This window comes from Microplitis mediator, chromosome 1 (genome assembly GCF_029852145.1).
Source record: "Microplitis mediator isolate UGA2020A chromosome 1, iyMicMedi2.1, whole genome shotgun sequence".
NCBI lineage: Eukaryota > Metazoa > Arthropoda > Insecta > Hymenoptera > Braconidae > Microplitis > Microplitis mediator.
In genome coordinates this window covers 22,166,134-22,372,595 of record NC_079969.1, presented here as the reverse complement: position 1 = coordinate 22,372,595, position 206,462 = coordinate 22,166,134, and the positions used below count along the sequence as shown (strand labels likewise).

Sequence of the window (206,462 nt, the reverse complement as noted above, 5' to 3'; positions counted from 1 at the left end):
TTGTCCTCCGTTAAATATATATATATATATATATATAAATATATAAATGTTTAAAAATCTACTTTTTAATCTTTGGTAGATGTCACTGCTAATAGCACCTCTCACAAGTCCTCACCATGATGGTAGTTTAAATATATGTGTATATGATAATATAACAAACATCAAGTTAATGATTTTGAAGTTAGAAGACCATCAGCAATTTTCGGATTTTTTTTTTCACCAAATTATTGACGAGAAAAAAAAACTAAAAATATGCACATGTAGAAAATTAAAAAAGCTATAGGTGAAATTTTTTTAAATATTTTTTTTTTATGATTTATCGTTTCTAAAAAAATTCAAAAATTGTTAAACTTCTGCTTAATTCAAACTCATTCAAATTATGATCCTGAAGTCTACAGACAATTAAAAATTTTAGGATTTTTTTTTACAACAAATTTGTGAGAAAAAAAAAAAAGTAAAAATATGCACATGTAGAAAATTTAAAATACTATAGGTGCAATTTTTCAAAATATTTTTTTTTTCTATTATTTATTGTCTTTTAAAAAATCTAAAAATTATTTGACGTCGGCTGACTTCAGTATCATGATCCTGAAGTTAGCAGACAATTAATAATTTTCAAAATTTTTTTTCAACAAATCAATTGCAAAAAAACAAAAACTAAAAATATGCACATGTAGAAAATTTTAAAATCTACAAGTGCAATTTTTTCAAATATTTTTTTTTCGTAATTTATTGTTTAAAAAAAATCAAAAAATTATTAGACGTCCGCTAACTTCCGTATCATTCAGTATCATTTCAAATTTGGCTTTTTACAATCTTTTTCTGTAAATAAATTTTAAACAAATTGTTGCAATTAATAAATCTGTAGAAAATTACATTTATTTAATCCAAGTAAAATCCCACGGTCCAGAAATTGTAAAAGAACATTCATACTTATGTCATCACATGCATGCATGTGTATTAATATGAATCAATAAAATTATTCTGAAATAAAAAAATGATAAATCGATTCTGTGATCAACAAATCACAAGTCATGTCGCAAAAATATATATATATATTACACTGAGACCTAATTGGTTGGAATGAAAAAATTTTTTGCAAAAAGTGAACCGCGAAGTATAAAAAAAAAAGAAGTCAACTCAGTTGTAACGTAAAAAAACTGATATTTGTTGGGATATGAGTATGAAACGAATGTTTTTCTTGAGCTACCGCGCTTGTGTGCAAACTTCTCTGTGCGCCGGGTGTGACGAATAAGTGTGCGCGAACAGAAAGAGGGAAAGAGAGAGAATTATTAAGAGAGAGATACGAGTGAAGGCAGCGGACGCGTCCGCTGTTTGTGAAAAAAGGGTGTGTGCGTAAATCGAAACCGTGTTTAAAGTTAAAATAATATAGATAATAATAATAGTTTAAGATATTAATTAAAGCTAATGACTGTACACTCGTTTAGTTATCAGCAGTAGTGATATGAGTGTAAGACAAAGTGTGTGCTGTGGATTTAAAATAATTCACCGACGTTTTTAATTTACAGAATAAAACAAGTGTACGGATTTATAATTAAGTGAAACAACCAACCAACCGGCCGACCAATACAACCCGAGCTCTGGATTACACGGAATTTAAGTAAAGTCTTAGCAGTCGATAATAGAAGAAAATAATAATAACCGAGTAGCGAGCAAATACGATCCGAGTCGCGATGGAGAAATGGAGCAGGTGCACTGCAGCCGGTGCTCGCTCGAGTGTTCCTTCGACACGATCGACACAATGGTAAGTGCTGGTTCAACCCAGTTAAACCTCATTATTATTATTATCATTACCATACATCATTATTATTATCATTATCACCACACACGCTCTTATCCTGCACCAAGGAGTCGGATAATTTACGCCGTCGCGACCCATGTGGCTAAAAAATTGCGTGTTTAATTTATCATCAGTTCTCAAAGCCAATCTATTGTTTTTTTTTCGAGTAATTATTTATTATTACTATGAAAAAAAAAAAAATTTAACGAGCGCAAGAGCTGTCACTTGAGTCTAGAGACTACTTATCGTGTTTGCGGTGGCTATATTATTTCTGTTCACACGTACATCCTTTAAATAAAGAGTGTAAGAGTTGTATATTAACGCATACTCTGACAATCGAGTATGTAATATACATATTATGTACAGAAGACACAATGTTGGAGTATATAATAAAGCTTTGTCTCTTAAAACGATATATATTTTGCTGCGCGTGCGCAAAATACACATTCGTGTACATACATATGGACGTATGTGTGTGTACATGTGCATGTGTGGGTGTGTGCATGTACAAGAGCAAGTACGCTACAGGAGGTGCATAGAATTTTTAAAGGGCTTTTCACTTGGAGGCTTAACGCGGTAGGGAACCTCAACAGCGTCCTCGTTCTCTTTGAATTCTGACTCTTACACCAGCGTACGTCCCAGTATGTGCGATGTACAAAGTGAATATTGAGCAAAAAATATAAACCGAGATGTTATTTTTCTCAAGCTGTTGTTTGATATCTGGCGATAGTAATGATACTCATACAAAGTCGCCGAACTACGAAATTTTCCCATAGATCGGCCGATGCCTGGTAAATCATTGGCAGCCGTCTTTTAGCACAATTAACCGCCGTTCGTTGGCCAACGGTTTGATACCAAGCTTTGGCCGATGATTGATTGCCACGATTGGCCAATGCTTGGCACACCGTTATCATCCAATATTTAGCCGATCTTCGGCCGATGCTTGAAAGTTGGCAGCCATTCACGACCCAGTAATGGGCCGATTCTTTTTTTTTTGTATGGGTAGTGAGGATGGTGGAAAGACGGATAAATATTCATGTATTTTAGATGGAACATTTATTTAACGAGCATTGAATGATGGCATAAATCAATAATTGGCTATTTGTTATTTGATTCTTGTTACAACGAGGGAATGTGCATGTGTGTTTATTTTCTGATCACGTATACCGAGAGACGGAATAACGTTTGTAATTACGATTTTGCGGTTATTCGCATCATCCTATGCGTCTTTCATATAAATGGTTGTATATATATATATATATATATACATAAATACACATGTAGCGAGATGATGAATATATACAACTAAAATACACTGTATAATATATATATAGTATACTTGACATAATAAAATGATGCATCGCTCAGTAGGGAGCCGGCAGTCGGTTACTTTCCCTCTGATTTACCGTTTGGCTTTTGCATGAGTATTCATTTTTAAAAATCTTTACCTCTTTTCATACATACTCGTTTACTTGGATATAATGGGAAACTTCAGCTCTTTATCCCTTTTATTTTAATTTTAAATAAAAACAACAAAGTGTTATGCCCAGTAAGACTTCTGGTAATCGCATAGCGCACGCGCTAATTGGATATGACTAACTCGGCTCTTAGTTGCATATAAACTCACGTTAAATTGCTGAAACCGATTTCTGACACGAAATCGTAAAACCCTAATTATACACAGCCCATATATTTTTTTAAAACATAAAGAAATATATGTATTTACATAATGCTGTTAAAAAATCTATTTTCGGTTATCGTCAGGTTGCATTATTTTTTTTCATTTTATTCTCGAGTAATCCGCATCGATTTGTCATCATTTGCTGTGTCGATGGTTGAGCTGCTTCATGAGCTTAATCGCTAATGACGTACCTTTGACACTAGAAAATAGCGAAAGAGGTTTATAAATGTGTTCCCGCTAAGAACCAATCAGATTATTCACATCTATATTTCAAAAGATATTTTTTCAAATTTAAAAAAAATTGTTTTCGCGGTTTTTTCCTCTGAAAATCAAAATTTAAAAATGGAGTCAAAAATTTTTTCTTATGGACTCCACCTGCATGAAAATATCATATATGGTAAACATATATTAAAAAATATATGTTACAGATATTAATATATATATGACAATACATGAAATCTTATGTAGAACTATATATAGATTTTGACCGATTTCATTATATTTATATATATGTTTTCTCTTATATGATTTCATATATTTCTATATACACGGAGAAAAATGTTGGTTCAAAACCTACTAATTTTTATTATGCTGTCGACGAAACTTGAAACAGTAAGGGAAGCATCCAAAAAATTATTATGCTCTTATGAAAAATTATTATGCCACATCACAATTGATATAATGTATGGAAGTAATTTTTATTAAATCTTATCGATAAGTGTCTCGCGCGTAGTAAGTATTATGATACAGCATAATAATTTTTCGTATGAGCATAATAATTTTGTGGATGCTTCCCTTACTGTTTCAAGTTTCGTCGACAGCATAATAAAAATTAGTAGGTTTTGAACCAACATTTTTCTCCGTGTAACTTCAATATATTATTTATATATTTAAAAACTTATAATTTTAATATATTCGAAAATAAATGTTATTTATATATGGAAACAAATAAGAATACATATATAATTCATCATTATATGACACGATATATGTACCATGTATTTAACTTTATAAATTTTTGTATATTTTTCGATATATAGAACCATATATAAGTCTCCCATATATATAAGAATAAATAAAATCAATTCTTTTCTGTTTTCCTCTCTTTGTTATAAGATTCAAACATTGTATTCAAAATATATATAAATATGTGTGCTAGCTTACAAATTTACATATATAATTATCAATATATGTAATACATATATGTGCTAACTTATAAGTTTACATATACGATTATAAATATATATAATACATGTATTAACTTATAAACACGTATATAATTAATTATATTAAAACTTACTATATTATATATAAGAAAATATATATCGTTTTCGGCCACTTATATGGTCCCATATTGATTATATATTCTTCCATATATATTTATCATGTATGGTATTTTCGCGCGGGTCTGAAAATCAAAATTTAAAAATGGAGTCAAAGATTTTTTATCAGACCCCATGTAAATAAAAAAAATTTTCTATGCACGTTTAAAAATTTGCTCGACAATTCTGTACTCAAAAAATTTATCTGTTCTCAAAAAATCTTCATACATTACATCGAATAATTTATATGTTTACTTATATTTATATTTATTTTTTAATACTCTCTCAGATAATTTAATCAGCGTTTTAATTTACAGCCGAGTATGTATATACATTTAACTCGGTTAATATATATATATATTTATTTTATTTATTATTCCGGAGTATAAAAATAAATGATAATAAAATATGTGAGCATTGATGCGAGAAATAACATTGGTTTTCTGGCACTGGCTGGACATTCTTCACACATTGCTGGAAATATTTGTCAAGAAAAGTTGCTTTTATATATACATATATATAACGTATGTGTATATGAGCATATATTGCGTCCCCTCACCAACTGTAACGCATAACTCTGTCTATAAGCCTCTGTAAATAATGTGAAACACGCAGTCTTCTACACACATACACACACATGCATGTAGATATGACATATATGTGTGACACACAACACACAAGACATTAAACAAAGTAGTATAATACTAGCTTATTCATGTGTATATAAATTTTCTTATAGCTCGTTGGGTTTATGAGCCCGTATCATTAATTCACAATCGATTATTTCATTTTAGTTATTAACATAATTATTTACGTTAGCCAATTTAAACTCATATATATCATAACATACTATACTATGCTCGTATATAATAACGTGTTTAACTTCGTACAGACTATTTTTTTTTATTCCGAGTAAATAAATAATTCTTACATATGTACAGCAACTCTTGGATTGTAAAAAAGTAAAACAAGCCGACGAGTAATTTGTGGTTTTATTTTTTATTGTTCCCTCGTTACAGTTCACCATTTTGTTGATGACAACGACAACGAGTTCTGATAAATGTTTATGCAAATTATATTTTTGAAAATTCGCGGGTTTTTTTTTTTTTAAGTTTTAATTTCAAATTCTCGAGGAGTAAAAAGCAAAAAAAAAGTAGGATTGGATGTTCACATATTAAGAGTTGATATATATGAGATGTATGTCATGTGTGTGTGTGTGTGTGTATGTATGAAGGATGGATGCGACGTAAGGGGGAGAGATAATAACCCTAACTTTGCTGACGCAGCAAACATTTGCGGCATTTCGAGCCGGATCATTTGAGGCAAACAGCGATTTTGTCGTTCCGGTCGGTCATTCGTCACGCGCTGCTGAATTTTTCCAATAATTTATTTACTCTACGCTTGTAACTATACAGCTAAACTTATTTAACTCGATAAAAAGTCATTAAAATATTTAATAAATAACCTGAGTAAATAACGCGCGAACAATAACGTGAGGTATTGATCGAAGTCTTATCAATTAGTTATAATTCATCGGTCTGAATTAATAAAGTAAATAATGTATATGTATATAAATTCATTCATCAGTAAATAAACTAGTGTGTGAACTCCATTCTTAAATTCCAAGAGTGTCACACAAGTCACGAAGGAAATTAATTAACGCCCGAACAACCACGACAGTACGACTGTCAACATCAGTACTCACTAGAGCTCTATCTAATGTAAAACCTTACACTTTGTATACATTTATACACATATAACATATTATCTCTATACTTGTAGTAGTATTAGTACACATATATTTATATACACACACATGTAGATATGTATAGATGTATTTGTTTGTAGATGTTTTACTGGAGTCTCTTAATCGGTACGCATGTCTACTCACACATTTTTTTTTAATGCCATGTGTGCGTCACTCTTTTCAGAACCGTTTATTTTTTTTCTATTTCCTTCGGATATAATCACCCGTATAAAAAAACAATATGTGGTTAAAATATATAAAATCATATATGTTTGCGACCAAAAAATATATGATATATAACAAGAAATCATATAGAGATTTTGGCCGATTTAATATAAAATTATATACAGTAGTAAATATATGTATTCCATATATGTAACTTATATTTATTTTATATTAAGCTACATATACATTTACATTTACCTTATAATATATTGTATTGATATATTTCCTTTTATATTCAAAAAATATAAAATTTTTATATGAAATGAAATATATGGTAGCATATAATTTATATTATATATGGCACCATATATTTTCGTTGTTATATTTAAGCATATACTTTATTCGGTGTATGCATATGTATATGGGTATATATATTCGCATCAAATTAACTAATTTTCGAAATTTTAACTGCAGTTTAAACAGTATATTAAAATTTATATCTAATTTAATTGGAGTTGGTCATAAGAATAAGAAACTTTTTTTTTCCATACACAATATAAATATATGTTTTTATATATGATCAGAATATATTTTTCGTATATGATAGAAATATATATTTTTATGTATGATAAAAATATAGTTTTCGTATATGACAAAAATATATATTTTCATATATGATAAAAATATATTTTTTGTATATGATTGACATATATATTTTATATATGCTAAACATATACGGACTCGTATATGATGAATATTATATTTTTTAATATAAAAAAAAATGTATCAGAAAATATAGTTAAATTGGCCACATATATTTTCTGATATTTATCATATATTTTTACATATATTTTGACTATATATGTCATTTCCATACGGGGTATATTAAAATTTAGATCTAATTTAATTGGAGTTGGTCATACGAACAAGAAACTTTTTTTTTTCATACACAAATAAATATATGTTTTTATATATGATAAAAATATAGTTTTTGTATATGACAAGAATATATATTTTCATATATGATAAAAATATATTTTTTGTATATAATTGACATATATATTTTATATATGCTAAACATATACGGACTTGTATATGATGAATATTATATTTTTTAATTAAAAAAAAAATATATCAAAAAATATAGTTTAATTGGCCACATATATTTTCTGATATTTATCATATATTTTGACCATATATGTTATTTTCATACGGACACACTAAGTGTAGTCCTAAAAAATAAAAATTTTTTTCTCACTTTTCTTACGTTTTTTTATATACATAAATATGTAGTTTTTCAATATATGTAAATTTAAATTAATAATCCGGAATTTATAATTCTGTAATAATCTGGGAATTACGGCTTTCAATTCTCCGGTAAGGCTATTGATTGATTGACGTAAATTAAGTTATTCATGTGTTGTGTAAAGCGGAAAAAAAAATGTTTTTTTAATAAACATAATGATGATAATATTTGCATATATTTTTTATTCATCGGCTGGTTACTTTTTCCTCTACACTATCGTCATTATTATCATTATGAATATGAATATGATAGGCGCATTATCGCGTGCTCATCCACTCGTACTTAATCATCGGATAAAAGTTATCGTGATGTACAATGATGTGTCTGGATGCAAAAACTCGGTTCGTAATAATCAAGTCTTCTCTGGATTGTGCCAGCATCTGGCATCCAATCGTCTTCCTCAGTATCAAAGAGGAGATAGATCTTGAGGTTTCTCTTCCCCGCGGTTTGTTATTATCGGGGCAGACTCCGCGAGTGGTTGCTGTCCACTCTCGGCAGGCTGTCGGACGCGAAACAAGCGAAATAAAACGATACCTTTATTGTCTCGAGCTAGGAACATTGTTCTTCTCTGCACAACAGAAATTATCTGAGTTTTTTATTTTTTATCTCTTATTCACCAACAATAAAATTTTATTTTTATCATCATTATTATTTTTTTTCCCAGTCAAGATACAAAATCCGCGTGTTTAATAATTAAAATACAAAGAACTCGAGATAACATTAACACATGCCGGAAGTTATCACGATATCAGTCTGATTGGTATCTAAACTAAATCCGAGTGTGCTCTCAGCTCTCGATCGCACTGCGACGACGCCATCTTGATAATTCAATCCTTGACAAACACCGCATCAGCTGTACAATAATAAAAATTATTGATCCTTTTACTTGTTTACAATCTCCAGCGATAAGGTCTCGGATTTTTTTTATTTATTTAATATAACTCAGTACCTGAGATGGTTCTTTGTCAAGTTGATGTCGTCGTTGCCACCTCATTTGGTGGGATCGCTGTCCAGTTTCGATTTCCGATCGGTATCTGAAACACGAATGAGGACTGACGGTGCTGAAGGGACTGGACAGTCTTCTGGCCCTGTCTGTCCCAGTGGGACCGAGACAGAAACCACGATAATGGAATTAAAAAAAGATATTAAAGCCTGGAGATGAGTTGTATCGCGTCTTGTCCGCCTCAATCACTACGTCAGTCACGAACGGTAAATTTCTGTCGGGCAAAAGGCGATGGCGCGCATAAATGTAACCTCCGTCTGTTCATATACTACACACTTATATGTACACATACACACATAAATTTATATATACATATACATATCCTTCTTTCGTTGGTAGTTTAGTTCCTCCGTAGTCGATACGTGCGTTGCGATATACATAAAACATGACGCCGGTAATATGCTCACGGGAACGCCCGCGAGAGGATATATATGTGTATATATTTCTGTCTTTCTCGTATCCACATGCTATATATTTCTCCACATATATACTACACACACATACATATCTATACTATACATATGTACGGTTTCGGACCCTGGATAAAATTTAATCGCCAGTTAAATCCGGAATTGACGAGGCTTTCCGTTCGTTTGCGCGCTAGCTATTTCCGGTTTACTATTATGTCTATAGATATCTATGTCTATGTCTATGACGATGTCTATGGAGATTAAAGGAAATATTTGAATATTAATAACATGCATTACCACTCCATAAACTTTTACTTTTATTTATCTATCGATTATGAGTACAAGCAGACATGATTAATTTCCCCGAGTGGTAGATGACGAGGAAATTTTTTAAAAAGTAATAAATACGGCAACATATGAGGCGGATATTTTTTATTTAATGAATGTATCGTTTGTGGGTTTTTACAGGCAGGCCTTTTATTTTTTTTTTGTTGACCAGTAAATTTGTGGAAATGACGTGGCTCTTTTCATCAGCTCTATCCGCTAGACTATCTTTTGCCTCTTGCCAGCTCCTATTCTGCTTCTATGCTCTATGCTCTGTACCTCACTCTCTACTCTCTACTCTACACTATATACTATATCTATATAGTCTACATATATGTCCACACTATTACCCGTGGACATAACGTAGTTATTTTCGCGTCGACGGTCTATCGTGCTCGAGTCACTATCGAGTGATCTCATATTATACATCGGTAAATTTATCGTACATGCCTCCGATTTTCCATGTCCTGCGGTCTACATTATTGTCATGCGCTAATTAACGAACCGAATAATGTCCATACATTTTTTTTATTTATTTATATTTATGTTATACGTATTTTACTTCAATTCATTCAATTTTATTTGACAAATATTCCCTGAGGTTACGTTTTTCATTCACCGTAACTCGTATGACAAAAATCGATGCCTCAAATCCTTATTTTTTTAACAAATTATTCTATTAAATAACGATACGTGCATTTGAAGGATTTTTTTTATTGAAAAGCTCTGGAGAGAATCCTCTGAAATAGAATAAAAAAGAATGATAAACAAGGGATTTAGAGTATTTGAATCGAGTTGACGTCTGTCGAGTTTACATGCTCACATTGCAGCTGTACTGAGCGATGGAGTGACGGAGTGTGAAGACAACTGGAATTATATTGTCCTTGGTACTGCCAAAAGGCAATTCCTGTGATACGCGACGTCACGTTTCTCTTAAATTCTCTAAAACTATATAATCATTCTAGCGTTCTCATTTCATATGTATATATCTATATATATTTGTATCTAAAACTAGTAGATTTGAGGATGTGCAAAATCCGGAGATTACGTGAAGGCCCTGCAGCACTTAAGGAGAAATATATATATACATATATATATATATATATATTTCCTGACGATGGTTAAGGATCGTGGCAATATTTTCCCAGGTCTGAAATCTACCGGGTCTATGAGTAGAGCGAGCGCAGCAAAATGGCTGCCGGTAGAAACGATCGAGTGTGCGTGCGCGGGGCCTCAACTCTCATCCCCACTTACATATATATATATATGTCTTCTCGTCTTTTACTGTATACCAAACCTTCACTCATTTATATATACACATATATATATAAATACAGTAAAAGTATGTGTTGGTAACTTGCGTCTAGCCCTTCGTCCTTCGACACTCGCCTCACAGTTCCCTGGTTACAACTTTTATCGTCTCGTCCTTATCCTCTTAGCCGTAACTTCAATACTCGGTCTTTTATTTTTTTTCCTTTTATTTTTTTCTTCACTCTGCTCTATACCACCAATTCCCCTCGTCTTTCGCGCCAGCCTTTATACCCATACTATCGTTCCTAATATCGTCAACCATAGAGAGCGAGACCGAGAGCAAAAAAAAAGGAAGAAAAAAAACAGACAGACAGAGCCAAAGTTAAAGTTAGAGTCAGAGTCAGAGTCAGAGTTTGAGTTTGAGTTGAAGTTATAGTTATAGGAATAGAAGGAAACCAACTCGTTTACGTCCATATTCAGCTTGTGTCATTTTCTTTTCACGTATGTTTTTCCACTTGGCTCCCTCTCTAGTTTCTGTTGGTTCGTTCTCGCTCCAACGAGCTATGTTTCCGATTACTGGGATATATCTCTGCTCTGACGATACGTCCGCGGCGACATGGAAAGGCACAATTACAGACGTGCTATCAACATCTTGTGCCAACACATCGTCAAGTCCCGAGGGACTACGCAGGCATCCTCGCACACAAACACACAGCAAGAACTCATACCCCAACTCTATATGGCAATGAATTGCCGAATGCATCATTATTATTATTATCATGCATACATGAGAGTATATATATATATATATATATATATATATAGTACACAGTGTACATCCATATTCGCGTACAAAGATCAGCCCAGGCAGACTAAAATCCAGTGTTGCGCAATCGCAGAGTGGAATAGCAGAACTGGCTCCGAAACTGGTCATCATCCATGCAGATGCAGCCTCTATTCCTATAACACACATCACTGCACATACACTAATTGTGCGGTCTAGCTGACGAGTTACATTGTCTCTGGTATTATGTGCACGCGTTATTGCACAGCCATACACCCAAGATTCTGCTGCCATTAACATTCATCCTAGTAGATGATCAAGTGTCATACAGGGCTTTGTTCCTCTGGCTCTTTGTATACCTCGTATACGTGTAACTATTATTACACACATATATATATAGATATAGATATACATGGATATACAAATATGTTTAATGGCCGCGTTTACTATTATTTTCAAACCAGACTAAATTAATAATGCATACGCGAGTCGTACCGCGGATTCGCTTTAATTACGTGTTACTTGCTGGTAATATAATATGCATTGTTTCCATTACTATAACCATTACTATCGCTATTTTTATTATTATTATTGTTGTTATTATTACTAAAGTTAATTAATTTTATTTTATTTGGTATTTGTGTCGTAAACATTTCCTGTTTATCAACTACGTGGTCAATTAATACTTTCTATCCTCTCTATTACATTTATTGCAGCCAATAGAAAGGTTTAATCTTAATTGCTTCGTCAACTAATTTTAATGTTTGCTGTAACATAACAACAAATACGTGATTAATTTATAGATTATTTATGTCCAGTCTCGAGATGATAACAATCACTCTACTTTTACTCATAAATATATAAATATATAAATACACATGAGCACAATAACAAATGGATATTAAAAATTATTTTTAGAATTCATATATATATATATATATATATATATATATATATATATATATATGTGTATGTAATTGATAAGATAACTTGAAGATAATTACATCAGACATTAAATGAAATTTTTAGTTAATAAAAAATAAATGCCGTTATATATTATATATATTATGATGTATCATGTGCACACAAAAGGGTTCGAAATCAAACGAAATTTTAATGCCGGGTCTTTGTAGTTTTCGACCCTAAATATTTTCCCCTCGCTTAATAATTTGGTGTGTATATATGTATGTATGTATGGATGTATATATTTGTATAAAGAAATATACTGACAGACATTTATTTTATTTAACTAAAACAAAAAATATAAGCAAGAGCTAGAGAGGAAGAAGAGTGTCGTTAGGTTTACAATTACACGCACACGTCAGCTGGAAACCACGTAAGAGCGTGACAAGTTTTAAATTAATCTCAGCTTACGTTATGTCGATATTACTGCCTATGTATATATATACAATACGTGACATATTATACATACAGTATAATCTTCTCCACATATACACGGTATCGATGTCGTTTGGAGTTTAAATTTATGCTAAAAACTCGGAGCATTTCATTGGATTCACCGTCAAGCGGCGTTAGTGTGAGAACGTAACAAAAATTAAATAAAACTCGACATCATACTTCGTACAATGTACATGTACTATTTATTACATACATACATACAATTATTATTATTATACAATATGACATATTATTTATTGTTACAGTCGTGTTAACTCAATAAGAATTTAGTCATCCGTGTCTCACTACAAATAGACTAAACAGATATTCCAAATGCTGTCACACAACTTATATTAACAATTTCTGGATCCCCAGGTATACATTTTTTTCTCTTCCTCTTTTTTCTTCTCTTCCTCTCTAGCTGACATGTGAGCGGGGCCTTGTCTATTCCCTTTGACTGCTCGGACCTCAATATTCACTTCTGCTCCATTCCATTCTGTGTAATACTATGACTGAGTATAGTACTACTACTATGCCCACTATACATCTACTCCATCCATTTAATTCTGTAGAAAGACAGAGAGGGAGTAGGGTCTTTACCGTCTTTACTTCGAATCCTCTGCTCGTTTCCGCCATTCTCAACTTGGCCGCCTACGGTTTCTCATTCTCAACTCCTCTCTCCCTTGTCTCTCCCTGTCTTAGCTCTCACCCTCACAAACACACAGACCACCGGCTGTGCGGTTTTACATTTTATCTTCTTCGTCTATCGTTAAGGATTTACTACTACACACTACTTACACTCTTCTCATCGTCTCATCACATCAACACTAACGCAACTAAACACCACACACAATAGTGTGCTGCTATAACGATACTAATAATACTTTACCGCACTAACATCCTTACAATCTTATAATCAGTGACATTAAGGCCGTTAAGTGCGTCTACTACACTCCTATACACACACCTGCACACACATACACACACACATACATCATCTACGCATGTTGGCTTTTTAAAGAGTAATGTATGCAGTCATGTCATGTGCACACATATTTTCATATATATATATGAACTGACATGTACATTGGGATCAGCATTTGTTGAGTTGCGTTTATTTTACGCGTTTATACCAACGCGAGTATATTTACGTACTCACGCCTGCACACCATGTGCCAAATGTTTGTGCACGGATTATAATATCACATATATATAAATATACATATATCTATATACACAGTGTGTAGTTTGTTTTTACGAGGAGAAACTCTTAATTTTTCTATACAGTAAATAAAAAATACAGTCAACAGTCTCCTTTTTTTTTTTTTTTTATCATAATTTTTTTTTATTACAAATAATGATAAGATTAAATTACGATGTTTAAACAAAAAAAGTGAAGCTTTCTTGAGTAAATGGAAATTCGAGTAACTAACTGACCTCGGTGTTATTTTTCAATGTAGTCATATTTTTTTTATTTTTATTTATTTATTTCCTCGGGCATTAATATTTCAATAATAACGATATCGGGTGTTGGGTGTCCCCTGATGACATCGTGCAACCTAACCGAGAATAAAAAATATATATACATAACGTGTCACGCAAAAACGTGTTTCCGGATCGATTCGGTAGAGTTACCCATAGCGTGCGTTTCGTGCTAGCTAACTCAGCTCAATTACTGTGTTTACCGACCACGCTACACTGTAATGCCAGCCCGTTATACTTTCGATCGTTGGCTGTGTCCGACTCAGCTCGACCTCTACCTCTACCTCATCGCAAGTCGCATCAACGATCTAAGCCCCCTGCCCCTGTCCCGACCCCTTATCCTCCTTTTTTCCTGGTTTTCCAATTTAAACTAATTGTACGGCTTTACCTTATCGACTCTCCTCAAAAACCTTGCGAGCTCACCACTACGTATATATATGTATATATTTTTAATTGATTACTTAGGTGGGAAACAATTTCCGGTTTTTGTGTTTGTACATACAAATATAAATATAATGGGTCATGTAACTGTTGCGGTGTTAATTTAACATTTTAACCCAAAGGCTATCGTTTGTATTTATAATAGCAATCAATTGGATGATTTATTTATTTTGCATAACATATTGTAATTGCCCTCTGACAGCCGACTAAATTATCCATAAACTTGTCTCCCCTCCATACATTTCAATAATAATATGAAAAAAAAACAAAAGTTCAATATGACGGTACTGCGCACATGAAAATAAGATATATGGTCAAAATATATGATAAATATCAGAAAATATATGTGGCTAATTTAACTATATTTTCTGATATATTTTTTTTTATATTAAAAAATATAATATTCATCATATACAAGTCCGTATATGTTTAGAATATATAAAATATATATGTCGATAATATACAAAAAATATATTTTTATCATATATGAAAATATATATACTTGTCATATACAAAAAATATATTTTTATCATATATGAAAATATATATTCTTGTCATATACGAAAACAATATTTTTTATCATACATAAAAATATATATTTCTATCATGTACGAAAAATATATTCTGATCATATATAAAAACATATATTTATATTGTGTATGGAAAAAAACATTTTCTTATTCGTATGACCAACTCCAATTAAATGAGATATAAATTTTAATATACTCTTTAAATTGCAGTTGTTTTCAAAATTATTTAATTTGATGCGAATATATATATACCAAAATACATATATATACACCGAATAAAATATATGCTTAAATATAACAAAGAAAATATATGGTGCCATATATAATATAAATTATATGCTACCATATATTTCATTTCATATAAAAATTTTATATTTTTTGAATATAAAAGGAAATATATCAATACAATATATTATAAGGTAAATGTGAATATATATATAGCTTAATATAAACAACATATAAGTTACATATATGGAATACATATATTTACTACTGTATATAATTTTATATTAAATCGGCTAAAATCTCTATATGATTTTTTATAATATACAATATAATATATCATGTATTTTTTTGTTGCAAACATATATGATTTTATATATTTTAACCATATATTGTTTTTTCATACAGAGCAACTTTACTAGCAATGTATTTTTTTTCTTCATAAGCCTCGTGAGCTAAACTATCACCAAATTAAACGTTAATCCGTGACGTCGTGTCTCCCGTCCGCGAACATAACACGCGTTATTAACTGGTGACGGAAATAGAAGTGAGCGTGTGGTGTCTCCTGCTAAGATCTACCAAACCGGAGAATGCAGCATCGCATTTGTATCTCGGAGTAAGAGGTTAAATAAAAATATTAAACATCGCGAGAAATAACTCGAGAAATTTATCTACATTCCGTGGGTACGCCAAGGCTCAAATCTATTTATCTTATCGCTTTCACTGATGCGCATCAACTCACACCTCACACCTCACACCCACTCAGAGCCGTAGTCATTGTCGTTAATATGTGAGTTGGTGAATAGAACAAAATAAAATAACGCGAGTACAGCAGAGGGTAAAATGTTATAATAATTTCAGTTCGTTATTTATCAACTTGTTTGTTGTTTTGTTGTGTTACAAGAGGGGAAAACTTACTGATGATGATAAAATGTAGTGTAGCGTGGGATGGATTGCCGAATGGAATGGAAGGTGAGCTGGGAGATCTGAGGTTCGTATGTGTACATACATACATATATATCTATATATATTTTTGTATGTATGGGTATATATGGGTATAGTGGATATCGAGCAACTGATATATATGTAGTCAAGTATGCCGGAACGTACAAAGAACCATTATTATAGGATAGGAGTATAGCGAGGGAGCACTTGGCCTCGACGAACCGCGAGGCAATTTTACGGACTACCGACATAATGCTGTGTGAGTATGTGTGAGACCAACACAAGTTCAGTATAAATACCTACACTGTACCTGTAGCTACGACATATATATGTATGTGTGTGACGGTGCAGTAGATGTTACACTGCTGAGTACAGTACATACTGGCATGGATACTTTTCCGAGTAGAATGAACACGCGCCGTTTGATTTTCTCCCTCATATCTCCCCGTTTGCCCGGTGGCAATCGTGTGTCCAACGGCTGATTTATTTCCAAGCCTCGTCTATTATCTTCACCGACGTCTTCTATATGTATATATATATATGGTTTGAGGCAAAAGAGAATAATTATCGTACGCGACAAGATAACCTTCGTAAGTGAAAGCCACTGGGGTCAATCAAATTCCCAATTTCCATCATCTTGACAATTATTTATATTTTATGGATTCATATATTATTTTTTATGTCTCTTAACTAGACATTCCTGCATGAAAATACCATATATGGTAAACATATATTAAAAAATATGTTACAGATACAAATATATATGTGACAATACATGAAATCTTATATAGAACTATATATAGATTTTGGCCGATTTTATTATATTTCTATATATGTTTTCTCTTATATGATTTCATATATTTCCGTATAACTTCAATATATTATTTATATATTTGAAAACTTATAATTTTAATATATTCAAAAATAAATGTTATTTATATATGGAAACAAATAAGAATACATATATAATTCATCACTATATGGCACGATATATGTACCATGTATTTAACTTTATAAATTTTTGTATATTTTTCGATATATAGAACCATATATAAGTCTCCCATATATATAAGAATAAATAAAATCAATTCTTTTCTGTTTTCCTCTCTCTACTCTAAGATTCAAACATTGTGTTCAAAATATATATAAATATGTGTGCTAGCTTACAAATTTACATATATAATTATCAATATATGTAATACATATATGTGCTAACTTATAAGTTTACATATATGATTATAAATATATATAATACATGTATTAACTTATAAACTTACGTATATAATCACCGAAAAAAGAGCAGTTGAAAAATTGAACTCATATCTATATTTATTACAGTTTCGTACAGTAGTAAAGCGGTGCGACTCTGAAACTATAAAAATTACATTTTTATCCCAGACATAACAAATATTACAGTTTCAAACTCGATATTGTCCAGCTCTCTATAGTAAACAGACTTTATAATTTTTAATTTTATTCGAAAATTAGTTAAAATTACATTTTCGATCGTTAATATTACTATTCTGTATAGAAGTGTTCTTCTTAAGATATAGAATTTAAAAATTATAGTGTGAGCTGTGATTTTTCTCAGATCATTCATCATTCTCGACAATTGATAACTCACAGTGTAATTTTTATGTTATCAATAAATAAGAGGTATTATTTCAGAAAGCAAAAAATACATAACCAATAAATCTTAATTTTTACAGTTTCACCTATCGACTATTAACTTTTAAATAGAGCAAGAATTCAAAATAAAAAGTAAATAATGCTTTGAAGATTTATTTAACTAAAATTACATTTCAAACTGTAAAATTTGCTGCTTAAAATTGTGTTAATTTTATTACTATAACAAATTTCTAAAATTACAGTATAAGCTTTAATGTTTGAAGATTTTTGCCCCGAAGGCCTGTTTTCACTGTAGAAACTGTAATTTTTCAACTGCTCTCTTTTCATGTACCTGAAAATCGGAACGTTTTTTGCGAAACAAAAATTTTAAAAAAATGAAAAGTTAAAAATCTACTGGAAATAGATTTATGAAATATTTCATATGGGTCCCAGTGTGTCAGCCGAAAATTGCAGACCACCCCCACCCTCCAGAACTATCTCTTAAGTAGTAAAATTAGATAAATTTTTTAAAATTTTGTTGAGCAAAAAACGTTCCGATCTTCAGGTACATCTTTTTCCGTGATTAATTATATTAAAACTTACTATATTATATATGAGAAAATATATATCGTTTTTGGCCACTTATATGCTCCCATATTGATTATACATTTTTCCATATATATTTATCATATATCGTATTTTCATGCGGGTTTGAGGTTAATTATTATTGTTGTTGTTTTTGCAAGCGAAATTAATCGCGTGTTTAGATTTTATGAAAATAAAAAAGTATAAACTTTTATCTGAGAGCTTGTTATGACTCTGGACAGTTTTCTGGCGTCACGAGCACACTACGGCTTTCTTATTATTTATATTGTGTATATACATGTGTATACTCATACATATACACATATATCATGTATACGACATATACATTACGCTAGACACTGTAGTAAGTGGGCACGGTACTGTGGAGGTACTCAACTATTTGGCCGTCTCCCAGATGAAAAAACGTCAGCTATTTTTTAATAAACGTTGACGTTACTTTGAGTTTAAATTTCAAAATTACTTTAGCTTAGTATTTGTTTATAAATCACTGCAATTATATACAAAGTATAAAGTAATTCAAGTATGCAGTATCATGTATGTACGTCGTAATTACTCATCAAGTCATTGGGTTTATTATCGTGTCTAGTAATTTCACACCTGTCTCAATTTATTTAAACGACAAAGCGCGACTACCACTGATTTAAATCTTGTCGGTAATAATTTTCCTTCATTGTTTATGTTTACTATTTATTGTTTATTTAATTTCCGGTATATATTAATACGAACAGCCGTTTTCTCTTTAATTACTATTCAAAAATATTGTTCCTGATAAATAAACATCGAGGAATTTAAAATTATATATAAAGACAGAAATAATTGCAACAGCGACCTTTACTCTCTACTCAGTAATTGCAACGTTGTCTCGTAAAAACAATGCCAAGTAAAAATTCGCATCGCCGTTATGTAATTTTTAAAATAAATTTAACTTGCATGTCTATATATTTATATACATTTAATATAATTTTTAATTACGTCAACCCCGTTTATTTTATTTATCAGCCGAAAGTGTGTCGCCGTCCATTAAAACGGCTCTTTGTCTCTGTCTCTAGATGATGTTGCAAATAACCCAGCGATAAATAATTTGTCAGTTATCTATCTATTACATTTATAGTGTGTATAGGTTAAGTACGTACATATTTATTCATTATCGTTAACGAGTTGTTGATAAACACGCTTGCATAGTTGATAAATAGGCGGATGTAAATATATATGTAAAATGTCTAGTAGTGTAGTGTCGGTGGGAATAAAATAAATGTATAAAAATATATAGACAAGTTTATAGGCTGGGTAAAGGGAATAAAGTCCCTAAACGTTTTGAGTGACGAGAGTCGAGTGATTATCTCAGAGTATAGAGGCATAGAAGATAAAATATATGTGTAGTAAGTACTCGAGTGTTCAGTTGAGTATATAGATGAGAATGAGAATGAGGATGAGGATGTGGATGTGGATTTGTATATATATATATGAGGATATCAGGGTAGTGGTGACTATAATGCCGTAAATGTCAGAAGCCGAAGGGGAAACTGCCGAAGAAGGCGCTGAAGTGAGGCAGCCGTCTGTTCACTATTGTGCGAGAGAAAAACGACTAAAAGAGAGAACCTCCCAACATATATCTATATATATATATTGGAGTGGATAGGAGTAGTAGTAATGTAAGCGAGAAAGAGAACATAAATGCCCGGGCAAAAACCCACGACCTCGCTCCTTTCAATGGCTTCGACAATTAAGACGGAAGTTTATAATAAACGTAGATGTCGTAATTGCTGTATTTAAAAGTTTGCGTGACTTATTTTTATTTGCGTAAAAACATAGTCTTGTGATTAATAGCAATATTTAATAAACGTGAGAAAAAAATTACAATCAAGACAAACAGACTATAGAATATATTTATTGTTATTATTTGTTGTTGTTGTTGTTGTTGTTGTAATTGTTTTAAAAAAGGCTAATGAAATAAACATTTCAGTTTAATAATTACTAATTTTTTAGCGGGCTCTGTAAATTCAAATTTACTTTTTGCTCAGATAAGAGGAGGGTTGGATTTCTTGGCTTTTGCAGATCCAGTGTAATATACGTTTATGTATCAGCCAGTGTATAATGTAGAGTGCATGTGTATGTACATATATATATGTATGTGGTAGGAGGGTCGATGGAATGGAAAGAGGAAGCGACATCGTTCCGCGTAAGAGCGAGACCGAGAACGGAGTTTCGTTCGGTCGGATAGGAGTCAAGCAAACGTGTGCTTTGCTGCTTATGCTGCCGCTGCAAGTGCCTGTAAACGAGGGAGTAAGATAAGGCACGAGAGAGCCAATAGACTGGACAGAGACAGAGTTTCCGACGAGCTCAGGTAGAATTGGACGGTCTTGTCCAACTCGGTTGAGAAAACAAAGACAGACACTCGGTCTTCCATAAAACATTGGTGTCGACTCGGTTTCTATCCTCGATGCAATACCAGAAAATCAAAATTTACTTAAACTATAATCTTTAAATTCATTAAATCAACGGCTCACTTTAATTACTAATCCATTATCCTTTTCATAATTATTTTAACACATCTCCATTACTCCAAAGCGCTCGGATTTGTGTATGTAATTAAAAATAATTACTTGCTGGGAATAAAATTAAGAGGAAACTCCGATAGCAGCACAATCTACTGTAGTATATTTTATTATATTTACTATTAATAAATTTTTTTTATGCTCCGAGGGTTTTATCGGTTCGCTTTTCATATAAATGTCGAGTTTTATGATGAGATGTCGGATGTCTCGATACATGTCTCGGCCGTATCTTACATGTGTTCTGTAGCCATACTGGCAAACAGTATAACATTTAAATGAATTTAGTCCCTGGGTAAGCTACGCCAATGAAGAGGCATGTATTGGATAGGAGAGGAGGGGGACCAAGAGAGAACACGATGTGTTCAGTAAACGCCAAGCGGTTGCTCTGGCGGCGAGCTTTTACCAGGATTGCATTAGACCAACTTTTATTTATCAATGATCCACTCTGTTACCAATCAGTTATCTAAATAAAAGTGTGCTAACTTATATACACATATATATGTACATGTATTGATACATATATTGAGTATCATCTAATACGACGTTAATTGTATGTACATACGTCTAACGCAAAGTTTCAATGAAAAAGGTACACACTGACACGAGTGTTTAAATTTTACCGCTGAATAGTGAAAAAAAAAAAAATTAAAATATATGAGTAGGATTTTAAAGCTCCCGAGAGTTGTAGCCGACTATTCGTTTGTATCGTGTCCAAATGCCAGCTCGTGCTGTCGAATGACTGGCGTATTGGTGTTGGCTTATGTGTATGTACTTGTACACACATGTGATAGTGTTTTATCGTGACTCGCATTTCTGTTAACCGCGAGCTGTGTGCACTCGTGTAAGTCTTCATGGATATGGATGTGTGCGGATGTTAGTGCGCCTCGAGCATGTTATTTCTATCTCCGTCTATCGTTAAAGATACTCGGGCATAGCAGGCTCTTCTTCGACGACATTGAATGGTGATTACACCTTATACATTAATGTGAAAACAGTGTCACGTTTTTTAAATATTCGTTAATTAGTAACCAGGATCCTGAGCTGTTAACGTGTATGTCTATTTTTTTATTATTCAAATTTACAGATTTTTTTTTATGTCTAAAGTAAATTATTTTTTTTTTTCATAAACTTGAGATAATTAAACTGATTAGATGTCACTCCGATATCTGTAATATCAATTTTAATTTAATTATTATTATTATCATCATCATTATTTCTTTTTTACTCCGAGTTGGTTTATCTCTGGCGCATGTGCGCACGAGCTACCGCGCAACATATCCACAATACCGTGTAGTTCTGAGCTCCCGGTTCATGCACATACATTTGTATACCCATACCCATATATATATGAGGGAATATATATGTAGGAATATATATGGTGGTGCTTGGCCATAGGATTACCACACGGACAAAGGATATGTAACGCGAGGCCACGAGGATACCCCGGTACCGGGTACATTGGATGGAAGAGATTACTTGCCGGTTTTCTGTCGGCATCACTTTTAGGTATGAGAGAGCGAGATTACAAGTATTTATGCTGTGTGCGTGTTTTACGCACACTTGAACCGGTTATATCGTTTCTTTGCCACGACCACCACGTTCCAGTTTAGCCTCGGGCGCTGGCAATTATCTTTCAACATGCTAAATTCGCAAGACACTTTTTCCACTCTTTTATATACATATATATACATATTATATGCTTTTTTATTTTTTACTTTGCCTCAATTTCGGCTAAGCATCCTTATACTTCTTTTCTTTCATTTTTAACCATCAGTGTCTCTGGTCCCCAGAAAAAAAAAAAAAAAAAAGAAACATTTGGGCAACAAATTGCCACATACACTTTACTTAGCAAACTAGAAACGTTCGAAAATCAAGTGAGTCTTCTATTCCTTTCTCTTGAGTAAAAGATTATTTAGTAGATAGTGAAGTTGCTGAGTCATAAATATCCTAAGGTTTAAATTTAATTGTCGATAGTGAAATTGTTATATATTGAAAGTATAATTATGGACGGATAAGTAATTGCTGTCTATTTGCATTGTAATTTTAACAAATTATCAAATTAAAGTTATCAGTAGGAAAAGTCTAGACGTATTTTTCTTTTATGGCGGACTTGGATTTTTAGAGACGGATGGTAAATTTATTGGAGGAATAGTCGATGGAAAGAAAGTTTTGAAAAATTGGATGGTTTCTTTACGTATATGATAGTTAATAATAAATATAGTGTTATCTATATCAATGAATTTTACAGCTTATAGATTAGATATCGTAATTAAAACTTCGAAATTCCTTATTGAATTTTCTTCATTAAAACTTTATTTTTTTCTACATGGAAAGGAAAGATTTTTTGGAGTAAGAAAAATTTTTCATTGTGAAATGAGGCGAAAAATTTATGATCCTAGTCAGCAGATAATTAATAATTTCCGGAAGTCAGAAAATTAATTATAAAAAAATGCGCATTTAGTAAATTTTAAAAACTACGGTGCAATTTTTGTTAATATTTTTTTTTTTTATTTATCATTTTTAAAAAATTCCAAAAATTATTAGACGTCCGTTAATTTGTATCATAAAAATTTCCTTAGTAGTTTATCAACACAAGAAATTTTTTCTCACTCCAAAAGTTTTTTTCAGCTCAAGGAAATTTTTTCTCACCTCAAGAAAATTTTCGTTTTCAATTTATAGTACAAAAAATTTCATGATACCGAAGTTAGCTGACGTCTAATAATTTTTTGATTTTTTTGTAATCAATAAATTATAAAAAAAAAAAAAATAAATGAAAAAATTGCACCTGAAGTTTTTAAAATTTTCTAGATATACATATTTTTTTTTTTTTTTATAATTGATTTGGTGAAAAAAAAAATCAAAAAATTATCAAGTGTCTGCTAACTTCAGGATCAACAAATTTTTTAGGGCAAGTAAAATTTTTTGCGCCAAAAAATATTTTTTTCTGTGTCTTGACTTCAATAACTTTCATGCCCCATTTTTGTCGGACCCAAATAAAAACGAAAAAATAAATCGTATTGTCGTTTTATTATTAGATCAATTGTAAGTCGGATCCGTGATCCGTTGACGTGTCGCATTAACCTGGAAAACTGCATGAGTAACTCTTAATCGGCATTGTCGTTGAGATTTAAAATAATACACTGGCTCTGCAGCCACTTACTATGCACCAACTGCTGCTGGCTGGGTATGTGGATTTTTTCGAGGCAATGTTGCAGCTGCCTGGCAATGCCACTCGTAACTTGTCTCTTTCTCTTTCTCTCCTTTTTTCCGTCAATCGTTTTCTTTTTCTCTCTACCCAGGAAAATTCTCACGTAGTCAAAGCGCTCAAAATTTTTTTATTTCATCCATTATTACTTTTTTCAGCGAATGCACCTCTAGCACAAAAGCTTTTTCGTTACAAGTCCTCGCTAACTTTCCCATATCAAAAATTATTTTTTCATCCACTCACTTCTATTCTCCATTTTAAATTTCATATTTTCTCTTTAACAAAATTATACGTATCTACTGAAACTAAATCATTTAGTTCATATTTTTTTTCTCTATTTATTATTTTACTATTTTCTAAACATTTCCGTTGCTCTTGACACAATTAATTGTCCGTAAAAAACAACCGGCAGTTGGTTTTTTAATTAAAAATTCTTATACAATAAATTATTTTCCGTAACTATGTCAGGAATTTATACTTTTAATGCAGATTCAATTTATATTTATTAGCATATTTATTTACTTTTTAATTATTTAACCGTGGCCTTATTAACAAACATTAAAAAATAACAATTAAAATACAATTTTTGTTACTTTGCCCTCTGGCTAATTGGATTAAGCGCTCTAGTAATGAATACCCTGATAAAAATTAATGACCATTTGACGCTCCCACCTAAAGTTTAAGTAAATGTTTAATAGAGCCTGAAGATATTTCCCAAGAACTAAAGATAATTATTATTATTGTTTATATTTATCACTTGGAGTACAATAAATCATAACAGTGCTCATATAAATCCCCGTTTTATTTTATTTATATATTTATATCAATTAATTGAATTAATCATGATATCAGCAACCCGCGGATCGGTCTTGCAATAAAAACACGATAGTAAAAATAAACTCATTATCAAAAGGTATAATTAAGACTAGAGAATACATAGGAGATGATAGTTTGGTTTCGATGAGTGGTCGTTTGATGAGTCGGTGGCTCGGAAAGGTGCGTGCAGCTACACACTAGTTGGTTGTTTTCATGTGTGTGCGTGCGTGTAATGTCGTGATATCGTGAGGAGACCGAGTAGGGAGTGAATGTATGGTATCGCGATATAATAAAAGTCCGCGACTAACCATCTTTCCTCTTTACTTAGACCTCTTACGGCCTCGTGCCCGCAAACTAAACACATAAATCTTATTTCTGAAGATATGGAAGCGATATAATGGCGAATAGTTATTTTTTTAGTTAATTTTTCAATGAAGGGAGCACTCGGGCGTGATACATCGTAATCGTTTAGTGGCATTCTACGCTCTGTTGATCATCTTGATTAACCGGAAATATCCCATCTGTGATAATTGTCCCCTAATTACAAATTTACCGTCACAATAACACATTCGCACCAGTTTATTTTTATTTTATTATTTATTTATTGCTCGTCTATTCATTATCATCAATCATATTATTCATACATGAGTATTATTATTTTGGTTGTTGTTATATATATTATAAAGGTCGATATAATTTTATCCTGTGTTTTCATCGCATTATAAAGGATCTCTCCCTCGTTTACATCCAGGTGCTCTTGTATACCAGCGGTCTTTTGCAACAAATTCGGGCCACTTCTACCGAAACCAGCTGATCTTATTTCCCCTTCTCTGGTCGGTATTCTTCCGTTTAAAGTACGGCTAAAGAACGCAACGGAGAAGGATGGAGATGGAGTATGAACGAACCAAAGAAATAGTCGAGAGTCTTATAAGTATTATCAGTACACTAGAGTCTGCGGTTTATAGTCCCGCAATACTTTTTTATTCTTCACGAGCAGGATCCCGCGGCTCAAATAACAACCGACAGAAAATACGATGTCGACACTTTATCATTACGTTTTATTGTTTATTTATTGACCCTTCTGGTACCTGAAAATAGGAGGCGCGAAATGTCATCAAAAAATAATTCTGATATTATTCTATTTTAACTGTTTTTTTATAACTTCTCTCTCTGGTAATTCGTGACCTAATTTACCAAAATTCAGAACAATAATTTATAATTTTTAAATTAAATTTCATTGCTGATAATCCCAGAGATCAATTTCCGAAAAAATCCAGTGATCGGAAATTAAATTAAATTTTTTAAAAATATTTTAAAACATCCTGGAAATTTTTTTTATCATTCAAATTATTAAATTTATTTTTCATATATAGGAATTCTACAAATGAATGTCCATTGTTATAAACACCCCAGGTTACTCTAGTATTGTGTAAAATAAAAAATCAATTTCACACTTTCCACAGCTTTGAAGTTGAAGTTTCCATAAATCCAATCGATTACCGCGAAAAAAAATTTCAAACTAAAGTTCAATCGACAAAAATTTTCCATTTATCAATACTCCGATTTTTTCCGATCTGCTTTTCATTCCCCGATTCTAAAAATGGATTTACAACCGATGACTCGTTCTAGTTTACAGTCTCGGGTCTCCATTCAATCGCTGCACCGTCACATTAGTAAGCCGATTCAAGAATCGGTAATTAGTGGATAGTAAAAAAAAAAAAAATAGCGTAAGACCGTTAAAGTTTACAACTCAATTAAGTTTTTCGTTATTCAAATTGGCACGGCACTTGACGTTTGTTACGCCTAATGTCCGGATCACGTGTCGCACGAGCATTCAGCCTGCGTGTCAACTGGCTGCAGCGGATGCTACTTCACGCAACGCTCGGCCTCGTTGTCGTCGTGGCAATACAAGATGCTTCGTTTAAGGTCACGCAATTAGTCGGAAACCCAAGACTCGATCTCTGCCTCTTTACTTTTATATAAATATCATTTCTCATTACCAATTATTATTCATATCATATCACTTTTTATTTTTTTTTCATTTCATTTTTATCTTTATACTTTTTTTATACCCAATTACACTCAATATTCACATGTACATGCACAGAAATAACAAGACAATCAATTCGTTATAAGACAACAGAGCTCAGTCTCTGATGGCTTGTGCTTGAGTTAATATTTACTGGGTTTATCAATTGATTTATAAATGTGTGAATTATTTTACATACAACTCACAGTACAACTAATTCGTAGATAAGTAGTGTGTGAGTGTGCGCGTGTGTGAGTATGTGGCATAGCGAGTATACATTCAAAGATAAAGACAGAGATGGGAATAGAGATTGAGACTGTGATCGTTACTGAGCATTAAGTTTAAGTACGTAATGCAAATCAAGTCTATAGACTTTTGTTTGTAATAATAGGTCTAATGCTACGTACTGGCGTGTTGGTATTGTCATAAATTATTCCAAGTTTATAAAAGCACGTGTCAGTTTACGTCGCTATTTACATACGCCAACTTTATTATTTATTTATAATTTTATCGATAAATAAATAATTATTCAATATTTACTCAAGTATGTACTACTTAAGGTATGTACAGGGAAAGGCGGGGTACTATGAGCAGCTACAAAATTTTGTAAAAGATAAAAAAAAAAATTTGTCGAAATTTTTTTATTTGTTACGAGTTTTTTGAAAATTTTGGAGCAAGAAATTTTTGGAGTAAGATGGGTCACAGAAATTATAAAAAAAATTTTTTTTGTAGTTCTTCATTTGAATTTTTGTATAGGGGAAAGTGGGGTACTGTGGACATGTACAGAATTTTGTATTTTGAATTTTTTTTACTTATTTTTAGTTTATTGTAAATTGTGGAGCAAAACAAAATTTTTGGGTAAAATGGGTTACAGAAATTAAAACACAAATTTTTGGAGTACTTTATTTTACTTTTTGTACAGGGAAAGGTGGGGGACAGTGAGCATGTACAGAATTTTGTATTTTCAATTTTTTTTTGACTTATTTTGAGTTTATTGTAAATTTTGGAGTAAAACAAAATTTTTGGGATAAAATGGATCACTTATAAAATAAAACACAAATTTTTGGAGTACTTTTTTTTACTTTTTGTACAGGGAAAGGTGGGGTACAGTGGGCATGCACAGAACTTTTAATTTTGAAATTTTTTTTTCTTATTATTAGTTTATTGTAAATTTTGGAGTGAACCAAAATTTTTGGGTTAAATAGGTCACTAGAAATTAAAACACAAATTTTTGGAGTACTTTATTTTACTCTTTGTACAGGGAAAGGTGGGGATGTACAGAATTTTGTAATTTGAATTTTTTTTACTTATTTTGGAGCAAAACAAAATTTTTGTGACAAAATCGGTCACTCAAAATTTAAAAGACAAAATTTTTTTTTGTAATATATATGCAATATATATATATCTTTTTTTTTGTAATATAAATTCGTTAAATGAAAGTAAAGTGAAATTATCTATAAAAATAAAAATTAAAAAAACAATTTTGTATTTCTCTGCTGCTTGTGCTCCGAAAAAAAAAAAAAAAATTGCCTACACAAATGTATATATGTATATACATAAACAAAGTATCGTTACAATACAAAATGAAGATAATTGATTTGACAAGTCATTACTTTATCATAAGAAAAGTTAAATTTTAATTGAAACGCTGGTTCAGCAGTTGAGAAAACAATCGATGAAAATAATTTAAAGTCCCGGCGAGTCGGCGTCAATGGGACGCTTCCACTCAACTGCAATCAAATTAATTTTATCCATTACTCAGGTGCTTCCAATAAAACTTTTTTTTTAAATATTAAACCGCCGAACAGAATAAATAAAAACAAGCGAATAAAAAGTACGTCAAAAAAAACACCGAAAATATAATTTCGAAAATTACTCATGAGGAATTTTAAAGTCCCCGCGGGTCTACGCCAATGAGGGTCGTTCCACAACGACGGCAGCCCGGTGGCGGGGCAAGAGGGGGAGCGCGATGCCTCAGTAAGCGCCAAGCGCTCGAACCGGCGACGCGAGTTTTGTCTGATTCCCCAGAAAATAACAAATAAATCCTTTTTAAATAAGTCATACTAAATAAACAATTTTATTTTCGCGGGCATAAAACCCACCAGCAACTCCAAAGCTCATTGGATTTTTGTGATACTCATTATTACAGTGCATGTAATGTATGTGTGGTGATTGTGTGTGCACGTTGAGTTAACTCGAGTGAATATATATATCTATCTATAATTGTATAAATATATATACATATATATTCTTATTCAGTGTCGACATTTCTGTGCAGTTACTCGCCATGCAGCCATGCTTGCTAGTGTGTGTTGACATGCGTGTGTGGATTACAGTGTGTGAGTATCCGAGACATATCTTTTAGTTTTCAACATCCGTCAGTATTCATAAGTTCATAAATTATTTTTATATATATATTTGTATCTTTAAACCTTAACACATCTACAGAATAATTTACCCAACTAAAAAAAAATGATATTTTATTTAATTTATTGGAGATGAGAAAAAAAAACCGTTGACGTTTTGATGCAGTAGTCAAAGTCGAGATCCAAACTGTACTCGATCATTCTCCACTTCTTTCTCTCTCTCTCTGGTTCTGTCTCTCCCTCTGCTCCGGCTCCGGCTCTGGCTCTCAATATATATGGATGTGTAGGTATATATTTTTTAATAAATCCATCTTTCTCTTTGGCGCACACACCGTGTGTTCTTTTCACTCGTGTTCAAAGTACCCCCTCTTGGGTCTACCCGGTGGAGGTTGTGCCAGTCCGTGAAATTGGATTACGGCGTGGGACAAAGGATACGTCAGTGCGCCTACAGACTACAGAGTTAGGATACATACAGAATACTGAGACAGAGACGGAGAATAAGTGAGGAAGATGGAGACGTAAGAGAGAATAGTAAGAGAAGAGAAGAGAAGAGAAGAGTAGTAGTACGGAGGCAGAAGGTGAGAGAGTAGAGGCGTATTGCCACCAGACTGCGCCAAAGTATTATAGCAATTTGGCGTTAAGTGCGGCCTCGCGATAGGCGCATTAGCTAAGAACGTCGATCGTGTTTTATCGGCTACGAGTATCATTGTAGTAGTAATACTACTTGTAATACTATTATTATTATTGTTATTATTATTACAGATATAACTATAGAGCTAGAGAACCAGCAACATCATATTATTTCTGTCTTTGTCATGCTTGGTAGCTTGTTGGCTCCGTCCTCCGATCGATGCCTCGACGGGCAAGCCGCTCCTGCGCCTATCGCCACCAGACTCACGCACACAAACTCCATGTGTACATATGTATGTATATATATGTATATATATATATACATACATATGTACTCCAAAGTGCTTGGAACCCTCGGCCGTCGCGGTGGACTCGAGCGTTATTAACCACGTAACGGCTTTCAGACCGTATCTTTACTTACCACCCGAATCCACGGCTGAATTATACCGCCGATTATTTTATTATTCTACCTGCTTCATTGTCCTATCGATTTACCGTAAATGTTTTTAATCTTCGGCTCTGAAAATTTATTTTTGCAAGATGCATCTGAAGATCGGAGCGATTTTCGCGCAACGAAAAAAATTGGAGTAAAACATCTACGGGATGACTAGATTTCGCTGATAGATGCTGGTATATCACCTAAAAATCTTAAGCCACCCCCCCCCCATCCTAAACATGATACTGAAATTAGCCGACGTCTAATAATTTTTGGATTTTTTAAAAAACGATAAATTATAAAAAAAAAAATATTAAAAAAAATTGCACTTGTAGTTTTTTAAATTTTCTACATGTGCATATTTTTAGTTTTTTTTTTTTTCAAATTTAATTGTTTGAAAACAAGTCCTAAAAATTTTAGTTGTCTGCTAACAGGATCATAATTTTTTTCATTTTTGCTGCGCAGAAAAATTTCCGATCTTCAGGGACATTTTGTATCCTGTACTTTTTTTTCGAATTCTTTTTGCTATTGGATATGTAGTTATGTGTTAACTGATAATGAAACTCGTCGCAACATCGAAGTCTAGATGAATGGAATCAATTATGAATCTTTCTGCGTGTGCGAATTCATTGTACCGAACAGTGAATTTTTTATTATTGATGCACGTGCATGACTAAGACTTGGCCTCAAGGGGGTTCGTTTGCTTCACACGATCATCTGGTAGAGGGTTCTTTTGGATACCAAATAAAAGGGTTTCTTAATTAAAAAGATTACTTTTTACTCCAGTCATTAACTCGTCCACGCCCATTAGTCCATTGAAATTTAAAAATGTGTGCCGTTCAAACTCGACACACATTTCCATTCTTGTAGACATTTATCTAAATCATCACATTAAAACCCACTCGGCATTAATGCTAATTAACTTTATTAATCTCTTAATTGGAATTTAATTATTTTATTTACTTGCTTACAATAACAAATTAGATTTTCCTTCAACTGCTTGAGTGTTGGGACTTTTATCCATTAATTTTAGTAATAAATCTTCCGGTTTCTCTCTCCATTTTATTTAACTAAACTTTTTTTTTCTCTCTCGCAGAGTGTATTAGAGCTCGATCCATCTTACGCGTAACGATAGCCCCTCCACGTGATTATATCTCAGCACGTGCGTGTACAGTCACTCGCAACAATCTATACAATGATGTACTTAAAATTCCTTTTTCATCTAATAAATTTATTATTTTTATACACTCACGACTTTCTACATTATCTGTATTGCCATAATAATAATAATAATAAATAATCGTTATTATCATTACTGGTAAGTGCAGAGAAGTGGAATAACATTTTTCTGAACTATAAAAATAATTTTTATCGATTACTTTATTTAAGTTGATTAAGAAAAAAAATTACATAATTTAATTCAAAATTAAAATTTTCAAATCAGTCGACAGTGCCCGTATGAAAAAACAATATATAGTTAAAATATATAAAATCATATATGTTTGCATCAAAAAAATATATGATATATTATATTGTATATTATAAAAAATCATAGAAATTTTGGCCGATTTAATATAAAATTATATACAATAGTAAATATATGTATTCCATATATGTAACTTATATGTTTTTTATATTAAGCTAAATATACATTTAGCTTTAACTTATAATATATTGTATTGATATATTTCCTTTTATATTCAAAAAATATAAAATTTTTATATGAAATGAAATATATGGTAGCATATAATTTATATTATATATGGAGCCATATATTTTCTTTGTTATATTTAAGCATATATTTTATTCGGTGTATGTATATGTATATGGGTATATATATTCGCATCGAATTAACTAATTTTGAAAATTTTAACTGCAATTTAAAGAGTATATTAAAATTTATATCTAATTTAATTGGAGTTGGTCATACGAATAAGAAACTTTTTTTTTCCATACACAATATAAATATATGTTTTTATATATGATCAGAATATATTTTTCGTATATGACAAGAATATATATTTTCATATATGATAAAAATATATTTTTTGTATGTGAATGACATATATTTTATATATGCTAAACATATACGGACTCGTATATGATGAATATTATATTTTTTAGTATAAAAATAAATATATCAGAAAATATAGTTAAATAGGCCACATATATTTTCTGATATTTATCATATATTTTGAGGATATTTGTTATTTTTATACAGGTATGAAAGTGTAAAAAAAGACCTTGGTAGAGAATTTTTAAACTCCAACCATTTTTCTTTATTTATTTTTTTATTATTCAATCCGTAGTCAAACAAACTATCGAGAAAAAAAATTTAAGCCTCTAAATCCACATAAAATTTTTTATACAAAAATAAATGAAACGTGTATTCACCTCGTTATTAAAAATAAATTTAACAGCTGAGAGTTTTTTAAAAAAAATGCACTTGAAAAGGTTTTCACCTTCTAGTTAAACTTTTCCTATCGCAACTCAACTCCCACTATCTAAAACTTGTAACCATTGAATTACCGTTGTCGGAAGTTAGAAAGTTTCCTCTGTATTAAACGGCAAAGAGCGTTGACGTCATCCTCACTTTTATACTCCACTGTTGATTCTTGAAAGCATTTTCCTCGTAATATAACGTCGTCTCTCCCCGTATTTTCTCTTCACCACTCAATTTTATCTCTCACTTTTTGCTTTATTCCTCTTTTTATTGCTCTGCTTAACGCAAATGAAACCCCTTACTTCCGGTCATTGAGACTTTTAATCGTTAAATTCAATCTTACTTAAAATCGTGTAGTATTGTCTGTCTTATCAAATAAATTAACGACTACTTAGACTTCAATAGCACACTGCAAACATTAAGATCTAATCACTATTGTTTTCGTGTTTTTAACTAGCCTAGTAGTTTAACTATTTCTCAAGAAAAAATATAAATCCACACACACACACACACACACATCCACATTTACATACATTCATAAATATATACATTGTTCTAGTCATTAATCAACAGCGTCCTCGATTTGTCATGTCCTTGTAATGATTTCTTTACTTACCATTTATTTATTATTATTTTTTTTTTTATTTTCCTACTTCTCAATAATTAAATAACGAATAAATAATACTAAGACCAATTAATTCCGTAATATGGCTATCCAGAGTAATAATAAATAAAGATATTGAGTTAATTGAATAATTAACATGAATTTTAAAGTCCAAGTAAAGTTGTTTTGATAAAACCAGCTATTTTAAGTACACATACAACACACATGCACACATACACACATACACACACTTACAAATATATATGTAGGATTTATTTTTTTTAAAATCCAGTAACACGGACATAAAAACTTTTTATTTTTTATTTTATTATCATAACAAGCTGTATCAGTTGAAAGATAACGCTGTGATTATCATTATATATTATTTATTATTCCTATAATTATAATTTTTCAATGTATTATATATAAATATATATATATATATATAGAGAAAGAGAAATATATGTTTAGTGAATAACAAGTTCGCTAGAGATTATTTATCGGGGAATTAAAACTTATGCGTTGTTATCATATATACATATATGTCTATATATATGTACTTGTATACGACAATTATTATTTCAATTTGCGGACAAACGTCAACGGATGACATAACCGCATTTGTGTTGTCGATATTAACTCATTTATTGTCGCAATGTTGTTACATTGTATCTACAATTGCAATTTCTCATGCTTGATATTTATATATATATTTAATTTATAACATGTATATATCTGTCTAATTAAAGGGAGATATCGGCAACAGTTAATTAGGAATGTCATCGTAATCTAATACAATCGGAGCTAATCTATTATTTGGTCCTCGTGACGATCCTGTGAGACTATACCTGGAGATATCGACGTTTACGTTACCCCCTCTACTTTAAATCCATTTATATATACGGGTACATATATGGAGATACTGTAAATATCACTCGTGAGATTTAAATTGAATGAAAAAGTTTAAAAACAATTTTTTGTTAATTAAAAGAAAGTTTTTAAATGGAAAGTATTTTTATGAGTTTTAAAAAATTATGCGGCTATTATAGGAACATAAATAACTATTTGAATACTGTAAAAAAGCCGGAGTTAATTCGGAGTGATTACGGATTTTATTTAAGTCCAAATTCACTCCGTTACTCAGAGTTTCGGAGTAAAAAAAAATTACTTCGCATACGGAGTAAATGGGAGTTTTTTAAAGCGAAGAAATTCACATTTACTCCAAGTCGGAGTATTAATATTAAAATAAACTCCCCTTTGGAGTAAATTTTATTCTAGACCGGAGTTTGAGTATTCAAATAAATTCCTCTTCGGAGTAAATTTTATTCTAAACCGCAGTTTCAATATTAACGTAAACTTCCCTTTGGAGTAAATTTTATTCTAAACTGGAGTTTAAATATTCAAATAAATTCCCCTTTGGAGTCAATTTTATTCTAAACCGGAGTTCAAATATTAAAAAAACTCCCCTGTGAAGTGAATTTTACTCCAAAAGGATTAAACAAATACACAGTCCGAATTTACTCCGGATTTAATCCACGTTCACTCCGCAAATTTTTTACAGTGAAAGGTATATCGGTATATATTTCCCTAGTTTTATGAATTACTGAGTTAACTGGCGAATTTCGATAGTCCAAAATATGTGAAAGGCCCAAAAGTATGTAGTGTATGTACAAGTGTTAATTTAAATTCGCCATATTTACAACACACTGTCATTAAATGTTAACATTTATCAAGCATTTATAGCAGAAGTTAAGTTTTAAGAAACATTAATTCAAAACTCGGGTTTTGTCAACTCGGTAAATAACTTTTGAGCGTAATTTTGTAAAGCTATAGAGACTAGACAAAGTAAAAAGACAAATAGTCCGTGTAGTATTATATTATTTATTGTAGTACTTATAGAATTATATTTCGTGTACCGTAATTTTGTGGATAAAAGAAAAAAAAAATTAAACCTTTAATAGCCGGGCTGTTAAATAAAAATGTCTCTGTATAAAATTTCTATTGTCTCGAAATTTATTTTTCACTAGTCTGGAATTATAGTCGGAGGCATGGCCCGGCTGTTTAAAGATTTTAGGCTAGACCTTGGAATAATTTGGAATGGGAACGAAAGAAAGGAATAACAACAATAATAATAATAAAAAGAAGAAGAACCTTTTTGGATACTTGGGGGAGTTGATCCCAGGTAAAGAGTATACCTGACAAAAGGTGCGCAGTTTAAGTCCCTTTTTGATTATACGGATATGAGAATAATCTTTGACTAGTATAGTTTAGGCCCCGAGTTTCAAGTATAGTCCAGAAAATACTCAACATTCAGAGTCTTGAGTTAGTTTTCAAGTTGTTTTACAAGCATCAGGAACAGCTCAGAAATATTTCCGAGCAACAAAAAGTAAAATACACCTCGTGGCCATAATTCACCTGGCAATTATCGCGATGTCGCCCTCGATAATCTTGTCAAGATAAAGAAAAAACAAACGTAAAAAAAAAGACTGTTCTGTTGAGTTTATATTTTTTAGTGTGTAGTTGATTCAAATTTATTTACTTATTATCAAAGTGAGGAGAGCAGTCTATAGGTTATTATATGTTACCAGTGCAAGTGACAATTACGAAGCGTTGAAACCCGTCTGTTCGTCCATGTGACATACGTGCGGGCAGATATGTAAGTACAGAATATAGTGTAAGGGAAGAGGAGATTATTCTATAGAGCCAACATGTCGGGTTACCGGTAGGCGTTTCCACCGTCATTATAAATCAGAGTTAAACACGCTAATTATATCGGAGCGTATTCTCGCGGCCTGAGGTGCAGTCGAGTAACCGGCCAGTGATTCTCAGCTCCCATTCAAATCCACGATCCTGAAGTTAGCAGACAGTTACAAATTTTCGGATTTTTTTTTCAACCAATAAATTACAAAAAAAAAAAAACGAAAAATATACACATGCAGAAAATTTAATGAACTATAGGTGCAATTTTCTAAAATATTTTTTTTTTGTAATTAATCGTTTGTAAAAAAAAATCAAAAACTGTCAGACGTCTGCTAACTTCGGTATCATTTCAAATCCTCCATCAACATCTTCCTCAAAATTTTTTTCCCCATTGCTCATTATCAGGACCTCAAGTTTGAATCTCTCGTAATTAAAAACTCATAGTTTTATAATTTTGGTCATTTGAAATTCATTTTTGCTGTGATGAGCCATCGGATTGAGAACCTCGAGAGAATGTTTAATGGAGAACCTCGAGGCTCAAGCGACTGTGTGTGTACACGTGGGTCTAGTGTTTGTGTGTGTGTTGTGTGTGTGCTCGAGGGAAGCGAGAGAAAGGGGAGGTAATGTAAAAAAAGGTGGATGAGTTTGCCTGCACACTGGTGGTGTTAGAGGCTTTCGACTGATAGACTAAGTGACGAGAAGATCTAGCTCAAGATAACGACCAGAAGCGATACGAGAGATAAACTGCTCCCGTGAGTGAATTACGTCCTCGTATGAAACTAGAAAAGACGATACGATACGATACAATATACACAACAGACACTATTCTGCTTAAGAAGAATCTCCGGTGCCTTGGGAGTTGTTATTTCCAACACTTCTACCCTCCGTTAAATGAGAATCACTGGCTCTGTACATTAAAAACCATTTGTCATGCCGAAATAAAACTAAATTTATCATTTAAATGAATATGGAATATTTAAAAAATATATATATTTATATACATAAATCACCGGTGTGATAAATTAGTATTATACAATACACGTCCATTTCTACATATGTTTTCCATGTATGTATGTAATAAGTGTATTGGCGTTCTCACGGTTAAAATTGCAAACAAATTCGCGCAGTCTATTATATTCTCGATATAGTCCATGTGTGTGTGCTGGCAGCAGTATATGTGTGTATAAAATATCAGCACATAGTTGTGATAGGAGTTGATAGTGTGTATGTCTGGTTGCGCGTTCCAAGACTTGTATGGAACGAGTTGAGTCTCGGGAGACTTGCCGTGGAACGCGAGCAGGTCGAGGTGATGGGGCAGAGCTGCAGTACTCGCGGGCAGAAAAGCTCGACATAGCAATCGCGGATAGCTAAAGTCTGCTCTTGTCGAGTCTTCTGATGTGTGTTGCTGTGTATTATATCCCGGAGCTTATGTAGTAGTGATATGATGCCAAAGCCAAAGTATTCTGTACACGGCAAACGCGTGCGCTTATGCACTGCACGTCTCTCACTACATATAAATATTTATGCTTTATTCCACGGTACAGGCAACTAACCGACTACCACGTTATGCCTTCATATATATGTATATATATACATACATATACATATACATGTTGAACCCAAACCCACGTACACTTGCTTTCGTACCTATTGTATTATTTATTTTTAATATATGTTTATATGTAACTTTCATATAGGGGGGGGGGGGGAGGGGCAAAACGAAGTACCCTAAAATTGTATAAAAAATTTTTTTCAAACATTCAAAAATCAGTTTTGTAAATATAACTAAGCATTATTGTGAATTTTTTTTGTTAAAATTTTTCAAAAATCAAGTGTCAGTCGAAAAAATTTTTTTTCTTCCTTTGCATCTCATAATTAAAACGTAATTTTCTTTATGTAAATTACGGATAAAAAAAATTTTATTTTATCAAATTTTTTTTTTAATGGCAACTGAAAATTTTTCCTATTTACTTTCATCATTATTCAAAAAAAAAGATTTAGAGTATTTGAATCTTCAAAGTTTTTCCTCAAGTACTCCTTACAGATAGGGGAAGGAGGGGCAAAAGGGAGTACTTAAGGAAATACCAAGTTTTCGAGGACTCAAATACGCTAAATCTTTTTTTTTTTAATGATATTCAAAGTAAATAGAAGAAATTTTCAGTTGCCGTTGAAAAAAAAAATTTTTCATTTCTGCGGACAAAGTGGGGTACCCCCTAAAAAAGGTAAAAAAAAAAAATTTTTGATTTTAAACGAATTTGATTGTTGAATTTTTTTGTAAGTAATTTACATGAAGAAAAATTATATTTTACATGTTTATTGGATACAAAAGAAGAAAAAAAATTTTTAATAGTTTTTATCATAAAACAAACGTCATTAATATTTTTCAACTGACAATTGATTTTTGAAAAAGTTTACCAAAAAAAAATTCAAAGTAACGCATAATTATATTTACAGAAGTGATTTTGAAATGTTTAAAAACCATTTAAAATATAAAATTTTTTTTTATCAAATTACGGGGTACCCCGTTTTGCCTACCCTACCCTCTTTTGCCCCCCTTCCCCTATATATGTTTACATACTCGCGCACATATTTTCTTAATTTTTATTACCAAGTAAATATTATTCGATGTGTGTCATCAATATTATCGCGATATGTATGTATATAATATTATATTATACATATTTTGAATTAATAATTATGGATTATTAATATTAATTAATTGTGTGTATTCAAATGTATGTATACTCAAGTTGCTTTGATATATGTTGGTATATTAAATCGTCATAATTAAAACGAACAGTTTATTCACGTGGTCGCTGAAGGCACTATAATTCATTACAATCAACATTATTGCGTATATATCTATCACTGTTATAGATATAGATATATATGATGTATAAAGTTTATTGTAAAAATAAATATTGCTGTCTACTGTCTGTGGCTATGTCTGCGTCTACGTCTCTGTCTCTGTCTCTGTCTTTGTCTATGCCTATGTCTGTATTAAATGTCTGCCTGTATATGAACTTGAGCACGAGCCTAGTTAAGTTATTATAATACACGTTGAAATAATACTCATCGCAACGCGTCATCCCCCTCATATCAGCTCTGCTTAAGTGCTTGACAAGTACTTCCGGCAGGCGTACGTTGGGTTTCTCGTTACCGTTTCCTTCTTCGCCGATGGGTCTTTACTTGCAACACACGTAACAAAAACTCGCGAACCAACAACGCAGATCTCTAGATGAAACTTTTTTTTCATTGTTTACACAATTAATCGCACTGCATAAAGAAGTTATCCTAGTTTTAAATTCTATGGTGTAGTAAAACCGGAACATGTTGGCCATCTGATGGGAATCGAAATGAACGGGAAAATTATTATGACCATAGAAAAATTTGAAATGGTTACAGTAATTTCTGATATAATTGTCAATTTTACTATGGCCTAGTAATTTTTGCAAGATGGTGATGTCGGTTTTTGTCAGGTGGTCAATGTGGCCCGGCTTTTCTGACCATAACATTTCAAGGAGAATAATTTATTTATTAATATATTACTTTAAAATCGTGTCCAGATCAACTTAATACAATAGTGAAGTCATAGGGAGGTGGACAATAACTCAAAATTAGAATTTAATTTTGACCATATATTGGACGTTTCGTCCCTTTATTGGGACTTCTTCAGCAACTAAATAAAGAGACGAAACGTCCAATATATGGTCAAAATTAAATTTTAATTTTGAGTTATTGTCCACCTCCCTATGACTTCACCATTTTATTTATTAATTTTAATGCCAAGGCACAGGTCAAATGGCAATTTTATACATTTATATAGTTTTTTACCAGAGTAATTTTATTATCTAAAGTCACAATTTGTGAAGGAATATAAATAGACGATTTACCTCACTGTATAATCCAATTTCTAGGCTGATTTATGATTTGCTATTTTATAAAAATTGTTATTTACTTTTATTTAAAGTCTACACTTAATAGGTAGTCATACATTTTATTTTTCAAAACCTCAAGACTACTCGATTTTAATATCTCAGGAGGCAGATCTTTTCAGAGACGAATTATTGAGATGACAAATGAATGCTCGTAAAACACTGTAGCAAAGTTCGGAATAATTTCGAATAATTTCTCCGTGTATACAGAAAAAAAGTTGTCGTGAGTCAAGAAAATATTTTTGAGAACAAAAATTTTTGGGAACCAAGACAAGATTTTCTTGAGCCAAGAAAATTTGTCTTGGTCAAAGAAAATTGAGGTTTTCAAAAAAATTTTCTTGAATCAAGAATATTTACTATGGTCAAGATTTTTTTTTCTGTGTAGATATTGAGTTACAAAAAAATATATTTATATCCATATCTATATATATGTATATTTTTTTAGTGAATAATTTTATGAGTAATTTATATTTTTTATTATGGTCTTATATTTCGTTAATGTTAAAGTTTTAAATTATTACTCATGAAATTGTATACCGAGAATATATATATGTATATGTAGATTTGATTAAAGCGGATTTAGTTTAACAGAAAGTACATTTTCATTCGGCCACTGTTGAATAATATTCTCTGGTGCATTTATGTGAGCCATATTTCCTACCATTCATTGAAACTTGAATTTCGCTATTGTGCAATTTCAGCAAAATAACAATAATAATAATGACGATGATAATTTTTTATTATTTTGTTTATCGACAATAAAAAGTTTACTCAGTTGTTAAATTTAAAAAACCAGATATACAACAATAAATGAATCGAAAATATTTATAGAGTAAATATCGTACGATTAAATAGACACAAAATATGTAATAGTGAAAAATATTTGAAAAAACACGTAATAGTAGTTATAGATATTTAAAAACGTGTAATGGGTGAAGGACATAACGTTTGTGTAAATAATAAAATAGAGTAAGTAAGATAACAAAATCGGTTTTTTACATTAAGCTTATTGGCTATCAAAACGTGTGTATGTATTACATTAATGTAAAGGCAAAGAGCATTTACGACGACGACAACCGACGACGACTGCAATAAAGATAATGGACAGCCGTCATATGGCGAGTCAAGCCGACCTGTTTTTCCGCTCAGTCCCACCGACACCCTCCTCTTTGCTATCCAAGCTTCTCATGTAACATGTCACATGTAATATATATATATTTACTACAATTCATGTTTCGCGCGCATGTCGCTTTTCATATATTCATTTTAATGTGTATTGTTGTATAAATTCTGTATATTTTCATGCTGTCCTTAGCCGATCAGGTGTTCGGAAATGAGACCATATTTATTTCATCTCCTTTCTATTGTAGAATATTGGAGAAAAAAATTTTTTTTTAATCCCAGATCCTTCTTAGAAATATGTGTCTGGACATTTCCTCTGTGTCAATCGATTAATTTTATTTCATTCTGCCATTGATTCTCATCCCACGTTATTTTTGAGGCTCTTCCACTGTAAAATAATTGGAAATAGTGACAGAAAAAAATTTTTTTGAGTCTCAGAACATTCACAGAAACATGTGTCTGGGCATCTCTGTGTCAATCGATTAGATTTTTTTCATTCTGTCTATTGATTTCCATACCACATAATTTTCGAGGCTCTTCTAATGTAAAATAATACACAGAAAAAAAAGTTCTCGACTGAAGGTAAATATTCTTGATTCAAGAAAATTTTTTGGAAACCTAAATTTTCTCAGATAAAGTAGAAATCTTCTCCGACCAAGACGAATTTTTTTTAACCGAGACAAATTCTCTTGGCTCAAAATCTTGACTTGGTTCCCGAAAACGTTTGACTCAAGATTAATTTTTTTTCTGTGTATAAAACTAGAAATCATGAGTCGTTTTTCATAGGTTCATTTTAGTGTATAGCGTTCTGTAAACTGTGTGTATTTCTATTCAGTTTTTAGCCAATTAGGTGTTTGGAAAACAGGCTCCACATACTTGTCGTTATTATTATAAAATATACATATATACATGTAGTGTCTCATGTGTCTACACGTAACGTAACAACCGAACAGAGATGCTCGTTTACATGGTGACCCTTGGCCCCTAGTGCCAGGGAGATCAAGCTCAGAGCCCACTCGTGGCTAATTTAATGTCATTTCCGGTACACTGTTCACTGATAATGAATATTCTCTCTGTTTCATATTAATACATATAACTATATACCACATACAATATATATATTTATATATATAATACTCATCTCAGCAATTTCTGCTAATTATTTACGCATGCCTCGCTGCTCGACTTGTGCCACTTTACATTAATTTCAATATTTTAGTAAAATTCAGCTCAGCAACACCTATACCCACTTTAAAACCTTTACTTTAAATTGCCCATTAATACATTTGTTATTGTAATTTATGCAAATAAAAACTTTATTCTCGTAATAAAAAAAAAGTAAATCTTCAACAACGAGTTGGAGATTAAGGTATTTTATCTTTTATCCCGATTTAAATAAAACTTGTAGACTAGCATCGGACAGGATTATTTAATCTTGTCTGCAGCGATGAGTAGCAGCAGCTACATTATCGCGAGCTGCTACCATTCATAGTCCATTTATTCTACTGCTAGTGGATATTTCTTACCGCGTCAAATAAAGCTCGTTAGTTATATTTTTTAAGGGAGTTGAGGTGGACATTAAAGTTGAATAGCAGCAAAGGAAGAAGGCGGCGAGGATGCTCTGGTAGCGGCAGTCAAAGGTGCGACGACACTACACTTGGAGTAGCAAATGCTCGTGCAAGTAACAACGGTACAGGTAGTAACATAACGGACGTCAATTGTTGGTTGAGTCGTTGAGACCCATGACAATGTCACCAGTAGTTTTGTTTAGTTTGTTATTATCATTGCCGTTGTTGTTATTGCTGCTGCTGTTGATGTTGATGTTGTTGTTGTTGTAGACCCCGGGCATTCGTTTAGAAAGGAAACGGCCTTTCGCCGTACTCCGGTTTCCACGTTTGTTAAATTATTCAACGGGTACAACCTCACTTTACCTCTTATCGACACACGAGTTCTCGATCCTCGACGAGACAGGTGCGCTCGAAATATATATCAAGTTGACATTATTTAAAGTATAATCCATGCCCCGAGTCCATTGTTCTCAGGTAATTTAAAGTTAAATATAAATACATGATTCAGTTGGTTTATATATATATAGAACGTGAGCTAGACTTTTTAGTTTGTGTGCTCGAGCGTTGCGGCAACCAAGAGAAAATTGATTTTCCGATTATACCATTTCAATTCGTCTCAGCTGTATATTAATGTTCCATTGGTCGGTTGGTTGGTTTATTCGTTGGTTCGTTCGTTCGTTTAACAGTACGGCAGCTACAATAATTCAAAAGCAATAAGTCTATAGGTATTTCTCACGTATCATCAGCTGGTTCTTTTGATTAAGAGATATAAATCACTAGCTCATGTCCATGTGTGAGTGGGTATGTGCGCTTGTATATAACAGCATTTATTTCACGAGAGAAAGATAAAGAAATTGATTTCTCGTAAGCCGTGATGGCTCCTGCACGCCAGGTGGGAACGGCTGTGAGAACGAGTTGCCGTGGATTTTGTTAACAAACTATCGAGTTTCAGGTTGTACTTTAGTAAAACTTTGCTCGACTTAAATATCTCAGGTCAATTAATTAACCATTTGCATTTGTATCTTAAAAGCTATTATTATAATGAAAGCGATGACTTGTGCTGACGCAGTGAATATAATGGCAATGTTATGAATAGAAAAGCGATCGTCCCCGTTAATCGGTTTGAAATCGCCCGAAAAAGAGGGCTGTGATTTTAAATTCGGTCGATTATGCATAGCCCGTATGACACGAACACACGTTTAAGCTCCATACATAACACGAGGGCGCAACACATAATATCCTATCCTATGCTATCCTATCCTAAGACTCGGAATAAGCGAACGAGCGTGCAACGGATGAGCGAACACGGCCACAGGAGCATCTGCCGCTTCGTGACTTTTGGGGTCGGGTCGTACTGCCGTGTCTGTAATGTTGCATACACATATATACACATATACTCATAAATAAATGTATATAGTTGTTCAACGACACACTCACTCAGTCATTCGCCCACCGACGAGACACCAGTGCATATAAAAAGAGACTCTGAAACATAGGGGATATCACGAAACACAAGAGTACATGAGGGACATCTCCAGCTTGCAGGCATATGGCGTATACGACCCGAGTTTTATTACTATGAAAAAAAAGAAAATAATAATAATAACAATAATGAAAAAACCGGGATGAAAGAAAAAACTAACCTTACTCTTTTTATTTCCCCTCTCGTCTCTCCGCGTCCACATTCACCATTTTCATCACATGCCAGCCCTCTAAATAAATACCATATTTCTATCCAGCTCAGTGTTGGTCCCCGAGTTTAAATAAAACTAAAACTATTTTTTTCTCGCTCTGTTAATTTTTTTACTCTGTTACTTCAGTCAACCAGTGGTTTAAATGACATTTTAAATGCTTTAATACCATTTTCTTTTATCATGTCACCACAACCAGTCGTTCAGCTCTTAACTTGACTTTTGTCCTTTTTATCCAGCCTCTTCTTCTTCATCTTCTTCTTCTTCTTCTTCTTCTTCTTCTTCTTCTTCTTCTTCTTCTTCTTCTTCTTCTTCTTCTTCCGACGACTCATCTCATCTTATTTTAAATTTACAAACATGAATAGATAATGCAAATGGGTTTTTGATAGATCGTTTAAAAATAATATTAAACAACTAAACCCTACTGCCAAAGACGTGTTCCATTTAAACATTTATTAATTCCAGTCGACTGTTTGATGTATTACTGGCTTTTAAAACAGTTATATTATATATCTACTTGTTCTTGACTTGTTTTTACCGTACCGCTGATTAATGTAACGTATCATTATAAGCTCTCACACACTCACGCAGAATGCATCTGGCCTCACGTGCGCGTGTGTACTACATATATATTCACATATGTTTGTATAGATTTTTACTGCATATTCATTCTCGGATAGCGCATTTCGACTGCACAGCAATTGTAAATCGCGAACAACAACAACATTATTCTCAAGTGCCCATTGACTGGCTATTGTTTATGAGCTGCAGACGCCACACTTTATGTCGCGATACAATGCGCAGTTTAAATAAATATACATACATATATTTTAAACTGTTAGAACGTAACATCCAAAGCCGTTCCATTCGTGATATTGTATGGAGATTCAGTTTTATTTTATTTTCGACTTAAAACTTTCGTAGAGGAAGTAATTATTTAATATAATGTTATCTCTGACATTGACATCTGTAAGATAGCAATTTAAAATAAAAACACTTGCTCGGCAAGTTGATGATTATTTTAATAAGCTTCCAACATGATAAAAAAGAAAGTTATCGCATAAATTTAATTGATTAATTAGTTTTGAGATTAACAAATAATAAGTTTTATAATTTATTTAAAAGACGGTTTAAGTGCCGAGTTAAATAAGCCTTTCAATAAACTCTTTTAGCTGCTTCTTGCTCACATTTTTTATTTAAAAAGTAATTCATGTATTAAGTCGGGGCATGAGCTTGAAGGAGACGTGGACGGTAATATAGAGAAGAGAAGAGAAGAGACTGTGCACAGATAGAGAGTAAAGAGCGTCTACTGCGATCCGATGTGTGTAGTATAAGTTTGGATGCTTGCCAAAATGCCGCCGGTAAAATTAATCGCTCTCTGACACGAATTCCACCCCAAGTGGGAATACAAATTTGTTGGCAAAGCTAGAGTAGACGAATAACTGGTCGAGTATTTTCTTCGTCCCCCGTGAGAGCCATCTGCTTTTAGAGATTAATGAATCTCGAATTTATATTCAATTCAAAAGTTACGCTGATGTTGATAGATATATGTACATATATATTTATAGATTTTAACAAGCTAATTATATTCTTGTTCATTCAGACAATTAACCAGAAAAATTTATCGCTGTTTCAGATCTGAACTGATGACGAGGCTATCAGCATCAGTGGATGACCTGGACCTCGGCCTGGACCTGGACCTGGACCTCATTGGGGCTCCGAGGATGCATTGAATGGATATATGGTGATAAATAGTTCCCATAGATTCTCAAGGATTGATTGATAGTGTGTTGTTTTTTTTTATACAATTGAGTGGTCAATTTGTGATCGTGGATATAAAATAAGTGGTGGGTGATGAATTGTTGTGATTGTGAGTAAATAAGTGGTGGATGTTTGTTAAAAGGTGTAGTAGTGGTGGATAATATTTTGAATAAGTGACGACTGTCGATAGAGAGGAGTAGAAGTGAAGGATTAAGTGTTTTTGAGAGGTAGTTTGTAGATGGTACAGTGAAGACGCAGGCAAGAGTAGTAGAAGAAAGAGATACCAGTAGGGTGTGTAGTAATCGGTGAAGAGTAATGTGTTCGATGGACGAGGAGCGTCTTGCGGGCGGTGGTCCGGGTTCAAGTTCTCTAGGCAGTGGATTCTGCTCGTCACCGAAGAGACAAGACGTCGTGTCGTCGGTGGACAGGCTGGCGGGCGCCGGGGAAAAGGTTCCAAGGGCATGGCGACCACGCCAATAGGCGGTCGCCTCCCTAACGTTAACCGCAAAGGAACCTCGCCGTGCGCGGCGGTACCAGCACCAGCGATATCAGCATCGTTATCATCATCGACAACATCAGTAACAGCAACAACAGCATCGACAACAACAGCAGTAGCAGCGGCATCATCTCTGTCATCGCCATCGCCATCATCGTCATCATCGACGCGAATCGGTGTTTGCGGTGGTAACAGCAGTAGCGCCACGAACAATACCAGTGTTAGTTCAAGTAGACGCGATCGTACGAGTAGGGATCATCAAGAACAGCAGAAACGACAGCAGCAGCAGCAACACCAGCCGCCGCAACAGGGTGATAGGTCGGTGGCGCGTCGTGATTCGAAAGCAAGCACAGTGGCTGCTAACGTTGGAGAAACGGACACGGCCACGACGAATGTGACCAACAACTTCGAGTACGACGACAATGAATGGGACATTGGCATAGGCGATCTAATAATCGACCTCGATGCTGATATAGAGAAGACGAGGGACGAGAAATTGAGCTCGGGAAACGGGATGGCTTCAACGCCTGCCTCGGCAGCAGCAGCCACGACTAATCAGAATCACCAGTTACAGCAACAAAACGTAACGCAACAAAATTCATCGTCATCGGGCATAACTGCCACCGGCAACAACAGTCAATCTTCATCTTCTTCGTCGTCGTCGTCGTCCTCGTTGTCCTCATCGTCGTCGCCGTCCTGCGGCGTTAATAATTCATCAACTACATCAAATAATAATCAAACAAATTCGGTTAATTCCAGTAGCGGTAATCAAAACACAGGCAGTGGTAACACCAACAGCTCGAGTACTGGTAACGGACCAACTAGTGTTAAGCAACAACCCGGTTCTGTTAACGCGGTACACCTCAACTCCGGCAATCCCGGAAAAATGGCTGTTGAACACTCTGCTACCGTCGATAAAGGCCTCAAAATGAAGATCAAACGCACTAAACCTGGAACAAAAACTAGCGAGGCTAAGCATGAAATTGTCAAGTCTAACGAAATAAACGGGACAACAACGTCACAAGACGGCAACGGCAATTCGACCTCATCAAACTCATCGACCTCCTCAGCTTCTTCAACGTCTTCGTCATCATCAACGTCATCCCAAAATTCCGACGTGGCTGCGAGTAACTCGTCGTCCTCGTCCTCAAACAAATCAAAACCCCACTCGCCGGCGTCAGCCACCTCAGGGCCCCCTGCATCGTCGACGGCAGGCTCCAAGAGAGGATCCAGCGGACACAGGAGGGACAAAGCCCGAGACAAGCACGACAAACCGCAGAGTAATAGTCACGGTCCCCAGCAAAATAATAAACCCGAGATGAATGGAACCGCGAGACCAGTGTCTCAAAGTCAAAATTCAACGGGTGCAGCCGTTCAGTCCCAAGGACCAACTCCCGCGGCGACAGCACCCCAACAACCCCAAGGACCACCACCCAGTTCGAGAACTGGATTTCCCGTTTCACAGGGCGTTGGACCGCCCGCGACAAGTGCCGCCGCACCTTGTCCACCACCCAGTCCAGCTTCCGCGACGGCTGCCGGCTCTGCCGCCAAACCCGAGCAGACAAAGGTTGCAGCAGTACCTGGACCTACCCTAAACACTACCGTAGACGAGGCCATGGACACGGCCGCGTGTAGTTCGCCACCCATGAAAAAGTTGAAAACTTCAAATTCAGAGCCAAAGGTAAGTCTCACATTTTAATTATCATTCACTAGTTGTCATTCGTCTAGTAAATTTAGTATTGAAACACTTGATATTTAAACATCACCACTCGGTGGTCTTGATCAACAACAATACACTACTTGAAAACGTCCACTTAAAGTCACATTTAATGGCAAACTCGAATTTACCTCTAGTACTTATAATACAACCGCCAATTAATTTAATCGCTTTAACGACTACTACTGAAATACTTCCTATTCAAGATAATAGACTTCGAGGTTGGTGGCTGTGGTGTTCTAATTACAAATCAAGTTTCAAATGTCTGTTTGCCGATCGATATGTCATCCCATTTTTTTCTCGTTTTCATTTTTTGTTCATGTTATTTTATTTATTATTATTATTATACTTTTTTTTCAATATTAATTCACGAGAATTGTGTGACAACGTTGGCGAACAGCCGGGGGTTGATTGGGGTTGGTCGATGACGAGGGAAAGCGGCATCACATGTATAGATGTAGATATGGCGAAAGCGAGAGAGTAAAATAGAGGATGGATGGTTATAGTAGCGACGTGGGAATGGTGAGACAGCATAGTACAGAGGCCACTCGATGTGTTAGTCGGTATACGTGAGTAGAGTAAAATTGGGGTGGCTAGGGAAAAGGCAGCAGTAGCAGTAGCAGTAGCAGCAGCAGCAGCAGCAGCAGTAGTAGTAGTAGTAGTAGTAGAACCGGGAAGCGCGAAGGGGTGTGCCGGGGTTGCTGAGCTGAGGGGCTGAAATCAATACTCTGCGGTCTCCGCCCCCGCGAATACAGGAATGAATACACGAACAAACACGAGGGCGAAACTACACGAAAGTACAGGAGGTGAAGGCGCTCGGGGGTGGCATACTCTACTCTCTCTTTTTATCTTTTTTCTCTTATCTGCACTCTCTTTTCTACTCGTTTATTCTCAGAGCCACTCGCAAGTCTTTTGCTTCCCCAGTGAGTCCTCTTGGGACTACTCTCGAGTTTGCTTCTTTGTTTCTTCTTTCTGTTTCCTCTTGCGCCTTTTTTCTTCATCTAACTTCCTCCGCTTCCATTCTTCCCTCTACGAGCGACTCGCATAAAATAGCGACACCAACGTAAAAGCTCTCTCTAAATTAAATACCTTCCGTTCGAACGAAGAACCGAGGTGCTCTCAAGCACAACTTTTGCTCACTTTTATTTCTCATATATTTTTTTAATGCTTATTTTTTACTCACACCTATTTCTCTTTCATCCTCGCCTTGATTCCTCACAAGACTTTCTTTGGGTTCATACAATAGGTAGTTTCTTTTTATTTTTGAAAACTCGATATCATCAGTATCAATAATCGAATTGTTTGAATACCTCTCGCTCTTCAAACCTTTTTATTAAAATATTTGTGTCGACAACGCCGGTAATATTCAATTTGTTTAACTGTAACGAAGATCTACTGGCAAATAATAATAACATTGAATTAATCTCGACTAATCGATAAAATCTATTCAAGTATACTCGTTGGCAATTCAACCTAACGGTGTTTAACCTCGCATTAGCTAATTGCGAGCAGCCCAGTCGACTACTTGATTGAATTATTCATCGACCCTTGGGTAAAAATTATTATTACGAATAATCACAATCATGCCATCAAAACTAATAATAATAATAATAATACTGATATCAAATTAAGTAGTTATGCACACACTCAACTCAAACACGATAAATTTCCGCATCGTTGCCTTTTTTTCTCCATTTTTTTTTATTTCTCCCTCTTTGTGTTTCCCCTCGATACTTTTTTACACACGACGCCACACCCTTGGGCAAACTAACGCTATTATTCACCTTTGACGTACAAAAATAAACATTCCAATGGACTCTATACATTAATACGTAATAAAAAAATATATGAACGTATTACATATATATATATACTGTACTTAGTGACATTAATTTTAAGTTTGACGAGTGAATTTAACTCAAAGGACTCCTGTTTTTGCTGACGCACAAAAGGCAGTCACAGTGCTGTGCTAAAGTAACAAAAAGAGACTAAAAAATAACAATAATAATACGGTCCATATATATATATTACAGAGATATGTTGAGATTCGTCTGCAGACTGGAGAAATATAAAATACAAAGAGAATTCTGGTGGATGAATATGAAGCCGAAGTGAAGCTAAATAAAGGGGAGAGACAAGTTTGTCCTGAAGGGAAATTTTAAATTAGCACACAGCAGTTGGGCATGCGTGAGAAAGAGAGAGAAGAAAAAGGATGTTGTACAAAGAATTATGTAGCCAGCAAGTGAAGAGAAAGGAGAGAGTAACAGATGGAAAATATACGTATATATATATAGGAACTTCCTTTAGCTGGATGGTTTTTTGCCTTTTCACTCTTACTTTACTACTTGTCATACAGTTTTGTCCTCAGCAGTAACAGCCCCTTTCAACTCACAACCCGAGGGTTCCTATACCGATTACAGTAATTAACCGTCAGTTATAATTAAAACGGCATCCTGGAGCTTTGCCGGAAGATTGACATTCTCATCACAGGATCGCGGAATTTAAAATAATTAATTTACCGTAAAATGATAAAGATAAAATTGATGGAAAAAAGTTAAGCTTTAAAACATGGAAAAAAAGGCGAGGAAAAGTTTGTTAAAATTAATAGAACGTACATTTTCCTTGATCGTTTATTTCTTTTATCTCTCTTTCCTTTACTTTTCGCTTCCGTTTGGAGATGTATGGAGTTTTGTTCTCATGTCGATTTTCTACGCGACCTCTTTATCGATCCATAAACTTTTTCAAAGCACATTCAATGTGTCCCGAGAATATAAAAGCCAAACGGAAGTGTTGATAGTGAGTTGAGGCTTTACAGATTATCTCCCACTCGAGTTTTAACTTTTTTTTTAACTCTCTTGACAACTATTTGATGGCTAAAAGACTTAACACTTTTTATTTTACTGGCTCTCCTCATTCACTTCCTTTTTACCCTTTTCCTTTTCCTTAAGGATTTAGTTGTTATATAAATATTTTTTAGCTTCGCTCAACTCAGTTTACTCTCATTTTACAGAGTGATGCCGCCGTTATTTAGCCTGAAAACTGGGCGATATCGCGTGCAAATGTAACTCTCGCGTGTGCCCATATTTTATTTGCCCGGTCACTGGCACGGAATTGATGTATTTCGATATAATAACGAATAATACACGCTCAGTATTTAGCTTTTTTTATTTTACTTTACTTGACTTTTTTCCCTTACTCAGTTTTCGATAACAGTAAATGAAAGTTGATAATAATCATCGCCGCTATATTACGCACACAAAGTCAAATAAATATTCAACGTTTTATTAATACTCTGCCAATACCCTGCAATTTATCATCGGCCATTAAATATTCATTTGCTCACAAAGTAACACACATTTGTAACGCTATTTTAAAAGTTTGAATCTCGTATTTAATGTCTTGACTCATTATTATCTTTTCATGCCTCATCGCGTAGTTTAAAGTCAACTCGCCCGGCAACTGCGTCTTGGCACAGGTAATTAGCGTGTAGTTTCACCGATTAACAAGTTAGCTAGCTACTTTGAACACGTCTACATTGCAACAGTCTATCAAAGACCACGAGATTTAACCCAATAAAACTAATCCGATCATCATCATAATCATTATTGTTATCATAAATAATTCAATTTACTTTACGGTTTACCAGCAACAATTTACTCCAGCGACCCGGATCAAAAATAACGGAATTTGAATTTTTCTAAATCTGTCGACAGCCAAAACGAAGTAAATTTTGAATTTTTTGGAATGTTATTATTATATTATTAAAAATAATTTTTCAAAAGCAAGTCAGAATCGAACGAGCTTTTCATATGATACTCAAGTTAGCAAACGTCAAATAATTTTTGGAATTTAAAAAAAATGATAAATTATGAAAAAAAAAAATATTTTGAAAAATTGCACTTGTAGATTTTTTTATTTTCTACATGTGCATTTTTTTAGTTTTTTTTTTTTTTTGCAATTGATTTGGTGAAAAAAAATCCAAAAATTATTGATTGTCTGCTAACTTCTGGATCATGTTTTTCATCCATTTTTTACTTGCTTTTGGTTACTTGACCTACTATAATCCCGAAGTTAGCAAACAAAAAAAAAAACTAAAAATATGCACATGTAGAAAATTTAAAATACTACAGGTGCAATTTTTTTAAATATTTTTTTTTTATAGTTTATCGTCTAAAAAAAAATACGAAAATTATGTGATGCCTGCTAACTTCAGTATCGTTGACCTACTCAGTATCTACTTAAGTCAAAAAAGATAAGCTTGACTTAGTTTTGGCTTAGTTGACTTACACTTGACTTTTTGGACTTAAATGGATACTAAGTAGGACAAGTTAGCCAACTTTCAAGTCAAAATCAAAGTGTTTTTCATTCATTTTTGGCTAACAACCTACTCAGTATCAATTCAAGTAAAAAAAGATAAACTTGCTTTAGTTTTGGCTTAGTTGACTTAAATTTGATTTTTTTTGACAAATGGGTACTAAGTAGGTCAAGTTAGCCAACTTTCAAGTCAAAATCGAATTGTTTTTCATTCATTTTCGGCTTGCTTTTGACTAACGACCTACTCAGTATCTATTCAAGTAAAAAAAGACAAGTTAGACTTAGTTTTGGCTTAGTTGACTAAAATTTGACTTTTTTTGAAAAATGGATACTAAGTAAGTCAAAATCAAACGTGTTTATCCTGGGTTTGACTTACATACTATCCATTTAAGTCAAATTTAAGTTAACTAAGCCAAAACTAAGTCTAACTTGTCTTTTTTTACTTGAATAAATACTGAGTAGGTCGTTAGCCAAAAGCAAGCCAAAAATGAATGAAAAACACTTCGATTTTGACTGAAAGATGGCTAACTTGGCCCACTTAGTATCCATTTGTCAAAACAGTCAAATTTTACTCAATTTTCGCTTGATTGACTTAAATTTAAGTCAAAAATTCAAATTTCCCTCATTTTTTGACCTGGGCAATTTAAAAAATTAAACGTGACTAAATTTTTAGCATTACGAAAGTGAATTAAACAAATCTGTGGCTGACTGAGGCAATAAATTTATGTCAACTGGTTTGAGAATAAAATTGTGTTGTAGACATTTATAATTTCAGTCCCATTTGCAGGTTTATGTAGAAATATTTTTTCGCGTCTGTATTTGAGTCCAGAATTTGTTGAAACCAGCAACTAATTTTCCCGCGTCCAATTAGAGAAACTAACCAGTACTTGGAGACTCTGAGCTGTACCAAAGTAGATACTGAAAGAGTAACACACACTCGTTATGTCAATTGCTGGTTGCATAAAGCTTTGGCTCATGTAGATTCTCTTCCACGAAACTCGGAAATATTTTTATTTATACAGTAGTCATGTGTGTTGATTCATTTATATTCAGTGTTTAAGAATTTCTGCGTCTGTTTTTTCAATTTTTTTTTATTTTGTTATTACATACGAGCGAGCTGAGAGTGATAATTTAAAAGAATAAACAGAAAGTTTACCGTTGGTATTAAGTTTGATTTAAAAGATCAAGAGTTGCGATAGTGTCGCTCATGTCAAGTATGTGATGTGATGTGCCTGTATATTATATTAAAATTAAATATAATGTGAGTCGAGACAACATACTGTACCAGCCACACAAAATATACATATATACATATCTGTGTTGAATATCTGCAGGCGTAGTAAATATTTCCAGTCAACAAATATCTCTCAGAATAATGAAAATATTCAAGAGGAATGAAAATACCTCAGAAATTAAAATATCTCTAAATCATTTAAATATTTCGAGTCTCCATTACAAAAATATTTTAATGTAACTCATATATTTTATATATTATTTTTTTGTTATCAAAATCCTCAATTGGAGTTACAAGATATTCCTTTTAAAAATCGACTATTAGAAAAAAAACATCCAATTGATAAAAAAAAATTTATTTATCGTATTCATAAACTGGGAATTCACAATTATCATCCAAGTACTGAAGTTTGAAGATAATAATGATGAGAAAAAGTTTGTAAACTTGCATAAGTGAGAACTGGGCATAAATTCAGCTGAAAATTTTCTCAATGGAGTTTTCTGGTGCTCGAAAACCAGCAACTATTTAAGCCAGAGGAAGCTTATAAGAAAGTTTTGCTGGATGGTTTGTTGGAGAAGCTCTCAACTCGTGTTGTGCCCAGCATCGGGTGTATAATAGTCGTCCTGGTATCACATCCGAACGGAAAGACCCAACTATCGACCCTCCATAATCTCTTCTCTGTCTGCAGCATTTAGTTACTGATATACTTGTACACACACATACATTTGTACATATATATACACATGTAGACTTGAACATTAGGTAAATTTATAAAACAGTGTTGTCAGTCTTCCGCGCCGAAGATAAGGGAAAAGTACAAGCTGGGTAAACAACTTTGTGAGATACCTACTGCAGACTACAGACTACAGACTACAGAATTAAATACTCACTACAGCTCGGTATTATCGTGTGTGTATAACATGTGTGTGTTAAACTCTAAAGCCTAAGCTTCAAACGTGCGCTATGTGCCGTATCCATGGCATGGTATGGCATTCGAGCTGGTAACTTTGTTCTGCAGGTTCTCCCACACGTTAATGCAACTTGTGCATTGCCTCGATCCAACTGCTCATGCGGCTGGATGTGAGCAAGTTTCTCTGATGGTATTTGATTCCCTATCGCTAAAAGTTGTCCTACACCACCGCTGCTATTGCCGTACTGTTTAATGTACAAACACCAAACAGAAATATTTATCAACTGTACACATACTTGTCCACACAATATCCACACCGCTGATGATTTTAATTTATTATTCTTTGATAGCTCTTGCGCTAAGTTTTCCTATCAATTCTCGATAATCTTTAACCTGATTATTATCTCTCTATAGATTTATATATTTATACATCTATATATGTTGTAACCCAAGAAACTTTTAACGTTAAATCTTTTATTAACGTTTGTAACCCACATGTATAGCCTTTCTCGTTGTCTCGGTTGAATGACCTCAGCTTATATATATATATATATATATATATATATATACATAGTTTATGACGAAAGTTGTATGGGAATATATGAATCAATTTTATAAACGGGTGTACGACAAATATCTCAATTCGTCTCCATTAATCTGCACTAATTTCTCCATCCGGTCTTTTTTTATGACTCATAACTTTAAAGACATTTATTATTATCATTATAACTTCATTTATTTATTTTTTTTTTCTGACGTTACATCATCGTATTAATTATTTTTATTATACGTTAATAATTTATAATTTATTGTTAAACGATAATAAAAGTTAAATTTATCAAACCGAGCGGTAAATTGCCGCTGCCTCTTGAATTAAATATTTATTTTATTTTTATCATCTGCATAAGATTTACTTAACGTGGCATATATATATATATATATTTATTTACACATGAATGCAAATATTATTCATCATTTGGCTTACGAAACAGAGCTCAGTCTCCAGCATCACATTTAGCTACTATATAACAGCACCCAGTAGCATCCATCCATGTACGACAGTGTAATGCAATGCCACGGGAATAATGTTGAGAGAGCAAAACGTTGGTCTGCTGACAGATGGCGCAACCCGATGAATCAATATTCCCTCGTCGGTGGTGTATATCCACGATCCTGGTTGGCTCTCGCGTAGTACGTGGGCGAAATGTCGAATAGAGCTCACCTGAAAATGGGATGAAATGAAAAGAGGATGGGTATGAAGGTGCTGTTCAATATTGACTATTGAACACATACATATATGCCCTCTCACTTGCACTTGGACTCTTTTCGCGAATGTAAATAGCAGTCTAGCAGTCAAGCAGACCACATCCACGCTGCGCAATGAGATTGTTGAATATCGATGTTTCAATATAACGTTTCAACTGTGAACAAAATGAGAGGAACAGAGACAGTTTGAGATGATGCTGAGAGAACACTGACATTGATGTCTCTTGTGGCCTCCAGGGAATTATTCTCTCTGGTTATGCATCACTTCTGCTCCCTAATCATTCATCTGTGTACATATATGTCTAATACATCCACATGTACATGACATATATGTTTCACTATTACATATATATGAATAACCGTATCGATAATATATACAAATGTATTCTCTTGACATTAAATGTTAACCCTACACTTGATTGAGCTAATTGTCATCGACATTTGCTCATCTTCATTATTACTTGAATAATTAATTTTTTTTTTATTTTTTTTTTCTTTATCATACCTTTTTTTTGTCCTCTTTATTTTTAACACACGATAATAATTCAAGTAGAGATAACAGTATCCAATATTCAATCAAGCTGTTTGGAAATTCATGAAAGTGGCACACGGTCGATGAATTTCCGATCAGATTTATTCGCTAGTTGTGTACCTGTGTCAATGTTTCCGATACATATATAAACCACCAGTCAATATATATATTTACTCTTGGAAATATACCAATTTAAAGTTAAAAAATAAAAAGCAGTTTAAATACTAAATCCGATATGATGAATTTAAATAAAATGAAGAGTAACAGTTGTTGATTAATCACCTTACGTGATCCAAGTGGTTATTAGTAAATTTCGAGTTAATGTTTTAACATAGTTACAATATTGTTTTAACCAACGGAATACTATTAACAAGCTATAAATAAGTTTAAGTTTATTCAACGAAATGTATGCTTGATTTATAGCGTCGAGGCATATATATAAATATATATATAGGTAATGTACATATGTATTTGTACATGTATATCATGTATGCCGTCACTCTATAATCCGTATGTATTTATGTAACCTGTCGCTCGGCGATCGAGTTATAAGCAACCATGGGAATACCCGAGTTATTTTATAAAATGTCGGAGATTCATTTAACATTTAAAACTCCACTAATTACTTTCAGCTTTTAGTTATTTTTAAATATGCAAACGCGGCAATACCACACACTAGTAGTTTTGAAACATAGAAAAAAATAATTTCTGGGCGCAAGAATTTTTTTTTATTATAAATTGAACACTAAAATTTTTTTCTTGCTCTGAAAAAATTCATTCTCGCTGTAAAAAAATTTCTGTTTTCAATTCATAATGTAAAAATTTCTTGGTGCGAGTAAAAATTTTTTGTCGAAAATCCTTTTTTCAGTGTATAAATATATATGTGTTCTAGTTATTTCCATTTTAATGCCAAGCTCTTAAAATCGATCAAAACACTATTTTTTTTGAGAGCTTGGCATTAAAATGGAAATAACTAGAAAACAATGCAGAATTCAAAAAAAATTTATCAATGATAATTTGTAGAAAATAAAATTGTCTACAAAAAAGATTCTATGATATTTTATGATAAGTCCGATAGTTTCGCCGAAAAAGTAAAAAGATCTCGAAATTTACTATAAATTTTAGTTCAAGCTCCAATAACTTTTGAACAGATGGATTTATCAAAAAATGATAAGAGACTTTTTTTGTAGAGCGTTAAATTCCTTACAAAAATGTATGCTGGGCTTATTCGTACAATGATCCGTTGCCGAGGTAAAAAATTCCAAACTAAAAAAATTTTTTTTTTCCATGATATTTAAATGGGAAATCAAAAATCACGAAGCGCCACCTCTTAATATTAATATTAAGAGCTCGAACTTTACCAGAATTTTTTTTTTCATCATCTTTAACGATATTTTCACGGTAACTGAAGAAAAAAAAATTAGTTTTTTTTTTGGCCCACCCTAATATACATATAAAGAGAGGATGGGGAGGGGGACAAACGGAGTAGCCCTAAAATTAAAAAAAAAACATTTTTTGAAACATTTCAAAATCACTTCTAAATATAACTGAGCAATTTTTGAATTTTCTTGTTAAACTTCTTCAAAAATCGAATTTATTAAATATCCAGAATTTTTTCTATTCATTTTGAATACAAAAAAAAAGATTTAGAGTCCTCGAAAACAGTACTTCCATTCTGCCCCTCCCGCACCTATATATGTATTTATATATACAGTGAATTGAATTAAATTAATCACACTAATAAATATTATTTATCGAGCACATCTATTTAATATGCATATTTATTTATAATTATGCAAATACTTATTTCGCTTATGATGAATTAGTGTTACTTCACTTCCGCTCTTAATTATCGAGTAATTGTAAATTGCTCCCAGCCTTATGCATTCATAAATATATGTTAAACGACGCGCTCTTGCGTAAACAATGTTTAAGATATTAAACTCGTTTTGAATTTCTATAGACCTCATATACATATTTTTAAAAGCCCCTTTACTTTTTTGTATTCATCATCATCATTATTTATTTATTTTTTTTTTCTCTTTACTCTAGAGAGAATTCTACCTCTCAAGTTTAAAATATCTTTTTATTCAAACCTAAATTAAGAGAAACTAATTACAAATTCGTTGGGTAATTAATTAAAAAATAATTAAAAAACCAAGTGTTTAATTACTATAGTTGATAACAACTCTTAAGATGGCATCGACCGCTCAGGGGCATACTCTTGTCGAGTTAATCGTCTCAAACCAGTAGTAACAGATACATATATATTATATACAAATGTATATATATATATATATATATATATATATATATATATATATATATATATATATATATATATATATATATATATATATATATATATATATATATATATATATATATATATATATATATATATATATATATATATATATGAGATAGATGGTTGGAGTTAAGTAAGGCAACGTTTTACACGTCACAGTTTCTTGTTGAGTGTCGCCCAAGGGCCTTTGATCGATTCGCGGTATAGCAACATGTCCGTCTTGTTTTTTTCCATCAAACTCGTACGTGGCATTCGTTAACGCTATTAAAACTTTTCTGTCTTTTTTCAATGCTGTATGTATAGATATGTACTTCTGTTTATCTTACTTCATTATACATTACACATTATTACTATTACTATTACTATTATTATTATTATTGCTGCTACAACATATATATTTGTTCTTGTATCCGTTGAAAAGAACTTTGATTGAATGATTCTTGACTTGCTGACTGCATTCCAGTCCCAGCACATATTTTCATTAGCTTGTCACATGTTATTAACAAATATTAATATCATAAACACGCTTTGTTACAAAGTATATCGACAAATTGTGGGTATTCACTTTTTGCAAATAATTATTATTATTATTCGATGTCTCCTGGGCAGAAACATGTTGCTTTTAGAATTATTATAATTTTTATCTTGGGCATTGGATTCATTTAAAGTGGATTTAATTGCACGGAAAAAAGAGCATACTAAAAAAATTAGCGGGAATGCGGAGCGGATTTGTTTATTTATTTGATCTCCTCGGAGTGAAATTCACTCCTAAAAGGAGTTTATTTTAATATTAAAACTCCGAATTGGAATGAAATAAAATTCAGATCACTCAGAAATCACTCAGCTGAAAAAACAAACTCTTCATTTACTCCGTATGCAGAATGATTTTTTTTAAACTCTGGAAATCCGAGTGACGGAGCGAATTCGGGTTTAAATAATGTCTGAATTCACTCCCAATTTTTTATCGTCTTCGTGAAATATTACAGTTTTCATAGTAAAAACAATTTTTTCAAACTCAAAAGTATAAATTGCAGCTTTCACTGTGAAAAAATAATAACTTGTGAAAACAATATTTTTTCGAGTAATAAGTCGATAGTTTCATATCCAGCGCGAAGGATCATTTTCTTGACAGAAGAAATCAAAATTTAACTATACTACACTAGAAATATTTTAGATTCAAAATTCCAATGGATAAAAATATACCATGATCCAAAAAGATGTTTTTTCTCTCAGTGTATAGTGAAATTCTGATTAGATATTGTGAAAACTACAGTATAAGCTACAATTTTTAGACTTTCGAGTTCAAAAAGATCATTTTTACTTTTAAAACACTAATTTTTTAAGTATTCTTTTTTCCGTGTGCACGCAAATAATTTTTGAGTAAAAATTACCCATAAAGTTTGGTACTGTAAGGAAATCTAGCCAGTCACTAAATTTTTACTGTTGTTGGTAGAAATTGTACTTCATTTACATGCTATCGAATGTACATGGAAAAAATTAAGATATGTACCACATGTCCTCACTCTCTTAAAATTAATCAGTGAAAAGTACTTCAATCAGTGAATGTTCACTGCACAAATACTCCCAAATATATCACTAATCGAATCAGTAATATATGGACTTAGGACTGATTTGCAGTGAATACTCACTGATTTGTAGGTTTTTTCACTGATTCATTTTAAGAGAGTACAGTATCAAATTCTTTAGGTAATTTTTACTAAAAATTTATCTGTGTGTATGAACAACCTAAGGTACCCGCGGGTAATGAGGCCTGTTGGGTAATAAGGCCTATGCGATAGAAATGATATTTAAAATAACCGCCTCCACTAAAGACTACTCTAGTAGAAGGGTCTTGCATAGAGATGTTACGACAAATTTATAGAGTCCCGATACCACGTTCCCTATCTTCTATATTTCATTATCCGTCATATGATGTCGTAGCGCAGAAGAAATTATAAAAAACAATCTAGTCTTCTGTCTTTAAAAAAGTATTGTTGCTAAATTTAAGTGATGATTCATCTCTAATACCAATTTTATTAAGTATAATTAAACTATTCCAGTTTGTTTAACCCGTAGGCCTTATTATCCTACCGTAGTAAAATAAGGCCTATTCGTATGGTTTTTGTAAAAGTTTAATTTTTTGTTTGTTTATGGTATAAGTTACCATTACTTTATTACATTTTATGGCTAATGTATTGAAATAAAGATAAATGATACATTTCGATAATTAAATGCAATATTTTCGATTCTATTTAAAATCTCTCTAAGCTAGGCCTTATTACCCGCCGGTAACTTTTTTCTTTTTTTGTAAAAATAATTTCTCACGTATTGAGCATTACAATTTCCAATTTAAAGTTACTTTATCTTCCCTGTTTATAATAAAAATATTTATAAAACAGTAGTTAATAAATAATAAATAAAAATTCTTATCGTAGAATTAATTGCGAGGGCAAATAATAATTGGCAATCGATCAGTGTCTATAGTTTATGAAATCACTGTTAAGTCATTGAAATATCGCTTTGCGTTAGTGTAATAATAATAAAATAGTTGAGGGGTTAAAATCGATAGACTTGAACGAGCGTTCTATATCTAGAGCTATAGATATATAGATAATAAGTGACTACATAGTTACAAACGAGCGATGATGTAGGTTTTATAGCCCGATGAAATAAAAAAATAAAATCTATATTTACTTTGACAAGTTAAAATCAAATGACATTTAAATTGCTCCCATAAAATCATCAATAAAGCAAATTTATTTTTTACACAATAAAGCTAATGGATTTTAAAAATATATAATATATGAATAGAGTTGTAATAGTAGTAGTAAAAATAATAATAATGATATTAATGAGCCAATAAAAATTACGCGGTGTGAAAGCTTCAGATGTAATAAAGCAAAAAATGTAAACGAGCTTTTCAGTTTACCCGCAAACGAGCCAGAGGAGTTTTTTGTTGGCACGGTTACAAAATGGATTTAGATATGCCAAAACCCGATTACATTTATGCTTTCTCGAGAATAAAGATAATAATATTTAAGGTGGGGCAACTTGACAAGCTTTTTCTCGCGGTTTTTAAAAATAACCTAGTAAAAAAAAAACCATAATAATAACAATAATATAAAAACTAAGAAGAATAATACGTAGTACTGCCACCTGCATTTTATTGCTTCCATTAAAGTTGATTGCTGTAATGCTCTCTCTTCGGAGTAACAACAAAAGACGAGTTTGTTATTTTTTATTATTATTATTATTATTATATATTTTGTCTTTTTACTTCTGTATGTAATTATATAGCGCTAACAATTTTAACTTGAGCTCTTTCATCATATTTTTTTTGTCATTAATAAATTAAGTTAATCCCGTAATTTTTATTTTAATGGAAAAAAAATAAAGAAAACAAGTATAGAATAAATTTTTTACCTTAAAATAATTTAATTGTACGAAACAACTTGACAATACTAGAGACGGGCATTTAAATATACTTTTGGTCTGTAATTTAAAAGATAAAAAATATATTTAATGTTGGATGTCACGAAATAATTATCTTAGACAGCGTCTTCCCATTTTCCACCGAAGAAAAAGCGCATCAGGATTATGCGGCTTAGTATTTTATTTTGCCCTTGGGTCTTTTTATCTGTAGTTGTATATATATATATAAATATATATCTACAACGATAGTTTGCAAGTGTGCCGGTGCAGCAACACTGTCGAGGTTTTATCGCCGCCTTGCATCGTGATTGCGAGTAACGCAGCAACCTGCCCGGTAATTGGCCCGCAATTAGCCAGCAGGGCTACCGTTTCTATTTCCGATGTTGTTCCCAGATGCACCGCAGATATATTCTACAATATTCATAACAACTATTTTATATCCAGTCACGTATGCGCATAACAACTCGGTAATCAACCCGCCAATAAATCTCGAATTAGTTCTGCAGCAAAAATAAAAAAATTTGAATTTTTAAATCCAAAAACCTCTGAATCTATTAAACGTTAGACGTCTTAACAGTAAAGTCATCAAGATTAGATTGAGATATTTGAGTTGCAGAAAATTTTCGAATTAACCGGCTAATAATTGCAGAGTTTAAAGCTCCTAGACTATGCAGAGTTACTTGCTAACTATCTTGCCGCACACTATTCCCTTTTAAACCACATACATTTATATATCTACACATACATTTACGTACTAGTGCACGTACTCTGTACCAGTGTGTCTGCTAGAAATTCATGAATATATTCATGAGAGAGTGAACATGGCTGCCGAGTGTTGAAGAAGAAAAAGAAGCAAAAGCAGAAGAAGCAAAAAGAAAAAAGGCATGAAGGAGGAGGACTCTCAATCCTCGGGTTTCCTCGAGACTCGTCTTTCAACTCTGCTTTCTTCTTTGTGCCAGCGAAACACCTCTCTCATTTTTACCATATAAAAGTAAAACTTATAGGAATAAATTTTTAAAAAATAGTTTGTCGACTTGTTTTTATTCGAGCAAATATTTATCCAATAAATCGAAATAATATATACTGCAGGTGGATTTGAATTTTTCTGCTTCATCAACCGTACAATGTGATACAGGAATGCAGTGCATGGATGTGAATGTAGATATATATGTCTCAACTACCAAACACACACACACACATATATCTATACATCTTATACCTTTAGTCTCGGCTCATTTTTTTTGTTTCACAACTCGAGTTAAGACTCAAGTTGTTCGTAAGTACCGCAACATTTTTCCTCTTCCCATCCACGTCTGGTTCTTTTCTCCGGCTCTCCCGTTCCTCCCATAAAATTGTTTTCCAGGCTCTTAAGGACAAGACATCTCACAGGAATACTTTGTTCTTATTCCTCACTGTTATCTCTTTTTTCTTTCTCATCACATAAACTGTACATACAAGTCTATAAACCCAAGTCTGCAGACGTACTTTTCATAGCTAAATATATAATCCTCAAAAAATTACCCCATCAAATGACATTTCATTTACTTTTTAATGCTGCTCGTTAATTGTTTTTATTCCCTCACATTTCCCGCATTATCTGTTGAAAGGTTTCATTCCTTTTTTTACTGCTTCTGTATTTTCACTCACAATACGGATTTACTTTTTATACAATTAAATTTTAACTTTACCGCTTAGCAGTTTTTGTATTGTTAGAGTCTAGTGCCTCGAAAACTTGTAACATAAACCTTTTTCGACAAGAACCGATCGTAAAGTCCTCATGTGCGCCTCGACAGCACATACACACTTTCAATACTTACAAAGCATATACCACATACGGGCATAAAACACCCGTCTATAAATATATATAAATATATGAGGGTGTACATTAATCTTGTTTTACTACAAAATAAAATTTTCCACCGGTCGATTAAAAAATAAAACAAAAGTTTAAGAAATTTTTATTAAACGCCGTGACATTATAAAAAAAGTGTAACCCATAACTCATAGTACTTGGATAGTGAGCGTTTTCACGGTGGAAAATAAACTCTGAGGAGGCGTGACCTCAGTAGTTTGCATTATGGAAGTAAAGGCAGCGACCGCTTCTGTAATTATGGAAGCCTCAGCATAAACTCAACGATTTGCATTTAAAACTCCCATTGTAATCCCCACGGGGTTTAAGAGAGAACAAACCCAACAGAAGTATGTACATATGAATAAAGAGTGTAAGAGTAGCAAAGGATTTCTCTATTAACTCAATTTCTTTGCCCATTACCCAGGCGCATACGTTTTACGGAATTTACTACCCTCGTACACATTTATGGACTACTAATTCACCTCCACTTACCATAATCATAATCATCGGATTATTAATAATCCAATCGCCCGGTTGTTTGCGTAATTCAAATTCTGCACCCCTACACACAAAAAAAAAATTCTCGACTGAAGGTAAATATTCTTGATTTAAGAAAATTTTTTTGGAGACCTAAATTTTCTCAGATAAAGTAATCTTCTCCAACCAAGACGAATTCTCTTGGCTCAAGAAAATCTTGACTTGGTTCCCGAAAACGTTTGTCTTCGAAAATATTTTCTTGACTCAAGATATCTGTTTTTTCTGTGTAGTTAAAATGAAAACGAGGCGCTGGCTACTCTCTAAACACGAATTAGTGAAAATAAGTGAATATTCACTAATTTCAAGTGCAAGCCGAACCACTCAGTCCAAAAAGTGGTTCGAAAAAATATATCACTTTATTAAGCTTAATTAATCGGAAACGGCTTGTCTGACGAAAATTTTCAATCAGACCTTTTTTGTAGGGAATTCAATTTTACATAAGAATAAGTAAAAATGATTTTTTTTTACTCCAATGTTTTAGCAGTTCTGACGTAAAACATCAAATTATCAATTAAAATTAAAAATACCGATGATAGACCTCTTAAAATTAATATGAAGGGCTCAAACTTTCATGAAATTTTTTTTTTTGTCATTCTGAATAATATTTTCGATATAGCTATGAAAAAAAAATTAGTCAATTTTTTTGGCCCAGTCTAAGGGGTATGCTATGCCAATTTCTTAATTATAGGTGGCGCACGATCTCTCGAACTGCCTCGATTTCGCTAGCTAGCGCCTAGTTTAAAACAAGGCAGCCTTCGTTTATTTTAACTAGGGGTGGCTGATTATTAACCGCACACTTGTTTTAAATTTTTTTTAATTTTTCTGGTTTTATTGCAGGACATGTCTGACGTTTGTGTCGGAACGAGTGTCGGAACAATCACGGAACCCGAATGTCTGGGCCCCTGTGAACCTGGAACCTCTGTGACACTTGAAGGCATCGTTTGGCACGAGACTGAAGGAGGTGAGGATCTAAGACAATTTATTAATAATAATGATAATAGAGTAGAACAGAATTGAAAAGATCCAACAAAACAAAACATCAAAGTAATTTTAATGAATTTCCTGATCTTTTGTCTGATGCGCAGTAATGCCAAGAAAAGCTCTGTAATGTAGATTTTCTTTAGTATTGAGCGACATCTTCATTGAAATTTAATGGAACAATAGAAAGTCGAGTGCATTATTTTTATACAGCCCTTGAAAATCTCTAAAGAAAACGCGAATGAATGCTACAGGGCAAATCAGATAAAATCCAGCTGTGTATAGATAAAAGAGTATTCTCACCCTTTTCAAGTTTTCACATGCATTTCAACGTGAAATTCATTTTCTCTCGACTTTAAACTCTCAACTCAACCTGATGTATACTTTCTGAAAGCTGAATCACTGGGTTTAATATTTTATTTATTTATTTTTTAACTTTCTTATTTTTATGCTTGATAAACTCCACTGCCATTTTCCACTAGACGTATTTCAGTATTAATATTTAAGAGCTTATTCTATAGATTTCTATGCGTACACGGAAAAAAGAGTAATTGGAAAATGGAACTCATATCTGTATTTGTTACAGTTTCGTATAGTAGTAAAACGGTGCGACTCTGAAACTGTAAAAATTACATTTTTATCCCAGGCATAATAAATATTACAGCTTCAAACTCGATATTGTCCAGCTCTCTACAGTAAACAGATTTTATAATTTTAAATTTTATTATAAAATTAGTTAAAATTACATTTTTTATCGTTAATATTACTATTCTGTATAGTAGTGTTCTTCTTAAGATATAGAATTTAAAAATTACAGTGTGAGCTGTGATTTTTCTCCGATCATTCATCATTCTCGACAATTGATAACTCACAGTGTAATTTTTATGTTATCAATACATAAGAGGTATTATTTCAGAAAGCAAAAAATACATAACCAATAAATCTTAATTTTTACAGTTTCACCTATTGACTATTAATTTTTAAATAAAGCAAGAATTCAAAATAAAAAGTAAATAATGCTTTAAAGATTTATTTAACTAAAATTACATTTTAAACTGTAAAATTTGCTGCTTAAAATTGTATTAATTTTATTACTATAACAATTTTCTAAAATTACAGTTTAAGCTTTAACGTTTTTAGATTTTTACCCCGAGGTCTGTTTTCACTGTAGAAACTGTAATTTTTCATCTGGACTTTTCTCAAAAATGGACTTCTTGGCGCAAAAAATTTTTACGCGCTCTAAGAAATTTTTTGCACTACGAATTGAAAATGAAAATTTTCTTGAGACAAAAATACGCTCATAATCTGTTTTTCTCGATCATTTATTCATTGCCAGTAGAAATCAGCATTTAATTTGAATACATAAATATGAAAAAAATGATTTCAAACATAAATTAGCAGTCATAAAATACTCATGAAAGATTATAGATCAATACTAGTAAATGCGCTTACATGTCGTAATTAACTCTGTTTAAATTTAGTTTCCTCATTTTCTTAAAACCTTCTGACACTTTAATTACTTAAAAATTATCTTTTGGGATTCAATTGTCCCTTGTAATCCTCACTGTTAACTTAATTCCATTCTATTCAGACGTAATTACTTTAACTAAAGCCATTTGAAAACAACTGACCTATTCTTGAGTTTAAATCTAAAGATATAAATCTTTATTCAAAAAGCTTATGATCTATTTCGGAGTAGACATTATTTTTTAAAAAAATTATAGTTATCAGAACTTAGCAAAAAGAAAATGCTTTAGAAAATTTACTTTTTGATCCTGATTACGATAAAAATTTTTGTTTATTTTTAAAGTAATGGAAAATTTTAAATGATTTTTTTCTTCTTCGTTTTCGGACGACATGACGTCGTTTCAAAATTGAGTAATTATCGTAATTTACATGTAAATTTCCAAATTATCAATTCAATATAGCTTAAGAATAGAAAATTTTCTAATGAAATTTTCAAACTTACAAAAAAAACAGTGAAAATAATAAATTTCCATGGCGATTTTCAGATCCCCTATTTTGCCAGCCCTCCCCTACATCCGTATACTAGAATTATAAATTACAAAATAATTTTAATTCAAACTATCATCAAATAACGTTTGATATATTAAAGCTCTTTATCTCTGCTTATTGCTACAACTTGATTTAATTTTAGATAAAATAATTTCGTCGATAAATTAATTATCTGAAAAGACGGTACTGTATCTATATCTATATATTTATAATAAACCACGACTAATAATTTACGGTACACGTTATTAAAGTTATAATAGTTAAAAAGACCGATTTATCAGTAGGAGACAATAGATGAAGTTTGTAAGAGGATGAGGAAAGTACGTCTTACTCGAGCGTAGTTTCCATCTTTCATATTTCATATAATAATTTAACTCATGTAATTTGTAGTCCTGGAGCTCGCGTAGCATCTCTCGGGATTGGTTTTAGACGTTCCATTTACTTCTATATGTATATTCTTCATTATTATTCCACTTGCATACTCTCTTTGGGCTTAACAGAAACCGATTATATATTCAACTATGAAATGCCTTTGATAATTAATCAAACGACTTACATTACAATAACGTTACTGTACGACTTAAAACTTCTTTATCAACAAAAACAAAAACAAAAAAGACCATTCGGTATCTGAAATTAAAGTAGATTTCTCATTATTTATTTATGTTGAAGTTTTAAGATGAAATTCAACTGAAAATTTAGTTTTTTTGACATTTTCAATGAACTTCGAGGTCAAAAACTGCCAAAGTTAGAAAAATGGAATTTTTGTAGCGTAAAAAATTTTCAGTCGCTCTAAGAAATTCTTTGCATTATAAATTGAAAACGAAAATTTTCTAGAGGCAGGAAATCATTTTTTTTTCTGTATAACACGGAAATTAATAATGTAACTTTACGGTATCATGAATGTTTGCCCGCGGACATTAAATCCACGACTTTATAATAATTTATTTACTCATTTAATTTTTACAGTACCATTGCAAGCGTGAGTGTGTTCACATACCATTGTAACTACACACACACAAAACTTGTGAAAAACGGGCACATTACCGATTTACAACGTCGCGGATTTAACGTCTGCAGATGAAACGTTAAGGAACCAAAAAATCTTATTATTTCAGTTTTGATATTTTTTTTACATACTAAAGGTAGAAATTTTCCCAAAAAAGTTGTAACAAACACACGGAAGCAAAATTTTCCACTAATTTGAATATTTAAAATTGCCACCATTTCCCAAATACTCAATCGATTTTTAAAATTTTTTATCATAATTCAGATTATGGCCTAAAGAAAAAGTAGATAAAATTTCATGACCATCCGTCAAAACTTCCAAAGATGTGATAACTTTTGAACCAATGGTATTTTTGAAACTTGACAAATGATAGACTATGGGAAATCCTTTGAAAATTCCACCATGAGGACAAATGCAATATAAATTTCTATGAAATCTAAAAACAAACCGAAGTGATATATCAGAACAACTATTTCTCAAGATTGAACACTTCGGGTCAAGGATTTCCGAAGTTATAAGAATTAGGAAATCCATATATTCATCGAATCTCAATTGAATAGCTCGCAATCTGTTGATGCCCATCATTCATTTTGATTTCACTACTCCTGCCGAGGACCCACGTCCCTTCCAACACGATCTGCTTCTATTCCGATCCCTCCCTTCATCTCTACGTTTTTTACCCCCTATTTCAATCCACCTATAATTTTCCCTATCTCTTATACTCTCATTTCATTTTATTTTTTTTTCTCCGAACTGAGAAGTAAAAGCGACTTATTCCCCAGTTCTCGTTCCTCCAGAATGTTAAATATTCTTGTGAAATAATATACATATAATAAGAAAACGTACAAGTTTAAAATTCCCTCCGTCTTCTCTAAAAAAAAAAATAAATTTATTCTTTTCTTTTCCTCTTCTATTCTCACTTTATTTAAAAACTTCCAATAGTATCAGTAGTAGTGTGAAATGATAAGAATTCGCTCTTCATGTTCATCAGTTTTCGCGGATTTAAGTTCGTGCCAACTTTCAATTAGGATTTAATCGCCGGCAAATTCATGAGATTCTTTATGACTCGAGATTACATTTTATTACGGCTATTCAACTAAATAAACTTTACTTTTTTTATTATTATAGTCTCGAAAAAATTTTTATTTCAATGAATAGATGTCGGCATTAGCGGAATAAAAATAAAAAAGGTGAAAAAAATAAAAAAAATGTTGTTTGATGTTTGTGAGAGGTAAATATTTGTATAATATACATAAGAATGTGGCATGTTCCATGAAGTTGTCCTGCAAACAGGATGTCTGATAAAAGACGTCTCTCATAATAGTACTCGTACTAGTATTATATATAGGAGCAGTAGTTTGAAAGACGTTGTCGATATCACAGACGTTGATGAAGATGATAGAAGTGGTGATCTGCACGGAATAGCTAAGGGTATCAGGGTTTTGCAAGCAAGCGCAGCTCGTTATCGATCCTTTTGGGGTTCTCGTACTCGGTCTCCCTTGTGCCAGCTCGTCGTCGAGTCAAGATATAGTGTACACACAGAGACCAGCATAGCAGATAGAGGAGGTAGAAGCCTTCTTGACTCACTTGCTTCCCTGTGAATGTTGACGAGGATGAAAGGGACCTCTGATGCTTCTTTCAAGTATACTCGTCATCGAATTTACAGCTGCCGATGAAACCTCCTTCTTTTATTTTTCATCTCGTTCTTCATCAACCGACTCTCAGCAAACTTTCTTTTATCTCATTCAGCTTCGCAAATAAAGTAAATTCAATAAAAATAATAACTCCATTTTATTTTATTTAAATTAAAACGATATAAATTAAAATATCTGTCTTTCAAATACTCGATTTCGAGTGTGTGTATGTGTGCGTGTGCAGATGGTAAAATTTAGCTTGGGATTGTACCAGAAGGTGAGGTCTATATAGCGGCTGGGTCTTTATTGGAAGCGAGCCCCTCAGCACTCAAGCAGCGACCACCCTCTGGCCCCTTTGCCACCAAGCTCCGGGTTCCTCTTTTCTTCTCCGATCCCAGGTCTCTTTTCCTTATTCATCTCACACACTTCCAGCATCAGCATCATCATCATTTCGTTCATTTTTCTCTCTTCTCCACCGTTCTTATTCTTATTCTTATTTTTGTTTCTTTTTCTTGTTCTCAGTCTCATTCCTTTTCCTTCTTCTCTTCTTCTACGGACCACCTTCACTTTGCTCGATACTTTGCCGTAGTCCACACCAGCACAGACTTCACCACCACAAACATAAATCCCAGCCTGAGATTTGTTTCCCATCCCGTCGAGCCGTACCGTCGTCGCGGTTCACCGGCTAACACGACGTACAATCGGACTCATGCTATTCAAAGACGCATACAAGTTTCATCGAATCGTATTTTTCAACTGAAAATATTCTCACTGTCTAACCAATTTCGTCTGTAAAAAATCGGGAGTGATCTGGATTTTTTTTTAATCACTCAAAATCTACTCCGGACTAAATCCGCGTTATTATACTACACCTAATTCCCACACAAACAATTTATCTCTCTTGCACCAAATTCGGCGTCAAAGAGATATAATATATATGTTTAATCTCTGCATCATCAATTTATATTTCGTTCATTAGTCATTGTAGAGGCCAGGAGAAGCCATCGTGACTATAATACGTACTCATGTGTCTTATTCGACCTCTGTAAATGGACACTCGTGAACCATTAACGGCTATTTATCCGCCTCGTTGATCACACGTTGAGTGAAGATTATGAGAGAGTTATAAAGAGAAGTAGATAACAGATGCTCGATAATAACAAGTCAGAAGAGGACAAATGATCATATCCTATCCTATCCTATCAACTTTATTATTTTTTTATTTTTATTCTACGGGTAAATGCAAGTGACGTCATTCGCCAACCGATGACGAGACCTAGCAGAAATATATTTTTCTCACGATCTCAAGTATAAATAATAAGAATTAATGTATAAAGAAGTTTTGTTTTTTGAATCTCGGTTACCTTGAATTCTTATTATTAACATTAACATTAGCATTTTTTTTTTTTCTTCTTTCTTTCTTATAAATAATAAAACAGTTATTTTATTTCTTCTGTCAACAATAACCGCAGTTAAATATTCAAACAATAATTTAACATAACTGATAGTAATAGTAATAGCATTTATAAATATACATAATTTATATTAACTGACAATTACTATTTAAGATATACTATTTTTCTGCTGCAGGTGTATTAGTTGTGAATGTTACGTGGCGAGGAAAAACGTACGTCGGTACGTTGCTGGATTGTACGAGACACGACTGGGCACCGCCACGATTCTGCGATTCACCGACGAGTGACCTGGACGCGAGGACACCCAAGGGACGAGGGAAACGTGGCCGGGCGGCCGCTAACGCGACACCTGGAAATGACCTCAGCAATTTTACCGAAACGAGGAGTTCGGTGCACAGTAAACTGAGAAATGGCGGAAAAGGACGCAGAGGTGCTCAGGGATCGCCGGCAGCGAGTCCGAGTCCTGCGGCATTTGTTCCCCCACGACCAGATCCGGCTGCCAAGCGGAAATCACGAGGTCCTGAAGAGGAAGAAAAGAGTAAAAGAAGAGCGCCTCCACCTACGCCGCCCAGCGGTTCGCCGCCAGCAAGTCCTGTATTATACGAGTGTCCAGAACCAAATTGTAGTAAAAAGTACAAAAATCAAAATGGACTAAAGTATCATCAGAACCATGCCCATGGTTCTGCCGACGACGAAGACACCAAAGAGGGCGTCACGAGTATGTCGGAGAACGATGAGAGCAATATTGAGGCACCGAGTCCGGCAACGCCTGTTAAGTCCCCGGTTGATAAACCGGAAGGTACACCAGTAAGAGCTACAAGTCCTCCAGCGGCGACGTTACCCCCAGCGACACCTACCCCACCACCGAGAGTCCCATCGCCTACGGCAGATCAGCCGACGCCGATTCTCGCGGACAAAACTAGTATAGTAAAGCCAGGAGTGTTGAGGTTCGGGCAAGACGATTTGCCAGCACCTGCAGTTGCTGCGACGACGGTGCCACCGGTGACGGCCGTGGTACAGCCAAGTCCGAGGCCTCAGGTCCAACAGGTTTCTCCTGCGAATCCGCCTCCGCAGAGTCCGAGTCCTCATCCAAGTCCACACCCAAGTCCGCACCCAAGTCAGTCCCCCAGGCCTGTGCCATCACCTCATCTCACTACAAACATTCCTCAACCAATAAATATACCTCAGCCTCCTCAACCGAGCCAAGCGGTTCAGCACCAAGCGCAGAATCAAATGCTACAAGCGCCTCAGAACTTAACGGGTCAGCCGATGCAACCTGGACAGTTGATGAGTCCGCAACCGCAGCTACAACCGCAGCTCCAACCCGCGCATCAGCTACAGCCGGTTCAACACCCTGTACAAACGCAACTTGGCCAACCAGCTCCTGCGCACATGGTTCATCAACCAGGTCTTCCACCACAGCAGCAGCAGCAACAGCAGCAGCAGCAACAACAACAGCAACAGCAGCAGCAACAACAACAGCAGCAGCAACAGCAGCAACCACCACCCCAGCAACCAAGTCTTCAAGCTTTAAACCAACATCCAGGTCTTCAAGGTCTCACCACGCAGATTCCCCAGCAACCTGGCTTACAAAACACCGCACCGTCGGGTCATCCTGTCCAGTCGCACATGCAGTATCCTAGTGTCGGTATCCATGCCAAGATGCCGCAATTCAAAGTTAAACCAACCGCTGCGTTGATGCCCGAGCAAGACAAAAGCAAAGACCCACGTTCGTCTAAACCACAAGGCTACAAAAAGAAATCACGTAAATCACCGGGTGGTAGTCCGCATCCTTCGCCACTAGAGGCTCCAATAATAGACTCTGCGAGGGACGACGTACAGAGTCCAGCTTACTCTGACATATCGGATGACGGTGCGCCAGTATTAGAGGCTGAATCTGCTGACAAATTGAAACAGGGTCAAGAGAAAGATGTGAAGGCAGGAATGCAAACGCATGTACCTCCACACTATGGAATGTTTCCTTATTACGGACAGCCACCTTACCTGGTACCCAGTGTACAGGACAAGCCTAATGAACAAAAACCGAGTGACTTGACACCTAAGCAAGACATAAAACCTCTCAATATACCGCAAATGCCTTTGATGGCGAGTTTACAAAACTCTGAAAAGGACAAGAAAGAATTGAGTCAACCGCCGCCTCAGCAGCAGCCACATTATTACAGTAATTACGGTGGATATATTCCGCCTGGTTACTCGTATCAGCCTCAGCCGGTCTCGCAACCGCCTCAGCCGCAGCAGCAGACCCAGCAAGAGATGATTGATCACGAGCAAAAAAATAAAATAAAACAAGAATCTCAGCAGCAGCAACAGCAGCAGCAGCAACAGCAACAGCAGCAGTCGAGTATAAAAGACAAGCAGCACGAGAACCACCAAATACTTAAAGAGAGTATAGAAATGAAGAGCCAGATGAGTCCCTATCATGTCTATCACAACTCGCAAAACCAGAGAGGTCCTCCAGTTCCTGGACCAGTTCAAGATGACAGAAGGTATTATCTGTACCCGGGTGAACAGAGGCGGAAAGAAGACTCGGTGAAGCAACCGCAGCAGTCTAAACCTCCACCCCCAAGTCCAAAGCACCAGCCGAAGCAGGAGAAACCCCAGGACCTCGGTAAAAATGACGACTCCAAGAACAAACAGGAAGGAGTAAAGCCGACGATGGAGACACAGGGACCACCACCACCACCAACCTCGCAGTACGCGTATATCCATCCAGGCTACATGCCACCGCAGCATTACGGTGGAATACCATTTGACCCAGGTCATGTCTACCGCGGCGGAATCAGTCCAATGTTGGTACCAGGCCCTTTCTCGGGCAACCCCTACCTCCAGTTGCCGAGGTATCACGCCCCAGAAGACTTGAGTAGACCTCCTGGTGGGAAAGCTCTCGACTTGCTGCAACACCACGCGAGCCAATACTATTCCACGCACAAAATCCACGAGCTCCAAGAGCGCGCACTGAAATCACCGACCCCCAAGACTTCTGCCGCCTCAGCGAGTCCATCCTCGGCGGGTCCCACGCCCTCGAGGCCTCCAAGTGGCCCTCCGACGTCAGCTGCCGGGGGACCCGGGCCACCTCCTAGTCAGGGAGGGCCCCAGCAAGGAGGGAAGCAGCAGCCAGGCAATAACCCCCAACAACAAGGACCCGGTGACAACAGCAGTGGAAATCTCGGCAAAGACAGCAGATCTCCACCTCCTCAGAGGCACGTCCACACTCATCACCACACACACGTCGGACTGGGCTACCCCATCCTTGGGGGACAGTATCCCGCGCCCTACGGAGGTAAGCCACTCGTCAGACCCTGACAGTAAGGCTTCAGGCGATCCGCGGCCGCGGCTCCAACTCAATTAATTTATAATTAATATTGTCAATAAATCCAGGTGGCCAAACTATCCCCGATGCGCCTGCTAAGTACACCACTTGAGACACTCCTTGACGATACCAGATACAGAGGAGATTAATGGTTACTTGCTGGCACGCGATAGGTACAATGCCCCCATTTTTATTAACAAAATTAACACGCGATTTTCTTGAGGCTTGTAGTAATAAATGTTCTTTCTTTTCATCATTATTATTATTAATCCAACTATTATTGTTATTAAATGCGTTGCCAAGTGTTGCTAAATCTCAATAAGAATCATTTTTTATTAAGAAAGATCTTATCTTGGAACTTGGGCCTCTCTAAAAGTCTAGTCAATTGCAATGCCTATTAATTTTTTATTTTTTTTTACCAGCTGGCATGATTGATAATTTATCTCCAATTGCAATTGAGTAATTTTGTTAAATTTTTACTTTTCAAAATTTTTTTACCGAGATCTGTGAGAAATAAAAATGGATGAACCATCACAGAAAAAAACCAATTTATCATCGAGGCTAAAATCGCGTAAAAAATATAATAAATTGACCTTTCATTTAAAAAGGCATCAGATACTTGAGTACTTAGTAAGAAAATTTAAATAAAAATTATTTAATTTTAAAATTTAAAAAATGATCGAAGGTTCGAAACTTAGACTAGTTGAGACTGTGATAACTTGTCGTGTTTTTGTCTGATACTCGAGTATGAATAAACCTCTCGGGCACGAGCTAACGTATATTTTTAAATATATATATATATAAATACACGTAATAAATTCGTATTGCAAAACATGAACGTGACAGATAATCGATACGCCGTTTACTTCATTAGATTTTTGAGTCTTCCACAAAAAAATACCCGCCATTTTTTATCAACAATTATTAATTTATCTATCATTCATACTTTTGAATTCCTCTAATGAATCCGTAAACGATCCGCGTTTTCAAATAAATAGATATTGAAAAATAGCAGCCGTTCACTGCCAGGATTCCCAGAGACTGGATCTAAATCGCGTAAATTCCCCGTCTCTCCCTCAAATAAACTTGAAAAAAAAAAAAAAAAAAAAATCACTGATAATTGTCCTCAACAATTACCCAAGTGTCTCAGCCCTAAAAATTCGTCGCATGGCCAACCGACGGCGATATCGATTTTTATTTTTCATAAGAGCTGGAGTCGGGCGGGATTGCCGATAGTCTATTTGACAACTTATTTTTTTTAAAATTAATTTTTAACGTTAATTAAAAAATAAATTAAACCTCTTGCCGACTGACGATCCGCTTGCTGATTAATTAAATTTATAATTAAAAATCATAAATAATAAATAAAAAGTCTTGTCTTAAAAAAATATATAAGTAGACTTATTATTTAATAATAATAGATAATTATAACATGAGGGTTGTATGAAATGTAATTGGTATTCGGTGTTGATTAACGAGACTAGCAAAGCATGTCGGATCGCAGTCGTGCACGAGGTCCAAACAAAGAGCCATTAATGCTATACTGTACTATCTAACGTGACGTTGTATGTATATATATATATATATCTATATACATATGTATGTTTGTATACGTATATATATATAAATATAAATTGTATGTATGTTGCAGCGGCCGTGCTGGCGAGTCAGCAGGCTGCCGCGGTAGCCGCTTCGGTGATCTCGCCCTTCCCGCCCAAGTGACCCGCGGCCCCCGGTAACGTTCCCGTCGGCACAACCGGAAACTCCGCACAAACCCACCACACGCACTCGGGCACCGCAACCGCTGCTGGTAGTGCGGGACACTCACACGGGAACCCCAGGCAGCCGTAGGACGGACGAGTATCGGCAATGGATCCATCATATTGCCGCCACGATCATCACAATAATAATATTGATGATGATGATGATGATGATGACTGTCACAGTGATGATTATTATTAATCGAGGATTGTCACTGACACGTGTCAATTTACTCGCAGTACACCTACGCTGTATATATAATTGATAATTATTAAGTAATTTAAACGCGGGGTCTTGTTCAAGTTATCCTAGTCCGGGACTACTCCAAAGGTATACGTATGTGCGAAAATTTTTTTAGCTAGCCATTGTATTACTAGACACAAAAATACATATATACATTTTAATTTCGATATGTATATATTTTTTTTAAATTATCATAATTAAATAAAAAATAATAAATAAATATACGGTTGCTCAGAGGAGAAAATCAACCGACAGATCTCTATATGCAGCTCGGCATAAGCTAGGCGGTATTACTTAAATTGTAAAAAAAATAACAGACGTGGGTAACTTTGGTCCTAAATAAAATTTATCAATTTTAAATTTTATTTGGCCGGCTCGCAATCGAGTTTAGACTCCAAAGAATTATGTACCTGAAGGTCGGAACGTTTTTCGCGAACCGAAAATGAAATAATCGAAATGAAAAGTAAAAAAACTACTGGGTCTAGATTTATGAAATGTTTCGTACGTCAGCCGAAAATCGCAGCCTACTTCATTTACTTCTTAAGTAAAATTACATGAATTTTTCCATTTTCGTTGCACAAAAAACGTTCCGATCTTCAGATACATAAAGAATTGCAATTTGGCGGTAAAATAAAATTCAAATATTTTTTTCCGGCCCAGATTACCCAAAGATACTCAGGTCGTATCTTAAAATAATGAATTTGAAAATAAAATAATGTATTTAAAAAACCCGCGCTTCTGGCATTTATTTAAATAAAAAAATAAATTAGAGGGGGACCACGCAATTCCTAGCCTGTTTTTTAAGTAAATATGTCATTTTTCTATTATCATTTTTATTTTTTTAATTAAATTATTTTTTTAGCAACACTTATCATCTCTTTTATTTTAATTACCATGAATTTCCGTCATTAATCGACTGTGATTAATTATTTAAACCGAGTTTTTATAGTTGACTTGATTGAGTGAATAAAAAAAATAAATAAAAGAGAATAGAAACGTTTAATACTCTAATAAAAAATATAAAGGACTGGGGTCCGGCAACCTCGCCTTGGGGAACGAGTCCTCTTTTGTAAATATTGTATCAAAGATATTAAAATAATTATCATTAACATAAATAATAATTAAAAAAAAACTACAATAAGTTGATGTATACATAACTGTAATGATAAACTTATACATATTTGTAATAATTATTATTTTTAGGGAACATTTAACAAATGGTACTACCATACTAATGTATTATTCACCTGTGCAAATTATTATTACTGTAATTATTACTATTATTATTATTATTATTGTAATTTAAATGATAACGAGACGTAAATTACTCCATCACGGACACTTCACATCCATTTAAATATAAATTTAATAAAAAAACTCCTTGTAAATTGGCTCTGGTGAACAAATAACGGGGAAAAAGCTATACGTTGATGAAGTGTTCTGTCAAATAATATCTTAAATAATTAAAAAAACTGAGTTTAAATTATACAAGAGGGTAAAGAACAAAGTCTCTTAATAAAATGGTGATTAACGACTTGCATTTTTTGCTTAGCAAGTCCGGTAGACTGAAAACACTCACGTCAGACACTTTTTAGCCGTGAGTTTAAACAAATTAACAAAAAGAAAAATAATTAATCGATTATGTTTTATGTAAATGATTATTTAATAACGATTTTTTAATTGTATATTAAGTGTGAGTGGGTTTTTGATGATAATTCGCTGTACGAATAATGTATTTTACTGTAAAGATAAATTGCATACTTTAATTTTATTTCGAAATTTAAATCCGTAATCGTTAATTATTAAATTTATATAGAAGTATAAATATATGTAATGATAAGTATATATTAAATAATAATAAGGGTATATATCTATATATATTATATATATAGAGGATATTTGTTAAGGCAGAAATCATGATTCTAAATAATTAAGTAGCGTTAAGTATAAATTAATGTATGATAAAAGTAGAATGCTATTTGTTTACAAAAATAATAATTAAAAAAAAATAAATAATTAACAAAAAAAATTAATAGCTAGTGATGCGATAGTAGATTTTAAATATATAAATAATAATAATAATAAATATAAATAAATAAAATAAAACAGAGAGGCAAAGAATTAAGTAGTGGAAAAAATCTAAAGAAAAATGAAAAAAAAAAAACGTATTATTAATTAAATGTAAAAGTAAATTTAGGACACATAATAACTAGGTCGGTAACTATAATTATTATTATTATTATTTTATTTTATTATTATTTTATTTTTATTATAATTGCCATTGCGAAATGACAAAAACGTATGACTTTGCGTATCCTGTACCAGAATACGCGGAGTTTAAATATTGGACTGCATAGTGTCGCAAATGCCAAATCAAAAAAAATATAAAACAGGATAAATTATAAAAAGTAATAGCAGAGTAAAAGTAAACAAGCATTTGTATGAATTTAAAAAAATTGGTTTTAAACAGAGGGGTCAGTTTTAATGACCCCTTTGTCGGCGGAGAAAGGGCTGGGCTTTTAAAGATAAATGCTGGTGCTGTGCTGTGATTTTTATAAAAAATAAATAAAAAAATAACAAAAAAACATTTTAAAATATTTAACGAAACTGAACGACTTGATTTAATTATTTATTATAATAATAATAATTAATAATTAATAAATAAAAAGTTATTTTAAAAATAAATAAGCTTTTTATGAAAATATACAGATAGCCTAAGTACCTGGATCCTGCCCTATTGTCTCCGCTCAGGAGTTTTACGAAATTAAACCAAACACGATTTTAAACGTTATTTTTAAAAATGTATAGGCTGTACAATGTATTTGCTTTTAAAATTTAAATAAATAGATTGTTATTGAGTAGGAAGGCATCAGTTGCTTACATTCTTTTTGCTGAATCTATCAAATGCCTACAATATTTTTCGTACATTATAATTTCCTACTGCTGTTGTCTGCTAATTTATTTTCTACGGTTCTATTGCCATATATATAAAATATACAATTTAATTGCACTGTTATATTGCCTCCTTAAAAAATATTTTATGACCAATTGATTATTTTACTGTATACCCAAATTAATGTAGAGAAGCTCCTAATTTTGCTGAGTCCGAGCACTCAAAAAAAAACACGATAGTCTTCTCAATATCATCCTGTCCACAATAAAATACTGAGTTTAATCTCATAGTCGATGCAGGTAGACCTGATCAGGTCACTAATTTCTGATAGAAAACTGTCAAGTTCTCTAGTTACTGGACTATCGTTCTGATATTTTTTAGATCAGTGTTTTTTTTCTCAAGTGATCGGTCTTGAACACTGATCATTTTTTTTTATTTATTCAATTCATGCCAAGGCACAGACCACAGCAAAGTGTAATCGTACAGATCACTAGTATAAAAATTTTAAGTGATCAAACAACAAAAACAATTTTAATCACTTGAAATGATATATTTTATATTTATGCAGGCAACAGAACCGTAGAAAAAAAAATTTAGTAGGCAACAGCAGTAAAAAATTGTATGTATGAAAAAATATTGAGGCATTTGATACATTCAGAAAAAATAATGAAGACAACTGATGGCTTGCTATCGATTATTAATAAAAGGAAGTTAATTGCTGATTAATAAGATCTCAGTGATAAATTTCTTATGACATTTAGCTATTTTTATTCGGTTATACCCTCGCATCAAAGCCTTATTGTACCTACGAAGTTAATAGAGGAAATATAAATAATAAAGTGCGTAATAAATAAATCCTTGTAATAAATAATAATGTAATTAGAAAAAAAAAAAACAAATATTAAGTTAAATACGAATAATTCCATTTATATATTAAATAAATAAAGTTTAATATTGAGGTAAAGAAGACGTGCGTGGGGATTGTAATTAAACGAATTATTTAAATCGTAACATGACTGAGAAATATATTATAATAATATTGTAACTGACAAGCTGATTATTTTTATTGTTTACTTTTTTAGAATAAAATATTGTACTTGTGCTTTGTATATTAACTCTAAAAGGTAAAAAAAAATATCAACATATTAATAAATGGAAATAAAATTAATAACGTACAGAAGCAAATACAGAAATACAGACATCTCGTCGTTAAATTGTAAGATATTGTGTTCAGATCCAGATCATGTACTCTGATTCCCTTTCCAGACAATTATGATTATTATTATTATTATTATATATATTAATAAAATATATTGTGCACTATGCTCCGACTTGTCCATACAAATAAAATATATTGAAAAATCTCAATCATTTTCTTTTCATTTATTCACGCTCTTATTTATATGACCCCGAAGCTGGCAGACAATTAACAATTTTTGAATTTTTTTTTTAACAAATCAATTACGAAAAAAAAAATCTAAAAACATGCACTTGTAGAAAATTTTAAAAACTACATGTGTAATTTTTTGAAATAGTTTTTTTTTATAATTTATCATTTAAAAAAAAATCCAAAAATTATTAACCGTCGGCTAACTTCAGTATCATTTATTTATATGATACTGAAGTTAGCCGACGTCAAATAATTTTTGGATTTTTTTTTAAAATACAAATAATAAAAAAAAAAAAAATTTTGAAAAATTCCACATGTAGTTTTTTGAATTTTCTACATGTGCATTATTTTAGTTTTTTTTTTCTTATAAATTTGTTGCAAAACAAAAATCCTAAAATTATTAACTGTCTGTTAACTTCAGGATCATCTTATTTATTTTAATTACGTCATAGTTATTTTATTAGTTTTTAATTTACATCTTAGTAATTAGAGTATCTATTAAATTATGGGTGTGAATGTAGCAGACGTCAAATGAATTTAAAATTATAAATGAACAGAGTAAAAAATTTAAAAAAAATGCACTTATTTTTGAAAACATTTTAAGTGCGCATTTTTTAAAAATTTTATTTGAATAATTATTTACTCTACTTATTTATAATTTGAAATTTGTCTGACGCCTGTTACACTCACACTCGTATTAAATTATGATCCTGTAATTAACAGACAATTTAAAATTTTATTAATTTTTTTTTCAACGAATTGATGGAAAAAAAAAATTTTAAAAATGCACAGGTAGAAAATTTAATAAACTGTGAGTGCAATTTTTTGAAATATTTTTTTTTTTAATATTTATCGTGTCAAATAATATCTGAAAATTATTAGACGTCGGCTTACTTCAGTTTCATTTTAAATTAATGTGTGATACTGAAGTTAACAGACGTCTTATAATTTCTGGATTTTTTTTTCAAAAAGATAAATTTTTAAAAATTGCACTTGTAGTTTTTTTAATTTTCTACATGTTCATATTTTTATTTATTTTTTTTTTTCGGAATTAATTTGCTGAAAAAAAAATCTGAAACTTTTTTATTGTCTACTTACTTCAGGATCATAATTAATGTTCATGATATTTTTTAAAATTGAAGATAATAATAAAATTAATCGAAGGTGTAATTAATTTTTTGTTTTTAATTGCAGTAGAATTTTTTATTGATAGAAAAGTAGATTGGTTTTTATTTTTACGTTTATATATAGAGTAATTCAAATCTCTATTTTTTAAATTAGTTAATAAAATCAATAGATTCTGGTTACTATTGTGATAAATTTGAGCTGTGGTCTGGCACGAGTTCAAAAAGTTTATACTTTTAAATGTAAAATTAAATTTACTTTATTTTTATATCAAATACTTTTTCTTCTATTGCGATTCAGAGATTGAGTAAAAAATATTAAAAATATTTGCATAATTTTTTATTTAATTATTTTAAATTCTTTAATTGTTAAGTCACTGCCTTTAAAAAATTTTTAATTACTTACACCTATAGAATTCTGTCAAGACTTTGCACTGCCGTATCTTCAAACTTTTTATTCTGCATTTATTTTCAAAGAATTCAAAATAGAGAATTCAATTCCTTACAGTTTTTATTTTATGAGTGTGAGTGTAGCTGACGATTGGAAATTTTTCAAATTTTATAATAGACAAATTGATAGTAATTAATAAAAATTATTAATACGTAGTTAAATAATCGAAATGTCAGTACGCGCCTTTTTTTAAATTTTATTATTTTAATTAATTAATTTCTTTATTTAAAATTTATAAATTCTCTTATACCCGCGACATTCACACTCATAATTTTTTATGATACTGAAGTTAGCCAACGTCTAATAATTTTTGGTTTTCTTTCAAAACACTAAATTATAAAGAAAAATATATTTTTAAAAAATACACTTCTAGATTTTTCAATTTTCTACAAGTGTATATTTTTTTTTGTAATTGATTAGTTTATAAAAAAAGTCCATAAATTTTTAATTGTCTGCTAACTTCGGGATCGTAATTTTTTATGAGTCTGAATGTAGTTGACAGTTGTCAAATTTGAAAATTTTTAAATAAGTGATTTAAATGTAATTCAAATCAAATAAAAAAGTGTGCATTTATAGAATTTGAAAATCAGTTTGTGCCCTTCATTATTTTTATATTTTTAATTGTTTAGTTCGTTTATTTGTAATTTAAAATTTGTCTCACATCTGCTACATTCACTCATTAATTTTTTCATTCAAATTTTCCCGCCTATTAAAAAATAGTACTCACTAAGAAACGCTAGTGTCGCTGCTCTAGTCACAACAATTTAAAAAGGTTATGATGTCTAGATGTTAGAAAAAAATAAACATATTTTTATGAATATATACATATATATTTATATTGTTAATTATAAATAAAAAAATGGATGAAATAGAGTACAAATTATCTTCAAATAATTCAATTCTGATAACGCACGTAAGTAATTATTTAAAAATAAATTTTCAAAATACTGGAGTAATAAAATAAAATTTTTTGTCCAGGGGATTTCAAAAATTCTAGAAATAACAAAAAATAAAATAAGTAACAACGAAGACCCACTGAAGGTAATTTAATAAATTACTAATTACCAGAATACATTAATTATCAATTAAAATATTTGACAGATACCAGAATTGAAGTCGCTCTTCACAAAATGCAAAAGCGAAAACGCGGTTGTAAGTTTGGTGTCATGTCACGCAGTGGTCGCCCTAGTGGAGTCTGGACTGATCGAAATATCTCCCACGCTTTCAAAACTCATTGCGATTTTAGGAGAAACTAAAAATTATTCTGCCGTAACCTCAGCGATCTGCAGCCTGCTGGCCCTGGATTTAAAATCGCGGCACCCGACCGCTAAATATGAATGCCCGTTTTCTATTCAGGCTCCTCAGCACCCGCTCATTACAGTTTTGAACGAGAAAACCGACTCCTGGCGCAACGTCCTCGGGGAAATGAAGTCAATGCTCCACGATTGTAAACCCGAGTCAGTTTACCACCACGTGGAGCTTCTGAGGCCCGTGTTTATGTACATTATCGGCAACCCAACGTTTAATTCGTCTGCGGAAAATTTTTGTCAGCAGGCCTGGCACCTTCTCATGAAAACCAGCAGCACTTTGGAGCTGCAGTTAGAAATAATCCAGTGGTTGCGTACAAATAATTTAAACTCTTGCATAAATACCAACAATTTAGTACTAGAGTTAACAGAATTCGCGGTAACTAAAAATAATAAAAAATTATTTACAGCCTTGGGACCGCTGATTGCCGCTCTGGCTCTAGATCTACTGAAGCACAATTACGATCCGAGGTCGAACATCGTAATGATCGAGTCTATTCTCGAGCACGCTGATCCTGATAACCCACATGACAACTTAATTGCCAGTATCACACTATCAATATTATCTGAAATGTTGATTATAACACCGGTTATTTATTTGCACGATTTAATTAAAATCGCCGCTTCAATTATAAACAAATTGCAGTGTAATGAGATTGTTGCTCATTCGTTGGTGTCTGCGATTTTACCCTGGATGGCCTACGCGACACCTTTATCATCCGATGCGCTGGAAATTGCCGACAATTTAATTAACACCATCACTGGCACCACCGGCAGACCCTTAAAATGCGACAGCTATCCGGAGAAAATTTACAACGACAACTTGTTCAGTCATCTCCACCACGCGAATCGACACTTGCAATTCTACACGAACCTCTGCGTGCATATTGAGTCGTGCGTTAATTTAAACATTTGTTTGGGCACCCTGTCAAATATTCCCAAAGAATTTTTGTACAGCTACAAATTAATTATCGGAGGGATATTCCTGCAGAGTAAATCCACCGAGACTATTCTGAAAGCTGGACGACTGCTGGTAAGAATAGCTAGGGAAAATAATAATTTTGCTGGTCATGTTCTTTCGATGCTGCTGTACAAGTTATCAAACTCGCGCAAAATTGAGGAAACTAAAGAACTGCTTTTTATTTTACCAGAGCTTGCAGTCTCCAAAGAAAACGTACCGATTATTGTACAGACCTTGCAGACACTGGTCGCCGCTGACGAACCTCTCAAGTATGTGGCGATAAATTTGTTTTTGAAAGCCTGGATGGTGGAGCCGCGATGCCACAGGTACTTGCTCACAGCTTTGATTGATATGAACCGCAATGACAAGAGCACGAAAGCTAACGTGACCTGCGCCAAGGCCATGGTCTTCATCTGCGAAAACAAACCAGAGCATGGAGCTGAACTGGTCCCTCTGTTATCGCAAACTCTGAATAGATGCGGGGACACAGTAGGAAGTGCCGCGAGCGCGCTCGCTCTGAGGGGAATTTCCGCGCTCTGCGTCGCGGGTATCGCGGACGTTTGTTCGACCTGGCGGGTGCTGTCGCCGAAAATGAACAAAGAGGACCGGTCTATTGTAATTAAGAGCATGTGCGATTTTTTTGCCGACATACCTTCGAATGTCGCGCATCCTGAGGAGCAGTTTGAAGAACTGGTCGATCAGTCTCTAAAAAAACTATGGGAGCTAACGCGTTTTGAGACTACGAGGAACTTGGAAATTGTTGAGGCGGCTTTCAAAGCACTTGCTGCCTACACGATCAATCAGATTAAAATTACGGTACTCCCGGAAGTATTTATGAAGGATCTGCCCTCTTATAAAAGGGCCCAAGAAGTAGAAAAAAAAGCGGAAGAAGAAGAAGAAGAAAAAGAAGACAAGGCTGAGCAAGCGCTCACTTACATACCCAGCACTTGCTGGATCACGATGCTCGAGACTATTTACGAGCCTGCGCTCTCGCTGGCGGGAGATTTGATAATCAAATTTATAACTGACGAGTTGTATGGATTCAAAACGGGGATCTATATGTGGGCGATGGGCGAGCCGATAAATTTTAAGTATCTGCCGGAGAAAAGTCCGGTCCGGGCTGTCGGCGAGTACTTGAGACGCTACAGCCCCGATGACTTGAACCCCCAGATAAAAAAAATTTTAATGGAGTGTTTGAGAATATTTTCCTACAAATATCCCAAGCCGCTGCCGCCCATTAAGTGGGAACTATTTAGCAAAGCAATAAACGTGTCTCCAGAGAGTTTTACTCTGGGCATTTCGCTGGCGTGTCACCAGGCAGCAGTTTCCCCCTCAGCCAAAGAATTTGTCAGCAAATACTTGACCGAGATGACGGCCAAGTGTGCTAATAATTCTGACACAACAATAACTTCCGAGGAATTCAAACAATGCTGGCATTTGTGTGCTCACCTGGATGATATATGTCGCGGAGTTACTTCCGGAGTTCTCGGTCCGTTCTTGGACGTTACTTTCAATTGCATTATTGACAAAGCGGCTGTCGGTGATGAGACGGCGGTAAAAATGTTCGACGAGCTCATGGGATTTTATTCAAAAGCTCTGACAGATGACTTAGTGCACTTTGACAACAAGACGCTGATCACTGGGATACTGGAGAAGTTGTTTGATAAAATAGACGTCGACAGCAAGATTTTCGAAGCTTACACTCGAGCTCTGCTGGACATGACGGCGGAAAAAATAGAAAGAATAACTTTGCCGAGTGTCTGGGATGTAATTTCAAATGATAAATTGAAAAAAGCGATAAAAATACGCGCAGGTTTGGTCTTGAAGCGCGACAACGAGATACCCCTGAGTTGGATGAATGAAATAATTCGTGTGTCATCATCTGAGCCTGGGTAATTATTTTTTTTATTATCATCATCAACTTTTACAATCACTAACTACTTATTTATATATAATATAATTTATATACATTTAAAAATAAATAATTTGTTGACAGGGTCCATAAATGCTTACTGAGTAACATGAAAATAATTCTGAGTAAATTGCTGACCGAAAAATCAAACGCCTCGTGGTCTTGGGATCTGATGTGTCGGATACAAGCGACAATTGTTAATTCCCACGATAATTATTCGCTAGAAACGACGAGCTCGCTCTGTGATATTTTATTTTTAACAATAATAGTACTTGCGTGCGACAATTGTTTTGTAGAAAATGACGAGACGCTAATTACCTCACACGATATGAGGATTCAATTATTTCCACATGCTATGGCCACCATTGTTTCGATACCATATTGGAAGGAAATTACCCAACAGGTACACAATATTTACACGTGCATTTTAAATAATTGGTATTCACTAATAACTACATGTTATATATAAATAATATGATATCTTATTTTAATTTATGGTAAATATCGAGAAGTGGGTCAAGAAATTTTAATATTTTGTATTGCAAAGGACTAAAGGACTTCTGTCAGACCTAGTTTAAAATTGTTGTCTATTTCGTGTGATTTTCTATATTTTTCATAGTTATCTGCATTGGAACTTAGAGAGAGAGTGAAATGAAAGAAATTTATTTAGCGGGCAGGACTTTTTTGGTCTAGAAAATAACTGATGGTTTCTAGCCGGAGAAATGGACAGGATTTTTTAAATTTCAATGCAGATATGAAATTTTTTTTTATCCCTTCAATTAATTCAATAAAAAATAATAATCAATTTTTTAAAATCAACATTAATTACATCGTTAATTCATGATCCTGAAGTTAGAAGACAATTAAAAATTTTCGAATTTTTCTGTAACAAATCAATTGCAAGAAAAAAAAAACTAAAAATATGCACATGTAGAAAATTAATAAAACTACCGGTGCAATTTTTAAAAATATTTTTTTTTTTTTATAATTGATCGTTTTGGGAAAATTTCAAAAATTATTAAACGTCAGCGAACTTCAGTATCATGTTAGTTCAAGACGACCGTAAATTTTTTAGTTTTTAAATTAAAAAAATTACTTTTTTTTTTTTTTAATTAAAATTAAATGCATCGTTACTTTAAGACGACGATAAATTTTAAAAATATTGAACTCAGTTTCAATGTAGACATGAAATTTTTTTTTATCCCTTCAATCAATTCAACAAAAAATAATAGTAAAGTTAGCCGACGTCTAATATTTTTTAGATTTTTTTCAAACGATAAATTATTTTTAAAAAAAATTTGAAAAAATTGTATCTGCAGTATTCAATATTTCCTACATGTGCATATTTTTATTTTTTATTTTTTTGTTATTGGTTTATCGAAAAAAAAATCCATAAATTGTTAATTGTCTGTTAACTTCATTGTCATAAAAAATGATACTAAAGTTAGCCGACATCTAATAATTTTTTGATTTTTTAAAAGACGCAAATTATAAAAAAAAAAAATATTTGAAAAAATTGCACTTATAGTCTTTTTAATTTTCTACATGTGCATTTTTTCAGTCTATTTTTTTCTTTAAATTTAATTGTTCAAAATATAATTATAAACTTTTTAATTGTCTGCAAACTTCAGGATCATCATCAAAAAATTAAAATTAAAATTCTTGGTTAAAAAAAAAAAAAAATTAATAACGTAACAAAATTTTTCTGTAAAAATATACGCAGTCCCACTTTTTGATATTTATCAGTTTAATTTACAGTAATTTAATTATCATAACTACAATTATTGCAGACTATGGAGTGGCTGAACTTTATGAGGACTAGTACACTGCCTACGTCGTATAAAATTGTTTTTCACAACACACTCGTGTCACTGAAAGGACAGCGGCATCTCGATGACTTGTGGACCAAGTACTTGTCTATTAAAAGCCCGATCCAATTGTCAAAATGAATATATCATTTTTAAAAATTAAAATAGTGTTTAATATTGTGCGTCCTTACTCAGTAACTTACATCTAAACTTATAATTTAATTAAATAAAATAAAACAATTATTTTTATTACAATCTCGTCACATATGTTGTATGTGACGATACTCATAATGCTAGACGGACGTCTCCGTATTGTCCAGCGCCATCACTGTCAAAGTATTTGGCCGGGATCCGCTGAGCACTTGTTCCTCTGGTGGCCTCATTCGCGGCTCCAAAATATTTCTCTTCGTATCGACATTTTTTTTGATCGGCGTCCGACTCGGGCTCGACTTTCTACTGCTGGGATACGATTTTAATAACCGCGCCCTGTAAAAAAATCATAATCATTAACCAATAAATTAAAAAAAAAAAAAACTATTCATTAAATACTCACGCGTCAATAAGTTTCAAGTGCAATCGAGAATAAACTTGATACTCCTCATCAGTAAACTCAGTCGGATCATGTCTCGCATGTTCATACAAATCACAAAACTGATGAATCATTCGCTGTCCGCTGCCGTTCAATGCAGCCGCTAATGTTGTCAGTAAATAAGCGCGCAAGTTTTCAGTCGGATGACGTTTTAAACAACTGTCATATTTTGTTATTTCTGATTCTGTTTAAATTTATGAAGATAAACAAATGTATTATGTATAATAATTATTAATTACTTGTAATTTATCACCCGGTTCATGCTTACCAAGTGTCTTAACATCATCGACGGCTTTCAAACGATAATAATGAGGTGGTACTTGACTTCCTGGTTCCATGATATACCTCGGGTCGCTTATCAATTGCGGCTCATATTGTATTCTAGGAATTACTTGGATTCTTCTTTCAATTTCTCTTTTTAAAGACTGAAATTATTTTACAAATTAATTATAAATATTTTTCGGTGTCTAAATCAATATTATAACAATGAATTAAAAATAAAAAAGAAACTTTTAGGAACAAAATTGTTGTCTGTTAAAAAATGACACAAAAAAAAATAATTTCTTGGCGCAAAAAATTTTACTCGCGTCAAGAACATTTTTGTATTATGAATCGAAAACAAAAATTTTCTTGGGGCGAGAAAAAATTTCTAGAACGAGAATAAGTTTCTTGTGCTAAGAAACTTTTTATAGTCTTGAGAAAATTTTTTTTTTCAATTCATAATACAGAATTTTTCTTGCGTCAAAAAATCATTTTTTTTGTGCATAACATTTTTTTTTTTTATTTTTAATTCACTGTCACAATATCGGATGAATAAAATAAATTAATCATCCGACTGTAAGATGAATAAATATCTATCATTAATATGATTAGTGAACTGGTAACAGGCATTTTTAAAAAGTGAAGGGCACTGTCTAAGAATGCCCTTAATAGGAATAAAAAAATCTAATGAGTGTGAATGTAATTGACAAGTGACAGTTTAAAATTTTTGAATGAATAAAAAAAAAAAATCCGTATTTAGATCAACGAAAAATCAGTACGCGCATTTTTTAAAATTTATGAATTGTCTCATGTCTGCTACAGTCACTCATAAAAATCTATCAATTAAAATTAAAATGTTTACAATTAATTATTTAAAGCTGATAGTTGATAATTAAAGTATCAATAAAATTTATTTATTAGCGATATAACCTTAAGAATGTACACATACTTTTTTGGCGTCATGTCCAATGGGAATGTGAGGACCTCGTCTAGATCTCAGTGCGAATCTCATAATCTGACGCTTGGCAAATATAAATAGAAGTAAAAAAGTCAGTACACCAGCGGCTATGAACACAACAATTGTCACTCCTGACAGTTCTTCAGTCATATTGACAACGTGACTGCTATCAGCTGATCCTTGTTCAGTCTCTCGTACAAGCGTCGATACAGCAGAAAACTTCAGACCCACAAAATAATTATAAATATATTTAAATTTTTTATTAGTAATTTAATTTGCTGCATTAATATGCCAGAGATCACGATGAAAATGCATGTTGCTCAGAATATTTTCCATGGCTTTCTTAAAAATAGTCTCATTGACGGCGACAATCTCGTCCAGGGAACTCTTCTGTTCTTCGGTAAACGGCGGGTTTAATTTAATAAACGACAAAATAAATTTACTGTAATTTTTATCCTTTGAAAAACTAGTCGACTTTTCTACCAACAATTTTATCAATCGATCCTTCATGTTGTTATCAATTTTAATATTTATCAGCGAGGGGATGATCGATATATGCCAGTCTTTTAGTTCTTGTACAGTTAAAAAATCCCTTAAATATTTAATAGTCAATTAAAAATGAATATGAGTGCGAATGTACCAGACATGAGACAATTTATAAAATTTGAATAAATAAATTTAATTTAAATAAATGCGCGTACTGATTTTTCATTTATCTAAATACGTATTTTTGAATTTTTATTCAACTTACATTTCATTTATTTATTCAAAAATTTTAAAAATTGACACTTGTCATAAAATGAGTGGGAATGTAGCAGACATGAGACAATTTATAAATTTAAAAAAAAATTTTTTAAACTAAATGCATGTTTTTTTTATAATTCATCCTTTTGAAAAAAAGTCAAAAAATTATTTAACGTCAACTAATTTCAGTATCATAAAAAATTACTTACAGTTGTTATCAATTAGGAGTCAAGCGAAATTTGTTAAAAAAATTTCAGCCTAAAAATTTTGTTAATTAAAATTACAAATTTACATAAAAATTTTACTGGAATTTATTTAACAAATTTCGTTAACTACAAGACGAAAAAAAAATTCTTGTCATTTTAAAAGTCATCGTAAAGTTGTCTCTGTACTACTTGTGTTTTTACAATTTATATATTCATTTAAAAATTCAAAAAACTGTCAGTCGTCAGCTACACCCTCACTGAGTAGTTAAAAATAAATTTTTTTATGTTATTTAATAAATTACTTACGAAATAAGTTCAAGCTTTTGTTGCCGTGGATAATTTTTAACGATCTCCAATACTGCTGATGTGTCTTTCAGATCAGCGTTAATTAGAGGAGTGAATATTAATTTCTGAATATCTTGAGGAAATTTACTTAATAATTTACTCACTACTACTGTTATGAGTCTCGTTGGTTCTTCTAGGTCAATAATCTGCAGCAAAATAAAATAATTATTCGATAAAAACAATTATTTTCAAATTTATTGATTAGCTCTAACAAAATAAATAAATATATGGACATACCTTTTGGAGTAATAATTTAGAACAAATAACTTTGATGTATCGACTAGCTAAATCAGCATCCATATCGCAAATAAAATTGCACAGGTCATAAGTATTATTTAAATTACATCTCTCAGACAATTTTTCCATGACAACTGAAACCTCTTGATCATTCAAATTATTTAAATACTCGGTATTTAATTTTTTACTTTGCTCCAAAGACTCGTAGATGACTTCAGCGATATTATTTAAGTCATTCCCTTTTGCTTTGAGCGCAACAGGTGCTGCGGGAATTTTTCTCTCGACTTGGGTGAAAAAAAATTGCGAAGACTGGAGCAGTGGCTCATCAGCAGGAGCTTCCAAGTCGTCAATTACATGGTCAATGTCCATGGAAACGTCTTGGTCCTGGTCTTGGTCTTGGAGTTCATGTTTCTGAATTTTATAATTAATTAATTTATTTAATCATTTTTTAAATAATTGTATATATTAAATGGTAACTAACCTCTGTGAATAAATTGTGCCAAGTGGAGTCACTAGGTTGATATGTTGGCTTTATCAAATCTTCGCACTTGAGTAATTTATTTATAGAATCATTTGAAAGTGTGTATTTACCGAAATTATTTAAATTATTCATTACTTTTAATTATTTTTTTTGAAAATAGTTTGTCGGTGAACTGATGTATCAAGTCAACAAAAGTTGACATTGACACTCACGTGTATGATATGAAATCTTCCCGGAAAGTAAGTCGCAATCGGGAATTGACGGAACCTTTCGGTTTTTAATGTCAATGTGTGGTAACGGCGGGAAATTAAACTTGTTTTTTAAAACTAGAGGTAAAAATTGATGGCGACTTACTCTCTTGAAGGACTTAACGTTATGGGACTTTAGTAAATCGTATGTAAATAATTATCTTGGAATTTTTATTTTTAATCAAAATTTTTTTTCCTCAAGTCAACATATTTTTATGTTTAAATCAAAAATTTTTTTCTTGTTCCAAGAATTTTTATTTTTTGATATAAGAGAAATTTTTTTTTCCAGGTGTTAGATTTTTGTAGCAATATAGTAGTTTTTTGTTAAAGAAAATAAACTTTTTTGGTATATGTACTATTCTTTTAGCGTAAGAATTTTTGTATGTTCCAACCGAAAAAAAAATATTGCTTAAGAACCGTTTTCAGACAATTTTGTCCAAGCTTTTCTCTGAGATAAAAACCCTAAACGCTAAATAAAGACACAGACCCGATGCTTTTTTACTCTATGAACTAGCGAAGTGCACTTCAATCTTTGGACAACTTCCATTTGTTTACGAGAAAAGCTTGGACGAAGTTTCCATTTACTGTACAAGTGCAACAAAGATAGTACCGTTTATCCACTTGCGTGCAAATAGAGAAACAAATGAAAACGAGTCTTAAACCAAGATAAAAATTTCTTGGGAGAAAAGATAAATAAGTAGGAGAGAGAAGTCACCGAATGCTAGACAGTAACAGCGAGATTAGTCCATCGCTCGCTACGAGATGGCGCCCATCCTCTTGTAGTGTTCCTAGTAAGATACTTATTTTAGAGTTGATATATTCCATACTTGAATAAAATATATTGATCATTTAATCGGAGATCTATAAAAAAAGGTGAGTTAATTTAATATGCTCTTAAGATAGTTTCAATAATTACGTTATATCAGTTAAAAAACTCTGAATTGAGTTCATACATTTCCTCACGAAGGCTAGATATATATCTAGCCTTCGTGCATTTCCTACTTGGATCATTCGTATTTATAAAAAGTTTAATATAATATGCTAATAAAAAGATTCTATTTTTTTTTCTTATTATATACACTGTACTCTCATCTTTTTCAGTGGACTATCACCACATCTTGGCGCCTTTCTTTCAAGGAATCTAATTACCTGCAATGCTTGTTGATGGCAATAATTTCGCAGGTTTACTCGATCTTGATGCGATGCTCGACATCGAACTATCGCTCGAACCGCAGTCTTCATCATCAACTTCTGGTACCCGTAAATGGGCCGACCGTATCGAGTTTCCAGACGTACTGGGTATCGGGTCAGGATGATTGTACTTGTACCTTTAATGTCCACGGATGTATCTCTGGATATTTTGTCGTGTTCCATGGCCTTCCCATTATCTTTTAGTAATTTGTATTTATTTTGCAAGTTTTTGAACGCGGCTGCATACACAAGTCGGTCGGATCGTTTAAACGTTATAGAACATTAAAAAAAAACCCCACATACACATCGCATCAAATCGAAGTTTGTAGAAAGAGGTGGAAGCATTTAATTCATGTGTATTTTGAGTATTTCTTATGATCAAACTTTCAAGTAACATATTATTATAAAAGAGGTGTAACATTGATCAACGCAGGCTCACATACCCAAATTTGAATTTTTTTAATTTAACTGAAATCAATTAGTCATATATTGCTTCTTTCTTTTCTTTTTTTATTTAAGTTAAGGGTTAGTCGTAAGAGGTGTTTCGGTCAATTTATTTGATTGATAGTTTTCGAGGGTATTTGAGAGCCTAAAAAAAGCTCTAAAAAAATCCGGCATGATATATTAAATTTATCTTATTTTTTTAATAAATATTTCTTTTGTTGCACGAACTTTCGGTATGTAATTTTTTTTTTAACTTCGGTCGATCGATTGAGTAGTTTACAAGTTATATGAAAAATAAAAATTAAAAGAATTTTTTATTTTCGTTGCACAATTCGTGAATTGCTCGACCGATTTCGATTTCCGCAGAATGCGTGCAAATAAAATTTCAGACAAAACGTGATCTCAAAACCAAGTGCAGCCTTTCTGTTTGAAAACATCGATGATCACGTGGCTTTCATGAGATAATGAAAAAATATATAGATATAGTATAGCCAAAAGGAAAATAAAAAAAAATTGATGATAAGCAGAGACATCTTTAATAAATTTTAGAATCTACTCAATGACAACTAACCTAAAACCTAACAATAATAATGTTTTCGACATAGAGTTTAAAATGCCAACATTACAATTTTATTTATTTAAAAAAAAACATAATTTATCGATATAAGTATTCATTTATTATAATTAATAATCAGTAAAAAATGGATATTGAAACCGAAAAAGTTATAGAATTAGTATTTCCTGATGGAATATCTGGTAAGTTAATAAATTTATTATTTAATATTTACAATATGTAATTGTATTTATTAATTTTTTTCAGATTCTTGGAAAGACAATCCAGATTTTTATCAATATTTAACAAAACTTGGTGGCTTGGATGTCGACCAACTGAGTGAGTAGCAGATCAATATATTTTAAATTTATTTTGAGGATAAAAGTAATTATTTATTAATAATTACAGACAAAGAACCAGATCATTTGACAGATGAAAAAAATTTGGCATTACAAAATACTCAGGAACTAGCCTATTCAAATTATAAAACGTTCATCCAGACAGCTGACAACTGTCACGAGATATTCCGCGAGTTTAATTCAAGTGAAAATCACTTGGATAATTTATTAAAAAAGATTCCAGTGTTTGTTGAAAAGTGTCAGTCATTTTGTGATAAATCCAAGGAAATAAACACTCACAGGCGTCTGAATGACTTGACATTGAAAAAAAGTGCCGAGATACTGGAGATCTTGGAGATGCCTCAGCTGATGGAAACCTGCTTGCGTAGCAGCCAGTACAATGAAGCTTTGGAATTATCGCAATACGCTCGACAACTAGGGTCCAAGCATAGCGATATTCCCGTCGTCCAGTCAGTAGTCCAAGACATTGAGAACAGTTGGTCCGGAATGGTCGGCCAGGTTGTTGGATCACTCCGTGGCGATCTACCTCTGGCGAAATGTCTTCAGCTAGTGGGTTTGCTTCGTTCCATGGACGCTTTCACAGAAGCCGAACTGCGTATTAAATTTTTACAAGCTCGTGACAGCTGGTTCCAAGGTCTGCTCAACGCAATACCCAAAGAAGACTCTAATTTTCATCTTACTAAGACTATTGAGCTCTCGCGTATTCATTTGTTCAACATAATTACTCAGTACAGAGCAATGTTCAACGACGATGATCATTTGATCGTCAATCGTGACAATGTAATCAATGAAGCCGCTATTTTTCCTCACTGGCTTGAAGAAAAACTGTCACAATTCCTTTCGACTTTGGAGCAGGACCTACCTCATGTTACTTCCGTTGATTCAATTCTGGGTCAGTGCACGTACTTCGGGTTATCTTTTGGCAGAGTCGGTGCTGATTTTACCACCAGAATGTCCATGATATTCATCCAAGTTATCAGCAGCAAATTTATAAAGAATGTTAACTCGGCTACGAAAAAATTTGATAAAGACATGGAGACTTTTACGTTGATTAATAAAATTCATCGTACTGACATTAAAGCTGAGACACAAATTAAATCTGTAAGTAATTTTTTTATAAATTTATTTAATGTAAATAAATAATAATTATAAATAAAAATTAATTGTGGAAATTTCAGGAAAATCCACCAGATCAACTGGTAAACTTTTACCCACTAGCTGAGTACTGCAATGGATTGATTTCAACTTTCAATGAATTGAGATTGTGCTCGCCGGTAGCTTTATCCGAATTCTGCACTTCTGCAATCGAGGAATCGTTACTGAGTGTCGCAAAAGGAATCTTAGTATTTTATAAACAAGAACAACAGGCTTTTGCTACTACTGAAAGAGAAAATATGGTCAAGTTTGTTGAATGCTTCAGTGATCAACTGATTCCGTATGTTCAGTTTTGTTTGCACGCTATTTTTCCGCCAGTTCAAGTGGCGGCTCATTTGGGAATTACTGTCAATCATTTACAGAAAGAGGTAATAGTTTATAAATATTTATTTTTAATAAACATCAGTAATAAATGTTATTTTAATTGCAGGGAATAACGTATTTAGAGCGTAAGAAAATTATCGAACCACTAGTTTCGTTGTTGCCTATTAAAAGTATTGTACAAGATTCATTAGTCCCAATAACTTTGGCAGAGTCTTTGAGTCAACACTCCAGTCCGCCGACGACAGCAGCAGTATCATCATCAGTTGAAAAAATTCCTGAGACAACTGAGATGATTAATGAAACAGAATCTAAAGCTGAAATTGAACACGCGATGAATGAATCTCTAGATCAAGATAATCAATTAAAAAAAAATGAAAAGGAATATAATTAAAAATTAATTTTCTAACTGTAAATAAATATTTATCTGCTGTTCACAATGTACAAATATAATATGAATTTATAATTAAATTAAAATCCTTTTATTTATCATCATTAATTAATAATTAATAGTATTAAAAATATTAAAAAATAATTGTTAAACTTGACTACCCTTATAAAAGTAATTCTTTATAAAGTATTCATTTTTTAAATATTTTAAAAAATATTAATAAAAAACAAATTAAAGAAAATTAATTAATATTAAATAACAAAAAGAAATATGAATTAAACAAAATTATTTTTTAGCTTTGTTAGACCCATCTTGCTTCCTGCTTTCCCTTGATTTCTCGTGTTAGATATAAATTTTTTTTTCTTCAAGTCAATATATTTTTATGCTTAAATCGACAATTTTTTTCTTGCTCTAGGAGTTTATATTTCTCAATATGAGAGAATTTTTTTTGAAGAAGATGGTGTTAGTTTTTTATAGCAACATTGTATTTTTTTGTTAAAAGAAAATAGAATTTTTCGGTATAAGTACTTTTCTTTTAACGTAAGAATTTTTGTATGTTCCAACCGAGAAAAAAAAAATTGCTTAAACCAAGAAAATAATTTCTTAGGAAAAAAAATATATATGCAGAAGAGAGAAGTCACCGATGCTAGGCAGTAGCAGCGGGAGTAGTTCGATGCTCACCACGAGATGGCCCCCACCCTCTTGTAGTGTTCCTGGTAAGATACTCATTTCAGAATTTATATATTGTATACTTGGGTGCAATTTCGGTGTTATAACGTTTTGATGATCCATTAAAAAATTATAAATTATTTAAAAAGCAGTTTTGATACTTTCAGTAGTTGATACTTATAATAAAATAATAATTGACCATGATAGATTGTACTATCAATTTATGTTTCCTCGATGATGATTGTTTCTGTTTTTCACTGTTCTTTGAATAAATTTGTACCTAGACAGATACTGGAAAAAATATTTTCTGGCTGTTAACGACCTTTTTGTTATTCATCAGTTCTGATATTTGAAGGCAGAAAAAAAATACTAGGTTTCTCCTGAAAGTTCCATCATTTCTCAATTACCTTCCATCGCTGATAATAGAACGATTTTCATCGAGAATATATCACTCAATTAACGTTGAAAAGAATACTTCCATCTTAGTACATAGAACTTGCTTTACATTTTTAGTCATGGATTCTTTGCGATTTTTTGACAGCCGCACAAATTTTTATAAGAAACTATTTTAAAGTACTTAAATACTCATACTAGCTACGTTATTGAGTAAGAGTTTTACCATTTCCAGATCTTTTTTCTTACAGGCAACATATAATGCAGTCTGTGAGTTATAGGATATATAGTCGATAAAATTAACATCTATCCTTGCTTTATGAATATTATCCGACACATGGTCTACTAGCAATTTAAGAATATCTTGATTATTCTTCCACATCTGGGTAATATGACCTCGACCGTGTACATCCCCTACAATATGAAAATCTAGTTAGATATTCTTTATGACAGCGGCGGCAGGCTGAACCTCAGAGGCGAAGAGACCTCGCAAATTTTTTTCTGGAAAATTCTCTTCGCGATCACTGGGATTCGAACCCACGCGCCTAACTGCAAGCCATAGTCGAGTGCAAGCATACTTACATCTCGACCATAGAGAGCTGCTGTTTATGACTTTCAATAAAACAGTTATCCTGCTCTTCAGAGTTTAGGCTATAGAGACTATATAATATCCATAGTGGGCTATTGCTTAATCTCGATAGCTTGGCTTCCCCTATAAAAAAAATCCATGTGAGATTGCATGTGAACTCATAGAAATCCATATAGAAAAGTATGAATTTATGTAAGAATCCATAGGAATTAATACAGGAGTGTATAGATTTATATAAAAATCCGTGTAGGAAAGCATGTGTGTCTGGATTCCTATATGGGAAATCCACATAGGAATCTAGACTGGATTCCCACATGGATTTTTTTTTATAGGATCATTAATATATCTGCGTCATCGGGATCTGTGTAATAGACATCCGCTTAGATTCTTTATAAGGTGCACTATCAATATTTAAGTACCCGTATTTCAATAACAAAGAAAAAAATAAATGACAAAACAATATATATATTACACATGTGTTGCCATAGTATTTATTTAACCAAAACTTTGAATAAATTATATGAAATTAAAAATGGATAAAAATAATTACAATGAATTAGATGTAAAATTATTGAATAAATATTACCAAAATATAAAACAATTACAAAAATCACAGAAGATTAATTGTGACAATGAATTAAATGAACAAAGCGTCAATAAATCAGATCAAATAAATAAATTGATTGAAGAGTCGATACATAAAATTGAGGAGATTAAAAATAATCAAGATATGGATGATAAAAATATAAAAAGATTACTGGGGATGAAGACGACGCTGCTGTACGAACGGTCAAAACTGTTGACAAGCTTAAATAGACAAGATGAAGCCGAAAAACTTTTGGCCAAATGTCTTGATGATATTAATGAATTTATAAGCTCCCGTGAATTAATATACTTGGCACTGAGAATAATTAATAATTATGGTTATCTTCTTTCAAAGCGGGAAGACTACGAAACTGCGAGAAAAGTTTTGGAATCCGGTAAAACTGTTTACGAAGCTAAAAAAGATGAAGGATTTTGCAGCAGTGACGATCTGTTTTCTCCCAATCTTTCGACGTCGTTTTCTAGCAAATTGGAACATCTTGCGACAAATAATTTGCAAATGCTGGCTTTTGTTTACAGCAAACTAGAACTACACGATAAGTTCGCTGAGTACCACCATCAAGTCCTGGATCGTCAGTTGGAGATCAATGATGATCCACTGGGTTGGTCAATCAAATCAACTACTTTGGCTGCTTATCTGTCTTCGAACCATAGATTTCAGTGGGTTTTCTTATTTAATATACTATTATTTATCAGAAATTGAATAGAAAGTATTTTCAGGGAAGCGAAAAATCATTTAGAGGTCGCGGAGTTTGTTCTGAAAAAGCATGAGAACGAATTGAAGGCCTTGGAATCATCAATAGAAATCACAGAAAAGTAATAAAAAATTTTAACTGCAGGCTTATGTTAAATATTTTTATTTGTTTGCTATAGATTACAGAGTATCCAAGAAAAATTCATAATGATCGCCAGAGCTTGGGTGAAGTACAGTCTGAATTTATTCAATGCATCGATAACTAAAATCGTAGAGCATTTATCTCATGATTTGTCACCAAATGACGCGCAGGAACGAGTTTGGCTCTCGCCATTTCAACGCAATGTCAATGTAATTAAGGAATCAGTTGAAGAAAACTCGAACACGAGTGAACATGATGAGTCAAGTAATAAATTAAGTGACAATGCTGATAATGATGACAGAAGATTGCTGTTTAAATTAAATACTGATACTAATTGTCAAGTATCAACGGCATTGATAGAAAATACGAGTGAAGCCAGAGCACTCTTTAATTTCGCTCATAATTACCTGACCAAAATACGATTATTTTATACCCTTGAAGATCATGCTATGGATTATATCAACGCTATTCTTGATCTGAGTGAACTGTATCGATGCCTGGCCTTCTATGAAGAAGACATAGACAGGTATTTGTGCTAAAGTTTTTTGTAAGTTTATGTAGATAATAAATGGATTGTTTATTTTTTAGCCAGTACTCTGTTCAGAAACTCCGAGCAGATGCCGTAGAAACACTGAGTACTATTTTACGACAGGTCAGACCCGAGTGTTATATTGCTGTGTCAATAGAACTTCTTCAGGAGTTAGCAGAGATCCAGCTGGAGTTACTGGGTTTGAACTTTAGAAGAATATACGCTGCGCGAGATGCTGAAGATATTAATCAGGATCGTAAAATTCAAACGATCAAGTATTTACATAATAAAATACAAAAGTTTAAAAATAATTATAAAGATAAATAAATTATTTATTATTAGGCCAGAAATAAACGTGAAGAAAACTTTTGTCTTAAAAATTGACTTAATACCAGAAATTTAATTTTACCTAATTATTAAAGTAATTAATAAATTTTACTCTAGTCCACCTACGACAGCAGCATCATCATCAGTAGAAAAAATTCTTGGGACAGCTAAGATGATTAACTGAACAGAATTTAAAGCCGAAGTTGAACACGTGACGAATGAAACTCTAGATCAAGATAATTTAATGCAATAAAAAACGGAATTTCCGACATCAGAAAATGGAAAATAATCATGGAAATGGATTGCAAAGTTTCTATAACTATTTTATCCATTTCATATTTCAAAATAGTTTATTTCTCATTCTTTGTTTAAAATATTTTTTCTTTCAATTTTCTAATAAAATAAATTTTTTAATGAATTGATAAAAAATGAAAAGGAATAAAATAAAAAATAAATTTTCTAACTGTAAATAAATATTTATCTACTGTTCACAATTTACAAAAAAATTACATTATATTTATAATCGAATTAAATTTCTTATATTTATCGTCATTAATTAAATTTCTTTTATTTATCGTCATTAATTAATAATTAATAGTATTAAAAATTTGAAAAAATAATCATTAAACTTAACTACACTTATTAGTTTATGTCCATAAGCTCACGGGAAATAGTTTTCTCAGCAGCCTCTCTGCTGTTTATTATCCCGGACGCCGTCGTCCTCTTATGGACGTTATTACTTTTAATGATAGACACGCTGGAGTTTATGCTTGACGGCGAACTATGCGCTGACACATTATCAGAGGTTTGCGGACATTGATTAGGTGGCAATTTAATAATTAATACTTCATTATTCAGCATACTCTCATTTTCTGTAAGAGATTTTAATTTTTTTGTATACGACTCTTCGTGATTATTAGATACGCGGCTTTTATCTTGGCTGTCTGATTTAAGATGGTCCAATTGGTTTTGTAGTTTCTCCACTTGATCTATCTCTCGTTTACGAGTCTGACGGAGAACTCTTACTCGTCTACGTAAAACGTTAAAATTTTTTTGCGCCTTTGTATATCTTTCTTGTAAATTTGCTTCTGTTATTCTGTAAATAAATAAATAAATATAATTAATAATAATTACTATCATATTTAACGATAAATGGGGCAACTGCCTCAGTTTTAAAAATGAAAAAAAAAAAAATGTACAAGTGTTTCATCAAACTAAATTTTGCTCTACTAGAATTTTAAACTGAGGTTTCGTAAATAAATAAAAATATTAAAAATAAATACTTACATTGACTTCTGACCATTAATATTTTGATTAATCGAATTAATTTTATCATCTTTCAATCCGTTATTCAAATCTAAAAGAGTAAACTGACTGTCGTGTCGAAAATTTCTATTTAGAGGAAGTCTTTTAATCTGACGTTTCGTCGTATTATTAGGAGGATTACTTTTAGTTTCATTTTTCAATTGACGTCTGTTTAAAGGTTTACGCTTTATTTTACTATTGTTTATTATTTCCTCCGGCTGTCCAGTAGTTTCTGTAGGAATTGCGCACTTGGTTAATTTTAATTCGCCTGTCACTGGATCTAAACTGAATACAACACGTCTGTTCAACGCAAAATTATCAACGAAAACTTGTCCATCATTGGTATCTACACTTTCCGACTTCATTTCCTTCTCACTTTCATCTCCGACTTTATTGTTGACTTGAGGAAACTCTGACGTGTATTGTTCCTTCGTGTAATATCTGTTCACTTCTACCTTCAAGACGAAGCTCTTGTCAGTTATTTCTGCAGTTGATTTATCAGATCCCACGTTATTACTTGGCTCCACAGGCTCGTTTTTTGGTACCACTGGTTCATTTTTCGGCACCACAGGGCAGTTTGAGACCGCGGGGCTAAGATTTGACAATGCGGGAGTATTGTTATCAAAAGGAATTATTATTAAACACGGATTAGCTGCATTAGAAGTATTTTGCATCGATTGCGCTGGTACTGATACTGGTATTGGTGCTGGTACTTGTTGTTGATATCCTTGGGATGAGTTGAGTACTACATCAGTACTTTGTTCGACTTTAGGTAAAATTTTTCTGTACCTCTGCCCACTCATCATCCTCGGCAGCTGCTTGACTAATTGCGGTGTTAAAATAACAGGTGTCGGGCCTTGGAATGAAATCAATTTAACATCCTGTGAATTACTTTCATTATTACAAACTTGTTCATTTTTTATAACAAATCCTGGCTCTATTTTCGAACTGGGAAATATCGTCGGCACAGCACCGTCCTTTAGTTTTTTATAATTATTCGTCGTTGGTTCGATATCTGTTGTAGAAAAATGAGCGGCACATATTTTGTCCTCTTCCTTGGGCTTCCAATCTTTATTAGCGATTTGTGAAATCCATTTTTGCAGTAAATTATCATCGTCAAATGGAAATCTATTGTAAAATATATAAACTTATGATAAAGTTTGTTTTTTAGTAGTTAAATTTATGTGATGGTAATTTAAAATAAAAGTACTTACTTAAAATAAGTGATATTATTATCTGAAGTTTGTTTGTTACTTTGACAATCAATTACACAACACCTTTGCATTTTTAATATAAAATTATTATTTATTACAACAAATTAATTTTTATTGTATATATTAATAAATTGTGATTCTTCAATATGAGAAACAATAAATAAATATTTATATAAAAAAAATTTTTTAGACATATACAATTACTCTTAACCTCAACCTTTATTGCTTAGCTCTATTTAAATAATAATTATAGATTGTCTTTATTACCGGTCGAAGATAAACATTATACCTAATTAGCCGGTTGAGCTCAACTAAAAGTCAAATTCAAATGATCCTGAAGTTAACAGACAATTAGTAATTTTCGGATTTTTTTTTTATCAAATCAATTACAAAAAAACAAAAACTAAAAATATGCACATGTAGAAAGATTAAAAAACTATAAGTGCAATTTTTTCAAATATTTTTTTTTTTATGGTTTATCGTCTAAAAAAAAAATTCAAAAATTATTAGACGTCTGCTAACTTCAGTATCATAATAATTTTATGAGTGTGAATGTATAGCAGATATCAGACAAATTTAATGACCGTGAAGTTAGCCGACACCCGCCATTTTAAAAATGAAAAAGCTTATAACTTTAGAAAAAAAAAAAATCGGTCTGTCAGTTGACCCTGCGGGCCAGCCCCAAAACTTCCCGCTGTTTTCGAGCTCGTTGAGCTCGAAAACACTATTGTGAATACATTTTCGAGCTCTACGAGCTCGCAAATACTTTTGTATGCCATTGTTTTGTAAAAAACCATTTTTTAGCATTTCTTTCTCCCACGATATCTCGCGAACGAATTAACCGATTTTGATGGTTGAGGTGACATTCGACGTGGCTTATAAAGCTCTAGAGCCCAGTCCATTTTGGAATGAATCCATCGAGCACATTAAAAGTTATCCAAAAAAAACATTTTTGAAAAAACTTTATCTTTGGAATATCTCTGAACGAGCCCTACCGATCAAGCTCAATTTTCTCTCGGCTTCAAGATATTGACAATCCGCGTCGAATGGCACCTTAAAGTTCAAAATCGGTTCATCCGTTCAAAAGATACAGGTATTTACATACGTACGTACGTACGTACATACATACATACATACACTCGGACATCATCTTGAAATTAGTCAGAATAGCTTCCTAGGACCTCAAAACGTCGACATCTGATGGAAATTCGATTTTCGTAAATCGGACCGAAACCAATAACTTCCCGAATTTTTGAAAATTTACAATTTTCTTAGCGGGAAGTTAAAAATACTCAAATTTTAAAAAATTGCTCGTGTAGATATTTCAATTTTCTAGGCGAGTATTTTTATAAAAAGATCAAGAAATAAATACTCGAGGTACAATTTGAAATTAAATTTTAAGATTACTTATTTTGTATTCAAAAAGTTTTACAAACCTCATTACTTTTTGATTTTTATATATAATTTTTCGAAATCTAGACGAGTATTTTTTTTATTTTTCACTTCTCCAATTTTTTAATCTGGAAATTAACCGTTTTCGAATAAAATGTCTTGTAATTTAAAAGAAAACAAAAATTTTGAAATTTCGAAAAAATACTCGTGTAGAGTTTTCAATTTTCTAAACGAGTATTTTTTTTAAACGATCAAAAATACTCGAATTGTTATTTTAAATAAAAATTAATTAATAAAAATATCAATTATAATTTTTTATTTATATTATATTTTTCAAATTATTAAAATGATTATAACTCGGACTTTAGCGACTTGACTCGTAGGACTTTTTTCGAAGGGAATAAAATTTCCTATAAAATTTCTATCAACATTTTTGATGTACTTTCATTGGTTTATGTTCTACATGCCAATAAAGGTAAATTTCATAGGAAAAATGAGTTCCGCAACGGACACAAGTGAAACAGCTGGAATTACAGCTAAGTAACTATGGGCACTTTTGAAGAACACCAAATGCCCTACAATTTGCGACCAAAACCGCCTTGATATCATGGAACGCAGCTGAGTATCAGAAAGTTAAAAAAAAGTAATTTAATTTACGTGTATTTTAAATGGGAAATCTTTGAAATCTAATGGCAAGTACTTAGCATTGGAATTAAGAGCTCATATTTGGTAAGAAATTTTTTTTTCGATGAAGATTGCTCAATCTAGGACTCTAACATTTTTTTTCCTCCGGTATTATCTGTTACTTTCGATTGAAAGAGTCTCAGAAATCGCCAGTTAAATTCTCTGGAAATCCCATAGAAAATATAGACCCAGCACTCGGAGTTTTAAAAAAAAAAAGAATTATCGCAAGTTAAATTAATTTCTATGAGTTTTCTATCGATTTTCTATGACAGCAACAAATTTTTGTTTTCTGTCAATTTTCTATGAGTTTTCTATCGATTTTCTATGACAGCAAAAAGTTTTTGTTTTCTGTCAATTTGTACGATTTGGTGTGGAACGCCCCATAGAAAATTGTATACAAATTGTCGTAAAAAACAAAAAAGCCCGAAGTTGACGGAAATTTGATGAAAAATTCAAGAAAACTTTTGTAAAGTAAACTTTTACTAAGCAAACTGTACTATTAGGGCAGGGTTGCTTAGCGAAAGTTAACTTTTCAATTTTCCGTCAAATTTCGGAAGTAAGTTTCAAGCCAATTAAATTCCAAATTGCCATTCAATTTGACAGCAAGTATTCGTCAACTTTTATGAATCTGTTTTTTGACTACAATATAAAGTTAAAATACTGTATGAATTGTCGAAAGATTAACCGAAAATTTTTCTTTTCAACTTTTGCTGTAAATTTTTCATCAAATTCTGGCAGCACATTTCTGGTAAATTGAATTTTCACGTTGCCACAAACTTTCGGATAAAATTAGGGCTGGTTTCCTGGGTGGTGAGCAAAAAGTTGACAGAAAATTGCGGGAAAAACTTTTTGTTTAACGTGTGACAGTAACTTGTCGCCAATTTTATGGACTTTCTGTTGTAGTCGCAACAGTTATAAAGTGTGAAGTTCTCAAGTTTATTGCAACTAATTGACACAAAATTTCTGATCAGAGTATCAGAGTAATGTTCCATAATAATATAACTTCATTTCAATGCAGAATATATTCATCTATTCCATTTCAAAGCATGAGCGCAAGTAACTTCCCCGTGTCTAAAATGATCATCAAATTAGCACACAATTAAAAGTTATCAAATTTTTTTTTAAACAAATCAATTAAAAAAAAAATGCACAAGTAGAAAATTAAAAAATCTATAAGTGCAACTTTTTTTTTATAATTTATCGTTTTGAAAAAATTATTAGATGTCAGCTAAGTACAGAATCGCCTCCATCCCATAAAATGATCTTGAAGTTGACAGACAATTGAAAGTTTTCGGATTTTTTTTTTCAATAAATCGATTCTAAAAAAATAGAAACTAAAAATATGCGCACGTGGGAAATAAAAAAAACTATTGGTGCAATTTTTCAAATATTTTTTTCGTTATAATTTGTCGTGTTGAAAAAAATTCAAAAATTATTAGATGTCGGCTAACTTCAGTATCGTCCCATAAGTGTGAATGTAGCAGACATGAGATGATTTATAAATTTTAGGTAAATAAATAAATCGATTAAAATAATGAAATTAAAAAAAAATGCGCGTACTGATTTTTCATTTATGTAATTACGCATTTTTTTTATTTGTTATTTTGCTGACATTTTATTTATTTATTCAAAAATTAAAAAAATTTCTAATTGTCAGTTACATTCACACTCATCTCTATACCCCAACAAAATATCAGTTTTTTAAATTTTTAATTTCAAAATTTACGTTAAAATTTTTTAGCTCAATTTAAAAATTACGCGCCATTGCATCTTGCACGTAAAATGTCTAGATGGAGTTTAAATACTTTTTTACAGTTCCCTGTTTTAGTTTTTTTTATAACAAATCTCCAATATTTTTTCTGCAGGTTGATGTATACTAAATAATAACAATCATTGTTTATAAAAACACCGGTAAGTACTCGATTATTATTTTCAAAAAAATTAAAATTTACTGTTGACTAAAACGTTAACTAATTAATAAATTATTTATTTTATTACAGGAAATAAAAATAAAAAAATGAATTGGATAAAATGGACAATAATAAATTCTCGCAATATATTTTATTTAAATAATATAAATATGTCTATCAGATATTATGCAAGACATAAATGTATCAATAATTACAATAATAATGTTTTATTTACATGTAAAGATTTAATTACTGGAGCAGGCGCGTACATAAACAATGTAAACAAAAGACTATTTTTTGTTTCACGTGTCCTGGACAAGGGAAAAGAAAAAGGTGACAAGAAAAAAAAAGTTGATAAAGCTCAGCACATTGATCTACTTGAAGCAAAACAGATAATAAATGTTGACAAGTACACGTCGCAGTTGGATTACGCGCTCGAGGACATGAAAAATAATTTCATAAAACATCTTACCCTGAGATCGGCTGCTGGATCCATCGATCATGTCCAAGTTACTTTTGAAGGAGAAGAATATTTGCTACAAGACCTCACGCAAATTGCGCATAAGCCCAAGATGGTTGTATTGAATGTGACAACTTTTCCACAGGCGATTCCGAACATTTTGGAGGCTTTAAGTAAGAGCGGGTTGAATTTAAATCCGCAGCAGGATGGAACAACTTTATTTATACCTATTCCGAAGTATTTACAATTTAATTTACTCTTTGTTTTATTTTTTAGTGATATAGTATATTGACAAGGGATGAAACACGATTTCAGACTAGGGTGAAGTTGGCTGACATCACCCGCAGTTTGAAATCGTGTTTCATCCTGAGACACACAATATTTTTCATGATTACCTGCATTAAAACTTCAAATTTTAGTATCAGCAGCCAGTTATAAACAAACCTGATAGCCACCTTAACTGTAAGTTAACTTTAAGCTACGGCCGTATTCTGAAGCCAACTTAAAGGAAAGTGTTGGAGAGCAAGCAGTTACCTTTAAGTTGACAGTAAATTGTCTAACTTGAATTCAATTTGACTACAAGTGTTACTGTCAGACAATGACGTTAAGTTGATTGAAAGTTTTACTTCAAATTGACGGCAAGTTTTTCTGTAAAATTATATTCAGATGACGGTAGTTGATTTGCATCAACTTGCACGCAAGATTATCCAGCCGTGGCTTGCTAGAAACTTGTTAAGTTAGTCCCAAATGTTTCTCTGCAGAACTCGCTGAGCAATTATATTTAAAGTGTTGCTATCAGGGAAGTTAGTTTCAAGCCGATGATGCAGAGAATGGCAGTGTTACAATTATACTTACAACATCTCTACTCAAGGGAAGTAGCTACAACTCTACTCATTCACAACTTTACTCAGCCTCAACTCTACTCACAGTTTTTTTTTACTCAGGTTTAACTCTACTCAGCTTCAACTAGACTCAGCTACAACTCTACTCACAAAGAATTGCTATTTTATCGATAGGCTAAAGTACGTGAGTAGAGTCGTAGCTGAGTAAAGTTGTCGCTGAGTCTAGTTGAAGCTGAGTAAAGATACAACTGAGTAGAGTTAAACCTGAGTAATAAAAAAACTGTGAGTAGAGTTAAGGCTGAGTAAAGTTGTGAATGAGTAGAGTTGTAGCTACTTCCCTTGAGTAGAGATGTTGTAAGTAGAATTGTAACACTGCCGCGGAAAACTGTTAGAAAATGAGAACTCTGTGATGTACAGTCACTTATTAAATAGTAAATGAGATAAAAATATTATTTTCACTCAATTTTTAGTAATTTTTCTTAGTTAATTCTTCCCAAGGGAAGAAACACGCATGTTTCTGCCCCCTGTATGAAGGTATTTGTGAATTACGAATTCGCTAATAATTGTTTGCAGCATCGACTGGAAATTAGCTCGTTTTGACTGGCTGCAAAGACACTAAAACTTTAAATTTCGATCCTGGTATCATGAAAAATTATATAATAAATTAATTATTTTTCAGAGTCACCAAAGAACACCGGGAGGGTTTAGCTAAAAATGCTAAGGCATTATTCATAAAATGCCGGGATAATATCAAAGATGTAAGAAATAAAGAAGTTAAAAATCTTAAAAAAGTTTCATCGGTTAATGAAGATCAAATTAGAAGAGTACAGAGTCAGCTGGAGGCACTTTGTGATAAATATATCAAACAGGCTGAGAGTATGCTTGATACTAAACAGAAAGAACTTTTAAAAACTGATTAAGTTTTATTTTTATTTTTATTGTTGAAATAGTAATTAAATAAATTCATTATTTGTATTATTAACTTTTAAGTAATTCTGTAAATAAATGATTTTTTTTTCTATTTAATATCCGATTAAATTATCTTAAAGATGCCAACAATACGATGATTAATTTGGATTTTTCATAAATTTTGCCTAAAAATACTCTAACAACAAATTGATGTCAATGTAATTACCCAGATAGACATTTCGTCCGCAACTCGATGTAAACTTGCAGCTAGGCGAGTAAAAAGTCGCCAACAACTTGACGGAAATTTTGGTTGTCAAGTTGCCTTCAAATTGCGGTTGCAGATTGTCGCCGATTTTCTGAGAAAGTTCAAGTCAACTTGCAGGCAATGGGTTGCCAAATTTTACCCTCAACTTGACGGCGTATTGACTGAAACTGTTTATCCATAAGCTGCAGATCTCCCTGATTAAGAACTTCGTTTGCATGTGCATAATAAATATTTTTTTTCAATTGAAATTCAATCAGACAGTTGGAACGCTCCCGAGCAATTCTGATTGAATATTTGAATCCGATAGAGTTTCAATCAGATTCAATCTGATTTAATCAGTTTTTAATCAGAGCGCTCTGGTCACTCACTAAGAATAATAGAATCAAATCCGATAGGACAGGAATTGTCAACCAATAATTTTATAAATAAATTGCTTTATAAATATCAATAAAAAAAATAAGAACTCAAGCCAAAATAAATTATTTTAATTCAGTCTATTGGCCTAGAAGCAAATTATTCTCCCATTGTTTCTCGTCTCACCCTACCTAGCGTAAGGTTGAGGACCGACTTGTGCTTCTGGACTGCATCATGCCCAGGATCTGGACCTCAAGTTCATCTAGCGATGGCTGACCCAGAACAGTGACATGGGAAAACCACAGAAAAAACCCATGCCAGTACAGCCAGCCATAGGCAAAGTCCCAACGGTGACTACAGATTTTAAACTTAAATTCCCTGACTTTTCCAGATATTCCAGTCAAGAATTAAAAAATTCCCTGACCATGTGTAGTATTATTAAACCATTGGAAATATTAATTTAATTCAAAATAAAATGCTATAAGTCAGTTCAATAAATAATCAATCGTTGCCGTTGAATGAAACTTTATTTTATTATTTGTCAATGTTCATAGGTTTCTTTTATTTATTAAATGAATGATTTTTTATTTTAAATCTATGATTTTATATAACTTACTCTACAATAAAATATAAATAAACTTTTCATTTTCACTAGAATAAATTTCATAAATAAGAACGTTTCATAGAATATTAATAAAATATTAATCAAGTATGCGAATAATAAATATAGTGAAACTTATCAGTTCAATACTTGTGTATACTTTTAATATTTTTGGTTTTTTAACTTGTCAGTATGCATGTTAACAGCTTGAAGATCCTGACGATTGGTTTTAACTAAGACTTTTTTTTTCTAACAGCCTTTTCAATTCTAACTGCTTCATTTTTTCGCTATTGGAATCAATTTCTACTAGTTTTTTTTCAAGATAAAATTACAATCGCATTCGCGCCGCGCCACTTTTTTAAAAGTTTTGACAGAAAAAAAAATTTATCGGATTTTTCAGTCAAAAGAAAAAAAAGTAAAAATTTTTCCAGCTTTGTGATGAAATTCTCTGACTTTTCCAGTATATTTATAATTTCCAACATTTCCCAGTTTTCCAGAAATGTGGCCACCATGTGAGATTTGACATCCAAGTAGCGAGCGCCAAATAAACAATTATAAAACAAATAATTTCAATAATAATATTTTTCATTTATTTCCATAAATTTATAAATCTATTTACAATAATTACTCTTATTAAAATGTATGGATACAATGAACATGACGATGAAAAAAAAAAATATTTAATCTTTTACATTAATAATTAAAAATAAATGAAAACAGAAAGACAATTATTTTAATATCGTATCGCGAAATCTATATATCTAAATATATGTATATATATATATATATATATTTATATAAATTTGTTTTATACAGAGTATCTAATAAACTCTTATTACGATAATTCGTAATAATTAATACGATAATGTACACTTATACAAATAAAGACACTAATTAAAATGTATGGCTAAATTGATTAAAAAAAAAAAAATAAAATAAAAGTATCGTAAATTAATTTGAACTACATACAAAAAAAATCACCAATCATAATTTAAAACCGTAAAATTTAAATTTAAAAAATTAATTTTTCGTAATGGCACTAATTTCTTAATAAAAATTAATTAGAAAAAAAACGCGATTACGTTAATAAATATAGACATATATGTGTGTATATAAATATATAAAAATATATACTGATATATATTGATTTACGTTTATAACAATAATTAATTTTTCAAGTACTTTCATTCGCGAGTTACATTATCATTATCAATTATTAATTATTAATATTAATGATAACCAATTATTAATTAATACATATTAATATATAATTATAATTAATTAATTATTTACAAATGCGTTTGTTTTATTTATAATGTCGAAATTTTTAACGGAAATATATTTTTTTTCCGCGGTCCAATACTTGGTCCTTAAAATTTCTTATTAATAAATTCATTGATTAATTAATTAAATATTAGTAATAATTAATAGAAAATAAACTATTAATTACTAATAATCAATTAGTAAAAAAAAAAAAAATTATTCTATCACAGTCAGCGGATTACCGCGCGAAATTTTTTATCGAGGGCACCGTTTTTATTTATTTGTTCATTATTGCTTCTCGGCTGAGTACTTTTATAAATTTATTACACATTTTTACACCTCAACTCATTACTTTTTAACTTTTATCGAAATTACTTTCATTTTTAATACAATTGCTAATAAAAATAACCACTACAATTGATCCCTGTTATCATTTTAGTCATTTTTTTGTTTATTATTAAAATACACTGAGAAATAATTCATTTTATAAAAATTTTTTTCAAGTTAGAAAATTTTCGCACCTCAATTGCGAAGGATCATAAATTTTAAAAAACAATTATTTCAATTAATTGTTTAAAAAAATTATGAGTATGAAAGTAGAGTACATCAGACAAATTTAAAATTATTAATGAATAGAGTCAATAATTAGAAAAATTTAATTAAAAAAAAATGCGCATTCAAAAAATTCAAAAATTAATTAGTGCATTTTTAAAAAATATTATTTTTTAAATTATTTACTTTATTTATTTACAGATTCAAATTTGTCTGTCTGCTACATTCATACTCATAAAAAATTAAATTAATAGCTTCTATTTAATAATTTGATTAATCAAAACATTAATTAATTATAATTAAATTTTTCATGATTGCGTTCACAAAAATTCAATTTGCGCATGCGGTAAATTTTATACTTTTGGTATAAATTTCCACACTTGTCTTTTTATTTCCATCTTACGGCAATAAATAATTATTTTAATTAATAAATTATAACCAAACTTTTGTTAATTATCTGTACAAAAATTAATTAGCGCATGCGCGAGACTCTGAAAGATGCTCGTGTACTTCACTGTCCATCTTACGGCAAAAATAAATTTTTCTTTAACCAACAAAATATCTCTTATAAAAATAATATTTTTCCAGTGTATATTTTAAAAATAATTAATAATAAAATTGTATAATTTAAAAATCTCAATTGAGATATATTTAAATAATTAATTAACTAATATAATTGATTGTCTTTTTAAGTTAATTAATAATTATATTTTTATTTACAAGCCACATTAAATGGCACTTATATTTTAAAGAAATTGCTTATAATTATTTTTATTATTATCAATTTATATTATAAATAAAATGCGTGTATGTAAAACTATTGAAGTAAAATGGCATAATTTAAAAATTTTTCAAAAATAGTAATAATAATAAAAATTTAATGCAATTTCTTAACGCCCAGTCATTGATTTACTAAGTACTGCAAATAATATAACTGAAGCAGCGTAATATATTTTTCTTCATATTTTTTTTGTCGTTTCAGTTAATGTTTACGCTATCTAAGGTAACTGGTTTAAATAATAATTAATTTATTAAATTTTATACGGTCGTTTCGTTTTTTCGTAGAGAATTTAAAGGCTGACGTTCGCGTTCAAGCCGGTCGAAATCGTTGTAATACTCGTGATCGGATTCTTCTTCATTGCAGCGCTGCTTAACTTGTTGAGAACCAAAAGCACCGTTGGCTAAAACTTTACCGAGATCTGCTGTTGGTATTCCAATTATTTGAGGAGTAAGTGGACCGTCATCCTGGCCCATTATGTATTCGGGATTATCTAATGATGTTTTACCCGCGATACTTAAAAATTCAGGATACTTTCGATAACCATTGATTAATCTCTTTGGTTCCGTTTCTATTAACAGACAAAATATTTATAAGAACATATTTATTAAATAGTATATTGTGTGATAAGGAATCAAACAAAACGATTTCAGACCAGGGTGAAGTTGGTTGACATCACCCGTAGTCCGAAATCGTGTTTCATCCTGAGTTACACGCAATATTTTTCATGATTATCGGCATTGGAGCTTAAAGTTTCTTTGTCAACAACCAGTCAGAAACAAGTTAATTTAAGACCAATGGTGTCATCAACTATTAGCGTGAACGTAAATTGTCATTTGCAATTTATAATTAAGCAGAAACTATAAATACTATTTTTTATAAAACTTAATCACAGTCAGAGCTGTCATTTACGTAAATAAAATTAATCAGGTTGGCCACAAAGAAATGATTTCAAAATTCCCTGATATTTCCCGGTTTTCCAGTAAAGTTTTTCACATTTTTCCCTGATTTAGAAATTTCATTCGTATCATTTAGATATTCAAAGTTTTTATTATATTTTCATTTTTAATAATTAAATTTGATAATTAAATCATGCGAGAAATCATAAAAAATGGAAATAAAATAAATTAATATTGCCCACTTTTGATTATTCGATGTTAAAAATGTATAAGTTAAAATATTTAATAAGAAATTTTATGATTTGAATAAATTGAAAATACACTGGTTACAAAAATTAAGGGATGATAAAAAAATTTCAAATTTTTTAGTAATTTTCAACAGTTTGTAACTCGAAGGAAAATGGTGTTACAATAAAAACAAAAAGTCAAACTGTAGCTTCAAGTGTCTACTTTTCTGATCTGGGTCTTTAAATTTTTTTATTATGGACGGTTCCGGAGGAATAAAAAATCAATGATAATTATCGAAAAAAATTAATTGAAGCTTACTCCGGAAGCGCACATAATTAAAAAATTTAAAGACCAGATCAGAAAACTAGACACTTGAAGCTTCAATTTGCCTGTTTTGTTTTTGTCGTATGACCATTTTCCTTCGAGTTACAATCTGTTGAAAATCACTTTAAAATTTGAAATTTTTTTAATATCCTTTAATTTTAATAACTAGTGTATAATTTAAAATTTTTTTAATTTTTAACTGTTACAATTTAATTCCCGGATACTTTTCGAAATTCCCTGACATTTCCATGATATTTCCCGTTTGCATTAAATTCCCTGATAATTCCCGATATTCCCGGTTCGTGACCACCCTGAATGGTCCGAAATTACTATTAAACAAATGACAAGTATCAAAGTTTAAATTTCGAATACCTTCAATCAGCGGGCAGAGATATTATTTGTTTCTGCTCGCTGACTGAAGGCATTCGGAATTTACGCGTTTGCTAATATTTTTTGACCATACTTGCGCCGAAAGTTTAAATTTCTGCCCTGTTTAGAGGGAAGAAAGTCGTTCTTTCCTTTTATAAGAAAACAAATGATTAAAATTAGCGCGCGCGTCATTCTTTCCACAAACAGAAGCAAAAGTTTAAACTTTCGAGTGCAGATCTGGTGAAAAATAGTATGCACACCACTGAGGAAAAGACGACGTCCCAATCCGCGTGTTTGCCGCCCTCACCTTCAGTTTCGGTAGGCAATTATACACGCGGCTAGAAATGCCCCATTTTTCTCCCTTGGTGTGTAATATACTATATTTATTAAGAAGGATTTTATTAGAAAATAAAAAAAAACATAAGAATTTACCGGTGGGTTTAGTATCTCCAATGAGATCCATATACTGCGTAGCATTTGCGGGAATTTGTGGAGATGGCATAAGATAGTCGTCTTCATCAAGTGGTAAATCAAGTTTGAGATTGCCCACCTGGGCTTGTTGATGAATTGTTGCAACTTCCGGTTGAAAACAGTCGTCCGTTACATCGCAATCTCTTACGCCGGCAATTATTTTCAATGGATCTGAGCAGTATCTCGAGCTTCTATTGTCCGCACTACCAATAATATTTCGACAATGCTGATCATTAGGACAATTGTAATTTCCTGAATGTTGGTGCTGATGATGCTGGTGATTTAGACTGTGTTGATGATGATGGTGATTGTTATTATGATGAGAATGTGGGTGGTGATGTTGGTATGATTGTGTGCGTTGATTAATTCCACCGTCATTTGTTCCTGACGTGCTTTCACTACGTTCAGCTGTACCGTACCTCAACAGCTCGCGGTCCCAGTTCTGTTGATTTTGTGGCGTCGGCGAGTCAGCGGCTGCGTGTGACGGGATCCCGGTTGGCCAGCACGATCTTATGGGCGTGTTTGGCGGCGAGTCTGTTATACTTGGCACCGACAGCCCGGGAGGAATCGGCGCTCGTGATTTTGGTTGCAGATATTCATCAGCATCTACTAGGGCTTCGGGTCCCTCGACTGCTGATGCCAAATTTCGTATCATTTCCTTTTCATCCTGAAATTTATTCTGTTAAATAAATAAATTTTTTAAAAATTATAATACTAATTCAATAAAATAACACTAGTTTTTTTAGTTCTTATATTTCTTTTTTATTAAAAAATTTTACTAGATTATTTTAAAAGTGAAATATAAAAATTTAGTCAACTAGTAAAATTAAATTTGAATAAAAAAAAATAAACAAACCTGTAATGTATAAGAAGGCAGTCTCATATATTTATCACCTTTGATGGCAAGATAACGGCCAGGATCCCTTGACATTTTAGCGAACTCATCAGCAAGTTCTTTGAATGTCGGTCGTGATTCAGCATCCAGCATCCAACATTTAACCATAATCATATAGACATCTATTGAACAAATTGCTGGCTGTGGTAATCTTTCGCCTTTCTCCAGCAGCTCGGGTACATTCCGCGCAGGTACATTGTCATAAGGTCGTTCTCCGTAGGTCAAAACTTCCCAAATGGTGACACCGAATGCCCATACATCGGATTTGTGGGTAAAAACCCGGTGCTGAATGCACTCAAGAGCCAGCCATTTTATGGGCATTTTACCCCCAGCAGCCTTGTACTGCTCCTCGTTGATATCCAGCAGCTTAGCGAGACCGAAGTCCGTTATCTTAATACAATTTGATGTCTGTACTAAAACATTACGCGCCGCAAGATCACGATGAACTAGTCTCCGTTCTTCCAAATATGCCATACCACGTGCGATCTGTGTCGACCAATTGAGCAGCGGCTTAGAGCCTATTTTGTCTTTGTAAGTTCTTACAAAGTCCAGCAGACATCCCAGTGGCATCAACTGCGTCACCAACATCATCTGCGACGTCATGCAAACTGCGAGAAGCTGCAGTAAATTAGGATGCTCGACACTAGCCATAATGTAAGCTTCGTCTAAAAATTCTTTCGAAGTATTCGCACCCGTATTTTCATGTAAAACTTTTATGGCAACAGGTATTTTGACGTTTTCACCTTCCGGTACCCATACACCTTTATAAACATTACCGAAAGCTCCGTATCCAAGTTGTCCGCCCTTCCGCATCTCTTCTTCCTTTATTATTCTAAGTTTCGCGAGGTTTGGTTTCAATCCCGTGGGTCTCAGAGGTTCGTTGTCATCAAGACCAGTCAAAGCCATGGTCATTTTAACCGTGTTTTCTTTATTTTTACTCTTGATACGCCAACGACACAGAACTATCGCCCCGATCATCATAATAATCAGCAGAACAACACTGACAATACCCAAAATCATGGGTTTTATTTCATGTTCCAATTGAGAACTGAGTGTCTGAGACTCGCAATAAGTATCGCGACCGTCTTCGGACGTAACTTTGTAGGAAGTTTCTGTTGGACATGTGTTGGTACAGTTAAAAAGAGTGACATTGTTGGATGCTTTGGTATCGAGATGAACTTTGAAGCTGCGACAGCGGTAACACTGATGGGATTCTGGACCATAGCAGCCGTCGCACTCAGACGCACAGGGTATACATATTTTAGGATTAGTGTTGGGTAATATATAATTGCTGTTTTCCGGGCAGTCGTGCACGCAATTTTCACCGAGTTTAAAGTCAACACACTCACGGCACACTTGCTCGTGTGTTCCGTACCCGGTACAATTTTTGCAGAGCGGATGGCAGCGTCTGCAGACAGCCTTACCCGCCAACACCTTCAGGGGACCTTTCTCTTGAGGGCTGACCCACTCGTAAAAGTAACCCTCAGGACAATTGTCGAGCTTCTGGAGACATCCCTCAGGCACGCTGTTGTTATTCATTATTGCTTTCTCGCAACTGTGACAGCCATTCGGGCCGATATTATTTTCCGGGCCCTCGCAACCGCCTACGCAGTTCTTGTGACAAGGTTTGCATACACCGTTATCGTTATATTTAGAAGTCGGACATTCTTTTACGCAGAACGGGCCGTCGCGCGTGTGTTTGCATTTATTGCAGTTCTCGGCCTTAGGTCCGTTACAGGTGCCATCACACTCCTCGTGACAGTTCTTACATTCGCGGGAACCTGCTTTATATATTCTGTAATAATATAAATAAATCGAATATTGTTATCATCATTAAAATTTAGATTTGCTTATTTATTTTACCTCCAATCCTGACACGTATGCAATTTAAAAAAAAACATACGCACTATTAAATAAAAACAAGATTTTCTTTACACGAAAAAAACAGTTCTGTAAAAAAATCTGTAAAATTTACTGATGATATTATCTGTAACATTTACAGATAAAATATGTTATTTTTACACATTATCTGAAAATTACATATTTTTTCTGTAGATTATACGAAATATTTACTGATAGTTCACGTAAAATCTACATGTAACAAAAAAATATGATGTTATCTTTACAAAATATTTTTGTAATTTTAGAAGTTTGTTTTTAAAAAAAAATTTCCCTCGAACAAATAAACCGCGCAAACTATACCAAAAAATATTAAGTCTTTCAAATATATAAATTATGTACAGAAAAAAATTAATGTATGATACTGTAATTGTTACACATATTGATGAAGATAATGGTCCTTCTTTTAGTAAGATATCTAGTATTTGCCTTGTAGCTGGTAAATTATTATTGGTAATTTACCCTCTATATTTACCCTCCAGATTAATTATACCCTGCTCAGATATTATACCTTAATAGCCAGTTAACTTTTCAATTTTCTGTCAAATTCCAAATGCAAGTTTCGAGCAAATTGTTGAACAAATTGCCATTCAATTTGACAGCAATTATTCGTCAACTTTTATAAATCTGTTTTTTGACTATAATATAAAGCTAAAGTATGTACTGTACTGCACGGAAAGAAATTTTCTTTAAAAATTACCGTTAAATTCACTGTAATCGTGGGACATAATGCTGCGCTTTTATTTATTATCATTTTTGAAATAAAAATTACGAAAAAATTTATTTATTTTGTGGTAGACTTCATAAAATTTACCGAAAACCGAATAAAATTTACAGTAGACTACGATAAAATTTGTTGAAAAAAAGTTAAAAATTATCTCACTCCCGATAAGTGATTAGGTCGTGCCATTCGTCCCACGATTACAGTGAATTTAGCGGTAATTTTTAAAGAAAATTTCTTTCCGTGTGTAAAATTAAGCAAAAATTTTTCTTTTAAATTTTTGTTGTAAATTTTTCATCAAATTCCGGCAGCAGATTGCGGGTAAATTTAATTTTAAAGTTGCCATCAACTTTAGGACAAAATGACTATTAGGATATTTACATAAGTCACTTTGCATTTTTTACATAAATACTTCTATAAATTCTACAACTTCACTATGTAATTATTACAGCCTCAAAATGTAAAAATAAAATTTTTTGTTTAGTACAAATTACATAAGCCAATTTACAGAGAAACTTCTGAAAATTTTACAGATTTTTGTCATTTTTACAGAACCGTTTTTTCCATGTAGGATTTATCAACTTACCCAGATATGACACTGCAGTTTTCCAAGCAGACGTTATCGAAAACATAGTTTTTACACGAAAGACACTGCGATGGTCCTGGACCCCAGCAGCCTGCATCTGAACATTGTTCGTCGCAAACTTGGCCTTCTTGTTCTGTAATCACATTAAAGTAATAAACTATAGTTTTATTTTGCCGCTTTCTCAGAATTTCTACCACTGTCTATTAGAAAAAGTGTCTGATATAAATTTACATAAACGTTTTCACGAAATCTATAATTAAAAATGTATACTTAAAAACTTTAACGGATGTATAAAAATCTATAACTGCTATAAGACTTTAATTTATGTTATCAAGTAAAACGTTTCGAAATGGACAGCATTAAAAAACGGACGTTTGATTTCTAGGCAAAGTCCACGTTGGACTAGATAATTAATGTAATCATAGTAATAATTATTAATTATTAGTTAAAAACTTACTGCACAAGGTTTCATTTTTGTTGTTGGACACCAAAGTATCATGTTCAGATGAGTTCCTTATTTTGTTCCAATGTATGCTTTGTGCGTAACACAAGTTCTTGTTTTCCAAAATAACAACAGACCCAGAATTTATTCTCTTGAGAGATCGAAGTCCAAAAGAAACTAGAGCAGTTTGTACGACATAGAGCGAGGCAAAGTATTCAGTCAATTGTCGTCCGCCAATTATTTCAAGATTTCTAAAGTATGTCAAATTGGTAAAGTCCTTATGATTACCCTGAATATTTAAGAAGCCGGTTATTTCTTTAAGCGTATGAAAAACTTCAAGTTTATTTGGATGCATCGGTGGCCATCTTGGTCCGAATGAGTAGTTTGAAAGGATGTCTTGGTACCCAGTGAAAGTATGGTCGACTATTGTAATAGAACCATCAATAACTGTGCAGTCTTTGAATTTTTCGATATTTCCGGAGTGAACGGTGTTGACACCAGAGCAAGTTTTAGGACAGGGACCATCGCATGGAACGCATTCGCTGTTTTTGGCCTTTTTCTTCGGCGGACATGATCTAACGCAAGCTCCATTGTCTTTAAGAAGATGCTCTGGGCATTTTTTAACACACGTGGCTCCGTAGGCATACTTGCCGTTAGGATTAACTTCCCAGGAATAAGTCGTCGGGTTGTATGTCTGCATTGGCGGGCACTCGAGGGTACAAACTCCGTCGTCCATAAAACTCTTGCAAGCCAAACAGTCGCTTTGTTTGGGACCAGTGCACCCACCGGCACAAAATAGATGGCAGCATTCACGTGGCTGTGAACCGAAACAACGTCCTTGCCAGCACTGAGGTGAGCAATTTGTTTTGGAAAACTTTTGACAGTTTTCTGGACCCTCGCCCCAGCAGCCTTGGACGCAGCTCGGATCGCACGCTGGACATGAACGTTCAGGTGACGTAAAATTGTAAACATAAACGTATTTAGCTTGCGGGCCACTTATTATCTCATCCCAATTTATTGTTTTCATGTGACAAAGATTGTAATTGTGATACATACCGACACTGCCAGCGAGAATATCACGCAGTGCCGGTAATTCGAGATTGTATATTCCAGTCATTGTTACGATCAATGCAAATTCATGTGGATGGATATTTAGCTTGAACAAGGTACGGCCGCGTATTATTTGCAAACGTGGCAACACGATACGACGTACATCACAGTGACTTATTAATACATAGCCAGTTACTTCTCGTATATATTGCAGAAAGCTTAAATCCAGGGTATCATTTTGTATCCACGTTATCTCCAGATTACCGTCGACATAAGTACAGTTTGTATACCGGTCACGGAGATTACGGTAGTGGTGCAATGTGTTTGATGGGGCTGAAATTCTTCCATTTGTACCGATGCATACTGAAAAAAAATTATTTTATTAAATCATGTATTCTACACAGAAAAGAAAAGGATTTATTGGCGCAAGAAATATTTTGCATTGTAAATTGAAAATTAAATTTTTCTTAGGACTAGAAAAAATTGATAGCAATAATTGCACACCTCGAACGCGAAGCGAAGAGGTAGTGCTCTACTGTCGTCAAATTTCAAAGCAGGGTTGTCAAATTTTAATTACCCTAAGGAAATTTTTGTTTTCAATTTATAACGCAAAAAAAATATTGGAGCAAATAAAAGTTTTTTGCGTCAAAAAATCCTTTTTTTTTTTTTTTTGGGAATATATTGACAATTTAGGATTTATTTATCTTTACTTGGGCGACACCAAGTGGGTGAAGTGAATTTCGAAAGGCTAATTAAAATGAGGATGACAAATATGCCCACTTATGGCTCACTAAAAAAAACGCACTGATTGTTCTTAAGTAGACATTAGCGTACGTTGCTGGCTAAGCACTCATGTAACGAGTGGGCGAACCACTTTCATAAAATCTAGCTTGTGTGTCTTACTTACTTTACTGCTACATATATATATCTATCTTTATATATAGAATGTACATATATGTTTATGCATGGTGGCCTAAAGTAATGAATACCGTTACATTTGTATACATATATATGTTGTTTTAAAAGTAAATCGAGTTTGAATGGTACCATTTTTGTTTTGTTGTTTTAACGGTTGTTTAAAAATTTTTTTTTTGATTTTGAAAATAATTTATGAGAAAGTAATTGGTATTTTATAAGTTAAATAAAATAAAGTAAAGGAAAGGAAAGGAAAAAGTATTGTAAAGAAAAGCGGAATTCCTTAAAGTCGTTCGGACATGATGAACTGAGAAAAGAAATGGTGCAACATGGAATGCGCTTTGTTGGAGCATCTACGCGAGGATTTGCTCTTGCTGGTGAACCAGAAGAAATAGAGGAGGAAGAGGAGGAAAATAAGTAAAAGAATAAGGATAAGGATGAGGATGAGGATGAGGATGAGGATAAGAAGGAGAAGAAGTAACTATAGTTTGGTTCGCCTGCGGTCATCTATCTTACGTTTCACCTTCGTCCTCGCGTCGGTCGTCGTACTCCCTCTCTACTGTGTCTTTCACCTCTTGTACTCGTGGATCTCACCTCGAGCTTAGTAAATACCAGGGTTGTATACATACATACATATATACACCAGACATTTATACTTATATATATATTTATGCAGGTATATAAATGTATGTGAAAAATATAGATATGGAAGGTATGAAGCTATAGTGCACGAGCCTTTAAGTACAAGAGCTAAACTCTTACCCTCAGGTGTGATATTAATTCTCATATATACATATATATACTCGTACGTGAACTCTTCTTCAGTTGCACGATATATTCATGTTTACCGCGAAAGTACTCGCGTGGAATTTATAATTTAAATAATAATATTACTAGCGAAACATCCACTTTAAATAATAAATTATAATTATTATTTATTTTTATTTTTGGTATTTAAAAAAATTTGAATATTTAAAAATAAAAATAATATTTTTTAAGAATTACTTAAAAATAATAAATTCAGTTGGTTTTGCTCTTCAGGTAAAGCACTTAAACCAACGGTATTTTTACTCTCTTACCTGAGAGTTCTGAGTCAGAAAAAAAATCATTTTTTTTTATTTTTTTATTTCACGGTTTAAAATGTAGCTGTGGCTAATGCAGCTCTACAGTATTTATCTTTTTTTTCATCAATCTATCAGATGAACGTCAATGTACCCAGAATATTTATAAATAGTTAAATAGTTTAAGTTAAAATAGATAAGTAAATATTGTCGGTAATGTTATTACGCAAAACTTACTTTTCCCTTTGACGAACTCGGAATTGAGATCGCCGAGGACATTATTGCTACCTACGATGACAATAAATAAAAAGGTGACGGCGCAAACGTGAAATGTCGACAGCGCCCATGATGTGGAGTGTCGATAGTGGTACATATTGAGCCTCACATGCCCTTAAAAAAATTCACGCACTTATCACCTTTACAGAAATATCTGTATCGTTTGCGACCGTACTCAGAGTTATCAATGCCCTTCATTAATTGTTGAGTGTTTTCACTTTTTTTAACACTTAATTTTATTTTTAGTAGTAGATTTATCTTCGATGAGCCCATTTTATTTATGTCTTCATTTTTGCCATCTGCTGTAACAAATAATTTTTTTTCATTAGTTATTTATTTTTGATACTTCAATTATTCTTACTGTTACATATGGAAATTAATTTTTTATTTAAAAATTTGCAATCATTTTTTTTTTAATTCAATTTTTAAAAATTTTATAGGGATGTAAATTTAAAAAAATTATTTTTGTGGCAATTTGTTACTAAACTTTTAAATAAATTATAAATTATTTTTAATATATTTATAAATACTTTAATTATTCTTACAATAAGTTACTAATGTATGTAAAGATAAATTTTTTATTTGAAGTTTTGTAATAAACATTTTTTTTTAATTCAATTTTTAAAAATTTTACAGGAATATAAATTTTTTACCATAAGTTACTGATATATGTAAAGATATGAGTGTGAATGTAGCAGATATGTGACAATTTATAAATTTGAAACAAATAAATTAATTAATAAAAATAATAAAATTTAAAAAAATGCGCGTACTGATTTTTCAATTATCCAGAGACGCATTTTTAAGTTTTTGTTCTCCTTACATTTTATTTATTTATTTAAAAATTAAAAAAATTGCTCGTTGTCAGATACATTCACACTCATGTAAAGATAAATTTTTTTTACTTAAAAATTTGTAATAAATTTTTTTTTTTAATTCAATGTTTGAAAATTTTATGGGGATTAAATTTCTTAAAAATTATTTTTGTTCCAATTTTTTACTAAGCTTTTAAACAAATAATCGAATAAATAAATAATAATAATAATAATAATAATAATAATAATAATAATAATAATAATAATAATAATAATAATAATAATAGCAATAATAATATTTAATTGAACATTAAATTGTACAAGTTTTAAAAATATATATATGTATATAATATATAAAGAGAAAGTGCATATGTGGACATGATTTTGTTACTTTCATGTCGCCTTGCATTTACCTATACACTATACTAGCTTTTCACTTATCTTTAAAACTTATCAGCTGCAAGGGGAATTTTAGTTACATCCTAACACCATCTTAAGTTTATATACCGAGATACTGTCAAGTCTTGATAACGAAAAAGTTGTTCGTTTTTTTGTAATAACGATTTATTTTATTTATCTCGATAAATATTATTATTATTGTAGGGGTAAAATATTAAGAGTGAATTTAAAAAAACATAATTAATGCATTACAAGAGGATTTGGTAAACGGTAATCGAACATCAGGTTTCTTTCGCTCCATCTAAGTCCTGGCGTAGTTAATACTACGCAGAGTAAGATGATGTCACCATTGTAGGAATTTATATTTATATATATTTATAAATTATTTTCTATTGCATATTGTATCCTCGTTGTTATTCCGTAAAGTTATTATGTATATATACTTATTAACACGCTTATTTGTGTAATTATTTTTAATAAGTGTCCATATGTATATAAGTATGTATGTATGTATAGTTACGAGTTTAGCATATATATTTATGTTTGTACGTTTACGTTCACTTCTGATGAGGTTTGCATGTATAAGGTATCTTGTGATATTTTATATAGCGCGACGACTTTTTTATCAATTAGATGTGACATCAGTAGCGTGAAATACATGATATAGATATTTTTCCTTTTTTTTTTTTAATATTATTGATTAGTATATGTGTTATTTATATTTACATTTGTTATATGATTGTATTCACTGATAACATTTTTTTATTTTTTATGAGATTACTGATTATTTTTTTCTTCAAATCAATTTTTTAAAATATTATTATGTCAATTTATAAAGAAAATTTCTATAAAGAAGACTTCTAAGTTTTATTTTAAAAATTTAATTTTGAAATTGATTTAAAAAAAAAATTTATTACAAATTGTTTAGTAGAATACTTATTATTATTATTATTATTATTATTATTATTATTATTATTATTATTATTATTATTATTATTATTATTATTATTATTATTATTATTCATTTATTTAAAAATTTCTGACAAAATGAATGACAATAATTTTTTTTTTAAATTCAAAATTTAAATTTAAAAATAAAAATTTGAAAAAGATATAAATTTTCATAGACTTTTAAATAAGAAATTGATTATTATTATTATTATTATTATTATTTATTCAAAAATTTTTGACAAAAATTAAAGAGAGTAATTTTTAAAAAATGTATTTAAAAAATAAAATTTGATGTAGAAAATAAAAATTTTTCATAAACTTTTAAATGAAAAATGTATTATTATTATTATTGCAAAGTTTAAAAAAGGAATGATGTGTTTACTTATGTTTACGTAAATTTAAAAAATATCAAATGTACAAAATGTCGAGGTTTAAAAAACAAATAAAAGGAGAAAAAAATGAAATAAACATAAAAAGAAACGAGTGTGGGGCCGAAGAAACGTTTAGGCACGAAGATCCTAGTGAAAGATATCGTGGTTGGATCCAGAATCCAGTTCCAGACGTGGTCTTCTACTCTCGTCGACGTATATAATCTTTCTCTACCACCTAACCATCACAAGAACAAGTAAAGAACAAAGAGTATGTATATAGAGAACTTTAGAGTTCCTTCACGCCGATATATAACTTTACCTCCATTTTCTTATCCTTCTTCTTCTTATTCTTATTCTTCCACATTATATTATTACGCCGCCATATAACTACATCACGACTACGTTAAACGCTAGCCCGAAGCACCGTCAGAAATTCAACTTAAATAAAAATAATAACAAACAGCTCCAAAGAACCCCGAAGCAATAACTCGCGGCATTATCAAAATTATCAGACTTTTCGAAACTCGATATTTTTCGGCGCCTAATTATCAAAACTTATCGGGAGGTATTTCAATCATTAGCGATTAGTGGGAATGTAATTTTCAAAAAAATTCCATATTAGAAATTTAATTTATTTTTCCCGCACTAAATGCACTCCAGTACTCGATAGATTTAAATTACCATCGATAGAGTTTATTAAAATTTAATAACAACATTGTTGATAAGAGGACGTAATGTCGTTGCCCAGCAAACTAAACCCACCACGTGCAATTGTAACCGCTCGATTTTACCTTCAGGTTAACCTCATTCCTGATGCTGACGTCAAGCGCCTTTCCCTCGGTACCTGGGGACTCTGGAGTCTCAAGAGGACCTTTCAGCATCTTTCGTATTACGTACATCAACAATTACCGACATATATATATATATAATAATAATAATAATAATGATAGAATTTAATAAAATATTCAAATGTAACAAACAATTTATCCGGAATTTAAAATTTAAAATCAAAACTTGTTTCCACCAAAACTCAACTTCGCTAATAAATTCAACTTCAACGGACGAAAAATTTACAAAATTTAACGAGCAACATTTAACATCAATTGTCAAGAGTCTTTTGAAACGTAAAAAAATTTGTAAACTAAAGCTAAAAAAAAATAAAGGGTACGGGTACGGGGCCGGTTTTTCGAGGACGCGAATTTCTGTAAAGTTTATCTGGTTGAAAGGTAAACTGCAGCAGATGTCACGTGTTAAAGTACATCATGGGTGTAGAAGAAGAAAAGTATTGAGAAGAAGAAGATGAAGATGATGATGATGATGATGAAGTAGAAAAAGCAAAATAGATATATGTTTTTTGAAAGGGACAGTTGCCGCCAACGCATGCCGTTGGTTTCTTATCCCGTCGTTCAAGTCTCCAAGCTTACTAACCGTCTTGTAAACATGGATCTTTTGAGTGTTGAACAGAGACAAATATATATACATACGTATTTAATTTATATTCTTTCTCTTTTCACGAGAGGCTGGGCTTAAGAGAGTCGATTCTCGAGCAGCTACAGACGTATCTTCTCGTTGCGCGGTCTCTTAATAAATTCTGTGCTTGCGTAATAACTAATAAATAACCGAGACCTCAAGTAATTAAATAGTTTTAAATAAGATAAATACATTTAAAGAAAATTATACAAATTACCGGTTAATGTTTTAAGTAATTACGCCGGCTTTGTCTAGTCGCGGACGAAAAATTTTGAATTACTAATGTCAACCCACTCATTGTATTAATATATATGATATATATGAATTTAAAGAATCCTTACTTTCTTTTTATTTTTGTTGCCTAAGTATTTTTTACCTACGCAGAGTGGATTAGTGACATTAATATATTTGACTCAATAAATTTTATAACTTTATTTGTTTATTTATTAGAATTTTTTTATCAATAATCCATAGACTTTATGCTCACGATAAGCTCAGTATAAACATAAACTCACCTATTTTTATGGCTGTTGTTTTTTAAATTTTATACTTAGTATCCAAAGCAAGTACACTAATTATTGCACAAAATTATTATTATTTACTCCGATTTAAAATTGCACATAAGCACGTGTACTAAATAATATTCAACAAAAAAATCACAACACTTATTGCGTGTACTTGTCAACGAAACCAAATAAAATTCACAAATTCAAAATTCAACAAAAAAAAAAAAATAAAAAAAAAAACAAAACAAAACAAATTTAAAAAGTTTTTGATCGGCGCGCGCGTACCGTCTCACCTTGGCTGATCGAGTGTTTGTAAGAGCAAGTTAAGTTTGAAACCTTTTGGTTCTGGCATCCCTCTCTCTGGCTTTTCTCCTCCACCACCACCATCACCAGCAACCACTTACTTACACATTACTACAACTACTACTACACGGAAACTACAGAATCACGATTTACAATCACCGATGGAGAACCAACACACACAGAATGATATTTCAACCTGAGTAAAGAAGAGAACTGAGTAAATGTAGAGGTAGAGGTAAAGGTAGAGGTAGAGAAGGAGCCTGCAGGTAAAGCCGTACCTTTTCCACTACTTATTTACCTGAAATTCTAATACATACACGAGTTGTTCAACAGGCACAAGCTGTACAGGCGTGTCGAGAATATAGTTGGATTATGTACCTTCATCTCATCTCTCTTATATGCAACCTACTGTAATCTACTTTACTCACTTGCACTTTAAACAAGACAGAGTCCTTGTGCTTGTCTATCTTTTTTTATTCTTATTTCTTTACAACATATATGTATATATATCTACAGATGAGAGGTTACAGCTACAGAGTGAAACGAATGATACAGACAGGAGAAGAAGGATCACAAGAACAAGGATCTTAAGAAGAAGAAGAAGAAGAAGAAGAAGAAAGAGGAGAAGAAGATTACTCTACCTCTACTTAACTCTTTTAAAACAAGTACAAGCTTACACTACGACGTTTCTCAACCTTGTATATCCGCTTAGACTTTTAACTTAGACACTATTGCTGTTATTTTCATTACCGGTATGTTTTGATGATCTGTATACGTGTAACTTCACACATATCCTTCACAGAGGCTTAAAATACCCCTACCACCTGGTAGAATATATTTATAAATAAAATTAACACTTAATTCTTTTGAGATCTAAGTACTAAATGATGTAAATATATATAATGTATGTAATACTTTAATATTTTTTGCGGAGCGCAAAGTGTAAACGAAAAATATTTGCGGGAGCGTTGAAACCCGACATTAACATAACATCTGGATCAGAGAAAATATATATTATTTATAAGAGAGAAGGAGTGAATGCAATTAATGACTATAGTAAGTTTTTTATCAATTTGTTTTGATATACTTTTTGCAATCGAACTGGCGAACGCGACGATGTGTAAACAGGTTTTGTTTTCTGTACCAGTATATATAATCTCTCTAACATGTGTGCCAAGAGCCAGAACCAGCAAAAGCAACAGCAGCATCAACATCACCAGACTAACACGGCTACACTCTACTCAACAAAATGGCAGAGTCGAGAACACTAGAAATTATATTTTTTTTATTTTTTCTCAAGGCCACTTTCGGGGCCTTTCAATGCCGCCCTTATATTATATCACTAAATAGTGAGATTCAGGGGTACCGCGGGCTGCAGCAGGTGCCTCGGGGGTTAGGGGGATAAATATATATACATATATATACCTGTGTAGATATATATATGTATGTTGGAGTGGTTGAGAAACAGATAGATGATTTAGTGAGAAAAAAAAAATACTAGGAAATCTATCTTTCAATATATGATCAGAACTGAACTCAAGATCTTTTTTGACCTAGACCCTTAGACCCGAACTCTTGGATAGATCGTCACCCCTGGAGTGAGGGTATTGTTGCTTTCAAGTGGTTTGACCATTTTCTTTACTAAAAATTTGGGCGGGTTCGGTATTCGTTATGTTTTATATCCGTATATATATTTTTCTATTTAGTTCCATCTTGACTTCGGCTTGAACTGAGCATGGACCCGAGTTAACTAAATTCTGGGTTTTTTTTAAGTGTTCAGAGACTGGAGTAGAAGAAACTGCTGAGTATGAGGGCAAATTCAGTCGGGAGTCGTGTGAGATATGGAGAATTTAAACCCAATACGGATTACATGCCGAGAACAATAAAGCCAAATTTTTCGACACAAAAAAAGCCAAGGATTCGTTTCTCACTTGTCTGACATTCAACCGTCGTTAGTGGTTAGATTATCTTGAGTCTTCAGACACTTTTTGCCTTTTTTCATCTTCACAGTATGCATTTTAACTTTCCCATTTATAATATATATAAATGTATATATATTTTTTTTAATATGTATGAAGTAATCTATACTCTATTTTGTTGAATTTTCTTTTACAAACATCACGTATTTATCTGTTTCGTTTGAAAGCTGGTCAAAAGTATTTTCTAAGTAGAGTTTGATGAATTGTAGTCGTTACTGTTTGATAGTAATGGTGTTGATTGAATTTATAATGAATTTATGTACATTTTGTTCGATTAAAATTCATTAACTTGGAAAAAAATAAAAAAAAATGAATTTAATTGTAAAATAAATAAAAAGGAGGAGAATGACAGAGGAGCGTCATCGATGACTTTCAAATTTAGTTGGATGATTGTTTTGAAATTCAAAATTCTAGCGTGTGGTGCATTAGTGTGTGGGCGGATTAAATATATATGTTTATGTTTTGTAGGTATATATGGATATAAAATGCTGAGAAGAAAAGTTTTAACGTGTGGGTGCGTTGGTGGGTGAAGTTTGAGCTTATCGAGGGATTGGTTTTGTCATTGTTGAGATTTAATACGTGTTCGACGATGAAAACATTTTAACTTATAACTGACTGAGCACTTCTAGCTACAGAAACTAACTGTAATTCTTTTAAAATCTCAATACTTTATATAAGCTGACGTAACAAAACGAATGCGTAATTATTGTGATTAATTGTTTTTGTAACACTACCACGGACAAAATAACACGGGATTTAGTTTATATTTATTTATTACTGTTATTAATGAAATTATTTTTATTTTAACTTGTGGAAATTATATATAAAGATTATAGAAAATATATTCAAACTTACCAGATAATTTATGATGGAGTTTTTCAGCTGGAAATATTTTTTTTCAATTGGCCTCAATTGAAACTTGATTTCAAAATCATAAAGATTTTTTTTTTTAATTAATAATATTTATATTAATTATTTTATTTCAAATCATTTTTTTTACTAAAATCTGATCTTACAGCATAAAAAAATTATTATTTTTTTTTTGGAATTATTTTTAACGTTTTTTATAATTTAAAAAAGTTTTTAAACCGGAGTCGAGATTCGAACCAGGAGCTTTAATTGATTTTTTTAAGTTAATCAAAAAGTCAATTGTTATCATTGATAAATTTATTTAATAAAAATCATTTACAAAAATCTAGACCATAAGAATCTGGTGTCCACGGGTTCTGTTAAAAATTTTTATACAAATCTAGACCATTATTTCAGTGAAAGAACAATTTATTTGAGCCAAAAAAATGTATTTCCCGCACAAAAAAGTATATATCCGTATGTATTCGGGCAAATCTGAATATATGCCGCATATATGAGACATATATTCAGTTTTGCCCGTATATATCTCGGATCTATACTTTTTTCCTACGGGTTATTTGAAACTATTGAGAAGTATTTATTTGATTGAAATAAATAATTGAATCAAATGCATTCATCAATTTGACTGAACAAAATCATTTATTTCGATCGAATATATATTTGTGTAGGGTATAAGTACCATTTGTGACCACTGCTCCATTTTTGGACATTTAATACTTTATTTTAATTAATGACAAAGTATAAAAAAAGACTTTCTTTGCAATAGTGGGATAAAAGTATCTTTGAACACATTTTAAAAATTAATTTTGTCACTGCGTCTTTTACAAATTATTTTATTTAAGTTTTTCAAGTGTCCAAAACTGGCCAAAAACGGTACCTCTACCCTATAGTTAACAAATCGTCGTTGGAAAAAATTACAGTACGTTTGCTGGCGCGCTACAGTCGCCACCATCCAAATACAAATTTGTTAACTATAAACAAATCTTTGTTTCATTCAAATAAATGATATCTTTGTCTCTAAAAAATGAATATCGTTGTCTCAAATGAATAGTGATTTGGCCCATTGAAATATGGGTTTTATTTGTTTGAAACAAATCTTATTTAGCTCAAATAAATTGTTCTCTCAGTGTAGAACCTGACGCACATGTACTCTTTTGAAAAAATTTAAATAAATCTAGTCCACTACACGGAGAAAAATGTTGGTTCAAAACCTACTAATTTTTATTATGCTATATCGACGAAACTTGAAACAGGAAGGGAAGCATCCAAAAAATTATTATGCTCTTATAAAAAATTATTATGCCGCATCACAATTATTAAAATGTATGGAAGTAATTTTTATTAAATCTTATCGATAAGTGTCTCGCGCGTAGTAAGTATTATGATACAGCATAATAATTTTTCGTATGAGCATAATAATTTTTTGGATGCTTCCCTTCCTGTTTCAAGTTTCGTCGACAGCATAATAAAAATTAGTAGGTTTTGAACCAACATTTTTCTTCTATAAAAGAATCTAGTGACCACGGGCCTGTTAAAAATTTTGTAGACAAATCTAAACCATTATTAGAATCTGACGCATGCGCAGTCTGTTAAAGAAAATTAAATAAATCTAGACCATTATTAGAATTTATAAAATTTTTTTTGTTAATTTTAAAACCGGAGCATGGACTCGAACCATGAAGTACAAGGTATCTACTTTCTACCTTGCAGCATAAAATAAATTATATAACTAAAGAAAATATATATAAAATAATTTAAAAAAATAAAATATTAAAATACAATTCTCTTAGGATTTTCATAATTACTTATGTTACGGATGAGAAGCAAAACGCGATGGACAAAATATCCGCGGGGATAAATTGACCATGATGAGAACCGTACTGACGCGTTAAACATTTTGCTACCGCGGCTTCGGCAAACTCAAAGCGTTTCCAAACACTTAAGCTATCGTTAAAGAATATACGAACGTAAATTTGAGTATTATGAATATACGTTATAATTTATATTTTTAACTTATTATAATTCATAAATTAAAAAAAAAATATAAATATATATATATATAATGCCAAAATGATTGATGGTATAATAAAAAATTTAACTATAGTCAGTGTAAAATGAATAAATCATTTAAATAATTAAAAATATTTCCACGAAAAATAATAATTAGAATATCGAAAAATAATTCTTCGAATTGCGATGAAAACAAACGTCCAATATATTTATTATTAAAAAAAAACTCTTATAATTCTGAATCAAGTTTGAGAGTAAGCTGAAAAAAATTCTCTAAAAAAAAACAATAATAATTAATCTGCAATGAATAAAACAATTAATAAATATCCAATATAAAAATTCAATTTTTCGAGACGTGGATGAAAAAAAATGTTTACAATTTACCGAATAATTTGTAATTTAAATGGCATAAAAGAATGGAGAATTTGTAATATTCCCAAGATTCCCAAAAGCACATTTACTTATGTACATATATTGTTAGTATTGTTCACATCGCGGAATACGATGCTGTAGAAAAGAGAGGAGAGAATGAATGAGAGAGTATCCCAGGTCCTTTCGGCATCTGCACCGCGAGTAGGTCCGCTATGAGACCGTAGGGATAATTATTTATGCCAGATAGGATCTTACCTGAAGAGAACCTAGCTCCAGAGACAAAAGAATCTTCTCTACTCTTCTTTTCTCTTCTTCTTCTTCTTCTTTTCTCATCTCTACATCCCATACTCTCCATTCCTTTGGTATATCGTGAAGAGCCAACTTGCCGCTGCCGCCACAAGACACGCGTTGGTTTTGTTTAAATGTTTTAAAAAATATAAAAAAGAAAACTAATAATAATAATAATAATAATGATAAAGTGGGGATAAAATAAAGATGGAGAAAAATACCTTTAGCTCAGCGGGGAATCCTGGATCACGGATGGGAATAAGCGCTCAAGGCTCCTTAGTCAGGATCTGATGATAGAAATCATCAGTATCTTGGGAATATTTTTATAAGTATTAATAAAATTTATAAAATAATATATTTAAGTTCGTCTCGAAAAAAAGAATATAAATATTTCTAGTAAATATAAGAGCTGTAAAATAAAAAATTTTATTTTTATTACTAAATACTTAAGTAAATATTTTAAAACTATTCTGGGTACATTGACGGATAAAGATAAAAGAAAAAATAGAAAAAAAAAAACATTTATATTTACAGTAAATGTTTGCGCTATATATTGAACTTGAAAATTAAAAACTTAATATATATTACGTATTAGTTGTTTATTTATAATATTTTTAATTTAGTATCGTAGTTTTAAAACGTGAACAGCTTGTAAAATAAGTTGTACCACACTTCCAATTATACAAAGAACCTGTTCTGTAAATTCGTCATGAATAATGAACTTATAAATAATGTTGTAAACAAAATTTACAGACAAAAATAGGTACTTTACTTGACATTAATTTTTTTATTTGATTTTATTTTCAGTAGATGATTATTTAAATTTGAATGTATATTATGTTTTTTTTGTTTATTGACGAACGTTTATTATTTTTATTTTTTTTTTCTCTTTTAATAAGAATTTTTGTATACAAGAAAATAAAGAAATGAAGAAACAAACTCGTGTTATTTTTGAATTGATAAAAGTTTTGTGATTCTACTAAAACGGTATTATAAAACCCGAGTGGATCCACGAGATGGAGGTTTTACTATCGACCTCGGAGGTCCCCTGCCTCAATCTTGTAAGACAACTTGTAAAACGAGAACGAACGTGAGAGGATGCTTTTCGACCACTTTTCGGCCGCGGTACAACTATCTGTCCGTTTAATCTATCGGCCCACTCTCTCTTTCGGCTTTAAAAGAGAATAAATTGGCAGTGGGTACGTTACCCAATCTCATATGTATAAATCCCCGCAACTAAGTATGTATACTCTATATACATATCTATATATAACATACATTAATCCAAATCAATACTAAACATTTATTCCTATGGACAGAACGTTTAATCGTAATTCATCCTCGGCAAAAAAATACTGCCCATGTAATAAAAAGTTTGTTCTTAAAATTCATAAGTGAACTTCAAAATTTGAAACAATTCTGAACTTTGAGTTGACCATTTTTGGAATTTTAAAAAATTCAAGAGAAGAAAAATTTCAATTGCCAAACATCGTTTTTGGAAAATTCTTGTAAAAAAGTTTGCATAAAATTTTATCCAAATTTTCTTCGCAAATGAAAAATCTTGTTCCAAGATATGCACAGAAAAAAAGTTATTTTGAGTCAAGAAAATATTTGGAAGACAAACATTTTTGAGAATCAAGTCAAGATTTTTTCGAGCCAAGAGAAGTTGTCTTGGTCAGAGGAGAATTCTACTTTATCCGAGAAAATTGAGATTTTCAAAAAAATTTTTTGAATCAAGAACATTTACTTTCAAGTCAAGAACTTTTTTTTCTGTGTACCAAACATTAATGCACTATTCCACGGTTTAATTTATTGAACATTTCTATTGGCCGGAATGAAAATAACATATATGGTCAAAATATATGATAAATATCAGAAAATATATGTGACCAATTTAACTATATTTTCTGATATATTTTTTTTTATACTAAAAAATATAATATTCATCATATTCGAGTCCATATATGCTTAGCATATATAAAATATATACGTCAATCATATATAAAAAATATATTTTTATCATATATGAAAATATATATTTCTATCATATTCGAAAAATAGATTCTGATTATATATAAAAACATATATTTATATTGTGTATGGAAAAAAAAGTTTCTTATTCGTATGACTAACTGCAATTAAATTAGATCTAAATTTTAATTCACTCTTTAAATTGCAGTTACAATTTTCAAAATTAGTTATTTGATGCGAATATATATACCCATATACATATACATACACCGAATAAAATATATGCTTTAATATAACAAAGAAAATATATCGTGCCATATATAATATGAATTATATGCTACCATATATTTCATTTCATATAAAAATTTTATATTTTTTGAATATAAAAGGAAATATATCAATACAATATATTATAAGGTAAATGTAGATGTATATATAGCTTAATATAAAAAGCATATAAGTTACATATATGGAATATATATGTTTACTATTGTATATAATTTTATATTTAATCAGCCAAAATCTCTATATGATTTTTCTAATATACAATATAATATATCATATATTTTTTTGTTGCAAACATATATGGTTTTATATATTTTAACCATATATTGTATTTTCATACGGGAAATTACGGAAAAATTTTTGACAAAGTCTTCATTTACTATACAAGTGCAACAAGGACAGTTTCGCGCGTTTATTTGAGTGCGAAAGAAAAAAAATTACAAGTCCCCCTTAATGTTTTTCAAATCAGCAAAATTTTCTAGCCGGATTACTTTTGCTTAAAAAATTAAGAAAAATATTTCTGAGAAGTAATCAGTTCAAAATTCTTTGTATTCTTTGATGTTTTCAAAGTTCCAAAAATAATCAACTCGAAGTTAAGAATAGCCTCGAATTTGGAAGTTTACGGGTACGAACCTTTTTGAAATATTTCTAGAACGAATCTTTTTTTCACGCGTAAACGCAATTTTTGTTTTTATCACTTACTGCCACATTAAGAGCGTGTGTATCTTTTCCTAACAAATGTATTATCTGAATTTTTAGTCATTAATTTTTTAAATTTCTTTCAGATAATTCAGATTTTCAAAAAAAAAAAGACGTTTTTTTTCATGTAATTACTTGCCATTGTGGAGGCGCCATATTTGTCATCCAGGTTTATAAATTTTAGACTCACCTGCAACAGATAAAAAAAACGTATTTAATATTATGATAAAAAATATTATTTTAGTGATTAATCATTTAAAAGATATTATCAGATGTATTAGATTGTTTTTGTTGTTTTGTGATGGAAAATCAATCATGGATTGATAGACAGATTTTGATTACATGTTCAGAATGTTTCAATTCAATTTAAAAGATAAAAAATATATAAATGTATATGTATATACATATATAGATGTTTAAAATATGTATACAATAAGAAAAAGAAACTAAAATAAAAAACGCGTCGAGTCATGGTCACTATACACGCGGTTTGATACGAACGCGATATAATTCTCGGTGAATTTTAAAACGACCGTAAGAATTTTAATGAAGCCCCCTTTCATGACTTAACAATACTTCATCTGGAATAGTAATTAATGTAATTTTCACCAGGTCATATAGTCACATCACCTTCGATACCTATCATTATTTTAACGAATTTAAATAAATTTAAAATTTTTTAAATGTCTACTAAATAATTAACTCTGTATTCGTTGCAAAAATAAATTTATAAATTTGCATTGTATTGACACGTATGTTATTTTCATATTAAGAAAAATTATATATCTGCAAAAAAGAAGAGGAGAAGAAAATGGATAGAGGTATATTGCTGTTTATTGAATTCCTGGCTCAAGAGATTCCTTTTTGCTAGGTGATATGTACTGGATACTGGCTACACCGAGGTCTTGATCCTGATGAAGGCCGTCGACCTTCAACGCTGGCCAACAACGAATACTTTACTTCACTCCTTACTCTTCTCTTTACTTCTTACTCTATCTCCACTACTACATTTACTCAAGAATAACGGCAGAGCATTAAATGTACGGAATTCCAGAATGTACGGAAATAAACACCGAGTTTATTATTCATCTTCACAACCTCGCAGGAAAATTTATTCCAAATAATTTCGTTTTTTCATTCAATTTCATTTCCATATAAATTACACAGAAATTTTTTCCACTAAATTTCGAAATTTTTTAACGAACTGACTTTTTACCGCAGGCTGATAAAACAGAATTTCCCCGCCAGTAAAGAAGAGTTTGCTTTCCGTTGGGCAAATCGCGGGCTGTGTTACCGATTGCTGCACAATATTTTCTACTTTGCCGGTAATTTCAAATTGCATAATTATGTAAAATATGTGTATTTATAGATACAGTAAACAGACTGCACTTGCAGTTGAAAAATGTAAAAGAGAAAGTTTTTAATGTTGATATTACGTATTAACTTTTTATTCCGCGATCACGTATTTTTATTGTTTAATTTCCTTGTAATTATTTCTTGCATTGTTAAAAAAAAAAATAACTTAAAAAACATCATAACTCATAAGTCCTTTCACTCCCCTTTTTAAATTTTTAAATCAAACTGATAGGAGAAATCGAATAATTTAATTTGGCTTTAGTTTGCTCGGTTGATTTCCTCTTTCGCGAAAAAATATTGAGTGGATATAAGGTAGAAGGCGTGAGAGAATAGGATTTATAAGAGCTGGCTAGAGTATTATATTGAATGGCATAGAGAATAAATAAGTGTATAGGGTCTGAAACATATGCTGAGAAGTGGGTAGCGTTGGCCATGTGGTGATGAGAAAAAAGATGCCTTGCAGCGTCCCATTCAATATAATACAAGTTAAGAGTTGAGTAGAAAGTCTACTTGATTATGTTGTGTTGTTTAGTATTTAAACTGTGAGAGAATTTAATAGCTCAGTGCATTCAAATAATAAATATCACTGTCTTGTTTCGTTTAAGTAAATGTCGGAATATTACAGGTTTAAAATATCTTATAAGCAAACAAAGATATACAATGTTGTTTTTTCTAACCGTTAGAGTGAAATAAAAACTAAGTTTCAAAAATAAACGATAAGTTTATTATCATTTTTATTTAAATACTTTGTTGGTATTTTAATATTTACAAAGTGATAAAAAAACCGCAGCCTGGAATCGAACCGGGAACTTCCGTTAGCCGACTCACCCATTCCTTTTTTAATCTGAGCAATGAACGTAATATTTTAATACTAGGACTTTTAAATGGAAAATTTTCTATTCTTAATTGAAAAAAAAAGTTCAAAGCTGGGAATTTTCACAGAAAAAACAGAATATTAAAAATGAATAAATAATAGTAAAAAGTGGAATCTGCTATCAATAATTAGTACTATTATGTACTTAATGCAAAGTAGTTTACTAATTTGTGTAGATTCCTAAAAACTACTATCAATTATTTCAAAAAGTAAATAAATATTATTACTTTTAGGTATAATACGTGACTTATTAGTGAAAGTTAATTAATTTATGGCATAATCTATTAAAAAGTAATGATTGGTCAAATTAAGAATTGGTATCTTAGATACTGATTTTTTCAGCCGAAAAATCGCAAAAGTTACGAACTTTTATTTTATAAATTCGATATCACTGATCAATTATTAGCTTAAAATATCATTTATTCATCATTATAAATTAAGTTACAATACACATAAATCGAATAAGTGGTAAATAATAAAATGAAAAATTAGTATACTAGATACTGATTTTTTGCTCATAAAAATACCGAAAATTTTTAACTCTTATTTTATAAATTCTATCCCACTGACTAACAATTAATATAAAATGTTATTTATTCGTTATTATAAATTAATTTATTATATGCATATATCGAATAAGCGATAAATAATAATATGAAAAATTAGTATACTAGATCTTTATATATTAATATGTACGTTTACTAATTTATCGGTTCCTCATTTTAAAAATTTTTCTATGTTTATTTGAATAGTAATAACTGTAGATACAAATTTATCGATTCTTTTTCATATTAATTTTAATATACGAAATTACAAATTTTGCTCTTCCATATGTATCAAATTTTAATATAAATAATAGCCATTTTGTAATATATATAATGATCCTGGTTTGATATTAGTATCGAATATACTAATTTTAAGTCAAAAATAAACTACAAACTATTAAAATTTTGAGTATCATTTTTTTCCGTGTTTTTGTTGTCATTGAGTTTCTACAATCTGCAGGTTAATCAAAGAACAAATAGTTGATAATTTTTTTATGCAAATGTTTAAATTGTAATGTGATAAATAAAAGTTTAAGTAAAGTATCCAGGTAACAAGCAAACAATACTAGACCTAACTAAACTAATCCTTCTTTATAGACTCGCTGAAAGTATCGATAAAAAATAATGAAAAATATAATAAAGAAAGAATATGTTTATAGAAAATGTATATCGATAGTCTATGTAAGCATCTCACGGGCAAGAGAAAATTTCAACACCTGCTCGTCATATATACTAGAGCGTGGGATGATCTCCATCCCAAGAACTGCAGGTATGATCTTACAATCGTAGGGAGTCTGTATAATAAATGAAAGAATATAAGGGTGAGATCTCTGTCTGAATAACACATGACTGCTACTGCTACCCTCGCACAATAAGAAGACTATCAATATATGAAAAATGATACATAGTAAACCTAGGATTTCTCTCACGATGGTAAAATTTATTAAAAATTTTCTCAGCTTAGAGGAAAATAAATAACAAGAAAACGAGAAACAAAAATAATTTAATTACAATATCTCTCAGGGTGCTGAACATTTGCCGGAAAAAGGTGCAAGTTATTTTTTTTCCCACAAGATTTGTGGTCAGCGCTCTGGCCTATCTTAGCGGGACGACAAATGGTGCAATTGGTTAGTCGATTTAATTTTTCCTAAAAATACTAGCCCTAATTCTGGAGAAGAGCTGGTGTAGTCTTTAAGTGTTGTATAGTTTTATTTAGTGTATTTAATAATATAGCATAGGCAGCTGGTTTAAAACATGTGAACGGAAGAGATGAGGAAAGAGGGTGGGGAAAGCCGATATGAGTTGTTCTGTTCGAAAAAGAAGAGGTCTTCGGGACAGGACGCGCGTCCTTGTGAGGAGATCCTGCTTCCGGGTTCTGGTTCTGGTTCTACTTCTACTTCTGCTACTGCTGCTGCTGCTCTCATCTCATATATTTTAATATTCACTCGTTAAAAACCTATATATAGTTTACTACAGAAATATACACCTGGTACTTTTTTTTTCTTTGTGTCTTTTTTTTTGTCCCCCTTTCATTTAATGTTTTTTGTTCATACATTTTACGTAAATGAGAAAATAAATATGTTGTATTTTGTGCCATATTTTATTTATGATAAATATATATCTAATTTGTTGTTTAATATGTCGTTATTAAGTTTTAAAACAGTTATTTTTAGAAAATAATTAAATTTAATGGATTTTTAATTTACAATTTGCTATATATATATATATATAAATATATGTAATAAGTTTGATTATTTAAAATGTTTTGGGATTTAGAGCGTGAGAAATTGGGTTGTTAATTAATCATTCGGACATGTGTCGTGGGCGTCTTACAAATTAGTTTTGAGATAAATTAGAAGTGTAGCTTAAGAAGATGAAGGAGGAGAAGGGGAAATTAGTTTATCATTTTATTACAATTGTAAATTAATAATTGTTAAAGGATAAATGATAAATGAATTTAATGACGTGATTAAATGGCAAATATTGTCACTATGAAAACAAACATCATAAGATATGTAAACAAGTGTCTGCGTAATGTAGAAGCAAAGTGAAAAAAAGATGAATAAAAAATATGTATAAAGAGCGCAAAAGCTCAGGCATATGTTACCGAGTATAAATGTACAGATGGTCTTTTTTTATGGACACTAAACACGATGAGAATTAATATATATACTCTTTTAAATCGCGGATAAAAACTTTTTATCTTTTTATTAAGAAACTGTGGGAGGTCATAAAAAAATTGTTTATTCTTCAGATGTTCAATTTATTGGTTACTAATTGGATAATAAAATACTCTCGTTAAATCTATATACTATAGTTTATATGATATTTTATCTTGTCCGATAACTTTCAAATTTTTTTTTAACTTTTAAGTCTGAATTGTTTTTCTTATTAATATTTTATCTTGTATTTTCCATTGATATATATATTTTCTTTTATTCATTTATCTTTTAGAATTATTCTTAAGAAAAAGAAATTTTTTCATTAATAATTTATTGTTAAATAAATTTCTATTGTAAAATAAAATATATATTTTTTAAATATTGTTTTCTTTTTTTTTTAAATTATTTAATTTATTTTTTAAAGAGAAATTTCTAAGTTAAAATGAACAAAGCGAAATTTGTTTACAATTTATCGCCTGTGAGTTGATGTGTAAAAATGTATTTGTAAAACGAATATTTCAAAAATTTCTTGCTCAATTAAAATAATAACTTTTTTTTTAAATTGAAAAAAAAATTTCAAGGTTCATTATTTAGACAACTGTTCATAAAATTATTCAATAAATTTTTAAAAAATAATTAACTGACTTTTTTTTGATAAAAAAAATTACCAAAAGCCATTTCTCATTTTGGTCTTGAAATTTGAAGCGCTAAAAAAAATTGTCCTGTTGCGCAACGGAAAACGCATCTGTCATAAATTTCCATTTATAACAAATGAGATATAAATTTAAAAAATAAAGTATTTGTTTAGGAGTGATGAATAAATTTTAAATTGCTATAAAAAAAATAACAATGACCTATGTAAATCCATTAAGTTTACTCTAGATAATTTTTTCTAAAGCAAAGTAGGTTTCTCGACTCTTCCGTTCCCATCTCCAGTTCCCATACATCCGAGAGGAGTTTCGAGTATATAGAAGTAAAGAGAGAATTGAGCACTCGAGACGTGTAACGCTATACCCAGGTGTTCTTGTGTCAACCTTACAGAGCACTGAGATTTTAGGTGGCTCTTCATTTTACATGCTGGTGAGTGCTCTCGACGCAAAAAACCCTCGATGGGTGGCCAAATATCCCAAACAAATATATCAATCCATCTATTTACTCACATGTCAATAAAACACAATCGGTCCTCAGTCCTCACAAATAAAATTTATAGATGACAACATTGTTAAGAATTAAGTCAAGATGACTATTCAATCTTTAAGTGTAAACATAATCCCAATAAATATATAAATTTATACGTAATACCCAATACTCGCGCAGACTCTATAAGTCGGAGTAATACAGGATCGTGAGCGGCCGAGTTCACTTGTTCGTCCAGTCTCTGGACATTCACCCCAGTATAACATGTAACTTTGTATGTGTGTTGTAACATCGCATTCACATACATATATAAATATATGTGACAACAAGTAAAAGACGCGACCGCAGATACTAAATGCAATACCGGAGTAATCGTCTTTTACTCTTTACTCTGGTACCGACCTTGTCTCAAGAGACATATCTGGGCTGTTTCTCTTTTCTTGAAACTTGTTGTCTCTACACAAGACCAATATATAATAGTAATGGTATTATATATCCAGTAGTGTCATTGCCCATCTTAAAGATTACACTCTACTACACTACGGAGTACGCAATGGTGTAGTCATGCCCAGTATGGTAAAACTACAGTCTTCAAGACTTAATACTCCCAGTTTATACTAAAACTACTTCTACTTGTTCTTTTATTTTTTTTTTTCGCTTTTGTCTTTTATACAGTTCTATACTATTTTCTCTATGCGCTTGAAATAACTAGTATAAAGAGTCTTGTGTTTATTTCTTATTGTTGTTTTTTTTTTGAATTATTATGTATTTGTATTTATATTTTATTTGGAAATGCCTATTAAGTTTCAGATAATTTATAAAAATATGAAATAAGGTGCATCGTGGGACATGGTGGTAGGTTCGGTCGGTAGTTTGATATATATAAATAAAGGAAAAATAAGTTAAAAAAAAATAAAGAGAGGTTGAATGAGCCACGAAAGTAAGCGATGTGCACGTGTGTGTACGATTGTAGTTGGTATGTTAGTTGTGTGAGTAATATATATATATATATATATATATTGGTAAGGACTGGCTTGAGCTCTTGGAACATGCAATCTTCGCCCATTGAAGACGCGCTGGGAAACTGCATGGTTATTACTTACCTGAATGGGATAGAATATGCCAGAGAGAGAATGCACCCAAGAAGCGGGAGGTTAAAGAATAATAACAATAATAATAATGATAATAATGAGAGGTAAAAAAAATGGTGAAAAAAAAAATTTACGAGAGAAAAAAAGAAGGAATGGTGTAGATGGTGTGCATAGTGTACAGTAGAACTAAGGATGGATGCGAAACTCAATATCAAAGAAGGTTCTTGCGCTCTCTGTAACCGCTGCACGCAATCTTTCGACGCTACCGATGCATCTTTGAGATGATGAGAAGTTTCTGAGTAATGTTTAAATATTTTATATGTATTTCTTATTTATCGTTTATGTGAATGTTGAAACTGTTTATTATTACATTCCGTTTTATATTTATCCTCCTAAGGATTATAATTATTTATATTTATTTTTACTTGATGATTTCTCTAGAAATTTATTGCAGTTTTTTATGTCTCAGTCAATAAAAAAATTTGAAAAAGTGTTTCATTGACTGCTAAGAGATGAGTAAAAAATTTATGCTGCTGACGGCTCGGATATTAAAACTTTTATTAATCTATTAGTGGTAATTTTATTGCAAGGATTCAAATAATTTTTAATACGGCTATACATTAGAGTTTTCCGAAGCTGATGCTATAAGAAATAATTTGATTTATTGCGTATTTCAATGGATTTTTTCATGTTTTCGTACGTCCGTACAGCAAACAGTGAACGGTATTTCGCGTCAGAGGTTTTCAAATTTATATATTTTCAATAACAGGGGTTCGCACTTTTCTCTCTATTACACTCAAGTCCACGAACGGTACTATCTTTGTTGCACTTGTACAGTAAATGGAAACTTTGGACGAGTTTTTCTCTTGAATAAACGAATATTATGAAACAATGAAAGCGCACTTTGGTAGATTAGACAGTAATACATCAAAGTGCGGTCTGTGTTTTGTATTATGAGATTTTGTTTCCGAAAAAAACCCAGCCGAAAATATCTGATAACCCCTGATAAGGACCGAAAAATAAATTTTAAAAAAATAAAGGTGTGTAAATAAAGACTGATAATTAAAATTTACTGAATTTTAATTATCTAAAAATAACAGCAGTTTGTCTAAGTAATTTGCATGAAATCGTTTATCTTTTCAAGGCTATAAGTATATGCTAGTTAATACTTTTAAATAAGTCGTTTAAGATTTCCAGAATGTATGTAGTTCGAACAAAAATAAAAATCATGTGAGGTAAAAGACCTATTTATATTTAAATAAATATATTATTATACAAATATAGATATACAAATATATGGAATTATCGGGCACTACACGAAAGAAAAAGAACTGTTACTGCAACAGGAAATGACCCTCTAGCAGCTACAGAATTTAGTTCTACTACAGCTACAAGACTTGCTCTGTAGCAGCCACAGGACTATTACCCTGTAGCTGCAACAGGAAAGTCCTGTAGTATTCACAAGATCAGTCCTCTTGCAGCTACCGGTCTATTCCTGTAGCTGCAATAGGACTGATCTTGTAGCTGCAACAAGGCGGGACCTGTAGCTGCTACAGAACCTTCTGTTGCAGCGGCGAATTCATGCTACAGGATCTGTTCCTGTTGCAGCGACAGTTTTTCGTGTAGTCCTTGATCGGGTATTAGGTCTTTTACTTTAAAAGATAAAAATAAAAAAAAAAAAAAAAGTATGAGTAATTTATGAAAATAGATTTCCTTGAGTACACAATAAAAATGATATACAAGACATATATAAATAACAGAATATACGCCAGCGTGAAACATCATTTGAACATCACACATTGAATTCCGGGCCAATACGCTTGCCCCCCTCATCAACCTCAATTAAACTTCACCGTCTCTTACTCTCGTGTGTACATATATACATAAATGTCTATGTATGTATATATATATACAGATGACAGTGGCATAGCTCATCCACAAACTGAAGAAAACAAGTAACATATATTAGAAAGGGAATTAAATGAATGTCTCGCGCGTGTATAACATTAAATTACGATGTATTGAGTGTTATCATGAAACCTTGAATAAAAATACAAAAGCGCCAACAGCAGCTAAAGATTATATTATTCAACACATAACTTATAACGCAACATACAAAATAGTAAATTCTTATTCAATATATCCTCATATCTTGTTAATTCTCATTGTGGATTTTATTGCCGACAATTATCACAAAACATTGTCCACAATTTGTCCTCTTGTCGATCTCAAAAATTTAATCTCTTGCTCTTTCTCTTTCTTCCTCTTACTTTCACCCTTTCTTGAGATATATATACATACATACATACAAGATGTATACACGGTTTCAATCGAAAACATGTTTGTGAATTTAAACGGAAGATTAGTTGTGTCAATGGTTGATAAAAAATAAAAATATTCGATGAGAAACATCCGTCGCCGTAGCTTTTAAATCGGCAAGGATAAAAGCGTCTCTGGTCTCTCTGACTCTCATCTCGTCTCGGGGTTACTCTGACTTTTATAAATAAATATATATAGATATACATACACATGTGTATCGGTATTATTATTATATATATATAGAAATGAAATAAAATGTAATGTAATAGAAGGGGGCTTTGAACTTGTTCGTCGTTCAAGAGCAAGTCAGGTTTAACGCCGCGTTTAGTTGTATCATATCTATCCGACACTTCCGTTTTGTTAAATCTCGGCTTTATTTTAATTGAAGGCCATTTATATTTCTTTATTATTGTTATTATGCTACCTTTTACCTTTACCTTTCAACTTGTAAAAAGAATTTTAATCATCTTGAATAAATTTATTTTTATGTCCGTTCATAGTTTCGGACTTTTATATTTTTACAGTCGGACATTTAATTAATAAGTTTGATATTTAAATTTAATAAATATTTTTTTTGTAATTAAAAATAAATTTATTCAATAGATAATTTGTTATAAATATTTTTCAAATTTTAAATAATTGGGCGGGAAAACTTTATCAATAAAAGATAAATAATTTTATTTTTGTTTTAAACGGATGTTTGGAGTAAAAATTAATTAATTGATTAATTAAGTAAATAAAAGTATATCATTCTGATGGCATTTATTTGTGAATATGCATCCTCTTTTTGCAGATAAAATGACTCGTTAATTGTGAGTTGATATTTCTAATCAGTGTCATTTAAATTTTAAAAAATTATAAATTAACGCGGTGATAAATTTTTTAAAAATTATAGAAATAATTTGAATATTTTTTTTCCTATAAATTTAAAGTATTTTTAGCAAGTTGGTATTTTTGAGGAACGAGGATGTGGCAACCTAGCGAAGGTACAACATAACACAAGAGTGAATGACTGAATGGAATTCGTTTGGCTTTCGTAAAAAAGAAGAAAAAAAAGGGACGCCCTGTTGAGAAGATTTCAGTTAGACGGGGGTGACCTGTACAATCCTATTTATCTCTGCTGTATGGTCTAGATCAGCCTGGGCATGGACCACTGGGGGAGTCTTTCTAGTTGGAGCTAAAAAAAATTTCAAATGAAATGAAATGAAAAGAAAATACCCGTAAAGAAAAAATATCTAAGACCTTGTACACCTGAGATGCACGAGAGCATTGAAGCTTGATTTTAAAAGACGTCGCGTTATGCAAAAATAAATTGAATTATTCTGAGGAATATGTAAAAAATTAAATCGCACAATAAATAATTTAATAAATTTTGATTTTTATCATTTTTTTTTTCACCACTTCCACTTGACTTTTCAAACTTGCGATTGAGGCACGATAATGGACAGGATAAACCAGTTTGACTTTGTTGATGAAGAAAGAGAGGATACTTCTATCCTTTTCATTGGGGAAGAAAAAAAAGTATTTCAACCATTCGACTTTGAGCGCAGTCTCTTCCCGTCTATTCTTCGATGTAAGCTTTTCATTTTTTGTACCTCAGATTTGTGAGAATAGTATAAAAATAAGGAATTGAAAATTTGACATTTCAGTTGCTAAAATATTTATTCAGCGTGTATATTAGTCTCTAAATACACGCCTAAAAAAATATCATTAAATTGTTTAACCAGAAAATATATTTAAAGCATCACTTGAAAAATAAATCCTATAATTAAACCGAAATAATAACTTGTTTCCTTTAAAAGCAAAGATTAAATTTTTCCGTTATTTTAATTTTTTCTACCAGTAGTGATACACTTTAAAATCTCTCGGATATCCGCCTTTCATTTTCGATAAAACTCAAAAATATGTATTAATTTTTTTATTATTAGCATTTAAATTTTTTCTTCAAAATCTTTTTAATTTTTTATAGAGACAATTTTATTTTTTATTTAAATTACACGGTGGGTTCCAAGTTGAAGCTTACCATCAATACACAGAAAAAAATGATTTCTTGGTGCAAAAAATATTTATTCGTTCCAAGAAATTTTTTTATGATTAATTTTTGAGGCGAGAACGAATTTCTTGTGTCTAGAAATTTTTCTAGTCCTGAGAAATTTTTTCTTTTTACTTCATAATGCAAAATTTTTCTTCCGCCGACAAATTATTTTTTTGTCTAGATTTTCCGATATTTTTATATTATAAATATAAACTCATATTTTACGACTATTATTAAATTTTAAATGTATTTGTAAAATCGAATATCATTTCCTCCTTAAGGCTGGACCGTACTGACTGAATTTTTGAATTTCACTTTTCTTTTAATTTAGGGTAGAGGTCCCGTTTGTGGCCACTGCTCCATTTTTGGACCTTTAGTACTTTATTTTAATCAACGAAAAAATATAAAATAAAATTTCAATTTTAATAGTGGGATAAAAGTATGTTTGACCACATTTTAAAAATTAATTATATTATTGCGTCTTTTACAAATTATTTTATTTAAATTTTCCAAGTGTCCAAAACTGGCCCTAAAGTGGCCAAAAACGGTACCTCTACCCTATTAATCAATTGTTATTACTGCAATTTTTATAGTTTCCGAAAAAATGTTCAAGACAACTTTTTTCGGAAGATTTTCATTATTTAAGTGGCATAATTATGTTTAAAAATTCGAAAATACAGTTAGTACTGCCCAGCTTCAAAAATTAAATCTGAAGCGACAAAACACAAGACCAGATTTGTTATCATCTTCTACTGAAATCCATCAGATTTTTCTCAACAAAATTTTCATTTGCTGATTCTATTAAAGAAATAAAATTTCTCAAATAAAAAAAAACCTTGAGCCGGATTCGAACCGCGGTCTAAAGAATCAACGTCAGTAACTAAATCCACGTTATTTTTATTAGCATTTTACATGTTTTCTTCAGCCTGATTTAAATTTAAATTAAATGCAATCTTGTATTTACTTAGTCAGTTACTTGTTTATCTGTGCAAGGGTATTTCCTTTCACCGAGCATATTAAATAAGTAAAAAAAACTCTCATCACCCTCGATCATTAATAACAATAAATAACTTGTATTAATTATAAATAAAGGAGCAATAAAATATATGAAATTTAAACCATCAGACAAGACATGTGGCTTAGATTCGGCGGGTGTATCATTTCATTAGTCCATTAAATAATTATGTGTAAAAGCCGCTCCCTGTGTCCAGCATGCACACTCTTACACACATACCTAGACATTCACACAACACACGATAACACACAAAAGCATACTGGCTCTCGTGTCTTTCTACCAGACTGACACTGCGAGATCAAGTCTCAGTACTCCGGTTTCTCTGCTCTTTCATCTCTTACACACTTAATAATCTCGTAATGAACGTCCATCAACATCTTATTCACTGCTCTACCATTCCCATGAATTCCAAACTCATTAACAAAACCAACAACAAAATAAAGAAAAAAATAAAATCCTTTTGAAATGTAATATAAAGCTACTACACAAAATCTATGCAATGAACATAAAAAAATAGTGGAAATAATATAAAAATTTTCGAGTAGATAAAGAAGTAATATAAGCACGTGATATTATATGCTCGATATAGATGACGTGTTCCCACGAAACAGCATCGTGTCTCTTCTCCTCGATCTCATCCAGGTCAACACCACTTGAACCAATCTCGATGACGGCGTTGATCACAACTGATGACACATCGTACCCGCAAATCATCATATATCCACTACCGCCTTATGTTTATTATTATTTTACCAAGACCCTATTGATTAAACTTATCCTTTTGTTTAATTACACATTACACGCACATAGCAAATTAAAATAAACAATAAATAATTTTGAAATAAATACATATATCTATATACTTTACTAACAATTAAACAATAAATGTAATCAACGTGACTAATACCAATGGCATTCAATTTACAGCATGAACAATATCCTCTGTGTAATATTTTTAATTAGAAAAAAATAAAAAGCTCTTTACTTGGGAAGTATAAAAGAAAAAAAAAAACCCGCAGATAAAAATAATAAATATTAACATACTGTAAACTATGAATTGTCAAGTGGACTTTACGATCGTGATTTATCGTAAATGTACTTTAGCATCGGGCAAGTAGCCAACCAATTGAGTTACATATCTATCCTATCCTCACTCGCGACAGCAATCACAGCTTCTAAAAGAGTGCATCAGTGCATCTGTTCATACATTCACCTCTACTCTTCATCATCATCATCATCATCATCTTTACTTACTACCCATACACTTTACTTGTATTACATCTAATCTCAATTCTTTACTCGCTCTTTATACCGGAGTAAATATTTTCCAATTCTTATTCCTATGGCAATTCATATTTAAGTAGCATCCAGTTTCCCGGGTTGAAAAACGTGGTCTGTTTTAGGGAGGTATAGTCATTTTTGTCCAAGCTTTTCTATCAAACAAAACATGTACCTAAAGATTAGAACGTTTTTTCGCAGAACGAAATTAAAAAAACGCAACGAAAAGTAAAAAATCTACTGAATCTAAATTTCTGAAATATTTCGCATTGGTGCTTAGATGTCAGCCAAAATTTGCAGCCACCCCCAATGACCCCCTAAGTTTTTTAAGCAGTCAAATTACATCAATTTTCCATTTTCGTTGCGCAAAAAACGTTCCGATCTTTAGGTACATAACAAAACCACAAATCTCTTCAGTTCCGAGGCATCATTTTGTTTGCTATTTGAATAATTTTTTATAAGTATACTTATAGGTCTTTTAAAAAGCAAAAAAACATATATACTTTTTCTAATTTATAGTTTTTAAAGCCATCTATTTTAAAGCTGTAGCAATAATTATTTTTATGGTTCAGCAAACAGCGGCTAGTTGCAAATGCTGGCAAAATTGTCCCCGTATATATACGGGGTGTCAGGATCGCGGAGGTACGCGAAATTGAGAGGCTCGATGCATTACCCTATAGTCTGGCAATCTACGATTTCATTTTTTAAAAATTTTCATATGTTTAAGAGAAAAACCTGGACAAAGTTTCCATTTAATGCGCAAGTGCAACAAGGATAGTACCGTTCGTCGACTTGAGTATGAGAGAAAAAAGTTCAGACCCCTCTTAAATCAAATAAAAATTTTAAATTATTTCTAATCAAATTTACTTTCATTATTATTTAATTAACATGTGAAATTTAATCGAGTTTCGCTCGCACCATTCCTAATTTAGACTATTTTCAGACTTGTTTACAATATTTTTAGTCTAATTTTGGTCACTTATAGACCTAAATCAGACGTTTTTCTCATATTTTGCCTTTTGAGTTTTTACCCATACGAAAATTAGACTTTTTCTACCCTTTATTTGTTTGTTTTTGATTGTCTTTAGGTCAAAAACATCTTAAAATTCTCATTAAAATTTAAAAACAGGCCACTTAGTCCCAGTACAGTCTAGTTAGACTAAAATCCGATGAAATTTTTCGACCCGGGTTGATCTGACCTGTGTTACATTTAGCCATAAGTTATATATATACATATTCTGGACTGTAACTAAACATAGTATATAATACAGCAAAGTGAACAAAGAATACGCGAGCTAACACAAGACACAATAACATAAAACCAGTATCCAGGCTTGTGTCTCGAGTCCTCAGTCCTCAATCTTGAGTTTGAGCTTCAGTTCCGTGTCCAGCATTTTAAAATATAAAAGAAGTCACACTTTGACGAATTGAGGAAAAAGAGGATAATAAAAAAGCTAAACAAATGAAATAAAAAGGATAAAGCAAGACAGCTGGTGTATAAAAGAAATAAGTGAAAGAGGAGTCAAGGTAGATGCACTATGTCGTCTTCTATTCCCAGTTACCGTTTTCACAGTCGCAGTCTCAGTCTCAGTCTGAGTTTGTTTCAGTCCCAAGACCAAGACCCAGAGCCCAGACCCAGAGTGCATGAGTCCCAAGTGTGTGAGTAATAGTAAGTATAAGTTGAGTAAAGAGACTTTCTGAGGAGTTTTGCTGTCGAGTAGACTTTTGTAAATGTATGAGAGTTGAGTATAAAGGTATAGCTTTACGGACTACTCGGATTCAGACTTAATGGTTGGCTGGCTACCGCTCCTCTGTCTATGCCTTTCCTTGGTCAAGTAGAACGAGTGGGACAAGGAACAGATGCTTTGTAACCAGATTAGAGTGAGCTAGATGATGATGTTGAGGTATTTCGTTGCTCAGATAGTGTACTCCGTCTATGTCTACCTCTTGTGTGTATTACATATAATACAGGTACCAGTAAATTTATTTACCGTGTTCAGGTCTCCAAGGGTTTCGCTACAAAATTCATTATTTTATCCGCCCAAACTGCCAAGAGCTCCGAAATTAAATATATTTATATTTATTGCAACTCAAGCCAGGTGGGGAATAAAAATTTTGATTAATTGTTCAATTTATGGTGGCTTAGATTTTTCAAAAACATGTTCTGCCCTCATTTGGAGCATGGAGCAGATGATTTTTAAAATTTTATAACAGCTTGAAAATAAAACTCTTATTTGGTGGATTGATAACTAAACTAGCAAGTGTTTTATTTTTTTTTTTTTCTAGTCTTATAAACAGCTTCGTAACGTGAGATTTTTTTATACCAACACCAGCAAGACATATGCTGTTATCTTGATACCAGAGTATATTATTTATCAAGTTGGTGTTGATCAAATACGGGTGTTATCTTGAATACGATAATTGTGGAGAAGATTAATTAAAAAAAATATAAAATACGTACATACTGAACGACTGGATGCGTATTAAATAATTTAAATAGCGTCGTAATTAATAATTAAAAAATAAATAAGTTAAGGTCAGAAACTCACCTCGCTCCTCTATAACTTCAGCACAAATGCTTGCAAAAACAGTGAGCAAGATCCCGATGGCTATGGCTCTTGCCATTTTTTTTCTTAACGTTCTCCAGGACTCAAAGTCTCTGGTAACAGCTACCTCCACATAAATAACGGGCAACAATGCATATCACTAGACACTTTTTTTTTAAATATATTTATTTATCACTGCACTATTTTTATTTTTTCACAAGATTTTACTCCGCTGTCACTGAAAATTATCCGTTTGAATTCGTAAAAAATATATATTTTTAAAAACTAATGTTCAATAAATAACAATAAATCACCTGGATAATATATCATATGTCCGATTGCATCCACACTTTTAAAAATACAGACTTGTTTATATTTTCGCTCACAAAAAATTCAAAAATTTAAAACAATCTAGTATTCAAATTTATTATTTTAATTTAAATAAAATAAAATTAGTATAATTAATTAAATAAGGACGGATTTAAAAGTATAAATAAAATGTTGTTTTTTATACAAAAAATTTAAAAGACGACATTAATCTTACGACGCACTCGCACGCTAGTCGAGTCGAGAATACGCGCGTCTTGTCAGTGGTTGCAACAAACTCCGCGCATGCGCAACAGGTAGCTTCTTAAAAATATTTAACTACCCGAAGACTATGGTATAAATAACCGAAGACTTACGGATGTACACGAAGTCTTTAATAAATATTACGAAGATTTACGAAAGTTTACGAGCAACTGTCGTTCGGGTTTTGATTCTACGAAGACCTGTAGTGAGTGTGTGCTTTACAATCTGTAGTATTTCATAGTATTATATATTATATATATATATATATGAGTGTGTGTTAAGTTCGCCAATCGTTTTATCAGAGTGTAAAAATCTTAGTGTGTTTGAATTCCCCTCTCTTTATATAAAACTACACGCATACGAGCACCAGCACCAACATCAGCGCAAATAATAAGACGATGTATGCGAAATATAACAGGACTGGTTCTGGTTTTCCTCGGTACGTGAATCAGGGAACAATATATTATATATATATTGTATAGTTATGTGAGAGAATATACAAAGGACATATAAGAGAAAATACAAGGTCAGAAAACGAGTCGTCAGACACTTGATGTTGATAGGCTGCTGAGTATGAGGATTGAGGATTGAGGATGGCTGGATCGGGTGGTAAAAGACTCAAGGTAAGTTGCTTGCTTTATGTAAAAAACAATGAAATTCAAATTTAAAAAAAAGTAGGGAGTAAAGAGGTTTTTTTTTTATTATTCGCGGGATCAAAAGGAAGATGTAGGTTTTTTAGAGGACGCGATATTTATTCGCGATTATTTAAACAAGTGGCAGTTTTTTGGCGGCAATTTTAAACATCTGTGTTATCATTTATTTTTGTTGCTTAAGTTTTTTTTTGGGCACAGCTCATGATGACATTCCCACGATGAGCTTCAGGATCTCCAGATGCTCTTTTTCTGGAGAGGTTTAAAAAAAAAATGTTATTTTTGCGTGATAGCTCCAAATGGTTATTCATTTATGCTTATCATGTTTATTTAATCCCGGCTTTTACAGACAATTACTTTATTTTATTGATCTTTAAGTATCGGTAAAAAATTATTCCAACGATCGAAGGCACTTTATTTTTTTATTTATTAGGTTGTAAAATGGGTTTTTAAATTTTGCTGTCTCTTAAAAAAATTTTCTTCAAAAAAATTGCTTTAAAATTTTAAATGGTAACTTTTGATGATACTAAAGTTAGCTGACTTCTAATAATTTTTCCAAAACGATAAATTATCAAAAAAAAAAAATTGCACTTGTAGTTTTTTTAATTTTCTACATGTGCAATTTTTTAGTTTTCTTTTTTTGTAATTTATTTGTTGGAAAAAAAAACTCCAAAAATTTTTAATTGTCTGTTAACTTACGATACTGAAGTTAGCCGACGTCTAATAATTTTTGGATTTTTTTTCAAAACATTAAATTATAAAAAAAATGTTTGAAAAAATTGCACTTGTAGTTTTTTAAATTTTCTACATGTGCATATTTTAAGTTTTTTTTTTTGCAAGTGATTTGTTAAAAAAATGATCCGAAAATTTGTTGATTGTCTCAATTTCAGGATCGAAATTTTTGGAGTTAAATTTTTCACAGTAAAAAAAAAGTTAAAACCCCACCCCTTTAAATAAAAAAAAAAAAATATTTTCTTAAACTAGAGGAAAATAAAAACAAAAAAATAATAATTTCAATTTCTTTTTATTTATTACAAATAACAAGATGTATATATCGGTGCGTACGCATATCAATGACTTTATTTTTTAAAATTGAAAAAGCTCCATCCGATGCTATTCCTCACAACAAAACTCAATGAACAATAACTAATTTTAAATAAATTTATTCATTAATTAACGTAATAACTTTTATTATTTTGTCTCTCCGTTGTCTCAATCTTTAATTCATACTTATCATAAATCTTTCTTTAACATTTCATGTAATCACTGAGAATATACATTGTTATTATCATCATCATCATCATCATCATTATTATTATTATTTTTATTAAATTGTTCAGAAGTGCTTGTCGTAACTTCTATAACCGCCGGTGCGCCAAGCCAATACAATTATCATTATTATTATTATGATGCCACACTGCATCGGGAAGTTTCTTCACATATGATAAGGCAACACGCAAATTTTCTATGCATGATTATAGCAGTGATAGCTGCTGCAATTTTCGACACCCCATTTAATTCAGTTTTTTTTTCACCATTAATTAAATAGGATTTATCGTAGCCTGCATTTATCTCATCACTTTACGTATATATTTTTTTTTGTTCATTATTTATTATTATTATTATGATACTGAAGTTAGCTGACGTCTTATAATTTTCGGTTTTTTTTTTTTTCAAAACAATAAATTATGAAGAAAAAAAAATGATTGTTACTGTAGCAGACATCAGAAAAATTTGAAATTATTAATAAATAGAGTAAATAGTTAATAAAATTAAATTTAAAAAATATGCACATTTAAAAAATTTTGAAATTAATAAGTGCATTTTTATCAATATTGTTTTTTTAATTATTTACTCTATTTATTTATAGTTTTAAATTTGTCTGATGTCTGCCACATTCATAATCATAAAAAAAATATTTTTAAAAAATAGCAGCAGTAGTTTTTTTAATTTTCTATCTGTGCATATTTTTAGTTTTTTTTTTGTCAATTATTTGTTTAAAAAAAATCAAAAAATTGCTAAATGTCTGTTAACTTTGGGACCATATTAATATGATATTGACGTCAACCGACATCTAATAATTTTTGGTTTTTTTGAAAAACGTTAAATTATAAAAAAAAATATTTTTTAAAAATTGCACCAATAGTTTTTTAAATTTCCTACCTGTGCATATTTTTAGTTTTTTTTTTTGTCATTTATATGTTGAGAAAAAAATCCAAAAATTTTAAATTGTCTGTTAACTTCAGGATCGTATTTTTATGATACTGAAGTTAGCCGACGTTCAAAAATTTTTGGAATTTTTTTAAAACGATAAATTATAAAAAAAGAAAATATTCAACAAATTGCACTTGTAGTTTTTTAAATTTCCTACCTGTGCATATTGTTAATTTTTTTTTTTGGTTTTTATTTGTTGAAACGAAAGATCCAAAAATTTTTGTCTGTTAACTTCAGGATCATATTTTTGTGATACTAAAGTTAGCTGACGTTTAATAACTCTTGGAATTTTTTTAAAACGATAAATTATAAAAACAAAATATTTTAAAAAATTGCACTTGTAGTTTTTTAATTTTTCTACACGTGCATATTTTTAATTTTTTTTTTACATATATTTGTTGAAAAAAAAATCCAAAAGTTGTTAATTTGTCTGTTAATTTCAGTATCATGTATTATTATTATTTATATTTAATATTTAAAATTTTAAACATTACATTTATATTCATTATTTAATTACTTTATTTGGTTACTGTGTAAAACATTTTATGATGAAACAATTACATATATTTATTCATATACACATATATATATTATTATAATATATATACATATATAACTATCATTACTTTTGTTGTATTATCTAAACATTTAGCTCGTTTAATGCATTGTCAACAGTTTTAAAATATCATTTTACAATTCAGATCAAACACGTATGCACATTTGTAATATTGTTCAGCGACTAAACCCATCATGTTTCAGCATTCATGTCAGCGCAATTAGAGGACGAGCGTTTAAATTAATTATAACAGTAACAATAACAGTAATAATAATAATTTAAAAAAAAATGAATAAAAAAAAAATTATTATTATCGGATTTAAATATTTTGTTTTAATAAAAATATATAAGTACAAAATAAAAAATTAAAATAATTATTAAATAGTTTTTTTGTTTTTTTCGTATTGTTAAGATTTATAAGAATTCGTATTTAAATGCAGGCACGTCTTATTATATCACTCTAGAGGCTTGGGGGGATCGGGCAACCCAATGGAGACCTACCAAACCATTTTTATTTTTTTTTTATTTTTATTATAATTTTGTATACTTACTTTTAACGGGACTTTATTTTTCTAAACTATTTTTATTCCCGTCGTTAGTTTTTTAGGCAGGAGTGCAACAAGTGCAAATAATGCGCGAACTAATTTAACTTCTAACTTTTTTTTTTATAAATAATAATTAATAATAACTAACTAACTAACTAACTAACTAACTAACTATTTAACTTATTAATCAATTAATTAATAATTTAAATGAGAACAATTTTTGTTTTTCGTTTCGAGATATGAATTGTACTTGTTCTATACAGATATGGTTCGTTCTGTTAATTTTTTCCTAGGCCAATGATATTTTTTAATTCGTGATATCGTTTTTTTTAACTCGATGGTTTGATAATTAACGATCGTTGTGGACAGACGAAACCAATTCTGGATTTAAATGAATTATTTAAATAATTTAATTGTTTACGTTGATTAAAAACTCCTCCTTGATTAACGAGTGATATCAATTTTTAGTTTATTGTTTTGGTTTGTTAATTAAATAATAATTGCAAAGCGTATTATTGGTTTTGTTTTGTTGTTTTGTTTTGTTTTGTTAATTAAAAAAATGAACGCTTCACAGTTTTAACTTAACAAACTACTGCTTCTGATATGGGATTTTCGGTGATGTGAATAGTGGCGGTGGGCCAGTCGAATTTTTTCGAACAAAAATGATTGAGTCCTTCTAGTGACGCTAAACGATAATCGGCCATTTTTAATGGTGATAATGGAGCCACTGAAATTTAAAAAAAAAATTTTTTTTCTTTAGTAAAATTAAAGTTTTTTTTTTTTAAACAAAATTGGTAATAAATATTTTATTTATTTTAAAATTTACTATTATTATTATAGTTTTATTTAAATGAATTGATGTCACACATATGAAGCTGTTGATAAATCGATATACATATGAGTGATTAAGTGACAGAGGTGAATAGATTGATATATATGGTCGACATAATATAATATATATATATATATTGGAATAAAGTTATAAAAGTAAATAAATGATAATAATTTAAATAAATAAATAATTTAAATAAAATGAAATGAACAAAAGACAAGCACACATGCAACTCAAAAATATAATAAATGTGTACGTGTTAACTTTTGTTGTGTGCGTATTTTTTTTTTTTTTTTTTTTTTATATTTATTTTTTGTACACGAGTATATGTTTATATATAAATATGTGATTTGCCACTGACTCTACACTAGGTGCAATTTTATATATTTTTGTTTTAGTACAGTATGTAGCATATAATACATAGTAGATATATATTTATATATGAATATCAATATATATATATGCTTATAGTTTGTTCAAATTTTCCTACCACAATCGAGCGAGAGCCACTAGGGAAAAACACTAGTTTTCCAACAGAGAAGGTTATTGTTTTAAAGTTATTGTTCTTTTGAGTTTTCATTATTTAAAATAAAATACCGAAAGTTATTATTTGTTATATATTTTTTAACATTATTCATTTATTTACAGTTTCATTTGGTAATTGTCATTTTAGTAATTCCTTTTTTTTTGCAAAACACCATTGTATTTTTTTTTTCTTTTTAATTTGAGATTTAAATTCGGAAATTTATTGTTCTTTATCGTGATCTTGTAATTATGGTTTAAATTTGTGGATCCACTTATTTAAGGCTATAAAATTTTTTTTCTATTGTTTCGGGTTGAAATCTTATTTACGCATCTGCGGATTAATTAAACTGAATTATAAGACCCTTAATTCTTAATTTGATTAAGAATTAAGTATAGGTAATGTATGTTGTAAAATCATTTTTTTTTTTTGGTAAAATTTATGACTAAATATTTTTTAATAATTAGGGCAAACTACTCAGTCCTCAACCCCTACAATAAATATGATCCTGAAGTTAACAAACAATTTAAAAATTTAATTTAATTTAAGAAAAAAAAACAAATTAAAAATATGCACATGTAGAAAATTTAAAAAACTGTGTATTTTTTTTTTAATTTATCGTTTTTAAAAAAAATTATTAGACGTCGGCTAATTTCAGTATCAGTAATAATTTCGCCAGAAATTTTTTTACAGATTCTATAATAATTAATTTTTTTAAAATTCTTATTATTGAACAGAAAATCGGAAATATTTTTTTATACAATATATATAAGGAAAATTAATACTATGAGTTCATTGAGTCTATTTACTTTCTGAACATGAATTAGTGAAAATAAGTGAATATTCACTAATTCCAAGTGCAAACCGAACCATTAATTTCAAAAAGTGGTTCGGTTGGCACTTAGAATTAGTGAATATTCACTTATTTCACTTATTCATGTTTAGATAGTAAAAAAAAAAATATTAAAAATGACATATTTTATTAAAGTAATTGATAAATTCAAATTGCAGGTTTAAAACACTAGTTTGAATTTTTATTTAACTTAAAATAATATTTCATTATAAAATATTAAGACTAAAAATATGATTGTAATATTAGACCGATAGCGAGATATGCACACGTTTGAAATATTTTGATATTTAATCAGCAGTTTGCATTTGAGTTAAGAATTTTACATCTCGTTTTAATTTTTTTTAAATTCACAAAATAAAGCTAAAAATTTCATAATTATTTATAATGCTTAGAAAAAGATTAAATTATTATTTTTTTTCCAAAAATTAATAAAATTATCGCACAGGCAACTCTAGCATTTCTCTACCTAAAACATGTCTATTATAAAGTAAAACTATCCTCGAACTGATTACTCCAAAATATCTCTATTATATCTAGAACAATTGTCCTCAAGCTCAAGCTTTACTTTGAAACTTCTATTCAATGCCAAGGCTATCTGGAATAACACTATTCATCATTGACCCAGCTAGAAAATCATCAGTAACTGAGAAAACATGGTAGTTAACATGGAAATTCACCTTATCAGAAGAATCTATATGGGCATTCAGCCTAGATTCCTATATAGATTCCCACATGTGTTTTCGGATGAATTCCCATATCGTTTTCTCTAAGAAAGAAATCCATGCATCCAAGTTTCTTTATGGGAATCCAGGTACCCAGTTTTTTATGTGAAGTTCCCATATGGAAATCCAAATATTCAAAGTGTCCTATGTGGGTTTTCTAAGTGGGAATCCACGTACCCAGATTCCTATGTAAAGTTCCTACATGGGAATCCAAGTACTGACAGTTTCTTATGTGGATTTCCCATAAGGGAACGCAAATACTTATGGTTTCCGAAATGAATTTTTACATAAATCTATACTTTTCTATATAGATTTCTATGGGTTCCCATGCAATTCCACATGGATTTTTTGATAGGGCATGTGTTGCTCCAATTACCGATGATTTTTTAGCTGAGTCAATAATGACTAGTGTTATTTCGGATAGTCTTGGCAATGAATAGGAAAATTTGAATAGGAGTTAAATTTGCGGAGTAATCATTTCAAGAATAGTTTTACTTAACGATAAACATGTTTCAGGTAGAAAAATGCTATAGAGTTGTCTGATGTGCATAGAGAGCTTTTGGAGCGACTCGTCATAATGCCAAAATATCATAACTCAAAAAATTCTGTTCTACTTAATAATTAGTCAAAAATTATTACCAAAAAAAAAAAAATTTTTTATAGTTAAAGTAAATGAAGCCACTGAATCGAGTATCCTAATGTTGAAAAATAATTAAAATGACTAATTACCAAATGATAATTATAATAATAGTAATAAAAAAATTTAACACGAATACAATGAAATATTAAAATTTCAAAAAATACACATCGAACGTTAATATTAACAATAATAACCAATTAATAGTATATATATTTAAAAAAAAAAGTATTATAAATTTTTTAATAAGAAATTAATTAATTAAATTTTTTTAGTTAATTACAACCCGTTAATATTTTGAATTCCGACTTACTCAACAATTAGAAATGGCCAGTTAATTGGCCAACGGCAATGATCGGTTCCTTTTGCAGCTTCAATTCCTAATTACAATTACCTTCGGATGTTGTAGGCGTCAACGGCTTCCGCGAGCTTTTCACCACTAAAGGTCATGAAAAATAAAATAAAATAAAAAATGATAATAACTTACAAATAATTATGACAGACAACAAAAAACAACCAAATAATTAAACAAATTAATTAATTAATTAATCAATTAATTAAATAAATAAAATAATAAATAAATGTTGTGCCTCTTTAAAAAAAATTCTAATGCATGGCTGTGATGCAACGCGATGACTGTTTTATTTATAATTATAACAATTATATGAATATATATTTATATATATATAAAAAAAAGACATTTAGATTCAGACGTTGCGACAAAATAAAAAAAATAATTAAGCAATTTATGCCAACAAAGCGTTAAATTAAAAAAAAAATACGATGCCCTCTAATTTTATTATTTAAACTGTGATAAATTTTTTAATTGTTTTGTTATATTTTTTAAAATACATACCACTCGATAGATCCGAGACGCGTGGGAAATAAAGGCGCAAATTGGTGAACATGTAATACTTTTTTTTTTTTTTTATCTAAATTATTCCTCATTTTAAATAAAATAATAAAAATTGAATCGAAATAATTGAATCTGGATTCAAAAAAAGGATTTGGTTTAACTTTTTAAAATTTAAAAATTTAGCGGGGCTTACTATTTTATTGTTTTTTATTTTTTTCGTATCGGTATTCGATTTGACATAAAATATTTATATTTTTTTTTATTATTATTTCTTACAATATAAATAATTATTTATAATTGTACCATAGTAAACAATAATAATAACTATTATTATCAAGTCTTAAGTTACTTTAGATGTAATAATAGTAATAATTATTATCATCATCATTATCATTATTATTATTATTATTAATATTATTATCATTATCATTATTATTATTATTATTACTATTATCAAATAATAGTCTCTAAATAAATATAATTTGTATATATATATTAAGTGTATACATTATGTTGAGTGTCAAGTGCAAGTATTGTGTAATATTTAGTGACGAAAAAAAAGCCAAACAGAACGAATGAATTTAATCGATATATAAAAATCACGGTTTTTTTTTTAATTTTAATTCCACGAATAATATAAATATAATATGTTATATTTGATATTTAATATTTGTTTGTTTGTTTACTTTTTTTTTTATAAGCAAACTTGACATCAGACACGGGCAACTTTTTTTATTTTCTCGAAGAAATTTTATTTTTTTTATGCTAATGGATTTGATTTAATGAGTAGTGATTAATGTTACTGAATAGTTAATTAATATGGATGTGTAAATAATTAGAATCAATTTTGTTTACCAAATTGAATAATTAGTATTTTAAAATTTTTGAATTATGAGTAAATTGAAAGTTTTCTTCAAAATTATTTGACAATTAAAATTTCAAATTATTTTTTATTTATTTCGTATATTTAAAAATTATTGAAACTAAATAAATTTACAAAATTGTTAAATTGAATAAAGAAATTAATTAAAGGGTCTGTTCGGCCGAACTAAGTCCCGAGTAAACTTAGTAAAATTTAGTATAGTAAACACATATTCACTATACTAAATCTTATTAAGTCCTTAGTAAAGTTGCTCAGGACTTAGTACGGCCGAACACGCCCAGTTTTTCCAAATTTATTGAATAAGAATTTGAATATTACTTTGAATCTGAGCTTAATATTAAAATTTGAGTCATATAGTAATTTTTGATTCAATAAATTTCATACCCTTGACACATCCGTATTAATTAATAAATTAAAAATTAAACAATTTAATTTTTTAATAATATGGTTCTATGACTTGTGATTCTCAGGCAAAATATCCCCGACAAAATATCCTTAGACAAAATATCCTTGAACGGAATATTCTTGAACAATATTTTCCGTATAGTTTTTGAAAAAAAAATAGTCGATTTTTTTGACACAGTCTAATATTGGGAAGGGAGGGGCAAAACGGGGTACTGAAGGAAATACTAATTTTTCGAGGACTCCAAAATGCTAAATCTTTTTTTTTTATAATGATATTCAAAGTAAGTAGAAATACTTTTGTGGGCATTTTTGCGGGCAAAATGAGCTACCTCCTAAAAACGGTGAAAAAAAAATTTCTGGATATTAAATTAAATTTTTTTTTAAGTAATTTACATAAAGAAAAATTATATTTTACATAATATTGGAAACTAAGGAAGAAAAAAAAATTTTTAATCGTTTTTATCATAAAACAAAAGTCATTAAAATTTTTTGACTGACATTCGATTTTTGAAAAAATTTAACAAAACAAATTCAAAATGATGCTCAATCATATTTACAAAAGTGTTTTTGGAATGTTTAAAAAATGTTGAAAAAAAAACATTTGTTTTTTATAAATTTTTTGAGGTATCTCCTCCTATATATCTAACAATGCCCCTTCTTTACAGGTTATATGTGTGTAATTATGAGATATACATACATATACTTGCAGTAGTACTCTACTATTTATTCAAAGAAAATTTGACCAATACATTTTCGAAAATTTTTGTGACTGAAGTAACCGATATAAATTGAAAAATGACAAAAAATAAAGGAATTCCCAAAAATTCAATAATATTTTGCCACGGGGATATTCTGTCCGCGGATCAAAACGTCAATTACCAATAATATAATTTCGATCTCTACTTATTATATAACTCTGGCTACTTTGAACAAGATCAACGATCAACAAGTTTAACACTAGACTCTACATTCCAAATAAATAAAAAATATTTTTAATTTAACAATAACTTCACTTAGGCCAATTACAGGTTACTAAAAGACAATATTAATTAAATCATTGCAACTTAGATCTAGTTCATTAAATTGTTACATTACTAGATACATCAATAATATATATTTTTGTTATTCAAATTTCATAAATTTTTTATTAATCTTAATAAACTTTATTTTTATTTTCTAATAGTTAATAGTTAATTAATTATAGACCGAGCATTAACGATAAATTATTTTGTTTTATTTTGTATTTAATTTAATTTAAATGCTTAAATGCTCGTACAATTAAATTTTAAAGACGTTATTACGCCCACATTATTATAAATTTTAACTATTGTATTGTAGTTATTAAATATTATTATTATTTGTGGTATTAATAGTAATATTTACTGGCATAAAATATAATTGGCGATTATTAATATTGTTCAGAGGTATATAGATATATTTTATATTTATATAGTATTATCTGAAATATTAAATTTACTTTTTAGCGACGCTCACTTACCGTATCCTTCACCTTGAAGAAATAGTCGAAAGGCTTCGCTCACTTTTCCTGGCTGTTCTTCAAGGACCATACCACAGTCAGATATCTGTAGATTCATTATTTCATACATTAATTATGTAATATATATATTTATTGTCGGTAGAATAGAGGAAAAAATTTATTTTAAATTTACCGGCATCGGCTGTCCAATTTCAAAACACAGTAAGGGACAAATTTTTCAAAATCGATTTTTTAGTATTTTTAGTTCCAGTAGAGTCTTGTGGACATGATTAAATACATATTTCAAAAATTTTATTTTTGTCTGTTACTGTGGTTTGAAATTAGGCAGCCAGCATTCTAAGACAGTGCCCTCCATTTTTTAAAAATATTAAATGGCTTTCAACTGTGATTGAAAAAAAGACAACGTACCTGGAATTTCACCGATATATAGAATTAAAAAAAAAATAACTTACAGTTTTTATCAATTAGGAGTTAAACAAAATAGGTTGAATAAATTATAGTCTAGAAAATTTGAAAATTCTAATTATGAAACTCACATGAAATTTTACTGAAATTTATTTCATAAACTTCGTGTAATTTTCAATTGATATCAACTGTAAGTTAATTTTTTAAAAATCTACATCTCAGCGAAATTGTCCTTTTTTTAATTAATGCTTTCATTTTTTTAAAATTAAGGTACCCGTGGGTAATAAGGCCTAGCTAAGGGAAATTTTGAATAGAATCAAAAATATTGCATTTAATTATCGAAATGTATCATCAATCTTTATTTCAATACATTAGTCATAAAATATAATGAAGTAATGGTAATTTTTACCACAAACAAACAAAAAATTAAACTTTTACAAAAACCATACGAATAGGCCTTATTTTACTATGATAGGGTCATAAGAACCACAGGTTAAACAAGCTGTAATAGTTAAACTATACTTAAAAAAATTGGTATTGGAGATAAATCATCACTTAAATTTAACAACAATACTTTTTTAAAGACAGAAGACTAGATTGATTTGCTCAACAGCACTTAAAACTATCAGTATCCTTTTTAAGAGTCAGAAGACTAGATTGAATTTGTAAATTATTCTGCGTTACGACAGCATATGACGGATGATGAAATATAGAAGACAGGGAACGTGGTATCGGAACTCTATAAATTTGTCGTAACATCTCTATGCAAGACCCTTTTACTAGAGTAGCCTTTAGAGGAGGCGATTATTTTAAATATTATTTCTGTCACTTAGGCCTTATTACCCGCGGGTACTTTAATTGATAAAATTGCGATACGCAAAAAGTCATTAAAAATTTATAAAAAGTGGGGAGAGGGCACTGTTTAAGAATGGCCTTAAATGAGAATGCAATTACTAATCAAAAATTAATTTCTCTTTTTTAAGAAAGAATTTCTTGGCGCAAGAAATTTTTGCTCTACAAAAAAAAATTATAAATCGAAAGCAAAAATTTTCTTGAAGCGAGAAAAAATTTTCTTGAGGTAAAAAAAATATTTTTTGGGGTGAGAAATTTTTTCTAGTTCTATTAAAATTTGTTTTCAATTAATAATTCAAAATATTTCTTGCGCCAAGAAATTTATTTTTGTGTAGAAATAGTGAAAAAAATTTTAATTAATCAGGAATTTATATAGATCAATTTTGTCCCTCTTTCCTTTATAGTTTTTTTTTTTTTTAAATTTCAATAAAAAAATTTGCAAGCAATTGGTATTAAAATTCTTTCGGTAAATGAATTATTTTATTTTATTGTTACTTTTTAATAAATAGAAATTGAAACTGGAAATTTTATTCAATTGGACTTAATCCACTAGTTAAATTATTTAAATGACTGAATAAAACCATATTAATATAAAGCTAAAAAATAAAAATTCATGAGTTTAAAACTTTTGAATTAAATCGCATTAATATTTATTAAAAAATTAAACCGCAATTATAAATTTTTACAATTTATAACTAAAAGTTGTAACTCTCAATTTACATTAATTCCTTCCGCTTATCGGTATGTAGATAAAATATTAATTAATAAGTAATTATAACCGTGTATTTAAATACAAATAAATTCGTTTGCCAATAAACTGAATATCAATAGATAAAACTCGGTATTGTCTGTAGTTAGTAATTAAAAATTAAAAGGCACTTACTTTCATCCATGTACTATTGGTCGGATCCAAACGGCCATTAAGCGTAACAGTATCATCAACATGAGGACTTAATGCTCCAGTGATATTGATTACGGGTACACTTAATGTTGAACCGTCCTTTTTGCGAGTTGGATCCAATTCACGGGCTATATTTAAATCTGTACGTCGCACATAGCTGTCAATAAGTAATGCGAGATTCATTGGGTTGACTTTTCGTTCAAAGTAGTTGGTGTAGACTTGAGCTAAATCATGATTTCTTTCTTCAGTTCCCTAAAATATTATTTTATTTTTAAATTATCTTCATAACCACAATAATAATGATGATAAATTTTATTATTTTTCATAAGATAAATTTAAATTCATATTTTATTGACAAAATTTTTTATTTGATTCTTAAAAAAATTTTTTTAAGTGCAGTCCTTGCATTCATTTAAAAAAAAAAAAAAGTAAATTATCAAACTTAAAAAATTTTAAATTTTGAATTAAAAACAAAAATCGAGATTTTATATATATAAAAAAAAAAGTAATAATAATAATCATAATAACAATTCAAAAAAAATTTACACATTTTTTAGATCTTATCAGATCTGATTAAATTAAAATAATTTTTTCCCGGGTCAATAAATTTAAAAATTAATTAATTAAAAAAAAATTAATGTGATGAAAATAATTTCTTAAGGTAATCAAGTATTTTAATGACGAGAGCCGCATCAAGCTTTTGAAATGATTATCAAGAAGGTCATTAGATTGAGCTTGATGACAATTGTGATCAATGACTTGCTGATAATTAATAAAATAAAAAATAGTCTCAATAAAATACGAACTGAGACTTTACTTATTAAGGCCATTCTCAGACAGTGCTCCCCACTTTTTAAAAATTTTCAATGACCTTCAATAGTCATAATTGTATCAATTAATTGAAAAAAAAATTAAAGCATTAATTGAAAAAAGGACAATTTAACTGAGATATAGATTAAAAAAAAAAATAACACAGTTGGTAACAATTGGAAGTTAAACGAAATTTGTTAAATAAATTTCAGTAAAATTTTTATGTCAATTTTATAATTAGAATTTTCAAGTTTTCTAGACTAAATTTTACTCAACAAATTTTGTTCAACTTCTAATTGACAACAACTAAAAGTAATTTTTTTTAAATTCTATATCTCGGTGAAATTGTTCTTTTTTCGATTAAGGTTTTAATTTAATAATAAAATTTTGACACGATTATGACAGTTGAGTCATTGATGTTTTTAAAACGTGCACAGAAAAAAAAGTTATCAAGTCAAGAAAATTTTTTGGAAGACAAACGTGTTCGGGAAGAAAGTCGAGATTTTCTTGTGCCAAGAGAATTTGTCTTGGTCAGAAATTTCTACTTTATCCCAGAAAATTGAGGCTTTCAAAAATATTTTCTTGAATCAAGAATATTTACTTTCAGTCGAGAATTTTTTTCTGTGTGGGGACACTGTCTAAGAAAGCTCTTAAAAAATGATAATTAAATTTTTGAAAAAAATGATCAAGAATGTCATTAGATTGAGCTTGAAGACAATTGGGATCAGTCAATGGCTTGCTGACAATAAAATAAAAAATAGTGTCAATAAAATACGAACTGAGCCTTTACAAATTAAAGGAACTGATAATTAACTGATAATAAAAAAAAATAATAATAATAATAATGTATATTTAAAAAACCTACTCGGCCAAAATGGTGCCACATAAGATAATCCAGAACACCTTGAGTCATACCCTGTGACCTTAGATGACGAACATTGAGTTTCTGATATCCCCATTCGATCCAACCAGCTTGCGTTGAGATGCAATTTATTAAACACAATGCATTAACTTTGCTGGGATGAGATAAAGCGAACCGTGCGAGTATATTGGCCCCAGCACCCACGCCAAAACCAATAACTGATTTAAGTCCAAAATGCCCCAGCACAAACAGCAGCTGCTGTGCTAATTCGTCCATCGTTGGATAAACGTAGCTGTAGTAAACAAAAAAAATATATATACATATAATAATCCTTTATTATAAAATTATACGATTTAATCTTCTTATTAAATTAACGCCTATATGTTTGTTATTAAATTACTTTAGTAATTAGGGTAGAAGGTCATACTAAAAATTTAATACGCGCATCCAACATATTCACGCACATACATTCGCAGTTTATTAAATAATTGATTCAAATTGTGATAATAAAATTTATATTATATAATCCCACGTACTCGAAAGGTAGCGTTGGTGATCCTTCCTCTTGACCTGGTGCATTCACATGATAAACACAAAAGTTTTCAAGCAATACTCGCATATCAATGTAGTTAAAGAATGCCTGGAAGCTCGAGATATCTATAAAAAAATTTTAATTAAAAAATTATTAAATTTCATCTGAGTTGAAATAAAAAAGAAATTAAATTTTTGAAAATTTAAATTAACGATTTAAAATATTATTTTTTTACTGACAATTAAGGCCTAGATCATGATAAGTTAGGATGGCAGGTTTAGCACGATTGCCTTGAACGGCAACCAATAAACTTCCTTTGTCTGTATCAACTCTCTCCTCCCTAACAGAACCATCATCTTTGCTCAGGTATCTCAATGCAGGAAATTGCAGTTGGATATTTTTTAGTTCGATATCATCCATGCTATCTGACGGCATTGTGCTAAAAATAATTAGATCATTAAATTAATATGCGCCTCAATTAATATCATACTAAAATTAGTACATTGTCTTACAATTATAAAATTCATTTATTTAAAAATAAAATTACTGTCAACCTTTTTATTGATTTTTTTTTTTTCAAATTTCATTACTTTGCGGTTACGGCTTATATATATTAGTTATTATAAATATGAGGATAAAAAAATTAAAAAACCTGTTTATATTTATTTATAAAATCTATTTTACATTGTGGTAACGTACACTGTAGCTTAAAACGTGAATAAAATATACAAACGATTGAATTTCCTGACGTCAAAAACAACAGCGCCGTGACTTATAAGTTCCTCTCGATAACTTTTATTTACTTTTTTTTTTATTCATTTCGTTGCTTATTTATTGCTTGCAAAAAGTTTTATATTGATTTTTATACTTAATAACATTACGTCCATATATGTATTATATATATGTATATATTTGTTATTTTTCATTTAAAAATCCGAGTGGATGAAAGGAAAATATTTTTTTGTGATAAATTTTGAAAATTGTCCAAAATGAGATTTCCGGTAGGATTTTAATTTAACAAATAGCTTTTATTTTATGGGAGACAGATAAATATAATAGGGACAAATATATATATAACGAAAATAATAAAAAATGTGTAGAGTTTATTTTTCGACTGAGATGGCGTCGTAATGTCTAGGATTTATCGATCGATGGAGCTGGGCGATGTACTCACTGTAATTAGTACCATTTTCATATATATATAAAGATATATAGATATGAATAGTCTTGTTATATAACTGAATTAATAAATTAAATTTTTTCATATAAATACAGTGGAAATTTTATTTTTTCGCAGCTCGAGATAAATTTTATCAATGAAAATTAATAATTATAAATTATAAAATATATTTTTTATCGAGGTCAACTAAATTTCCGTTTTGTGGCCTCGTTTTCCCACGATATTGATTTTAAACGCGTCGATAGTTTTACTCTCAACTACAAAATCTATATATTTATAGATATGTTAAATAATTATTTTAACATACATTAAATTTTAAAAGGCTGTGACTTTTTTTATGAAAAAAAAGATGAATAAAAGAAATTTCAAAACTTGTTATGATTGATAGTAATTGTAAACAATTCTTTTTAAACTCATTTCGCTTGTAAGGAATCCATTTAATAACACAAGTACTAAAAAAAAGATAAAAAAAGAGAAAGTTCTTCGATATTTCTTTCGACATTTGCCGTCAATTCGTTAATTGTAATAATAAAATAAATATTTGTTACACATTTTGACTGTGGACTTTTGTGTTCATGTATGTAAATATACTATTATACATATTAGTATATGTACTTAACGAGTCGCTGATAATTAGACGCTGTTGCATGATGCAAACTTGTTACAAAAATTGTTTGTGTTGTCACTGTACCTCAAACAAACAATTCTATTTATTTATTTATTTACTTTTATGAAAAAATAAGTCTTACAAAAATATAGTTCCTGTTAATTGTTAATTTGTTTATTCAAATACTTAAGAAAATGCTTTGTATGAACTATTAGAAACTTTAGGTAGGAGACCCGCACAGAAAGAAAAATTAATTGGCGCAAAAAAAATTTTCATTATGAAATAAAAATAAAAATTTTCTTACACAAAAAAATGTTATTTTGAGTCGAGAAAATTTTTGGGAACAAAGTCAAAATTTTCTTCGTCAAAAATTTCTACTTAACCCAGAAAATTAAGGTTTTCAAAAATGTTTTCTTGAATCAAAAATATTTACCTTTAGTCGAGAATTTTTTTTTTTGTGTAAGACTAGAAAAAATTTAACAGCGCTAGAAATTTTATATCGTCTCAAAAAATTTTTTTTTTTGGCAATTTACGTTTTCAGTTGACTGTAAAAAATTTCTTAGGGCAAGTAAAAATTTTTCGCGCCAAAAATCCTTTTTTTCTGAGCAGTACCCGATCACTCATGCATTTGTATATCTATGTTTAATAAATTTTACTAAATATAGATATATAAATGTATATAGAGTGATCGGGTACTAGATATTTTACCTTACGCTGTAAAAAATTTGTGGAGTGAACGCGGATTAGATCCGGAGTAAATTCGGAGTGGATGACTGTTTATTTATTTAGTTACTTCGGAGTGAAATTTACTCCGGGGGATTTATTTTAATATTGAAACTCTGGTTCAGAGTAAAATTCACTCCGAAAGGGAATTTACTTTAACATTAGAACTCCGGTTCAGAGTGAAATTTACTCCGAGGAATTTATTTTAATATTGAAACTCTGGTTCAGAGTAAAATTCACCTCGAAAGGGAATTTACTTTAATATTAGGACTCCGGTTCAGAGTGAAATTTACTCCGAAAAGGAGTTTATTTTAATATTAAAACACTGAACCGGAGTGAATTCAGATCGAAATAAAATCCGTATCCACTCCAAATTCACCCCCGATTTTTTACAATGTATAGTAAAAAAAAAACTACGCGTAATTTCGATGGAAATATTGTACACAATAGTGCTAGCGTGATAGAGCAGAATACAGTAGCAAAAACCTATAAATCGTTGCTATATGATATAAATTTTAAAGTATGAATTATTGATATTTTTATGAACTATCGCAGTATAATATAATATATAATATAAGGTACAGTGTACAGTGTTAAATTTATGTTTATATGTTTAGTAAAATGCAAAAAATACTAACTACATATTTAAATAATTAAAACTATATAACTATATATATAAAAACAATATATCATTCTCTAGCAAATGCATACTTTTTAATCTACATTCTTTCGTTCATATTTATCACACCACTTAAATATACTTTCATTAATTAATTAATTAATTTATCTCCCTAAATTTCTTCTCTCCGTTTAAATATTTATTAAATACTCACCCCAGTAGAGCCGATTCCTCAGGACAAGCAGCAGTTGGCATATTTTTTTTGTTCCTAAAACAAAATTATTAGAAAACAAAATCACACACAACCTCATATTAGTATTATTCCTTTCCAACCAACTCTTGGTTATTATATTTTATCTTATTAATTAAAACTATTAATAATTACAAAGTCATATTATAATAATAATTATAAACACACGCACACTTATAGTAAGCATGCAAAAAAAAGCAGGCATTGTGCAAAAAATATAAAGCCATGCACATGAACAATAATTATCAATAAAAGCTTATACATATCTACAATATATATATATGTATATAAGTTAACGGATGTTATAATATTTTTTTAAACAAATATATAAGTTGCATGCGGTTTACCTCTTGGCCTTTTTACATCGGCCGGATCGATAGCCGCAGTGTCAACTCGCGATTCCTTTAGATCGACTTTCTACGATCGGTTTCATTGATTTTTGAATTAAAATCGTTTCTTATTAACTGAATATTAACCACAAACTAAACATACCCTACACCTCTACGCATTAACTAAACGATAAATAATAATAATTAAATTAAAAAAAAAACCGGTAACGAGTTAACGTACCTAGTAACAATAGAAATGCTTTCCGTACGGTCATCGATGAGCGGATCCTTTCTCCTCAGCTCGACTTTGGGTGCAGCAAAATTGAAGGCTTTTTTAACACTGTCAAACACACTCTGACTCATTGTCTGATGATTCTGATCAACAATCGTCGTACTTTTATAAACATTTTCACCTAGATCATCTAATGATCGGTAAGAAGTTCCATTGTTTGCCGGCATCGCGGCACTTGATAACTTTTTTCGTTACTATTTTTTTTTTTTTGTCGTTAAAAAACAATATTTTTATATATATTTCCGTACTGACGTTTTCATCAATTACTTAATCTTGTTACCCAACTGACGATGATGATGAGGGCAATCTTTTATTGTATTTTACTATATCGTATTGTAGAATTGTTACGGTAAAGATGCTACAGCTTTTTATAAGCGACGTGGTAACTTTAATATCTGATGCTGTGCGCACTGGAGATCGTAGGCGTGACCAAAAGCGTTGTCATACATCAAGACAAATGAACAATAACAAAAAATATAATGAAATAATACAACAATAATTTACAAATGTCATTTTAAATGATAATGATTAAGACATTTAGATATATATACATATTGTCTTATTAATAGAATTCAATTTAAAAAATTTTATTCAAAATTTGACGTTCGCGGTTGTGAAAATTTTTAATTAAAAAAAAATAGATGTTATTAATAAAGTAATTGATGTATAGATATTTTGATCGTCTTTTAATAAATTTGGAGAAACAAAAAATTATTGAGTTCAATTTTTGAACTGTTCAAATTATAAATTTTTTTCAATAGCTATTAATAAGTCGATATATGTATATATGAATAAAAGTAAAATTAAAATGATAATTTCCAATTATTCAAAAAAAAATTCATTCTATTTATACAAGTATTAAAATTTCACTCATTAATAAAAATCTATTTACAACAAACACATGCAATTAGTGCTGATAATTGGCATGCACAAAAAATGCCATTGAAATGTGTGTGTTTTTTAAAAAAATAAGTGTATGACACATTGTTTAAACATCTAATAGTATGAATAACGTTAATACTATAATAAATATGATAAATGAAATAAAATTTGAAAGAAAATATGACGAGTTAGTTGTCTGTTAAGTGGCCCAATTTTTTCTCTTTACTTTTAATGAAGACTAGGATTGTATATTCTACCGACCCAGTGACTAAGAGACGTACTTTTACATGTGTCTATAAATGTATTCGTATAAATATATATATATATATATATTCATATATATGTCTGTGTTAGTATAAGTGGGTGTGTGAGTCCCTAGCTGACGTTAATGCATAGCCTACTATAGTATACATTGTTATATATGTATATAAATATATGTAGAGCCCACCGTCAATATCATCCGGACGCGGGAAATCATAGACTTCCTTTTATACTGATAACCATTGGGCAATCACGTCCACGCGTCTTTAGTTGTATTTAAATTCAAATAAAAAATAGTCTGGTATTTTAGTCTGTTATTTAAAATATTATTTTGGTTTAGGTTTTAATCGTATAGTTGACGACAAGAACTCGATGTTGGGGTAGGGTTAGTATTATTGATTTTCTACGTCATCCCTCTACCGTAATTGAGTCGGCTCCGACTACGAGATTCAAAATCGATAACTTAAAATTTATCAGTTACTATTATTAGTATTATTAATATTATTATTTATTAAATTTAAAAATAAATAATCCTGGTTAGTCACTATTTGCGCAACAGAGAAAGGCTAGATTAATCACACATGATTAATCATTTTAATTGACCTATTTATTAAAAGTAATTATAATCGTTATCATAAATATATTTAAATTTAAAAAAAGCTCACCTTGTGGATTTAATATTAAATCCCGAGCTGGTGTTATTTATATATGTTTTTGTGGATCTTCCACGACCCTCGTTGCCTAAAAACAATTGCAGCTTAAATAAAAAAAACTTTATAAATTGTTTATGTTATTAATAAACTTTTCGATACCGCGAGTAAATGAATCGCGACGCGATCGTTACTTTTTTTTTGAATAATCAATTTTTCAAACACTTTCGAGCGATTTCGTAGTTAATGTGATAAAACTTTTTATGTTTAATATAAAATGGAGTTTTATATTATACCCAGTTATAATATATGTATTTATAATATATATAGATGTATATATAATTGTAAAATGCACTATTCAATGATGTATATTGAATGACACCGCTCGAGTGATCACGCTCAAGTCTTGTCACGAAGACATCGACAATTACTATTGGCCCTTGTCTTATTTTCTCGCATCGGTCAATGGAAGTGCGCAGTACGTCTTGCGCACTGATTACTAGATTTTACCGGTTTATATCTTTGTGTCGACATCTACATTTCATATCTGAATACGTCATGTTTTTATCATAATGTAACTTTTTTTTTTATTTTGATATATCGTCGTTATTTATTAGATATTTTAATATCTTAAGCTAAAGACACCTGTCTGAATGATTAGTTTCGTTGACGATCGATTAATTAAATAATTGTCATTGATAAAGTATCGATTATGTAATTTTCAAATTCGAGTATCGAGTACAAGAATGTACTATTGAGTTTTTTATTTGTGAGAAAAATAATTTACTGAGTCCATCTGTTGTTTGAATTTGGAAAAAAATATATTTTTTGTGTGGGAGTTTACTGTCTGTAGGGTCGCGTTATCTTTTCATCTTTGCCGACAGGTGATAAAATTATATTTTATTGTGCAGAAAATTTTATTTCCTATCACAGGTCATTTTTTAAAATATTTGAATTTTCTGAAAGGGTAACTTATGGGAGAGGGTAAAATGGATACCTAAGAATTTAAACAAAAATTTTTTTTTGAATTTGTAATTTTTAAAATAATTTTCAAAAATTTTAAATGTAAGTGCAACTTTTCTTTAAAATTTTTTAAATGCTTTTGCTCTTAAATTATTTTTTTTTTGACTAGTGGAATTTAAAAATGAGAAGAAAATTCTTTTGATTTTTTTGTGTCCCATTTTACTCTAAAATAAAAAATTTATTTCCCGGGAATTTGAAATTGAAAACTTAAATATTTATCGCACTAAAGATTAAAAATTGATTTTTTTTCAGTATGTCCATTTTACCCATGACTTAAAAAGTATTAATAATTAAAATTTCTTATCTCAAATGACAAAAAATCATCGGTATTAAATTCACTGTAAAATCATTGATTCGAAAAGTCTAGACAGTTATCGATTATTGGTTATTTATTTTTAAAATTTATCGAATAATAAAAATGCCTAAGAGGATTTAAATAATTTTTATTGGAGATTTTTCAGTGTAATGTATGCATCTTATATATATAGGTAATATTATACGAGAGTGTAAGATAAGAATATAATTTTGAAGTTTATGAAGTGGAAAAAAGTACAAGAGATAAGTTGAATATACTTGTGCTGACCGTCATCTTTAGTATAAAAAGAATATGCTTGAATATATTTTTATACTACTTACACTACGTTTAGTTGTATATATATGTATATACTGCAATACTTTTACTTTTTTTTAGTCTTTGGTCTCGTTTTAAGTTTCCCTATACACTGATATACTCGGGCAGCTAAGGTTCAGGGATTACCTGGGTGAATGTAGTCTTATTTATGGTCGGTTAAAAGGATTTTAATATACGTCGAGTATCGCCACGAGCGATAATTCAAAAGGACAGCCTCCATATTTTGTACACCCTATTCTAACATACTTAACTTATTTTATATTTTTTATTTTCTATCCCTTGTCTTATAAATAGACCGCGTAAGTTTTGATTTTTGTGTATGCGTGCACAGTACACTGTCAAAAATTGGGAGTGATTACAGATTTTATTTACATCTGAATTCACTCCGTCACTGGGAGTCCCGGAGGTTAAAAAAAATCACTCTGTATGTGGAGTAAATATATTTATAAGGAGTTTGTTTTTTCAGTGAAGTGATTTGGATTTTATTTAAATCTGCATTCACTCCAATTCGGAGTTTTAATAATAAAGTAAACTCCTTTTAAGAGTGAATTTCACTCTGAATCAGAATTTCAATATTAAATTAAATAGACAATTATCTGCACTGCATTCCCAGAAAATTGTTAATGTACGGTGGTGACGCGACCGGAGATCCGAAGACAATAGATCCACGATATTAGATCCGCGACAATTGATCCTTGCGACGATTGATCCGCCGATAAAATACACTCACACACATATAAATGTGAAAAATTACGCCCTTTTTTCACTAATTTTTTGTGCGTGTAGCATAAAAAATATACTCACACACAAATTTTTCACATTTATATGCGTGTGAGTATATTTTATCGGCGGATCAATCGTCGCAAGGATCAATTGTCACGGATCTAATATCGTGGATCTATTGTCTTCGGATCTCCGGTCGCGTAACCTGTACGTTATAATATGACTATATATGGCCATATATTTACATATACGGAGATATATGATCATGTATGATTCGTTTTTTTCCGGGTTCATTTTGCATTTACTCTGCTTTCATTCCCCTAATTTTTTATACATTGTAAAAAATATTGTGTTAAAATCAACATAACTTGTGTGTTAGAGAAGTCATCTACACAAAATTTGTGTTATTTTTTTAACACAGACTAGTTGTGTTGAATTTCAACACTAAATTTGGGTTAAAATTTAAACTAATACTTAGTAAATGATATAAATTTCTATTTTTGTATAATACACGTAGAAAATTTTTGAGTAAAAATTACCCATAAAGTTTGGTAGGGGAGACCGGGGCAAGACGGCCCACCTGGGGCAAGAAGGCCCACCTCAAAAATTAACCAAAAATTTTTTTTCTTGTTTTCTTTTGATTATCACAAATTTAGATTATTTACTCATTTTTAGTCCGATACGTGAAACTTGGGGCAAAATGAACCACTCAAAAATTCTAAAAGAAAATGTATTTCATAGTATTATAACCTAGTCATGATTAATTTAATAGAAATATCATTTTTCGGTTAATTATATGGATTTGGATTAACATAGAGCATTTGAAAAAGTTAAAAAAACCAATAATCAATTTTCTACAGAAGTGAAAAAATGACTCGTATTATATCAAAAAAGGTTATTTCGAGTAATATTAAAGTAAATACAGTTGTTAAAGAGAAAAATATAAACATTTGTTACGCGGGAAATTTTTTTACAATTAAAAAAAAAAAATTTTTTTTTTTTCATTTTTTTTCGGAGGGGGCCGTCTTGCCCCAAAAAAACAAAATTTTTTTTCAGGAGCTTCACTAAAATTTTGGTGAATTGAGTTCAAGTTGGACAAGAGTAAATCGACTTGATGGTTAAAAGCCACAAATAATAATAACCGGCTTAGGTGGGCCGTCTTGCCCCGGTCTCCCCTGTACTGTAAGGACATCTAACCAGTAACTAAATTTTTACTATGAGTTAGTAGAAATCGCACTTCATTTACATGCTATCGAGTAGTATATTTTACAATGTGCATGGGAGAGATTTTTAATAAAAATTTCTCTGCATGTAGGTTACATATTTCAAGAGTTGAATTGTAGATCGATTAGAAATTTTAAAGCAGTGAAATGTGTTGATTTAACACAAAATAAACGACTAAAAATTTAACACAGACCGTTTTCAATACAGACACGCTTTTTTTTACCCTGCTTTAATTTTGGGAATTACTGTCGAAGCGAAACAAATTGTCCTTTTAGATGCAAAAGATCCGAAAATAAATATTTTTAATAAAATTACCACGAAATTCGACATTTTCCTTCATAACAATTTTTGTGATTAGAAAATTTTTTTCCATCAATTTGACAAAAAAAAAAAAAAAAAAAAAAATTAACGATATTCATATCCGATTTTTTTATGACTATCTAAGGTACTCTCTAAACATAAATAAGTGAAATAAGTGAATATTCACTAATTCTGAGTGCCAACTGAACCACTTTTTGAAATTAGTGGTTCGGTTTGCACATGGAATTAGTGAATATTCACTTATTTTCACTAATTCATGTTTAGAGAGTAATGGACGTAGTTACTGATGATAAGGGCACCAATTATCGACACTGATTCATTTAATTATTTACTTATCTCTTTAAAAATTATAAATATTTTTCGGAGTATGTAAAATTCTAAGAATGCATTTGTAGTTTATGCTATAAAAAATTATAGAAAATAAAAAAAATTAAATTTTCACACTAAATTATCAAAACTCCACTATTCAAAATAAAAATTTTTTTTTTTTAATTTCAAATTAATTTAAAAAATATTAAAATGATAAAGATTAATCATCATTTTGAATTTTGTATGCGTTTGAATTCCGATCGAGTGTGGTCTCAGTTTGCATGGTCATGAGACAGACGAGAGATAGAAATTGTCCCAAGAGGACGTTCCGCTAGTCACTTGTACCACTCTGTGACGAGATAATTACCCCCGTGAGCACGAGAGCTCGTTGTTGTATCGTGATCAATCTACATAATTCGGTTGGGTGACTGCAAGTGAATTTCCCTGTCTCATGAATCGGTTGATTCATAATTGATTAGACAACTGTAATAATGATAGCCTGCATGCATTGAAATTCGATAAATTTAAGAAATTTACGACCGACAAAATAAATCCTACAGACGCATCTAAATATGTATAAAAATTTAAAAAAAGAAAAAAAGGAAGGGATTTTTTTTAATATTATTTTTTTTAGTCATTTAAAATCTTCATAATAATTGAATTCGACGCGGCAAGTTTCATTATAGTCAATGATATTGCAACGTCTCGCTGATGTCGGCTGCACACCGAGACATTGCATTAGCATAAAACGAGAAAAGCAAACTTCCTTGAGTTTACCCATGCAAATGTAAAGCTAGTGGAGAAAGAATTCGCGGTTACTCGCTGTGGCAAGTTTCAATTCAACTTTTGTCGTCAGAAGTGATAGAGACAGTGAACGAGGCTAAGAATAGAGTGTATGAGCAAAGCTAAATAAAAGGGGGTGAGAGATAGAGATAAAGATAAAGATGGAAAATTATATGTATATGTATATGTATATGTATATATGTACAGAGGAATAAGCGAGAGATTGTCTCAAGTTTGCATGTATAACGTTATCATCGGTTGGACTTCTTGGTTTCCGTTCCCGCGGTTTACTTCAACTCTGTACCGATAATTCGCTATTGCACAGCGAACAAGAGAAACACATACAATAGACATAGAACTTGATAAAAGTATAATATGAAGAACCATTCAAAATGATAATATAAAAGTTTTTTAAAATTATTATTTCAATGCAAAGTCAACTCGGTGTTTTATTAACATTTTTCAGTTTTGAGTTCAAATGGGGATAAGAGAGACGCTAAGCTTTTCTTATATTTTTTTCTTTTTAATTTCACAATACTTTTTATTTACATATGTTATTTTTAGACGGATGTTATTCAAAATACTTTTGATAGTAAATTTTATAACGAAAAATAGATGCGATATTTTTAAAAACGGAATAATAATTTTAAAAATCTATAGCTTCGAAACTATTGGATTTGAATGAAAATTTATGAGGACATTTTTTGTAGATAATAAAATTTCCTACAAAATTGTTTCAGTGCATTTTTATTGTATCTTTGATAGTTTGGTGATAATATTAATTCAAACTCCGAAAAAAACTGAAACCTAAAAATGGGTGATAGTAAAAAAATGAATTTATTAGAAAAAATTGACCATAAAAATGAAAGTAAAAACGTTTGCGTTAAAAAGATAAATAATTCAAAAGTTTGAGAATATAAATAAACTCAGTTGCATTATTAAATTATAAATTTGAAAGTATAAATAAATTTTATTGATAAAACTAGCGTGTCGTAAGACAGAAGTTTATTTTGATTATCGGTACTTTCACCCTAGATAACATAAAAAATTAATAACAAAAAAAATAAAGTATGAATAAAATAATTTAACCAAGTTGTCACGAGGGAGTGTATATATAAGCAAAGTTTTCTAAGTACGAGGCATCTGGGTGTACTGGGGTTGGATCCCAAGAGCGCGTGAGTTCTATCAAGTCATGCGATTGCCTTGAAAACTTGTACATACTTACCAACAACGTTATTTTCCCGGTTCGCCCTTACGTGACACATGCAGAAAAATAAACAGTAATAAAAAAAGAATTAATAAAAATTACAGGAATGATAGCGTCACAGTAATGAAAAATAAATGAGCTTATAGAATAAAAATAATACACTGTAAAAAGAGCGGTATTAAAATTAAATAACATCGGTCTAGAAAACAAAAAATTAGAAAACAAAAAACGTATTACATATAAAAAAATATAAAAATTTAATGAATATTGCACTGTAAAAAAAACTGGAGTAAGTCCAGGCGGTGTAAGTGTTAAATTTCAAAATAAATATTATTTGGTGTTAAAAATAAATATTTTACTTTGTGAATATTTTTACTTACGTAATCACTACAGTTAAACAGTATTTTTATTAATTAATTATATTATTGATGATTTAAATGGTGTAATTTTTTAAATAAATTACGTTTGACAAATAATTATTTAAATAAGTACATAGCAAAGTTGAAATTTCCTCCAGATAATATTCATTAAATTTTCATATCTTTTATACGTAATACGTTTTTTTCTAATTTTTATCCGTGGATTTTTTTGTTTATACTGATTTAACACCATCAAATAACACCGTCTACACCGGTGTTTTTTCATATTAACATCGAACGGTCTTTTTAAAACACTGTAAAAAGAGTGATGTTAAAAATGGACTCAATTTAATACCGCGAGGTGTTAACATGACATAACATAGGTGTAGGCGGTGTAATTTACCGGTGTTAAAATACCGGTATTAAATCAGTCTACAAAAAATTCCACGCGTAGAAATTAGAAAAAAAATGTATTGCATATAAAATATAAAAATTTAATAAATATTATCTGGTAGAAATTTAAATTTTGCTATATACTTATCTAAATAATTATTTATGTTTTATGTAATTTATTTAAAAATTACACCATTTAAATCACCAATAATTTAATTAATTAATAAAAATACTGTTTAACTGTAGTGATTGAATAAGTAAAAATATTCACAAAGTAAAATATTTTCTCTCTAAACATAAATAAGTGAATATTCACTAATTCTGAGTGCCAACCGAACCACTTTTTGAAATTAGTGGTTCGGTTTGCACTCAGAATTAGTGAATATTCACTTATTTTCACTAATTCATGTTTAGTGAGTTTAACATCGGTAAAGAATATTTACACCGGCAGCGGTGTTAGTTTAACACCGCTTTTGATGTTGAAATTTAACACCGAAAATTTTAATCATTTTCGGTGTTGAAATTGATCACCGAAAATTTTAATCGTTTTCGGTGTTGAAATTTAACACCGAACATTTTAATCGTTTTTGGTGTTGAAATTTAACACCGAAAATTTTAATCCGGTTTTTTCACAGTGTAATGATGATGATAATAATAATAATAATAGAGCGTAGTGTAATCGATACTTTTATAACGATTTAAAATTTTACAACCCAACGACACGTATATCGTTGAAACGTAGGTAGTAACAAATTTCGTATTAATAATAAATTTAACGCCGGGTTTCGGACGTTAACGTACCCGCTAGTAGCAGTAACTTATGCTTATATCCTACAAGCAACCTACGGAATACTATTTCACAAAATAACGGTCTATATTATATTGGCATTTGACATTCACTTATGCCAAACGACATTCTCGGCATGTTAAAATTAAAGCCCATCTGAAATTCCGAGAACAATTTAACGGCAAAGCTCGCTGTAATCAGTATAATTATACAAAGACTTACTAGAATATATAGAGAGAACATAAGACAGTGAGTGAGTGAGTGAGTGAAGTAAATCCTTTAGTTGTGTGTACATACATACGAAAATTTCTGTCTTTCTCGGATGTATTCTCACTCTCTCGTATTCTGTCAAAACCGCAGGGCAAATCCTTGTTCCCGCGACTTCTAAAACGTCTGTGTGGTATGTAAATACATCAAAGTTTATGCTACGTAATTCCCTGCCGAGAAATATTGTTACTATTATTTTTGCTCTTATTAACTCAAAAAAGTATTTAACATTTAAATTTTATGGTAATAATTAAACGGTGGAAAAAGAGGAAGGGAAAGTTGAGAACTTTTCATTTTTTATCAAAAATTTTCACAGTTGTAAATTTTTTTCGGGATTAATTCAGTCACATTTTTAGTTCAATCATAATTTTTTTTTCATTTCCGGGCGAAATGGAGTAGCTTCAAAAAATAATAAAAAAGAAATTTTGGAAGATTTTTTCCAGGACATCTTAAATTTCTCAAAACTAATTAATTAAGTAGTAAATTATGAGTTAGGATTATTTTCAAAAAAAAATTTTCAAATTTTTTGCAAGTAACTGGGCAGTCAAATTTTTTTCAACATATTTTTATGTATAATAATTCATAAATATAATTTCCTATTAGAAACTTTTGTATACAAAAATTTATTTTCCAATTAATTATCAATTGAAAATATAAAAGCATTAAAGATTAATATCTACATATGTAAGACGGAATATCTTCCGGCTATCAATTCATCAAAAAGTCAAGCTTATGTATGCAAAGGTTTGTAAGAAAATAAAAAAAGTAATGAAAAGAGCAAAAGAGGACGTTGAGGCGGGACCGCCTTCATGCAGGGGGACAAACTGGGAAAGCCTTTCTTTAAAATTTATGGGGTAGCTGAGGCACAAAGTTAGGGATGAAAGTGGGAGGGGTAAGAGAGAGAAAGGGAGAGCAGACTGTTGGAATATCTCATAGTGCTTTCATCAAAACGCCAATAAATTTAACGAAGCAAGCCAACTGGGTCGCCGAGTAGTATCAAAAGCAGTCTCCTGTCGTCAAGTAGGTGCATCCGTTTTCAAAGAAACTACTGACTGCATCTAATGTAAGTGTATATGTACACATAACAAGTTGTAAACCAGTAGAATAACATGGGACGAGTTTGAAGACTCAGGATACGAGTATAGAATCTTTTTTAAAAGTACTTCTCTGGGTAAACAACTGGGCTGCCGAACCTCAACTTAAGACTCATCCATTGGTGGAAGATAAATTGACGCAAGTACTCTTCGGGATGACCAATTGAGTTTAGATGTTCAGGAGTAGAAAAAAAAAGTAGAAATGTTCGAGGAAAATGGAGTTTAAAAAAAAAATAAGAAAAAAATAAACTGAGAGATGTTGGTCACGGAGCTTACGTACTATGCGCTCAACTTTTCAAACAGCACCTCTTGGTACTCGAGCAGCACTAGGGATACCTTGCGATCGAGTTCCATTCCATCCACGTTAAATATTTACTACTAACGGAATTTTAAATTACACTTGGATGACGCTACGAACCTCTGGCCGACCTTTAGTCGAGAAAAATAGAAAAAAATTTATATTACCTTCAATTTAATTATTTACCAAAGTTTTCAATTTTTTAAATATTTTTAATTTTTAAATTTAATTATAGGATATTTTTTTACTCGTTATTTTTATTTTTACAAAATTAGGGGATGGGGAAAAGACCGTTAATATTTTTATAAAAGGAAAATTCAATTTTTCTAATTGCATAGCAATTTCGCGTAATTTCGAGACTTAATTTTAAATAAAATTTTATTTTTATAAGTATACCATTTAAATTAATTTAAAAGACTTTTGACCATATTTGAATATATGTAAAGAAAAAAGAAGCAGAATAAGTTTCTGGTGTAAAATATGATAGTAGAATATTTAAAAAAAAACTATACAGGGAATTAAAATGAATATTATGGGGCAAACTGGGATACCTAGAATTTATTGACTAAAATCGAGTCAAAAATTTTTATTTAATAATTTAATTGAAGTCTACGCGCAAATAGCGAGTTGACAATAATTTTAATTTTCAATGAAAATTAATTTTTTCATAATTTAAATATAAGGTAAATTTTATTTTCTTTATTTCCGTGTTTTTTTAGATAAATGAGATTTTTTTAAAATTTTTATAATTGTAAAAAAAAATGAGTAATTTTTTTAGGACAGCCCATTTTACCCCCGGTCCAAAAATCTAAATAAAATAATTTATTTATGAAAAAAACCTTTTAAAATAAAGACCAAATATTTCAAATTAATAATTCTGATTCAAGTCACGTACAGGACATGAATTTTTAAATGACTGCTGCCATTTCAAAATCTAATTTTTTAAAAACTCATAGGATCGTTTATAAAAATAGTATGAGCGCAATTACATTAAATATATTTTTGGGTAAAAAGTCACTATCAATTTTTTTCATAAAAAAATAGTCTCTAGGTATTGAACAAATAATAGCATAATGACAGGGACATTAATATCGCCATTAAATAATCTCATGATGATAACAACCGTCTAGTGATAGTAATAGCAATATAAAATAGAATCAAGTACATTAAATGTCGTGCATTCATTAAAATATAACAGTCTCAACGAAAATACATCCGCAATATTCATATAATATACAAGAGATTGCTGTTTTACATGGATCCAGGTCACGAAAAAGTTGTCGTGTTTATTTTGTTGGGTTACCCATTCTCAGGATCACGTAGGTATCTTTCTCAAGACAGACTGAAAGTATGTTCATATAAAAATCAAGAATATAAATTCTTCTTATATATATATATATATATCCACCGATATTTTTATTTTTACCTCATTTACATTTCTCGAAAATTTTACCAGCTGTGCACATATTTTTGTTGCATTAAAAAAATACAATAAACTAAAATCCCCGTGTTACATTTTTGTATCAAAGGTTGACAGTTTTTTTGTTCTTTATATTTTTAAAAATAAATAACTTAAATAAAGTAAAATTTTACCTTGAAATAGGTTGTCGAATAATTACAGACGGTGATATATTTTCGTCCTCGTGATAATTGCAGTTTTGTAATGGAATTTGTTTCCATTTAGTTGTAACTGTTTGATGACAATTAGATGTTGCAGATGCAGCAATTCCGTCCGCAATTGAAATTTGAATTTGCATCGTTTCTGAATTCCAAATTTTAACCCTTAAATTATTGTTGGCTGATGCAGTCGGAAATGATTTAGCAATTGCTCTTGAAGTTTTAGTCGTTAGACGTGACATCGCAGAATAAAATAATATTATTATTATTATTATTATTATTATTAATTATTTTATATGTAAATATAGATATATATTAATATTTCACGAGTATTCACGGCGTTATTTCGCGAGTTGACGAACTACTGAGTACTCTAGTACGTATGTAATACTAAACATCGCAATTAACTCACCGAGTAACATTTGTTACGATCGTATCTATATGGCGCGCCTATAAACCAATTTAATGATTTTATTTTAACGCTTCAATGCTTTTCAATAGACATTTACGCCGTTTCTGATGATACATTACACACATTTTAACTACTTACCATCTACGTACAAACATATTTACACACACACATGCATATATATCTATTTTTTTTTATGCCTTTTTTGTTATCGTACACCGTGTAATATTTTTTTTTCTTTGCTATTTTTTTAGTTTTATTTTTTCACAAATAGATTTTATTTCAACACGTTGTTAAAACTACAGAAAAAAATCCCAAGAGACTGTTGGAGTATTTAAAGTTAAAATGAAAAAAACGCGAAATAAATAATAAAAAAAAAAATGTATATAAAGTATTATCTCATGTCGACTAAGTCAATATTTGATGTTACTGGATTTTATTATATATATTTTACAAACGTGAATGACTGATTAGGCAACAAAAATACAATGTTTATTTTTTCACGAATATTTTTATTATTATTATTATTATCATTATTATTATTATTATTATTATTATTATTATTATTATTATTATTATAACTGCAGAACATTAAAATATAAAGAATTAAATTAAATTAATTTTTTATTTATTTAAGGGCGATCACTAATGTGGAATTTCGAAAAAACTAATTTTTTTTTGTTTGCATATTTCGATAGTCTATATCTTCTAAAATAATATAATAAAATTTGAAGTGCAGATTTCGAATAGTTTTTTTGAGTTACAGCCATCGATCTGAAGAGCAGCCGCTTATCGGTTCTCAAAAATACATTTTTAAAAATTGCTGCAGCTATAACACAAAGACAAATCATCCGATCGATTTGATTCGAATTGCAGCTTCTTTTATACACTGTAAAAAACCACGGGGATAAGTCCAAGCAGTGTAGGTGTTAAAATCAGCGGTGTTAAATTTCAACACTGAAAGCGGTGTGAAAATAACGCCGCTGCCGGTGTAAATATTCTGTACCGGTGTTAAAATCATTCCCCGGTGTTAAAATAACGCCGCCACTGGTGTAAATATTCTAGACCGGTGTTAAAATAACGCCGCCGCTGGTGTAGATATTCTTTAACGGTGTTAAAATATTTAACTTGTTAATAAATTATATTTTTTATTAATTTTCATAAAGAACTGACATTTTTTGTGTTTTGTAATCTTTATAAAGTTAATACTCCGAGCGGGCGCAGTTACCCCGCTTTTACACTGGTATTACTCCGCTTTGACACCGGTTACCCCGCTTTTGCACCGATATTACTCCGCTTTTACACTGCCGAATTACGCCTCCTACACCGGTGTAATTTCATTTTAACACCGCTCTTTTTACAGTGTACATTTTTATATGTACCCTGTAATTCCAGTTTTCTAATCGAATCAAAAATGTAATTTTGGCAGGCCAAAAATCATCAAATTTTCGCGCAAAACTTGAAATTTTTTTTAAAAACTCTATCATTTTGTTAAATTTCAATTCTCTTTCTAGCCCGAGGGTCATGGTACAGAAAATACCTTCTAGTTTAATAAACTTTTTAGTTTTTTTGGTTTCATGCACTGTATAGGTCGGTATCACTGCAGCAATGGGGGAACTTTTTTTGAAACGGGAGATTGTGAATAACTCGCTGAATTTTCAATTTTTTAGTCCAAAAATTTGATCTTGTATTCATGATTATCCACAAATACATCCTTAAAATATCTATACATTCCATGCGGTAGTTTTCTTTAAACAAATTCCAAAAAATCATCTTTTTTCGGGTGATTACACTAGTGGTCCCCCTTAAAGTCGCTTTTTAACAGCTGAAGTCGTTAGCGACTACAAACTATTGGGACTTTGAAGGTTTTTGTAAGTTCGATGGTAGGTCGAATCTCAGAGAACCGATTTTTTGGCTAACACTGGGATTCGAACCCACGTCTGGTCATTTACCAAGTTCGATAGTAAGCCGACTTATCTCTCGGCTATGATAGTTGGCTTTACTTTACTCTATCGACATTTATTAACTCGATTTATTTTCGTTAAAAAATATGAATACGATTTCAAATTAATTATGTATGTTTGAAAAAAGGTAAAAATAGTTTTTGGTACCGGGAATATTGAATTATTAATTTTATAGGAAGGTTGAGCTTACCTAACGAGATTAATGGTTTTTATTTTAGAATTTAAAGCTCTATGGTAATTTAACTGACACAGTAACATTAAATCAATGATAGGGGAGGGTGGGGCAGAGCGGCCCCCCTAAGCCAATTATTATTTTTTGTGGCTTTCGACCATATGATCACTTTACTTTTGTCCTATTTCGAACAAATTTATGGACATTTTGCCAAAATTCTGAAAAAAATTTTTTTTTTTTGTGGGGCAGAGCGGCCCCCCTTCAAAAAGTGATAAAAAAAATTTTTTTTTCGTTTTTTTTTTTTTTTAAATTGTTTTCATCATTAAGAATGTATTTCTTTCTCTTGACAACTATTTTTGGTTTTATATTACTCGAAAAAAATTTTTTAAAGCGTAAAAAATCGTTCACTCTCGATTACCTTAATTACTAATTGTTATTTAATAAAAAAAAAAATCAATTCTATAATTTTACTTTATTTCAAAAATTTATCAACTAAAAAAAAAAATTTAATTTTTATAAATTTTTAGTGACCAAATTTGCCTCTTACATAAAGAAACGGCCGAAAAATATGAAAAAATAATTTTTTCGGAAGTTTCGGCTGGTCCATTTTGCCCCAGGTGTTATGCGTAGAGCTAAAAATGTGGAATTATAATAATTTTTTTTTAATTTGACGATAAAAATATGAAAAAATCACTTTTTCAAAATTTTGGGCTTGTCCATTTTGCCCCAAATGTCATGCGTAGGGGTAAAAATGCGCAAACATATCGGATTTATAGTAATTAGTCGAAAAAAAAAAAATTTTTTTTTTGGTCAAAATTTCAGGGGGGCCGCTCTGCCCCATGGGGGCCGCTCTGCCCCACCCTCCCCTATACTTTTAAAAATAGTTTTTCCATCGACACATTTACTTAACTTCTCGTATGGTAAATTCGTAGAAGATTTTAGTCGGATATTGCATTTGTATAAAATAATAAATATACTTTTTCTGAGGTGAAAAGTTCACTTTATTTCTTGATTTTGATACATATTCATTTTTAATTTTATCCTGGAAAATGATCTCTGAGATAAATAAAAGTGCATTTAAAAGCTTGAGATGTCAACTTTGACAACTCGAATAATTGAATAATACGAAAATTTTTATTAAATTATTTTTTAAAAATAAATTTAAGATCAATTTCAAGCCAGTTTGGTCAAACATGACAAATTTATCTACTTTTTTATTTACATCCAAAATATTGAATCGTAAAAAAAAATTCGATTTTGTAGTCAACTTTTATACTTTAATAGAAGAAGCTGTCCAGTGTTCAAAAATTTTTTTTCCAGTCTAAAATTCTAAGATTTTTATTTGAATGTAGTATTTTAAACTCAGGTAATTTTTCTCGAATATGAAAAATGATTTTATTTTTGATTATAATTTTAATTTTATTTTTGAGCTGAAAATTTTTTGAAGCTTTTAATTTCTAGTGAGCGTACATTTAAAAAAAATTTGTTGATTTGAATAATTCAAGTGGAAAGTGTTAAAATAAAAAAAAATTCATTTTGAAATCTAGAAACAAAGGAAATAATTTTTTTTTTTAATTAAATGGAAGTACAAAGGTATGAATAAAAATAAAAAAAGATATGAATGCAAAAATTAATAGCGGTGGATTCATGATACTTTGTCGTTAGATACATATATATCTAGATATTATGTGCATATGTATATTTGAAGGAGGTGTATACCCTCCTCAAGAGCTTTTACGAGTTATGCCATTCTACGGGTTAACGTCGCCCGGGTGGTGCAGTGGCGAAGGGGATTGAGGCTCAGGCACGAACATGTCTGAAATTCATGAGCTTTCGTGTGAGAGAGACTGTGTACTAGTAAGATCGAAGAGAGCTCTAAAGTTTTGGAGACGAGAGCCAGATAAAGGGGTGCCAGAAACCAGAAGAAAAAGACTGAGAGATTGAGAGCCCAGCAAGTTAGAAAGAGATACTTTAAATTCTGGGATGAGATATTTTCGTAGAAAGGAAACTTGTATATTGGATGTAGCCGCAAGTAGTAGATGTACGTATGTAGTCGGGCAATTTCTTCTTTGTACCATATACTGAAAAGAACAAAGAAACAAAGTGAGACATGTGAGAACAAAAAGTACTACCTACAGCTACGGTAAATTATAATGTAACCCAAAAATAAAAATTTTTTTCTCATATATATATATACCTATGCATAATATAAAATATTCAAATTTCACACGTACCATCTTTCACGATAAAAGAAAATTTTTTATTGTCGATAAAAAAATTCTTTTTTTCGCTTATATTTACTCTGACGGTTTTACTTTGAACATTTTTTTGCTTTTCTTATTCATTGAAACATAAAAAAACTATCAATTTTAAAAAAAATTTTTTTTTATCGAAAATCTATAATTGAGTAATTAAATTTTTTTTACTAAAAAAATATTTTGAATGCGTTATCTAAATTTTCAAAAACTAAAATAATTGCAGAATAAATTTCGAACCACAGAGAAAGCACTTGGTAAAAAAAAAAAAGATTTGAAAAAAATGAACTTTGACAGCAATTTAAAATTAAAAATTCTTGAACTAAAAAATTTTTAACTTCCTGCTAAGAAAATTGAAAATTTAAAAAAAAAGGAAAGTTATTTTTTTTGTTTATATTTGCTTTGACAGTCTTATTTTGAATATTTTTTTGCCTTTCTAACTTATTGAAACATAAAAAAAAACTCGATTTAAAAAAAAAAAAATTTTTTTTTATCAAAAATCTATAATTGAGAAATAATTAAATTTTTCTTTACTAAAAAAATTTTGGGAATGCATTATCTAAATTTTCAAAAACTAAAATAATTGCAGAATAAATTTTGAACCACAGAAAAGGCACTTGGTAAAAAAAAAAAATTTGACAGCAATTTAAAAATTCTTGAACTAAATAACATTAAAAATTTGAATAGACTCATGAATAAACTAACCCGCTCGGTATACTTTATATTCATAATTGAACATATAAATGTTAACGAGTATAAGTAAATAAAATAAATGAAGTAATAAACGTCACGAAGTAATAAGTAATACGACACCATAGCTAAGGAGGTGGTAACTTTGATGGTACTGAGGATCAGTGATACAATGTCCCAAGCCAGCTGGGACATGCATGTTACTCACCTCTTCATTGTCTCTTTCACCTTTACTCAATGCACACACTCTGTTGGCATGCTATCAACCACTTGCGTCCTACACCAGTTTCCCCATACCCGGAGCCGTCTCTGCTCTTCTGCCATCTCCCTATCCTCTACCTCTACCCTCTACTCGGTTCCGTGCCTGAGTATCACTATTAATTAGAGGCAAGGACGAAGTTCGGCTGTCTCTGTCTACCAACGGATCCGCAAGACTGCTAATTACGGGCAAGTTATACCAGGAGTGAAGCGAGCTAGAGCTAGAGCCGGAGCCAAAGCTAGACAACCTACCTGCTGCTTTGCTACAACCACACTCCACTATACCCTTACCCAGCTCTTACTTGCAATTATTAAGGCATTACAATCCACCAGACAGCTGCCGTTCGGCTGCTCCTCATCCTCTATATAGTTATACTACACAGTTCTACTCTACCCTCAGATATCCATGTCGTCTTCACTCCTCTATCTACCAGCTCTTGACGTGGTGACACATTGTCACTTACTCATATGTATCACTTGCCAAGTACTCATTGCATGACTAAGATCTTCAGTCTAGTGTTTTATCTTAAACACGTCTGTTTAAAACTATCATTTTATTGACTTCATCTTATTTTTCAAGTTTTTTTATTTAAAAAGAAACCTAACGAATGTTAGTATTTTATATTAATTTCCACTTGTGAAATACGAAGCAATCAGAGAGCAAACCAACTGACCAATTAGGACAGAGAATACGTAGGAATGAACAATACAAGGAAGTTCAGAACCTTTAGAGCTAAAGTTTAGAAGCAACTAATATATATACGTATGTATATATATATGAATCAGTTGAATTGGATGAAAGGTATATAGAATTATTAAACACATACACACACAAATATTGATGTCTGACCATAGATTTATTCAGCATGTGATTCTAGCTTTAATGATCCACTTCAGTTATAGAAATCACGAGCTCTACGTCTGAACTTCAACAGTTAAAAGCATAATTGATGTTTAGTTATAATTAATATTTAAAACCTATTTCATATCTCAGTGTAAAACAAGTGGTGATAAAATGATCTAACACGGGTGTAGTTTGACTCGCCCGAGTCAAAAAACAAATTCGAATTTAAGTCTCAAAGTTCTCGATGAGGTTTTTGAGGATCAATTTAAAATTTTAAGATCGACAACAGTATAGAAAGTTATCCTAGTTTAGTCCTCAAAGTAGTAGTTACGTCCAATTTTACCACTTTGAGGGCTAAACTGGAATAACATAATCTGGATTAGAGCCTCAAATTAATCAAAACATACAGGATTAATTTTATCCACATTTTAACCTCTAAAGCCTCATTCGAGGTACTTTCTCCCCTCCCTTTTTTATCGGAAATTTTTCAAAGTCCGAAGGATAACTTTTCATTCGTTGAGGATTTTGAGGTCTTACTTATCATTTCAAATCGAAAAATTATTCGCATTTAGACCTCATAGTTATCATTGAAGATTTTGAGTACTAAAGTAGAATTATTTTCTGGACGGCAAATAAAACATCAAAGGAATTGAGGCTTTTGAGGACTAAAGTAGAATTTGTGTTTTGACTCGGGTCTGGTCGGAATATCAGGGTGGGGATGTAAGTGTTCTAAGATCTACAAAACAGAGAAAAAAAATCTGAAAACCACTTGACCCTGCGGGCCAACCCCAAAACTTCCCGCTATTTCCGAGCTCAGGGAACTTGGAAATATTATTACTTGTAAATTTTTGAGTTCTTCGAGCTCAAAAATTTGTTAGGCCGGTAGACCCTACCTTCACTGAAATATTGTAATTTTTGTCCGACGATATCTTTGGAACGAAGGAACTGATTCGAACGTTCATATGGTGGCAATCGAAAGGGCTCAATAAGACTTAAAACTGATGACATTTTGAGGTGAATCGGGCAAGTGGTTTATCAGTTATACGCAAAAAACCAAAAAACAAAAAAAATTTTTAATTTTAATTCTTTGTATAACTTGTAAACTACATAACTGGTCTAACCCAAAATCTAATCAATTCTAAGTTTTGGTGAGCTCGTTCGATTGCCACCAAGAACGTTCAAATCAGTTGATTCGTTCCAAAGATATCGTCGGACAAAAAACTGTTTACACAGACACATACACACGGACGTCCACCCGGGAATAGTCAGAATAGCTTCCTAGGACCTCAAAACGTCGACATCTGATGGAAATTCGATTTTCGAAAATCGGACCGAAACCAATAACTTCCCTTTTTTTGAAAATTCGCAATTTTCTTAGCGGGAAGTTAAAAATAATAATAAATTAATCATTGATAATTTAATTTTTTGGTCTCACTGACTTAGTTTGCAAAGTGACTTGAATCATAAAAATCGACTTTCCGTATTTTATACAATAATATTAATATGTATACCGTGCAAAATTGGGAGTGAATGCGGAGTGATTACGGATTTTATTTCATTCCGAATTCACTCCGTTACTTGCTCCTAGAGTTTTAAAAAGAAGTCACTCTGCATACGGAGTAAATAAGGAGTTTGTTTTTTCAGCAGAATGATTTGGATTTTATTTAAATCCGCATTCACTCCGGCTCGGAGTGTTGATATTAAAATAAACTCCTTTTAGAGTGAATTTCACTTTGAATTTGAATTTCAATATTAAATTAAATTTCCCTTCGGAGTGAAGTTCACTCCGAGGGGATTAAAAATGTAGACAGTCATCTGCTCTACATTCACTCAAGATTCACTCCACCAATTTTTTTCGGTGTAATTGTGGACAAATATATCCTTCGTATTTCTCCATAAATTAGCAAATCTGCTGTATCGTGAATTTTCGAAACAACAAATTTTTTTTTGTATTTGAAATACAATTTGACTTCTGATACTTCAAAAATTAAACCACTTTTTTCGACACCGTTTTCGGGGTAAAATTTAGCACCGGGATAGCGTGAATTCAAACAGTTTTTTTTTAAAGTACAGTTTCAAACTAACATCAGAAACATCGAATTGAAATAAAATTTATCATTAAATTAATTGCAAACCAAATTAATATATTATTAGTTTATTTAAAACATCACTAATATATAAACGGATTACTACTCGCTCTCGTTTTAAAATTATCAATCATAATATTTTTGTATCTATATAAATAAAATTTCAACGGCAATTATTTTACCAATAAATTATCTGAAAAGCTGTGCTTGTGAATAAATTATAATTATTATCAAACATTAAATTTTTATTTAATGCCGTAGTTTAATTTTATCATTAAATAAATGGATTAATAAATAGAAGAAAAAAAAAATTTTTCATAATTATCCGAAAAGTCTAAACGACCTCGTTCACTAGTTTCTTTAATTAGAAAAAAAGGCCATTCGGCAGCCAAAATGGAAGGTAGATTTTCCAATTAATCTATATAAAAAGTTTCATACTCACATATCTTGTGATACATGTTAGTGTATACTCATGATATGAAATTAGGCTCGTTTTCTAAGGGTGAGGGTAAAAAAGGACAAGGACTATTTTCGATAAAGAACTTCAGATAGTTTATTTGACAAAACATTATATAGGTAATGTACCAAACTAACCTTCACGTAAACGAAGTATAGAAAATTTAATTAGTATGAGATCATGATTGTAATCGCTATTACGATGGTAAGACCAGTTATAGGACGTACAGGTACGATTGAAACATCATAAATAATAAAAGAAATACTTTTAAAGTATAAAGTAGCTTTGAAATTTACAGGTTATTTTGTTCACAATAAAATACAACTGACAAAATTGTATTATAATGGGAAATGCATAAGTTATGTGGAATGAAAACCATATTTTCAACATTTTTTTATTCCATTGAAATTTTCATGGCTATCACATTATTGAAAGAAATGGCCGAAACATGAAGTTAAAGGTCATAAATTAAAGCTTATTAGACAAGCTTCCAGATACATTTTACGGAAATTGTCTATCAGTTTTAGTTTTAAAAATATATAAACTTGAAAGTGGATAAAACTGATTTTTTCGAAAAATCGTGGAAATTTCAAACAGAGCCATAACTTCTAAACTAATCAACCGATTTTGCCCATCTTCGAACTTAACCGTGATAATCGCCCATAGAATAAGTGTAGAAAATTTCATTAAGATCGGATAAGAATTGTAGACGCAATCGTGTCCTCAAAACTGCGTTATATCCCATATATATATACATACATTTATAAATTTTTTAATGAATGGTAATTTCGAACCCTACTCAACTAATTATGATAGGTCGTGACAAAATTCCTTGAAAAATCGACCATGAAGACAAATACAACAGTTAGATTTTATAAAAATCTACCTAAAAATTATAGCTATACGAAGAAATAAATAAATAAGAGGAAAAAAAGTCTAATTGGATTTGATTTTTATTAACTCAGCAAATAAGGAAGTTTGATGTTTCATTGAACTCGTTCAAACGAATAATTCACCTCCGTGAAATGAGAATTTATCCGGCAGTTAACAAATGCCAAGCTTTACCTTTTGCATCCGTACTCTGCTATTCTCTCATTTTACCACGACGTGCTTTTTCACCTGCACCAATAGCATGTATGTATAAAAGTATATAGTATAGCTTACTATATATATTTTTCCCTCTCATATAATCCTAGAAAATGCGTTCACTCGTCGTTCGATCCACAAAATACGAGCAACGGTATTATTGTTGTTTTGCAAACGAAAGTCGAGTTTGGCTTTATTCCAATGGTAGTCATCGACCACATGAACAAATCCCTCTCTAGCAACCAACTACTGTACTGTAGTATACAGAACTTTGCTCTAAAACTACCTGATAGCTGTTAAAGTTACAGAGGAACCATCAAAAAAATATATTCGGACCAAAAAAAATTTAACTTTGCATGCATTCAATTACCCATCTATTAAAACACCTCGATTTTATTATGGCCATAGTCATAAACTAGTAGTTGATTAACTTCTGATAATAAACAAAATTCCAATGTAAATATTTCTCACAAATTCTTCCCCATACATTAAATACTCACCGAAAAGCTTTGAATATTTCATATAATATTTTATTAATAAATGATTCTGATGGTATTTAATAAAATGTGATAAAAAATAAAAATATTTATCAAACATGAAACTAAATACAGAAAAGTATAAATGATGAATATAAATATAGATATAAAATTTGAATCAGTTTTAATCGTAAAATGGAGTGAAATTTATTTATATTTCTCTTTGATGTTGCTTTTTATCTCGAAAAATTTATTCATCATTTGTATGATAGAAATGTTAAATAAATAAATAAATTAATATTGATTTCAAATCTCAAATGAATAAAAATATTCATTTTTATACTGCGATTTTTTACTATGTATTAAATTCTTATAGACACTTTTTATTATTGCTATTGATTTAAAACGCGGGATAAAAATAAAAGAATGAGTTTAGGATTGGGATGGGCAGAATGGAAACGCGGAGAAAGAATGTACTATTTTAATCCACCATACTGTAAATTTTTTATTTGACTTGTATTTTTGAAGGAATTAAGTCTCGTATTTATTTTCAAAATATTCCTGTCAGTGTAGGGGAGGGAGGGGCAAAAGGGGGTACTTAAGGAAAAACCAAGTTTTCGAGGACTCGAATACGCTAATCTTTTTTTTTTTAATGATATTCAAAGTAAATAGAAAAAATTTTCAGTTACCGTTGAAAAAAAAAATTTTTCATTTCAGCGGGCAAAGTGGGGTACCCCCTAAAAAAGGTAAAACAAAAAATTTCTGGATTTTAAACGAATTTAAACGGGGGTACCCCGTTTTGCCTACCCTCCCCCTTCCCCCCTCCCCTATACCCTGTCGGCTCATGTTTTGATTCAAGTAAATTTTCTCAGTTAATTTTTGCATTGTCACAGGCCCATGAGTCACGATTTTCTATAGAATTTTTAGAGAGCGATTTTGACCAAAACTATGGCGTCCGTTGGATGTCTTTAGGCCTCGGAGGTATCAACAAGTCTTTTGGAACAACGTTGGCTTTTTGAAGTGTTAAGAAATTTTGTTCTCCTCAGCATAGATCCGTGAGTCTCGATTTTAGAAGTTTTTAGACGGTGATTTTGACCAAATCAATGGAGTCCGTTGAATGTCTATCCCGACTAAAAATCATCCCGAGGTATCGTCGGGACCTTATGAAGATAATGTAAGGCATGCCGTAAAAGGGCATTAGCCGATGAAATCTCTCAGGTCCTTGTCAGGAAACTCTAAGGCACGCCTCAACAAGGTATTCCTAAAAAAATCCATAATAGGCTTTCATCAGGAAAAAATAAGGCATTCCCGACATTATCCATAAGAGATGAGGTTAATGTAAGGTATACTTTAATAAGGCATTTTCAAGGAAATCGGGGTAGGGGCCTTATGAGAGAGACGCAAGGCACACGGAAAAAACTTTTTGTAACCAGAAGATATGAGAACTTACGGTAACAAACGTCTGTCTTAATATATGGATAGCGATGTTTTTGTAACTCTAACGAATTGTTTGTCACATCTAGCAATGGTTTGTAACTGCGAAAAAACTGTTGTGTTACAGTAAAAAAATTGATTTGTTAAAATAATGAAGTGAATTTATAACACTGACAAAATTTTTGTACTCATAAGCTAAAATTACCTAAGGTAACAAAATAGCACTTGTCCCCATTGTCGACGGCAACAGCTCTTTTAACAGAAAATCTATCGCTTTCCATACTTGCTAATATAATATTTCTGGTGCAGGGGGTTGTAATAAACTCACCTGAGCAATTATCACCCTATAACTTCCTTTTACTATTTTATTTCTTACGATTATGTGGCCGGAATCAGCATTTTTGCCCATCTTCGAAGGTAACAGATCTCCTGCTTAGACTCCGAGGTTTTCCTTACTTGCTAATGTAATATTTCTAGTGCAGGGGGTTGTAATAAACTCACCTGAGCAAACTCACGATAGCGTAAGCTATCGAGCTCGAAAATAGCGTGAAATTTTTGGGCTGGCCCGCAGGATTAACTGTTTTCCAGATTCATTCAAGTTCCAAAAACGATCAACTCAAAGTTCAGTATTGTCTCAAATTTCGAAGTTCACTTCTCTGAAAATTTTAGGAATGAAAATTTTTCACACGGGTACATATATACCGGATGTATTAATGTAACAAGTGTAAAATAAAAAATGTAAAATGCAGAAACGTACAGAATAAATCGTTTTTTAACGTGACAGCGCGAGTTGATGGAAAGATACGAGGGTAAAGAGGCCTCTGAAGTTTTTAAATTCCTCTCACGTACATGTTCGTGGTAAATTCGATGGAGTAGTCGTTCTCAATTTATTTATACACATATATCTATATATTAGTATGTATATATGTACATGTATCTACATAGATGTAGTAGATACATATTTACAGTAGATACAAGAGGGATTGATGAGAAAGAGAGTAAAGACTTTTTTTAGAACGACCCTTTTTTTCACCTTTAAATCTTCGACATTTTTCCCAGCTTGACATACAAAATATGAGACATAAATATATTTTTGTATCTGAGTGTATGGGTGTTATAAAGTCATAAAATCCGTTACACTTGCACTTGCATTCGCACTTGCACAAGGACGTGAACGTGGACATGGACATGGACATGGACATGTAGTTTAACGTTTGTTGTATAACATATAAAGTATACTACTTCATCACTTGTATAATAGTTGCTGTCATTTTTATAGACTTTGTTGTAAATATAATGTGTGCTCTGTGTGCTGCATACTGTGTGTGTCAAGGTAGGGGCATGAATACGCACAAATGCCGAGATTAAAGAGTAATAAAGCTAGAGTACTTGGGACGAATCCTGTGCAATGTATATATGAATAGCTGTTTGATTGGACTCAGCTACGCTTATTTGTTTGTGAGATGAGATGAGATGAATCCTTTGCTCTGGTGTCTAAAAAAAAAAATGAGTTGTCTTACTGTGTGACTTTGCTGTGCTCTTTCCTCATGACACTCAACTTTATTAAGTTAATTTAATTTTAAACTTCAGAAAATCTTTACTCTAGTAGAGTTTAGTTATTTTTTTATTAAGTTTTTTTTTAACTCGGAAAATTTATTATCGAGTCACGTATACTTACTTTGTTTTTATCCTTTAGTTGTTAATTAGAGAAGGTAAAAGAGAACTCGTATAGTTTTTTTACAATTAAAGTTATCGACTGATTTATTTTACAACAGTTACATAGAAGAAAGGGACTGACTATAGGCGACCAAGTTTTTAATGAAAAATTTCAAAATTCTTAATCATTTCAGAAATTTTTTTTTAAGGGCATTCTCAGTCAGTGCCCCCACTTTTTTAAAATTTTCAATGATTTTCAACTGTCATAAGCGTGTCAACATTTTATCAATTAATTTTGTTTAACTCCGAATTGATAACAACTGTAATTAATTTTTAACTTCCCGCTAAGAAAATTGGAAATTTTCAAAAATTCGGGAAGTTATTGGTTTCACTCAGATTTTCGAAAACCGAATTTCTATCAGATCTTGACGTTTTGAGGTCCTAGGAAGCTATTCTGACTAATTTCACGATGATGTCCGAGTGTATGTATGTGTGTATGTACGTACGTACATATGTAAATATCTGTAACTTTTGAACGGATGAACCGATTTTTATCGTTAAGATGTCATTCGATGCGGTTTGTTAATATCTAAAAGCCGTGAAAAATTGAGCTCGATTGGTCGAGTGCGTTCAGAGATATTTCAAAAATAAAATTTTTTCAAAAATGTTTTTCTTAGATAACTTTCAATGTGCTCGATGGATCTATTCCAAAATCTAATCAGCTCTAAACATTAATAAGCCGCGTCGAATGCCACCTCAACCATCAAAATCGGTTCATTCGTTAAAGAGAAACTGTTGTCGAAAGAATTGAAAAAAAATTTTATTTTTAGTATTTTTGAAATCTCTCAAAAACGACAAGATAAATAAATTTCAAAATCTGATCAGCTTTAGAACTCAATAAGACGCATCGATTGCCACCTCAACCGTCTCAATCGGTCAATTCGATTGAGAGATATTGTTAGAGAAAAAATGGTTTTTTTCGAAAACACCGGCTTACAAAAGTATTTTCGAGCTCGAAAAGCTCGAAAATGTACTCAGAACGATTTTTTCGAGCTCCTTGAGCTCGAAAACAGCGGGAAGTTTTAGGGCTGGCCCGCAGGGTCAACTGATAGACCGATTTTTTTTAAATTAATTAATAAAATTTTGATACACTTATAACCAAAGTCATTGAATTTTTGAAAAGTGGGGGTGGGGGGATATTGTCTGAAAATGGTCTTAATGTTAAATTAAAATTTTTGTTTAAACAATATTTTGAAAAGTAATTTGTTTAAATTACTTTGTTATTAATGAATATACTTGTAATTTGAATACGGGGCAAAAGGACACGCCATTTTAGAGAAAATAACCAGGCGCGACTTTAAACAAGTAACAATTTTTTAATTATAATAAATTTGAATAAAAAAATATTGAAAAGCAAGAGATTAATAATATTGGTATTAAATAATATTTAAACCTGGAAAAAAAAAATTAAGTAAATAATGAAAATACTGAAAATATTTTTGATACAGTCCCTCGAATTTGTAAATTAAAAATTTTTTTTTTACTTTCACGTGAGTTTTTTTTTACATTCTTACGGGTTTGAATTTACGTGTTGAATGAATTTACCTTGCGGAATTTTTTTCTATATTTACTTTATTTATTTTTTTAAAATCCAAATAAATATTTATTTGTTTTTAATCATTGTAAGTAACTGCAATCGTTTGTTTATATACAATTAAAATTTATGGAAACTTTTTTTTTCGTATGTACATTTATAAATTTATTTACTTAACGCCGACCGGCTTTCTAGTACAAGATCATAAAAATATAATAAATAACATAATTAAAAAATAAAAAAAATTGTAACTAACAAAAATATCCATTACTGAGGTAGAAGAATTTGAAGACGTTGAGAAAAAACTCAATTACAGTTTCATATAACGAGTAAATACTATCGTAAAATAAATTATTTCATTTATTTTGCATATAAAAAAAACATTATACTCTCTTGACCCGATTCGTTAGCTTTTGATCATATTTCCAAAATAATCTGCATCCAGTTTCGTTTCAGGATGTCAGCATGATTTTATGATCAAAGGAACTCTGTGTGCTTTAGAGTATATCTATATATATTTATGTGTTTGTGTCTGTATTGATATAAATAAATTACAAAGTCAAAGCTTTGACAATTCAAATTAATATATAATCAATCATATTTATATATATTTTAAATAATAGTCATTAGTTGTAAAGTCATTAATAAAAATTCCATTAGTTGTCATAAATATTAAATAAATAAAGAGATGAGCTGGGAAAAATCGAGCAGGTCGGGCTGGAAAATACCAAAATATTTTCGAATAAAAATTTTTTTTGTAAATTATTGAAAATTATACTTTTGCATACGTTGCATTTTGTCGCAAAATTTAGAAAACAAAATTTTTTTTCATTTTTTTGACGACTCCATTTTGAAAAAAAAAAAAAAATTTTTGCGGCAAAAATTTATTTTTTTTTCTTAAAAACTAAAGAATTTTATCAATTAAAAAAAACTGCTTTTATTCACGGAAAAAAGAGCAGTTGAAAAATTACAGTTTGTACAGTAAAGACAGGCCTTCGGGGTAAAAATCTTCAAACATTAAAGCTTAAACTGTAATTTTAGAAATTTGTTGTAGTAATAAAATTAATACAATTTTAAGCAGCAAATTTAACAGTTTAAAATGTAATTTTAGTTAAATAAATCTATAAAGCATTATTTGCTTTTTATTTTGAATTCTTGCTTTATTCAAAAATTAATAGTTGATACACGGAAAGAAATTTTCGTTAAAAATTACCGTTAAATTCACTGTAATCGTGGGACATAATGCGGCGCTTTTATTTATTACCATTTTCAAATTAAAAATTTTCGAAAAAATTTATTTATTTTGAGGTTAGACTTCATAAAATTTACCGAAAACCGAATAAAATTTACAGTAGACTACGGTAAAATTTGTTGAAAAAAAGTTAAAAATATCTCACTTACCGACAAATGATTAGGTCGTGCCATTTGTCCCACAATTACCGTGAATTTAACGGTAATGTTTAAAGAAAATTTCTTTCCGTGTAGGTGAAACTGTAAAATATTAAGATTTATTGGTTATATATTTTTTACTTTTTGAAATAATACCTCTTATTTATTAATAACATAAAAATTACACTGTGAGTTATCAATTGTCGAAAATGATGAATGATCTGAGAAAAATCACAGCTCACACTGTAATTTTTAAATTCTATATCTTAAGAAAAACACTTCTATACAGAATAGTAATATTAACGATCAAAAAAGTAATCTTAACTAATTTTAGAATAAAATTTAAAATTATAAAATCTGTTTACTATTGAGAGCTGGACAATATCGAGTTTGAAACTGTAATATTTGTTATGCCTGGGATAGAAAAGTAATTTTTACAGTTTCAAAGTCGCACCGCTTTACTACTATACGAAACGTAATAAATACAGATATGAGTTTAATTTTTCAACTGCTCTTTTTTCCGTATTTTTTACCCTGCCCTCTAATATATTTTAATATATCAGAATTATTTAAATGATGAATCAACATATCAATTAAATATATCACCTCATTCATACAAAAAAGCAAATATAGTAAATTAACTAAATGTTTATTTGTATAATGGGTCATTCCAATATCACATTGTCACCGAGTATCGATTTTGAGTCAATGAATTGAGTCGTGTCATCATAAAATAATGAAAGGCCATTGGCTTTGCATATTTCCTTAAAATATTTATTTTTGTTCCAGTAAAATCAAAATGCTAACGTAAAACGACATAATCTAATTATAGATTTATCGAATTGTCAATAATCCTATTTTGAGAATATCTAATTTTGCAATGCAATGGCGAGCATTAGCACCTAAACGTTACGTTTAAACCTAGATTATGAATACATTCTACTGTGACTAAGCCTTTAATAATAGCAAATAATAATAATAATAATAAAATATACATTATTATAATAATAATAATACCATTAGTATATTACAAGATAAAATATTTGTTGGAATATTGATAATATCATAACGTATCAATAAATAATGACAAATTTCAGTATTATAATTTTAATATTTTCTATTTAAACAATAAATTTGAAATAATATATATTGAGTTACATAGGACATTAATTGAAATAATTTACGTTTATTATATTGGAAAATGATGTACCCCTATTCAATATTATATTCATATATAATTGTCGAAAATAATGAATCTGTCAGTTGCCAGCGGGCTATGGTTAATGTACGACAATCGTTTATTATTATCATTTTCATATTCACTTATTATTCCCATACCTATATATATAACAGCAATTAATTAATTATTTTTTAAATTATATCCTAGTTCCTGACTTTAGTTTAATTTATAAATCGTTTTATTGGCAGGTCTACTTTTTCAAATTCAATTCCTTATTTATTATATTTTTGGAAAAACTTTATTCTGTAAAAGTATTGTCTCAAAATAAAATAAATTGAATTCAATAGTTTTTGTGATAGCTGATAAATTAAGGGGTTTTTTGATACGTTTATTTGATCAAATTATCAGATTCAGAAGTCAAATTATTTTTTTGTTATTTAATTGGACGTTACACTGTAAAAAATCCGGAGTGAATTCGGAGTGAAATTAAATCCGAATTCACTCCGCCACTCGGAGTTCCGGAGTTTTGAAAAAAATCACTCCGCATGCAGAGTGAATTGGGAGTTTTTTTTTAGAGGAGTGATCTCGGAGTGACGCGGATTTTATTTCACTCCCAATTCACTCCGGTCCGGAGTTTTAATACTTAAATAAATTTATATTAATTTATATGAAACTGCTAAACAATATGTGTGTGTTTGGGTGTGTGCAGGTGTTTGTGTGCGTGTGTGCAAATGTGTGCATGTGTGAAAATTTGTGCGTGTGTGCAAATGTGTATGTGTGTGCAAATGTGTGCATGTGTGAAAATTTGTGTGTGTGTGCAAATTTGTGCGGGTGTGTGCATGTGTGCAAATGTGTGCGTGTGTGTACAAATATGTGCGTGTGTGTGTTCGATTGTGTGATTGTGTGCAAATGTGTGCGTGCATGTGTGTGCGAGTGCCCGTGTGTGCCTAAATATGTATGTGTGTATGTGTGTGCATATCAGGTGATCAATAATGTAATACGCGAATTTTTACTTCGATTTTATTGAGTGGAGTTATATTTTGTTAATAATATTTTCAAAACTCCGCTCCGGAGTGAATTTCACTCCGGAGGGATTAAATTAATAAAAAAATTATCT

At 31.1% G+C, this 206,462-nt stretch overlaps 10 protein-coding genes across 26 annotated transcripts; 5 read left to right on the top strand and 5 right to left on the bottom strand.

The window, feature by feature from the left end:
* The first annotated feature begins 1,367 nt into the window (after window positions 1–1,367).
* LOC130664252 (zinc finger protein 608-like) lies at window positions 1,368–82,133 on the top strand. Of its 4 annotated transcripts, XM_057464126.1 has the most exons (6): window positions 29,626–29,830; window positions 29,910–29,970; window positions 46,763–49,064; window positions 66,323–66,446; window positions 72,713–75,838; window positions 77,520–82,133. In XM_057464126.1, exons 3-6 carry the CDS (start codon window positions 47,349–47,351, stop codon window positions 77,588–77,590), a joined length of 5,037 nt encoding a protein of 1,678 aa, XP_057320109.1. In that variant the 5' UTR covers window positions 29,626–29,830; window positions 29,910–29,970; window positions 46,763–47,348; the 3' UTR covers window positions 77,591–82,133. The 4 variants fall into 4 exon arrangements, with proteins under 4 accessions (XP_057320115.1, XP_057320122.1, XP_057320109.1 ...); XM_057464132.1 differs by lacking the exons at window positions 29,626–29,830; window positions 29,910–29,970 and adding an exon at window positions 1,368–1,765; XM_057464139.1 differs by lacking the exons at window positions 29,626–29,830; window positions 29,910–29,970 and adding an exon at window positions 21,964–22,632.
* Window positions 82,134–84,507: 2,374 nt separating this feature from the next.
* LOC130664232 (focadhesin) lies at window positions 84,508–89,883 on the top strand. The gene is made up of 5 exons (XM_057464090.1): window positions 84,508–84,643; window positions 84,709–84,771; window positions 84,832–87,890; window positions 87,995–88,313; window positions 89,701–89,883. The coding sequence occupies exons 1-5, from the start codon at window positions 84,590–84,592 to the stop codon at window positions 89,857–89,859; spliced, it is 3,654 nt and encodes a 1,217-aa protein (XP_057320073.1). The 5' UTR covers window positions 84,508–84,589; the 3' UTR covers window positions 89,860–89,883.
* LOC130664244 (protein C1orf43 homolog) lies at window positions 88,307–91,784 on the bottom strand. Its single transcript, XM_057464114.1, has 4 exons — window positions 91,518–91,784; window positions 90,576–90,732; window positions 90,272–90,491; window positions 88,307–90,204 (listed from the first exon to the last, which is right to left on the bottom strand). Exons 1-4 carry the CDS (start codon window positions 91,674–91,676, stop codon window positions 90,012–90,014), a joined length of 729 nt encoding a protein of 242 aa, XP_057320097.1. The 5' UTR covers window positions 91,677–91,784; the 3' UTR covers window positions 88,307–90,011.
* On the bottom strand, window positions 91,656–93,960 carry LOC130664239 (uncharacterized). The gene is made up of 4 exons (XM_057464101.1): window positions 93,540–93,960; window positions 93,059–93,469; window positions 92,783–92,967; window positions 91,656–92,118 (listed from the first exon to the last, which is right to left on the bottom strand). Exons 1-4 carry the CDS (start codon window positions 93,669–93,671, stop codon window positions 91,797–91,799), a joined length of 1,050 nt encoding a protein of 349 aa, XP_057320084.1. The 5' UTR covers window positions 93,672–93,960; the 3' UTR covers window positions 91,656–91,796.
* A 2,010-nt stretch (window positions 93,961–95,970) lies between these two features.
* Window positions 95,971–98,287, top strand: LOC130664223 (conserved oligomeric Golgi complex subunit 8). Its single transcript, XM_057464079.1, has 5 exons — window positions 95,971–96,178; window positions 96,243–96,314; window positions 96,384–97,435; window positions 97,513–97,857; window positions 97,920–98,287. The coding sequence occupies exons 1-5, from the start codon at window positions 96,124–96,126 to the stop codon at window positions 98,202–98,204; spliced, it is 1,809 nt and encodes a 602-aa protein (XP_057320062.1). The 5' UTR covers window positions 95,971–96,123; the 3' UTR covers window positions 98,205–98,287.
* Window positions 98,288–100,304: 2,017 nt separating this feature from the next.
* LOC130664219 (KIF-binding protein-like) lies at window positions 100,305–102,411 on the top strand. Its single transcript, XM_057464065.1, has 4 exons — window positions 100,305–101,115; window positions 101,176–101,271; window positions 101,329–101,817; window positions 101,880–102,411. Exons 1-4 carry the CDS (start codon window positions 100,373–100,375, stop codon window positions 102,145–102,147), a joined length of 1,596 nt encoding a protein of 531 aa, XP_057320048.1. The 5' UTR covers window positions 100,305–100,372; the 3' UTR covers window positions 102,148–102,411.
* Window positions 102,412–102,623: 212 nt separating this feature from the next.
* Window positions 102,624–104,890, bottom strand: LOC130664216 (uncharacterized). Its single transcript, XM_057464050.1, has 3 exons — window positions 104,667–104,890; window positions 103,435–104,580; window positions 102,624–103,243 (listed from the first exon to the last, which is right to left on the bottom strand). The coding sequence occupies exons 1-3, from the start codon at window positions 104,735–104,737 to the stop codon at window positions 102,790–102,792; spliced, it is 1,671 nt and encodes a 556-aa protein (XP_057320033.1). The 5' UTR covers window positions 104,738–104,890; the 3' UTR covers window positions 102,624–102,789.
* A 3,647-nt stretch (window positions 104,891–108,537) lies between these two features.
* On the top strand, window positions 108,538–111,034 carry LOC130664208 (ribosome-recycling factor, mitochondrial). Its single transcript, XM_057464042.1, has 3 exons — window positions 108,538–108,653; window positions 108,743–109,349; window positions 110,634–111,034. The coding sequence occupies exons 2-3, from the start codon at window positions 108,760–108,762 to the stop codon at window positions 110,872–110,874; spliced, it is 831 nt and encodes a 276-aa protein (XP_057320025.1). The 5' UTR covers window positions 108,538–108,653; window positions 108,743–108,759; the 3' UTR covers window positions 110,875–111,034.
* A 2,991-nt stretch (window positions 111,035–114,025) lies between these two features.
* On the bottom strand, window positions 114,026–155,058 carry LOC130664123 (epidermal growth factor receptor). 5 transcript variants are annotated; one of them, XM_057463928.1, is made up of 8 exons: window positions 129,334–129,624; window positions 124,774–125,114; window positions 121,526–122,923; window positions 121,069–121,201; window positions 117,824–119,657; window positions 117,387–117,646; window positions 116,929–117,170; window positions 114,026–115,247 (listed from the first exon to the last, which is right to left on the bottom strand). In XM_057463928.1, the coding sequence occupies exons 2-8, from the start codon at window positions 124,907–124,909 to the stop codon at window positions 114,937–114,939; spliced, it is 4,314 nt and encodes a 1,437-aa protein (XP_057319911.1). In that variant the 5' UTR covers window positions 124,910–125,114; window positions 129,334–129,624; the 3' UTR covers window positions 114,026–114,936. The 5 variants fall into 5 exon arrangements, with proteins under 5 accessions (XP_057319911.1, XP_057319876.1, XP_057319894.1 ...); XM_057463893.1 differs by having other exon boundaries at window positions 116,929–117,646; window positions 129,334–129,623; XM_057463911.1 differs by having other exon boundaries at window positions 116,929–117,634; window positions 129,334–129,623.
* A 1,629-nt stretch (window positions 155,059–156,687) lies between these two features.
* On the bottom strand, window positions 156,688–187,734 carry LOC130664147 (protein NDRG3). 10 transcript variants are annotated; one of them, XM_057463969.1, is made up of 9 exons: window positions 176,521–176,786; window positions 176,374–176,449; window positions 173,909–173,962; window positions 170,805–171,004; window positions 170,570–170,690; window positions 170,037–170,325; window positions 168,344–168,613; window positions 166,204–166,288; window positions 156,688–159,721 (listed from the first exon to the last, which is right to left on the bottom strand). In XM_057463969.1, the coding sequence occupies exons 3-9, from the start codon at window positions 173,947–173,949 to the stop codon at window positions 159,576–159,578; spliced, it is 1,152 nt and encodes a 383-aa protein (XP_057319952.1). In that variant the 5' UTR covers window positions 173,950–173,962; window positions 176,374–176,449; window positions 176,521–176,786; the 3' UTR covers window positions 156,688–159,575. The 10 variants fall into 10 exon arrangements, 9 of the variants coding, with proteins under 9 accessions (XP_057319952.1, XP_057319960.1, XP_057319992.1 ...); XM_057463977.1 differs by having other exon boundaries at window positions 176,655–176,765; XM_057464009.1 differs by lacking the exons at window positions 176,374–176,449; window positions 176,521–176,786 and adding exons at window positions 162,956–163,000; window positions 174,515–174,747.
* Window positions 187,735–206,462: the final 18,728 nt, after the last annotated feature.

Excerpts from the sequence above, each read along its gene's own strand:
- LOC130664252 (XM_057464132.1), top strand. The coding sequence starts at position 47,349 with ATGGCGACCACGCCAATAGGCGGTCGCCTCCCTAACGTTAACCGCAAA. Across the intron at positions 49,065-66,322 it reads CTTCAAATTCAGAGCCAAAG|GACATGTCTGACGTTTGTGT; the intron begins GTAAGTCTCACA and ends GTTTTATTGCAG. Across the intron at positions 66,447-72,712 it reads TTGGCACGAGACTGAAGGAG|GTGTATTAGTTGTGAATGTT; the intron begins GTGAGGATCTAA and ends TTTCTGCTGCAG.
- LOC130664232 (XM_057464090.1), top strand. The coding sequence starts at position 84,590 with ATGGATGAAATAGAGTACAAATTATCTTCAAATAATTCAATTCTGATA. Across the intron at positions 84,772-84,831 it reads ACAACGAAGACCCACTGAAG|ATACCAGAATTGAAGTCGCT; the intron begins GTAATTTAATAA and ends AATATTTGACAG. Across the intron at positions 87,891-87,994 it reads GTGTCATCATCTGAGCCTGG|GGTCCATAAATGCTTACTGA; the intron begins GTAATTATTTTT and ends ATTTGTTGACAG.
- LOC130664244 (XM_057464114.1), bottom strand. The coding sequence starts at position 91,676 with ATGACTGAAGAACTGTCAGGAGTGACAATTGTTGTGTTCATAGCCGCT. Across the intron at positions 90,733-91,517 it reads TTGGACATGACGCCAAAAAA|TCTTTAAAAAGAGAAATTGA; the intron begins GTATGTGTACAT and ends AAATAATTTCAG. Across the intron at positions 90,492-90,575 it reads CGATGATGTTAAGACACTTG|AATCAGAAATAACAAAATAT; the intron begins GTAAGCATGAAC and ends AAATTTAAACAG.
- LOC130664239 (XM_057464101.1), bottom strand. The coding sequence starts at position 93,671 with ATGAATAATTTAAATAATTTCGGTAAATACACACTTTCAAATGATTCT. Across the intron at positions 92,968-93,058 it reads CTAAATTATTACTCCAAAAG|ATTATTGACCTAGAAGAACC; the intron begins GTATGTCCATAT and ends ATTTTGCTGCAG. Across the intron at positions 92,119-92,782 it reads CAAAAGCTTGAACTTATTTC|GGATTTTTTAACTGTACAAG; the intron begins GTAAGTAATTTA and ends TAAATATTTAAG.
- LOC130664223 (XM_057464079.1), top strand. The coding sequence starts at position 96,124 with ATGGATATTGAAACCGAAAAAGTTATAGAATTAGTATTTCCTGATGGA. Across the intron at positions 96,179-96,242 it reads ATTTCCTGATGGAATATCTG|ATTCTTGGAAAGACAATCCA; the intron begins GTAAGTTAATAA and ends AATTTTTTTCAG. Across the intron at positions 96,315-96,383 it reads CTTGGATGTCGACCAACTGA|ACAAAGAACCAGATCATTTG; the intron begins GTGAGTAGCAGA and ends TAATAATTACAG.
- LOC130664219 (XM_057464065.1), top strand. The coding sequence starts at position 100,373 with ATGAAATTAAAAATGGATAAAAATAATTACAATGAATTAGATGTAAAA. Across the intron at positions 101,272-101,328 it reads TCAATAGAAATCACAGAAAA|ATTACAGAGTATCCAAGAAA; the intron begins GTAATAAAAAAT and ends TGTTTGCTATAG. Across the intron at positions 101,818-101,879 it reads TATGAAGAAGACATAGACAG|CCAGTACTCTGTTCAGAAAC; the intron begins GTATTTGTGCTA and ends TTTATTTTTTAG.
- LOC130664216 (XM_057464050.1), bottom strand. The coding sequence starts at position 104,737 with ATGCAAAGGTGTTGTGTAATTGATTGTCAAAGTAACAAACAAACTTCA. Across the intron at positions 104,581-104,666 it reads AATAATATCACTTATTTTAA|ATTTCCATTTGACGATGATA; the intron begins GTAAGTACTTTT and ends ATTTTACAATAG. Across the intron at positions 103,244-103,434 it reads ATTAATGGTCAGAAGTCAAT|AATAACAGAAGCAAATTTAC; the intron begins GTAAGTATTTAT and ends ATTTATTTACAG.
- LOC130664208 (XM_057464042.1), top strand. The coding sequence starts at position 108,760 with ATGAATTGGATAAAATGGACAATAATAAATTCTCGCAATATATTTTAT. Across the intron at positions 109,350-110,633 it reads TTATTTATACCTATTCCGAA|AGTCACCAAAGAACACCGGG; the intron begins GTATTTACAATT and ends ATTATTTTTCAG.
- LOC130664123 (XM_057463893.1), bottom strand. The coding sequence starts at position 124,909 with ATGTACCACTATCGACACTCCACATCATGGGCGCTGTCGACATTTCAC. Across the intron at positions 117,647-117,823 it reads TGCCTTCTTATACATTACAG|AATAAATTTCAGGATGAAAA; the intron begins GTTTGTTTATTT and ends TTTATTTAACAG. Across the intron at positions 115,248-116,928 it reads TGGAGATACTAAACCCACCG|AAACGGAACCAAAGAGATTA; the intron begins GTAAATTCTTAT and ends GTCTGTTAATAG.
- LOC130664147 (XM_057464009.1), bottom strand. The coding sequence starts at position 174,732 with ATGCCGGCAAACAATGGAACTTCTTACCGATCATTAGATGATCTAGGT. Across the intron at positions 163,001-166,203 it reads TCTTCAAGGTGAAGGATACG|TGGTGAAAAGCTCGCGGAAG; the intron begins GTAAGTGAGCGT and ends CATGACCTTTAG. Across the intron at positions 159,722-162,955 it reads GACGCCTACAACATCCGAAG|TGGCTCCATTATCACCATTA; the intron begins GTAATTGTAATT and ends TTTAAATTTCAG.